Here is a 248,437-nt window from a genome sequence, read left to right as displayed (position 1 = left end):
CCTCAACATCACACCAAACAGAATTAGGAAAACGAGGCCCCCATCCCTGCAGAATTCAGCTGACCACTGCGAATGAGCTGTGACACTGAGGATGAATAAAACAACAGAGAGGCAGTGGCATGTGTCAGCAGCATCTGTCTCCGTCTGCATCCTCCTCCTCCTCCTCCCCCCTCCTCATCCAGGCGAAGAGGTTCATGCAAAGCTAATGAAGCAGTAATAGCACACACAGAGGAAAGCAGGGGTCCAGCTAGAGGGGGGGGGGGGGGGGGGGGCAATGCCACGTGGGCAACAGGGACCAGCATCTCTCTGAAAACCAGTTTCCTGCTGGGAGATCTCCAAGCCGAAGGCTGAATTATTTATGATGAAGCTCCAGTGAAAGGCTGGTTATAGCTGGAAACATTGTTCTGGGCTGCAACTGAGCTTAAGAGAGGTTTGTCACGCCTTTACCGCTGAGCCGCGGCTGGCTGGGGGTAATTAAAAGACAGGCTTAATAGCAGAGCCGGGCGTGTGAAGGAGAGCACACACTTGTGTGAGTGGGGAAACAGGTTCTGGTGCAAGATGCAGACGAGGACGGAGCTCCCACGGGGACTAAAGCCACTTTATCTCGTTATGCTTTAATGCACTTCAACACTCTACCAGTAATCTTTGACATGTTGATGGACTGAAATGAGATCCAAGTCACGGCAGGAGGAGTCTTTGTGTTTGATGGAGATTCCCAATGGTTGGCCAATCAGCTTCTTGCATAAGTTTGAACTTCAGCACATTAAAGAACTGCAGGGATGGAGGAGTCGGTGCCTGCAAAGCTGGATTTCAGGAGAGGAAAACGCTTGAGGATCCGCCTGCAGCTCTTTTTGAGAGCACCACAGAGTCTCAAAAGACACCGTCTGATTCCCGTTTTTTGATCTGGTGCTGAACCGGCAGCATCTTCTTGGGTTACATTAAAGGATTTTCACTTTCCAGATACAGAAATCCACTCCACCCCATCGCCACCAGTGTGTGAATGTGTGAGTGAATGTGTGTGTGAATGGGTCTGTGACTGTAAAGCGCTTTGTCCTTGTAGGAAGAAAGGCGCTATATAAGTATACGCCATTTACCATTTACCATTTATTTTGGTGTTGAATTCTGCAGCAGTTGGCAGCCTTTTGGGATTTTGGCTGCATCCTGCTGCCTTTAACCCCCCACCACCACCATCACCCACCACCATCCACCCTTCAGAAGCAGCCAGAAAGTCACCCGACCCGGCAGCTCCGGTGGGAGCCTGGCAGTGCCTCCGTTCCAGCATCTAAACCGGAGGAGACGTGTTTGGATCTCAGAGGAGGCCTGCTGGGCTTCACTTCTCCCAGATGAAGGAAGGAGGAGGTTCTGGGAGTTTTCTCACCTCTGCTTTGGGAGCTGAATCTGAACCCCCACCCCCCCACCCCCTCCACTCAACATGCTTAAGCAATTTAACCTGAAAGTGACAGAAAAACACAGTGAAATGCAGAAACTCGTCCTGTTTAGAAGGAAAGGCGATTCTTATCTCCTTTTTATGATGTTAAAAGTAAAGTGCATTTCTTCAGGCTATGTATTTCCAAAGGAATCAACCCCCCACTACTTAGTTACTTGGAAAGTAAGTGCACCATCCACAAAGAGCACTAAAAGCTGCTCCTAGCCTCCCTTTACATCCCTTTTCCTGAACATTTGGGAGCTTCATTCAGCCCGTAAGCTCCTTTTTACCCTCTGCATGTGATACTTCTTCACTTTTTCTTTTTTTTTTCCAACACTCGACTTTAACGACGGGAAGAAACTTTTACACAAAGCTCCTGGGTCCTTTCAGGGAGGGAAAACCTCATCCAGATCTCCTGACATCCAGAGAGTTTCCATGCTGTCTGCCAGGGAGCCTGTTTGCCTTGGCCCCAGCGTTTGACAGTGGACACCAAAAACTGTGTGTATTTGTGTACATGGGGCAACAGCATCTAATGCTCTGACACAGCAGCGCAGACCTCCCACACTGAGCTGCATTCAACACTACACAGAGGAAAAAAGGCCTTGAGCTTCGTTTATCGCCTCATAAAAATGCCCCAAGGGTCACCGCTTTGTGACTCAGCAACCGAGAAATTGACTGGAGTTTATGTAGCGACTGTAACTTTAAAACCTCCAGACTTCACAAATAAACAGTTCTTGATGGTTCTGCAGAACTCGGGTAGAACAGGAGTCCAAGCTGCTGCTGTCTCAGCAGGTGGTCTCATTATACCGCCGTGATCTAAGTGTGGAGAGCGTGTCCTTGGACGAGTCATGGGTGTTCACGGCTCAGTGTGTTTGCTCTGTGTGGTCTGATCATGCTTCACCACAGCAAGCGGAAAACCACAGACAGAAACATGCAGGGAGCATGGCAAGCTCAGCGGCGTGTGGACTCGGAGCAGCTGGAACGTCCACGTTCTTGGGGCGAAAGCAAACGGTGATCTGATCGACTGAATCGGGTTTCCCTTCCCGCTGAGGGTCTGAGTGACCCGAGGTCAGGGTCTGTGGGTTATCTTCTATGGAGGAAATAGAGGCTACTTTAGAAAGTACCGAGCTGAAAGCTGAGACCTTGAAAGCGCCTATTTCTTGCTTTTCTTAAGGAAAAGCATATGAGAATATATTACCTTTGGCACACCAAAGGACGATTTTTGTTTGAAATGTGAGTTATTATGAAAGTTCTTTCGCTCTGCCTTTCCCTCCTTGTGGGTGCCGCCCACTTCACGACGTCAAGGGTCGGCCTCGGCAGCGTGTCTGAGTTTCAATCATAAAAAACAAACAACATCCAAACTTTTGCAAAGATGGATGTTCACATTGTGCATATTTGACTTACAAGAGTGAAGAAAGTGTGTGGGTTAGCCTGGGGCAGCATAGCCCCTTCCTGGAAGGGGCGGGTCCTCACTTCGTGACATCACAATGTGAGGACCCACTCGTTTTTGTGGATTAGGAGGGGCTGGGTCTGTTTAGCGAGGAATGAACTTCACAACGCACTTGATGTTGCATGGAAACGGGTTAAAAAGGTTTGGATCTGGACTTCTCAAAGCAGGATAGCCCCCCCCCCCCCCGCTACATGTACAGAAACAAGAATATTTATCTTTACAGCACCTTTCTCAGATACAATCACAAAGGGCTTCAATAGTTGGCCTAAGGGAGAGCATGAACACAAACAGAATACAGAAACAGGATGGGAAGAGTTAAAGCCGCATCGACATCGTATGACCGTCGGCTGCCCCCCATTACCTCTTTTTACATGCCTCTCATGTGAAATTCACCTCCGAGTTGTGGGTGGGACTGTTGGTGCAGAGTGAGCCTTCCCCCATTTCCCATCATCCCTCGGTTTACGCGCTCTCCCGCCAACCTACAGCTCCTCACGGCCCCAAACTAACATTAGAGGTGAACGACAAAAGGTTTGGAGAACGACGTTCATGGATCCATTTGTCTGCAAGCGGATGCATGAGGGAGCTTGTGGCTTTCCTCCTTAAGTTCCACGTCAAAACTATTTCCTCTGCTCCTGATTCATTTCTGAGTAAAGAAATACTCAGAAATGCAATTTGAAGCTTTATTTTCTTAATATGGGTCCTCCACCATGAGAAAAACATAAAAACACCAAAATGTATTTATCTTTAAAGAGTTTTTGGAATAAAATAATCAAAGCAAAAACACATAAAAGTGTGAATAATTCTCTCCAAGTCAGGTGTGGATAAAGTGGTTTTTAATTTTGTCACGTTTCTCAGGTGATGGAAACAATAGAGACAATTTTTGAAACAGGTTTCTGAGAACCGAGCAGCTCAGAGAGCTCAGGTGTTGTGTGACTGAAGGGATTTCTGTCGTCCCACCATTCAAGTATTAAGGAAGCCCCCCCCCCCCCCCCCCCAGCTGCTGGTCAGGATTCATGCAGCTGAAAACAGAACCTTTGTGCTCTTTGCAAAACTGCAGTGCAGCCAACACACATGCAAATACGTCCTCCAACTGCTTCTGCAAATATTGAGGTCAAAACCAAACAAGCTGTTCTAAATTCTCTCTTTAGACAGAAATACACCCAGATTCCTTTTTACTTTTGTTCAGGACTCAGCAGATTAACCGGTAAAACTCAAACGTTCACCAGAACGTGAGAACGGCACTCCTGACAGAACGATCGTGAGCAAAACCGGCCCAACAGGAAAGTCGCTGAGCCACAGCTGACTGTGAAATCCAAGTCCTGTGAGCACAAAGGGCAAGTCAACGCGGAGCACACTTCCTTTCTAATCCATGCTTTCAAATCCACCTGAAGCGTCTCTTGTGACCGAACAATAGCTCTGCTTTCTACCCCAGGCCTTCCGAAGCAGATAAGAGGTCAGCTGAGGAGGATGGAGGAACAACCGTTCTCATTCATCCCAACCAGAGGAGTGACAGGCGGGTACTTTAGATTAGACACTTTCCCAAACCCTGACAAATATCTGCACTCGCATGGATGTGGTAAACAGCTGACAGCTATCTTTTTCAAACATACATGTCCTCACTCCAACAGGGATTACGCAATAAGAGTTTGAGGCAGAGATGTGTTTGATTGCCGGCCATCTTCCTCTGATCGCCTGGAGCCTGAGCAAAGCAGCAGATGACTGAACATTCCTGCATAGAATCACTGACTAAACCTGCAATATTTTTCTGTAAAACTATTGAGAAAACCCCCAGAAAATGTCAAAAATTAAAAAAATAAAACCTGATTTATTGTCTACTTTCTGTTTCCAGCGAGCGCCATTAAAAAGCATTTTTGGATTCGACTATTTGGTTGCTACAGCCCCAAAGCTAAATATTATTAGTAGCACAAGCAAAAAAAAAGGATAACAAATGTCAAAGAAAGTCAGTTTAATAGCTAAAATAATCAATGCACGAATTACCATCCTGCAGGAACATTAGATGAGTTCAGGGTGCAAAAGATGACCAAAAGAGAAAGGAAATACTGTAAATCAATACCGAGTAGGTGGAAAAACTTGCCAAATATAAACTTTTTGGCAACTGAGTGCTTAAGAGTAAAAAAGAAAACATTTTTAAAAGAAAGCTGAACAATACTAAAAATTCTTACCTGCCAAAACTGAAGAGTTAAATGGCTTAAGACAGCTAAAGAAAAGCAAAGAATGGTTTAAAAATCAGAATTATTCCAATCAATGCTACAAGAATAATCCTCAGACACTAAATTACCTAAAGAGAGTCCAAAATTTAAGGAGAAAAAGGCAAATTGGTACCAAAACGACCATCCGGACAAATCAGAAATTAGCTCAAGCAAATCCGAAGTAAATAATAGTAAATAATCAAAACTACAAATATAGTAAGACGGCGTTAAAAACAAGACTTTACGAGCTTTTAAAAGGAAGATTCTGCTGAATAATTTTACCTTTAGAGGTCTTTTTGAGCTTCATTTAATTACTACTTGAGAATTTTCTCTAAATATTTATCTTTCCTGTTGATTTATTTTGTAGCAATATCAATCTTTTAAATAAAACGTAGGATTTTTTGTTTGTTTTATTTGTTTTGTTTTAATTTTATTTTATGTTTTTTCCTTTTTCCCCCCACAACAAACCTGAAATTGTCCCAAAAAGTCAATTCCAAGTGTTGAAAGTAGATTTTTGTTTGTACTGCAAATATCACAAAACCTGTTTTATAACAAAGATCAAACATGTAGAGACAAAATTAAAATGTGTCCATTCAAAAAACAAAGTCTTATTTGAACCTTTATGTTGAATTTGAATGAAAGTCATTTGGAAACAGCCGCTGTGAGTTTAGATGCTGAAAAAGTTCTAAAACACTCTCATCAAATTGAATGACAATAAAAGGCACAGATTATTGAAATTATTTAGAGAGAGCATAAACTAAAATTACACACTGACATGTCCTTAAGAGACCTGAACAGTTAGAAAGTTGTTTTTTCCCCCAGAACAATTCAGGAGATTTAAAATAATGGTCACAATGACAAAACCCCTGAAAATAATCAAGATTTCAGCATTTCTTAAGACTTTAAGGCACAAAGACCCACTTCAATCATCTTTGGACTTGATCTAAAAGCGTTTCCAGTGTTCTTTTAATTGTTTTTAGCCATAAAAAGTCATTTTCTAGGACATAATTTCTAAAGTTAATTAAAAGTTCACCTCTGAGTTGTGCATGGACTGTTGGCGCGGAGCAACCCCGCCCCCCCTTCCCCTCCTCGTTGCTCACACTCTCTCCCGGCTAGTTTACGGCCTCTCACACCCCCAACAGAACATTACAGGTGCAACAAAAAATGGCGAGCAAGACTGGAGCCATCCAGATTTGAGTCGGGTTCCAGCTCAGACGGGTCAAACGAAGACGGGAGCTTGTGACCCGCTGATTGTAGATGTTGTGCAACAATGACAAGCCATTTTTTCTTCTGCTCCTGATTGACAACTGTTTGTATGAAAATCGTGTTAAAAACCAGTTCGGTGCCTTTAAACCGAACTTACATAACTGTCCGATTAGGAGCGACTCTAAACCAAAAGCAGAAGTGGAAACTAAGTCCATCAAACGAAGGTTTGTCCAAGGATTTGATGACGTTTGCTCGTCCGTCTGGCTGCACGCAGTGGATTTGGTTCTGCTTCATGCGGCTGAGAAACCTCCAACGCAGCGGCAGAAACCGGAGCTTCCTGCAGAACTCACAAGCTGAGGAAGATCTGAGAGAAGAGGCTGGGAGAGGAAAGACAGGAGACCGACACAAAGACGAGGACGAGCAGCCTGGAAAACAAACCCAGAGAGAGCCACCACAAGAATTGTTGAAGGGAGACAGAGTAAAGCCACTAATGACAGCAGGCGAGAAAAGCTGGCCACCGATGGAGCATCTGCCCTGCCAGAGTGACAATAAGGCAGCAGCCGGACCGCCAGTGACGTCCTCAGCAGCTCGGACCACAAAGACCAAAATAGAGCTTTGTCTGACAGAACACTGTTATTAGACCCTCTAAACACGGGGTCAATAACGCCATTACTGCACCTCCCAGACACTGACAAACCCTCGTCAGCAGCGTAATTGGATAGTAGTTTGAAGAGAAGAGAACCAAGAGCTGCCGTGGAGGCCTTTGTGTGTCCAAAACAAGCCGACTGGTGAACAAAAAGCTCAAGAAATTCAGACAGGAGACTTTTTTTAATGACTAAATATTTCTTAGGCAGCAGTTCGTTTACACGTCTCTCTATTACGGCGCCGTGAACAAAACAGAAATTGTACAAAATGGGTTAAGCTGTGCGCTACAGATATTATATCCCACGTCTTGGCAACTAAAAGTTTACAAAAAAATAAAAATAGTTATTATTAACATTCATTTTCCTGTTCAAGTATGCTACAATCCAAAGTGACTAGTGTAAAAAAAAAAAAATTGGCTGGGAAAATAAAATACGTTCAGGATTATTTACATTTAACAGGTCCAACAAGCGGTGCCGGCGTCCGAGAAAGGAAAAATGATGAGCCATGTTTGCCTTCGCACGCACACACACACACACACACACACACACACAGACGTGCACACAGTGGTTTGACTGGCTGGCTTCTGAATGACACACAGAGCAAAAAGACTTTTTCTTTTCAGTCCAGCAAAAAAAAAAACATAAGAGAAAAGCGGGAGCTTCTGCTGATGGCGTCTGAGCGGCTCACGCTTCTCCTTTACAATAAAAAAAACAGCATCTGTGACGTTTGATTATTGACATTCTTAAAGTCTAACATCTGTAATGGTGATCAGGTCTTTAAAGGGGGATAAAGTCATCCGACAGGTCGGGATGAAGGCGGCGTCCCGCCCCCACAACAAGACCACGAGCGGCTGTGAACACGCTTCTCGCCCTCAAACGCCACTGGTGACGCCAGCAAACGGCTTCCTTTACAAACCCGTGGAATATGGCGTCACGTGTGCCGCCGTCCTGCCTGAGGACGCAGACCTGTGGTTCTAGAAGCCGCCGCTCCGTTCAATGCTGAGAGCTCATTTTTACAGGAACAGCATGGTTTATGTGTTAACGTCATCATTTATTAAACTGATTTTACATTTAAAAAGGTCTTTTTTTCTGAAAGACTATAAAAACCTTCATGTTTTATAACCATAAATAAGAAATCCAGTGACTTTGTTAGTTTTTCTTCTCTTTCACATCAACATCCATTCATCATTTTTCTCATTTGTTGTGGATTTGAGCCTAAAGACATAAAGTACCATCAACGCAGCTTCAACAGCTTTATGGCTTCAAGGAGGAGGGGGGGGGGGTGAGACCAACTCAAAGCTCTTCATCACTCCTGTACCACAGTCATCATCGTTTTAACGTCTCCAGTGAAAAAATATCCTTTTAAAATATGCACACCATTAGATTTTGGTCACAATTGATAAAAGAAATAAAACATGTCAAGAACAAAATGCTATAAAAAGAAGAATCCTTCAACTTCATGGTTAAGGAACCAAAAGAGACGTAGCTTCATGTCTTTAAAAGGATTTGAAGAACCAGCAGAAGTTCCTCCATCCCTCTGGAATGGAGTCTGTCACCGTGTGCAAATGAAACGTTAGGCATAGTTGGATCCCTTCTGCTGAAATATTCATTCCTGCTCCAGATTCAGCAGAAACGCTGCAGTCGGAGCTCCTTCGCGTCTCTGACCGTCTGCAGAAAAACCTTTTTTTCCCATGATGCTCCCCTTCAGTCCTGCTGGGTTCTTCGGTTTTGTTTCTCCCAAACACTAAAAGTGCTTTTATTTTCCCAGAACTGTCGATTGCGCTTCGGTTTATCAGTGAATAAATTAGTATTACTGGCGTTTGTGGAACAGCAGAGTTTGAGTAGAAATGTCCGTCTGCTCGTGAACGGAGCACCGAACTGCGTCACCTCTGAGGAGACGACGCCACCTTAAAAAAAGATGACATCCTCCTTGCTCAGCTCCTCCGTGGTCCCTGCGTAGGGTGGGGGGGCGCCGTGGCCGAGCCCGGGAACCGGGTTGAAGCTCTGCAGCTGCACGGACGGCTGGAACTGGAGGGACCCAGAGCTGTGTGAGGTCACGGCGGCGGCGGCGGTGGCGCCAGGGTGCATGGAGGGCTGAGAGTGTGCCAGATGCACGGGGGGCTTCTGCAGGTTCGGAGGGTAGGAGGAGCTGAGGGAGGAGGTGGGCTGGGGGTCCACGCCGCTGCTGTCTGGAGGAACCTGCAGATCTATCAGACAAAAATGGAAGCGGTTAGGGGTGGAGTGGAGTGGCGGTTCCCGGCGGGTTAAACAACAGTCGATCACGCCAGACGCCGCCGACGGCTTTAATTGTGGGAAGACGGGATTAAAACATCTGTGTCGGCACTCCGGCGGCCATCGATCACCGGCAAACGTGAAACTGATGGGAGTTTACACAGGGCGAGTCCAGCATCCAGAGGAATGTGGCGGGGTGGGGTCGGAGGAAACAATGCGCCTCTCATGTCTGCTGTGAGAAAGGCTGCAGCAGACAAAAGGAGCTGAACATGCGCAGAAACACACCTGTGTGGTGATGCGTGGAGAGAGGCTGGTGGGGGCTGACGGAGCGCTTGGCCTTCACCACGCCGTCCTCCCGGGCAGACAGTCTCAGAGGAAGCATCTGCTTCATGTCCACCGAGGCTGAGAGGACAAGAATGAGGACATGAATGTCAAAGGGAGAGGTAAACGGGAGCAGAGTCACCTTTTGTCGTTTGGAGCAGATAAATCGGAGCGTTGACCCAATTTAGTCAAATAATATGGCAGCAATAAGGGGGGGGGGGGGGGGGGGTAAGGCTTGTGTGAGGAAATAAAGGAGGAAATTCGTCTCATTTACTGTCACGATCCGTTCTGATCAACATCACTCAACCCGGAAAATTCTGCATCTGTCAACAATAAAGTCTTTTTGGTTTCACTTCTGCCTCAACTGACTGATGCAAAACGGAGCAAAAATGTAAATCATTTTAGATTTTAGATGTTGATCAGACGGGAAACCAAAACAGGATTATCAGCATCTGGCTTCAGGTTTGACTTCATGAGGACTGGGATGGTTCCAGATAAGAGTCTGTCCTTCACTGAAACACGGTTCATCACAGCATTCCTGGTTTTTTGTGTTCTATACTTTATTTATTTACTTTAAAGCGCCTTGTCTTCTGCATCCTGATTGGCTGTGGAGCACTGTCAATCAATCTCCATGTATCATCTCCTGTACAGAATGCCTTCAGTTTGAACATTTCACATCAATATTAAATTGTGAGCAGATGTTTGTTTTATTTTTATGCAAAGGTTTGCACTTTGAGAGAAAATGTTCATGTTTGTCTAAATAGAGTGTAAAGAGTGGCTAGTCAGGAGTTTTACAGCCTTAAAACATTGAAAAAAATCAACTTCTACTTTGCAGATTTTGTCTTTTAGATCGTTATTTTTAGAACACAACTCCTGCACTAAGTGAAAAGAACACGTTCTTTTTTTCAGAGAAAAACTTTGCAAGCATCAATTTGTCAGAAATGAGGTCCTTACAAGAGCTGTCTGTGCGGTGCGTTGCTTTCCCGGTCTTGCCTCCTTTGCCTTTGCCGCTGTTGATTGCTGCCAGTTTGGTGGGGATCTGCTGCTGCACCCCCACCGGTTTGTGCAGCTGGTTGGTGGTGCTGAAGAGATGCAGCGGCACTTCCGTCTTCAGGGCGGGGCCGGACGAGCCGGCCTCCCGCCGCACCGCCACCTCGGGCCGCTCCGCGTAGTCGGCAGGAGCGACCGACAGGCTGCCGCGCACTAAAGGCTTGTGGGGGGGCTGCGCGTCCATGGAGGAGCTGGAAAGGCCGGACAGGAGCTCCCCGTTCAGAGGAGCCACCTGGACAAGAGGAGAGCCAGAAAACTGAAGACTTTTTCAGCATTAGAAGCAATTTAAAGCTCATTTAAAGCCTCACTCTGATGGTTCTTGTGGCATTTTGTTGATGATATAAAGAAAATGAAGCTCAAAAATTGCATTTCTAAGCATTTCTTTCAATTATTGTGAATCAGGAGCAGTAATGTTAGCGTGGGGGTGTGAGGGGCTGTAAGCTAGCGGGAAAGACTGTAAATAGAGCACTCAGTCATGGGTAATGGGAACAGGGGGCGGGGTTGCACCCATAACTCTGAGGTGAATTTCGAATGAACTCCCGCCGCTCTGCAGAAACTATGTCCTACAAAACCACAGTTTTTTTAAATTTCAGCTAAAAACTGCACCATAATAAAAAATAAAAATAAAACACTGGCAACACTTTGGAAACAGATCAAAAGTGGATGGGAATGGGACTTTAAAGCATTAAGCAGACAGTCCAACAGACAGAATTAAACCTTTTGAAAGCAAAAGCTAAAGACAGAATAAGAAACGTGGATTTAAAACAAGCCTGTGAGCTCACTTCACTTTGGAAGAACAAAAGGAGCTAAATGTGTGTACATGCAACAACACACAAAATGACAAACGGCATCTGAAACGCTCCCAGGGTGAATAAAGGCATGCCTCAGAAACCCATGAGACTGTTGAACAAGCAGGGAAGCTAAAACCTGAAAAGTCACCAGGAGAAAATACGGAGAGATGAAAAAAAAAAAACATGATTATCGTTACAAAAAAATCACATGTGCTACTGTACTAAAGGGCGTATTTTTAATCCAAAAAGTTTTGATTTCACACAAAAACTATCAGTTGTGTTTGGTTTGATGTGCAGAATGATTGATGGTGGAGCTGAAGACACAAAAGGTTGGGTTTCCTCTCAGCTGCTGCTGCAAGGCCACAACACCAGGATTTAAGAAGGAAAAGTCTCAACCCAAGACCTTCCTCTTCATCAATCATCTGGGCACACAGATGTTCCATTGTTCCCAGAACAAGCGGATCCGCTCTGAGCGGCACCAACAGACGGTTTCCAGGGCGGTCAAACACGCAGAGATCCCTGAGTGACAGCCCATAAACAATTAGCAGCGACTGCCGTCCACAGGGCTTTGGTAATGACGGCTTTGGACGGCTAATTACACGGCCAGGTTCCTCTCATGTCCTACACGGCTCCACTAACACGGAACAATGTGGAGCCTTGTTCACGGCGGACGGAGATGCCACCGGAATGCATTCTGGGAGAAACACTTTTTGAAAAGAGCGACCTGCTCCTTAGATTAGCGAAGCACATCTAAACTATAAAATATGTGATCAAAGAATCACATCGAGCATCACACTTTCAAAATACTCATTTGGTTTCAAAAGTTCACCATTTTTTAAGTGAATTTACCATTCAATATGATTCCGATCCTCTAAGTTTGTGCAAAAACAGGAACAGTTTTCCCATAACTAGGGATGTAGAATAAACAAAAGTGGGAAGTTTAATAGTAAAAGGATCCATTTTTACAATTAAAGCTATTTTATAGCTGATTTTGCTTGAAAAAATACAAGAACTCATTAAAAGAAACACAAATTGGTAAAGTTGATGAGTACATTTACTAAGTAACGATAGTTTATTAAAGACCCACTCCAATGAAGATGGTGTTTTTATTCTTGTAGCCTTTTTCTCATGATGGAGGACATATATAGAGAAAGTCCAGCCTAAGATTGCATGTCAGCAAAGTCAGTAAGCAGAAATACGGTAAGCAGAAAGGATTTCCTACAAAACGACACAGATTGTTGGATTTTTCTATAAACAGCACAACCATGACAAAAAGACACCTGGGAACACTTTGACAATAAATCAAAAAAAAAAAAGATTAGAGTGGGGCTTTAATAGTTAATTACATTTTCACTTCTACACAAGAATTTTGTCAGAAATCATCTGACAAAATGATGCATCACACATTTCCATCACTGACAGAATTTATAACTTATTTAAAGTCTACAATGTAAATAAATTCAATGAATTTATTGCTAAAACTGTAGAAAGGTTCTCCTCTCGTCTTTCAGTGATGGGAATTGATTCTGTCACGGCCGCTACACCACAGTCCCCTCTGGAGAGTGAAGCAGGCGGTGCAGAACTTTCTTACCCATCTACTCATCGTCTCATTCGTCTGCGCTGCTCAGATCCAGATCCACAAACTAAATGCTTATGCTTCTATTTATTAGGTCAAATTAAGAACGTCTGTGCTCACTAATAAATGTTTCTTTGTTTCATAAAAACGTTTTTTTCTGTGTTGGTTTTTTTTAGAGCTAATGACATTAAACTACCTTTTTAAAAAAAAAATCTTTTTGCACAAAATAAATGCAAAAGGAAATTCATTTTTAATGGAAAGGTTGCCCGATATAAGCAATAAAAATACATATATTTCTTGGTCTTTAGATAAAAAAAAAACATATTAAAACTGATCCAGAGGTAAAAAGGGTTAAAAATCAATGCATTTCATTCTTGCACACATTTATATCATTTTTCCTAAAGGTAAATGATATGCAGTTCTATAAAAAAATATATGCTGTACTTTGGTTTTAGAAATAAAAAGAGGGTTTATTATTCTGCTAAATCCCCTTTGGAATGAATATGATTGTACTTTTTTGTAAAGCAGTCCTGCACCTGAATTCCTTGGAGGAGATCAATGTTTTCTGCACAACAGACTGTAATGCAGCTCAACAAACGAGAAAAGCTAACTTCGAACAAATATTACCGCCGCTTTGAAAAATGACAAATGACTTCTGTGGTTGCTGAAAACTTAGAGCCCAACCTGACACATGAACAGCGCCTCCTTGCTTGTGTAAGAACAAAGAAAACCCAACACAAACAAAGGAAGTCCTCAAAAGCGGCTCCGTTTGTTCTTCTGTTCAGTTACCTCTTTCTTCTGGGATTACTCAGCCTGGAAGAGCAAATGAGTCTGCACTTAAAGGAATAGGAAACTCCAGTTTTATTGCCATCGGAGCTGAATTCCTGTTTGTAATGTATAGAAATCAGAAAGCTGATGAAGGAAGAGCTCTGGAAGTCTGTCAGTCATCTCTGCAGACTTCCAGAACATTTACTGTAAAAAGAACTGAACTATAAATACAACTGAGGGCTCAGACTTTAGATGAGGGATAAGTCACTAGGAGGAAAGAACACATGCAGGTCAGGATTTTGTGAAAAGTCTTCGTCATCTGACTTTTTCTTCCATCTTTGGTGAGGTTTCCAGAGCTGCTCAGATAACAGCTTTCCGGCTCTTTGAAAGACAAGAGTTTCTGTTCTCCTGATTTGTCGGGAACGGATTCTTTTGAACTCAAAAGTCATAAATCCGGCTCTTCCGTTGAGCGTCTGTTTACTGCCAGTTACATTTTTGTGGAGTTGCTGATGTGTGCGCTTTGTGACTTGATGTTGTGCAAAGAGAAAGGAGGCTCCGTCCTGGACCAGAGCCAATGAAAACCTTCAGGCCTGCCACGATCAGATGAGATAACAGATGAAAAGCATAGCTCTCCTGGAGTCGGGGCATGTTGCAGCAGGCGCATTACTTCTGCAACACTAGCATGTGTTGAGAAACCCATTATTGCAGGCTTTAGAAGAGTTCCAATTATAGATTCAAGAGTTTCCTGATTAAAGTCCCACTCCAATCCTCTTTTGATCTATTGTAGAAGTATTCCCAGTGGTCTTTTAACTATGATTATGCTATTTATGGGGCAAAATCGTTTTCTAGGACTTGGTTTCTGCAGAGCGGCAGGAGTTCAGCAGAGATTCACGTCTGAGTTGATGCCTTTGTTTACACTTTCTCACGCTAGCTAACTCTAGCTTTCCCAAGCTAACATAAGCAGTGCAATAAAAACGACAATTTTTGATGGATTAATATAAAATCTCATCCTAGTCTAGTCTAAAAACACCAAAAACCCAATTTTCATTGGTGTGGGTCTTTAAGGTGGATGAGATTAAAAGGCATTTATTAGATTGGTCAGGAGGAGCCTGGAAAAGTTTTAGAAATGATCATTTCATGTTTGATGCAGAGTGGAACCAAACCACTTCCAAAACCTTTCAAGAGCCGGTACTGTCCCACGGCTCCTCCCTAAGTACAGAACAGCAGCCCGTTCGCGTGTGCAAATCTGCTCACTCATGTCTGAAGCTCCACGATGCCTTTAAACTTGGCTTTACACTGATGCAGCTCACTCACAGTGGATTTGTCAGACCCGAAGGGCAGGACTCCTTCGTGTCATCTGAATGAGCCGAGGTGCTGAAACAACCGTCTGGTCTTTGAGGCCAAGCGACACAGAAGTATGGCAGGTAGATATTTCGATTAGTAGATCTATTTGTCTAAACCTAATCACCGTCTTTCAAGAAGTAGGGGAAAGGTCAGCCTGTGACATTAGTCACTGATATCACAGGCAGAACAAACAGCCCTGTTTGACAGCAGGGAGCAGTTAGGCCGATTACCGGCAACAAAGTTCAAACAAAAAGGATCATGTATGAGGAAGCACAGACCAGCTCATGAGAGAAACACTCAGTATAAACCAGTAGAGTGACTCACTGTCCTGAGAAGTTTCATCTTTATTTGTGGAAGCATTAGTCAGAGTAAACAGACTTGCATGACGAGTCATGTTAACGAGTCCATTTCATGCTGGTTAAGGTCATCTGATCTCACTGTTATATACCATATGCAAGCAATAATTCGCTCATTATTAATGTTAACTGATTCCGTTTCCTCCTTTCAAACGGTTTCAGGTGGACCCCCACGCCCACTCACAGCAGGTCTCATCTGATTGGTTCATTTCTGTGGGAGTTGACGCCAATTGCAACTTCCTCTCTTTCCAAACAGGAAGTTCCCACTGCCTCCAAGAAACGTACCGTATTTTCACGACCATAAGGCTCACTTAAAGGTCTGAACCGCGACACCGCGCCCCCTGCTGGTTCATTTCCGCGGTGATCAAAAATCCCACAGTGTCACAGCTCTATTCGCGAGTAGAGGAAGCTGGAAAACAAACTCCGACAACTCAAGAAGATGCAGCCGAGTTTCCGCGGAAACAAGGCGAGGTGGCCAGAGTTGGAAGACCGAGTCGAGCCATAGATTAACGATCAGAGAACAGCTGCCTACAGCCAACAGTCACCATTCCACTGAAGGCAGTAACGCTTGCAGAGGAAATGAAAATTGAACATTTTCTAGCAAGTCCGTCTTGGTGCTTTCGTCTTATGAAATGGTGCCATCTTTCCGTCTGGGCAAGGACTACGGTGGCGCAGCAACTTCCAGCGGATTACAACGAAAAGCTGTCCAGTTGCAGCAAAAGACTACGACAAAAACATCCAGCCCAGCGTCATCACCACCGGGCGAGTTAAGCCACAGTTTGTGAATGGATTGTAGATGCTTGGGGCGTGGCCCCGATGCCGGGGGGGGGGGGCACAGTAGTGGCGGTTTTCGGCAAAGGTAATACGGGCAATTCGGGGGGGAGGGGGGGGGGGCGCAAATTTAACAGGCGACGGTGGCGACAGCAGCTCAGTGCTTGGAAAAAAATCTGCGCCACTGCTGGTTTCCTATTATATGGTTTATGACAGAGTTTGTAACAGCCTGAAACTGTGAACCGCTGTCCCTGCAGCTGCTCCTGTCCCCTGTCACACACGAGAAGGTAAGGGGAGGGCTAGTGGGCTCAGGCAGCTCAGAGAGCTGCAATCGCAGCCTGGATTGCGCAACACCAGGATCACTGTGTGCCTTTAAATTCGTCAGGTCAAAAAAGAAAAAAGAAAAAATCAACCAATATTCTTCTGACTGTTTTCAGAAACACCATTTTGAAATGTATACTTGTTCCAAATAGATGGGGTAGCTTATGTTTACAGTCATAGTCAGTAATTGACATTTTTCAGGTAAATTTTATTTTTGATAGGGATCCATGTTGTTCCTAAGAGATCTCTGGCAATGGGGAGCTTATTGTTCACAGTTGTGTCTAATGATTTAAGATACATTTATATGAAAATGATACTTGTTCTTATGAGATCCTTTGCTGTATGTTAAAAAGGTCAAGTACAATAATTGTCCAGTAAAAGAAAAAAAGTTTCTCATAGAGAAACAAAAAGGAAATCTAAACTTTGTGTTACTGTAGACACTGAAGTATCGGCAAATATCGGCCACAGCTGCAGGGGAAATATTGGTTATCTGTATCGGCCTGTCCCTAACTTTGAGGTTAATTTTCTAAATGTATACAGTGATCCCTCGCTATAACGCGGTTTACTTTTCACGGTTTCGCTACTTCACGGATTTGCATCATGCATTGTGTTCTGCATTCTGATTGGCAAAAAAGTCACTCCGCTTCTTCTCTACATGTGCGTCAATAACGTTGCAGTTTAATATGTACACGTACTTAAATCAGCTTGCCAAATTTACATTACTTAGTGCAAATTCTCTTGCAATTTCGAGTTTCTCTAAAACCCATAGAAAAAAGAGCGACAACAACTGCCAATCACTATGTTCTTCTCCCGAACAAACACACCTGTACCGCGGGCTTCAAAAGAAGAAAACACTGCAGAGCAGAGTCAGGATGCAGCGGCTCAGTCTGAAGGGCAGTGAAATACACCTGAGTCACTATTTATCCGACTGCACTTTGTATTTTTTTTCATAATCATTTTAAATTCTCTCCCGTTTAATCCAATTTAATCCAATTACTCGGGTCGCGGTGGGCGGGGCTAATCTCCGCAATTTGAAGCCTTCTGTTCACATTGATGATTAAAATTATTATTCGACAGTACAGTACAGAAGTTATTTGTTGAAGAAAATGTTTCTAAAGTACCTTTATTTATGAAACAAATGCTTGAGCCTGTAAAATGGTTTGTTCTTTCTTTTCAATGTCGCATGGTAAATTTGGCAATGTTTTACGCCGGATGCCCTTCCTGACGCAACCTTCTCAAACCGGGCTTGGAACCGGCAGAGGTAGAGAGTATTTAATTGTATAATAATTGAAAAAAAATAAAGGTTTCTACTTCACGGATTTTGCCTATCAGGGGATCTTTTTGGAACGTAACCCCTGCGAAAAACAAGGGTTTACTGTATACCATATCATCAGGTTCTGTTAGCAAAAAGGACATGAAATTACAGAGTGTGGATCATCAAAAACTCTTCTCCGGTTAAACTCTCAAACAAAAGTTCTCATTGTAATGAAAGATTAGATACAAGGAAGACAACATGAAGGAAAAAAGACGATTTAAGGGGCTGGTTATCATTTAACACTTTCAGAACAAGCTGTTGAGTCTTTTTTCCCTTATCAAGTAATATGAGGAAGGTCAAAAAGGTTTATGGCCGCATTTAAGAGGTTTTTATGCTTGTTTGCTGATGCTGAGTAAAACTGCAGGCCTTTGCTGTGACAAGAGGGAAGAAGCTCCATATTGTCAACAGAAACATGAGCCGGTGCTGCCCACATGTGACCGTATTTAACCCTGCAAGGGGCAGAGAACCAGCAGCAATATCTACCGGTACTCACATAAACCAAATCAATGAAATGATTTTTTTTTTAGATTTCTGTTCATTTATCTATTGCAAACAGCCCAAAGCCAAGCCTCTACTTCTCACACCCACACAGACAGACATACATTCATAACATAAAGCGGTGGGAAAAAAAGGGTGTGGTCCCTGAAGCCAAAAAAAAAAATCATTTATTTTTTTCCCAAAAGCTAATTTTATGATAAATTAACTGTTAAAATAAGGATTTTATAGTATATAAATTTAAGTGGATATTTTATAGTTATAAATCATGAACGATAATGGTTGAATTGAACCATTTGTATAAATTGGCAACATATAGAATATGAGTTTTTAAAATTATTGTATGTGTAGTGATGTCATAAATTCAATATTTTATTTCCATAAGTACAGGAATTAAGCTCCCCAAATACTATTCTGTAAAATCTATATCTTTTTTTTTTCCCTAATCCGGTGAATCTTTGAGACATATTTGTGGATATTGTAAAATATGGCAGCTTTTTTTTAAAAATCTGAATGTATTTGTGAGTGAATGTATTGGATCTAACTTCTACAGTGTTACGCTGTGGCAGAATAACTGCTCCACCTGCAGCCACCTCACCTCAATGGTCTTTCTCTTGATCTTCTTCAGGTTCTCCAGACGTTCCTTTTCTTTCTCCACGGTTCTGGTGGACTCTCTCAGCCTCTCCAGATCCTGCTGGTACGTCTCCCTCTGTCGGTCCAGCTCCTCCTTTTCTTTAGCTAGATGTTCCTTTAATATATGTAAATATATAGATATAGTTCAGTTTTTCCATCAGCAGTGATGCTATGATCAAACCCAATCGTTGAGATGTTTTCCCACTTGTGCAGAGCGACTGACCTCCAGCCGCCTGCACTCCTCCTCTCTCTGCTGCAGCCTGGCCTCGGTGGCCTCCACCTGCTGCCGGTGCCTCTCCCTCTCCCTCTCCCAGCGCTGCTGCTCCTGTCGGTGCTGAGACTGCAGTTTATGCAGGGTGGCGAGCTCCTCTCTCTGCAGAGCCAGGGTCCGCTGTTTCTCCTGCTCCAGCAGGACGTTGCCCCTGTGGCGGCTGGGCATGGAGGCCCGCTCAGTCAGGGAGGCCCTTTGCAGCTCTATGTGACTGTCCTGCTGCGATATGATGGCCTGAGGATGGAAACAGCAGTGAGAATTCAGCAAAGTTCAAAACATTTAGGCTGAGATGAATCCAGATTCACAGAAACGAGGAGTAAAGATGCGTCTTAAATAAATCAAATGTGCAGATGTCATTACCTGCAGACTATAAAGGCTCTGGGAGAGCATCAACACACTGCCAATAAGCTATGAAGAAAGAAAAAACATCATTAGAGCTGCTCAACTTCATAAAACGTTCACAAAGATGTTTTCTCTCTATAGCAAAACAGATGTGTGCAGCTATCAGGGAAGTGTTAGAGGCTTACTTCTGTCTTTGGGAAGGACTTTGACCACATCCAGCTCCATCTAGCAGAAGAAGCCCGACTCTCCACCTGGAGAAGCACAGATGTGACCCACTTACAGATATACCTCAATGAAAGCACACAGGAAAACCTGCCCAGCAACGGTCAGAAAACGACTAAACTTGTTAATGGGAACATTTTAAAAAGATATTTAACGAAATTAACTCAATTCTGTTTAGTCTGGCCAAGTGTATAACGTGTGTAGTGAGGGGTTTTATATCTATATTCCTACTTGGCAGATTTCACCAATTGCAGGTTGATTTAGAACGGAATTCCTGCAATCAACACTGAAGCAACTTTATGCCATTTTGCTGATTGCTTGTTTCTTACTGTCACAACTTTACACGTTTCTTCTGTACAGAATTATTATGGCAGTTACTGATGTCACATTAAGTAGAACAAAACAATGTTAAGAAAACAACCAAAATATGAGTGCTTAAGGTCTTTCAATAGTCTCCTAACTTACATGTGTAGGAGGCAAAGCCTGACAGGAAGTTCAGGCTTTTGAATATTAGTGACCCAACAACATGTGAGGAAGGGAAATGGTAGAAAACAGCCAACTTCTGTATTAGAATGGACTTCTTTTACTTCCAAACATTGTTCATTTAACAGCCATGTCTGACTCAAGTCCAGAAGTTGTTAACATGAAGTGTGTCATTATATTTAGCTGAGTGACAGACATTGATGCAGAATAAACAGAGTCAGTCAGTGAAGATGAGAAGGAAGTTTTCCTGATAATTTGAAATTCTCTCCAGGAGAAATCAGCGATTCGTCTGCCAATTGCTTTCTGTTTGTGTGTGTGTGGGTGAAACCCCTACCGTCTGCTGCAGCGTGTGGCCCCCGCAGAGCTCTTTGATCTGAGGGTCGGAGCTGGCTCTCTGGCTCCTGTCTCTGCTTCTGGACTCTCCCGGAAAGTTCTTCTTCACGATGCCATCTGCCGCAGGCAAATCAATAAAAAACAAAATTCAACTTTGACAAACTAAACTTGTGAAAAAACTGCAGAGAAATAAAAAACATCCAAGGCATGTTTATTTTTATAAAAACAAATCGTTTTGCTTTTATTTTTTGTATTTTTATTTAACTAACACAAAAGGTTTTACAAAAACATGCTGTGGGAGACTATTCCACAAGTCCATCCATTATATGAGATGAGAATGCGTCTTCGTCTTGAATATGTTACATTTGAACCTACTTTGAGTGGAGGAGTTGCAGTCATAACCGCCAAAGGTGTCTGCTCGCCTGGGGAGGAGCCCAGGACCGCCTCCTTCTTCTGTACGTAAAGGCTGAGCCTCCTCTCTCTTCTCTGACTGAAGGAGGTTCTGTAGGTTCTCCACTAGAAAGAAAGAAGGTTTCATTATATCATCCACATCATTACGGATGTGCAGAGAAGGATCATCTCCAAAATCAACATCTAAAAGACTTTGACTGGAGTCAGAGGCATCCTCATACCTTCAGTGATGGCCGCTTTGAGCAACGTCTCCCCCTGCTGGAGGTCCGAGGTGTCTCCTCGAAGCAGCAGTCTGGAGCGTGAACCGGCATCCTCCAGACCGGACACGGACTCGGTCATTTCCGCAAACAGCTGCAGCTTCTCGGTCAGAGCTTGGACGATCACAGCATCCTTCTGGCTCAGCCGCTCTACGAGGCAAACGTCAGAGTCTTCAGAGAAGAATCACGGCTCACAATTTGAAATGCCATTTCTTTGACTTCTCGAAAACTTTAACATTGACTAAAAATATGACCAAAATAAGCTAAACATTAATTAAATATCACGGAAATGGATGGACAGTCACCTTGAAATTCCTTCAGCCTGGAAGCTCGGGCTTCTTCCTCCTCGCTGAACAGTCTCTCCTCTGTGTGAGGACAGCTGATAAGCAGAAAGGAGAACAGAGAAAAGCAGGTGGAGAGGAGGAAGAAGGACTGGATGAAACTCTACTTTGTCTTCTACAAATGCAAAGAGGTTTGTAAATGAAGCACTGCAGATATTTCAGAAGAGGGTAAAAGTACCTCTCTACAGCCTGTCGAATGACGGTTATCCAGGAGTTTCGCTCTTCTTTAGAAGTTGTGTGTACCTCATACATCTCTGGCTCATTGGACGAGGCGCAGATGAGAAACATGGCTTTCTCTTCATGGGCTACTTCTCTGACAATCAGCTTTTGGAGAGAAACCACTGAGGGTTTGTTGTCCTGAGTGGATAAAACCACAAATTTGATCAGTGGAAGTGATGAACATCTCTCTTTTATAATATATCTCAGAAATATGAAGAAAAATCACTCACCACTGTAGCAAATACATATCTTTGATCCTTTTCTTGCAGTAAAACCAACACATCTGACAGAAGAACGGCAAGAATATCTGAAAGGATGATCAGAAAAAACCAATACACTTAAAAGGAATCTGTGAAAATTCCTCATCTACACATCCCAAAGTAAAACACAGGAGTACAAGCATCACCTGGAAGACTGGGAATCTACATGGAAGTTAAGATACCATCAAAAACTCCACATTTGGACTTTCAACAACAAAATCTTATTTTTGATCTCTCTGATGCCAATGAGCCGCCATCGGCTCTCATACCTAGGCTCCGTTTTGGTTCCCCTCGTACCTTTGAGTCTCCCGGAGGCAGCTTTCCAGCTGACCGTGCCCTCATGAAGCAGTCGCCTCCGGCCCATGGCGAGGTCCTCCCTGCGAAACACCCGCCCCCCTTTGATTTTCCCCAGCGCCTTTGGCTCCATCTTGTTTTGAATGTCTCGAAGTCGAGTGTTTTTTTCGTAGAGGTTAACCATTGAGTCCACTTGCACGATGGCGTCTTTGATCAGACCCAGAGCCCGAGTCAAGTCTTCATGCTCTTCTGTACCCCCTAAAAAACAAAAGAGAAAATCTTTCCCTTTTTTCTGTCAAATTGACACATTAAGGAAATGTTTGAGTTTTATTTCAGCTGGAGGACCTTCAGTATACTGTAGAATGCGCTCCACAAGGACTGGGTACTTAGTAATCCTCTGCGTTACCAACAGAATGCACTCGGTTACACCTAACCGTCGCACGATGGACAGATTGCTGATTTTCTAAAGATGATAAAAACGTGTCGTCAGCCATAAAAGACTTTTAAATGAAGTTCAAGAGAGTTTAAGAGCGCTCCCTACCCGTATAGTACTTTGAAACCGTCTGTTGTTGTGCAGCTGATCCTTGTAGTAGCCGACTGCTTCGGTGTGGTGACTGCAGAAGTTTCCATAACTGTCCTTCATCTTCTCCCCTATTTCTCCAGAGAACTGGACACAAAAATCATCATTTCTTTGCATTCTTTAAAACTAAAACAAAGGAGCTCTGTTCTAAACTTTGTTTTTCTGTACCTGTGTGATCAGGATGTCGGCCACTCTGTTAATCATGTAGTTCTTGTTGCTGGGAGACTCCAGGTTTTCTCTTCGTCGCTCCTTGAGGCGCGACAGGAAATGTGCATGAAGGTCAAGGAGGTTTTCCAAGCGTGGGAACAAACAGTCCAGTCTGCTGGAGTCCATCTGGAGGTTGTCCCTCAGCTCTCTGACGTACACGCGCAGCATTATCTTCAGTGTTCGGACATGGTGCATCTCCGTCTGCATCAGCTCTGTGAGACGACACCAGTGTTTTGTAAAACACTATGAAGCTCCCAAAACTTCTCTCTGACTGGATTTCCTCCACTGAACTCTACAAAAAGACATTCGGAGCAACACTAGCAGCCATAATAACGTGAGATGCTCTAAACTTTGACGAGTAAAGCCACATTTTCATTTATAAAACCATCCTAATTAGTGTTGACAGACGAATCCCTGACGTTTCTAAACCACTAAGTTAATCTGGGATTGAATGCAAATGTGGGTGCTTACCATATATCACATCCTGCCTCTTAATGGTGTCTTTTGAGTGTTTCTTTAGATACTGCTGGTCAACTGCTGAGCTCCAGGACTCTGCCTCCAGGTCCTGAGCATCCAGCTCCAAGTCGGCACGGACCGCTGCATAGTGAGCATCTGAACGGAGGAGCAGAGAAATCCACACACTTCAGACATCGAGTCTTTATTCTAAATGTTATCCCCCCCCCCCAAGAAAAACAGCTTTAAACAAATAGTCATTTAAATTTTACAGGAGTGAACACTTGAACAGGACTTTAAAAAGAAACACTGCAGCTGCAGGTTTTGTTGAGGTGGAACTAATTAGTTTAATAGACACTAATTGTCTAGGAAAATCTTACATGACTCAAGTCCATTTTAGAAACATCTTTTTATAAATGATTACATAAACTCAGAACGAAGAGTCTGAAAGGAGGTAGATATGTCATCAGAAGCTGTGATAAAACAAATATCTAGGGTTGTAGGAAACAATCCATTCTGTGAAATATTGTGATACTTTATTTGCCAGTACTGGTACAGACTTCAAATGCTGCCAGACCAGGTTTTAATTCATTATTTAGGAACAAACACTTACAGGATTTTTTGGAGTATAACCCATGCTTTTATTTTTTTGCATAGTTTGGACAGATGTGCAACTTATACCAATACTCAGGTGTGGTTTATGTAATAGCAACAACCACTAGAGGGTGCTGTATGTGTGTCCGTTTTTGCTGATTCGCAGAAAAAGAAGCGCAGCTTAGTCTTATGCTGATGAAGAAATCAATAACTGTAGTGATTTGAAGTGATTTAAAGTGCTTAGTTGACTTGTTAGCCTGTTCTTTGTTGTTATCTTAATAAGTGTTGAACTGATCTACTAAATTCCTCCTGTTTTATTAAGCTAAATACGGTTACGGTAGTGAAGCATATATTCAGTCTATCATCGTCATCAATTCCTTTATTATGATTTGCGGTTCAAGATGAAACATTTCCATATTTTGTTGAATAAATTTATCCCAAAAGTCAGACTTATTTTTTTTCTTCTGCCGGACTTGGGAGATTCTAATGGCCCTAAAAACATAGTGTATCGTAAAACGCATCGCTAAACTCTTTCCCATTCACAGCTGTCCAAATATCCCTGAATGTGGATTCATTCAAACTGGATTAATAGACTGGGGGAAAGTCAGCTCACCTTCATCAAAGATGGACTCGGTGGTTGAAGGAGCGAGAGAAATGATGTCTTCATTGCAGCGTTTGATCCGGAAAGCATCGGTCTCATCCATCTCCCCAGACAGGGATCTGAAGGACACACACATGATCAGACCTTGACCTTTGCTTTTTCAGAGTATGTCATTAACAAATAGAATCCTTGTCAGATTCTGATCATTTAGAATCCTTCATCTGCCCGCTGGAAATGAATTGTTTACAGAAAAACATTTCAACAATGAATATGGTGTTTTTGGTGTTTAAACGTGTTCCTGAGGCACTTTTCCGATTGAGGACATTTACCAAGAAAATTAAGCTCAAAATGGCATTTCTGATCATTAAAAGACCACTGGGAACGCTTTAAAAATAGATCAACAGATGATAGGAGTGGCTTTTTAACTCTCAGCATCGATCTCAAACAGATCCCACCAACATCTGTGACATTGAAAAACTTAACCGATGCTTTTTGAACTAAAACATCTCCACACTCACCCTGAGTTGGTGTGCTGCTGGAGGCTGTGGCCAAGGCTGCAGGTAGAGGAGCCAAAGGAGCAAGAGTACGGCACAGCAGACAGCTGAGAGCTAGGTCCCAACAGACCAACGGTCATGCCTGGGGCACCGGGAAAACCACGGTGGCCATCCAGAGCCTGAGAGGCGCCCGGTCCCGCCTGATCCTTCTCCCTGTCCCGATCTTTTAGTGCTGAGAAAGAGAGACGAGACACAGGGGAACGGAAAAATTGAGCCGGGAGGGAGGAGGCACGTGCCGAGAAACGAGGAGAGGACAGTGAGAAAGGAGAAGATGACCAGCCAAGTGAAGAGGAGGATGACTTGGGGCAGTTCTGCCCAAAACGAGCCCAATATTTTTTCAGCCAAGATCGAGGCAGGGATCTGAAGAAGCGGCAGGTGATCATGTCGCGGTGCATTAACACTCGCACGCCAACGCGTCCAGACAAGCCCCACGATGACGCCGACGGCGCCTTTACAGTCCTGGAAAAGGCTTTGGTGGCCCCCATTCTGTGGCCGGTGCCTGTAGCGGCAGCTATGTCCATCGCAAAGGTCTCAGAAACGGGCGGAAAACAAATTTATATGCCCCCCACACAGACGTAATCCTTGTAGCAACTTCTGGAAAGATGCACAGCCCTTTTATATCTCTCGCCTTCACCTCTTTTTCCCTTTTTTTTGTCCCGTCGTCTTCCTGACCCCCCACACATGCCACTGATTGGCCGGGGAGAGGCATGAAGAGAAATAAAGTGCGACTGAAAGGACTCCAGCTGTCAAGGGGAGAATAACAGCTGCTACAGGAGATGAACCAAAGCCGGCGCTGCTGCAGCAGCTCAGGTCCCCCCATGGGTTCAAGCACACGCAGCAACACCTGCCTGATGTTACAACAAGAACTGAGACCGTCCAGGGGGGACCACTCGCATAAAAAAGAAGAATTAATGCTTAGAATTCAATCTTCCTCGGAACAAAATGTTAAATCAGAAATTCTTTGATTTTATTTCTTCAATCTGAGAATCTCGAGACGGGGACAATCACATCCCTTAGCTCTTTACAGCAGCTAATCATCACCTTTGCCTACAAACTGTTGGAGACCAATCTGCTCCCTTGGAGCTCAGTGTCAGGCAGACGCACAGAAACCAGCGGCAAAGAAGGAGACAAGAACTGTTTTATAACTAAACTGCAATTTCTTTATTAAAGCTAATCATATTTTATCTTACCAGGTCGAGGAGATCCTGACAAACCCGCCTTTAGACCAGAATCTCTCTGGGGAAGAGAAGAAAAGTGCTGTTTAGCCTCCGTGAGCTTATTTTAAAATGCATTTAGTTCAAATGCTAGACCAACATCTGCAGTCATCACAATACACCAAATTCTTCTATTTATGATGTTCTAAGGCAGGCCTGTTTTCTGCACGTTAAACTTTGTTTTTTTCCTGTGTGTCTTTCCATGTTTTCATGTGACAGGACTTCCCAGCGGGCTGCATTCTTTCTGTCTGCGCTGTGGTCAGATGTTTACCTTTGCCTTGCTGCTGGTGCACTCACCCAGCAGAGACTTGCAGTTCTTGTGAACGTTTACGGCACAATCTGAAAAAACAAACAAGAAAACAAAGAGGACAGGATCTTGGAGTCAGTGTCCCATCAGTCTGGACCAGCCAGAGGCAAACAGTAAAGACTGCGGACAGTCGAAGCCTTGGGCGCTAACCAGGACTGGAGCCGTCACACAAAAACAAAGATGGGGAAGTGCTCCAAACAAAAGAGAGAATAAAGGGGAGAGAAGCCAAGACTGCTGTCATTCAGTGACTTTCACTTTTTGTTGAGTTAAAGAACTGCTAATCTTCTTCAGGACTGATACCTCACTGATCACATGCTCCAAAACTCCAGCTTCTGATGTTTACATGATACAGAGGCAGGAACTTCCTGTTTCTCTGCAACATGTTTCTGTTTTCATCAGAGCTCTCACTAGGGCTGGGCTTATTAATCAACTTCATTTGAATTATTATTTAAAGCATTGAAAATGTTACAAAGTTTGAACCAATGATTTACAAGTAAATTAACCTGAAATATAAGTTTCAGGGATTAAATTAAATGTGTTTAAACCAGAACTTTGTGTTGTTAAATCAGGAAATATAGCAACAAGCTAAAAGTTGTTATGTAGAGATAAATATAAAAGAGCATACTGTCTTTTAACCTAAAATATTGCATCTTAGTCATAAGGAAAGGCCAAAAAGGGTCTGAGCAAAAGCTTGTGGACAGACAGAAATGTAAATGAACCCCATGCTTCCACCAGCTGCAGTTTCTGTCACCTGCAGCTTTTCTACATGCTGATGCAAAACAGATTCATATAAAGTTGTTTGGTTTTGATCAACAAAAATACAAAACAAAAGATGTTAGGACATCTGTGAAAAATCTATCCATCCATTTTCTTCTGCTCATCTGGGACTGAGTTGTGGGGCAGCGGTCTAAGCAGAGATGCCCAGACGTCCCTCCCCTCAGCCACTTCCGCCTGCTCTTCTGGGGGGACTCCCAGGTGTTTTCAGGCCAGCCGAGAGACGCAGTATTCCCGGGGGTCTCCGCCCAGAGGGACATGCTCGGCATCCAGGAGGTATCTGGACCAGATGCCTGAGCCACCTCAACCTGGCTCCTCTGGATGTGGAGGAGCAGCGGCTCTACTCCGAGCTCTCTGCGGATGACCGTAGCGTACAGAGGAAGCTCATTTCGGCTGCTTGTACTCGGGACCTTGTTCTAGGGGTCATGACCCAGAGATCATCACTATAAGGGGAGTATTGGAACAAAGATCGACCAGAAAATTGCGAGGTTCGCTTTCCAACTTTGTTCTCCAACTCTGGGGCGGCGGTGGTGCAGCGGTAGGGCGGTCGACCCATGATCGTAAGATAGCAGGTTCGATTCCCGCCTTGGACGCCCATGAGTCGAAGTGTCCTTGGGCAAGACACTCAACCCCACCTTGCCTCTGGTGGGAGGTTGGCACCAGTGTTCGGCAGCAGAAGAGCCGGCGCCAGTGTGTGAATGTGTGTGTGACTGGGTGAACGGGACTGTGACTGTAAAGCTATACAAGTATACAACATTTACCACTTCACCACAATGGACCGGTACAACCACCACGTAACAGCGGTCCAACACTCTACAGACAAAACAAGCCTCAATCATTAATGAAATCTAACCAGTTGGAACTATTGCGTTTTTGTCAAAATAAAGTCACAAAAAGTTCCCCATGACATGAAGCTACATCCCAGCAAACAGCAGGAGCTCCGGCTACCACTGACAGTCAAATGTTTCTCAGGAAGAGGAGCTGATTATCCTCAAACTGTAGGAAGACGTTTTGTGCAGAACAAAGAAAATGCTAACAAAGATAAGCAAGGACACGGTGCTACCACTTCCCCGCTATCACAGAAAGCGTTTCAAGGTTACGGACCAGCTTCCTGTTCGACTGCATCAAAGTCAGTAATGAGTCAAAGTGTGCAGCATAACCCCATGAATGACATATCAGGTGCATTCGATGGCGGCTGAGTAACAACCCATCTGCTGCTCTAAAGCAACGTGATAAATCCTGATGGTCACGTCAGCAGCTCGGCCACCAAAACCGCCGCCACACCCTGCGCCTGCTGACTGGTAATAATTACCCTACCAAACAGGAAGTTCAAAGCGGTGGACGGCACCGAGTCACCCTGCGAAAAAAAATGCAAATGAGCTCAAGAATATGACCTAAGCCAAGGAAGTGCCTCACATTATCTAACAGAATAGGACTTTTATAGGGTTAAATAAAACTGTATTAAAATTGCCGTGCTTTATGGCAAAAATAACAGTAAAATAAAGTAAAAAGAAGAAAAAAAATCTTTCAAGCTTCAGGATTACCAAAGTAGTAACATTTTTTTTTAACTCGGCAGCACTACTTTTTATATATAATCAGTCAAAAAACAGACAAACTCCAGGCTGTGTGAAACGACATCCTCAGTCACTTTTGAGCGCTAGTCAACAAACTGCTAACACGGCTGAAAATGTTAAATTAAGTCCTTTAGCAGACTGTAAATTGCTTATAAAGTGGACTAAGCTTTTTATAATTTTTGGTAGAGGAAATCAAGAGCATCCAGCTCCATCACCTACTTTTAGTCACTTACTAAAGCCCCATCCTCTGCTGATTACCTGGATCAGGTGTGTTCAGCAAAAGATGTAAACAAAGGGATCTAGAGGAAAAACTAGCCCTCAAGGCCTTTTTAATAAACACTCCTCTATGAATCGCAGAGTTGCAAGACAAATAACAGCATTCCTTTCTTAGTCATACACCTTTGACGTGACATCAGTATTCCTGCTCATTCATGTGTTGCTATTAAACATGTCACTGGAGGCTGAAGGGATATTTAATATGTTGACACGCTCAAGCGTGACAGCAAACTATGCAAAACATGTGGGGGGGGGGGGGGGAGAAAGTGAGGTAGCTGAAACCCAGACGAATTGGATTGTGCTTTTCTGCGATGGCAGTATGGAAGCAATTCCGCAGCAAATGTAACTGTATCAAATGAGTCAAAATAAAAATGAAAAAGCAATCCGCCAAAATGCTTTTTCATTTTCTTCTTCAACACTGTTTATTCTGTCACTTAATCAAAATGATAAAGAAAATGGTCTTTGACATTTCCTTTTCAAATAGTTCTCTGGGAAATGTGTAGCAAAATCCATTTAGAAATGTCTAATTTGACAATTAAAATGGATTAACAGAAATGCATTGGCAGACCTGCCAACCACATTTAGCAGCATGTGATCCAGTCAGGGAAAAAGCTCAGTCCATGGGAACATCTGAGGGGACAGCACAACTATGAGAGTCTTACTACCCCAGGAATTGATATTGCTTCTATTTGGACACCAAGGTATAGAAATAAAACTATAAAGTTCTGTACAAGTACAACCCCGAGTCTGCGCTGGTCAATGTTTCTCTGTGATGCGTTAAGGTTTTCCCGGAAATAACCCATTTCTACTCTGACCACTTCAAACAATTAATACATTTCAGAGGCCAACTTCAGCTAAAACAACTGCCTTGGAAGCTAAAAGTTGCTAGCAATCACCTGTTGAACCTCTACTGTAGACTAAGCAGGAAGTGCAAACTGAGCATTAAAATAAACTTTAAAAACATACACGACCACATATAGCAGCATGACAAACCACAAGCTAATTAAAGCCCACAAATTACCCAACTAACCCTGTTTTTCAAATTGAGGCGCAGTTAAAGCGCTAGCATTTGGTAGCTAGTGGTTAGCCAACAACAACAACCAAAAAAAAATAAACTACTTAACAGCGGATAGTAATAAATTATGCGGTAAATAGGTACAAAAGTGTTCATTGTCAATTAAAAACTATTAACAATATTTCTATGAGATCCAGGGAAACTTTTACGAAGCTTTTAGCCAGCTAGCCGATTGGTGCTAGCTAGCGGATGGAAGTCCGCTGAGTGAAACAACGGATTTTATCCACCTGATCCCGTTACAGAAGCTGCTTCTTACCAGATCTATGCCCGCTATGTCCGACGAGAGCTGAAAACTACAAGAACAACAATAAAACTCACACTGCCCAAAAATATCTGGGATCATGGAATAGTGTTCCAGTTCTTAGTTTCGTGAGTTTCGGTGTCCACCGGGAACAATTTCTGGCACACAAAACGACGCATTCCACAGGCTGGATCCCCACAGGGCTGCGTGGAAATTAAAGGGACACTCACTCGTTTTCTGCAGCATCCCAACAAGAGATAATACAACTTTTCCCTCACATGTGTTCAACATAAACATGCATTTGAGCGACATATGGTATTTCCTAGTAGTGTAAAAATATAAGTCTGGTGTCAAAATAAAAGTCGGATGACGTCACTTCTAACAATTCCCAGCAGTTGAATGTCTTTATTATTATTATTATTATTATTATTATTATTATTATTATTATTATTATTATTATTATTATTATTATTATTATTTCAGTAGAAGTTCTGTAATGAGGAACTGAGAGCAGATATTCACGGTTCCATAAGCACTTCTCCACATTGTCGACTGCAACTAAAACACCACTGATCATGAAAACAGAAATGTTTCCCTTTTCATTTAAATATAAAACCAAGTGTTTTATAGGAAATGTGTGCCTTGTAATGACATCAAAAGAGGGACAAAAGTCCTCATGACGAAGTAACAAAACTGTGAATTATTGATTATTTGGCATCTTCATAATGTAAGGAAAGGAAATATAGGGCTTCTGTTTAATTTGAATCTTTTTTTTATTTACAAAAAATATATTATATTTTATTTTTATGTATTAAAATTAACATGTTAACAATAAAGTGCAGCCAGCAGGGCATGTAGAACAACAATAATAGCAACAAGAATATTATGTAATCTTTAAAAAAAAAAGGTTATGTGCTTTTTTTTAGCATTAATTCACAAAAATAAACATAATTTACATCATGCGTCATTCCAGAATTGGATGACATTTGCCCTTCAAAATTCATGAAAAGTAAACCTTCACTTTTCCGATTTTCTGCTACTTATTTGTTAACAAAATGGAATTAACTATCAAAGACTGAGCTGACAGATCAATTATGTGTTTTTTAAAACATTACATATTTGGTGTTTAAAACACCCTGTTACAAATTTTTGCAGGTAACAGAGTTGCACCAAGTTTTGTAAATACCAAATATATTTTGCGAATCTTTACTAATAGCTATGAATTTTCTCTCAGAAGTGTTTAGCCAGCTGTTACTGATGCACAAGAGGACAAAATTATGTATTTAAATAAGTAAAAATAATAGAAACAGTGGTCTTATTCTGATAATATGCAGAAAGGGTTACATGGGGGGATGTTAGATATTCAATAGGCTTAGTGGGTTGTAAAAATATAATAAATAGAAGAGAGGAGAACCCTTTTCTCTTTTGGGAATCGGTTGATGATGTCCAGCATATCATGTGATTCTCTAATGGATTGTCGTTTCAGGTATGACAGGTATGACCTCTCATCCAGAAAAGGAACCACAGATTATAAAAAAAAAAAAAAAACGGAGTAAACTTTAATAATCTCCAATGTTTTCGGGTAAGCAAAGGTTTTAGTAATCAGAAATATGTTCAAAAATAATTGTGCTGTACAGTGCAATAAATATGACATCATTTGATTATGCAGAAAAAAGTTAATGCTATGGTTTACTTTTTTAATTTTCTGGGTTTTTCACTCCATTGCAATTCTACTGTCAAGTCCAGGTATTCATTGTGTGCTGCACTTTTGAGGAGTGTTTGATGGAGAAAGTGCAAGGTGGTGAAATGTAGGTTTAAAACAGAATCTTGTCCTCTTTTTAAACTTAAGCCATCATTTATTGAATGAGAAAAATATTGCAATGGCAGCATTTTAGCAAAACATAACCTATTGAATTTTGAGAATTTGAAACACACAAGTTTGTTTGTGTCATTTAGAAAGTGTTAAATGGACTTAACTTTGTTTAAAAACAGAGATCAGCCCCTCCTCTAGAGGGGACTGTTAAATCCTATACAGAAAAACAACCTTTGACCTGATTGGTCTTTCTTCAAAGCCCAGTTTTGTCTGGAACGGTCTCCCACTCTCAATCAGGGAATGTACCACACTGCAAACCTTCAAAATTCACCTCAAACCTTAGCTTAAATCAATGTAAACATTGATTACTGTCATGTGTTTTGATTGAGATCTAATATCTTATTCAATGTTTTATTATGTTCTGGTTCCATCCTGTCTATACCGACTTTGGACATAATTTATCATTATTGCTATGATTTGTCGTATTTACATCTGTCCAGACAGTGACAGATGTCCATTAATATGCATTGTCCCTATCAAATAAATAGATAAATAAGGAAAAAGCAGAAAAAAAGAAAGTTTCACACAACATAAAACACATCTGCCAGTTGTGCCAAAGCAGTGAAGCTGCAAAAACAACACAGATGACATTAAGGTAAGTGAGACTTCTGAGGTTTAACTGCATGCTCTTTTCAGAAAAATGAAGGTAATGGTTAGTCATGTTAATTATAATAATAAACTAATGTTATTGCCCAATAAAAGTTTATTTTGCATCTGTCAGTCCCTGCAAAACGCCTTAACTTGGGTGTTGCATGTAGTTTTTTTGTGTGGCATCTTCAGTTTGTCATTCTGCTGCTTGTGTTCCACTAAGATGATGAGTGAGCGTGCACACAGACAAGCAGCTAAAAATAGATGCAGGGTTTTTTTTGTGTGTGAGCACCTGTGTGCATGCATGTCAGGCAGCAAACAAGCGTGGGTGTTGGCCCACCTGGGACTGTGGCGTTACTCACTCATGCACTGCAGGCCATGCTTTTTCTGCAGGGTTTTGCCGCACAGCGAGCAGGTGGCACAACTGGAGAAGGCACCCGTCACCAACAGATGCCCGTTGCTGCTGCGCACTTTCTCTTTCTCCTTCACCTCCCTGTCCCTCTCCTTCGCTCTCTGCTGCTCTCTTTCTCGGTTCTTACCCTGCAGAGGAAACACACAGGAGACGCCTTTTAGATGCAAATGTGTTCCACTGCTGCACACACCGTGTGGCTGCTGCTGCTGCTAAAGGTGTCAGGGGCAACATACGTAATGGGGTTTGTGTAAGGGGATTAGGGCTTTGTGCGTGCAACATGCACACTGTAACTGTTAAAGATTGTTTCTTTTTGCTAAAACATGCACGTCCGTCTGGACCTTTTCCACCTTCTGTTCGTTTACCTTATCTTTGTTGAAGGAACCAGCCATCCGGTTTCTCAGGGAGCTGAGTTTCCTCTTCACCTTAGTGCCTTTCTCTGTCTTCTCTGGATGGTCCTCCTGTTCTTCGTTCCTTGTGGAAGAAGAATTCAGTTTTTTTCTTATATTTATATGGGTAAAGTGGTTGAATTCAAGTCTAAACATTGCCGTTTTGTTCTTGTGTAGTTCATATTTTAGTTCTTTTCTAAAGGATTTTAATTCAACATTAAATTATTTGATGTCTTAAGGTTTTGAAAAAGGTCAGTTATATCTTTTGACGAATTTAGGATCATTTTGTAGATGTCAATTCGTTGAATCTACATCGTCTTTGCAGATTTTGTAATAAGTCAATATGTCTTTGCTGCATCAGATGTTAAAAAAAATATCCTTTCATGACTGTTTGCTATAATATTCCTAGATTTTTGTTTTTACAAGACCAAAATGATGCATTTATCCTTTAAGCTGCAAATCTGCTCCGCTTTAAACAAGTTTTTAAATGCCAAAGCACTACAGTTTATGATTTTGTTGGTTCAAAACACTCCTAAATGATGTTGTTTATAGGTTTCTATAATATAAACAACTCAGTGGGACCTTGTTTTGTGAAAAACACAGTCATTAGTGGAAATGTTTCTTCAGAACTGGCGGTGTAGGAACAGTGACAAGGGCAGTACTTACTCATTAAAGAGAAACTCATACCAAGTGACATTTCCTGAACCTTTGCTGTCTGCTTTGTTGCTCCTGTGTTTCGCTCTGTGAAGAATAACCAGACAACAAAATAAAGAGGAAGGCACATGTTTCAATTCATCACGACCCGACGGGTCACATGTGTCCATAATTTCAAGGAATCGGTTGTAATTCTACAGATAAAATACGACATTTGCAGAAAGAAACTGTTTTTTTTCATGTTTGCACATCATTAAACTTCAAGTTCCCAAAAGAGATGAGCTTCTTAAAGTAAAAAAAACACAGGGAAACTGAAAGTATAACATAGTTGATGCTGTGAGTTGTTAACCGTCTCCGCAGTGCTCCACACTTCCTCTTTTGGGGGTTATCGTGCGGCGTCAGTCCATGCCTGAACATGCGGAGACCATGCATGCAGTTTGTGCACATGGACAGACTCCTCAGTGAGGCTCTGATGCTGGTTAAAACAGCATGCAGACGTCCCTCCACTGTTTACTTACCCATGATACAACCTCAGCTCCTCCAGAACTCTTTGTACCATCAGCCTAAGACAAACAAGACACCGACACTGATTGGTGGATGGGAGAGGAGGCGAGAGGAGAGGACGAGATTGCTGGGAATTGGGTGTCAAACTGATTTAGAGGAGTCTCCTCCCTTGTCTGCTGCATACACACGAGTACACAGCAATGCAGACAGACTCAAAAATATGTGCTGAGGACCTTCTAAGGAGAACGCCTAGAGGAGGAGAAGGAAGGTGTATGAAAGAGAGCAGAACTTTCAAAAAGAAAGGTCGGGAAATCCCCTCCGCAAAGTGGGAGTGGGAGCTGAAACAGAAAATTCAAAACCTGTTCAACGGTTGCAAGCACCTAGAGCAGGGGTCGGGAACCTTTTTGGCCAGGAGAGCCATAAACGCCACATATTTTTAAATGTAATTTCGAAAGAGCCATACAATAATGTAGTGTCCCTTTCCCACACTAAGGCACTGAGACTTAACCTCTTTTAGGGTTCTTTATTCTGGTTACTGTAGACCGCAACAAACGCCGTACAATCAATTCATCAACTCCTGAATCTCTCCCGCCGAGACGAGAGCGCTTCTCCCAACTTTATATTCCCCCGACCCCGTCCCGCTCCAGCCCTCCCATTTCCTTATTCGGCCCATGGCTGAACCCCATTGGTCAAAACTCCCTAACAACAGGCTGAGCGACAGAACTGAGGGCCAATCAGATCTCTGCTTGAACGATGCGTTCCATGAACTCCAGAACTTTTAACGCGGCCCAACAGCCAAGTTAAACTCAGTCCGCGACAATATGTTTAAAACTAAATATACAAATGAATGTGTGCATTTGATGTAATTTCAACATTTTTAAAGTCCAATAAGTCTGTGGATTCTTTTTAATAACATTGTTATACTGTTGCTAATAAATGATGAGTATTTCTCGTGGTGGTTTTGCTGATGGTCTAGTCTGGTTGATACGTGGTGAGTTTCTGCTTCATGCAGGCGTTGAGACTTTAAACGTGATCGTAGGTCTGAATGTTCTGTAGATGTGAGACAGACATGGAACCAAACACACACACCCACGCTGCAGGAGTGACGGGCAGCAGGTTTACGTTTTTACCATCTCTGCGCGATTCACCTGCTGCCGCCCCCCACCCCCCCCCACCCCCTCTGCTTTCTTCCTTACACATCCCGTCCCCAAAACTGCGCGCTCTTCCTCAGGGAGGCAATTCAAAGGTTTCCGGGTGGTACAAACTCTGTGAAATAATAGATAACAGTAAAATGATAGTTTTTTCTCCAAGCACCGCTACTACTGCGCGCCTCTGGCATTGCATCGCGCCCGAGAAGGACTGGTCTAATGAAAAAAAAAAAGTATAATTAAGGATTTGTCTGCGAGCCACATGTGACCATCAAAAGAGCCATATATGGCTCGCGAGCCATAGGTTCCCGACCCCTGACCTAGAGGATGCTTCTTGGAATCCAATCGTAAACAACAGAGGTGCAGATGACACTCACATGTGACTCTGTCCTTCACTTGACTGCAGGTTTTCTTCAGGGTCACACTCCTCTGACACTGCAACGAAACAGTGACCACATCATAACACAGCCTTTCATGGGTTCTGCGTGTTAAAAAAACAACAACTCATCACCCACCTCCCGCTGCCCTGGCGGCCTGTTTGGAAACCTGAACAACACGAGAGATGTGCGCCGCGCGTGAAGGATCATCTGTGGCGAGGATGTCAGAGCGGGAATACAGCTGCCTGCCTGCCACACAGGCGGTCTGAGGAGAGAACAAACTCACATGTACTCCGCGTGCACGTCGGATCTGTTTTACCTCCACATCACAACAGATGCAGCTGATACTGTATGGAGACAAATGCTGCTTACAGTGGCCTTTATTAGCTGCCAATCTGCATTTGGTCTTTTTTGATTACATTGGTCAGGAAATTGTCTGCAGTTTGGCACGATGCTGCCGGACTCCTCTGAGTGTGTACTTATTTGGGTTTAAATATTTAAGTTGTGGTCATCGATCAGCCTTGTTTCCATTAAGTTCCCACTCTGTGTACACAGTAACAAATGTATTTTGGGGGGCTGTGTTAGATTATATTGACATGTAATGTGTCTTCACTAAGTTTCTCTGCTCTTGCACATCAGGCGGTTGGTCTGCTGGCAGCTGCTACATCATTGTTGTTATGCAAATGTGTGACATGCTAATGTGGATCTGCAGAGGAAGTGAAGGCTAACATCGTTTAAATTAGCCGGGATGCAAGCGACTCCTCTGGTGAATGTTTGCAAATCCTATGTTTCCAAAGTAGGTTTAGCACATTTTTGTGTATTAAATATGATCACACATGGTTTTATTTAACAAACAGCTGACCAGAAAGAACCCATCAATTGTCCCTCCTGACTAATTAGTAAAAGGCTGCAGAGTTTTTATTTTTTATTTTAAAACCAAGAGATTTTTATTTGATTTATTACAACTAACCACTAGCTGTACATGACAACAGGATTGTGTTCCAAACAGGAAATACCCGCTGGCTCCAAAAATCCAAAATCCCATAGACTTCTATTGAGAAATAAACAGCTATTACTATTACCATTACCATACCTTTTTTAAACACGTTTGTAATCATCCTTGTTTCTCTTTCTTTATATTTTTCTGTAGTTCAAGTTATTCACATTATAAACTGACTAATCAGGGGCCTTGGTACTAGCTTGTGGTCTTGCGTGAAACATTCAAAACGTTTTTTTTGAAAAATTTCGTGTGGCCTTCCAACAATCTCACTTCTGGTTGGCAAGAGTGGTTGCCATAGAAATGTTAAATCAGACTGACTAGAACCAATCACTGCTTTACTGACCATGTCTGGCTCCAACATGGAGGCGTCCGTTTCTTGAAAAAATGGGAACTGAGTAGACTTCACCTTGTTGAAGTCAGAAGTAATTCCTTTTTCTTTGGGTGACTACCATTCACTGTATATATAGAACTGGATAGATCGAGTGTGACGCCACCCATGGAAAATGCCATTCAGTAGTGAGTATGTTAGAAGGCCACACCCCTTCCACTGAAAGCAGACTCAGCAGAATCTGTCAATCAAATACGTCGAACATTCGTCGCCAGGCCATCTACTTTTATTGAGGCATCTGATGGTCAGTTTATAACTTGCACAAAAAAAAATTAGTTTAGCAAGAGCATGTCAAAAAGATGTTGTAGAGCAAGAATAGTTGTTATGAACAATGGGAGGAGGAACAGCTGTTTTTTTCCCTATAGAAGACTATGGGATTTTGGCTTTTTAGAGCCAGTGGGTACTTTCTATTTGGAATGTGAGAGGGGAGGGGTCACTCAGTCCAGTTCTCATATACAGTCAATGGTGACTACACACTCACTCAGTCCAGTTCCCATATACAGTCACTGGTGACTACACACTCACTCAGTCCAGTTCTCATATAATCAAAAACTAACTTGACAATGCATACAAGATATTTCAAAATAAAAGAAGCAACAGGTGTCAGACAGAAGAAAATCACCTTATTATAACTGCTTCTTCTACAACAGCACATCAGACAAGAACAACAACAAATAATAATGATGGATCTAAGCCGCCAGCCTACAATTTGAATGAGTCTAATTGGTTTCCATCATTGTAGTAAATCTGTCTAATGTTTAATCATTAAACATTTTTTATCTGTTTTTTTGTTCTTGTTTAAATATTATATCATAAACAGTAAAATAAAAACAGGACTGAACAACCCCTTCCCCCTTGCGTTCAGAACAGGAAGTACCCACTGGTCCCAAAAACCCAGAATGCCATAGACTTCTATAGAGAACTAAACAGCTGTTACTCATTAGTCATTATATTTGTCAGAATAACCATTCTTGCTCTGATACCTTTTATTAATGTGTTCTTGCTAATGCGAATTTCTTTTTTCTTGTTTTTGTTGTAGCGCAAATTATTCAAGTTACAAACTGACCAATCAGATGCCTCATTAATAGTAGGAAGCCTCGCGTCAAACGTTCAAAGCATTTGATTGACAGATTCTTCTGAGAACATTTTTAGTGGAAGGGGTGTGGCCTTCTGATTAGTCCTGATTGGAGAGAGTGGTTGCCATAGAAATGTAGATAGGCCAACCACTGCTTACTGGTTCTAACATGGCAAAGGACATTTCCTGTTCAAATTTGCATCTGAACTGACTTCATTTGCAGGAAGCATTCAATTTCTATGGGTGATGTCACACACCCTCTATCCAATTCTATATTATACAGTCAATGTGTTATATGCAGTGAGTTCCACAGCTTAACATCATAAACAGATAAATGTTTGTGTTATAGAGTTCCATAAGGAAATTTGTATTACACTTGTATCATCATCTTCTGAAAAAATGAGGATTGAATTGTTTGGCAGAATTATAAATCTGGTTTTTAGCATAATTCATAATTGTTTTTAGATCATAATAAAATCTGGGAACTTCAGCATAAGCACTGCAAACTATTTGATAATTTCAAAGATTTAAAACCTTGTTTTTAGACAAAGATATTTGACTAAATTTAAAGCTATTTTTACATCTCTTTGCTCTACACATTTCCCATCTTTTTTTAAATTTACAAGTCGAGAGTTATTTTGTCTACTTCACATCTATCATTTAGAAATAAAGAAATTATTAATAACAGTAGTCAAAATCCTTTTGGTCCACACTCTTGACAATGAAAAAAATTGATTTGAAAAAACTCAATTTTAAGGATGTTATTTTGAAGTATAATAAATATGTAAGGATTCAGTGGTTTGGTTTGGTTCTTGGTCACGTTTTTGTTTTTTTGTCAGTCACTCCATTTTCAGGTTCATGATCCACAGCTGTCTTCAGTTCAGTTAATTACCCTCAGCCTATTTAAGTGTCTTGGTTTCTGTTCATCTGCTCTCTGTCACCAGTTTGTCTCCCCATAGTTTTGTCATGTTTCAGTTTAACTGTTTTAGTTCCTGTCACCAAGCCTGGTCTCCTGCATTTTGGGTCCTCCACCATCAGTTCCTGACAAAATATTAGACTGGAATTCTTACTCATTATTTGGAATCAAATTTTTTTTGTTTATTTATGTCCAAGAATAAATGCTTTTCTTAGATTTTATGAAGATTTATTAAGATGGGCCAACTTGTACTAAGATGCTGGTCTCATTTTTTTATAAAATGAGCCGTTTCCCCTCCTTTGCTTGTTTTAGTCAAAAAAACTACATATAATTGGGCCGTAAAACATGAGACTTCCAGTCATAGTTTGCTTTTTCTGCTTTTTCCCTTTTTGACTGCTTGTGGGGAACTCTGTTTCTAGATATTGATCATTTATTAAAAGATTTCTTAACTACAAATGACTTGCTGCGTGGGTGCATCATTTTACTGCTTTGTAACGCTTTTCTTAAGTGTACCGGTACTCTTTTGAGGCTACCTCGGGGTCATTTCTGTCACTGAAACAGTTGCTTTGTGTAGGTGTTATACTTTTTTTTTCCACAGACCTCTGTGCTGTAATTGAAAGAAGAGAACAAAAGAACAGTACAACATACAAAGACTTGCAAATAAACAGTGATTAAAATTCTAATCTTTTTAAAGTAAGCTTTCCATTTAAAAAGATTGAATTGGGTTCGGCAGAATGATCACTTTGGTTTTTAACAATTAACATTTTTAGATCATTATGGCTTTTAGTTCCCTGATTTTACAAGTTGTGCTAAAATAATTTCTTTGGGAAAAACCTATATTTGGAACAAACGTTTTTAAAATCTGTTGTGCCTTCTTTATGTCTTTTATTGCAGGTAGAACGTGAATGCTCAAGCATTCACTGAAGCGTTAACTTTAGAACAAAAGACAGAACATCAGCGTTGGAATGAGAAACTTCTGAAATACCAAGATGTTTTTTCGCCCTGCGGCTCAGCACTGTTTTGCAAAAACAGTGGGTCACTTTGCACTGGCTTGTGTTTTCCAACTCAGTAGAGCACATAATTCACATTAATACAGATTAAAATTCTGTCAGATTAGGGCTCTGTTTACTCTCATTTTTGGACTTTTGTCCCAATACTGACATCGTGCTTTAGTTAAATTTAAAAAATAGCTTTCATTCGGCATCATTGGATCCTTTTCTTAGATTTATGACTTTAAAGGCATCCAAGTGTCCCAAAGCTGACACAAAGTCTGCAAGCTATTGATTTAAAAACAGTTAGGCCCTGATGGCTGGAAAGCTTACCCCCAGGCTGGAGCCACGGCGCTCCTCTTCAGGACACGGGGAGCTGCTGTCAGGCTGCTCCTGGGTGGACTGGAAAAGCATTTGCTCCTCATCATCCTCTCTTTCTTCATCGCTGTTTATGGCCATGGTGTCCAGACTGAGTCTGACAAGACGGGATCAACAACACAGATATCAGAGTTTCAACCCAGCAGTGAAACATGGCTGTCAAACAAAACATTAGAGCGCCTCTGTTCACGGCTCTGCTCCTCTTCCATACATTTATGTGTACTCTGAGGAGCAACACTTCATTACATCACTCAGCCAGGAAAGGGGAACTGAATGTGACTGGAGCGATGGAGAACAATACAAAGAAAAAGCACACATCTTCCAGCACACAGAGCTTTCCTCTAAATAGTTTCCATCCATCGGCACCCATCAGGACATTTATCTCACCTCCTGCCAGAGTTCACGGGCGACAGAGGAACACCCCAGCTGTGCCTTCGGGATGTCGACATGGATCTGACCAGGATGGGGAAGCTGTCCAGTTCTAGCTCCCCGTCTGAATCCATTGTTGGTTGATTTTTCTGTCCTGTTTCTTTTATGTCCAGAGGTCCATTTACATCCGTTTTCAAGCTGGGATGTGCAGCAGAGAGGCCGCTGTCGATGGGATTACCCCCACTGAAGTGAGGGACTTTAAGGTTGAAGGGAAGTTCTTGTGCAGGTTGCTGAAAGGAAGGAAATGATGGTGCATTGACCGGTGATAAGCCTGTGGTCACAGAGCTGGCTGAAGGTTTGTTTACAGCCGGGCTGTCTGCGTTCTCGGACTCCCGCGGGTCGGCTGCAGGGCTGTGAGAGGCAGCAGAATCTCCCTCCAAATCCTTAAAGTACTCAGAACATCTGAGAGAGAAGCTGAGGTCCAGCAGGTCTTCTACACTGCTGCTCCCCTCCATGCAGGGAAGGTCATAGTCGCTGACGACTGAAGACGTGTCCTGCAGGAGGACACCAAACCGAATTTAGAGGCTTGAAGTGTCACAGACACAGCAAATAAAACCTATAAAGCAGTATTTTAAGCATTTCTTTAATCTTTCCACTACAAACTATTTGATTCTTGCAAAGATTTCAAACCTTGTTTTCAGTCATTCAAGGTATCTGACCAGGTTTGGAGTTGTTTTAACTGCTCTACACTTCACAAAGCTAGAATTTTTTTACTTATTAAGAGCTACAATCAAGAAATAAGAAAATTATTATTTTAAGAAAGTCAAAATCCTTTTGTTCCAAACCCCTGACAATTAAATTTTTTTATTTAAGATTCACAAAAACTTTTTTTTGGTTCATTTTTAAGAATGTTAAAGTTCAACAAATACGTCGGCGAAAATCGCCGGGGAAATTCGTCCCGGTGTGAACGGGCCTTTAAAGTGGTATTCTGTGAAAATTTTGGAAACAACCATTTTGATTTATGTTTTACAAATAAGTGCTGGTTTTAGATTTTATGAGGATTTATTAGGATGGGCTAAAGATTGTATTTTCCTTTTGTTCATATTTTGTTCTAAACTCAGTCATTTCCACTTATTACACTAGTGTTTTTTTCATTGTAATCAAAAGAAATGACAATTAGATTCACACAAACTCCAAAAATACAAACTAATTGCTTAGAAATAGCACACAAAAATACTTCTTATTGGGCTGTAGAACACTGAATTTGAAGTATTTCTATCTTACACTTTGCTTTTTTAGCTTCCCGCCCCTTTAAATGCTTATGTGGAACTCTTAGTGTCTAGATTTTGCTCTCTTATAGATTTTTTATTACTTTCTTATGATTTTCTTCTAAAGATTTGTGTTCTTTTACTATTTGAAGGACAGATCTTTGTGCAGTGCAAGGATCAGATAGTTACATTTCAGTAGAAAATTCAGCTTTTCCACAAAGTTGGAAACAAACGGTTGAGATGCTGCAGCATCCACCTGGTTCTTTAGGTGGATTTCTGTGGCCGAGCCTGAACTTTAACAAAGTCTCTGTTCTTCCATCTCTGTCCTCCACAGTTCACACAAATCCATTTGCTCCAGGGCTCTTCAGCTGAGGTAATGTCTCTGCATCAAGCACTTGGTGATGTGAGGCTAACATGCAGCTGATAGGCCTGAAAACCCCATTACCATGAACCTCCCACCACTGTTTCTGTCTAAACATTTGAGGAGAGGTAACTTTGGGTGTATTTAATCTGATAAAGAGCAGAAACTTTGAAGTTTTACGGTTATTCTAGCACACACACTTCTACTTTAACAGAACTATCATAGTTTTAGGTACATTTAGCTGTTAAAGCGGCCAAAGACAGGCCTTTACCTGGTCATCGTTGGGATCACCGAAGAAGACATCTTCAGAGATGGAGGTTGGGGATAATGAGGGGGAGGACTGCCTCTCACTGGCGGCACAAGGCTGAACGCTGAGCTGGGCATTAAGACTCCCGCCGGGCTGAGCACACGGCTTACACTCGGATACTAAAGGAAAAAGAAGAGGTTTTGGTTCATCCATGTGCTAAAGATACGGTAGCTTCTGCATCACCACAACAAGAGCAGGTCATGAAAGACAATCTGCCGTGCAGATCTGCTGCACAGCACCTGTGCCATCAGTGTGAGCAGTTATCAGAGTTATCAGCCCGATGGTTGAAAACCTCCAGCCGCTCGATGAAAGCTTCTTTCCATTTCCATTGCATGAACAGATTCTTTGGTTCACATGATGGTAAAAACCGTCACCATTAGCAACCATGCAGGGAGCCGGCATTGGCTCTCAGCGTTGTCTTTGTTTGAGCTTTCAGCAGCTCAGATGCAGGAACTGTGCTTGAACCGGTTTTAAAGTTTAAAAAGTGAAACAATTTTGGATGCATGTCCTCTTTTTATGGTGCGTTGTTCCCTGCTGTGGTTATAGAGCACCAGATCATATAGATTTTCTGGGAAACATTACATTTATCATGTCAAGTTTGAGTCAGGGTAGTATTTAACAAGAAGCAGCGCCTGACTCCTCTCATTCAGGCAGATCCATGACCTGACTGCAGATAAAGTAAATACAAATAATTGGGCCGTGTGATTTACTTGCCGTCTGGCAGTAACTTGTACTGAAAGTTTAGTTGGAAACGTTTTTGTTGAGTCTGCCTCAAAGTTCAAGTCTAAGACGTTCATAAAAGTGTGGCGATAGCACGACACTGAGCGTCCAAAGACGATGCAAGAAATGCACTAATGAGCCTGCAGTCAGTGAAATATGAGCATAACAGGCAGAAAAAAACAGACACGAATGTGACTGACTGACAATAACTGACTGCCAAAAGAAGAACTCTCACCAAATCTGTGGGCAGACGTGAACTTACATTTCCCTGCATTCTGCACTTTTAACCCGCTTTAACTTCTGAGAGCTGAGGGCTTTTGGGAGAACTGGTGGCTCCATTTTAGCCTCAAACTGGTTAAACCTGAGAACTCTATAAAGGAAGTTTGTCCTTCCCATTAAAAGTTGGTAATTTGCTTTTTTTTTGTTTGTTTTTTTTTACTTTACAGTGACTCTGGATTGATCAACATTATCATAAAATGAATTTTAATTATTGTTTTGTGCTAAACTTAACATTTTATTTCACTTCTTTATTTTGCTGTAAAGTCCTGCGTTGGGTAAGTTTATTAACTTAAAAAAAAGTGAAATGAAATTCTTTCCCGAGAATCCTGTTTCTACATTTTATTTTTTCATTGAACGTTTATAATAAATGTTAACATTTGGATTAATTTGTTAAAAAATATTTTCCCGTTAAACAAAAAGATTCAAATATAGATAAAGTTACATCATTTACACCCTCCAAACCTTTTGGAGAAACTGCAGTGGGACAGGAAAATGTTCTGATTTACAGTTGTTTTGTTTTGACCCTTTAGGGCCACTGTAGAAATGAGGTGATCCTGTTATTTCACTTATCTGTGACTGTCACACATTTGTGTCTAAAACTACTAAGGGAAGAATATAATCTTGTTCAGGGTCAGAAAAATAAGAAAAAAGTTGAGTCTGATATAGTAAAAATCGTTTTTTTATTTTTTTAAGTTTTAAAGGAAATTTCCTTAAACCTCCAAAAGCAATTAGATGTCATGTTTTTCCACAAAAATACCCTGTTATTTAGCAAAGAAATGAGTCTAACTTAAACTTTTGTTTGGATTGCAGTTTAACTCCTTAGGTGAATATAAAAGTGCTACTTCAACAAAATAATTTAAAAAATAGTGTTGGAAACGGCATTGCTCACTGCAACAGGACTCTTAGAAATTAATCAAGAATTCGTATTATTTGGAAAAAAAATCATTGTACCAGGAAATTAAAATTAATTTTAGTCACTAAGACGTGTGTTCTCAAACTCAGAATAATTTAGTCATAAGACAGAAAAGAAGGCAAAACAAAAGTTTTGCAAAAGTTCCATTGAATATTTCTGACAATTATCCGTTTTTCAGTCTTTGCTTCTGTCGTGGAAGAAGCTGCAAAACTTGCAGCATCCTCTGCATCTTCTGCTCAGTAGATGCTCACACAGACCGTCACCCTGTGGAAGCAAACTCCCAGATCAGGACATCAGCCGCTGAGGCAGCAGGGGTGGCAGAATTTGTTTGTGTCCAAATCCCGCTCAGGTTCAGTGTAAACTTCTCCTGTGGAGAAACTGCAGCCGCCGCTTGAGGCGGTGCTGTGGAGCCTCTGTGGCCTTTTATGGTTTGGCCCCTCAGTTGTGTGTGTGTGTTTGTGTGTGGGTGGGTTTGTGAACCGAAACGTCTGAAGCGTTTTGTCCCCATCACAGTCGCACCGTCTGGCTCCACATAACAAAGGTTGGTCTGATGCCACGGCTAAAACAAGCGACTATTAACAAACTTTAAATCATATTAAAACTTTAATGTGTCGCCTAACACTCAGTGATTTATTACACTTATAAAATATATCAGTTAGACTACTTTTATAGTACAATCTGTTTATTATTATATTGATTAACCCTTTAAATCACATTTATTCTAACATCCAATTAAACAGATCTGGCCAATCAGCTAAGCTGTAAAGTCATATTTCACTCTAAAAACTGTGGCAAAATGTTAATAATCATATAATATATCTGAATTAAATAAACAAAAACAAAGAAATGAAGACGATTTCAAAATACGAAAAGCTTAAAAAATGATTGAAATGTTGAGAAACTAACCCTTCAGTTGGATTGCAATGTTTCTGAAAAGAGGATTCACCAAAATGTGACAAAGAAGGAAATGTGAGCACATGCTCACTTCAATGTTTATGTGCTCACGCAGCCATCATCACAAGATGAGGCTGTGTGATCAGATCAGTTGTTTGACATCATTTTAGCATGATAAAAGCCTGTATGTGTAACCACCAGGCAGAAATCCCTAGAAACGTGTGATGAAGCTCCTAAGAGAAGAGCAGTTTGGTAAAGGTGACAGTGAGAGACTGAATCATCGACCAGAACCGGCTTTGTCTCCTGCACCAAATCCTGTGTGTGGGCCAAAAGAAAAGAGCACAGAGGTTGTTTGAGCTTTGGTTGCACATCAAAACAACTGTCGCCTCGCGGACCGCCTTTGATCAGAAACCCCTCTGAAAGCCCCTTCAAAGCACAGAGGTGCTCAGACCCAAAAGGAACACGAAAATCTTCTGCAGATGAGGGTGAGGCTTTGGGGTGGCTGCACAGCCAACGCTCTGAGAATGTCACTTTCACACCACGCTCATCACGGTTTCATTAATGAAGTCGAGCATGCACAATGACACTTCTGCACTCCCACAGAGGCTGCGATGCAAACAGGACAAGCAGGGCTCATTGCACTTTGTTCTAATTTCAGTTTTGCCAAAAGAAGAAGAAACCGCCACTCACCTAAAACCTCAATCAGGTCACAACGGTTTGGTTTACTGTGCAGAAAGATCTCAGACTCATGCATCACACACAGCTGCAGCATCCTAGGTGTTTGCTCTTAGCTGGGACGTTATGAGAACTCAAACACAAGCGGTGAGGCGGAAACAGCTTCAAGGTTACCTCTCTTGAAGGACCATCTCTTCATCCAGAGTTTGGAGAAGGAGGGCCAGGAGTGATTGAGGGGTGAGTCGGCCATGGGAGCAGCACAGCGGGGAGGCCTGCCTGAACTGGAGCTCACTCAGAGTGGAGCTCAGGCACCCAACAAGAGGAGGAGGAGGAGGAGGAGCGGGAGGGAGGAAATGATGGGAGAGGCGAGGGAAGGGAGGAGAGAATGGGGCTCAGACCTGAGAGAAACCTCTAGAGTTTAAGAAAATCAAGAGGAAACAAAGAGGAAAAACTGGAAAAAGGATGCGAGGAGGAGAATTTGAAATGGTGGATCCAGGGAGAAAGACTGTCTGTTTTCAAATAACCTGAACACATGTGGAGGTTAAAGGAGACACCAAAGCTTCAGCATCTCTACCTGGAAACAAAGCAAGGTGCAAAAGGTGCAGAAGAATGGAACTTGGAAAGCAATACAAGGAACGTGCAAAACTTCACCTGCACTTTTCAGTACCAGGTTTTTCTCTCTGAGTCACACTGGTTGAAGTTTTGGCTGAAGATGTTCTGCATCCTTTTAAGTTCGGTGAATTGGATCTTTCAAAGTGAACCAATATCAACTCTGAATCGTATTCTCAACCACAGATAACACAAATCATTACACCCCTATTAAATTCTGTCCAAAATAGGGGAAAAAAAGAGCAGAAACAGAAAAGGAGAAGGACCAACAGTGCGACTAATGAAAGTAGAGGCGCTGACGTACTCTGTGTTTTGTTTGTTCCAGTTCTGTCTCGCAGGGAGACAGAGGACCAAGTCTTATATGAAGTCAGAATCAACAAAAAAGCTCGATGGGAGAGGATATTCAGGAGAGGACGTCTGCAGCCTTTCAAATCTTTAACTTTCCCCAGAGAAACTAGCATCCAAAAAACTGAAATGCTGGTGTTGTGAAGAAAACACTGAGTGGGGTTAGTAGGGTATGCAGCTCAAATACAACAATGAATCTGCCCCCAGGAATGAGACTGCCGCTCAAAAGAAATCAGATAAAGACCCAAAAGTCTTACCTACATTAGATCATCCCGCTGGGACACAGGTGGTCTCCTTTTTTCCCCCACAGAGCTCCAGCAAAAGGTGGCCGAGGTGCTGCAGGTTCGACAGCACAACGCTCGTCTGGCCCAACAGCAAAGCAGCTGCTTCCTCTTTCAGAGGCTTTGACACTGCAGCTGCTGTCAAGCATGTGGCAGCTGACACAGCACTGCAGAGAGGGCTGGAACTACACTTCTCAGCCTTTGACAATCAGTGACACCCTGGCAGTAAACCTGACAAACTTTGAGACCTATAAAACATGGAGTTTAGTGCATCAACTCAAAGAAAAATCATCACATCCGCATCCGCTGCTCTGGTTTTGGGAAGTCGATGCAATTTCCTGAAGAATTGGGGAACAGCCAAAATGCAATTGAGCAAAATCTAACTACTACATAGCATTGATCGACTGCTGGTTTGAGAGTTGTGGGTGCGAATTTCCTTTAGTTAGAACATTCCCAAAGCCGACGTTTAGCAAATGCAGCATCTGTGGTTCGGTGGAGGTAGACACAAGGACTTTTTCTGAGTTAACTCATTTCTGACATCTAAAAAACACAATTCTGAGAGCATGACAGCCATTTTAACCTGATCAACATCTGTGTACATGTAGATTCAGCAGCACATTCACACAGTTTGCGGCTTTGTCGTTCCCCTTGCTCACTCGAGAAACCGGTTCAGGAGGAACCTGCAGTGTTTCTGGTGGTTAGTCAGGACTTATCTACACATCACAAAGACCTGCTGCTCACTTTGCGTTGCCCCTTTCAAGCCTCTTCATGCTGAAGCAGGACTTGAAATGCAGAATTCACATGGTATCCTGGTATTTTTAATGTTATTTGGTTTGTCATTTGTGTTCTTCTTGTGCTGAAACTGTTTCATCTTTTCTTGCTGCAGCGTGCATCTCTGCATCTTCAGTTTGGTTTGCTGCAGCTTCTATGCTGCTCTAAGAATAGTCGGGGTGTTTCCTGCTCGTGAATCAACCCCACCCAAACAAGAAACAAAACTACCAACTGCAATCCAGACAACCTTAAAGCCTGTGATGTCATCTATTCATTTAAATGAAAAAAAGTCAAACTACAAATCTGCAACAGACGAGCATCTGTCCTTTAATCAGCACAGACATGAGGATGACTGGTACTGCACAACCAGCAGCTATTTTCTATGTTTGTAAAATGTCCTTTCTTCAGCTTTACAGGTTTGTAATTGTTGTTGATTTTTTAAGGACTTCATGACCTAAAGTCATTTCTTTTTCGACTAAAGTTTTTATGTATGGTTTTTAAATGGCACTTTCACATATTTATCCTTTTTTCCCCGATCAGCAATATTTTACTGACACTCAGCCAACAGGAGGACAGGATGGACAGCGCCTTCTGTGTTCTATTGTTTAGCTTCTCTTCTCTTTTAATGACTTATTTGTGTTTGTTTCTGTGTACAGTATTATGAGGAGTTTATCTTATTATATTATTGTATGTGTGGGAAATCGTGTTTTTAGTTTTTTTATTTATTTTTTTATGCTATGTACAGCCCCATTACATGCGCGGTGCCTCATAAAATAAAACTAATATGAATTTGAATTTAGAAAAATGTAGCTTTTACACTGTGCTATGCACATGCCAACTGATCTTTAATATTATGGTGTTTATGATCATTTTATGTGCAAACAAAAATTCCAAGACGTTTGGAGAACAAAACTGGATTTTTTTTTCTTTTTGCTTTACGATTTTGTATTGATAAGTCAAACAACATCCTCTGCAGTTCTGATTTCAGTGGAGAATTGGCAGAAGTACATCAGGCTAGAAAAAAAAGAGGTTCTTAAAATGAGTATGTTTTTTCCTCAAACTTCGTTTTAAAAAAATCCCTGCAGATTAAAATAATCTCCAACACTAAACTGATAAAAAATGCAACGACAAACATATTCTCCAATATTTTTAATATAAACAGTTTGTTTTTAAATAATTTATACACAGCAAGATTTTTTTATTTCCATCACAACTTTTTTCTTTAAAATGTCCCTACTTGGCTCTCCTTTGAAAAACATAGAAAAAAATCAATCGTCAAACGTTCTTTCAGTCATGGCACATTTTTTTGATCCCGTCCAAAATGCATTTGGGTTTGTGTGTGAGCGTTAAGTTCAGCATCTGTGTTACACAGAGATAATGGCATATTTGGATCCAGTGTGGGGGGCTGGGGGTGAGATCTGAGGGGGTGTGAAGTGATCTCTGTGGGATTGCAGATTTAGGGTTTGAACAGTGCAAACACACACCCACATCTTTTTGTAATGTATGCACACGACACATCCCAAAAATGAACACAACAGCATGTTCATTGGCAGTAAAGTTACGAATAATTAAGAATGGTGCAGGAAGCAAGAGGCGTGAAAAAAAGAGGGTCAAAAACTGGAACAGACCACTGAGTATACAGTTCATCACATTACTGACACCGGCTGATTAAAGATATGTAGAGGATGTTATAATTTAGGAATGGTTTTGTCCAGAGTTGGGAACCTTATTGAGGAGGAATCCTATTTTAAAAAGTCTGTAACCCTTGTGCTATCTTAGATGACCCCACCCTTACTTTGACGTGTTCTCCCTACCATGACAAAGGTGGAAAGATTTTATGTAATCCATGGACACCAGTGAAGATCACAAATCATTGAAGAAAAAAGGTTCAGCGTACTGTCTAGTGGGTCTAGGTGACCCAACTCCCAATGTTAAAATGCCTAGGATAGCACAAGGGTTAAAGTGGACAGCTCAGACATTTCAAGTCTGCAGAAGGCAGACTGTGTAGCTGCGTCCCAACCTGAAGCAGGTCATAGTAATGATGGTGCAGAGATGGTTTATTTTCTTGTTTGCATCATGATGAGAAAAGGTGAATCTGCTACCTCAACACTAGGTGTCAGCATTGAGTATGGAGTCAAACACTCAGTAAACCTGATCCGGAGCAGAAAATACACTGAGTTTTGTTGAGACATTTTTCTTAAGCCTTTTTTTTTTGGCCGCTAATGATGTCTTGATCTCATTGGCATTTTCCCAAATGTTGCACTAATCTGAGAAATCAATTTAGTCAAAATTCAAAGTGGATTTTAATAAATGCTTTTATATAATGAATAATGAATACTTTTTGTTTAAAACACAGTAACACCGAAGATGCTTTGTTCTCACCCCGCGCTGTGGTCTGAGCATGCTCTGTTCAACAAAAGAAAAGACTAGTCCCTAAAATCAAGTGCTTTTACCATTTCAGAGCCGACTGCTATCTACAGTTATGAGTCAGTTCATCGAAGAAAATGAATGCATTCCAAACATTGAAATGCCAACATTTACGGCTTTGTCTTTCTTTTCTTTGATGTTATTATTATTATTCTCATTATTATTAGTATGTGCTTTGGGGAGTTGCTGATCAGAAGCAAAGACAGAAAGCATCAAATGACAAAGATAGATATTTCATGTTCCAGGCACTAAGCAAACTAAAGCTCAGCAGATTACAGACATGAGTTTAATTCTCATTTTTGGTTAAAGTCATCAGTCTTGTAATCTAGAATCATCTCCGCCTTTACATAACAACTTCTGCTTTCTTTTTCGGGTGGGGAAAGTCCAGGAGGCCGTTCAGGACTGGGTGGGAGGTGGAAAGGTCAGGCGCCGCCTGTAGTCCGAGCAAGGCACTGTGGGTCATGCTTTGTGTGACTCTTCCCATGACAGCACAGGTCGGTTTGCACTTCTGCACGTCATCACACTTCTTGTGGGTTACAACACGTGATTTCGCTCTCATTACCCCGTGAAAACTATAACGACACATTATAAACGTTTGAGGATAACTGAAACAGTACAAAATAACACAAAAACAAGCCACAAATACCTAGTTTACAGTTGTCAAGAAAAGGGTCCAAGGGATTGTTTTTGCAGCTCTTTCTCCCAGCTTGAACTCTTACTTGCTACAACCTTGTGAGCAAAAGACGTGCCTACCTGTGATCAACATAAAAGGCTCAAATTCTCCTACCAAAATCACTCCAATGAAGACAAAATGGGATTTTCATGTCACACCACCAATGTGAACGTACTCCTTTGGGTTACTCACTCTGCTTCTACAAGTGTTACAACCTTATGAACTGGTCTATCTAAGTGCAGTAGTCTAGTGTGGGAATTTCCTTTATTCTGTGTAGTCTCACTGACAAGTGGAGTTAACTTACGTACTATGCCATCTTCACTGGGATAGGTTTTCAGGACTCTAGCAAGCTTCCACTCATTTCTTGGTGTGCTTTCATCTTGTAGAATCACAATATTGTTCACTTTCAAGTTTCGTGATGAGTTTGCCGTTGCTGACGTTGCTGAAAGCTTAGCAAACACTCTCGCTTCCATCTTTGCCAAAATTCATTGGCTAGGAATTGCACTGTTCTCCATCTTTTATGCAGATAAAAATTGTCCAGGAGGAGGCAGTATGACAGAGGATTTCATAGTCAGTATAGGGTTTGGTATAAGAGGCTCTGGTACGGTGGTATCATTCAGGTGCTCCACAGTTAATGGCCTGCATTTGAATATAGCCATTGTTTCATAGAGAAAAGTTCTCAGAGATGTAGTGTCATGTCTGTTTCCTGTCTTGTCGAGCATGACTGCAAGAATGCCTCGGAGGATGCATTTATGAAAGCATCAGCCGTCATATCATCCAATGTCTCAATGTAACACACTGCACACTTTCTTTTTAATTTCATTATTTCAGATTCTTTATTCTTAAATAAATGCACACATTTCTGTGAGTTAATATATACAGGTGGTCTGATCTACCACTACATATGTTCCCCTGTTGTGTCTTTGGTGAGGTCAGTTTGTTTCTGTTACTTGGTCTGGTTAGTTGGTTAAGTTAAAGTTAAGTTTGTTGCCAGAGTTAATTATGTTTCTGTTGACCTCTTTTAAGGGTTTAGTTTGTAAATTTATTTACATTTTTGAGGAAAATAAAATTCTCATTTGTTATATTTTCTGTTGTCCTCTATGGCTCCTCGATCCCTCACACTGCTCCTGGTTTCCTTCGTTGACCAAACCGTCACAGTTTCATTTTAGTAAAATCTGGCAAATTCAAGAAAAGACAGACAACAAGAACTACTGAGTGCTAAGTGAGTGGGTAACAAATTTGTGAATTCAAGATATTTCAATGTATTTTTCCAAGTAAAATGAATGTATATAGTATCAAATATAATTCTATGTATATTTATATGATTTCCGTTGTTAAATGTTTATAAGAACATTTGGATTTTTGACATCAATTCTCTAGTGGACCACGACGGAGTCTTGGGGCCACCGAAAAAAGTAAACTTAGGAGATTTAAAGTCGTAAATTTACGAGAAAAAAACTCATAAATTTACGAGATTAAAGTTAAAGTGAGCATATATTGCAGCAAGCGAACGCAGCAGAGCAGATCAACTAAACTTAGTTGAACAGGTAAACTGAATGTTTATTGATAACTTTCAAATGTTTGCAAGCTCATTTTCTTGATTTACAATTTATTAATGTTTTATTCATTGATGGGTGTTTTGCAGGATCTCTGCAGCCGTTGATGAAGCCGTCTGTATCCCTGCAGCTGTCCACTTCAGTCCTTTCTTTCTCCACCAAAGACCAGATCTCTACGTTTGTGTGAGGAGGAGGAGCACTTTTTGGCATTTTCAACATTCTGATGCTAACAAACTATTTTCATCTTTGTTTATGTTGAAACAGACGTTTAATCTGGAGGATGGGGCGTATGTAACACTGTTTACCTTCTGCATTGGTGTTCAAATGACAGGTTCATGATGTACAGTAAGATGACAATTGGACTTCTGGGTTTGTGAATGAAAAGAAAAATAAAGTAGCGGTCCTCTCCATCCAAATGTGTCACTGAGCTTCTTATTTTTCAAATGAAACTCCGCTTTACCAACACTGAACCCCAGAAAGATGACTACACTGACAATAATCTGATTTTGAGTCACCAAAAGGTTCTGAATTTATTTGTTCTTAAAACCTATGTGGAAATAAAGCTTCACAAAATGCTCCACATCTCTCATCTTCAAGCTAGGCTCTGATAAACACAACTCTAGTGTTTTTCCTCTTTTAATCTATTACTCTTTTTTTTTTTTGAATTTACGCGATTTTAAGTTGTAAACATACCAGTTTGTTGTTTTTTTTTTTATAAATTTGTGACTTAAGATCTCCTAATTTAACAGTCATGACTTTTTTTCTCTTAAATTTCGTGATTAAAAAAAGTTTGTAATTCATTACAATTTAAAGAAAAAAATTTATACACAAATCTGCAGAGAGCCCCATTTAATTCTTCGCCTGGGGCGTTTAAACTAAGTCCGCCACTGACCAGGTGGTCTAACGTTATTATTTTTCTTGAAACTCCAGTCTCCACGCAGAAACACAGAAACAAGCGGCCAGGCTGTGATCTGCTCGATCTGGATCCAAGCAGGTAGACTTCAGAAAGGCAAGGGCGCGTGCGCCGCGATGATGATGCGCATGACGCCACGAGCAGAGCTGGAGCCGCAGACAGCAGCGGGGCTGAGGCAGCAGCAGCGCCGTCACAAAGGGAGCTCCGCGCAGATCCAGCCCGACTCTCCGCTCGCTCGGCCTCCACATGCTCCGCCTCGGCGGCAGGACGCGCGGCCTCGCGCCGCTGCTCTCGCTGCTCCTCGCGGCTCTAGCGGCCGCATCGTCTGATGTTTTTGACAACCAGCTGGGAGACATCAGTTACTGCAAGAAGCAATGCCAGCTCACCATAAAAAACAAAAGCCCTGCTAAAGTAAGTCATTGCTGTGTGTCAGTGAGGGGGGATGGGGGGGTGGGGGGTTCTCTGCAAAAACGCATTTTTCACACCATAATCTATTGATCCACACGATGGATTATTGTTTGCAGATAATGTTGGTTAAATAGGAAAATGGACCAAAAATAACATATGATTGGGCTTTTGTGCCTCCTTTGGATGCAGCTCAGCTCGCTGTGATGCTGCTGCTGAGCACTGCAGCAAAGCAGACCTTCCTCAGTCTGCAGCAGAAATCAGGCGTCATGGAGGATGAGGAGGAGGAGGAAGCTGAGGCTCTTCCAGAAACACATTCACGACATCTTCGACATCTGACCATATCGAGCTTCAATCAATTTCCATGACTCTTAAGGTTCAGAGCAGCGCTCATAATGCTGTTTTTTCCTTCAGGTGTGGTTCAGACATCCTGCAAAAGCCCAAAGCACATCTCAGTCTCCATTGAGTGGAATCTCAGCACCCCTAAAACAGCATTAGAAGATGTACTTCATATAGTTTTATTCTGAAAAGCCTTATCTCACATCTTCGGAATCGATCAAAGACGATAAATGGCAACATTGATTTATGGGGGGGAGGGGGTTGTTGTCTGGGGATCTCGTTGTCTCTCCTGCTATTGGCTGGATCACCAGAGGACTCTTTTTTTTTGTGCTTTGCAAAAATAAAAACACAAGTCAAAGAACTGTGATGTGCATCTTCTCTCCTGCAAGTTTAGTTGTGGTTTATCTTCATCAGCAGGGACTTCAAATCTCTTGTAAACTGTTTGCAGCAGAACCTGACAATAAAAGATCCTGTGGCCCATGGGGCCAAACTGGGCTCGGATGAGTTTACCCAGGCCTCTTTTCTGTCTGTGGTAGGACTCCGTAATGAACGCCTGTCACCGTGGCTGTCGCCTCTATTCCATCTGCCAGTTTGTCAATGGAAATGCCGGATTCAACACCAGCAGAGAGGAATGCCAGGGAGGTAAGTCAGACTGTCCAGTTAGTGGTGTGAGATTTCAAGTGTCACCATTCAAAGGTTTTAATGAGACTCTTCCTTCCCAACTAAATGAAAGTGTGGCATGACTTTATGTTTTTACTTCAGTGTGACTCAGAGAGAAATACCTGGTACTGAACAGTTCAGGTGAAGTTTTCCATATTCCTTGGATTTCTTCAAGATAATCAAATGTAAATGAAATATGTATGCAAACAAACAAATAAAAAGGAATTAATGTCTTTGCTGGATTCAAAGTGTTTCCACACATTGAACTGGAATGATCGAATGATGTGTGTTGTCCGCTGATGCACTTGGTCGCTTTTATGTTACAGTAAAATAAACCTACTGTACCTCAATCTAAATGGTATTTTCCAATATCAATTATGGATCAATTTATTTAATTCTGAAAATTTTTTTATGGTATGTCTATTCAATATGATTTGATTCAATACAATAACCAGATCGTTCTGGTTAGAGAAATCAATGAATCGATTAATCCTCACACCTCTACTTTTAACATAACTGCGCTTAACACTACCAGGCCTTAGCTGACAGGCTAGTGGGGAAGGCTGGAAGAAAAGAGCATTAAAGTCCCACTCCAGTTATCTTTTGATCTGTTTTCAAAGTATTCCCGATGGTCTTTTAATTATGATGATGACGTTTTTAGCCAAAATCCAAAAAGCTGTTTCATTTTCTAGGACGTAGTTTCTGCAGAGCAGCAGGAGTTCATCAAAAATTCATTTCTGATTTGTGGACGGGACTGTTGTCCATTTATTTACACACTCTCCCACTAGCTTACAGCCCCTCACAACCCCAACCTAACATTAGCGGTGCAACATAAATGGCAACATAAAGCAATTTTGGAGCTATCCAGCCGTACAGTTTAGACCCAGATTCCAGCTGAGAGGAGGAAAACAAAGACGTTCATGGATCTACTTGTCTGACAGCGGATGCATCAGGATGGAGCGGAGCAGGGAGACTGTGGCCCGCCAACTGTAGTTTCTACATACTAACCACGATCTTTTTTAAATGGCATTTTTACGCCTGCTCCTGCACAACGATTGGATTGGAGAAAAACTCAGAAATCAAATTTTAATCTTTATATCTGCTGTTCATCATCAGAAAAATGTTAGAAGAATGTGTTAAAAACACCAAAACCCAATCTTAAATGCAGCCTGGATGAGTGTAGATGAGTTGCAGGTGTGCCAGGAGTCCCACTAGTAAACCTGCACACATGCGGTAAGAAAACAGAAAACAGCAGAAAAAGACCCGAGGACAGCAATAGCAGAAATAACCAAAAGAGGAAGACAGAGGGACAGAGCCCTGCCATACCATGACACTTTTTCTTTGTATGCAGCCTGCCAGGAGGCCTACATGAAGCTACTGGAGCAGGAGGCCTGCAGCACCGGCTGTGCCAGTCAACCATCTGAACCCGAGATCCAGAGAATGAAGGTGAGAAGCATAACATTTCCTGCACACAAGCAGACATCCTCTCCTAAATGAGCCATGGAGAAAAGCCAGTGGGACCTATACATGTCTGCTTGGTCCCTTCAATGCAGCTGAAAGCCATGACACTACGCCCAAAGCCTCCGTCTGTGATGGAAGCTCTATCCAGTTGGTGCAATGACATCGTCAGCTCTGCCCAAAGCTTTATCTCGTCGACCTGGACCTTCTACCTGCAAGCTGACGATGGCAAAGTTGTGGTCTTTCAAGTAAGAGCTAAACAAATGTAGTTTTTCTTATCTTTTTATTGCATGTATTCCAAAACTATTCTGCTTTTGAAAGTTGTTGTTCCCCTAATCAGATATTGTTTTAGGGGTCGCCACGGCGAATCAGCTTACTCCATCTAACCCTGTCTTCTGCATCATCTCTACGCTAACACCAGTCAGTCTGCAGTCAGAATGGAATCTTACTTCTAAAAAGCAATTAGTTATAGTTACCAGTTGCATCACCCAAAAAGTAACTGAGTTAGTAGGAGGCAGCTGAAGTCCGTGGAGAAAACCCACGCATATGCACGGGGATAACATGCAAACTCCGCACAGGAAGGACTCCCATTGGTGATTCTGTTTCCGGTCCCAGCCGGGCCTTCTTGCTGTGAGGCAAGAGCGCTGACCACTGCGCCACCTTGCAGCCAGTTCAACCACAGCAATACATTCTCCCAGCTGCCTGCAAACATAGCAAATAACTTAAGTGCAATTGTTTAATGAAAGTGACACTTCTAGTATAGTTATACCAATGAAATGATGTTGTTTCATTATAATAGAGAGAGAAGTACAGAGGGGGTCAGAGAGAGCTACACTGTGTCTTTGTAGATCTGGTGAAAGTTTATGACAGGGTGTCCAGAGAGGATACTGTATGAGGAACATGGAGTGTGTGAATGCAGGTTTTGAGTTATTGAGGGCGGGGCTGGAAAGGGGGGGCGTCAAACTAGCCAGGACTGCCTCTGTGGAAGAGTGAGGTTACAGGGAGAAGATAAAGAAGGTGGAGGATTTGAAGGATGTAGGGTGAACAGTCCAGAGGAATGGAGCGATTGGAAATGAAGTGAAGGAAAGAGCCAGGTTGGAATGGGTGGAGAAAAGTGTCAGGTGTGATGTGTGACAGAATTGTTTCAGCTGAAACGAAAGGAAAACTGTGGCGAGAGCACCCGTGTTGCTGGGCCTAGAGACAGTGAAGAAAAGACAGGAAGCAGAGATGAAGATGCTGAGGTTCTCTTTGGGAGGGACCAGGGGGCATCAGGAATGAGGACAGCAGAGGGACAGCACATGGTAGAGGTTTTGGAGATAAAGTCAGAGAGGCCAGACTGAGATGGTTGGGACGTGTCCAGAGGACAGACAGTGAATCTAATGGTAGAAGGATGCTGAGTCTAGAGCTGCCAGGCAGGAGGTCTAGAGGAAGACCAACGAGGAGGTTTCTGGATGCAGTGAGGGAAGACACGAAGGGAGCTGGTGTTGGAGGAGAGGATGCAGAAGACAGGGTTAGATGGAGGAAGCTGCTTGGCTGTGGCGACCCCTGAAGGGAAAAGCTCAAAGAAATAGAAGAAGATCTTTGGCTTAAGCTGGGATTCAATTTCAAAGCTGAAACTGACCTGATGCTTCTTTTTTTTCACTTCAGAGCCAACCAGAGATGGAGTATTCCATGCCAGAGCTGCAGGCTCCTCGATCCAGTGTGGCTGATAAAGCTTGGCCGCAGATCCACCCTCATACCCAGAGACCCCGTGGTTAGCAGACGGAAGCAGAGAACTTTTCTGCAATACTCCCATTTGTCTTTTTATTTAAATACACTGGCCTAAATTTTATTTTGTCAACCACGTTACAGGTGTGCGGGGACACAGGGAAAAGGGAGCACTCAAAGGAGCCGGCAAAGGATCGCCAGGGGGCCAACAGACTGAGGACCCTGCAGCTGAGCATGACTTCCTGGGCTGCATGTCACGGTCTGCCATCCCTCTTCCTTTATGTTAACTTTATCTAGAAATGGACAATGCATATTAATCAACATTAAAACAATGTAAATATGCCAGATTATAGCCGTAGGCTAATTTCCATCTGGAGTCCCTTGGCATGTTGATGTTTAAAAAAATAAAACTGAATTTAAGAGATACACAGAACTGTATTATCCGGACTATAAGGGGCTACTTTTGTCGCCAACTTTCAACCCCGCGCTTATTCAATGATGCGGCTAATTTATGCTTTAATTTTACAGCCACCACGAGCGCTCTGGCAGCTTCAGAGGGGAGACTGCCTGCATAATTCTAGGTTCAGCAACACACGCGATTCCTTTGACAGCCACTTAAGCAGCCAAATAGCATGGACCTCACTTCAGTTGTTAGACACTTAAGTCATGGTGCAATAAAAGAAACACCCATGCCCAGCCGCATCCCACAATCCTTTGGTGCCATTAGACAAAACGTGCACGTGACTGCCACTACAATGTGACGCAGCTTTCAAGTTAAAAGCAATCGTTAAAAGCAGTGTGAAAAAATCCACCATCACCAACGGGTTTGGAAAAAAGCCGGTCTGCTGCGTGCCAGAAGTTTCCTTCACTGTTGTGGAAGGAAACTTCTGGCGCACGCTGCGCCGAGGCGCGGCAGCAGCGCACGCTGAGCCGCATAGAGCGCGCATAGCCCCGCCTTAAACCCCTAAGACTCATGGGAAGTGGGGAATCTGAGTGTGAATTTCCACACCATAAGTGAGGGAGCTGGTTGCTGAAGTCAAGTCTATGCTGTTTGGCAGATGTGGGTGTGTTCAGATAAATATGCTAATTTACCGGTTATTCCTCCCTTTCTGAGACTGTTGTCTTCTCAGTAACATGTCACTTGAATTGCCACAATGTGTGGCTTGTATACTAGTGCAGCTTGTGGATGTAAAACGAGTTTAATCTGCAGTAAGTTGGTTGGGTGCGGTTTGTAATCAGGTGTGTTCTATAACCCGGCATTTATGGTACATATAAAATTATAAAATACAGGTAAAAGACTGTATACAAAATAATATTAACAAAGTACAGAATAGAATTTGAGCAGATCAATGGTGATGAATGATCAGATGATGATTGAGACAGGTTTGAATTTATTTCAAGCTTAAAGAACGAGCTAAACGGTCATCTACTGACAAGCTAGTTTCTGGGTGGGGTCTGCAGACACACACAGCGCCTGGTGTGTTCATCAGCATGTCAAAAAAGAACTTTGAAAACCTTAACGTGAAAATATTTTCCAACTGGGTCTAAAAGTGTGTGTTGAGTGATTAACAAGATAAGAAAACGTTACGTAAATGACATCAACATTCCATGTTACTACCTTTTGTAACAGAAAGTAACAGTAAAGCTGCACTTTACTATGCGTTGATGGAGAAAATGCAGCAGCTAAAGCGGCCTCTGCTGCGCATGCTTTCTAACATGTACCAACACCAGATAACACCATGCACGTTTTGTGTGTGGCTCATATTTGCTCTCCTCTCAGTTTGACTCGGGTTTCCTTCTGCTTTGCTCTACAGTCGGTCAGGCCTCCCGCGCTGGATTTTAGCCGCTTGCCTCTTCCTTTCCATCATGGTTATGTTGTGGCTCAGCTGTGCCAGCCTTGTCACAGCACCCGAGCAGCACATCAAGACACAGGTACACATCCAACATAGAACTTTAGCCCCCCTTCTTTCTAAAAATGGAGATTTTGATTTATTTCTGGACTTCAATCTACACAAGTAAACAAACAAAGTTCAGTTAGAATGTTAGGACCTGATTTACCGTGACTGGTTCAGACCATGACCCGATGGCATGCTTTCACCTGTATGACTCCCCCAAACATACAACCCATTGGACAGTGTTGTGGAAAAAGAGACACATATGAAGAGCTGCTATCTAAATCTGTCGCAGAAGAGATTCTTCCAGGTGATTGCCTTTATTGTCATTGCAAAAGGTTTAAGTACAACAAAATTGCTTGTTTACTAGATAAAAAGAAAAAGAAAAGACATGAGGAAAACAGTGGTGGCAAAAACAAGCATCCGGTGAAGAAAAAATGACCCCACTAGTTGGAATATCAGAACCAAAAAGAGGCTTGATCCTTTCATCAAATACAAACTACATTTCATTTAATTCAGCGAAGAAGAAGAGTCAAGCTCTTTCAGTTTACAGGACACAGGCTGTCTGTGGACAGTGTTAGGTAAATTACATTTAAAGAGTAATCGAGTACTTTACTTCAGTTAGTTAACTCACTACTCGTTACTTCACTTTTCACACACATTCTCCATGAAATAAAGCTAGCACAAAGAAGATACCCTCAAGGTAAAAACATAGAGGCTACACAAGAGCAATCAGGTTTAGTCAGCACCACCTCATTCATTTTCCCACATGAACAAGAGACAATTTACATTGTATAGTAGGGGTGTTAGAAAAAATCGTTTCAGCGATATATCGCGATAGTTCATTCGGCGATACTATCCAACCGATGTCATGACGATATTTATTTAATGATTTATGAGCGTCCTTCAGCGTCTGACTCTTGTTTTCCTCTTCTGTAGTCTAGTAATTTGTATTTACTTACTGAAATTTGAACGCATCTGAAATTTGGTGTATTCTATAGTGATGTGTCGGTCGCGAATGAAATGGCTCTGACCAGCACTTTGAAGTGAACGACAAGAGCGGGCTACTCATTGGGAGCCGTGTTTCTTTATACCGTCTGTTACTTTTTTTCTCTTGTGGTGAAGAAGAACCAAGTCAGAAAATCCAAAATCTTCATCTGTGGTCTAAGAATAATCCAAATCCAGAGAGTTAGTAGCCAGTAATGAAAGGGGAGAGGCAGAGGTAGAACAGAAAGGGAGACAGTAGGGCCAGAATTAGGTAGAATTCACAAGGCAGGTAGGCATGAGGAGCCAGCCAGAGGTCGACTGACAATCCAGCTCTACTGTTAGAACTGTTTGTGAGAAAACCGGCTGCAGGTGAGTGTGAGATTAGTGGAGGAGTCAGAAACCCCGTCCAGCTCATGCAGAGAGACTGAAAAAACCAGGACAGCTCAGGGATCCTGGCATAATCATTGAGAGGAAACAGAAAACCCTGATGTCAAAACCAAAGTTGATTGACAGGGAGTGGATACCGAGAGTAAATCTGTGCTCACTGACAGGAAAACTTTCATTTTTTTCACCCTAATACTTTCATAATAACAATTTGATTATGTTTTAAGTCATGTTAACAAAGAAAAGATTTTATTTTAAATGCAGATTTTACACCAGAAAACACCCAAATAATGAAAATAGGGCATGTTTTTAGTTTAGGGTTAGCGGTATTTTCTCATTTTTGACCTAAAACCATTAAAAAAAAATCTTTGGAGGTTTTTCTTGAGCTATTTAGAGAGGAAAACATTTACAAAATAAAGAGATTTATTAACAAATAATTCACAAACTTGTTGGAAATAGACATTACCGTAGAAAAACAAGTCTGATTAATCAAGACTCCCTAGTTATTTAAAGGAAAAATGTGTGAAATAACATTTGATAGGGATTTTTGTTTTTCAGATTTTTATTTTTGTGAAAATATTTTTGAAAAATCTAAAGTACCTTCTGCGATGCTGTTAAGTACGTGCTCCAGGTTCAACATTTAGCTCAAAGTTTAGCTCAAAGAGCTGAAGTGACAGGCTGTAAAACTGTTTTTTGCATTTGTTAAAAGACAAAAGCAACCCTGTTAACTTGTTCTTTCCTTTTCTGTCTTCATTTTTTTTTTTAGCTGAGCATCAATGGAGATAAAGAATTCCTGGAGCACGTGCACCAAGTCAGCCCGTACCACCTGGGTCCAATGATTGCTGTCAGTGCGAAGCAGTCAGTGGAAGTTCAGGAAGCAGGGCCACTGCCGGTCAAAGTCAACCTCAGCAAAACTTGTGTTTAGGGGGGGGCTCTGCTTGCTGTGCAATCTGTGGCATTTCAGTGACACAAACACCTCATGTCTCTCAGTCCACAGAGGGGTTCAGGACACATCCTCAAAAGCATGTAATTCAAATCTTCAGAAATTTTTCTTGATTAATCACACATCCCGCCTTCAATTTACCTATACTTTCCCGTACATCCTTACATTCTTTAACAAGCTTTGTCATTGCTTATGAATATGACAAAAGCTGAGCAGAGATGATGGATTTTTTGTGGCTAATTTGGACTGGCATTGGCCTTGGAGAGTGATTTCATTCACCCTATTCTCACAGCATGAACATGAATTGAAGCAGCTCCATGAGAGCGAGGTCAGAACGTCAGAGCAAATGGCTGAAATGATTTCACAGGTGGCCCATAGATTCAAAATGATCTGCTCCCAGTTCTCAGGTGAGTCCTCATCATCAGAGAAACCTAAAGGAAGTCAGTATTTGTTTCAACAGGTTTCTGTGTCTGCGAGCATGTGTGAGAGTGAGTGAGTGTGTGTTAGCCTGTGTGCGTCTGTGTGTGCGTGACATGCAAGACACTGAATCTGCTGCTGTATCTATGATTATCCCTACACTGTAGCTGTTCGATCCCTTTAGTTGCTGGCTGTTCCGTGTGCTTTCCAATAGCTGACGATGTTCTGTCCTTGGAGCAGATGCTCAGACTCTGCAGGACAACAATATGTGATGCAAAGCTTTTCATATTTGTTGTTGGATAAAGTTCCGCAGTTCTAGATAGGACGGTCTGTTTCTCTCAGTGCTTTTGATGTCCTGTAACGCTCCGCCTGAACACAGGCTATGTAGAAAATAAAAACCCTGCATGCAAGTGAACCATAGACAGTTTAGTCTAACCACGCCCTTCATCAGTATGGCACGGCACTGCTGCAGTCTTGTGATTTTTTTTCTATTCATATTTACCACAGAATTCGGTTTGTTAAATGGTAATATCCTCACAAATTGAGGGAAGTTCCTTTGATTCAAGGCTTTTTAGAAGATAGAAAAACTGGTTGAAGCTTAAAGTGTACCACAAGGGATGAAAGCTGAGTATTGTTTTAATTCATTTTGATTGGCTGTTTGTTTTCAATAAAGAATCATTACCACATTGTGAAACAAATGGTTTTCATTGCAAAAAAAAAAAGTGTATTTTTAACCTGCCACAGACAGACAAGCACAGTAGGTTGAAACGGTCCCACTTGGATCATCTTCTGATCTATTTTTAAAGTGTTCCCAGTGGTCTTTTCGTGATGATGATACCGTTTTCAGCCAAACACAAAAACCGGTGTCATTTTTTTCTAGGACATAGTTTCTGTGGAGCAGGAGGTGTTCAAGTTTTGGGCGGGACTCCCCCTACTTCCCGTCACCAATCTGTTTTCATGCTCTCCCTCTAGCTTACAACCCTGCACACCCCCAAACATAAGCGGTGGAATAATAATGCGCGCAATATCAGAGCTATGCATCCATACAGTTTAGATCCAGATTCCAGCTAAAACGGGGAAAACAAAGACGCTCGTGGATCTGTTTGTCTGACAGTGGATGCATCAGAATGGAGCAGAGCCGGGAGCTTGTGGCTCCACCCAGCGTAGTTTCTACATTACAAATACAATCTCTTTTTCAAAGGCATTTTATCATCTGCTCCTGATTCACAACGATTTGAATAAAGAAATATTCAGAAATGCAGTTTTAGGTTTAATTTCTTTCTATATGTCCTCCATCAGAAAATACAAGAACATGTTAACAACACCAAAAACAGCAAAACAAACTTTTTTTATTGTCTGCGTGTCCGTGTCCAGCTACAGCGTGTTTTCACTAGTTGCATTTCAATTGACGATGAAATTGTGCAAACTGGATTTGTGATACCAAATTTGCCTAATAGAAACACGTCGCATTTATCAAAAAAAATAATTTACACTTGGGAGGTGATTTTTGAGGCGTTTTGACATATTTCGCAAAACTGCAATAAAAACCCTTTTGTCTAATGTGACCACAGAGATCTAGTTTGTAGATGGTGACGGCGATGCGCTTCTTGGTAGGAACTCGCTGCTTTGGGCGCTGCACAGCGGGCGCCACCGGAGGTCCCACAGCATCACACAGCTCACCAAAAGTTGAGTGAGTCGTGTGGAATTGTTGGATCCACACCTCCTCTGGAAAATCACCAACCACCATTTCCCAGAATGCCTTCATCCATAGCCACTCCCACGTGTGAGGAGCTCACCGCTCCACGGCCTGAAGAAGACGCCGACGTTTTTTTTGTTTTTTGTTTTTTTTTAACTTGTCCTGTCCAACAGCTAGGCAGACAGATGAGAGCTGAGGGCCTCTTGTGTTGGACATATTTTACTTTAACAAGAGGGGTTATTAATCTTCAGACAAACCAAAGGTATGTCTGAATAAACCCCTTTTCTAATTGAGGCCAAACTTTATTAATTTCAATCATGTTTGAAAATCTTTGGTGTTGGACCGGACGGAAAAGGAAAGAGGGGAAGAAGAGAGAGGGACGTTAGAGAGAGGGGGGGGTAGGAGGGTGATAATAGGAGGGGAAGGGGGGTAAGACCATGAAGCAGCATAAAGCAACAAGTTTACTGGTTGTTAATCATTATGGTAAGGTTCAAATGTAGTTCAAAAAGGGCGGAGCCTATCCACACACACACTCAAATGTTATAAACACACCTGCTAGCTGCAAAAATGTCCACCTGTCGACATGTACACAAAACAGATAGTGTTCACACGCATACTTATGCCTTAAAACCAACTAGTGTGAAATATTTCAGTCATTCAATCATGCAAACTGTTAGTGCAAAGGTGAGCTAACACCTGTGCTCAGGTGAGTGTTTATGTTCTTCTAAAATGGATGATGGAACGTGACAAGAAGGAGGGAGAGTGCCCAGCCATCCCCACCCCAAGACCCCCACCGCAGCAGCAGCGGCAGCCGAAATCCCCCCAACGCCACACGGGAACAGGCAGGGAACAACCGCCGTCCGGGCGACCAAGCCCGCCACCCAGGCCAGGGCCAGCAGGACCGCCGCAAGGCCCCCAGAGCCAGAGAGCAGGGAGGCACGGAGGGAAAGAGAGCGCCGCCCCAGCCCAACCTGGAGAGCAGCCCCCCCGCCGCGCCGGGAGCGCCCAACGCAGGGCCCCACCGGAGAAGGACGCCCACAGCCCCAGACGAGCACCCCACCACCACCCAGGAGTTCCGGGCATCCCCCCGTCCCTACCCCAGGTACGAGCCAGGACCCCCCAAGGGAGACCCGCTCCGCACTCCAGGCAGCCATCCGCCCGGCCCACGGTTGGTCCAGGGAGGAGCAAGGCAGGGGCCCGCCGCCCCCGCCCAGGAGGGGGGAACCCCGGGGAAAAAAGAGGGCCCACAAGGGGTGTTATAAATATGGCCCGACCAGGCTCGGCCATGTTGGAAGTTTGGCGGGGCCCAGCGCTCAGGGGCAAGGACCAGGACCCACCCCCCAGGGACACGAACACCCCCGGCTCAGGTGTAATATGAACCCCCCCACCATGCGGAGAGAGCACCGCCGGGCCCAGGGAGCCAGCACCCAAGGGACACGGCCGCCATCGCCAAGGGGCCCGCACCCCCCACCAGGGAAGGGGTAGGGGACAGATGGACCCAGGTCCCACCTTCCTTGCAAAATGTGTGTGCGTGTATGTGTGTTTGAAAGGGTGTGTGTGTGCATGTGTGTGTGTTTATGTTGGAATGTATATATTGAAGGGGGAGGGGTGTGTGTACTAAGGGGGGTGCAGTTAAAATTGGCGAGTAAGGCACTAAGGGGACATCTCCTGATTACTCACAGTGATGTCCCCTCACCCTCCCCACCAAGGGGCCCTAAATGTCTAAGGTGCGGTTAAAATTGGCAGGTAGGGTGCCAGGAGGACATCTGCTGCTTGCTGGCAGTGATGTCCAAGCACCCCCCCTACCAAGGACCCTACATGTCTAAGGTGCAAATAAAACCGAAAGAGGGGGGGCCCACTCCATACGGCAACCATAGGAGGGGGGCCACTGCCAAGTAGCCCCCCCCCCAAGGCGCATCGCAGGCTAGACCCCCCACCCCCTCACCCTAATATGAGGTTATATGAGGAAGGGGGTAAGTTGGGGACAGCTGGTAGACTGTCCCCCGGTGGTCAAACAGCTGTCCCCCAGCCCCCCCCCCAGCAAAGGGGCCAGGGCCACCCAGCCCAGGGGCCCCACCCCCGGAGGCGCCGACACCCCCGGCCAAGCACCACCCACCCCACACAGAGAGAGAGGAGCCAGAAAGCGTCCCCCCCCCCCCCCCCGGAGCCAGCCCAGGCCCCCACCCCCAAACGCCGGCCCTAGAAGAGCTCTTGTCAGGCCTCGACGGGACCGAGGCAGCCAACCGGCCGGGGAAACCGCCGATGGCCTCAGCGGAGACCCCGACCCGTCAACCCCCCCTGCCCCGTACCAATAGTGCCCCCCCCCTCCCCCAGAATGCCCCCCCACAGGACAGGGCCGACAAGACCCCCCACCCCCACCCCACCCCAGACCCCGCAGCCGAAGCGGATGACACCCAGAGCGACCGGGGGCCCCAAGAGGGTTGCCCCGTCCCGCCTCAGAGCCAGGGAAGGGCCGATCCCAGCCCCAGGTGTAGATGGACAGCCCATCCGGCGCCGCTGGGCCCCCCCCCCGAGCAGGGCCCCCCGCCAACCCCCCCAGCACAGGCAAAGGGACCACCCCCCCAAGCCAAGCCAGACCACCACCCCACCCCCCCACCACGCACCCCCACGCCCAAGCCCAGAGGACAACGCAGCACCCCAGCCCGCCCCACCCAGGCGCCGGACCCGACCCCCCGACCAACAGAGCCCCCACCATCCCCCGCCAGGCACCGGAGGCCCCGACCCCCACCCCGGCCCACGGCAGAAGGGCAAGGAGCAACGACGACCAGGCCCCCCCACCCCCTAAGTCATGGAGTTAGCTATGGGAGACCAGAGAGACCGAATTCTTTCAAAGTTACTTGAACTTTGGGCTGACATTTTTTCCAAGCTGATATGATCAAGCAGCAGATTTCTGTGTTGACTTATATTTATATTTTTCTTGCTTTTCCAATTTATTAAAATAGTTTTTTTAGCAATGCAAAGAGTTATGAAAATGATAGAGCCTAATCCTCCTTCTACCTCGATGGCACTCATGTCACCAAGCACACAAAGTGACGGTGAAACTGTGATTGAAGCCTTAAGCCAGACTGATAGATCGGGACATACCTGCTGCCAGAGAGCCTGGACAGGCGTGCACCACAGTGCGTGCATGTAATTGTCGGGCAGATTATCGTCACAGTGCTGACAAATGTCTGAGTTGCTGAGACCCATCTTGAACATCCTCTGTCCAGTGTAGTAAATTCTGTGTAGAGTTTTGAAATGGATTAGCTGCAGATTTGGACTTTTTGTCAGTTTAAAGGTGTTTCGACAAAGTTCTGACCAAAAGCTTTCATCGGTGCTGATGCTCAAATCCGCATCCCATTTTGTTGTCGGAAGTGAAATATTATTATCTAAATTACATAAAAGTTTGTATATTTTGGAGAGAGTTTTATTCATTGAGAAATTGATCAGAGTGGTAACTACATCTGGTAGCTTTAAATCGTTGTCTCTGTATTTAAACTTTTTAGTAATAATTGATTTAAGTTGCTGATATTCCAAGAAGTTATTTATTCCATGTTTGTCTTGAAGTTCCTGGGGAGTTATGAATCTTCTATCAATAATTATGTGCTCTAGTTGTTTTATGCCCCCTGCTTGCCAAGCTGGGAAGTGGATAATTTTTTTGTTTATGAGGATGTCTGGGTTGTTCCAGATGGGTGTCATTTTGCACGGTTGAATTGATGATTTTGATATTTTGAGAAATTCCCACCAGGCTGTTAAAGTGGCATTTATATTAATACTTTTGAAACAATCCTGTTTTTTAACTGTTTGGCTAATAAATGGAAGATCTGATAGGTTGATCTTTCCACATAACGCCTGTTCCAAGTCTAACCATGAGTTGGTTTCTGGATTATTTTTTAACCATTTTAAGATGTATTGTAATCTATTTGCAAGAAAGTAATTGTGGAAGTTAGGTAATTATAATCCTCCACAGCTTTTTGCAGATTTTAAAGTTTTTAGACTAATTCTTGCAGGTTTATTGTTCCATAAAAAGCTTGATATGGATGAGTCTAATGTTTTGAACCATTTTAATGGCGGTTGTGTGGGAATCATTGAGAAGAGATAATTAACTTTGGGTACGATTTTCATTTTTACTGTGGCTACCTTGCCCATAAGGGACAGAGGCAGGTTGGTCCAGCGTGTTAGATCGCCCTGTATGTTTTTCAGTAATGGGGTGTAGTTTAGCTGCACCAGTTCTGATAGTTTGGGGGAAAAATTGATACCTAGATATTTGATATTTCCTGATTTAACTGGTATTGTGAGTCTTTGCCCCGCATTTTTGTTCAGTGGTAATAAAACAGACTTATTCCAATTAATGGAATAGTCTGATATAGAGGAGAATTCATTAATGATTGTTGCCGTTTCATTTACAGAATGTAAATTACTTAAAAACAGTAATATGTCATCTGCATAGAGACTAATTTTATGATGGCTGTGTTTGGTTTTAATTCTTTTAATGCTCTCATTCTGTCTTATTGCTGCAGCTAGAGGCTCAATAAATATAGCAAAAAGAGAAGGAGAGAGTGGGCAACCCTGTCTGGTTCCTCTTCCAAGAAAAAACCTGTTGGAAGTCTGTTTATTAGTTCTGACTGATGCATTGGGGTTGTGGTATAATATTTTGATCCAATTGATGAATGATTCTCCAAACCCAAACTTATGGAGGGCAGCAATAAGGAACTTCCAATTTACTCTATCAAAGGCTTTTTCAGCATCCAGTGATAGTATAGTCATTTCCTGTTTTTTGATGGTGGCAAAGTCTATTATGTTAACGAGTCTGCGGACATTGTCATCCGAGTGTCTGCCTTTGATGAATCCAGTTTGATCAAAGTCAATTATGTGAGGAGTGACTTTTTCTATTCTCTGTGCTAGTGCTTTGCAGATAATTTTTACATCTGCATTAATTAAAGAAATGGGGCGATAGCTTGAAGGACTAGTGGGGTCTTTGTCTGGTTTTAGAAGAAGGATAATGTTGGCGGAGTTCATGTTAGGTGGTAGAGATTGGCTTTCATTGATAAATTTTACCGTTTTATAAAACGTTGGTGCCAGTTGTTCCCAGAATTCCTTATAAAACTCTGCAGGAAAGCCGTCAGGCCCTGGTGCTTTACCATTAGGCATAAGTAACAGAGCTTCATGAAGCTCAGACAACGAGAGCGGAGAGTCTAAATTTTTGATTTGATCTTCGTTTAACTTGGGCAGGTTTACATTGTTGAGAAATGAGTTGATGCTTTGTTCTGATGGATTGATCTGTGGAGTGTATAAGTTTTGATAAAAGTCTTTAAACGCATTATTAATTTTTACCGGGTCATGGGTGACATTCCCTGTTTGGTCCATAATAGAAGTGATTGTTGATTTTTCTTTATTAATTTTAAGCTGATTAGCCAGAAATTTGCCTGATTTATTTGAGTTTTCATATCTTTCCAGTCGAAGCCTTTGTATCTGGAATTGTGTTTGTTTATTGATGATGTCATTTAACTGCAGTTTTAAATTTTTCAGGTCGCCCAGTATGTGTTCCTGTGCAGAAGCAGCATAAGCAGTCTCCAGGGTTTTGATTTTATTTTCTAGTTCTAATAAATCTGCTTTCTCTTTGCGTTTTTTATGCGTTGAATAAGAGATGATTTTCCCTCTCATGACTGCTTTTGCTGTTTCCCAAAGAACACTTGGTGATATTTCAGAAGTATTGTTGAATTCTAAGAAGGTTGCCCACTCTTTTTTAAAGAATTCAATAAATTCCTGGTCTTTTAACAGAGATGTATTAAACCTCCAGGTTGAACCCGAGGGTGTGGGTACTTCCCTTGAAATAATAACAGAAACTGGTGCATGGTCACTGATAATAATTGGATGAATGTTGGAACTTTTAATTTCTTTCAAAGGGAGTTACTGACTAATAAATAATCTAAATGAGAGTGTGAATGGTGAACTGGAGAAAAAAAGGTGAACCCCTTAGCGTTTGGATGACATGAGCGCCAAGCGTCGCAGAGACCCAGATAATTCATGTACTGCTGTAGGATAGATGCAGAGCGCCATGTACGCTGGTTTGCTGCCGTGCTGAGTCTGTCAGCACGGCAGACTCGTGGAGTCACAGTGAACTAAGAGTGAGGTGAAGAATCAGTGAAAGAAGGAAGAGTCGTCAACATTCGGGCCATAGATGCTGGCGATGCAAAAGTCCTTATTCTGAATGGATATATTAATGATTACAAATCTGCCTTCTGGGTCAGTAACTGTATCCTTATGAGTAAATGTAACATTTTTATTAATCAAAACTGCAACCCCTCTTTGTTTGGAGTTGAAACCGGCAGAATACATAACTGGATACTGGGAACAGCACAGGAGATGACCAGCTGATAAAGATAAATGGGTTTCCTGCAGTAAAGCTATATCTGCTTTAAGACCATCTAGGTGATTTAACACTTTCAATCTCTTTGGCCCAGAACCAAGTCCACGCACATTCCAGCTAGCGATGTTAAGACTGTTCATAGCTGTTCTAACCGGGAGAGTGCAAGGCTAAATAGTGCGTGTGCCCGTCCGTGTGCGCGTGCACGCTGTGCGTTCCTGCTACACTGACAAGCGCTGTGCGTTGTGGGTGAACGTGTCTTGGCTGTCAGCTGCATGTTACGTGCGTCCTGTGTGAGCCTAAGTGAGGTTTTTGCAGTTTATCAACGTGTGTGTGCGGGATCGCATGTGCATGCTCTTATGCGCGCTAGTATGCGCGCGCGCCCGTTCCGTGAATAAGTAAATACTCACCGTGGTTGCGTTGACTTTACCTGATTCACATATGAGGACATGGGAAGGGGGGGGGCAAGAGAAAAGAGAGAGGAAAAGAGAAAGAACAAAAAACAAAAACAACGAAACAACAACAGAAACATGAATGTGAGAAAAAGAAAAGACAGTTTTCCTGAGAGGTGTGGATTACTGATGATCCGATTATTTCCTATTCAATTAAAAAAGTTTGCGGGTTTCTTCTGGGCAGCGCAGATGTCAGTGCGCCTCTGAAAGCCTTCAGCACAGCCAGGGTGTTACCTCTGGGTCCCGGAACAGCTTGCCGTTCACAAAAAGTTTATCAACGGCAACCACCGCGCGGTTCAGGTGCTTCAGGTGGACCTCTATGAAGGACTTAACAATGTTCTCCGGGACTTCTCCTGCCTCTTCTGGAATCCCTGCGATCACAAGATTGTCCCTCATGCTCCTCGCCTGAAGATCCAGGAGGGTTTCTTTGATGGATCGGTTTTCCTCAGAAAGACGGGCGGTGTCGTTGCCCAGGGTCTTCACGGTCTCTCTGAGGGCCTGGTTCTCCGCTGCGAGCTCCTGCACCTGCTGTTGGCTGAACTCCAGAGACTCTCGCAGACCTTGGAATTCCTTATGGAGGATCTCCAGCAGATTTAAACGGCAATCAAGGCTGGAGAGCTTTTTATCAATTGAATCCAGGATATCACTCATGTTGCTGCCTGGGGAGGAGGCAGCCCCCGGGGAGTCTTCGGGACGGTTGCGTTTGGTGGACGGAGTGGCAGTGTTGGATTTCCTCATGAGGCAGGTATTGAAACACTCGTCGATGTAATTCTCCAGATCCTCCAGGTCCTCCAGGCTGGCAAATGCTTGACAAACTTTTTCAGATTTTTATTTTTTAACTTTCTGGATTATTTAAATATGGCGGTGTAATGAAATAAATCAAAAATGTTTGTTCACAACTTACGCGCCGCCAAGTAAACTCACCACACTCCTCTCGTCGGCTCTCGCGATACTACAGCATCACGTGTCCTCCTCCCAACGCCGACGTCTCCTTTGATAGATGATGATGAGCGCTAGTGCCGTGGAAGAAATCTGAATGTATCTGCTGTCAATCAAAGTATTGTTTACAATCGTCACCATGTTTTTGAATGACTCATTCAGGAGTTGGTTTGTGTTTATTTGTATAGTTAGGATTTAATGGAAACAGTGTAATTTTGTTTTTCAACACTTCTAGAATTTTGATAAAGTTTTGCACATTTAGGCGCATTTAGGCACAGCTACTTGTCTCCTATGCGTTTTATGCAGTGTGAGATGATAACAGATGGAACTCTTTCTGTCACAACTTTCAACATACTAGCGTGTAGTTAAGAACTTTGTCCACTTGGTGGCAGAAAAACCTTAGAAATTTATTTTAACATATTCATGTTCATATATTTGGTGGGAGGGGGGTGATCAAACCCTGATATGAGTTCACAAAGCTTGACCAATGTTAATGTCATTAAAAGCCAAACTGTGGGGATCATTGATGAATTTCCAACGCATGTGCTCCTAAAGGGTTCAAGATCAAAGCATTACAAAAAAAAGCTGAATCAGCTGATTTTTCTAACCAAGGAAAAATTTTATTCATTTTTTCATTCATTTTGATGAATGAATGAATGGAAAAATTATTCTGCAAAATGATGATTTATTTTTTTTTAAATATGATGAAAAAAAACTGTCACTTGTCTCACAGGTCAGAAGTAAAATGGGGAAAAATAAATAAATAAAGGATATTACTCTTACTTTTACTGGAGAAGCTACAGACAATCATTTCTGTGAGTTTCTGTTCTCAGCATGAAACTGTGATGGACCAACAAGCCTGTTAGATCTTCTTTTCACAGAGTTTAAAGGTGTATTTAGACTGGACATTTTGACTTAGTTTTTCAATTGAGCTTCGGTTCACTCAGAGATTCCTCAGTCTGAATACCATCCGTTCCTAGAGCAGAGCAACTGAAAACAGCCACCGTAGCCGGTCGTCACATGATCTGAACAGAGTAGGAATGTAACAAACATGACTATGAGACACAGCAGCTTATTGAAATGTGGTTGGATGACTGTAGACTCACTTAGACAACTTTTAAAGTGATCCACATTGCTTCTCACTGTTTTCCCAAAAATTTATATTTCATAAACACACAAGCCAGGCGGTGGAGGGGAGTCAGCGGGAGGGCTTAGAGTACTGAAGGAGGAAGGTTTGAGTTGGGAAACATGAAAAAAATGAACAAACAGGAACATTTTCATGAAGGGCGGTAGGGTGAGCTCCATGGCAAAAGGATTGATGACATTTTTCATGGAAAAAGGGCCAATGAACTTGGGGTGGAGTTTTTTTTTGAGAGAAGGAGCGGGAGGGATAATGCATGAATTGCAAGTGAATGATAAATAAGTGATCACGATTAGAGGAGGAGAGGAGAAGTAGATGAGAATAGAGGACACAACCCCAGTGCACCATACTTTCCCCAGCTTCAAACTTCTTGCACCACCATCAAGTAATTGTTATTGTTATTTAGTTTGATTTAAACATGTTAATAGTAAGTTAAATGGGGGCCGGTTTAGCTCGTGCTGGTTTGCAGCACCTTCTGTCCGTGAAACCAGGTTCGAATCCGGGCTGCTCCCTATTCCCTTCTCTGCTGCTTTGCCGGTCCCAAGCCCAGTTGGATTGAGATGGTTGCAACAGGAAGGGCATCCGGCGTAAAAACATTGCCATGTTAACCGTGCAACTCATCTTCAATGGAGGGTTATTTCACTGTAGTGACCCCTGATGGGAGAAGCCAAAAGTGAAAGAAGAATAGTAAGTTAAATATTCTCTGAATACTAGCTAGTCTGACAAAGCCTGTCCAAAGAGGAATGTTTTCAGTCTAACTCTGAATGTAGAAACTTTGTCGGCCTCTCTTACATGAGCTGGGAGTTTATTCCATAGAACAGGGGTTTGGTGGCTAAACGCTCTACCTCCAACTGTGCTTTTACAAATTCTAGGAACCACATGCAGTCCTGCATTTTGTGAGTGGTGTTTTGTTTGGTTGGTAAGGCACTATGAGGTCTTTAATATAGGATGGGGTCATACCATGTAAGGCCTTGTAGGTTAGCCTATTTTAAACTTGATTCTTGATTGGTCTATAGTTGGCCAAGTTGTTCGGATCTAAACTGCACTTTTTCAGAAAAGGATTAACAACTGCATGTTTTGAAATCATTATGGGATGGCCAAACAACCTACGGTTTGGCGACCATTTTGTGGCGAACTCTGAGAATTGGCGTTTTTCGAGCTTCTTACAATATGGGAAAACGACATTTTTGTTTTTGCGATTTTCACGAAATTTCACACACATGCCGCCAGGTTGAGTCTGCAAAGATTACAAAGTTTTGTTGACCTTTGACCTTGGAAAGAGGCCGACAAATTAAATAAATAAATAAAAATAGCAACTTTAGTACCAGGTTCAAACAAAAACTCCTCCTAGGGATTTTTATCGATCATCTTGTAACTTCTCGGCCATCAATGGCATGCTACTGTGCAAAAAATGCTGGAATTAGAAGTTGTAGTTTTTGAATGGCGTGTGTGTGGCGAGTTTGCAACTGTTGCGAACTTAGCTAGCTCGCACATTTTTTATCAGAATGTCGTAAACATGGAACAAGCTATTCCCTGGCCCAAGCTGAGGAAAATTATGTAACATACGACAATATTAACATTGTGGGCGTGGTAACAAAAAAAACATCGTAAAAAAATGTGCTGAGTCAGCTAAAACTAAAAAATCCGGAAAAGGTTTTTTGGAATCGACTAACAAAACCTATTTGCCCTTGTCTGGGTTATCCAAAGGAAGTTTGTAATCATTATGGGATGGCCACACGACCTACGGTTTGGCTGGGGTCGGGTCAAAGGTGGGTGGCGGTGGTGCAAAGAGGCAGGCAGCGAGGGCGAGGCAGGTAGCACCTGCGGACCATACACCGCTGCTCCCGGCTTTAATTTTATTTTACTCTTGAGATCATGTGGTTATTAGACCACTTTCACATCCCCCTTTTCTGAGGTTTCTACGTCCATCCTCTGCAAATCCTCCTGTCGCTTACATATCAGCAGCACATCCCAGCACTGTTGCAGTAGCATCAAGCACTTCTCCTCCTCCAATAGAGTCAGTTGAACTGCCATCTCCTTTAACCCTTGTGCCATCCTAGTCACTTTAACATTGAGAGTTGGGGTCATCTAGACCCACTAGACAGTGCACTGAACCTTTTTTTTCAATGATTTGTGATTTTCACTGGTGTTCATGGATTACATGAAATCTTTCCACCTTTATCCACCTTTGTCATGGTAGGGAGAACACGACAATGTAAGGGTGGGGTCATCTAAGATAGCACAAGGGCTAACAGATAAGGTAAGTGCAGGATAGCTGCAACCTGCTTTGAGAATCTCTGCCATTCTCCCTGTTACAGGAAGCATTGATTAAAACTTACTTGATAATAGAATTATACAACAATACCATACTCGAGTGCACTATTATTTACTACACTACGATAATAAAACTTCTAAGTGGACTTGTCATCATAAGCGGAAACCACGTGTCCTCAAAACAGTTGTCAAATGATGATGTTGTAAATGACTTTGCTGCAAGAAAAACCAGAAGAGTCAAGCTGTAGCTGCAGCAGGTTTAGTCAGATTGAGATGGTGGTGTTGTAGTTATTAAGTAATTAAAGTTAAGGCAGTAGCGAAACACTGCCTTGCCTTTGTAAGGTCATCTTTTAAATAAAAAAAAAAATAATCCCATTTTTATGTCTTATATCTTATTTTTTTATAAGTTAATGTCACTTGTTTACATGCTTTATTGTATACTTTAAGCTATTTGTATTGTATTTAAAATGTTTGCTTCTTTCTTTAATTCTTTCTAAGTATAAAATTGCCTTATTTAAATAAATAAAAATTGCCATGCAACACTGGAAAGGTGAACTCAAAATGCCGTGGCTGACTGTTGTAACTACCCCCACCACCCCATCCAGAGGTGGATTGGAGCTGCCAAACATCCAGACACTATAGATGAAGAGGGGAATGTCATCTGTTGTAGCGCCACAACTTGACTGAACCGGCCTTGTCTGTGCACTGAAGGGGTTTGCAGGATTAGTCTGCGTTGGGATCTCACTGAGAAACAGGAGAACAAGAGAAAAATATTTTGTCGTGTTCCAACCTCTTACTGAAGCATCTGGTTAAAATAAACCCTTTTATAAATAGACATGCAAGAAGAGATTAAAAAACTTAAAGGGATGGGTCTTCTGTGCCGCGGCGGGCTGACTCATTCAGAACAAATTGGCTTGTCGTCGGCCTGTCAGTCGCTTTGTGTTGACGCAGCGAAAGCCAAACAGAGTTTATGGTCATATCCGCCTCTAGTCTAGCCCTGGACAACACACGTCACAAGAGCGGAAGTTTATCACCTGATGAGAGCTCTGACTGTTCTTCAAACACAGCAGTAAACGGCTGAACGTTCACTGACTACAGCCAGCTTTTACCATCAGAGAGCACTCATCTAAGAGCATTCATATTCATAAATCTTCCCAAACGTGATTAAAAAAAAGTAACTGTGCAAAGATTTTTGGTTGTTTTTTTTTACTGTTTCCTTCTGACACCAAAGCCTCATTCAAGACCCCCAACGCATCAACTGCAGCTCAGCTAAGCATCCTCAGGGGGCGCTATGGATTCAAGTATGAGCGCATTTGGCCTCAATATTACTGCTGAATGGGTGGTTTGATCTGAGAGGCAATGTTCCACTCGAATGCTCCCTCCCAGTAGCAGAAAGCCATGTGCTGCTCTTATCTGGCCAGACCTGCCGACCTGCAGTGCATTCAACAAGCTGGCGCGTGCGGGCATGCCGCCACCGCCAAGTGTGTGATGAAATGAAGGGCATGATGGGAGAGGAGACTGTGAAGGAAGGTGGAGTTTATCAGTGGGATGAAGTGGATGCTCTGTTGAGTTTCAGCGAATTCACTCAAATGTTGCTTTAATTATATCGAAATGTAAAGTTGTACTCTGGGAAAGGAACCTGAACATTCTTCATTAAAACTACCCAAAACTGAAATATTAACACTTAGATCCTTAAAAAATCAACTCAAATCCTTTTTCTCTCCAGAGGACATGTGAACTTTTTTCTTTGATACTCCCATCTTCAGTATTCATGTTTGAAATGGTTAAATGCAGCCACAGCTCCCATTCAGGTAGAAAAGATGTACTAAAAGGTTCTCCTAAAGGATGGAGTTATTTTGTTTTGGGCTGCAGATGCTGCAGCTTGATCATCTCCTGTTTAGAAGAAAACAGAACAATAATAGCTTCAATTCTAAACAATATTTGTTTTTCAGCCTTTTTTTCCAGAACTGCGGTTATTCCATGTATGAACCAGCAATTTTTTATGGTTTTAAAATAAAATAACAATTTTGATGAGTGTTAAATATGAGTTTCTTGCTTTGTGTTTTCTGAGCACCCTCCCTTATTGAGAAAATAATAAAGAGGGACAGGTTCCTGCTCATCTATGGCACTTTTTGTTTACGTGATTAGAAAAACATCATATTTACCCAATCATTATTTTCTTCTGAGGAAGAAATCTATAATTTCCACTTTTTTACTCAAAGAATTTTAATGATTATCCTAGGTAATAGGGGCATCAGATGTACTGTAGCTGCCTTCTAAGGCGCAGAGTCTCGCTATGGCAAGCAAAAGGTATCATAAAACACCAGGAAGCATGTGTGACACGTGTCGATCAGAAAAGCACGATTCTGTGGCAAATACGTTTTAAAACGGGGGGGGGGGGGGGGGGGGGGGGGTTACTGTCCACATCAATTGCTTCCTGTCTTTCACGCGCTTAGTCAGGAAGAACCTCCAGAGAGGACTTAGTTGTATCATCACTGACTTTATTTCCCCACAACATTTGTCATAACCCCCCGATGCCCCCAAAGATTCAATCAGAGCTGTCAACAACGTCACATTCCAAGCACCCCCCCCCCCCTTCCCCTTTAGTCTTTTCCAGACGCACCACTCCTGCGGGCGCACGCGGGGAGACACACATGCACAGCGCCGATGCGTCCAGAGCCGTCCGACACGCCGCTCTCTCCAAACGAAGCAGCGAGCAGAGCCAGACGGTTTCAAGCTGCCCTCTCTGTGAATCGATTCTACTATGAGCCCACACGAGCATCCTCTCACGGAGGCGGGGGTGGCCGCGGCAACACCTTATTCCTGTCTGCTTAGAGCCCTCTTTTCATCTGAACAACAAAAAGGCTGCAAATATCGCTTCAACTTTTTCATGTATGTTTGTCTAGAAAGGAAAACATAACAATTTTTTTTCATGCTCTCATTACCTATGTTACTTCGCACCACCCCCGGGTTTCAAAATGGAACATTCTACAATTTATTCCAGAGAAAGACTGACAGTTTTTTTGGGTCATGAAGCCGCCGTTCAAGTCAGTAGCCTGCACCCCCTCCGCTGGAATAAGAAATTAGTCAATGTAAAACTAAATAACTGAGGCTTTTGGCTGATAAGGTGGATACCCCCCCCCCCCCCCCCGATACACACAAGCACAAATAACCACATACACACAAAAAAAAAACCCCACAAAAAAACAACAGATGAACCCAATGAAAACAAATGTCCCCAAAGTGCTTTCATCAAAATTTCAAGCAAGCTGTCCAGAGTTAGACCAAAAGCAGGACTTAATGTAGCTCACCGGGATGTAAAAGTGTTACCTAACAGTTTTATATTTTAATTTATTAAGTCCCTAAACGTAAGATGACAACACATCCCTCTTTTATCAATGGTAATTAAAATCACATTAGTATAATTGAAAAGCTTCGATCATCTCAGGCTCGGTAACGTGTGTTCAAGCGACCACCAATAAAAAGTCAATGTAAACCCATGCATGTGCACTTTTCAGGCTTCTGCGTCAAAAAATCTTGCGTTCAATTGACCCTTCGCAGGTTTTTAAGTCAAGTTTTGGATTTTTTGTACAAAACCCATGACTATTGAAGGTGTGTCAAAGTCAAACCAGTGGAACCTTGACCAAATAGATGTAACATTTGCAACTTTTTCCCAATTTTAATAACTTTTAGACACTCAGGAAAGGATGATCGACAGAAAACACCAGACTGAGAGGCATCTGACGTGTGGAGTTCCAAATCACTTCAGTATGTGTTATTGTTGCAGTTAGATCATCCTTATGGCATTCTCATTTGACTATTGTGCTGGTCAAACTGCTTGGATTATGTCTGCCTCTTTTTAGCATATGTGTTTAGCATATTAGAAGTCTGTTGATGAAGCAATTCTTCTATTTTTAAAAATCTAACTTGCAATTAAAAAAAAAAGTGAAAATTCTTGACACAATATCAATGCCACGTTGCAGGAAATGATGATAATTTTTTTCCTGCAGAGGCCTGCAAGTGATGTAAAAACATCTCAGGTTGGAGAAACTCCCCTTAAAAACAATCATGCTTAAGTAGGTAAAAGTAGTCGTCGAAATATTTACTCAAGTAAAAGAAAAACAGAAACTCAAACATACTGCTCATGTAAAGGCCGTGTCACACAGCCACTACATACATTTTTCCGCGTATATGAAATTTCGGCCTTTGGTGATACATGCGTGATAAACGTAATCCATAAATGTTTCTTGCCTTCGTCATTCATCGATGTGCGCAGATGTCCGTCAAGGGTTTCGGTCAATGGGTCTTTACGTGAATTCAGTTTTGAGCTGTTCAAAATTTTCGGCGGGTTGAGAATTATGCAGTTTACGAGTATTTTATGTAGTTTATACGCAATTGTTACATAAATCTTACGTAATTGGGTATGATTTCTGTGAGATGCCTACATAAATTTGTGTCTTTCAACGACCGTTCCCCGTATGTCAAACAGACTTTTCACACGTGTACCACCATGTATACGTTTTATATCGCATATACAGCGTACATAATTACGTAATGGATGCACGAATCAGTAATGACTTGCATGTAAACAGTGCAGTAATCACACACGTGTTATAGTCTATGTTGATTTACCTGTTCTTTGCATGGTTTATTTGTACTTCTTCCGTGCTTTTAACGTCATTCATGATACATCTGTGAAAATGAGTTACGTATATCATGAATGTATCACTAAATAATGAAATTTGGTACATGGAAAATGTGCAAAACGTCTGAACTGACCAACCAATAAGAACCTTTCTTCCGTCTGTGACCACTGGCCAATCAGCAAGTTGCCACTCACAGAACACAGTAAAATTCTTCTCAGGAATACAGTTTTTACTAAAAATGACTTAGATAAATGTAACTAAATGTAACATGTAATATCTCTCTATGCATACTATTAGAATTTTACTAAAAAGGCTGCTTATGTCAAACTCCTGAACAACCTTTATGGCTTCCAGTTTCCAGGGGTTTTCACGTGTGGGACTTCCATTGTGGAGTTACTAAACAAGGAGTGGGACTTCCTATCTGCTGTGTGCAGCAGCATCCTTCTTTCTTAGCAGATATGAGAGATTGAGTTGCCCCATGTCTGAGCAGTGCCGATACGGATCCAGAGTCAGGGCTTAAAGATGGATGCAGCTCTGCCAGGAATGGGACTGCTGCTGGGGGGAGGTGGAGCGGGTCTTGTTGTTCATCAAATAGTGAAGAGATGAGATGCTATCAGACCAGGAGGTGTCTGCTTTGCTCTAAAGCCTGTACGCTGCGCACATCAGTGAGTTTACGCTCAGGATAAACAGTGACCCTGGGTTGGAATCCACTAGCTGGCCAAGTGCGAGCTGTGTAGATTACTGGAGGTTAACTGTAGTCTCTGCATTTGTTTTGCTCCTCAAGCAGATCCCAATCAAGCCAAATCTTATTGTTATTATTGCTAACTGTGGAGAGAGATTTCAGAGAACTATTATGTCTTTTAACAGATCATTTGCCTGGAAATGGTAATGTTCAGGAGTATGAGCCCAGCACGCTCACAGGTGCGTACCTACAAATGGAAAAAGCCTCCTTGTCGATATCTCTGAAGAAGACCTTAAGGTGGGAAATGAAATGCTCAGCACTCAATAGAGGACTTCAATGCATTTATTCATCTGCATAGAAATGCATTGCAGCTGCAGCAATGCATGGCTAAGAGAAAAGGACCATTGCAGTGAAGTTTCATACTTTCATCAAACAGGATTGTTTCTTTGAATTGTAAGGGTACTGTTGTTTGGTTTGGTTTTTCTTGCTTTGGTCATGTTCTTAATTGGCCTTTGTCCAGGGTGTCAATTCAGCGCCTAAAGTATTGCGCATTAAAACCATAAAACCGCGAATCAAATTGTTTAAATTGAGAACCAAAACCCACAATTAGCAACCAAAAGCTATAACCCAAAGCACAATCCTATTTCTCAGCTGCCGATTTGTTTTCTCACCATTCTGAAATCATCGTTTTGAGTTGCGCTTTTATTTTTTGTGGTTTTGATTCTAAAAGCTGTCGACACGTAAAATCAGTGTCACGTCAGTCAAGGGGAGGGGAGGTGGGACATCTCTGGCAACCAGAAGCTCCTTGGCTACCGAATAATTGCAAGTCTTACGTCAACAAACCACTTTCAGAAGGTTTATCATGTTTATCAAATCTTTTACTTTATCGTTTAATATTAAACGATCAAACGTGTAGTTTATGTAACCGGAGGACGCCAGCACTGTCCTGCATGTGTCCAGTGGAAGAGGGCCAATAAAAAAAGAGTTAACAGGCTATAGGGAAATGGACAAAAACTCATTCAGACATGGCAGAAGGACAGAGGGGAAAGCTTCCAAGAAGGCACAAGACGAAGTAACATGCTGGAGGAAAAGAGGACAGCTCTTTACACTCCGGCACCAGGTGGAGGACATAAAGGAGCTTAAATAGGAGGAGACAAAGTTAAAGTGAGTCAGGCAATTGGGTGACTGTAGTGCAGAGTGCATTGTGTGGGGGCAGAGCTGCTGGACCTGACAATATTGACATGGTGCCTCTGTCAATTACCTTCCTCCTCCCCCTTTCCTGCTCTGCCCTGGACGCGACCAGCTGGGTTCACTTACCTCATCTTCATCCCCGCCTACTTAAGGAGATCAAGGACCTGTTTTCGACGCCAGTCCGTTGTTCCTTCCTCGGTGCTTACGTCTGGCCAGCTCACGTTGTGTGCCTTGTCTAAATCCAAGCTTCGTTAACGTTTCCTCTCTTCTCCACCTTCAGGAACTGTCCGCTTCACGGGTGAACCTCAGGTCGCAGTCCACCGCTCACGCTCTCCCCCTTGGACTCTGCCGAAGTCACGCTCTCTGGACCTTCCTGCCGCAAACCTCCAGTCAGCCGCCACGCCACGTCAAGACTCCTAACTACTCACCCTCTGTGAATTAAACCATCTTAATCTTACCTTCCGACTCCTAGTGTCCTTCTGGGTTCCAGCGTTTGGGTCTGTCAGAAACCCGCAAGATCATGACAAATATTATGTTTTTGAATTAAATGTTTGTGTTTGCAACCTGCAACTGAGCTGATGATGTCACATTCAGGGATGGCATGTGACACACTTTACGTCTCTCAGTGGATGACAGTGACGGAATTTCACAGCCAGCAGGTCAATAACATGTTCATGTGTCGCTAACAAGCGCTGCAGTGTATTCTTCTTAACACTTGCTGCTCTGTCAGAAGTCTGCCTGTTTTCTGGGACAGAGGTGTTTAGAGTTGCTACAGTCATGTCTCCATGCAGCCTCGTTGAATTTCTGAGTGTCCTGTTGTGGGCCCTTCAGCACACACAGCTCAGTCTTTTCCTCCAAATCTCTTTGTCTCGTAACATGATTCCTGTCAGAATACTTTCTGCACATATTAAAATATTTAAAACATCTAAAACATTCTCCCAAAAACCACAAACAAGTGTCCATTAGAAAAAAAACCCAGAGCTGCTGTAGTATCGCGGGAGATGCTGTAGTATCGCGAGACCCAGCGAGACGAGTGTGGTGAGTCGACTTGGCGGCGCGTAAGCATTTGAACAAACATTTTCGATCTTGTTTCATTTTTCCGCCATATTAAAATATTTCCTGCTAACTAACATAACCTGTTAAGAGTATTAAGCTTCTGTCAGCCTGGAGGACCTGGAGAAATTCATTGACGAGTGTTTTAATACCTGCAACATGGTGAAGCCCAGAACCGCCACCACCACCCCCTCCGCCAAGCGTGAACGGCCTGAGGACTCTCCCGGGGCTGTGTCCTCTCCGGGCAGCGGAATGAGCGATATCCTGGATTCGATTGACAAAAAGCTCTCCAGCTTTGATGGCCGCCTCAATTTGCTGGAGATCCTCCATAGAGAATTTCAAGGTCTGCGGGAGTCTCTGGAATTCAGCCAGCAGCAGGTGCGGGAGCTCGCAGCGGAGAACCAGGCCCTCAGAGAGACCGTGAAGACCCTGAGCAATGACACCGCCCGTCTCTCAGAGGAGAACCGATCCATAAAGGAAACCCTCCTGGATCTTCAGTCGAGGAGCATGAGGGACAATCTAGTGGTCGCTGGGGTTCCAGAGGAGGTAGGAGAAGACCCCGAGGCCACCGTCAGATCCTTTTTACAGGTCCACCTGAAGCTCCCCAAGGAGGAGGTGCAGAAGATCTCCTTCCACAGGGTTCACCGCCTCGGAGGAAGAAGGTCCGACCACCAGCGCCCGCGTCCTATTGTGGCTAAATTCGAACATTTCAAACAGAAGGAGTTGGTGAAGGGCCGCGGACGGGAACTGAGAGGCACGCATTACAGCGTGAATGACCAGTTCCCGGCAGAAATCCTCCGCAGAAGGAAGATCCTGTTCCCGCTGAGGAGGAAGCATCTTGCTGCTGGTTCGAGAGCGGTTGTGGCCGTTGACAAACTTTACGTGGACGGCCGGCTGTTCCGGGACCCGGAGATCACCCCCTGGCTGTGCTGAAGGCTTTCAGATCCGCGCTGAGAACATCTGCGCTGCCCAGAAGAAACCCGCTAAACTAACTTCAATGAATGGAAAACCGGATCATCAATAATCCACACCTCGATCTCAGGAAAACAGTCTTTTTTTTTTCTTCGTCACCTCAGTCCCACTCATGTTTCTATTGTTGTTTTGTTGTTGTTTTCGTTTTCCCTTCTATCTCTTTTTTTCTTTCCTTTACTCTCCCCCCCCCCTCTCCCCCCTCATTATATGTAAATCACCTGGAAGCAACTCATCCTCGGTAAGTATTTATTTATGCACGGAGCGGGCGCGCGCACACACAAGCGCACACAGGGGCGTGCACATGCGATCCCGCACACACACGCCGACATACTGCAATCACCTCACACAGGCTCTCATAGGACGCACGCGACACGCAGCTCACATAGCCAGAAAACGTTCACGCGCACAGCGCTTCTCAATGCGGGCACGCGCACACGGACTGGTACACAAGCACTACTCAGCTTTACACCTTTTCAGTCAGAGCAGTTATGAACAGTCTTAACATCGTTAGCTGGAATGTGCGTGGACTTGGCTCTGAGCCAAAGAGACTGAAAGTGTTAAATCACCTGGATGGTCTAAAAGCAGATATAGCTCTACTGCAGGAGACCCATTTATCAAATTCTTTGGATCACCTTATGTGCTGCTTACAATTTCCAGTTATATACTCTGCCAGTTACAACTCCAAACAACGAGGAGTTGCTGTTTTAATTAATAAAAATCTTAATTTTACTCATAAGGATACAGTTACTGACCCAGAAGGCAGATTTGTAATCATTAATATATCCATTCAGAATAAGGACTTTTGTATAGTGAGTATTTATGGTCCCAATGTTGACGACTCTTCCTTCTTTCACAGATTCTTCACCTCACTCTCAGTTCACTCTGACTCCACAATCATTATAGGAGGAGACTTCAACCTTGTTTTGGACCCTGAACTTGACAGACTCAGCACAGCAGCAAATCAGCGTACATGGCGATCTGCAAGTATTCTAAAGCAGTACATGAATGATCTGGGTCTCTGCGACGCGTGGCGCTCATGTCACCCAAACACTAAAGGGTTCACCTTTTTTTCTCCAGTTCACTATTCACACTCCCGTTTAGACTATTTATTAATCAGTAACTCTCTTTTAAAAAATATTCAAAGCTCCAATATCCATCCAATTATTATCAGTGATCATGCACCAGTCTCTGTAAACATTTCTAGGGAAAAATCCACACCCTCTGGTACAACCTGGAGGTTTAATACGTCTCTGTTAAAGGACCAGGAATTTCTTGAATTCTTTAAAAAAGAGTGGGCAACCTTCTTAGACTTCAACAATACTCCAGACATCCCACCGTGCGTTCTTTGGGAAACAGCAAAGGCAGTCATGAGAGGGAAAATCATTTCTTATTCAACGCACAAAAAACGCAAAGAGAAAGCAGATTTATTAGAATTAGAAAATAAAATCAAAACCCTGGAGACTGCTTATGCTGCTTCTGCACAGGAACACATTCTGAGAGATCTGAAAAATTTAAAGCTGCAGTTAAATGACATCATTAATAAACAAACACAATTTCAAATACAAAGGCTACGACTTGAAAGATTTGAAAACTCTAATAAATCTGGCAAATTTCTGGCTAATCAGCTTAAAATTAACAGAGAAAAATCATCAATCACCTCTATTATGGACCAAACAGGAAATGTCACCCATGACCCGGTCAAAATTAATAACGCATTTGAAAACTTTTATAAAAACCTGTACACACCGCAGATCAATCCGTCAGAGCAAAGTATTGACTCATTTCTTAATAATGTAAACCTACCCAGGCTAAATGAGGATCAAATCACAAACTTAGATTCTCCGCTCTCGCCGTCTGAACTTCATGAAGCTCTGTTACTTATGCCCAATGGTAAAGCACCAGGGCCTGACGGCTTTCCTGCTGAGTTTTATAAAGAATTCTGGGAACAACTGGCACCAACATTTTATAAAACTGTCACATCTATTAATGAGAGCCAATCAATGCCACCTAACATGAACTCAGCCAACATAATTCTTCTTCTAAAACCAGACAAAGATCCCACTAGTCCTTCAAGCTATCGCCCTATTTCTATAATCAATGCAGATGTAAAAATTATCTGCAAAGCACTAGCACAGAGAATAGAAAAAATCACTCCTCACATAATTCACTTCGACCAGACTGGATTCATCAAAGGCAGACACTCGGATGATAATGTCCGTAGACTACTTAATATAATAGACTTTGCCACCATTAAAAACCAGGAAATGACGGTACTATCGCTGGATGCTGAAAAAGCCTTTGACAGAGTTAATTGGAAGTTCCTTATTGCTGCCCTCCAGAAGTTTGGTTTTGGAGAAGCATTCATCAATTGGATCAAAATATTATATCACAACCCCAATGCATCAGTTAGAACTAATAAACAGACTTCAAACAGGTTTTTTCTTGGAAGAGGAACCAGACAGGGCTGCCCACTCTCTCCTTCTCTTTTTGCTATATTCATTGAGCCTTTAGCTGCAGCAATAAGACAGAATGAGAGCATTATAGGAATAAAAACCAAACACAGCCATCATAAAATTAGTCTTTATGCGGATGACATATTACTGTTTTTAAGGAATTTACATTCTGTAAATGAAACAGCAATGATCATAAATGAATTCTCCTCCATATCAGACTATTCCATTAATTGGAATAAGTCTGTTTTATTACCACTCAACAGGAATATGGAACAAAGACTCACAATTCCAGTTAAAACAGGAAATATCAAATATCTGGGTATCTACTTTTCCCCCAAACTATCAGAACTGGTGCAGCTAAACCACACCCCATTACTGAAAAGCATACAGGACGATCTAACACGCTGGACCAACCTGCCTTTGTCCCTTATGGGCAAGGTAGCCACGGTTAAAATGAAAATCTTACCCAAGGTTAATTATCTCTTCTCAATGATTCCCACACAACCGCCATTAAAATGGTTCAAAACATTAGACTCATCCATATCAAGCTTTCTATGGAACAACAAACCTGCAAGAATTAGTCTAAAAACTTTAAAATCTGCAAAAAACTGTGGAGGATTAGAATTACCTAACTTCCACAAATACTTTCTTGCAAATAGATTACAATACATCTTAAAATGGTTAAAAAATAATCCAGAAACCAACTCATGGTTAGACTTGGAACAGGCGTTATGTGGAAAGATCAACCTGTCACAGCTACCATTTATTAGCCAAACAGTTAAAAAACAGGATTGTTTCAAAAGCATTAATATAAATGCCACCTTAACAGCCTGGTGGGAATTTCTCAAAATATCAAAATCATCAATTCAACCGTGCAAAATGACACCCATCTGGAACAACCCGGACATCCTTATTAACAAAAAAATGATTCACTTCCCAGCTTGGCAAGCAGGGGGCATAAAACAACTAGAGCACGTAATTATTGATAGAAGATTCATAACCCCCCAGGAACTTCAAGACAAACATGGAATAAATAACTTCTTGGAATATCAGCAACTTAAATCAAGTATTACTAAAAAGTATAAAATTAAAGACGACGATTTAAAGCTACCAGATGTAGTTACCACTCTGATTAATTTTTCAATGAATAGAACTCTCTCCAAAATATACAAACTTTTATGTAATTTAGATAACAATATTGCCCTTCCAACAAAAAAATGGGATGCAGATTTGAGCATCAGCACAGATGAAAGCTTCTGGTCAGAACTTTGTCTAAACACCTTTAAACTGACAAAAAGTCCAAATCTGCAGCTAATCCATCTCAAAACTCTTCACAGAATTTACTACACTGGACAGAGGATGTTCAAGATGGGTCTCAGTAACTCAGACATTTGCGAGCACTGTGATAATAATCTACCCGACAGCTACATGCACGCACTGTGGTTCTGCACTCCTGTCCAGGCTCTCTGGCAGCAGGTATGTGCCGATTTATCAGTCTGGCTTAAGGTTTCAATCACTGCCTCACCGTCACTTTGTGTGCTTGGTGACATGAGTGCCATCGATATAGAAGAAGGATTAGCTTCTATCATTTTCATAACTCTTTGTATTGCCAAAAAAACTATTTTAATAAATTGGAAAAACAAAAAAAATATAAACATAAGTCAACACAGAAATCTGCTGTTTGATCATATCAGCTTGGAAAAAATGTCAGCCCAAAGCTCAAGTAACTTTGAAAGAATTCAATCTCTCTGGTCTCCTGTGGTTGACTCCATGACTTAGGGGGTGGGGGGCTTGGTCGTCGCTGCTCCTTGCCCTTCTGCCGTGGTTTGGGGTGGGGGTCGGGGCTTCCGGTGCCTGGCGGGGGCGGTGGGGGGCTCCGTTGGTCGGGGGGTCGGGTCCGACCAACCCGACCAAGCGCTGCGTGGTCCTCTGGGCTTGGGTGTGGGGGTGCGTGGTGGGGGGGTGGGGTGGTGGTCTGGCTTGGCTTGGGGGGGTGGTCCCTTTGCCTGTGCTGGGGGGGGTTGGCGGGGGGCCCTGCTCGGGTGGGGGGGGCCCAGCGGCGCCGGATGGGCTGCCCATCTGCACCTGGGGCTGGGATCGGCCCTTCCCTGGCTCTGGGGCGGGACGGGACGACCCTCTCGGGGCCCCCGGTCGCTCTGGGTGTCACCCGCTTCGGCTGCGGGGTCTGGGGTGGGGTGGGGTGGGGGGCTTGTCGGCCCTGTCCTGTGGGGGGGCGTTCTGGGGGGGAGGGGGGGCCCATTATTAGTACGGGTCGGGGGGGCTAGCGGGTCGGGGTCTCCGCTGAGGCAATCAGTGGTTGCCTCGGCCGGTTGGCCTCCTCGGTCCCGTCGAGGCCTGACCAGAGCTCATCTAGGGCCGGCGTCTGGGGGTGGGGGCCTGGGCTTGCTCCGGGGGGGGGCGACGCTTTCTGGCTCCTCTCTCTCTGTGTGGGGTGGGTGGTGCCGGGCCTGGGGTGTCGGCGCCTCCGGGGGTGGGCCCCTGGGCTGGGTGGCCCTGGCCCCTTTGCTGGGGGTGGGCTGGGGGACGGCTGTTTGACCACCGGGGGACAGTCTACCAGCTGTCCCCAACTTACCCCCTTCCTTATATAACCTCATATTAGGGTGAGGGGGTGGGGGGTCTAGCCTGCGATGCGCCTTGGGGGGGGCTACTTGGGAGTGGCCCCCCTCCTATGGTTGCCGTATGGAGTGGGCCCCCCCTCTTTCGGTTTTATTTGCACCTTAGACATGTAGGGTCCTTGGTAGGGGGGGTGCTTGGACATCACTGCAAGCAAGCAGCAGATGTCCTCCTGGCACCCTACCCGCCAATTTTAACCGCACCTTAGACATTTAGGGCCCCTTGGTGTGGAGGGTGAGGGGACATCACTGTGAGTAATCAGGAGATGTCCCCTTAGTGCCCTACTCGCCAATTTTAACTGCACCCCCCTTAGTACACACACCCCTCCCCCTTCAATATATACATTCAAACATAAACACACACACATGCACACAAACACCCTCTCAAACACCCATACACGCACACACATTTTACAAGGAAGGTGGGACCTGGGTCCATCTGTCCCCTACCCCTTCCCTGGTGGGGGGTGCGGGCCCCTTGGCGATGGCGGCCGTGTCCCTTGGGTGCCGGCTCCCTGGGCCCGGCGGTGCTCTCTCCGCACGGTGGGGGGGTTCATATTACACCTGAGCCGGGGGTGTTCGTGTCCCTGGGGGGTGGGTCCTGGTCCTTGCCCCTGGGCGCTGGGCCCCGCCAAACTTCCAACATGGCCGAGCCTGGTCGGGCCATATTTATAACATCCCTTGTGGGCCGCCCTTTTTTCCCCGGGGTTCCCCCCTCCTGGGCGGGGGCGGCGGGCCCCTGCCTTGCTCCTACCTGGACCAACCGTGGGCCGGGTGGGTGGCTGCCTGGAGTGCGGAGCGGGTCTCCCTTGGGGGGTCCTGGCTCGTACCTGGGGTCGGGGCGGGGGGATGCCCGGAACTCCTGGGTGGTGGTGGGGTGCTCGTCTGGGGCTGTGGGCGTCCCTCTCCGGTGGGGCCCTGCGTTGGGCTCTTCCGGCGCGGCGGGGGGCTGCTTTCCTGGCTGGGCTGGGGCGGCGCTCTCTTTCCCTCTGCGCCTCCCTGCTCTCTGGCTCTGGGGGCCTCGCGGCGGTCCGGCTGGCCCTGGCCTGGGTGGCGGTCTTGGTCGCCCGGGGGGCGGTTGTTCCCTGCCTGTTCCCGTGTGGCGTTGGGGGAATTCCGGCTGCCGCTGCTGCTGCGGCGGGGGTATGGGTGTGGGGGTGGCTGGGCGCTCCTCCTCCTTCTTTTCACATTCCACCATCCATTTTAGAAGAACATAAACACTCACCTGAGCACAGGTGTTAGCTCACCTTTGCACTAATAGTTTGCATGATTGAATGAATGAAAGATTTCACACTAGTTGGTTTAAAGGCATAGGTATGCGTTCGTGAACACTATCTGTTTTGTGTGCATGTTGACATGTGGACATTTTTGCGGCTAGCAGGTGTGTTGATAATATTTGAGTGTGTGTGAACAGGCCCCGCCCTTTTTGTACTACATTTGAACCGTACCGTAACGATAAACAACCAGTAAACCTGTCTGCTCTATGCTGCTTCATGGTCTTACCCCCCTTCCCCTCCTATTATCACCCTCCTACCCCCCCCTCTCTCTAACGTCCCTCTCTCTTCTTCCCCTCTTTCCTTTTCCGTCCGGTCCAACACCAAAGATTTTCAAACATGATTGAAATTAATAAATTTTGGCCTCAATTACAAAAGGGGTTTATTCAGACATACCTTTGGTTTGTCTGAAGATGAATAACCCCTCTTGTTAAAATAAAATATGTCCAACACAAGAGGCCCTCAGCTCTCATCTGTTTGCCTAGCTGTTGGACAGGACAAGTTAAAAAAAAAACAAAAAAAAAAAAACCCAGAGCTCCTGGATGGCTGAAAAAATCACACCATCATGTGGGACTCAGCTTGATGAAGATTCACAGCCCTTAAAATGCGAATCAAAGGCAGAGCACATCCTAGACCACCCTCAGATGCCTCAGGGCCATGTGCACACACAAACAACCACACTTAAACCTAAGGGGAAATTTAAACACCCAACTGACTTGTGAAATACGTTTTCAGACTGCGGGAGGCAGCAGGAGAAAACCTGCTCCTAGAAAACATACAAAGCTAAAAAATACTTACTGCATTGAGGGATTCAAACCAGGACCTGTTGTGTGACAACAGTGTGAACCACCACAACAGTGAAACCATTTCAAGATTAAATTCACATAGAAAGGAAAAGAGCAGATTTCACTGGGTGCTCACAATTTCATGAGAATAATGTGACACAAGAGGTTTTTGTCCTGTGAGTACAGGATTTGTTCACAGAGTTTCAAGAACTTCTACACTGTTAAATCCATGCTTTCATCTCTGCACAGCGTTGTTTTTTAGTAAAATGGACTGTTTTTGTGCAGTAATGCTCATTTAAGATGAGGGCATTTCTGTGATATGAGACACTCTAACAACTGCAAAGAGTTTTAGTGAAATCTTTGAACCCTTCCTAAATAGGGAAGTCTGAAGGCTGAATGTCTTAACAAGGTTTCACCATTTTACAAGAAATTAACAGCATTTATCTTTCTACCAACTCCAAAGTATTTTTGACACAAAATTATAATTCTGAATTCCATATTCTGACACTGATATTGGCTCCGCAGCCGAACACTTGTGCCAACCAATAACCAAGGAGCAATCTGAGGTTCAGTGACTTACCCAAGGACACTTTGATACATGAGTAGACAGGGCAGGAACCAAACTTGTACTTTTCCAATTAGAGGTCAGAGGTCATCCAACTTAAATTAATTCAATTGCTGACAAGTAATTGAATTAAATTTATTCAACCTTACGTCTATCCAACTCAATATTTTTTTACAACTCAAATGTACATGTCCATTTTACTCCAATTCAATTAAATATTTTTCCATCTTAATTTATTGTAATTCTTGAACTCTCATATGTCTAAATTTGATCCTGCAGATATTCACATTTTTATAACAATAAAATGAATGATACAAAACAGATATGAATTATCTAACCATATGTCATATATCTGAATTTATCATTGAACCATCACACAATAGGCCCCGGTATTAAACGAGCCCCAGGGCAACATTATTCAAGACCGCAGTATCCGTAAGATCTGACCTCAACTGTTCTGCTATCGTTACTGGAGAAGTCACATTTTTTTGTGTCCCACAAGATATAAACTAGTACTGTGACAGTGTGGGATTTTTGATTACCAAGGTGATGAAGCAGCAGGAGTCGCGGTTTCGCGGTTAACCACACCCCGCAACCCCCCACCCCCAACTGCCGCCGCCAAGCACAAAATCCCCCGGTGGCCGCGTTGCAAATGAAAACAATTCATAATTACAACGCGGTCTTCTTTATTAACAAATAACAGTAACAACTAACTACTAACTGTGTCACTAATTAACTGACTATATAGATGTTGTAGAATGAGTATGTGTATGTAAGAGTGTGTAAGAGGAAGGAGTGCGTGCCACGCAAGAGTGAGTGAGAGCACGCACAAGTGTTGGGAGTCCGCGCGTTCATGTTTGGTGTTACGAAGTGAAGGAGAACAGTAATAACAGGTTTCCCCCAGAAGAACAGTGATTGATTTTTTATTAAACCGCTCTGGAGTGGAGCTGTGACCGTGTGGGACCGGTGATGGGATTCATCACCACGGTGATAAAGCAGCAAGAGTCGCGGTGCCGGGACTCTTGCGACCCCCCCCAATACAAAGTCCTCCAGCGGGTGGCCACGTTGCGCACTCAAGAACGCACGCAGCTTTTAATGGAAATGAATACAATGGAAATTCCCCCAGAAGCCCTTGAAGTTTGAACACAGAACTCGCAGATAAAGTAAATTATTAGTAAAGATGACTGTTTATTATAGTTCAAATCACGCACCATAAGCAGAACTTTAAAAAAAAAAAGAGGAACGAGCGGCTTTCTGCAATCTACCTGCATACTCCACCAAGCTGCCCCATGCAAATGTATTTTATTTTAGAGTCAACAGTATTTGTCTGATATTTACGTCATGACAGCAATATGTCAAAACATTGCTGTTTATTTTTCTTTAAATAACTCTTTTTTTTCATGTATTTTATTTTTCAAGTTGGAAAAATGTAGAGGGTAAAATATTTTGTTAAAAAACAATGTTGCATAATGAGGAAATAAAACATTTTATGTTCTTAATTTATTATTTATTTATTTATTTTTCATCCTCAAAAAGTATCGATAAGAGTATCGTTAAAATAACGGATCGATAAGCAGTGTCAATAAGAGTAGTAATAAAGTAGTAGTAGTAGGTAACCCTTGTGCAATCCTAGGCACTTTAACATTGGGAGTTGGGTCATCTAGACCCACTACTAGACAGTGCGCTGAACCTTTTTTCTTCAATGATTGTTGATCTTCACTGGTGTCCATGGATTACATGAAATCTTTCCACCTTTATCCACCTTTGTCATGGTAGGGAGAACACGTCAATGCAAGGGTGGGATCATCTAAGATAGCACAAGGGTTAAAACCTTAACGATACCCATCCATTGTCCAGACGAATCAAAATCTCACACATCTTTGGACCAATGTACAGCAAATCAAATAGTGTGATGTCATCATCAGTCGCAGGCTCCCGAACACTTATTAATAATTTATACTTTATTTTTCCCTCAATGGGGACATTCTTCTCTGCAGTTTGACCCATCCCCTGGGGGGATCAGGGAGCTGCAGACTAGCTGCACTCAGGGGTCGACAACTGGGGAGAGCGGGGATTGATCCATCAAGTCTTTGGTTGTTGGACGACCTGCTCTACCACCTGAGCTAAACTGCCACCCACTGCAGGCCAAACAGTTTTGGTACCTTAAATGCTGCTGGGGTGATGAGTTGCAAGTGTGTCAGGATGCCCTGCCTCATTCTGGATACCTGTGGAGAAGAGATAGGGAGAAGGCGAGCAACAGAACCAAAAGAGAAAAGCACCAAAAAGAAACAGGAGAGGGCAGCGAAGGGACAGGAGCTGACAGTCAAGTTCAAGAAACCAGTCTGAGATGGTTCCAGTGTTATGACATGGTGCGTTTGTCATTCCACTAATGATTTGATCAGCTCGATAAACACTGTGTGAAATTATTAAAGCATTTAAAGTTTAAAAAAGGTATATACAATACATAGTATACTAAAAACAATTGCAACCAGTTAAAAAGATTTAAAATAAGATATAAAATATAAATCAAAGCCCCGGCTAGAAAGTCCATCCAGTCTGTAAGCCGCTCCTTGAGTGTCCACAGTTAAGCTAATAAAACTGGCCATGGCAACTCGCGTTCCAGTTGGCACTTTCAATGAAAAGTCCATGTAAACACAGGTAAACCCAAAGTTTCGGGCCTCTGTGTTCAGAACTTTCACATTTACAGGTCTCTACCTAAGTTTTCATGTCCATTCTTGTGCTCTATGTACAAATCAGAGCACAAAATCATCTGGAAGCTGAACCAGTTGAACTTTTGACTGCTTGTTATGGTCTGGTGAGCAGGTTTAAACCCAGATCTAGTTGGATCAACTATTTTCTTTTTCAGTGTAGAAATAAGATTTCATTCCTTCCTTAATTCATACAATCAAATAGGTTTTCGGTTGCAGCTTTTCTGACATAAAATGCATCAGAGTTCAACACACAGAGGACCAGCTGTAATCTTGGTGCATTCTGTAATCTGTTGAGGTAATTTGATTAGTTCAGAAAGAAAATGATTAGTTAAAGCTGCTAGATTGCAGAACAAAACTCCATCATATTCCTGCAGTTTTATTATGATGGGTGGCTGATTCCAAGTGTGCATCTGCATGCAAATATCTTCAGCCTTCAACAGCTGCCATTGTAGCTGCCAGGGGGTTGCAGTCTACAAATGTGAGCCCGTGTATTGCTAATACACACTGTAGTTTGGGAGGAAAAAGCAGGAATTGCAAAATATGTTAAAGCAGCAGCACAATAAAACTCTTAAAAGATGACCAATGAGTAACTGCTCTCCCTGTGCAACTCTTCCTGATGCTCGCTGCAGATGGAGGGGGAGTTTCTCCTGCCTACATCCTCACACACCAACTGACATTCATTGATTTGAAAAAAGTCACTTTGCAGGTAGCTTCCTTGCATGTGGCCTTTGGGCGCAGAAAAAAATTCCCTCTGTGGTTGCTATGGCACCAGGCAGCCCACTGTGGCGCCTCTGTGTTTTAAGTCCATCATTCCGAGCAGACTTTTTAAAGCGTTTGTATTTCTGAGGGAAGCAGCATTGTGTTAATCATCAGTCCTGTTGGGGGGGGGTCACAAGGTGAAATTCATTTTTCTAGACGTCAGAATATTTTACCTCCAAAGACTTAATTAGCAACCATATTTATTCTGATCATATTACCACCCTGCCGCCCTTAGTGATGTCACAGACAGAACACGACAAGGCAGTTTGGCTGTGAAGAAAAGCACAAGGGAGGATCTGTTCCCAACAAGTTTTACATTCTCAGAGCTGAGTACTCTGAACCTTTTTTCTTCAATGATTTGTGATCCTCACTGGTGTCCATGGATTACATGAACTCTTTCCATCTTTATCCACCTTTGTCATGGTAGGGATAACACGTCAATGTGAGGGTGGGGTCATCTAAGATAGCACTAGGGTTACATGGTAAACAGTGGCACAGTGGGTAGTGCTCTTGCCTCACAGCAAGAAGGCCCCCAGTGCAAGTCCTGGCTGGGGGACCTGAAACCGAATATAAATGGGGGACCTTTCTGTGTGGAGTTTGCATGTTCTCCCCGTGCATGCGGGGGTTCTCTCCGGGGTCTCTGGCTTCCTCCCGCCGTCCAAAAACATGCTCCATAGGTCAATTGGCAACTCTAAATTGTCCATAGTGTGAGTGTGAGAGTGAATGGGTGTGTGATTGTGGCCCTGCGACAGACCGGCAACCTGTTCAGGGTGTCCCCTGCCTTCGCCCACAAGTGGCTGGGATAGGCTCCGGCAGCCCCGTGACCCCAAAAGGGAATAAATGGATCTAATGTCTGCAGACATCACAGCGAAAAGAACTTAAAAACTCTGTTAACCCAGAAGGACGGCTGTTAATCAGTAGAAGATGGAATACCAACCTTGGACAATCGACAGAATTTGGACCTTTTTTTAATAATAATAATAATAATACATTGGATTTATCTGCGCTTTTTCAGACGCTCAAAGCGCTTACAGTGTGTCCATTATTCATTCACTCCTCATTCAAACTTGGTGATGGTAAGCTACTTATGTAGCCACAGCTGCCCTGGGGCAGGCTGACAGAGGCGTGGCTGCCAGCTCACGCCTACGGCTCCTCTGACCATCACTGGGATCATTCATGCACATTCACAGGTAGGCAGTAGCGTTAAGCGTTTTAGGGCCCTCACTGGGTGGTGTTAAGTGCTCACCATTGTTACGGTAATTGATTTTTCCTAATGAAACATAATTTGCACATATTTTTAACTTTTGATACTTGATCAATTTTTGAAAAAATCAATTTTTTCCCAAAATCTTTCTATGAAGATTTTGGAAACAGTTTTATGTCTATTTTACGGATCTAATTTTATTTTTTAATTACGTACATGATTTTTACAATGAATATAACCAGTACATATTTTAGATAACTAATCTGCATTTGCTATGTTGATTTCTAAAATAGTTATGTCTATTTTTACATAATATTTAATTAATTCATCTTTGTTATGTGCTTCATCGATACCTAATGAGTTATTCTGTCAGATAAAAGTTATGAACTAGATAATGATACATCATGTAAAGAAATGGTTACAGTAGAACAGGGGTGGGATTGTATAAATTCACTTCTTTCCACTCTTTTTCAAGCAATATTTAATTTTAGGTCTATTATCCAAAGTTTGTATGTATTTGTTTTTGTATGTATGTATAGCTGCTGATTGTATTATTTTTGTGTTTTATTTTTACTTGATGGCTTGAAATAAACCATTTCAAATCAAATCAAAGAAAAAAAATCAAGTTGAATGAATGAATGAAGATTTATTTAAAGGGGGACAGTGCAATTTAAAAAAAAAAACACATGATAAACATGGTTAAAATTCCAGAGGCTAGTTTTCATCTGTAGTACCCAGGGGGGTATTCCAGGAAGCATTTTTAAACTACCTTGACTTTAACCCTGAAATCTGGCTGAAATTCGCCTGAACTTGCTTACTCTGGGTATGTCGGTTCCAACAGACCGGATATGAGTTAGCGTAAGTACGCTCGACTTGGTAACCCTGGGTTAATGCGCGTGCACGTCAAGTACATAAAGACATTCTCAATAGATCGCCGATATCCAGAATCACCATGGAAACGCGTGGAGAAAAAAAGAGAGCGCTATACTTAAGTGAGACAGAGTCTGAGATTTTAATGACGGCGTATGAAGATTATACGTCCATCAAAAAAGTAATACGGCTGCATCATCAAAAGAAAGAGTTTCTGCTTGGAAAAAAATAACGGACAAAGTAAATGCACGAGTTTCTATCTCATTTATATTTTATAAAATGACTCGGCAAAACACAGTAAAACAGCTAAACAAGTAAACATATTTAGACAAAAACGTACACTTTTGCCTAGTTATTTGTCCTGTTATGTTTAATTCTTTCTGCACCATGAGTGAGAGGGAGGGAGAGGATGATGAGATTATTTATCCCCCTTATTGTTTACTGATGTAATGTTAAAATTGGAGAAATGGTAAATGACAACATGTTTCATGTTGTGAATCTGTATTGTTACATTCATTTTATTGTTATAAAAAGGAGCATATCTGCAGGCTCAAACTTAGACGTATGAGAGTTCAAGGAGTACAATGAATTAAGATGGAAAATCATTTAATTGAATTGGAGTAATATGACATTTATTTAAATAAATATGTACATTTGAGTTGTAAAAAAAAAATTGAGTTGGATAGATGTAAAAAATTAGGTTAAATGAATGTAACTGAATTACTTGTTCCCAATTGAATTAATTCATTTAAGTTGGATTTCCCCCCGCAAACACGTCTCTGACGCTTTCTTCAATCGTTCATATGATTATTTTTTTACAGGTGGTGTCATGCACCACCTTCCTACATAGCACACAGTTGTGAAATCAGATGGAAATTAACCCAGAAGAATCCGTAGTGACGTCAGATTGAAACATCTGAAATGTGTTCTGCAGTCCACGTGGTCTGTGGTTTATCCCACATCATTTTCATTTGAAGGAAAAATGGGTTCTTCTGGGTTCAGGCCAAAAATTCATGATTTCACCTCATTTTAGTTTAAGTTCTATTGTTTTAAAACCCAGAAACATTTACAAAAAAGTGTTTGAGAATTTTATTTATGATTATTTCTGTCAAAATGTTATCATTTGGTACTTTTTCAGACTTTGAGGGGCTTATATAATTCTCTGATTTTTCTCTTTGAAATTGACAGTGTGCCATGGATGGATGGATGGATGGATAGATGGATGAATAGATGGATACACTTCTGAACTTCCTGTTTTTTACCTGCATGTTTGGTGAGCTTCACGGCTCTTGTGATGGATAGGAGGAGGATGCTGATAAATCTGTTCCTTCCTTTGTCTCGGTCAGGATGATCTCAGCTGATCTGTCTAGTCACTCAGGAGTGCTGTAAAACTGTAGAGGTGCATTCATTCTCGAGTGATTTTTTCCCACTGCTTTATCCTGTCCATACTGTTTGAAATTCCACACAAGGAGCTGCTGTTGACCCAGTGCTGCTACATAACAATCAGATTCTGTGTGGTTTGCAAACTTTGCTTTAAATTATTTTCCCAGAAATGAAACCATGCTTTTTCTCTGAGGAAAAAACTTTTGTTTTGAAACTGTGACTTAAACTAGTCTTTTGTATTTTTTTACCCTGTAACTTATGACACATTGACACATTTTGACAGTTTGAAGCTCTGCCGAGTGCCAACAGGCTCTGTGTCTGCAGCCTGTGTCTGTTTGCAGCCAGTGAGTGACAAGAGGGAGATTAGCACCCGTGATTCCTAAACTCCTCAGCACTTCAGTGATCGTTGCAGCTCCTGCAAAGAGTTCAGTCACTTGCTAAAACTGAGGCAGGATTAGCTAAAAACACATTGTCAAATGTTGACGTACACCACCTGTGAACTTCCAGCCGATGACCCACTGATGTGTTGCGGTTTATGTCTATGCTATGGAACGGAGCAATTATTTCTGATTTACTTGGACAGACTCTGCGTGGTTCTGGAGTCGAGTCTATGTTCTCATCATAGACACTGATACTAATATTGTTGGTGTACTTTAACCTTTGCAGAGATGTCCATAAGAAGAACTTACAATAAAAAGAATCATCCTGCTTTCCAAAGTCATCCAGTTCTGTGAGAAGTCTGAGATGTCTGTTCTGCTCTATTCAGGTCTATCATAGATTCAGTGATGTTGAGGTCAGGTGATTGGGAGGGCCGTAGCCAACCTTCAGTTTTTGCCTCTTAATGTGTGCCAGCGTGGATTTGGAGGCGTGTTTAGAATCTTTATCCCTTTAGAGAAGCCATTCTATCTTCAACTTCAGCTTTCTCACAGATGCCATCAAGTTAGTGTCCTAAATTTGCTGAAATTTGGTTGAATAAATTCTTCCTTCTTCTTGTAAAATGTTCTCTGTTCCGCTGGCTGCAATCCAACCCAAACCATGATGTGTTCACTCCCATGCTTAACAATTGGTCAGAGGTTCCTTTTCATTAAACTCTGAGCCCTTTTGTCTCCAAACATACCTTTGGACCAAAGTTCCATTTAAACCTTGTCACTTCACAGAACTTGTTTCCAAAATGCATCAGGCTTGTTTCTATGTTGACTGACTTCTTGATTCGTTTGTTATCAGACACGGGTCATATTTGACACATACCAGACATATTTGGATGGACGTCCTTCGTCTTTGTCTCTCAAAAAAATGATTCAAGCCCCTCTTTCATGTAACACACGGAAATCCTGTTTGTGTTATTTTAAAATATTTATTTTAAAAATATGTATCTGCGTTTAATTGACCTAACATAAAATGTATTGCAAGCTCATGTATTGTGGCTGCAACGGAATTCAGGCACTCCCTTTTACATGTGATTCTTTTTTTATTGGTTGAATTCTGTTTTCCTGTTTCTTTTTATTTATTCTTCTTATAGTATCTTCCGCCGTTTTTCGGCTACAATTTTTCACCTATTTTAACCATTCAAAAAATGTTCAGCTCTTTCGTCTATTGCCTGCTGTGATTTTTGGTCCTTCAAATCCTTCGACTTTTCCAAGAGAGAGAACTTTCGTTCGTTTTTCCACATAAAAAACGTACTGTCGCTTGGAATCATTTCAACTCGGTTTCTCTCAATAAGGTTATGCACGACAAAAATGATTCTATGTTCTTAAACTGACGAATATAAGTAGCCATAGAAGAGTTAGCTCAGTGGATCAGACAATGATATCTACATGCTGAGGTTCTTTCACAATGTTTTTTGCATTGCCTTCTTTTGCAGTAAGTAAGTTTCATTAAGTTAATGGATTTCTTTCTGTTTGGCTTTTTGTGATAAAATTGAGTTCGACTAACTCAATTATATTTCACTACATGGAAGAATTTTCTTTAAGTTGGGGCTACTCATATTTATTGGATAGAAATCCTGCCACCAATTAAATTGAGTTCATCCAATGAGTTATTTTTTTGAGTGTGTCAGTCTCTCTTGCCCCGTGGACACCTAGGTCACGTCGACTGATTTTCTGCACATCTTCCCCTGTAACATAAACATGAGAAAACAGTCAAACACGACATTTATAGTTGAATTCCCAGTTGGTGTTTCTGTGGAAAAGAGAGATTCCTGATTAACATCCAAACACAAATTCAGTGAATGGGCATATCGTCTTAAAATAACTGAAGCCCCGAGTGAGTGTCTGTACCTCGGAGCCTGATGCTGCATTTCTCTAGTGTCCCACGGCATTGCCTTTGATTTGACCCCTTGTGATGCAAACTGAGACAAACTCCTCCAGGCCATCCCTGCTGCTTCTTTTAAAACATCCACATTTGTGGTGCTGTTTAAAGCATACATAAGGTTCATTCATGTTATGGCCTCCATTGGGATTGAGATGTTTAAGTGCAAAGAGGAGAGAGCTGAGGAGAGGAAATCAAGACCTCCCACCCACAACCTACAGTACAGTGTGCTCCAAAAATGCCCCACAACTGAATATTTTAGAAGCTTAAAGTTTGGAGAACTTCATGTGAAGGCGTTTCCTCATTGGTCGACATTTGTATTTTTATATCCTCTATCTCATTCATGATCTGTTTACCAAGCTGTGAGAGAAGTCAAGAATGACAGTTCACTTTCTTTTTGCTGTGTGAATGCCACCCCTCCTGTGACAGTCTGACAGAATCCACATCCTGTCTCTGCCACTAGAACTACACTCTTCATTCTCCCTGTGTGACACACAACCGCTGCCCCCCCGCTGAACTTATCTCTGCCGCACGCAAAGCCAAGCAAGGATGGAAAAACTGCAAATATCAATCTCTCACTGCAGCTGTCTCCTAAAGCCAGAGCCCATTTATAGCTCCGCCAAGAAAACAAGAAGATGTTTTAGAAACTAACAGATTGTAAGAAAGTGAATGTTGCTGCCCTGAAGTGTTCACTTCAAGCATTTTTAAGCTTGAAAAGAATAGATGAGAAAAGCTGAGAAACTCCACCAACAGCACAATGACTGAAGAGAACCAAACGGACTGAAGAAATTCACGCCGACACCAGAGATGTTCGGGTAAAGACCCTAACCCTAGCCAAAACCCTAACCCAAACCAGTTCTGAGAAAACAAAAACAAATATGTTGTAATATTGGGCTATATAAATAAAATAAAATTGAATTGTCTTTTTTTTTTTTTTATTCATTCTTTTAAGGAACTGTACCCCTGGACTGGCAGGTTCCCCTCTTTAAGAAGGAGGGGGTGTTCCAACTACAGGGGAATTGCACTCCTCAGCCTCCCTGGGAAAGTCTATGCCAGGGAACTGGAGAAGAGAGTTTGTCCGATGGTCTAACCTCAGATTCAGGAACAACAGTGCGGATTCCGTCCTGGTCGTGGAACAGTGGACCAGCTCTACACACTCTTTAGGGTGCTGGAGGGAATGTGAGAGTTCGCTTATCCAGTCCATATGTGTTTTTTTGGATTTGGAGAAGGCGTTCAACCACGTCCCCCGTGGTATCCTGTGGAAGGTGCTCTGGGAGTATGGTGTAGCACCTATGCTATTAGGCAGAGGTAGTCAAGCTACTGGACCAGATATAGGTTCGCACGGAGTGGTGTGTATTGAATAAAAGAGCCAAGAGTCAATATAAAGGTAGAATGGAAAAAGCCGGCAGTTTACTGAACAATTGACAAACAACAATAAACATACAAATTTGGTTCTTAAGTAATGTTAAGACACCTTTTCAACACCCTTTATGTTGTTTTTTCCTTTACTTTTTCTGTTAAAGTTCAAATAAAAGGTTTTGTTCAAGTTAATTTCAGTTTCAATCTATTTTAATTAAAGATGACCGGTCATTTGGTTTAAAGGGATTTTAGTTACAGAACTAAATTTATTTAACTTAAATTTAGTTTAAGCTTTCTTTTGAGTTCACTATATTTACCCTTTTCACTTTTTTGTAAATCAGTTTTGTCACTTTAAATTTACACCAAAAGTATCCTTTAAAGTTACAAAATATCAGATATCAAACAAAAGACAATTCAATATGCAAAGCAAACAAAGAACTGTTTTTCTAAATGTCCAATTGCTTAGCAAAATCCTTTAAAGTTTGTTAGCAGACGTATCCAGTTTTGGTAGTGCTCCTTTAAAGTATATTGGATCCACAGTTAGTGTTCAATCTCCTACCGCGACCTTGGCAGAGATTTTGTAGTAGTGAGGAAAAGTAAAGGACCACGTGATGCTCTACAGGCAGTCCGGATTATCGTGCTCCTTGGGTAGGCTCGCCATCCATGGATCAGGAGAAGTCCAGAACGATCCGGTCCGGAACCGTCTCCCAATTACTCTCGGGGGGACTCAAAAACCTGGCCAAAACTCGTCTGGTAATGGCATAAAATCTTATTTGGCTCACACCCCTCTTCCGGTCTGGCTAGACAACAGGTTTGCACCATTATTTTAGTTTTTCACCGTAGTTTTTCAGCTAATGGCTACTCTGCTGCGCGTGCTTGCTGTCTCTGCCCTAAACAGGCCTATCTCTCCGCTACGCAACGCACAGGTTGGGGAGGGCTCTTGAAAAACTTTAAACTTTATCGACAACAAAAACAATTTCTCTTTTTAAACAAAAATAGTAATAAAACCTATAAATTATTAATGTTAATACTATTTATATTTTTATCCTCACAACTTTTAGCTGTTTTTATCATGTTGTTTATTAATATTTATTGACCTTTTTATATCATTGTAAAATGCTCTATTATTACTGAGTGTATTTGTAACGGGGGTTACAATGGGATCCGGGGAGCCTTACTGAGGGCTGTCCGGTCTCTGTATGGCCGGAGAAGGAGCTTGGTTTGCATAGCCAGCAGTAAGTCAGACCTGTTCCCGGTCCACGTTGGACACTGGCAGGGCTGCACTTTATCACCGGTTCTGTTCATAGTTTTTATGGACAATTTGAAGGTGCAGCCAGGGGCTGGAAGGGGTCTGGTTTGGGGACCACAGGATTTCCTCTCTGCTTTTTGCAGATGATGTTGTCCTGTTGGCTTCATCGAGCCAGGACCTGCAGCATGCATTGGGGCGGTTTGCGGCTGGGATGAGGGTCAGCACCGCTAAATCTGAGGCCATGGTTCTCGACTGGAGAAAGGTAGTTTGACATCTCTCGGTGGGTGGAGTGTCCCTGCCCCAGGTGGAGAAGTTTAAATACCTTGGGGTCTTGTTTACGAGTGAGGGAAGACGGGAGCGTGAGATTGTCAGGCGGATCGGAGCGGCGTCTGTAGTTATGCGGTCGCTGTGTTGGTCCGTTGTGGTGAAGAGAGAGCTGAGCCAAAAAGCAAAGCTCTCAATTTACCGGCCAATCTTTGTTCCAATACTCACCTATGGTAATGGGTTATGGGTCATGACCGAAAGAACGAGGTCCCGAATACAAGCGGCTGAAATGAGCTTCCTCCGCAGAGTGGCTGGGCGCTCCCTTAGAGATAGCGTGAAAAGCTCGGTCACCCGTGGAAAGCTCGGAGTAGAACCGCTTCTCCTCCACATCAAAAGGAGCCAGTTGAGGGCTAGTCCAGATGCCTCCTGGACGCCTCCCAGGAGAGGTGTTCCGGGCATGTCCCACTGGGCCCCGGGGAAGACCCAGGCCACGCTGGAGAGACTATGTATCTCGGCTGGCCTGGGAACGCCTCGGGGTACCCCCAGGGGAGCTAGAGGAAGTGGCTGGGGCAAAGGAAGTCTGGGCATCTTTGCTTGGACTGCTGCCCCCACATCCCGGTCTCGGATAGGCAGAGGAAGATGGATGGATGGATGGATGAATTAGTTAGTTATTAGTTATTTTTTGTACAAATCCAGAAGGACTACAAGAGGATCCATAGGTAAATCTGTCCTTATTGTTTTCTTTTCTTTCTCATGCTCTCCCAATATGTTCTTATTTAATGGCAGTCCCAAAACACGTGTGATCATAAATGCTGTTTTTTTAAGCCGTTTTTTATTTTATTTTGCTCAATCTTTAAAGTTCCACTCTGATCATCTTCTGATCTATTTTCAATGAGTTCCTAAAGATCTTTTGATGATGCTGGTTTTAGCCAAAATCTAATAACCAGTGTCGTTCTCTAGGATATAGTTTCTGCAGAGCGGCAGGAGTTCATGCAAAATTTGTCTCTAACTTGGTGTTACCCTTACCTTTGGACTTCACACCCAACAGGCTTTGCAGTTGCTGACGGCGTGATCTGAATGTTCCTGACATATAAGGTGATTTCTTTCTTTATTTCTTTATTTCTTTATTGATCCCACATTGGGGAAATTCAATTGTCACAGCAGTTCCAAAAAGCAGAGAAAAGTGACAGCAATGTGCAAAAGTGAGGGGTGTTCCCAAATGTGCAAGTATACAAATACAAAAATGTGCAAAAATATAAAAAAAGTTAAAAGTAAGTAAGTAATAAATTACCATGATTTGCCTGCCTTAGTAAAGTTGACACATGAGAGAATAAACCTTCACGTTCAGAAGACAAGAATTATCTCTTCATCATTGCCACAGCAGGACTGTTGGCTCGGGGTAAGCCTGCCATCATTTCCCATTGTTTCTTTGTTTAGACTCTCTCCCACTAGCTTACAGCCTTTCTCATCCCCAAGGTAACATTAGCAGTGCAACAAAAATGGCGGGCAATATCAGCGCTATCCAGCTGCACAGTTTAGAGCCAGATTCCCGCTCAGACGAGGAAAACAAAGATGTTCATGGATGCATTTGTCTGCAGGTGAATGCATCACATATATGTCCTGTTTTCATGGCAGTTTGGTCAGAAGGCATGTCCATGGAACCGTAACCCGGTTCCATGCAGCTCGCTCGGTCTGCATGTGTACAGGGTGAGGACAATAAGTCAAGATGCAAAGAAGGAAAGTTAGCAACACAAGGTCAGTGTGTTGTGAGCAGCAAAAACAACACAATGTCAGCACACTGCATTGATCTGAATGATTGCAAAGCAAAAAAAAAGGTTTGAAAATATCTTGACATCGTCTGTAAAATGTGAGACTGGGCCGAATGAAGGAGGACAAAGAATCTTGATTTGATTGGAAGTGAACCATGGTCCGATTTCCTGCAGTCTGCTCAAAGACAGAGTGGGAGATAGTAGTCGTGCAGAAGATGTGCCCATCATGGATGTCAAAAAGGAAGATTTGAATCAAATTTTAAAAATCTATTGGGTGTGAAAACTTTTCTTTCACATGCTTTTCTTTTAGTCTTCAAGCATCTTCCTCAGCCCCTCTGCTGGTGTATCTGTGGGTTACGGTCCACCCATTTTCTGGCTTGTTCATGTCCTCACCCCCTGTAGCTGCACCTCCACAGTCTATCAAAACGAGTGGGGAACCACAAACCCCTTCCACGTGCAGTGTCCTGGGTTGCTGGAGCCTATCCATCTACTGTCGAACATAAGTGGGGTTCAGTCTGGACAGTTTACCTGTCCATTTCAGGGCCACACAAAGACAAACTACAACTCAGACCTAAATGACAGTTAACAAACTGCAAACCTTTTTTTTTTTTTGACAACCTAATAACTTTTTCTCCCCACACCTCTGCGAAACCACTACACCACTGTGCAACCCTGAAATGTTTCTTTATGGTTTATTCTGTTCTTACAGCTGCATTGTTAAAAGTAAATCAAACCAAACACACAAAATCACACACACCTGCAGACCCACAGCTTCTTGGGGCAGTGGGAGGTCACATGACTATGTACTTGCTGGCAGATGTGTGGGAAACCTGCAGAATGTCTGCACATGCCAGTGTGGGTAGACACGCTGCCATGTGTGCTCATGAGCATGTTTTGAGTCCCAGACTTAAATGTGATGGGGGGGATGGGATGGGTGGGGAGTGAAGGGGAACAACTGGAGGAAAAGGGACTTGGCTCAGGCTTCTCTGGAGAGTCATGCCAAGGCTTGATGGCTGACTTTGCGCTGATGATCCAATGTCCTCGTCTGCTGCCAGTTGTATTTGAGTTGTTTTTTGCCAGCGCTGTGCCAGTCCTCACCCCCTGTAGCTGCACCTCCACAGTCTATCAAAACGAGTGGGGAACCACAAACCCCTTCCACGTGCAGCTGTCTGCCACTCACTGGTTGGCCATTCCAGAAGGATTGTTGCCTTTTTTAGGACTGTCATGGCAGCTGAACTCCCCACCTCATTGTGGTTGGAGAGCAGAGATGACAGTCTGGACTGCACTACTTTGTAAATAGTCTTTAGTCATTTCACCCACTGTTTAAGCAATCTAAAGACTTGTGAACAGTTTGTGTGTTTCCTGTCATTCCAACAGACTTTGACTGTGCTTCTTTATTTATGTTGGATAAAAGTTTTGTGTTTTTCTGGATTCCGTTTTTTTAGGAGTTTTTCTTTACCGCGAAGGTGGGTCTAAGGCAGGGGTCGGGAACCTATGGCTCGCGAGCCATATATGGCTCTTTTGATGGTCACATGTGGCTCGCAGACAAATCTTTAATAATACTTTTTTTTTCATTAGACCAGTCCTTCTCGGGAGCGATGGGATGCCAGAGGCGCGCAGTAGTAGCGGTGCTTGGAGAAAAAAATCTGCGCCAGCATTGTCACTTTACTATTATTTCACAGAGTTTGTTCCACCCGGAAACCTGTGAATTGCCGTGCCTAAAACTGCGCGCTCCCGTCTCTGAGAAAGAGCGCGCAGTTAGGGGGACGGGATGTGTGAGGAAGAAAGCAGAGGGTGGGGGTGGGGGCGACCGGCAGCAGGTGAATCGCGCAGGGATTGTAAAACGTAAAACCGCTGCCCGTCACTCACTGCAGTGTGTGAGTGTGTGTTTGGCTCCCCGTCTGCATGTGATCAGTCTGTGTCACATCTAAAGAACAGTCAGACCAACCTAAGATCACGTTTAAAGTCACGTTTAACGCCTGCATGAAGCAGAAACTCACCACGTATCAACCAGACTAGACAATCAGCAAAACTACCACGAGAAATACTCATCATTTATTATCAACAGCATAACAATGTTATTAAAAAGAATCCACAGACTTATTGTACTTTAAAAATGTTTAAATTACATCAAATGCACTCATTCACTTGTATATTTAGTTTTAAAAATATTGTCGCGGACTGAGTTTAACTTGGCTGTTGGGCCGCATTAAAAGTTCTGGAGTTCGTTGAACGCATCAAGCTGAGATCTGATTGGCTCTCAGTTCTTTCGCTCAGCCTGTTGTTAGGTAATTTGGACCAATGGGGTTCAGCTATGGGCCGAATAAGGGAAATGGGAGGGCTGGAGCGGGAGCAGGGGAATATAAAGTTGGGAGAAACGCTCTCGTCTCGGTGGGAGAGATTCAAAAGTTGCTGAATTAATTGTTCGGCGTTTGTTGCGGTCTGCAGTAACCAGAATAAAGAACCTTAAAAGAGGTTAAGTCTCCTTGCCTCAGTGTGGTAAAGGAACGCTACATTATTGTATGGCTCTTTCGAAATTACATTTAAAAATATGTGGCGTTTATGGCTCTCTCGGCAAAAAAGGTTCCCGACCCCTGGTCTAAGGGCAGGGATGCCAGTTTAGTTTAGTCTGTTTAGTTAAAGTTTTAGTATTATCCAATTGAATTCTATGCATTTATGATCCTTTTTGATTGTATGTTTACATCATAGTAGTAGGCTGTCATCTGGACTTAGTTTTTAAAGTTAGCAGACGATTCACTCCAAAAGGCTTTGTCAATTCTGAATTAGCTGGTAAAAGAGCTGGTTTATATGTACCGGTACTCATTCGGGAGGAGTCAGACCTGGAACTGGATGGTGTTGTACACAGCTCCAGGTTGAAGTGTACAGGAAGCGTACTCACACAGATCAGTACCCTATAGGGTACTGCTGCTCTCAGTGACTTTTTTTTTTCTCTCTCTCAGCGACTTTTACCAGTGTGTTTTTTTAACCAGCCCTGTTAGTGCTATTACTAACATATTGCTGCCATGTTACTGCCGCATCACAGGCACTGTTTGGAAAGAAAAGCTCAGGTATATTATTAAAACTTTGAAAACTCCTTCTGTGTACCATTTTTCTTTATAAATATATCATGTGTTGAACCTTTCCTGTGATTACTTTTTTCTTTTTGACGGGGGTCAGAAAATGCAGGGGAGATCCTCTCCGGCAAAGGTGGATCTTTCTTCGGGGTTCACTTCCCCGTTTGGACCCTCATAGCCTCCAGAATGGGTTAATAAAGAATCATTCATCTTCTTCTGGGGGAAATCTTTTATGACAGTTCTCCTTCACTCTGTATATCAAACATGAGTGAACACCCCCAACACATTCCGCTGCGTGGTCTCGCTCCCTCTTGCGCTGCATGCACTCCCTCCTCTTTCTTACACACGTGTGCGTGGTTTCAGCACATACACATTCTCATTCTACAACACATGTTTCAATGTGGGCACATGCGGCTTATAGACAGGTGCGGCTAATGTACTGTATGTACAAAATGGTTTATCCTTTAAAAATGTAATGGGTGCGGCTTATAATCAGGTGCGCTCTATAGTCCGGAAATTACAGTAGATCCATAATTTATTGTCGCAAAGCTCATATGAATGAGATTTTAACTTAATGACGTCATATCTCCCGTTTAAAAACAAAAGAAGTAGTGAGCATGGTGTCTGAATTGCTTTTTAAATCCAGGGCATTAGATGGTCCCGCACTAAACCGTTTTTTCGGTGGCAGTTTTTGATATGGGCGAGGTGGGCGGTGGCCCAGGGCGGCACATGACAGGGGGCGGCAATTTCCGTAACCACAGTGTTACATAGAAGGAAGTAGCTAAATCAAAGAGCAGATTTTAAGCTTTTATTTTGACATGCCTGCCACAGCCGGCACTTTACTCTTTTATTTTTGGCACATCTGACACTGAACATCCACCCATCTCTTCATCCCCTCCCCTTTTCACACTTACGGTGCAGCAAAAGAAAAGTAAACACACCAGGATGAAATAACTAAGAATGAAACAACGTAAAACAGCCACATGAAAAGGAATTAGGCAGAAGACAAACCCGTGCTCAACCCAATTTCCACCAGAGCTGGCAATGGGGATTATTTTCGACAATTCCCTGCTCTGACACAGCAGATCCAACGTGCACGTGACCACCACCCTCTGCTGCAAGACACTTGAGCCTACACCTCTTTGAGGTGGTCTTTGGAACATAACAAGTCAAAAACTTCGAGAGGGGGGCGCAACTCACCAGTGGCTGGATAAATCACACAAACAGGTAATTGGGAATCTTTTTCACTCTAACAATCAACTCTAGGCCGCAGCTGCGTGCTCCCGTCAGAGAGACGGAGCCGCGTCTGTCAGAAGGAGGTGGGGGGCGCAGGCTGCAAGGAGCGCAGCCTACATTACGCAACACCTGGATCATCGTTGCTGTTGGATCACTCACCAGCTCATGTTAATAATGTCATTATTTACTAACTATTGTAGATATTTTTTATTATTTAGTTGGTGTCAGTATTTGACATAAAGACAGCAGGTAATGCAGTAAAACAGCGGCATTTTATGATATCATAAACAAACTATAGATAATTTTATGAAAGTATTGAGGTTTTTTGGAGGATCTTTACTGTTGGTGTTGCACAAAATTAGGGAAATGCCAACTATTTTTGGAGTAATCCCACTGATGAGTTCTATGATTTAGTTTTAATGTTTTATTAGACCAAAAAATAATATTCACAATAAGTTTTTTTTTTAGATCGAATCCCTGTGATGTGTTTCACAAAGACACACACAGGACGTCACACACCAAGAAATGAACAGATTGCTAAAATGATGCAGGAGTCCTGCTCTAAAAAATGATAAAAGAGCAAAGAAAACAGAAAGACATGATTTGTTATTTTTATTATTAATATTTCCAGGCTTTGTTTGTTTTGTTGTATGTGTGTGGGGGAGGGGGGTCTGGTGGGGTTGCTCGCCCATGGAGTTAGTTAGTGTAAAACCGCCACTGAGTTTTTTAGTAGTTAGGGGTTAGGGTGGGAGTTCGGACAGAGCCTTAGTGTGACATTCAAACACTCCAGGATTTCCCAGCAGTTCTAGAGGTGTAAATGTGAGTGTAAGGGACAGGATGTTAAATCAGAACCCTAGTTTTCACATTTTCTGCTTTGATTTAGTAATTGTGATTAATAATTAACACATATTAACATTAATATTAGTAAATTTCATTTTAAAGACATGTACAGAAATTATTTAGCTGCTTCTGAATGGGCAGAATCCACCTGCTGGGATTCACATCCTCAGAATTCAGCATTAAAGGGTGACAACAGCCTCCCAAAAGGAGGAGAGTGCACGCGCCCCGCGTCCCTCCCACCCCCTCATCCCCGCTCCCATGCTCCTGAAGCCCCAAAACAAGAAGTGCGTTTCCCTTTAAGGAGCCCCCACCTCCTGGACAGCGGAGGGAGGAGAAGCAAGCCCGCGGAACAGCCAGTGAGGGGGGGGGGGGGGGTCCAACACAGAGGACGGTTTCAAGTTCCCCCAACAGAAACTGTGCCTGATTTGTGACCAATGTTGTAAAGGGGGAGCGAGGGGAGGGGTGAGGATGGAGGGAGGAGGAAGGAGGAGGGGGAAGAAAACACTGAGGGGGTAGCTATGGAGATGGAGCGGCTTCCTGCCTGCTTTCTTTGACAGGTGTTGAGGGGCAAAAGTCTTCAACCAGAATCCAGCATGTACGCCAAAGGTAAAGGAGCTGCCGTCCCTTCCGATAACCAAGCCCGCGAAAAGTGAGTGGATTTCCTTCTCTGACTTTACCTGCTGATGTTTCCCGCCGAAGGACGGGGGCGGAGGAGCAGAACTTTCGGAAGTAGCTGCTGCCTTTTAAAAAAGTGCCTCCAGGTTGACTGCAGGGCGCGCCGGGTCACCGGAACACCCGCCCGCCTCAAAGATGCGCATCTGAAAAGTTCCCGTTTCTCCGCGTGTGCTGCCTGATGGCGAGCGGCGCGCGCGCCCTCCGAGAGTTGGCGCAATCTTTGTGAAAGCTGAGTGATGCTGACTTTCTCTGATCCGGCGCGCGCGCACAAGGAGAAGCATCCCTCCTCCGGGAGCACGCGCCCTGAACCCGCGTGTTTAGGTCCGGGGAACTTTTACATGTGTTTGCTTCACGGACACGCACGTGCGCGCGCGCTGCTCCGGCTCAGCACCGACGCGCCTGTGGATGCGGCGCAGGTTGTCACGGCTCGGGAGGCTGAAGTTTAGTCTGGGCCAGCCGTCATACAGCGGTGCAAAACTTTTGCGCGCTGGTGAGCTTCTGCTGCTGTCCAGCACCGGCCCGGAATCAAACTTTGGTCCTCTCAGAGGAACACGGTCTTCAGTTCAGGGTTAGAGGCTGAAGGAGACCCTCTCCCCTCTCCTGAGATGCAGGGAGCCTCCACAGCTCCTCGCTTCTCCTCTTGGATCGTGTTGCCTTATGTGTTTGGGTATCCGGAGACGTGAGGGGTCCAGGTGTTCCTCAGGGTCCACCTGTAGGACCTCTGAGCCTTACAGCATTTTGTCAGTAAACGGTCCCAAATCAAACCGTGCACGTGGTTTCAGGAGCAGCGTGGACCCTAGCACACCTGCAGGGGCTCCTGCACCACAGGCTTAAGGTCCGTTTGTATGGCTGGGTGTTAGATTTTTGCGTGATTTGGAGTGAAATCCGAGGCAAAATAATTCAGACAGTAGCGTAGGAGGAGATTCAACTCAGAAGAGACCAAATGTCTTTTCAGAGTTGCTGCTTCAGAGCTGATCAAAAGAAACCAACTCCAGCCTTTCTTAGCCCAGTCTGCTTGATGCTTCTGTCCAGAACTAGCTGCGCTTGCCCTCTGTCCTCCTCACCTGTCTTGCTGCCCTTACCTGCCCCGCAGGCCAAACACGTGTTCCAGCTGGCAGCAGCTGCCCTGCAGCAGCCCTCGCTGAGCTGATGTTCATATTTACATATGTGAACAGATTCTGCTCAGGAAAGGAGGAGGGTGTCCTACAATCCACCTACGTCAGAAACACGCCAAGACGGAGCAAACATCCGATGAAGGCTGCACCTTTTTTTATAAAGGGTGTCCTGCCGTTGCTCCAACAGTACCAGCTTTTCGTGTTTCCTGAAGCTTTGGCGTTGATTTGACTGACACCCAGCTGCCGCCGCATTTGACGAGCCTGACCTTGAAAGAGCTGAAACAAACATGATGGAGGCCCTTTCACGCAAACAGCACGAGGACGATGAGGAGCAAATCCCGAATATTGATGCTAACAATCTCAAAGAAGAAGCTGCGTGTTTCTGAAAGCTTCAGGTTCCATCAGGCAGGCTCTGCGGCTCATTGGTTCTGGTTTTTGTAGTTTTTGCGTTTGCAGATCCTTAGGACGTGTTGTTACCATGAAGTTTTGTGTGAACCAAAAACCGACGGATAGTTACCGTGAGGGCAGAGTGAGCGCCGACGCCTCTGTAAGCAAAGTTTTCTCCCATTCTTCAGTGTTTTTGTTTAATTCTATTTGGATGGTGGCGCGTAAAACGAGAGCTGGAATCTCTTCAGCGTGTGCTCTGATGACACCGCTGTCTTAATCAGAGTTGTTATTCATCAAATATGTGAAAGAATCAGAGCAAATATTTAATCCCTGTCAAATCATTGGTTTTAAAGTCATTTCTGCGCCTTTCTTTCAGCGCTCGGGGCGTGTTTACACCCTTTTTGTGTCATTTGAAGTGATGCCGGAAAACAGTCTCAAGTGTAAAGTTAATCAGTTTGTTTTGAACGCTATAGTCTCTTTACATCCTCGGCTCCTCCTCTAGCTCCTCCCTCATGTTTACATGGCATTTGAAGGGGATCTTCAGGCCTGAATGCTGGTGTTGATTCTGCACAGATGGCTCTTCCATCTGCATTTCAGCCTTTTGACTGAGGCATAAAGAGCCGTGCGTGAACGCTGCCACTAACAGCGATGTCAAAGCAAAGCCTTTATTTACCCTCTGACTGACGGCGCCCCCTTTCACGTGTGTCAACACTCGATTAATGCTGCCTCTCTTCAGCTGCTTTTGGTGCATCCATGCACGTTTTGAGTTTTCTCCTTTTAATTAAGAAAGGCAGCGGAAATTTGGAAACAGTTTGGCGGCACCGTTTTTTTTTTTTTAGTGAAGTAAAACGCATCTGAGCAAAGAAAGATGATAGAAATGTCAGGCCTCTGAATTTGGACTCTGATAGGTTTGGCTCTGCCCTTTCACCGCAGCTAGCGGTTAGCGGCCGTTCCGCTGAGGCTGGGTCATGACGTTTGCGGGGAGGGAGGAGCACGCCGTTTCTCCGTGCGTGTCGGTGGGGAAGCATTCACCCATGCTCAAGCCGCTTGTGTTGACACGCTCAGTCACACTGATTTGTCTTGACGATGGAAGTGCCACAACAACGCCAGGAGGACGCAAGCGCGGCGGGAAGAGGCTGCAGGGAAAGGTGTGACGGAGCGGCAGCTTCACCTGCAGCTGAAGCATCTTGTGTTTGTCCATCAGCAAACATGTCTATGAAGGTTGGATTTGAGGAGTTTCCATTTACCGGAACGATTTATGTGCCATAGCTGTAAGTCAGACCGTTTCTCTTCTGAGTAGCAGCTCAGCTCTGTCACTTCTTTAACGCAAACTGTGCCCCCCCCCCCCTCCAAACTACTGTCACTGCTGAATTATTCAGACCAAGACACGGACATTAATTTGCTAACTGTCTGAGCTTGGATTGGCCTCGTCCATGTAGACGGTTGGGGGACGGCCTGCGGCTAAATGTCAGGTGGATGAGCCTCTCTGATGCTCAGAGGACAAGCGCACCACTTTCTTATTGCATGACTGAAACACCAGAGGAATTAAATCTACTGCAGAGCCCTCGCCCCCCAGCTGTAGTTCTGAATGGAACTGATGTTGCTGCTGAAAGAGACGGATCCACACACTCATTGTGCTGTTTTTAACCCAGATGTATGGGGTCCTATACTGTTCATAATTAAATAAATAAATATTTAATTCAATAAATAAATATGGCCTCATGAACAAACACAATCAACCAATAAATCTCTCATAAATATATAAAAAGATCATGAAATTGTGAAAAACCTGCACACTGATTTTAAATTAGCCATTGTATTATTCAATATATTTCATTTTGCTTTAAAAACATGTTCATTATTTTAAAACAGCATTTTAAAATATTCATTTTTAATCATGTTGAATTTTACTATAATTCTGTCTTTTTTCAGAAGCTCATATTTCAAAATCGAATATTTTCCAAAGTAGCTTTGTTTTATTTCATGTTGCTGTTTTTCACAATGGCGTATTTATTTCATGAAGAGCTTTTTCAGCAGAATGAGTCTTTCTGTCAATCAGTGAAAGTGGGCGGGATCTAAACGCTCATTGGTCCATGGAAATCGACTCATATTCCTCGATACCCGCTCAGCGGTGTGCCAGTCAGAGAGATGACATATTTCAGCGATATCCGCGAGGCTTTGCTGACATTAGAGGATCAAATAGAGACAAACTATCTGTCTGCTGCAGAAGATGCAAACATCCACAACTCTGTTTTTGTAGTTTGAGGGTTTGTGTGGACCAAACCACAAAGGAGCTCCGGTCGTCAACATCTTTCACACTCCTCATTCTTACGCCATTCACTCACAGCTCACATCGTGACATATGTCGGCTCGCAGGAGGATCGACAGAGTGAGACTAGGCAGCTGTGCAAAGCGGGACAAGCCTGCTCGGGCCTCCTGAACCTTATGATATTTTCAATGAGACAATGATTATAATCAGGTCCTCTGGTTTTATTTTTCCCTCTCAAGAAAAATGTTGAACCTTTCCTGCGATGACGTTTCTGACATCTTAACACTCTCCATGTACATTGTGCATCCATGCATTGTTACTGAGATGAGCACAAGCAACCGCTCCATGTGGCTATAAGGCTAAAAACATTAGCTTGTTGCCCCTCCCACACGCGGCATGGTGCGTTCATGGAAACTCCAGTTCATAGAAGCTTAGTGGAACTCCAACAACCACTCAGCCTAACTTAGACCACTACTATACGTTCATGAGAAGATGAAAATTGCCAAACCGACCACAAAATCACCTGAATTATGCACACTCGCCCAAAGCCACTTTTATCCGCAAATTTAGAACCAAAACTGCCCAATTTCTTGTAACACTGTGGATGTGTTGAGGTGCATACTCCCCCTAGTGTTGAGGGGTGTGCATTGCGCCATCACGTTTGCTGAAGCATCTTCGATCGATATAGTCAGGGGAGTTAGGGTGCTGCTGCTCATGTCTGGGTAAAGGAGTAGCCAATCACAAAAGTGTCTCCGCCTTGTCTAGTTTGATTGACAGACAGACCCATTCTCCTGAAAAAGCTCTTCATGAAATAAATCAGCCATTGTGAAAAACAGCAACATTAAATAAAAACAAAGCTACTTTGGAAAATATTGATTTTGAAATCCGAGGTTCTGAAAAAAGACGTAAAATTATAATATATTCCACATGATTAAAATTAATATTTTTAAAATGCTGTTTTAAAATAATGAACACGTTTTTAAAGCAAAATGAAATATATTGAATAATACAATGGCTAATTTAAAATCAGTGTGCAGGTTTTTCACAATTTCATGATCTTTTTATATATTTATGAGAGATTTATTGGTTGATTGTGTATTTGCATGACGTCATATTTATTTATTGAATTAAATATTTATTTATTTAATTATGAACAGTATAGGACTCCATACAGATGTAGTTAGATGACAGATGATATCTGGGGAGTCCCTGGCCCAAAGTTCACACATCTCCTCCTGATTTCCAACCACAAATCAACTTATCTAACTGACAGATTTCCCCCCAAAACAAGGTTATGGTGCTTTCACGTGGAGCCTGGTGGACCAGACCAACCTGCCCCCAAACATCAAAACAGCCACTGTCTGTGTGAAAGCAGGGAGGGGGTCTGCGCCTGAAAGAAGCTCTGACCTGAAATAAAACAAAACACAGAAAGAAAACTAGTCCTGATAGTAATCAGTGCCTCTCCCACTTTTACCAGCAGTTTTGCTTGGTCTGCTTCTGCTTTCGGACTGGCGGTTTGTATTCACACTGTAGTGAACCTCACCAGGATTCACTTGTTTGGTTTGGATACGCCAAAAAAAACAACTGAGTGAACAATAAATAATTGTTACTTCCTAATCTAGATATGCTTGAAAAGTGTGCTGGACCAAGCCACATTCACCAGGTAACCACTGGGGGGTCTGTCAGGTGTTTAAACCTTGTGCTATCTTAGATGACCCCCACCCTTGCATTGACGTGTTCTCCCTACCATGACAAAGGTGGATAAAGTTGGAGAGATTTCATGTAATCCATGGACACCAGTGAAGATCACAAATCATTGAAGAAAAAAGGTTCAGCGCGCTGTCTAGTGGGTCTAGATCAGTGGTCCCCAACCACCGGGCCGCGGACCGGTACCGGGCCGCGGGACACTTGGCACCGGGACGCACAGAAAGATAAAATAATTTTCATTTTTTTGTTTTTTTTCGAAAAAAATGTTTTATTTTGAAAAGTGACCGGATTCTCTCTGTACGCACGTCAAAGTCGCGACACCAAACTTCACGTGATACACACCTTGCGTTGCACCTCCCCCCCCCCCCCCCCACCGGTCCGCGGTAAACGTGCCTTGCGTTGTACCGGTCCGCGGTGACAAAAAGGTTGTAGACCACTGGTCTAGATGACCCAACTCCCAATGTTAAAGTGCCTAGGATATCACAAGGGTTTATCAGATTGGTCTCTATTGGCTCCAATGTAAAAATCAACACTATATAGACTATAGATTATGAACAAAGTTGTTTTGTTTGATCATTTCGATAAAAAATTGTGCTTAATAGAAGTGTGGTCATTGAATTTATATGTGACTGTTGATTGGTCGTTTGTGGAACAGGGTTTGCTTCAACCGCAAACAGCTGATTGTTCTTCCTGTTACCTATTTATGTAAACATTCAAGTTCAATGGTGTTCTTTCTGACCAACATGACAACAGCTGATAAAATGGCTTCAAATAAGCCCAGTAAAGCAAAGTGTGGCGTCGGCGTCAGGTTTCTCCATCTCTATGTCTATGACAAAGTCCACACATGTACCATATATATACCCTGCTGTAGCTGTTTTCTGGAGCTTCAACCATCAGGAGTGGGCTGGGCTTTAATGATGAACCATCAAACGCTGGTGCTCATGTCTCATTAGAGGCTTCTGATGGCTTTATGTTAGCACACATGACACTCACCTGCCGCCATGACGCGTATAGGAACCGCCTGCTACCTGTAGAGAGCGCCAAGTTGTGCACAAGGAGCAGTAAAAAATGAACTTTTCCCAAACAGGTTTTGGCTGAAACACTTGAGTAGTTTGTCAAAGAAATAGCAGATTTAATGTTGATCCCTTTTATTTACCGAGCCTTAAGATCCTTTCTGAAGATCAGAAGGCAACGATTCTACAGGAAACAGCCAGACAGTCTCGCTTGGTTCCTGTGGTTCTGTTAACTATAAGGAATAATGATTGAAAGAAGCTGAATAAAAACGCCACAATGTTGAATTCAGTAGAGGTTGATGCAATCACCCTGAGAGCTGCAGCTTAAACATTTGAAACCCTGTGAGTTGTGAATTGGAAGAATCTGGTCATCTGTTCTTACTCCAAGACTTAAAACAGGAATAGTCATCGTAAATTCACTCAAAGTGATCTGTATTGGATTATAACCCATCCATCCATCCATCCATCCATCCATCCATCCATCCATCCATCCATCCATCCATCCATCCATCCATCCATCCATCCATCCATCCATCCTTTCTCTTAACCTGTTATATCCCTGTCCTGGTCACAGGGCTACCAGAGCCTAACCATGTCTGGCAAATAACTTCCAAATTGACATCTCTATCAATCCATAGATCTTGTAGTGAAATAAGGCTCCGTAGTGGTGAGCTGTCCAGGGTGAACCCCACCTTCACCCAACAGTAGCCCGTTACATTTCTATTTAAAGTTTGGTGATCTTCCCCAGACTTCCAGAGTGTTTGATTATTATTTTTTTTCAAACTTCAGAGCTCTGTCTGGTTCTTGTAAATTTCTCTGGTTGGTTTGCCTGCGTAAGCTTTTTGATGATCCAGACCACCAGTCCTGACACTGTCAACCTGACAAAACTAGCTCTGGTTTTTTTATCTGAAGGTGCTTAGTGAGAGCTGAGGATGCAGAGGAGGACATGTTAGTAGATGATGGCGTGGAGCTTTTCTTTCTATCCACATCTCATCTTTAAATCCTCATTAGATGCTGCAGAAGTGCAAAGGTCACAGGGAAAGAGTGCAGGTATGGATTGCTCACAGAGGACAAACTGGAGGTCTCACAAACAAAGCTGTCTGTCCTTACATGTCTCCATCTCACGACCCTGAAGACCCACATCCATAACTCGCCTCAAAATCCTGCATAGCTGAGCAGCATGGAGGTTTTTTTAACCCTTTCAACAAAACCTAGGACTTTTTGGAGCAATGCTCTGCAGGCAGGGCAGTCCATCACTGTAGTAAACTACAGATCTCTCCTGCTTTCGGTCATGGGAACCTCAGCCCCCCACCCCCACACCCACCATGCATGAATCTACCTGCACATCTGATTCCAAACACAGACGGAAGTCTCCTGAGGAACAAATGTTTCCAGATGTTGAAAGAGAACCACGTTTTCAGAACGTTCTAGAAAAGCCTGCATGACCTCCAGGAAATTCAAAACAAGGCAAAGCTTTATGATCAACAGCCGCAGCCCTTTGTGCAGCCTGTGGTTATAGCTGCAGGGACAGAGAGACGGAGTCCTTTCAGGAGATGTTCAGGTGTACCTGGCAGTTACCTGTTCATGTGTGAGGAGTCGGATAAGTTTTCCATCACGATGGATTCTGAATGTGTGCAGCTAAAAACTGTCGCCTCATTGGGTTCAGGATGAAGCCGCGTTTGTCTTTTGTCAGGTTTATCGTCTGCCTGACGGAGGTCATGGATGACATCACTAAACAACCTTGCAGAGGCTCCACCCCCCCCTTCAGGCAAAAAGAGTGCTGCCTTTGAGGGTGAAGGTCAGAACCGCTGAACAGCGACAGCAGCAACACAACCTTTAAATGTTGTCGTGAGCCTTTATGGTTTATGGTTCAGATAACCTCTGGTTGTCTGATTTGTCATCATTTTTTTTTTTGTTCATTTTCAAGTTACAGCACCAGATCAGCATCCTCTCTACACCTGACTGCTCATTCTGCCTCAGTCAGCCCCCTGGGGGGCAGAGCTTTCAACACTCCACCCCCAAACTCACCTCCACCTGATGTTAGGAATACAGAGAGCCTCAAAACCCACATGTTCAAACTCTCACACCACCACTTTCTGTTTACTGCTTTATTTGTGTTTTTGACTCGTCTTTGATGGCCCTGAAGGGCACTTTTCAATCTAAAGCATTATTATCATAGGTTTGTATATTGAATTTTGAAAACTTGTCTATCAATCCTGGTCTCCTGACATTTTCAGTCCTACATCCCCAGGTGGAGGAAGCTGATTGGCTGTGGTGTCTCCTGAAGGGAAAAGTAGATGCCTGGAACGTGCTCACATTTTTACATTTATGACCCGGTGCCCACGCCTTTTTTTCTTTCATCCAGTTGCTTCCTTGAGGGTCTTTTTGTGGTTAGTGTCTGTAGTGAAAATGAGATTTTGGAGAAAGTTTCATACTTGAAATAAACAGCTTTGCTCCTCACTCTTGTTTCTGTAAAGAAAACCTTTGGTTTTTGGGTTTAAAGCATTTAGGAAAGCAGATCTCAGGAGAAAGCTTATTGGCTAATTAGGTGTACCCCCACTGTTGGGATTCATTTAAATGTGCAATAGTAGTGCGTGTGTTTGAGTCGATGATCAGACATGTATGGAGTGATATTTCTGCCACCACGTTGCACACAAAACTTTCTAAGTTGAAAACAAAACTTTCTTTTTTTGCTTTCAAAAAATTTTTTTGCTTTCAATAACGTTTTTTGCGTTTTCAAAACACATTTTTTTACGTGCGTTGTGTCAAATCTCGCTTTTGTCCTATCTTTGATTTTGCTGACTACTTTGAGCGCGACTTAGCGTGATATGACTGCCACTGGCATCGCCAAAAAGAAATTTGCATGCGTTGTGTGTCATCTCACTTTTTTCCTATCTTTGCTGAGTTAAGTTTCGGTTTGACGTGACCAAGCTGCCATCAATCAGCTGCTGATTGGTCCAGATTCTAACCAATCAAGTGTCTCTATCTCATATTGACGGTACTCCGAGGCAGACATGGACTTTGGACTTTGTGTCGGTTCTGTTCTATCAGGTTTCTGCCGTTTTCAACCATTCTGACCCGTTTCTCTCAGAGTAAAACCCAGAAGGAGCAGCAAAGCAGCTAAAATAAAACAGAGTGTTATGGTGCCTGTCAGTCTCCTCCCCCTCCCCCTCCTGCTCTGCACCTGACTCCACCAGCTGGGACCTATTCACCTAATCACCTGCTTCAGCTCTTAAGGAGACTCAGCCTCAGTATTCGACGCCAGTTCGTTGCCCCTTATGGTGACTAAACCTGGTCTCAGTCTAAGTTCACGTGTTCAAGTCTTGCCTCTTTTCTAACTGATCTTTCCCTGCCTCAGGATTCCAGCCTTCAATTGTCTCCTGTGTGGAAGTCAGTCCGAGCCCTCCAGAAGCCCTGTGAAAACTTCAAGCTCAGTAAAGCCGCTCTACTACCTCCAGCCACGCCACAAGCCACTGTCCTCGCCAGCTTCTTTCCAAGCCATCACCATCTCTCCTGGAAAGAAAATAAAATCTCTTCCTTAACTCTCACCTACCATTGTCCTCATTCTGGGTTACAGCATCTGGGTCTGTCCATCCTACAAGTCATGACACAGAGTTTAGTATTTATTCATGTCAGTGTAGTGATGAACGTGTTTAAAATGTCTGCAGCAAAAAAAACCATGTCCAAACTCCGTCCAGCAGGGAAACAACACTTTTTAAGATTTGTGTCTGAACTTTTGTTTTATTTTAGTCAAAATTTGTTGAAATATTAAGAGAAAATAGCATTTTTTATGACTAATATTTTCTAACTTTAGGCAAACGCTCACAAGTTCTAAAACATAAATGATAATAAAGGTCAGAAAATGCCTCTTCTGTGTTGTATACATTGAGTTTACTGTGGTGAGCCATCATTCTTTTGCTTATTACTGTTGTTCATCTGATCCCTAACACGTGTGCAGCATTAAATAATATGTGCTTTGAATCTTTTATTGTTTTGTTTTAACAAACAGACCTTAAAGAAAATCACACTTTTCACTAATATTTTGCCCTGCAGGATTCACAGATCACACAGGCCTGTTGATTTAATGTCAGCAGATAAACATGACAGTTTCAGGAGATCCTCAGCCATAAATTCACAAATATGACTTAATAAAAATGAACAAATGCTAAAAAAAGTATGAATTATTGTTAAAATTAAATTTAAAAAAATGAAAACATCTTCATCCAAAAATGAGGGTAAAAAGAGCTGGTTCAGCCTCTGAGCCTTGGCAGCAGACACCATGTTAGATTCATATGGCAATATGATTGGTTAGAATCTGGACCAATCAGCAGCCGTTTGATGGCAGCTTGGTCACGTCAAACCGAAACTTAACTCAGCAAAGATAGGAAAAAAGTGAGATGACACACAACGCATGCAAATTTCTTTTTGGCGATGCCAGTGGCAGTCATATCACGCTAAGTCGCGCTCAAAGTAGTCAGCAAAATCAAAGATAGGACAAAAGCGAGATTTGACACAACGCACGTAAAAAAATGTGTTTTGCAAACGCAAAAAACGTTTTTGAAAGCAAAAAAAAAAGTTGTTGAAAGCAAAAAAAGCAATTTTTGAGCAAAAAACTTAGAAAGTTTTGTGGTCAACTTAGAAAGTTTTGTGTGCAACGTGGTGGCAGAAATATCACTCCATAGACATGCAACACGAAATGCTCATTGAAGGACCATCGACACGTTATGTTTTTATACACTGAAGCAGGTTTTGAGTCTGAAGTTGTTACGGCGGGGGGTTGAGGGAGTACCCAGACGCAGAGAGGAGGAGGCAGGAGGTTCCAGGTGTAACAGGATCTTCTGGGGACCAAAAGCAAAACTCGAAACAACAAAACAGGAAACCTTTTAAAATAAAACAGGAACTGAACTCAAACATGACAGCAGCAAAGAAAATAAAACCGTGACAGAAGTTGGTCTACAGGTGTGGCTGTAGACTCACTGATGGTGAACGCTGAGTTAAGGCGGGTCTACAGGTTTGATAAGTGTGGCTGTAGACTCACTGATGGTGAACACAGAGTTAAGGTGGGTCTACAGGTGTGATAAGTGTGGCTGTAGACTCACTGATGGTGAAATCAGAGTTAAGGTGGGTCTACAGGTGTGACAAGTGTGGCTGTAGACTCACTGATGGTGAACAAAGAGTTAAGGTGGGTCTACAGGTGTGATAAGTGTGGCTGTAGACTCACTGATGGTGAACGCTGAGTTAAGGTGGGTCTACAGGTGTGAAAAGTGTGGCTGTAGACTCACTGATGGTGAACACAGAGTTAAGGTGGGTCTACAGGTGTGATAAGTGTGGCTGTAGACTCACTGATGGTGAACGCTGAGTTAAGGCGGGTCTACAGGTGTGAAAAGTGTGGCTGTAGACTCACTGATGGTGAACACAGAGTTAAGGTGGGTCTACAGGTGTGATAAGTGTGGCTGTAGACTCACTGATGGTGAACAAAGAGTTAAGGCGGGTCTACAGGTGTGATAAGTGTGGCTGTAGACTCACTGATGGTAAACACAGAGTTAAGGAGGCTCTAGAGGTGTGGCTGTAGACTCACTGATGGTGAACGCTGAGTTAAGGTGGGTCTACAGGTGTGAAAAGTGTGGCTGTAGACTCACTGATGGTGAACACAGAGTTAAGGTGGGTCTACAGGTGTGATAAGTGTGGCTGTGGACTCACTGATGGTGAACGCTGAGTTAAGGTGGGTCTACAGGTGCGATAAGTGTGGCTGTAGACTCACTGATGGTGAACACAGAGTTAAGGTGGCTCTAGAGGTGTGGCTGTAGACTCACTGATGGTGAACGCTGAGTTAAGGCGGGTCTACAGGTGTGATAAGTGTGGCTGTAGACTCACTTATGGCTAACGCTGAGTTAAGGTGGGTCTACAGGTGTGAAAAGTGTGGCTGTAGACTCACTGATGGTGAAATCAGAGTTAAGGTGGGTCTACAGGTGTGACAAGTGTGGCTGTAGACTCACTGATGGTGAACAAAGAGTTAAGGTGGGTCTACAGGTGTGATAAGTGTGGCTGTAGACTCACTGATGGTGAACGCTGAGTTAAGGTGGGTCTACAGGTGTGAAAAGTGTGGCTGTAGACTCACTGATGGTGAACACAGAGTTAAGGTGGGTCTACAGGTGTGATAAGTGTGGCTGTAGACTCACTGATGGTGAACGCTGAGTTAAGGCGGGTCTACAGGTGTGAAAAGTGTGGCTGTAGACTCACTGATGGTGAACACAGAGTTAAGGTGGGTCTACAGGTGTGATAAGTGTGGCTGTAGACTCACTGATGGTGAACAAAGAGTTAAGGCGGGTCTACAGGTGTGATAAGTGTGGCTGTAGACTCACTGATGGTAAACACAGAGTTAAGGAGGCTCTAGAGGTGTGGCTGTAGACTCACTGATGGTGAACGCTGAGTTAAGGTGGGTCTACAGGTGTGAAAAGTGTGGCTGTAGACTCACTGATGGTGAACACAGAGTTAAGGTGGGTCTACAGGTGTGATAAGTGTGGCTGTGGACTCACTGATGGTGAACGCTGAGTTAAGGTGGGTCTACAGGTGCGATAAGTGTGGCTGTAGACTCACTGATGGTGAACACAGAGTTAAGGTGGCTCTAGAGGTGTGGCTGTAGACTCACTGATGGTGAACGCTGAGTTAAGGCGGGTCTACAGGTGTGATAAGTGTGGCTGTAGACTCACTTATGGCTAACGCTGAGTTAAGGTGGGTCTACAGGTGTGAAAAGTGTGGCTGTAGACTCACTGATGGTGAACACAGAGTTAAGGTGGGTCTACAGGTGTGATAAGTGTGGCTGTAGACTCACTGATGGTGAACACAGAGTTAAGGTGGGTCTACAGGTGTGATAAGTGTGGCTGTAGACTCACTGATGGTGAACGCTGAGTTAAGGTGGGTCTACAGGTGTGAAAAGTGTGGCTGTAGACTCACTGATGGTGAACACAGAGTTAAGGTGGGTCTACAGGTGTGATAAGTGTGGCTGTAGACTCACTGATGGTGAACAAAGAGTTAAGGTGGGTCTACAGGTGTGATAAGTGTGGCTGTAGACTCACTGATGGTGAACACAGAGTTAAGGTGGCTCTAGAGGTGAGGCTGTAGACTTACTGATGGCTAACGCTGAGTTAAGGTGGGTCTACAGGTGTGATAAGTGTGGCTGTAGACTCACTGATGGTGAAAAAAGAGTTAAGGTGGGTCTACAGGTGTGATAAGTGTGGCTGTAGACTCACTGATGGTGAACACAGAGTTAAGGTGGCTCTAGAGGTGTGGCTGTAGACTCACTGATGGTGAACACAGAGTTAAGGTGGCTCTAGAGGTGTGGCTGTAGACTCACTGATGGTGAACGCTGAGTTAAGGCGGGTCTACAGGTGTGATAAGTGTGGCTGTAGACTCACTTATGGCTAACGCTGAGTTAAGGTGGGTCTACAGGTGTGAAAAGTGTGGCTGTAGACTCACTGATGGTGAACACAGAGTTAAGGTGGGTCTACAGGTGTGATAAGTGTGGCTGTAGACTCACTGATGGTGAACACAGAGTTAAGGTGGGTCTACAGGTGTGATAAGTGTGGCTGTAGACTCACTGATGGTGAACGCTGAGTTAAGGTGGGTCTACAGGTGTGAAAAGTGTGGCTGTAGACTCACTGATGGTGAACACAGAGTTAAGGTGGGTCTACAGGTGTGATAAGTGTGGCTGTAGACTCACTGATGGTGAACACAGAGTTAAGGTGGCTCTAGAGGTGTGGCTGTAGACTCACTGACGGTGAACACAGAGTTAAAGTGGCTCTAGAGGTGTGGCTGTAGACTCACTGATGGTGAACGCTGAGTTAAGGTGGGTCTACAGGTGTGAAAAGTGTGGCTGTAGACTCACTGATGGTGAACAAAGAGTTAAGGTGGGTCTACAGGTGTGATAAGTGTGGCTGTAGACTCACTGATGGTGAACACAGAGTTAAGGTGGCTCTAGAGGTGTGGCTGTAGACTCACTGATGGTGAACGCTGAGTTAAGGCGGGTCTACAGGTGTGATAAGTGTGGCTGTAGACTCACTGATGGTGAACACAGAGTTAAGGTGGGTCTAGAGGTGTGGCTGTAGACTCACTGATGGTGAACGCTGAGTTAAGGTGGGTCTACAGGTGTGATAAGTGTGGCTGTAGACTCACTGATGGTGAACACAGAGTTAAGGTGGCTCTAGAGGTGTGGCTGTAGACTCACTGATGGCTAACGCTGAGTTAAGGTGGGTCTACAGGTGTGATAAGTGTGGCTGTAGACTCACTGATGGTGAACACAGAGTTAAGGTGGCTCTAGAGGTGTGGCTGTAGACTCACTGATGGTGAACGCTGAGTTAAGGCGGGTCTACAGGTGTGATAAGTGTGGCTGTAGACTCACTGATGGTGAACACAGAGTTAAGGTGGGTCTAGAGGTGTGGCTGTAGACTCACTGATGGTGAACGCTGAGTTAAGGTGGGTCTACAGGTGTGATAAGTGTGGCTGTGGACTCACTGATGGTAAACGCTGAGGGTGGGTCAGCCAACATATCAGTTTCACTGTTTCCACATCAGAAGTGTTTTTGATTTTTGTGTAGATCAGTGCAGAAGTCTTTTCCTTCGTCTCTGGTGTTCAGGAGATTTTACCGATTGTTTTGTTTTTAATATTTTTCATTTTTCTCACCGTCGTTATTGCATTATAGCAATAACAAAAACATTGTCGCAATAATAACAGCCCACAGGATAAAACCAGGCTGGGAGGTGCTGTGGGAATTCACATCAGAAAGAGGAGTTCGGTTGTTACCGCTGATGTAGCTGTGACTGAAATCTGGAATATCTGCCTTTGAAACATCTTTAACTTTTGTTCCAGGTTTCGTTTGATGAGATCTAAAAAGAAATTAAAGGAACTGCCCTTTTTGTGAAGGATTCATTTCTGTCCAGAAGCATCAGGGCCACTACTCTGCGCTGGGGAAGTGAGATGTTCCAGGTTAAGGTGTTTGTGGAGGACCCTGAAAAGGTCTCGTTTGAGCCTGAGTCCGTCTGCAGGCCGCCTCACCGTGATGGAAAGCTCCTCATGTGCTTGGAATATACCTGCAAAGTTTTGGAGTGGGGGGCAGCTGCAGTTGTCAGGGTCCTTCCAGTTCCTGCGTGATGAGCACTAATAAGGCAAAGGCAGTCAGAGGTGACAGAGTGAGCTGGTGAGAGAAAGGATCAGACAATTTAGAGAGTAGATTCAAAATGAGGCGGCTCTTTCTAAATGGTTTAAAAGTGTTTAAAACCGTTATTTAGGAAATATGCTCCAAGCTGCTGTCTCACAGTGAGACAGATGAAAAGATTAACTCCCCTCCTGGTTAGTGAGAAGCGACAGTTTAATGTCGTGTCAAATGAAGATGTAAAATGGAGGAAAACTGTTTTCTGTCCAGCAGCAGAAACCTCACCGTTGTTCATTTAAATGTCACAATATTCCTGGGAGTTTTAGTAAACATGTGAAAAAGGACACATTTGTGAATTTGAATTTGGTTGCATGTGGTATAACGATGGTTTTCTGGAGTCCCACTGCTTTGTTGCTAAGGAACCAGAACGTTCCTTGTTATTGGATCCAAACCTCCATGTTCTTTTTGAGCAGGGAATGTTGGAGTGTGTTTTATGTTTCCGGGTAGTTCTGGGATATCCTGCAACACTGAGCAAATCAATTGTTGGTCTTCATGCTAAGAAAGGAGGGCGGTTCTGGTCCGAAGCGGGGTTTTCTTGTTTGGTCTGAACCGAAGTGTGGGTGAACCTTCCTAAACAAAGTGGATAATCCAAGGAAACAAACTTGGTGTGGACCAAACAGCTCAGTGTGAAAGCACACCCTGTCTGAGATCAAATGGGTTTTTAAGGAAAAGTCTCTGTAGTGTAAAACATTTGTACAAATGTCTCTCCTAAAACAAAGTTTACAAATTATTTCTAATGTTTTCAGATATGGTCAAAGTGAAAAAAACTCCCTGAAATGTAAAACGTTGAAATTTACCGAAAATTTTGTTTTCCTTATGAAACATTTTGAGCTGTTCAGTCAGCCCCCCAGTGTAAATGTGAGTGTCCATACATTCTTCCAAAATGACGACACAGAACGTTTTGAATGTAAAGATGTATGTAAATGTTACAGACACTAAAACAAACGCTCATTATTAGAGAGAAGGATCGTTGGTTCAGCCTGAACTTCTCCTCTCACTGCCAAGCTGGCGATGGTCTTCAGACTGAAACTGTTTGAACTGAGTTGTTTTGTCGACTAGAATCTTTAAAGACGTTGAGACGTTTCATAGATGACAACTCAAACCCAGCAGCGATGTCTGAGAGGTTGGATCCAAACGGCTCGTCCCGGTCCGAGTCCCACTCTGTGTTTGTTTTGAGTCTTTCGTCAGCAGCTCACATCCTAAAACCACAGATATGGCTGAGTACCACCAAAGCTCTTTAGCTGCAGAGCTTTGCATTACACAGTCACAGTCTACAGTCTTCAGCCTGTAAAGTTCATCCCTGGCAAACAGACGCTGGTTATTTTGCCAGCTGTGCTCGGATGCTGAATTTTCTGACTTGTGGTCCCTAAAGCCATGAAGATGCTGCCCATTTAAAGACAGAGAAAACAGTGTTTTGAAGGTTTTCTGATAGAATAAGGATGTGATGCACCACACTGACCGGTATTTTCTCTGTTTTCCAGGTTAGCTTTATACGTCTATGAATATTTGCTGCATGTTGGTGCGCAGAAATCTGCACAGACCTTCTTGTCAGAGGTAAGGACACCTTTGCCTTTCTGCCTTTTGTATGACCAGCGGTGGAGTTTGCACTGTGAGTTGATTTGGGGTTCATCTGCAATTGTTCTGATGCTGGACCTGGACTTTAGAAGTGCTGTTAGGGAAAAACAGTGATCCAAACATGGTACTGACTGAACCGCTGAATCACCTCCAAATGGTCACAAACTGCAGGGATGGAATGGGTATTTTCAGAAGCGATTCGTGCAATAAAATTATAAACACATTCAGCCTCTGAGCCCCCCACCCCCCAGTCTGCTCTGTATTGGCTTGGTATTGTGGCCATGAACAGTTACAGAGGTATGGTCACTAATGGGTTGCATCCTTTTCCTTAATGGCCATCCTTCCTGTGACTGGTCTCAGATCAAGACCTTCTCTTCAGTCGACCATGTCTCCTGCTTTATATAGCACCCCCCTCCCCCCATCACTGAGAGGCCTTTAATGGCAGACAAATGCAGGTCTAATTCAGGTTGTGTTTATCTGTCATGGATCAGGTCGTCTCACTGTAAAAACTGCTGCTCTCAAATGTGGGCTGCCTAAGAATAACACAAACGTTAATGTTTAGTTTAGCCTTTAGCTGGAGCTGGGATTCTGGTTATAAACCACCACATTTTATTAATTCGATCTTTGTTGCTGTAAAAAGTAGATTTACAGTGTTTTGTTTAGAAAATGTGAAGAGTCTTCTAAACTCTGGTGCAGACTGAAAACAAGAGACTCAGCTCAGTTGCAAATGAATCTTGTTGTGGTTCAGTGACAGCGGGGCAGTTCAGTGCACGAACGATAGGACGATGTCGTCTCCGACTGACCAGTTTTTAGTCAGAGGTCTAATTTTCTCCTCATTCTCATTGAATGGACAGCATTGTCATCTCTTCAAAGTACTTTGACTTTTTCAAGTAATGGAAACTGTAACACAAGATGTAACAGTTGAAGTATTAAATAGGTTGGAGGTGAAGGCACACATCAGTCATAGAACCAACGGGACCGCCCCATTTTATTTATGCATCTGTTTTGATCGACTGAACAGAACTCTGTTCATACGAAGCTGCGTTCTATTCCAAAAAAATTCTTGTCTTTTCCTTTTCCTTTGCCAAAACTTGTTTTAGCAGAAGAGCTTTATTTGTCCCAATGCTCTGGTTCATTTTAGTCCCTGGTCCGGGCTTGGAGTGGGTTTTAAGTGTTTCTCACTCGTCAACACAAGTCCAGTTTACCTGTCCTTAAAGACTGGGATGTGTGTGCACAGCTCCCAAAACCTGCAGCGTCATTTCCCTTCTAACAGTGTAAAAGTCCACTAAGCGTCTGAAATACGTGACTGAAGATTCTGTATAAATATACACGACAGGCAGACTGAAAGGGTTCAGCAAACAACATTGAAACACATTTGCACATTTCTTTATTTTCCTTGTATATGTGAATGAAATGTCAGATAGTTGGATTAGGGCAAAGTAGGTGAGACGCAGGTGTGTCATATGGAGTTTTTATTTTTTCAAGACCCCAAAATCCTGCAGACTGTTCAAGGAGCGTTAGTGCAGTTCACGTGATAAGTGTGTGCTCCTTGTTGCAGCCTGACTGTTAGAAAAAATGAAATCTGACAATTAGAGTGTAGTTTGTTTGGACATCCTAAGGGCACTTATGGTTAACGAGCACACCCCTGTGCGTGCACCATTTGGTCAGTAAGGAGCCAGAAATCACACCTCACTAACGACTAGAGTGCGGCGTAAGGTCATCGTATGACAGCATCATCGTAGGTCATAAGTGTGTGTAACTTCCATTATCCTTAGGAATACTTCACCCTACGCACACCAATGGTCCATCATATGGGGTATAGCCCATCCCAAACTTTAACCTTAATTTTAATCATAATTACTTGTTTTACATGTTTAACTAAGCTGCTTATCCTGTAACTAAACCTCTCTAAAGCTTGTTTTGGGATTATTGTTGTCTTCTTCTCTATCTTTAAGTAATGAGGGCACCCTCACCTGTACTTGCTGCTTTCCTTAGCCTCCTGCAGTATGTCTGACTGGAGCCCTCATGCAGCTTTATGTCTACTCATGTGCAACAGGCAGCACATCCCATAATGATCAGTGAAACAGGAGACAGCAGCAGACATTCAGAGAACCTCCCAGTTCTCTAGTGCAGACTGGGACAAAGCCACAACAGCTCTTTCACAAGGGGAGGAGTCTATACAGTTCATGTCTACATTCATTAGCATTGGGGGGGGGGGGGGGGGGGGGGGGCTAGTGTAAAGGAGGTCTGCTGCCTGGAGGTCTTCAGCTCCCTGAAGACCATGAGCTGCAGATGCAGAGTGATGCTGAATGGTTAAGTTATGGATCGTTGGTCTCCTTTTTCTACTCATACTCTGCCCCCCCCCCCCCCTTCTCCTTTTTCTGTCTCCCCAGATCCGATGGGAGAAGAACATCACGCTTGGAGAACCTCCAGGATTTTTACACTCGTGGTGGTGGTACGCATGCCATTTCTTGCTTTCCAGAAGTCATTGATAGTAGAAAGTGCACAGTGTGATGGTATCTGGTCACCTGCTCCTCACCTTATCTGCCCCGCCCTTTGATTCCATCTTCTCATCTTTGATGATATCTGATGTTCAATTTATGCCCTTTTTCGTTCTGGAATCGACGATATAAAACAAAATGTTTTTGGCCATTTTAGCTGTCTCAGAAGCAGCATCTCCAGACCACAAACTACTCTTATTCTACAGTTTTCAAACAATTTTAAACTGGGAATGGATTCCCATCCTTCAGTTTTTGTGAACATGAATGAATTTAGCTTTTCAGATCAAAGTTCTCGTTTAGATTATGTCACAGAGTTTGGATAAAGACTGTAGAGATGTTTGCTATTAATTCAACTTTTTATTTAGTAAAAAATGACATTTATTTTATTTATTTCTTTTGCCAGCCATCTAATCCAGACTGGGAGCTCCTTCTAACTAAATAGTTCAGTTAAATCTATTTTTTATTCAGGATGTGAATTTATTTGAGATCAAATCTGAACATTGTCCATGTGAATCTGTCAGGAGTCTGAACTCTGCCTCCCCCTCTGGTCACCTGTGGGAGCCGTCTCCAGAGTTCTAGACACACTGCATCTCCCAGCAACCCCAGCACACAGTTTCTGGATGCTGCACACTTGACTCTCATTTGCAATCACTCACAGCATACTTAAGCACTGTACTGAGCTTCACTCAGTGCGGAGTATTGTTTGCTCCACTCTGCCTATATTACAGAGCGTTGTATTTGGACCTTCTGATTTCCTGACCCTGTTTTGTCTCTGACTCCATTTCCCTTCTCCCTGCCCCGAATCTCGCCTGGATCCTGACTTCTCCTGTTTCTCCTTTGATGCTCCAATGCTCATTATTGACCCCTGCCTGCCTGACCCCAATTTAGCTTTGTTGATTTTTAGCTGAGCTAACAAAGCTGCTGCATTTGGATCCAGCCGTCTGCCTGTTCTTGTGACAGAATATTTCACCGAACATGGATCAAGCAGCAGGATTTCCTAGCCCGATGAACCCAGCGAGATTCGCTCCTTTGTTGCTGGAGCATGGTCGACAGCTCCAACGTCTAACTTCCTCGACCAAAGCCATCTTGTCGCAAATTAATCAACCTGTCAGCAACTTCAGTTGCTCAGTCATCTTCAACAACCGCAGTAGGTGGCGCGCCTAACCTCCCGTCTAACGCACAGGAACCGAGAATGGTGCTTTCAGACAAGTTCAACGGAGATGCGAGCAATGTGTAGGGTTATGCAGTGTTACCTGTTTTTGCGTCAGTAATCAAGCCTCTATTCCACAAAAGATGCTATAGTGTCACTGGTGTTCTCTCTCCTGACCGCACGACAGACCACAGCCGCCTACTCTCTACGATTCTGGACTGTAGCGGCGCGCACAGACTGGTCAACCAGCTCGTTTGTAATGGCTTACCATGAGGGAGTCACCGCAGAGCTGCAGTGAGTACTGGCATGCCACGACAAGGGATCATCCTTGGATTAACTCATCGCCCTCACTATTAAACTTGATAACCTGCTGAGAACCCAGCAGCCACGCAACCCAACGTCAGCGAAGGTCATGCCCATCTCACTGTTTCTCCAAAGGGGTCTCTGGTTCTGACCAGGAGCCCATACAACTTGGCTCCACCCAGCTCTCTCCAGGGGAGAGAGTGAGGCCTTTCTTGGAGAACCTCTGTCTCCGCACAGCGCGCTTCTTCACAAAGCTGGATTTAAGGAGTGCCTACAATCTCATCCGCATTTGAATAGGGGCTGTCCGCAGGACACTATGAGTACCTAGTCATGCCCTTTGGTCTCTGTAACGCTCCCTCTGTGTTCCAGGCGTTTGACAACGACATCTTCCCTGACATGCTGCAAAGCTTGATTGTCATCTACATTGACGACATCCTGATCTACTCAGACTAGTTTGAGGAGCACTTTGTACATGTCCAGCAGGTGTTACAGTGGTTGATTGATCACAAACTGTATGCCAAAGGAGAGAAATGCGTGTTCCACAAGACCTCTGTATCTTTTCTGGGTTATGTGATCTGTGTGTGTGGGGGGGGGGGGGGGGGGGCGTGGCAATGGACCAGGGTAAGGTGGAGGCGGTGCTGCAGTGGTCGCAGCTGACCACAGTGAAAGAGCTGTAGCGGCTCCTCAAGTTCGCCAACTTTTACCAGCACTTCATTGGTGGTTTCAGCACGGTGGTGGTTCCTCTCACCTCTCTCCTGAAAGGTGCCCCTAAACGACTTATCCAGACCCTGGCGGCCACTGAAGCATTCCGGACGCTGAAACACCAAGGCGCTCACCCTCCGTCACCCAGACCCAGCCAGCCAGTTCATCGTGGAGGTGGATGCCTCTAACACAGGGGTCGAAGCCATGCTCTCTCAACACCAGGGTCAGCCAGCCAAGATGTTCCCTCGATTTTGACCCCTGCCTACCTGCCTGACCCTGATTTAGCTTTTTGGACTTTCTCTGTGAGCTAATAAACCTGCTGCAATTGGAACCAGCCATCTGCCTTTTTTGTGTGACAGCATCACAGTTTCTCATGATTTTGTCAACTCATCAGCTCCTCTTATTTTGTTTGAATTTTCTTTGCTGTTAGTGTTTAAAGGAGGAATCTCTGGAATTATTAGTAAAATATAGATTATTTTTAGAAAGTTTTTTTGTTTTGTTTCATTTCCAGGAATGCTGATGGTAGTGGAGACCTTTGGAATCACTTGGTGGTTGTTCTGGTGTTGCTGCTACTCTTTAAAGAATTGTTCTTTAAAAGAAAACAAAGCTGAAAAGCTGAGCTGATCTGTCCTTTTATTCTCTATAAGGAAATGTCCTGCTGTTTCCTGGACTGTTGGTGTTTATTCCTCAATCCTGTAGACCACTGTAGCTGGAGAGGGGGTCTCGGCATAAGGCTTTGAGAGGGGGAGGATGTTGGGGTGGAGGAGAGCAGTTGGTGGTGCTTCAACAGCCAAAGAACCACCTCCACACACCTTTCTGTCAGTGAGGCACCAGCTGAATGGGGAGGAGTGTCATGTGACCCAGCTGAGGAGGCATCCGTTTGGGCCATGTAGCAAGTGGATGCAATCTCTCTTATCGAGTGGGGAGGGGGTCTCCCTGATCAGGGTCTCAGTGGGTCTCCCTGTACACTCTTTTGCTGCCTCCCCCCACAAAAGCTCCAGATGGCAAAAAAACCACCAACCTCCCTAACACCCCAGCCTTTGTCTCAATGCCCGTTCCTTTGTTTGCAGAAAGGAGACCCCCCCCCACCTCCCAAATGGATTAACTCTTTGCACCCCAGCCTCTTTTGTGTTAAACAGCAATATTTAAGACATCCCCCCCCCACGCACACACACACTGTGGGTTTGCCTCCATAGCTGCTTCCTGTAGACGACTGTAGCTGGAGAGGGGTCTCAGGATGAGTCTTTGAGAGGCGGAGGAGGTTGGGGTGGAGGAGGGCAGCTGGTGGTGGTGGAGGTCACTGGTGCGCAGCTGTTGTTCGGTTCACGACGACAAAGAAAGGCCTTCGGGTGTTAGCTTTGTTGTTAGCCACCGTTAGCTGACTTTTCCTTTCCGCTACTAAATGAACATGTCAATGATCATTTTCCAGGCTGCATGGCGGTGTAGTGGTTAGCGCCCTTGCCTCAGAGCAAGAAGAAAGTCCTAGTTCAAATCCCGGCTGGGTTCTGTCTGTTTGGAGGTTGCATGTTCTTCTTGTGCATGTGTGGGTTTTCTCCAGTTCCCTCCAGAAATGTGCTGCATAGGTTCATTGATGACATTGATGTACTGTCCATTAGGTTTGACTGCGTGGTTATCTGTCTATGCATGTCCCCTGTGACAGACGGCCGACCGACCTGTCTAGGATGAACCCCGCCTTCATACAACTATAGCTGGGATAAGTTCCAGTAACCATGTGACCTCCAAGAGGGATTCAGCGGCTTCAGAATGTGGTTGATGGATGGATAATTTGATGGACAAGTTACCTTGGATGATGGATGGATTGATTAATCAATGGACTATCATCAGAGGAAAACTCTTGAGGTTCTGGGACAATGTCAACAGTCGCACGCCGGACGTCTTAAAATATAATTTAACGCAAAATTACTGCAAAAAAAATTACGGACACCGGGCGCCGGACACCGGGCGCCGGACACCAAGACGCGGGCCGAAGATGAAGCCAGGGCCCCGAGGACCCATGATCCACCCACCATCCAGCTGGAGCCTCGTCTCCGCAAGCCAGCCCCGGCACCCGACCAAAGCAGCCCAGAGATCACTGTGCAATCACAGCTCCAGCCCCCCCCCCAACAACAACCCCACATACACACTACTTTACCCTCTACGACCCCCTCACCCGCCATGTTCCTCGACCCCTCCTTCCATATCACCCCTAATACCCCCCAACCCCCTGTCGCCACTCTTGCTTCTCACTCCTGACTGACCAATGACACACTCTGGATTATCATTTGGCCCCGCCTCTCTCCTTTGTCAGATAGATGCCATCATTGACTTCTGTGGCGATGGGTTCTCTGTTCTGGGGACTCTGAGACGTCCTTTTAATCCTCCCTGTCACTCGTTAGGGTGGGGGCAAGTGTGCCTTTCCCTTCTCAGTGTTGTCCGTAAGCCCCCCCCCCCAAAAAAAAACCTGAATATAGCTTCCCGTGGTGAGATGATTAGATTAAATGATTATATAATTGCACAGAAATGTTGCTGTTACGGCAGCGTGCAGAGTATGAAATTTCCAGTTGACAGCTGCTGCTAATTAGGTGTGAATGTAGCAGTTAATTTCTGCTAATTAGTGTCACAGAAAAGGATGCTGGTCTGGACTGCAGGATGGATTTTCCCTCTTTACAAATCTGTGACTTTGGCGCCACCTTAACATCAGCTGTTCATTCAGATCACTGCTTTGGGCGCATTTTCTCCAGTCTCCATTTCATTTTTTATTGCTCCCACTTGTGATTCTAGCCTTAGATTTTGCCCAGAGGCAATGAGATTCATCTGTTCCACCACACACCTGCACAGGTGCTTCAGCGGGAGCAAACCTGCATCAGCTGTCATTTCTCAGAGACCCCAGCCAGGTTTTTCAGGACATACTTGTCTAAAAAGGACATACTGGTACTCCCTGAGTGCCCCCCTCACCCCAACTGTGTGTATAAATCTTCAAATACGGGGGGGACTGCTGCTTCAGCGGGGGTCTTGGTGTGGGTGTGAGTGGGAGCTCCCCCTCTTTTTACATTGCATAATCCATCACAGCAGAACATATTCACCTGAGTTCAGGCATTAGCTCACCTTTGCACTAATAGTACACGTGACAGAATGAAATGCTTCACATGTGATGGTTTGTATGCATGAGTATGTGCATGTGAATGTAGTTGTAGGGTGTACAGGTTGACATGTTTGTGTGTGAAGATTTTTGGAGCCACAGGTATATTTGTAACATTTGAGTATATTTGGATAGGCCCCGCCTCTTTTAGACTAACATTAACACCTCCAGCAACTTGTTGCTTTGTAATTCCAACCCCATCCACACACACATTCGTTAATCATCCTCCAACTTCCTTAACCCCCCCCCCCCCCCCCCCCCTCTTTCTTTTGTAAGCTCATGTCCCATCTCTAATATCCACCTCTCTCCTTCTTTCTTCTGTTTTCCATCCGGTCCAACAAAAAATGTCTCTGAACATAATCAAAATAAAGCCTCAAATCCAAAAGGGGTTTATACAAATATGCACCTCGTGTGTCAAAAGATTCCTAACCCCCTGTTGTAACAGTAACATCTGTCCAACACAAAAGGCCTTCATCTCTGATCTGTTCACTCAGCTGTTGGACAGGAAAATTGAAAAAAAATCTTTAAATACTAAAAAGAAAATAATAAATTATTTAAATATTCTTTCAGCTTGTGGGCTGCAGCGTTTCCCATTCTTTTCATTTCAGAAAAATGTTATTGCACTTTGTTACCTGGAAACCCCTAAATAACAAAAACCAAGGCACATTAAATGAAAAAAAAAATATCAGGTTAAATGAGATGAAAAAGATGTTATTTAAGGAAATTAGCAGATCAAAGATTGGCTGAACTAGACTGTTGAGTATGCATGATCAACATTCACAGCTGTTCAAACACTGTTGAAACATTGTTGTTTCTGAATATTCCTTCAAGGGTACCAATCAGCCAACCAATCAGCTTTCACTGATTAGGACAGGTGGTTTGGCAGAGTATTTTGCACCGGATACCCTTCCTGTCACAACCCTGTATTTTATCCAGGCTGGGGACTGGCACAGTACTACGTGGCTACATAGTTAAGCAGCAGCGTGAAGGGTCTTGCCCAAGGACCCACACTGTCTAAAGCTCATCACTCCGCCTGGGAATCGAACCCTGGTTTCTCATGTTCCAGTCCTGTGCTTAACCAACCATTCAGCCACTGTTCAAACAGAAGGACAGAAATGATATGTAACTTTAAAAGGTTGAATTAAGTTTTCAGTGGTTTTGACTGACATATCCTAGACCGGAGCTGGCCAACCCTGATCTCACTGAGTCAACTGATTCCACATCCTGACTCACCTGGTTTAGGTGTTGAAGGTGCATCAAGCAGTACCGGGAGGGCTGGAAAACAGGATGGTTGCAGCTCTTGAGGACCAGGGTTGCCCAGCCCTGTCCAAGATCCTTCTGCACAAACATTTCTTCTGCATCATTAAGCAAAAATCATTTTAGTATCGGAATCACTGAAAAAATGTGGTACACATCCAACACAGTATAATATACCGTGGGATATGATATAACCTGTTTTATTAAATATAGGATCTAGTGGTGATGATTATTTCTTAGTGAGATTGGAACGTCTCTAGTTTTTTGGATTAATTTAAAAATGTCACACTGTCCCAGTGGAGGGGGTGGGCATCAACATTAGAGCTCTGCATTGCGCTCTTCTCTGAGGGTGGGGTCAGGTTTGTGGATTCAGAATTACCTGCTGAGTCATTTCCAAGCAATCTTAAGAACATGGGAGGTTTAGGTGCTGCTTTCTGGGGAATTTTAAGAAGATTTTAAAGTTTGGAACAGCTGAAGTCTAACTGTAAATGTCAGCATGAAGCTCCTCTCAAAAGTTTCCTTACTCTCCAAAATCTGCCTTGGAGGAATGAACTGTTTGTCCTGACCTGGTTCAGAAATCAAGCTGCTTCCTTGCAGTGCAGTAATTAAAAGCTCATTTTCACTTTTGGACCTGCTGGCCCCTGACGCACCGGAGGAGCTGGGCTCTTCTGGTTAAAAGACATCAGGATGGCTGATTTTCCATAAACATTATCAGAGCTGAATGTTGACCTCAGGTCACCTGAGAAATGCACGCGGAGGTATTTCATGACCACACACCGGAGCTGAAAGGTTCCTGTTTTTACAGACGTGAAGGTTTATGAGGGACCAAGATGCGTCCTGTTCTTTCTGAGAAATGCTGCTGACCTGTTGAAGCTCCGTCTGAATGTTGTTAGCGTGCGTGAGGAGAGGTAAACACCAGGGCTGAAGAACCGAGCTTCATTTAGATGTCAAAAAGTTGGAGATGGATTTTTGACACAGAATCGTCATTTGATGTGGACTCAGATTCTCAGGTGAGGCTCTGACCCACCAGTGTGTTCATGTCTCCACCTGAACCTTCATTGTTGCAGCTTGTTTGAGTCCAGGTGAGAGTTTGAACTCTCCATCTGTGCCTTTCAAATATCTACTCTTTTAACTGTTGGAGGAAACTGTAGGATCTTACGAAGCATCTTCTGGAGGAGATGTTTGGATTGGAGCCTCCTGCCTGATGGCTGTCTCTGTCCTGTGTGCAGTGTATTCTGGGATCTGTACTGTGCCGCGCCAGACCGGAGGGAGACATGCGAACATTCCAGCGAGGCCAAGGCTTTCCATGACTATGTGAGTGAACCGAACCCTCCATTCTGCACACATACACCACTCTCCATGTGGGAGCACATCAGAGGGGCTTGATGATGCTGCTTTTTTGTCTGGTGGGGGTGAAGGTGCTGCTGCCGCCTGGCTTCGTATCGGTCCACCAGAGCATCACACTTGCCCATAACACGGCCATTCTAGAACAATACAAAGACAGGGGGCTGTTTTTGGATTGCACCACGCCTGGGTTGTGGGGCTGCGGGGCAGGAAAGGCGAGGGTCAATGCCCCCCCCCCTCTGTTCATTGGAGATTTGATGGATGACTGTTTTTCCACGAATCTGTACAGATGTTGAGGGGATGAAAGTAATGTCTGGAATAGGTTTGGGCAGATTAACAGTAAACCGCTCAGCTCTCGTGAACTTGGATGAGAAAAAATGTGAAGCTGAACTGATTAGATAACTGATTACTTATTATGTATTACCTGTGTACTTCTTGCGTGTGTGTCTATTCACGTGTGTTTGACCACTATAGGATTAATTACATGGTTAATTAGGTCCAGTAGTTAATTAAATCTGACAGTTGTGTCTAATGAGTCCAAATGCCATAGAATTTCCTGCACCTTTCTGCAGAGATGTTCCAGCTGCATGAATGTTCCTCAGCTCTTTAACAGCTGCTGTTTGACAGCTTAGGTCAGTGATCTGCCATAACTGCCGCTCCGCCGCTGCCTCAAAGTTGTTTGAGCCACTCTTTTTAATTTCCTCAAATGTACTGTTAACGTAAAGGTAAAAATGGTATCAGTTGACACCACAACCTCTGGAACACAGAGCCTTCTTAGCCCAATATGTTTACAGCTTCTATTTTTTTGGATGCTTCCCATCCTGAAGGTCTATCTTTGATGGTTCTGGCTGAGCAGCTCGGCCCACAGAGGGTGAGCAGACGCTCTGACGACAGTCAGTACAGGGGTCATGTTTTTATGTGACTGAAGGGCCAAGGCGGGTGAATCCCCTGGGTGATGGGGGCCTCTTTCCCTGATTAACTCTGGCTCCACCCTCGCTCCCCGCAGACAACTGCCTGATGGGGTCTCCGTCTCAAACCCCTGGCTGAAAACAATTTCCTCATGCATACGAGTGCTCTGGGATCACAGAGAAAAGACTGTTCCTAAGAGCTGCACATGCTTCCCTCAGGGTGGCGCTCTGCAGGTATGAAGGAGGAACGTGTCCGGAAAGACCTGGATGGATGGCTTCCTCTAAACGTCTCAGGTCTTCTTTGGCAGCTGGGTTATTACAGTTGGAGAGAACAATTACAGAATACATAAGAAATATGGATTGTTTATTTATGTCTTACAAATAATGTAGTTGTCGGGCAACATGGAACCAGAATGCATTCTGAGTTCCAGATTTGGCAAGCTCATCTGGGTTTGGCTAACTTTGAAGGCACCTCTATCTGCTGACTTTGTGGCATCTCCACTTTGGGGAAAATAATAGAGTATAATTTGCTAATACTTACATCTCTGGACTGGTTAACAGCTAATCCAAGGGAATGTGGTGGGATTGAAACCCTGGCGGCATTCCCAGTCCTGCAATCCCCAGACTAGCTGGATAGCTTGTTGGCTTTCCCCTGAATCTGTGATCACAGACATGAGCACTCTTACACGCAGAAACACACGTGTGTTCAGCATGCACCCACACTACCATGCAAACGAATGCACACTTCAAGGATCATGAAGAGCCTAAATTTGTGGGCCTTTGTGAAGTAATTAGAGTCAGTCCTTGTCAGAATTGTATTTTTGTCCCTTTAATCATGTTTGTTTGCCTAAAGAGATCAACGTGTATTTCCTTTCTGCCAAAATTTGGACGTTCCTCAAAAGAGCAATGTGTTGAGGAAATGCCTTTGATTAGAAGAACATGGCGAGCCTTTAAGAGCGACTACAGCTCTCTGGCTTGTGATGGGGGGGTGGCACACGCTTACGAGCACACAGAAACGTAAAGACAGCAGAAGAACCCTTTGTTTTCTCACAGACAAACTCCATGGGAGACACCCTCTATGAGGTCTTTGAGGCTGAGGTCCCGACCCCAAACGTGCAGTTGTTGCCAGATTTAGTGCCATTAGTGCGTCATTCACATCGCAGCGCTTCCCTGACTCCACTCAGCTCCTGGCTAAACTGCATCTTGATCAATGCTTCAAGACAGATCAGGTCATTTAAAAAACTGCAATTCAGTGACTATCATTTCCTGATTCAGGTTTTTCAACACGTTTGGTCTTTCTCGTGATTTTCTTTAATCGTGCCAAAGCTACTGATGAAGCTTTAGAAGGTTTTACTGTGACATTCAGTCAAAACAACAAAAACATACGACTGTCGGTGGCAAAGGTTCAGACATTTTTGTTACAGATTCAAAGATGTTTCAGCATCGTACCATAGCATTGTACCGCACTGCGTCATACCGTACAGTATTGTATCATACAGCATCGTACTGTGCAGTATAGTACCGTATAATACCGTATTGTAACCTGCAGTATTATATCATTCAGTATCGTATCTTACAGCATAATATTGCACAGCATTGTACCGTACAGCATCACATCTTATAGTATCATATTGTACAATTTTGTATCTATCTTTTGCTCATATCTGAGGATCTAAAATGAAAAAGGATATAAAAAGGTTCAATATATCAAGTTAAAATGTAACTTTTTAAAATTTACATATTTTTCACATTTTCAGTTTTTTACAATTTGTACTTTCAAGTTTCAAATCTTTGACTATCGACATGTACATGTGTTATTTTTTCTTATGAAGAGAACAAATGTAATAAAAACTCTTTTCTTTTTTGCTTTTCTGAGTGTTTCCCCTTTTAAAATGCTGTCAATCAAACTGTCGAAAAAGACGCTCGGTTAGAATTAATGAGCTGTTGTGATGTCACAACGGCCCTGTAGTGCATGTGCATTGCACAAGCTCCCTGATCTGCCCCGTCCAGCGTGCATAAGCTCAGGTGCAGGAGAAGAGAAGATGGCACATTGCTGCAATCCCAGCACATATTTTAAGTGTGTCCAACGCCGCACGTATCTAAAATTAGTCCCAAATGTGTTCTCTGCATTCATGTTCTCGCTCTGACTGAGTTTGAAGGCTTGCTGTCCCGCATTAATCTACTTTATTATTGACTAAAATATCATAAAGTTTAGGAATGCCTGAGTTGGCTGGCATTCCATCCTGCAGCGGGTCTCTATCTCGCCGCCAGCTTGCCTCCCGGAAGCCGGCGAAGTGATCGGGATCGTTGAGCTCCATGGGCCCTGCGACAGACTGTCCAGGGTGTGCCCGCCGTCGCCCAACAGTAGCCGTGACGGGTACTGTTGGGCGATCTGGTTCAGGCGATTCCATTCACTGTAAAACAATGGACAGCTCAACCCCTCCCATCTCTTGTTACCAAATAGTAAGTACCAATGCCTCCCAATACAGGCACCGACATTTTGAAACCATTCGACAGAGATTGGTCCGAGTCGCTCCAAGTCATCGTGTCTATTGCAACTACTGTCGCCAACATAGACTGAAACAACAATGGACAGCTCAACCCCTCCCCTCTCATGTTCCCAAATAGGAAGTACTCACTTTGGTTTCAAGAAACCAAAATCCCATGGATTTCTTTTGAGAAATAGACAGTGATTACTCTGTTGTTTTATTTGTCAGAATGACCATTCTTGCTGTGATACCTTCTTCTTAACATCTCATTTCTAATCCTAATTTTTTTTTCAAGATTTTTTTATGGCAAGTTATTCAAGTTATTAACAGCTGCGTTTCCATTACACAAATGTGCAAAACTTTATCAAAATTCTATAAATGCTTAAAAAAAGCACAATTTCAATTCAATTTTATTTGTATAGCCCAAATTCACAACAACAGTCGTCTCAATGGGTTTCGTACCGGTAATTGTAAGGTAAACATACAATCAAAAAGGATCATAAATGCATAGACTTCAATAGGATAATACTAAAACTTTAACTAAACAGACTAAACTAATCTGGCATCCCTGCCCTTACAACCTCCTTCACAGTAATGAAGAACTCCTAAAAAACCGGATTCTGGAAAAAACTAAGAAACCTCAGGGGTGACCACATGAGGGAGGGATCCTCTCCCAGGATGGACAGCCGATTTACCAGAACTCATAGAGAAGAATTAACTTATTTAACTTTAAAACTACATATTTAAACTCCAGCAAATGATTTTCATTCAGATGAAGTTGGGGGACAGTTGGGGGCGCGAGACGAGCCGGAGACAGGATCAACAACCAGGTGTAGGAGCAGTAGTAGAGGCAAGGCAGAAACGAGGTACACAGTCAGGTACAGGAGCACGGATGAGCCAACTGGAATCTGGAATCACTTCGGAAAGAGGGACAGTACATGAATCGCACTGAACCAAACAGAGGCATGGAGAACTAAATGATAAATAATGATCAAGAATAGAGGAGAGGAGAAGTAGATGAAAAAAGAGTACAGAACCCCAGTGCACCATAGTTTCCCCAGCTTCAAACTTCTAGCATCCTAGTAACAACTTTATTGTTGTTGTTAAGTTTAATTTAAACAAATTAACATTAAGTTAAATAATCTCTGAATACTAACTAGTCTGACAATAAGTCTGTCCAAAGAGGAATGTTTTCAGTCTAACTTTGAATGTAGAAACTGAATCGGCCTCTCTTACATGAGCTGGGAGTTCCATAAAACAGCAGCTTGGTGGCTAAACGCTCTACCTCCAACTGTGCTTTTATATATTCTTGGAACCACAAGCAGTCCTGCATTTTGCAAACGGAGTGCTCTGTTTGGTTGGTAAGGCACTATGAGGTCTTTAATATACAAATATGTACAGTATATATATCATTTTTAATATATTATATAATATTTATATATATAAATTTCGCAATTATACTATGTCTATTAAATCATAATTACATTTCTGTCTGTGTGTGTCTCATTACATTGCATAGAAGACACGGAGGATGTTTAGAGATATGATTTATTTATTTTAAAAAGCTCTACAAAAGGATCAGTAATCACGTTCAAGAGATCAGTCTCTCCCGCTGCAAAAATCACTCTCAGCCGCTACTTCCATGTCTCTGTGACTCACATTAGTTCAGGAGGGGAAAAATAAAAACAAGAATCAAACTAGAGGATCTATTTTTTTTATTATTCCTCTGGCTAACTGGTGCTTCTCTGTAGCTGCCTTGGTGCTGCATAGGAAGCAAACGTGCCACGCCGCTGGGCATAGCAAGCAGCAAAGGAGTGATATTTCTGCCACCACGTTGCACACAAAACTTTTATAAGTTGCAAATGAAAATGTTAAATATTTGCTTTTCAATTGTTTTTTGTATTTTGAAAGCAAAAAAAAAACAAAAAAACAAAGCCGAATAAAAATTATTAAAAAGCAAATATTTAATATTTTCACTTGCAACTTAGAAAGTTTTGTGTGCAACTTAGAAAGTTTTGTGTAACATGATGGCAGAAATATCACTCCATACAAAGCCGGGATCCGGCGAAGCGTTCGCAGGCTGGTGACCTGTCCAGGCTGTAACCCTCCTTCGCCTATCAGTAGCCGGAATGCGCTCTGACAACTCTGCAGTCCCGGCGGGTTAAGAAAATGGATGCACACTGTCTACCTGTGCAGAGTTGTTGGTCACGTGACTCATTTAATTCGAAAAATTGTTTCCTTTGCAGTTTTGTAAAATATGTGAATTTTGATACACCTAAAAAAACCACCTCCTCCAAGTGTAAAAAACCTTTGTTGATAAATGCGAGTTTTCCACGTGTTTCCATTAGGCGGATTTATGATCATAAATGTAATTTGCACAATTTCATAGGTAATGGAAACGCAGCGTTTAAGAGGTCGAGGCGTGGAAAGAGGTGGGAACTCACAATGAGCTCACTCCCGGATGGCGACAGTCATTGCCAGTCATTTCTTTCTAAGACACTTAGGTTGTGGAGTTTTGGTGAAAAACCTTATAATCATAATGAAAACACCAACGGGAGCGTTTTTATTTTTTTTTTAAATGGCCTTAGGGGGACTTAAAAAACATTGTTTTCAAATTTACAATCTGGTTTTTCAACTCTAAGCTGATCCCAGTTTGACCCAACCATTTTAATGTGTGAAATCTGAATTATCATAGAACATAAAGTAAATGTGCAAAAGGTTGCAAACGCTTTACTGCAGAGGAATATGCAGTGTTTCTGTCCTCTGTCCGTCATCCTATTAATTAATTGTCTGCATGTTTGAGTCTTTCATCGATTAACTTGAATAAAGGCAGAGCTGATGAGCTCCAGCTCTGGCAGGTCGTAGATGGACGTGGACTCACTGGTAGCTTTTGCTGGTGACCATGTGAGAGGGTTAAATATTTGTCCCAGAAACAGGTGTCTTAAGGGGCGGAGCTTTTCTCTGTAAACAGCCGTTGATGGGGGCGCCTTTGTGAGTTCCTGCGGCTCGCTCCTCTGGCTTTGAAGAACCTCTTCCTCCTCGGTTTTTGCTTCATTTCTTCTCAGGTCCTCCCCCTCCCCCTCTGCTTCTTAGGAGAGATTGATTGGGTAATGTGGTCGGGTGCTACCAGTGCCCGCTTTCTTGCTTGGGGGCAGGAGAGAAGCGTGATGGCGTGACAACATCCAGGAATAATAATAGCATCCATAGTTTGGGCAGAGAAGGTTCTTCTGGAAGGATGAGGCCGCCATGCCGAATCCTCCCCGCTAACAGGATCCTAAACATGTCTCACTTCCTCCGCCTGCTTCGTCTTTTAATATCAAAGGGGGTGTGGGCGGATGGACCCTAGGACCCCGTCTTTGTGTTGTTTACCGTTGTTCCAGTCTGAAGGAAAAAGGCCGGTTATCGGTGCACATCTTCACCTTTAAGAGGGAAATGCTGCCCTCGGTCTGGAAGCGGCTGAAGCAGAAGATTAAATATTATTGATGCGTTTTCTTCCTCTGGATGAGCTGAAAGTGAACTGTGATGTGCATGAGCTCGTGTGTGGCATGAAGCTGAGGGGGGATATCATGGGGAAACTGGGGACCCTTTTGAAGTCTTCATCTTTTATGCTTTATCTGGGTTTGGGTGCCAGCTCTGCCCTGCATCCTGCGAGCCCAAGGCGCCGCCAATGCCATCAATCCACTTGTGCACAGTTCTTGTAGAATCCACGCCCTGCAGCATTTGCATGGAGATCCTCAGCCCGTTTAATTCCCTGACGCAGTTACCCGTGAACATCCTGTTAGCTGCAACATCGTCATCCATAACAGTTAAACGAATGCTGCATTCTGGATGCTGCTTGGGGCTTTTGTTTATCCCCCCCAATGAAGCTGGGGAGGGGGCTACCAACCCAGTTTAGCAGTGAAATCACACTCTAGTAATAAAAAGAAGCAACACGCCTTGCTCATGGGTGTCTGCCGTGCCTCTCCCATGAAGGCTGCAGCTCCTGATGCCCCTCCCCCCAGAAGACGGCGGTCCACAGTCTTCCTCCTGATTGTTTTTCAGGTTCATCATTATTCTCTGTTCGTTTGGAACAAAAACTGTCACCAAACCTCCTGAGTTCTTTCTTAAACCGCAGAATATCTGAGTTTTGCTTTAAAAACTTTTCTGCCGAATAGAATAGAATAGAATAGAATAGAACGCAAGTTTGTGTTCTTACAGTCGCGTGTTAAGAGAAAATAAACAAATAACACAATGTTATAGTACCATCTAAGGCAAACAACACAAACACAGACACAGAAAAAATAATAAAAATGAAAAACACTACTCTCATATTAGTCCACTTATTGCACAGCTAGACCTTTCAGCAGTCCTTCTTATGTTTGTTGAGTGTGTTGACGGTTGTGGGATAGAAATTGTTTTCTTAACCTGTTTGTTCGCGTTCTGATTTCTGTCCTGCCGTCCTGAAGGTAACAGTTCAGAGTGTGTCCTGTGTGATGTGTCCCTGAGCATGTGTTGGTCCTTCTTGAACCGTTAAAGTTGTCCAGGGGGAGAGAACAGCCGCTGACCTTCTAGGCCGAGTCTATGACCTTTTGGAAGACTTTCTTCTGAGCTGCTGTGCTGCTGGTGATCCACACGCCGATGCAGTAAGTCAGGATGGATTCTGTGCTGCACTGCTAGAAGGACAGTAGGAGTCCCTGACACATGTTGTTCTTCTTCAGCACCCTGAGGAAGTAAAGAATCTGTTGGGCCTTTTTCAGCAGCTCAGAAGTGTTTGTGCTCCAAGTCAGGCTTTCCTCAATCTGGACTCCTAGAGATCTGAAGTCTGCAGCCCTCTCTGCCTTTTCCCTGTAGATGGAAAGCGGAGATGTGGTCGTTTTCTTCCTCATGTAGTCAATGATCAGCTCCTTTGTCTTTGAGATGTTCAGGGGCAGGTTGCTCTCCTTACACCATCTTGACAGCCGCTCTACTTCATCCCTATAGGCACTCTCATCCTCTTCAACTGCATACTTCATGATGGTTTTACTGGTGGGTGGGGGCCCAGTATGAGTGTAGAGAGTGTGGAGCAGGGGGCTCCGCACGCAGCCCTATGGGTCACCAGTGCTGAGGTGAAGGGTCAAAGATGTGTCTGACGCCAACTTCTTAAGTTTCTCCAGCAGCTTACAGGGAAGGATCGCATTGAAGGCCGAGCTATAGTCTACGAAGAGCATCTAAAAGTAGCTCCCCTTCTGCTCCAGGCGGGGTAGTGCAGTATGATGGCTGTGGCTACGGCGTCCTCTGGATCCGTTTCCTCCGTAAGTGAACTAATGAGAGTCAAAGCTTGGGGGAAGGCCTGGTTTGATATGACTCAGCATTAGTTTTTCAAAACAACTGGTCGGTAGCCACTCAGGATGGAGCTGTGTGTTTTTTTTCAGCACAGGTATCATGGCGAATTTCATCGTAGGACGGTGGACAGGGACTGGTCAAAAACATTCCAGCATGTTCTTTCAGGACTTTGCCAGGGATGCCGCCTCGTCCTGCCGCTTTCCTTGGGATGGTGGATCGCAGTGTCTGCCTTACATGGCTCTCCTCGATTTTCAGGGCTGAAACATTGTCGGCCTTGAGATGTTTTGTGGTTATTTGAAGTGGCTCCACCTCGAGAGTGAGCAAAAAAGAGGCTGACTTCCTCTGCCCGCCTGGCATTACCGTCCACAACACTCCGGTTGGTTTTGAATATGGTGAGATGCTGGATTTCTTGCCACAGCTGCCTCCTGTTGTTGCTGCCCAGGTGAGCTGTAATGAGTCCGATCCCCTGGCTTGAAGGCGGTGTTCCTCTCTCTGAGCAGGCTCTGAACCTCACATGCCATCCAGGGTTGATCTGATTAGCATGACTGAGCTAAGTGAGGAAGCTGTCTAGCCCTGCAGCCCTGCTTGGTGTTTATGTACACTTTATTTAGAGTTTTTGCTCCTTTTGTGCCACATTTAACATGCTGATGGAATCTAGGTAGCTCGATCTGCGCTGAGGTCTGCGTGGTTAAAGTCCCCTGCTACAATGAGCACAGCTCAACAAAGCCTTTGCTTTTTAGTTTGCTAATGCCGTCGTGTAAAAGTCTGATAGCCAAGCTAGTGTTAGCATCCGGAGGAATGTAAACAGCTGTTACTAGAACAATGGTAAACTCCCTTGGAAGATAAATAGGTCTGCGTTTAACAGTAACATACTCCAGGTTAGCACAGCAGTGTCTGTTTTTGCTTACTGTGTTTGTACACCAGTCATTAGTAATGTACACACTGAGTCCTCCTCCTCGGCTCTTACCGGAGCACGCTGTCCCGTCCTGACGCTGTGTTGTGTTGCCCGCTAGCTCAATAGCTGAGTCTGGGATGGATAGTGGGATTGACACAGTTGTCCCCCATTTCTCTTTTGGTGGAAACCTGCAATCTCGGGTCGTCCATTTGATTCTCGAGGGAGCGGGCGTTTGGGTCAAGCAGGCTGGGAAACCGTTGAAGCCGTGGTCTGAAAGGCTGCCTTCTGAGCCTTGTTAGAGCGCCGGCTCTGCTGCCGTGTCACCAGTGGAATGGTAACCCATGGTGACCCGGCCGGGCGTCCGCAGGAATCTTGTGAACAGATAAACCCAGTTGTCACTAGGGATGGGTACCGTGCCCCGGTATTGAACCAGCCCCGGGGCCACATTCTTCAAGACCGCAGTATTGTTAAGATCTGACCTGAACGGTTCTGCTATCGGTACTGGAGAAGTTACTTTTTCTCTTTTTTTGTGTCCCACAAGCGTTATTTGTCATATTTAACATACCAAGTCAGTCAATTTTCCGTTAATTAATGATGATATTACTTTCGGTATTCTCGTTGAAGCGGAGAGCTCTGTTTGTCTATTTGTGTGCACGGGGGGCGGGGCTGTTGTTTAGACAGCACGTGCCGCGCGCGCGCACACACAAGACAAGGCAGCGCACATAGTCTGTGGTGATCTCGTAGGGGACACTTGAGCCCTAGACTAAGAACACCCGTTTCTGCGTAAAATTAATGAAGTTTGCATCAAGGAGCCCCTACCATGCCGTCACCTTGCTGCTACGATGACTGTATGTTGCGCTGTTTGTGTAGAACACGCTGGGGCGGCGTGTTCTACACAAACAAACAGGTAGAGAGGCGGGGCTTAGATTCACCACTTATGATTCCAGACCCGTGACACACTATCAGCTGCTTCCTAATACTTAATAATATTTAATGTCTAATGATAGTTGTCATCCGTAAAATTAATATAATTTATTGGGTTTACTGGATTTAAACAAAAATAAATAAATAGAAAGGAGTCTGCATCAAAGTGAATTTGTTTCCATCATTTAACTTAACTTAACTTAACTCTGGTGTTTGACAGACAAAAAGGTCTATTCAAGGTTGTGGAAAATGGACAAAAGATCAAAGGAAACATCACGCTCATAAAGAATAAAAATAATTAGATTAAATAATTAAATGAATATCCTGTCTGGAACATTCTCATGTATAAAGTAAAATTTTTTGTTAAAAGAAACAGTTTTGTTGCATAATGAGGAAATAAAATACTTTATGTTCTTCATTTGTTATTTATTTATTTATTATTCGTCCTCAAAAAGCATCGATAAGAGTACCGTTAAAATACCGGATCAATAAGCAGTATCAATAAGAGTAGTAGTACCGTTAAAACCTTAACGATACCCATCCCTAGTTGTCACATTGCTTTTGTTGCAAACTCCAATCTTTAGGAGGTCATTCCAGGTGTAGATGTTGTTCGTGAGACTGATGGTGCTTGAGAAAGAAGGAGATAGTAAAAAATAAAAACAAACAACACGTTGACCGACCACTGAGCCGCTGCGTCCATGCGCTCCGCCATCTTGCTTACAGATGCTTATCACGAGTTAAAAGTTGGTTTCTTATTTTTCTACGAGTCGTCACCGGACGATGAGCTGAAACATTTGGTCAAATGTCTGTTAGAATCGGCAGCACTCATGTTCTATTGGATTCCAACCTGGACACCGCCGTCTGGCTGTAAGCCGTCAGTCCGTTATTTCTGTTGTGACGAAGTTCAGAGCAAAGTGGGGCGGAGCCTTGGATTTATTGTTGGCTGCATGTTTGGACTAATCACAGCTGAGTTCCTGTCTGCATTTGTGCATGTAGAACTGAATGTCTCACAGGCTTCATGCAATGCTGGGCATGCAGCTGCACTAAGACAGGCTGCTTTCCGCCGGTCTGCTTCCTCTGCATGACTGTTTTATGGGATGGGCACCGAAGCCCCCCCCCACCCCCCCAGAGGAAGACCTTATTCTTCCCTCCAGCTTGAGCTGAGCTGTTGGATGCTGTAATCTCTTCAGGGCGTCTGTATAGCAGACAGATTACTGTCTGCTCTACATCGTGTGGTGACGGATGCAGGACGGAGCCTCCGAACTACTACAGGATGAAAATGACCTTTTTTTAATGTGTCTATTCGGACATTTGTTTTTTTAGGAAATATGTTTGAGTCTTAAAAGATTGAAATCCAGATGAATCCACCCCAAGGATTTCCCTGGAGTCATCACCCAGATTACCTCCCAGAGGTGTAACCTCTGTACCTCTGGACTTTGACATCAAAATGGTTTTGAACTATTAAGGATTTCATAAAAAATAAACAAACAGATTTCTTGAAATGCAGCGTCATAAACCCCTCCCTCGCTTCTATATCTCTGTCTGCTGTTCTCTCCATTCCTGCAGATTTAATGAGCCTCTCTTGAACCAAGAAGTCTGCGCACATGCACGCACACACACACACACACACACACACATCCTCACCCACACACGCACCCAAACACACACACACGCACACACACACACACACACCCTCACCCACACACCCACACCCACACGCACACACCAGCCTTCCAGCTGTGTCCAGTCACTGTGGCAACACACTGCTGTGTGTTAAACACTGCAGTTGTTAGGCATTGATGGGGTTCCGTCCTCAAACAGACTCACAATCCCTCTTTGAAGATAGGTCTGCTGACCCCCCCCATGATCATTTTAGTAAAGGTCTAAAGCCGACCCCCCATTTGCATGAGCTAAGAAGACATGAAGTCCTTGCTTTGGTGGAGGGGCCTAGGAGCTGGGAGGTGCTTTGCAAACGCAGACACTGGAAGTGTGCAGCCAAAGACGTGTGATTGCGGAGCTCCACTTGAAACCTGGTGAACAAAGAGGAGCAGAACGCGGCGGCTGGTTTTTCTGGAGGTTTCCTCTGAAAACAGTTTTCAGATGTGCAAACAAAGATCTCACCGCAGACTCCTAAAACCGCAGCTTTGTACTTTTCTGTCTTTGTCAGTTTCCCTTTATTTAAAGGATGATCCTGCATGTTCTTCTCCAGAAGAGCTTCTTATGTTCTCCTCCCTGCTGTCCGTCCTGTTCCTTTTCGTTTTTCTTCCACCACCTTATGAAAATCTTCCAGCGGTTTTCATTCCTTTGCTTCCGTCTTCATCCCACATCCTCTGCTTTGATCCCATGTCAGCAGTCAGTAAACTCTTCAACAGCATTGATCGTTGATCAATGGGAAACGCTTCAATCATTTTCATTTGCCGCTCAGTTATTGGTCATAATGGCTACCGTCCTCATGACGGCGTCCAGGTATCACCTGCAGCTCAGCTCACCTGGATTCTGCCCCCCACACACATTCCCCTGCCCCATGATGCCTCACAGAGGGGGACAGTTGTGGTAAATGATCGGATGAGAATGTGATGATAAGACACACCACAGAGAAACAAGATGGAAACCATCAGAGGAAAAGTTACATCTTCCAACAAGTTTGCGAGCTTCGGTGTGTGTGTGTGGGGGGGGGGGGGGGGGGGGGGGGGGGGCATATAGATGGTAGACAGGAGTGAATGTGTAAAATAAACCCAACCAGACTGGACTTCAACTTCCCAAGAGCTGCTTCCTGAAGTCGTCAATCACTTGTTAGGAGACGCATGTGTCTCTGTGTGTGTCTGCGTGTTTGCTGTGCCTCAACATACCATATATCTTCAATAGAATTGTGTTTTTACACCCTAAAGACTTTTCTTGAGGAAGAAAAGGCTGAGGACTTTAAGGTGGGGCTGTCCATCAGCCAAGCTGAAGTCCCCAAGTTGTCAATGAGCTCCTCGGTGGCAAGGCGCCGGAAGAAGCCCTCTGGTTCACCTTCAGATAAACCTATGTCGAGAACGACAGAATTTAAGCACAAGTGTGCAAAGCTTCAGTCCAGGCTGAGGTGGAGTGACCTGTACCAAGCTCTGATGGAGTAAAAGAGGACAAATGCTGACTCCAGTGGACTTCTCACTTTCTGCCTACGCCATCTTACCTTCCATTGGATCGCTCTGTAGGACAATCAGGATCAGGAATTTTACTCAGGTGAACGTTCAGACCAGCAACAGAAGAAACGAAACCCGGACACGTCCTCCTCCCTCTGCATTGACAGATTGAAGTTTGTCAGGAACCTGCAGAGCTGGTCTTCCTCCAGGACTGGAGGGTTAAAAACACTTTGGAAGTCCTCAGACAGTTTAAAATCTTGAGGCAGGTTTTATCTCCTTTGATGTTCTTCTACTGTACATACCTCCCTCTTTTACTGCTTCTCGTCTTTCTCCTTCCCCCTCCCCCTCCCTTTTATAGGGGAAGGAGTCCCCCAACACCCCCCCTCCAGCCTGGCCATATAACGTGTTTCCTTCCAAGAGATTCTCCTCCTTCCTGCCGTATTCTCACTTCATCTTTCACTGATTAACAGAGAGGTCAACATAGGTTTTTTTTTACTTGCCCAACAGCTGAGCAAACAGACGAAGGCCTCTTGTTGTGGACATATTTTATTCATACAACCATTACCCATAATTCCTTGATTCCCCGGTGAAGTGCCTGTTTCTTCTAAAGGGAAACCAGCAAGAAGATTTGCTAGTTCCTCCTGCTGTTTAACGACAATTTCAATTTATGTGTTTACTAATAAAATACTTGACTTCTGAAACTTTAAGAAATTTTGTTTAAAGGCTGCAAATGATTCTGTTAATGCAGTTAAACTGAAATCTCTAAAAAAATACTGTGGATACATGAAAAAAAATGAATATCCTGTACACATAATTGCTCTAAATAATAAATAAGTTTAAAAGCTTTAGCATCACTCAGTGGTGATTAAAGAGCATTTGAACAGCTATGTTGCTCGGTTCTTGAATCCTGAATGTGCACTCATATTTAATTTGACTATTTTTGGCTTTTGCTTAGCTATTTAAAGCTTAGAAAGACTTTTAAAAGCCACAGAACTGTATTTTAAAAAATGTATATAGCTATTTCAAAATTAAAATGAATGAAACAAAGCTATTACCCACAATTCCTCAAAACCACTGGCTGCTGGAAGATATACAAGTTCCATCTGCTGTTAAATGACAATTCCAAAAAAAAAAAAGCATAGGCTTTGCAGGCAAAAGGCTTTTATTCTGAAAGTTTAAAAATATTACATAAAGGCTGTAGATGCTACTGCGAGCTATGTCGATGCAGTTAAGCTGAGATCTCAGAAACTACCGTAGATAAAAAAAAAATATCTTTAGATCGCATAAATTGTCCTACATAATATAGTTTTAAATCTTTAGAGCCACCTAGTGGTGGTTTAAAGAAGGTTTGAACAGATTTGTGAAACTTAAAGGTGCATCCATATTTAAACTGGGTATTTTTGGCATTTGATAGTAGCAGCTTTAAAAATGCTTAAACACAATTTCTTTAAAGGAGTTGCAAATGTAGTTGTTTATTTTTCTGTCACTTGTCCTCCAAATCTTCATGTTTCACTTCCTCCTTTTCCTGTTGCCTTCCACTTTCCTGCTGCTTGTTTCCCCCTTCCTGTACTTCCTGTCATTAAGCCGTCTCCCCCGGTCCTGCCCTCCTTTTTTCCTCTCTTCACCTTTTTTTTCTTCTGCCCTTTTAAGTCCTCTGCTCGCCTCCACTTCGCCCCGTTCTTCATCCCTCCATCCCTCATGCTTTCCAGCTCAGGAGGTGAAAGCCAAGCGGATTAAGGAGGGAGTTTAATCTGGTTGACCCGCCCAGGGATTGGCCTCCACTTCTGTCTGAGACTGGAGGGGATGGACAGCGGTGGGCGTGTCCAGGAGGGAGGTGTTAAGGTGCCGGGCTGTGTGTGTCTGAGCTTCAGGAAAAAATAAAACAGGGCAGAAAACGAAAAGATTGATGGAGCTGTGTGTGTCTGCACAACATGTGGCGTGTGCCCCTCCACGCGCATGCACGTTTGATGGTGTGTTTATGGAGACTGTGCATTTTATCCTTCCGTCACCATAGTTACGGTGAAAGCAAACCTTCCTAGGTTGGTTTTGGAGTTTTTTTTTCATTATTGTTGTATTTTTACATGCACAGTGGTTCGGAACCAGACCTCTGCTTATCGAAACTGCTGGGATGTCCAGAACCAAGCACCGATCGCAGCTCTGAGACCGGCTCTGAGACTGTGTTTGCCTCTGTGTCAGCCTCTGTATCCGCCCAGCCCGACTTTCACCTTTCGGTTTGAGGGGTGGGGGGTCCAGTCAGCAGTTTAACAACTGCTGCTAGTCCAGATTCTGAGGGGCTTAAAGTAGGGCTGCACAGTACAGTACATCGGAAATGTATCGTTGTCGAGATATCAAGCTGTGTAATATGCATGTTAGACGCACGCCTCCTATGTAGATGAGGGTCATTTGGAGGATAACTTAAGTTATGCTGACTGTTATTTAAATTGAACTGTTGCAGTGACATTGAAATTATGTTTTTATTTGTTTTGCTATTTGTTCATGTATTGCAAGTTATATTGTCATCGCAATATTGATCACTATTATCGAATATCGCGATTTTTAATCATAACGTACAGCCCTAGCGCAAAGTGACCTAGCCAAAGAAAAAACTAGGGAGGCAGTATAGAAATGCTTCATGGGGGCAGTACAGAAATGCCTTATGGGGGCAGTATAGAAATACATTAGGGGGGCAGTATAGAAATGCACTGTGGGGGCAGTACAGAAATGCATTGGGGGGGCAGTACAGAAATGCATTGGGGGGGCAGTACAGAAATGCATTAGGGGGGCAGTACAGAAATACATTATGGGGGCAGTATAGAAATGCACTGTGGGGTCAGCAGCTAAAATTAGTGCTGTCCTGCCTCTCTGCACTTTTGGCACGGTTATGTGATGTTTGGGGGGGGGGGGGGGGTCGGAGGACACATGGTAAGCTGGGCTCGTGAGGCGGTCAAACTGTCGTGTCTGTTTGCTGGAGGCCTGGAAAGGTCAAGGCGGAGGAAGTGCCAGGAATAGGGCTGTGAGATGCCTGTGTGTCTGCTGGTTCATATGACACACCCCACAGTGACACAGAGCCCCCCCCCCCAACACAGAGACGCAGCAATAGGGGGATTTTTTCTACCAGCATCGGCCTGAACCTCATCACCATGTCTTGTCTCACCTAAACACGAGGCTGTTCTCTGGATCTGAGATGCCCGAGGGACCGAGCAGAGACAGGAGCCCCGTAACCATGACATCAGCTTCTCTGAACTGCCTGACATCCACACACCAACATCTAAGAGCGACTAGAGGGGGAGGGGGGATAGTTAGGCAAAGGATTTTTAATTGTGTGTGTCTTTATGTGTGTGCGTGTTGTAGTGTTTGATAGTTTATGTTGTAGTGAATTGTTATATTGTGTGTTGTGTGTAGCAGTGAACTATTGGTGGGCGTGGGGGGAACCTGAAGGCCTTCAGGTTTACAGTCTCAAGTCTACCATCTCGGGACTACAGTCTCAGGTCTACAGTCTCAGGTCTACAGTCTCGGGTCTACAGTCTCTGGGTAGATCTACAGTTTTGGGTCTACAGTCTCAAGTCTACAGTCTCTGATCTACAGTCTCTGGGTAGATCTACAGTCTCAGGTCTACAGTCTCAGGTCTACAGTCTCAGGTCTACAGTCTCAGGTCTACAGTCTCGGATCTACAGTCTCGGGTCTACAGTCTCGGGTCTACAGTCTCGGGTCTGTAGTCTCGGGTTAACAGTCTCAGATCTACAGTCTCAGGTCTACAGTCTCTGGTCTACAGTCTCCGGTCTACAGTCTCTGGTCTACAGTCTCCGGTCTACAGTCTCCGGTCTACAGTCTCCGGTCTACAGTCTCAGGTCTACAGTCTCTGGACTACAGTGTAAGATCCTACAAGTTGGGCTACAGAAAGACCTTTTAGCTCTAGACTATTCCTGATTAAGAGTTTTATTGAGTTCTTTGGTAGCAGAGTTTCTTTGATATTTAAAGGTACGTACTGTACTGTACTGTACGTAAAAGCTTTTTCATTCCATACGATGAGACTTTATTGTTTTTTCTTTGATTTAGGGATTATTGAGCACTAAGCTGCAGGTTCAGATACTTTATCTGAGCAGTTCATGCATACATTACACACCAAAAGTTTGGACACACCTTCCCATTCATTTGAATTAGAAGGTGAGAAGACCTTTGGTCTGTACTGTATTTTTGTCCAAAATGAAAGAACAGTGAACTTTTCTTAGTAGGAGGACTGCCGTCTGCTCAGAAGTGGAATACACAAACCAAAAATCTGATTCATGTTTTTGTCATTGGATAGTCAGTCAACAGACATGGAGCAGAAAAAGAATCAAACATTACCTCACTTTAGTATGTCAATCAGTTTTATCAGTACAATGGGTTAAAATGTGTGTTTTTAATGTTTTTTTTCAGTGGAATGTGTGTAAGCTGTGGGTGGGTGTTTACAAACAGCAGATATTATTTGATTCTTTGCTTTGATGTGTCTCTAATGTTTGTGTTCTTAGCGTGTAGTTCATGTGCTGGTATTACTGAAGTTCTCCATGTTTTATGAAGGCTGTGCGGGTATGGCTTTTGTGATGTTTGTGGTCTTTTAGTCATTGATTGATTGATTGATTCATTCATTCATTCCTCCATTCATTTATTACACAGGAAAAGATTTCAAACAATTGGCCCTGACTTAGTTTAAAACTGGTATTCAGCAGGTTCCTGCTCTGCAGAACAGTTAACTCAAGACATTCATCGTAGGTGCCAGGACAAAACAGAACAATTATACAATCATAAACCGTTCAGGAAGAGACAGCATGAGAGGAAGTTAGAAGCAACGTCAGTGGTTGCAGCTCTAGCAGTCTTAAATAAAGTGTAGATGTTGTTCTAAATAGTCCTAGTGATTTTAGAGTCCTGATGGCTTGTGGATGAAAGAGGAGCCAATAAGCCTCAGAATGACTTTTCGTTACCCTACACCAGGCTGCATCCCTATCTTTAAGCAGGTCATCAATCTCTGGGGAGAACCAAGGATTGTTATGCCTTTTTACCCTAAATCTGCAAGTAGGTGCATGTTTATTGATGAGTTTTAAAAACTTATCATGAAAGTATTGCCATGCTAAGGCCAAGTCATCAGTAATCGAGATTCTGTCCCATCTCAATATAGACAGTTTTTTAAAAATCTCTTTTTACCAGAATATGACGTTTAGCTTAGAGTTTGCCGTTTCTGATGGTGGGAATGGCACAATATTCACTTTGGTCATTTACAAAAATACCTATGTCAGTGAACTTGTGTGGGGCATTCGTCAAAATAAGATAAATTAAGGATGATCGAGAGGGGCACTTAATGTTAGGATGGGTAGGACTATCGATGAATTGAGTGAGATTTAAAGAGTCACAGACAGATTTCAAGTTTTCTAATTTTGGACTTAACCAGTCAAGATTTAGGTCTCCTATTAAAACCAATTTACTTCAATTTAGACATTATTATACAGAGAAGAGAGGGCGTCACTGCTGGCTGATGGAGGTCTGTGACACCCCATAATAGTGAGTGAGTTCACCTCATATCAGTGAAGAGAAGATATTAGTGAAGTGTGCAATTTATTTATTATATAGATGGCTACACCTCTACTTTTTTATATCCTGCTAGAGATTTCCTTATCAGAGATATATCTACTAAACATAGTTTCAGAGAGCACTAAAATGTCAATGTCTGCGGATTTCACCCAAATCGTGACAAGATGACTCAATGAGCTCATTTAGAGCAGAGCCTGTGTGTATAAAGCAATGCTCTTTATATGTCGACAACAAGTGTAACAGCTGACAGTAATTTTTGGGGGATTCATGAAGGTAAGGCAGCAACGTTGAACTTGAATCAGAAATTGACCAAGTGCAGGTCCCAGAACCTGGAAGACCCTGAGCGGGGGGGAAATCTGGGTGCTCGTCACCGCTGTTTATGATTGATAAGTTCTTGCAGCTGAATAAGTAAGCCATACAGTGCACTTAATAATGTCACTGTTACTGTCCTTGAAGAGGAAAGCGACTCCAGTCACACAGCGACTGTAGAAAACATGGCCTAGGGCCTGTGTTGGGCTTCATCGGAGTAGGATTAGCCGACTACCAGGACACTACTTTACTATCAGCAAACCACTCTGGTAATAATTCAGCAGCAGCAACTCAAGCTGATCCATATCAAGTAACGTACCACGGAATCCCAACAATTGACCGGTAGCAGAGAGATAGGACAGTTCCCGTTGCAGAATAACCTTCCAGGCTTCGTTGAATCAGTCCAGAAAACAGAAGCAGGATCCGGCGAACCGTTGTGGAAGAGCCAACCGGCAACATCAGGAGCGAGGTAGGTCCAAGACGGCAACAGATTATGGTAGAGTCACTAGTCACTGGTCTCAACTTCGTAGTGAGTAAAGTTCCGGAAAGTACTTGAAAGGGAAAAAGTCTACAAGATTATAGAAGTTGGAGGGTAAACAAAGGCTGAGATGTTTGCGCCGCCATCTTAGATTTTTTTTTTGTTCCATCAAAAGGTTCCCTTTCTCGTCAATGTTTGTCCATAAATGTGTTGCAGGTCACATGACGAGACAGTAAAGTGACGGAAATCTCTACTGAGAAACATGCAGTAATGAATGACAAGAGCCATTTTTAGGAACACCAGAAGATGGATGTGTCTGAGTGTGAAGGTCTATGTCTTGAGATCAGGACTGACTCCATCCATCCATCCATCCAACTTCCACTCAAGTCCTTTCAGGGTCATGGGGTTGCTGTTGCCTATCCTGATGAGGAGGGGTTTCTTCTGGAAAGGGTGTCAGTCTGCCGGCGCAGGCCCAGCACAGACTGAAGCTCCTTTATTTTGCTGCTGGTGTTTGAGTAGAAAGCAAAATATAGGTAATATAAAAGTACTATAAAGGTCCTACTCTGACTGGATGTGTGCCATTCTGGCAGGGAGGGGATTTCATGGATAAGCATGACTTCTGTCTGGATCATTTGTTGAGAACCATCTGGGTTTTTGCAAAAACGACCTGCGGCGTTGTCCTGTGATCATTAGAAAATGCAGCACTGTAGGAGGATGTGCGTTTGCGGTGTGTTGAGCTAGAAACAGCCGATGTTTGAGGCCGACCGAGCAGCTATCAGTGCCAGTCTTCTTTAAACTCTCCCCCTCTTTTCCTCCTTTCTCCATCCCCCCTTTCTCCTCCTCTGCCTGGCCGTGCTGTGATTGACGGCCGGAGGGTTTTAATGGGCTCTGGAGAGCAGGAACTGAGGTCTGGGTTGTCATGGTAACTAGGAGAAAAGGCCTTTTGCTGCTGCTTATTCTGAGCATTGTGGAGGCACACCAATGAGCGCGCACACATGCATGCACAAACACACACTTTATTGCCAGCACACATCCCCCACCTCCCATCGCAGCAACTTCTCTGTCTCTGCTCATTTTTTCATCCTCCTCTTCGTTCTCCTATTTTCTGCTGCTTGATGCTTTGGAGCTGCAGGTGTTGCATCACCGTGCTTTGCCATCATCAGGACACAGAGCTCCACCTCCGACCTGCAGTAATAGAGACAGCAGAGCGGCTATAATCTTCCAGTGACACATGAGGTGAAGATGAAACAAAAGTTCTTAGGTCACAGCATCTCAGACCGTCAGCGTCCCTTCAGAAGAAGGGCAGGTCGTCTCTGAACTCACTGGTTCTGGTTCTGCTGCAGGATTTTCTCAGTCTTGTTCTGGGTTCAGAGATCAGATAACAACTCTTTTGTGGGTCATCGTGAAGACCCAGGATGAAGAATGAAGTCATCAACCTTTATTGGTAGGACTTGATGACAACAGCTGTTAATAATCTCCTTGGTCTTTTTGAAGCATCTACAGACCACCTCAGTTTCAGAGATAGTGCTTAAAAAGGGAAGACACCAAACGAAATACAGCAAGAGAACAAAGTCTTCACTGCATCTGCATGTTTCTTTGCTAGAAACTGAGGTGATGCTCCTCAGGATCCGGCTTTCATGCGGAATAACTACTGAAGTAACCTGAACCTGCTGAAAAAAAATCACGTACAGGTAAAGGTCACAGTCAGGTAAAGGTCACATTCTGGTAAAGGTCACATTAATGTAAAGGTCAGGTCTTGAGAAAGGTCACGTTCAGGTAAAGGTCACGTTCTGATAAAGATCACATTTATGTAAAGGTCACGTTTTGAGAAAGGTCATGCTCAGGTAAAGGTCACGTTCTGATGAAGATGACATTTATGTAAAGGTCACATTCTGAGAAAGGTCACGTTTAGGTAAAGGTCATGTTTAAGTGAAGGTCACGTTCAGTAAAGGTCTCATTCAGGTAAAGGTCACGTTCTGGTAAAGGTCACGTTCAGTAAAGGTCACGTTCAGTAAAGGTCACATTCAGGTAAAGGTCACGTTCAGTAAAGGTCACGTTCAGTAAAGGTCACATTCAGGTAAAGGTCACGTTCTTGAAAAGGTCATGTTTAGGTAAAGGTTACGTTCTGATAAAGATCACATTTATGTAAAGGTCATGTTTAGGTAAAGGTCACGTTTAGGTAAAGGTCATATTCAGGGTTCCAGCAGACAGACAGACGGGTGTGTAAGCTTTTGAGGGGGGACATGACCAAACTTTGTCAAGTTTCCCGCCTCAGCAGATGAAGCAGTTAGTGTCAAACTGATCTCTTCCTTTATGATGAAAACATTCATGAGTGAGAAGGAAGAGGGAAAATCTTCTGGAATTGCATTCAGGAGTCCAAACTGGATCTGCTCCAGAGACCAGGAACCCCTAAGCACCGACAGAAGCTCTTCTCTGAACCCAGAACCATGAGGTCTTACGGTTTAGTTGGTGGTTCAGCTTCAGTCTGAAGAACTCCACCTGCTCCAACCGTTTCCCTTCCCTGCTGTGTCTGTATCAGGATTACTCAACAAAACCCTGTTTTCTTGGTGTCGTTTCAGAGTGCGGCCGCTGCCCCCAGTCCAGTGATGGGCAACATGCCCCCCAATGATGGCATGCCGGGCGGACCCATGCCCCCTGGCTTCTTTCAAGTAAGAACTCCCTGTGAAACTTTACCTCGAACTTCACATCCAATCATCTCCCCCAGCACGAAACGCCCCCCCCCCCTTTTTCTTTCAACATTAACTCTTGTGCTATCTTTTGGGGTCCAGATGACCCCACCCTTACATTGACATGTTCTTCCTACCATGACAAAGGTGGATAAAGGTGGAAAGATTTCATGTAATCCATGGACACCAGTGAAGATCACAAATCATTGAAGAAAAAAGGTTCAGAGCACTGTCTAGTGGGTCTAGATGACCCAACTCCCAATGTTAAAGTGCCACAAGGATTAAGAATCCTAACGTTTCTTTAGATAACTTTAGCATAAAACATGAAGAGATGTGCAGCTTTCTGCAGATCTGCACGTTTGTGGTGGACAAATGACCACACCCAACGTATGAAAATGAACGACCTTGGGAGAATTGCAGCTGAGCAGTGCGTTTACCTGTTTACACCTCCCCGTGGACGGTTCAGCCCAATTACTCACCTGTTTCACGTCCTGCTTAAAGAACCAGGTGTGTACTGCATTTGTCGCCCCACCCTCCTCCCCAGCTTCCACCTGTGAGCTCCGTTTGGGGTTGTTTTATACCCAAAGTTTTCTATGGAGATCTTTGTTTTATTGTATCTGAACGGAGCCTTATGCCAAACTAAAAGAAATATATGGAAAATAAACCTTTTTCTACTGCATGAGTTGTCTAACAGGTTTTATGTCAGTAAAGAATATCACATATGACAGCTGTTCAAGTACATTTGTTTTCTTGACATAGCTTAGAAACAATCCTTCCATCAGAGGACTGTCCTCGGAAAGAACGCACCATAAATCTGTGAATTACTTTTTCTATATGAACAGTTCTGCCAGTGTGACGTCGATACAGACGAGTTTTCACAACAGTTGGTGGATTTGTATGGGATTACATATCTGCCATAAAGTGAAAGGGCATAAAGACAACAAAGCAGGTGTATTTAGAAACTGAGTGAGTGAACCTTACAACCGCGCTGGCGCAATTCTAACCAAGCGACCCCGTATTTTACAACTGAACGGCTGCAATCCTAACTGAGCAGTGATCCTGTTCGGTCAATTCTCTTTTGTGCGCTCACCTGGATTTACGCTCAGTGTTCAGGGGTGTGTTTGTCACTTGGGGGCATGAACCTTTCTGGTTGATCCAATTGGCTAAAATTTGCATGTCAAGCAGTGGGGCCGGACTTTCATTTTGGTGAAACATACCGGTGAAACATGCACGTGAAACGTGCACACTGGTGTGTGTTTGAAAAAGGCAGCGAGCTCAAAACTGAGTTGATTTTGATGTATTTTTTCAGTCATCAATCAGCATTTAAAATCCATCAAAGTCTTCATCTTCTGTACCTGAAACAGCTGGACTACATTTCTATCAATCACGCCAGCTTCCCTTTCCTCATCCGAGTCCGTCTCGTTGCCGTGCGGCTCCAAAGATCAGTGAAAGCAGACACCTCAGTGTCTCAAGTCCTGCAGTCCCAAAGTGTGGCATAACTCGCTGGCGCTGCGTCCCGGTAAAAAGGGAGGATGGACAGCTTTTCATGGTCATCTGCTGGAAGTTGCAGCGCTCAGCCTCGAGTCGTTCTTCCAACGCAGGCAACCTCCTTTTCCGCGGAAACTCAGCTGCCGCTACATCTTCTTGTCTTGTCGGAGTTGGTTTTCCAGCGTCCTCACTTACGGACCATGGATTCATTATTTTTAATTCTCTGGCAGCTGAGGTTCGATAAGTTAGAAAGATCTTCACAGATTCAGACTTCCTGCTCAATAACTCTTCTGATCAACGTTCAAATGTGTCAGCAAGTATCTCAATACTTTTGTATTAACACAGAGAGTGAACCACAAATGCATTTCTGAAGAAAAAAGATAGTTTTCTTGCCTTTTAATCAGAATTGTTCGCTTTAAGCTTTGAATGCAGACATGCAGCAGCCGGCTGTCAAGGGACCGTCAACAAAGTGCAACCTCTGTGAACTGTGAAACACCACTGTGTAAAAATCCATAACCTCACAAAAAAATCATAAAATTATTATAAAGCATATTCTTGTTACAATACATATTTTTTAGGAAAGTCCATCTTTATTTTATCTTGTTGAATATTTTTTCAAATTTTAATAGATATGAATCATGACTAAAGTTATCAGTAACTTGACATGACCTTATTGTAGGAAGTTTTGTGTCAGTAACTACAGCATCTTCAAAGCCATTGAGCATTTTTGACCAAATATGATCCATTTTTAAATATGAAAAATTCTTAACCATAAACTACTTGATTTATGACATAATCTTTGTTGCAGTAGGACAATAAGGTCATGATTAGTCAGTACAGGAAGTTTGGTGACAGAAGCTTTAGAATCTTCAGAGCTATTGTGCATTTATGTTATGATTCATATCTCTATTAAATTTTAAAAACTATAAGCAATAAAATGAAGGTTGACCTCCTAACAAAATTTAGCATAATAATAATAATGATGTAGCATGACTATGCTGACGAGTCTTCATTACCAGTTCATATAAATATAGACATTTATTCGCTTTTTAAAAGTTTACTGATTTTTACAGAATGGTGTTTCACAGGGTACGCACTTTATTGACGGTCCCTTAGCAGTCGGCTCGCTGCTCTGTTTGCATTCACAGCTTAAAACGAACAATTCTGATTAAAAGGCAATAAAAACGATCTTTTTTCTTTAAAAATGCTTTTGTAGTTCACTCTCTGTATTAATAGAAAATGATTGATATACTTGCTAACATATTTAAACATTTATCAGAAGAGTTATTGATTCAGGAAGTCCGAATCTGTGAAGGTCTAATTTAACCGAACTGCAGCTGCTTGATTCCCGTGTTTCTCCGCGTAGCTGATAGCTTGCAGTTTAAACTATGCCTCATAATCGTGTCTCTTTGCATTTCCAGGGTTACCAAAACAAAGTTGTTCTGCATAATGCTCATAACTGCACCTTTGAACTATGGGGGGAGGGGGGGTCTTCTTTCACGTCCTCTCCTCTCTCCGTACCGTCATCATGCTGTTCTCTCCTAGATCCTCTTTGCCGAAGTCACACAACAACACATTAGGGCCGCTCTGTACATGTAGGAGAAAATGTAAGACTTTCACCTTATGGTTGTAAAAGTACTGTATATAGAAAATATAATAAAAGGCAGAGAGCCGCATGCAGCTCAAGAGCTGCCTGTTAACCCCCCCTGCACTGAAAAATGAAAGGCCCGCCCCTCTGCCTTGCGGATAAGACGTGCAAATTTCGGCCAATCAGATCAACCAGAAAGGTTCCTGCCCCACAAATGACAAAAACGCCCCTTAACACTAAGCGTAAATCCAGGTGAACGCGCAAAAAGGCATTGACCGCGCGGGATCACTGCTCAGTTAGGATTGCGCCAGCGCGGTTGTAAGGTTCACTCACTCAGTTCCTAAATACGCCACTTTGTTGTCTTTACGCCTTTGCAATTTATGGCAGATTTGTAATTCCATAGATTTGTATTAAACTGAAGGAAACCCTGAGTGGATCAGATGGCGTTCCTTTGAACTGAACTATCTTTTTCTTTTCTTTAGTTATGAACTTTTTTTGTATTTTTGGGTTAATATTTTGATCCATATTCAACTTGACGTCACATCCTACAGTTGACTGTAAACAGTCTGTCAGTATTGGATACTGTGTTTTAAATGTCATCAGATATAAACACACATCCGACATTGTCCTCCATAGTTATTAAACCTAATTCTCAATTACTAAAATGGTCCATTTATCCATTTTTATTCTATAAATTATTTTTGTTTTTAGGCACTTTCAGGAAAACAAAATCAATCTTTTCTTTGATGCCTAATTAGAAACAAACTCCATGACCATCATGTGTATGTTTGTGTGTGTTTATGTTTGTGTGTGTGTAGGTGTGTGTGTAGGTGTGTGTGTGTGTTTTAAGGATGAGCAGTTCACAGAGCAGAGCGCACATTGATGCTGTTTCCTGGGTGACATTATTCTTCATAAAGGACCGTATGAAACGAGGCGTTTCACCCCTATAGAGCAGTCAAAGCGGCTGAAAAACATCTGCTGGCTGACGTGGTCAAACGAGGCGCCGTTCTGATGTTCGACATCAACCTGCTGAGATATTTCTTTCACTGTTTTCTAGATTTATGTTTTTTAGAAAAACAGAGCTAATGTTGGATAGTTTGCATTGAAGCACAGGAAAAGAAATCGGACCAAACCAACGTACAGAACCCTCCAAAAGGGTCTTCATCCACCTTCTGTGTCACTGGATGGTTGGAGCTGATCCAGAGGACGACATCTTCCTTTCTATTGCTTTGGTGTGATAGGGCGTAAGCCTTCCACCGCTGTGATGCCGCATGCATTAATCTGCATCCATCCTTTATGCCCCCCTCCCCCCTCCGCTTTCCCAGTTTTTTGGAGGAAAATGTCTGAGCTGCAGGAACTTTGAACCCTCAGAACGTTTTTCTCTCATTTCTGACCAACAATTTCAAATCTTCTTCTCCCCAGGGTCCTCCTGGATCCCAGCCGTCCCCCCACACACAACCCCCGCCACACAACCCCAGCAATCCAATGATGGGCCCCCATGGACAGGTAGGGCAGCAACTCTTCCTTTTGTTGGCCGGTCCCATCACTCGTTGGGAAGAGCCTCAAAAGCTTTCAAAGTAGGGGGAGAAACGTGGAGGCTACCACTACCGGGGGTGGGGGTCCCCCCCCCAGGAAAATTAGGCCCCTTTTTATGCATTTTCCAACTGGGATTTATGTTTTTTATTATCACTGCATATCAAAATGACAGTAAAAATTCTGAAGTGAGCATGTCCAAAGTCCGGTCTATGGAGTGATATTTCTGCCGCTACGCTGTACACAAAACTTTCTAAGTTCCAAATTCATTCATTCATTCATTCATTTTCTGTACCGCTTTGTCCCTTTCGGGGTCACGGGGCTGCCGGAGCCTATCCCGGCTACTTGGGCGTAGGCAGGGGATGCCCTGGATTGCTTTTCAATTATTTCTTATTTTGCTTTAAAAAAAAATTTGCGTTTGCAAAACACACGTTTTCACATGCGTTGTGTCAAATCTTTTTTCCCATCTTTGATTTTGCTGACCACTCTGACGCGATTTGGCGTGATAAAACTGCCACAGCCAAAAAACTTCTGGCATGCGTTGTGTGTCATCTCACTTTTTTCCTATATTTGATTTTGCTTAGTTAAGTTTCAGTTTGACGTGACGAAGCGGCCATCAAACAGCTGCTGATTGGTCCAGATTCTAACCAATCAAATCGCTGTATTTATCTAACATGGTGTCTGTACAGAGGCTCAGAAACCGAACCAGCTCTTTTTACCCTCAATTTTGTCTTTTGGATGAAGACGTTTTCATTTTTTAAATCATTTTAACAATAATTCATATTTTATTTCTTTTTTACCATTGATTAATTTTGATTAAGTCAGATTTGTGAATTTATGGCCGAGGATTATGGAGTCCTATACTGTTCATAATTAAATAAATAAATATTTAATTAAATACATAAATATGACGTCATGCAAATACACAATCAATCAATAAATCTCTCATAAATATATAAAAAGATCATGAAATTATGAAAAACCTGCACACAGATTTTAAATTAGCCATTATATTATTCAATATATTTCATTTTGCTTTAAAAAGCTGTCCATTATTTTAAAACAGCATTTTAAAATATTCATTTTTAATCATGTGGAATATTATTATAATTCTACGTCTTTTTTCAGAAGCTCGGATTTCAAAATCAATATTTTCCAAAGTAGCTTTGTTTTTATTTCATGTTGCTGTTTTTCACAATGGCTTATTTATTTCATGAAGAGCTTTTTCAGTGTCAATCAGTGATAGTGGGCGGGATCTAAACACTCATTGGCTCATCCATGGAAATCGACTCATATTCCTCGATACCCGCTCAGCGGTGTGCCAGTCAGAGAGATGACATATTTCAGCGATATCCGCACGGCTTTGCTGACATTAGAGATCAAATAGAGACAAACAATTTGTCTGCTGCAGAAGATGGAAACATGGACGACTCTGTTTTTGTAGTTTGAGGGTTTGTGTGGACCAAACCACAGAGGAGCTCCGGTCGTCCACATCTTGAAGTCCCCTGTTGAAACACTCCTCATTCTTACGCCATTCACTCAGTGCTGGCGGACCGACAGAGTCAGACCAGGCAGCTGGGCAAAGCGGAACAAGCCTGCTCAGGCCTCCTGAACCTTATGATATTTTTCCCTCTCAGGGAAAATGTTGAACCTTTCCTGCGATGACGTTTCTGACCGTGGTTTGAAAACGCAGCGGAGATCCGGGGTTTGATTTGGGGTTCACTTCCCCGTTCTGACGCTTCCAGAGCGGCTTAAAAGAACCAGTCTCTTTACTTTGGAGGAAACCTTTTTTTATTATTACTTTTCCGGGGAACTGAGCAACAGACCCTTAACTTGCGCTCACACACTCACTCTTGCGCTGCCTGGGCTCACATAATTTAAGACGTGGTTTGACTGCAGGAGCTGAAGCAGAGACTCTCTCTGGGATGATTTCATGAACTCAAACATGGAAACATTGTTTTCATGGAGAACTATTCAAAAATAAATAAACTTGATCTTTTAACATTCTCCGTGTGCATTGTCCATCCTTGCATTGTTACTGAGATAAGCACAAGCAACCGCTCCATGTGGCTGTCAGGCTAAAATATTAGCTGATAGCCCCTCCCACACGCAGCATGGTGCATTTATGGAAACTCCAGTTCATAGAAGCTTAGTGGAACTCCAACAACCGCCCAGCCTAGCTTAGACCACTACTAGATGTTAATGAGAAGATGAAAATTGCCGAACCGACCACAAAATCACCCGAATTATGCACACTCGCCCAAAGCCACTTTTATCCGCAAATCTAGAACAAAAACTGCCCAATTTCGTGTAACACTGTGGATGTGTTGAGGTGCATACTCCCCCTAGTGTTGAGGGGTGGGCATCGCACCGTCACGTTTGCTGAAGCATCTTCGATCGATGTAGTCAGGGTGCTGCTGCTCATGTCTGAGTAAAGGAGTAGCCAATCACAAAAGTTTCTCCGCCTTGTCTGGTTTGATTGACAGACAGACCCATTCTCCTGAAAAAGCTCTTCATGAAATAAATAAGCCATTGTGAAAAACAGCAACATGAAATAAAAACAAAGCTACTTTGGAAAATATTGATTTTGAAATCCAAGGTTCTGAAAAAAGACGTCGAATTATAATAATATTCCACAGGATTAAAATGAATATTTTAAAATCCTGTTTTAAAATAATGAACAGGTTTTTAAAGCAAAATGAAATATATTGAATAATATAATGGCTAATTTAAAATCTGCGTGCAGCTTTTTCACCATTTCATGATCTTTTATATATTTATGAGAGATTTATTGGTTGATTGTGTATTTGCGTGAGGTCATATTTATGTATTTAATTATGAACAGTATAGGACTCCATAGGAGGATCTCCTGAAACTGTAAAGTTGATCTGCTGACATAAAATCAACAGGCCTGTGTGTGAGATATGTGAATCTTCTGGAGCAAATTATTGGTAAAAAGTGTGAATTTCTTTAGCATCTGTTTGTTAAAGCAATACGATAAAAATATTTAAAGCACATATTATTTTAATTTTACAAAACTTGGTTTGATTTTAGCTGCTTTGCGGCTCTTTCTGGGTTTTACTCTGAGAGAAACGGGCCAGAATGATTGAAAACGGCAGAATCCCCGAACAGAACCGATACAAGGTCCAGAGTCCATGTCTGCCTCCAAGCACCGTCAATATGAGACAGAGACACCTGATTGGTTAGAATCTGGACCAATCAGCAGCTGTTTGATGGCAGCTTCGTCACATCAAACTGAAACTAGTGTCAGCACAAAATCTAAGATAGGAAAAAAGTGAGATGACACACAACGCATGCGAAAACCTTTTTGGCAGGGGCAATAGTGGCACCTGCATCACGCTAAGTCGCAAATAAAGTTTTTGAAAGCAAAATACAAAAAAATTGAAAAGCAAATTTTTAACATTTTCACTTCATTTACTTAGAAAGTTTTGTGTATGGAGTACCGGCCCGGTACTCCATACGGGGCTGCTGTATTGGCCCACAGGCCCTTATCAGGAAATTAATATGTGCGGCCCCCACACTATGTGTACGATTTCCCTTCTAAAACATGTCTGATGCTTTGGAAACATTCCTCAGAGAACGTTGGAATATTGCTCAGTTCTTGTCATTCAGAGCAATAGACTGAACCGTTGCGTAGTGGGCTTGAAAAGGGTTGAAGAGAAATCTCGTATTAACCCCCGCCCCCCTTTTTACAATACATTTTGATGTGCCTATTTCTATTTAAAGTTTTCATTTTTATTGATCATTTCTGGCCTTGTAAGGTTGCACCAGTGACATCTTGTATTTTTTTTTTGATACACGTTCTTCCTCCTTCATCCGTTCAGTGTCAGAGGTCATCTTCTTCCAGAGGATGTCGGTTTCATTCATCATTCATTCATCCGGATGATCATTAATTCTCCGGAATTATCTTTCTTAAATATTCTTTAGCAGCCCATGGACCGCCGTGCTCTTCAACTGTGCCCCTGCCTCAGAAACTCCCGCAGCACCTCTCTCTGAGACAAAAGTCTCAGAAAAGGGTCTTGAGTTTTCTGAGTTGTGATGAACCCCAGGAGTCACATGACTGAAAAACGGCGAATACTGAATCGTCAAAATCATACACGGATTACTCGCTGTGAGCCGCTAAATGAAACTGTTGTAGCCGGCGATGACTTCGCTCACAGGCGGCAAAGTCTCATTGGTAGTTGCCTACTTTTGAGGTGGGTGTGTGTGTGTATGGGGGGGGGGGGGTCAAGCGCAGATCCCTGGTTGTGGAACGGATCAATAATTTAGCAGCTTTGGTCCAGCTGCAGGGAGCAGAGGTCCATCTGGGGGGGTCTGGTCTCTCAGCCCTGCTGCCCCCTCAACAGAGCATTAATGCTGCAGCGGCCAAACACCACAAAATCCCAGGGGGGGTCATAGGCGGGTCTGTAGCACACGTGCACGCGTTGTCTATAATTACCTTTAAAATGTAATCTCCTGTTTGGGTCGCCAGCTCCTATCTGCGTGGGGACAATAAGAACATTTCTCTGCTGCTCGCTCGCGCTGTTTGACCCAAACTGTTCTGATTCAATCCGGGTTTCTCCTCCAGACCAGAACCTGCGGTCGGAGCTGAAGGATGCAGCTCCTGCTCTGATGCATGCAGGGATTTGTAGTTCAAGCAGCGTCCTCTCCTTCATCTGTGATGCTTGACTTTATTCCCCAGCTCTGCAGCCCCCCCCCCCCCCCCCCTCCACCCACTGAGATTTACATGCAATGCACAGATAAAACAAATGGAGGGGGGGGGGCATGTTTTCTCTATTCCTGAAACTGCTACCCACCGGCTGTCCTTTAAACCTGTGGTCTCACCTCATAAAGACGCAGTAAAACTTCACGTTAGACTACTTTGTTCTCAGCGCAATAGCTCCCTCTGCTGGCGGTTTAACATAATGACTGAGTCTCCAAATTCTGAAGCAGATTCTGTGGAGCTTTGGAATCTGAGGCGCTTCAACCGGAAGTCTCTGACCGGTCTTCTGTTTGTGCTGCAGCGGCGCTGCAGGAATGTTTCTGCTCGTGTCGTCCTATTTCTTTTGATTCCTTACCGTGCTGTGAAGCACATTGTTAACCCTGTTGTTTCCAAGTAAAGAGAAAAAACCTTCATCACTGTTTTTCTGTTTAAGGTGATGCTAAATGAAGTGGACTCCTGGATTAGAACAACTGGCGAGCTACGGCGTGGAGGAGTTATTGTTTCACTATTTCTGTATTTATTGATTCTTCTCAAAAGCAAAGGCTGTTTATGAGCTGCTGTTAAAGGAATCCTGTTTAGGTGAAGCTAACCTATAAACCAGCTCAGTGGCCTTGTGGTAGAATGTCCACCTTGAGTCTGGAAGGTTGTGAGTTCAAATACAGGCTACCAAAGACTCTAAAAGTGGGACCCAGAGCCTGCCTCCCTGGTTGACAGTCAGGGATGCAGAGGGGGGTTTGAGGTGTTTGACAGCTGATGGGACGTTAACTTTGAAAGCATTTTTTTCAAGTATAAACATCAAACAAAAACTGTCATCAAACCATGTGACCAGTATTTTAGTTGACTGGTTTCATTTATCAAACCAGCCTTCTTCTGACAGCTTTTACACGTTTTGCCTCTTTTTTGGAGACAGTTCTTTAGTGGAAAATCCATTTAATGGAGTTTAAATGAGCACAAACATTTGTAGACTTGACTGGAAATGACAGGTTTCAGCGATGTTTGTTCTTTTCCCCTTTTCTGTTCATAGAACATTTAAATCAGACGGAACCTTTTAGGACAACAAAAGCTATTCGGTCTACAAAGCCACATTTATGATCTTCTGGGTTCCAAAGGAAACAATGTAAGCCCCTCCCCTTTTTTTCTACAGCCATTCATGTCTCCACGGTACCCAGGCGGCCCAAGACCCTCCCTTCGTATGCCAAACCAGCCCCCAGGAAGCATCCCTGGGTCGCAGCCCCTCCTTCCCAACAGCCTGGACCCTACCAGACCTCAAGGTGTCCACTCGTGTCATTTCCACACCTTCACCATGACCAACCATCTAACGCTGTTGTTCCCCCGCAGGTCACAACATGGGAGGCCCCATGAGAATGAACCCCCCCCGAGGCATGGGTCCACAGGTTGGTGATGGAACGCAGAACAAACGGGGGTGGGAGGGGCTTTCATTGCAGCTGACTCGGCCTATGAGCAAACCCATGTTTGCAGCATGTTTGCAGCGTTAAACCAAGAACCGAGTTGTTGGTCTGGAGGTCGTCAGATGTTTGATGGTGTTTCTGAAGGAAAAGAAGACGCTGCAGTAGAACCATGACGTTCTCCACAACTTCTGAACTTTTGGAGGGGTGGATGAATACAAGGATAAAAACCTCACAAAAACTTTTTTCTTTTTAACAAAGTCTTAAATATAAGCCCACTGTGTTTGTAACTTTATTAGCAGCGTCTTTAGATTACAGAGTCGGTTGCAGATGATTTGATGTGTGGGAACATCTGTCTCAGTAAATCCATATTCATGTTGAGTTTTGGTTGCTTAACGTCGATTTCTTTTTTTCTTTAAAGTGAAGATTCTTCTTCTGTTCACTTGCCGACTCTTTTCTGCGTAGAGACGTTCCAAAGACATTTTTGTTGTTTTTGTTTGGCTGACTTAGCTAGCATGGGGGTTTTACTTCAGCGGTAATGTTTCAGTCTGACGTAACTTCGTCCTTCATAAGTTCGCAGATTTATGAAAGACGTGTGACCAAGGAGAACGTCTTTACGTGCAGATGTGGATCAAAGAATAAAAAAGAATAAAAAATGGGTCAGAGGCAAATAATAAAACAGAAAAAATGAAGGGTTTTTATTCTTTTTGTGCGGCCCGGCACCAAGTGACGGTACTGGTCTGTGGCCCGGTTTGGTGATTTGTGTTCTTTTCTGTGTGCAGAACTATGGTGGAGGGATGAGGCCTCCTCCCAACTCCATGGGGCCGGGGATGCCCGGCATGAACATGTTAGTCAGATCTTCTGCTTGTCTGGTTACGTTTGCAGCTTGAAAGTAGTGGATGAAACTCTAACAAACATTGGAATCTGCTTCTTTTGCAGGGGTCCCGGGGGGCGAGGTCCATGGCCCAACCCCAACTCCAACTCGGTGAGTCACACTGCCTCACATCTTCTGCAGTTCTGACAGTGCGTCTCACGTTTTCCCGCCTCTCTTCCCGCCTCAGATAGCATATTCCTCCTCACCTCCAGGAAACTACGTGGTAAGCGTCCCGTCACGAGCTCCTCCTCAGGTCACGGGTTACCTGCTACACTGCTAACTCCCGTCTACTGTACCTGCTCTCATTCCTCAGGGCCCTCCAGGGGGAGGCGGCCCACCAGGAACTCCCATCATGCCCAGCCCTGGAGGTGAGGGTTTGATATTTTTGTCTGTATGTTTGCAACTCCTCTTTGGGAGACAGAAGTGTCAAGCATCAGCTCCCACTGGAACCTCCTCTGTGGGGTGGAGGGGTTGTTCTCTTCCAGCCTGCCACACACACACGTCACATGACACCATCGCGTGACCCTTTAGTCACACCATAAGCCGCATTGAGGGACGACAGAAAGCGGTTTTGTAAAATGACAGAACAACCTTATATTCAAACTAAGTGCCGCTGGAGCAGGTGACCTTTTCTAATCCTGAGACAGCGAGTGGAGGTTCTTATCATGCGTCTATAGATACTGATGCCCTTTAACCCTCATCCATCCATCCATCCATCCACCCATCCATCCACTGGAGCCAATCCCCCCTGAACAGGTCACCAGTCCATTGCAGCCTTGGTCCTTTTCGGTTGTTCTCATTCTCAGTGTGAAGCTGGCTGCAGGACTCACTGTTGGATCGGAATTCAGATGCTCTTTGATTCAACGGAAGATGGTTCCGTCTCAAAGAGCTCCAACGGTTTCTCTATTTTATTATTTCTAGATTCAACGAACTCCAGTGAAAACATCTACACCATGATGAACCCCATCGGTCAAGGTGGAAACAGACCAAACGTGAGTCTCTCTCTGATCACGGTGCCTGCAGAGCCACCGAACGCAGACGTCTGACTATCAAGCCTTGTTGGTTTTCTGTAGTTCCCAATGGGACCAGGACCCGATGGGCCCATGGGGGGGATGGGTGCTATGGAGCAGCATCATATGAACGGCTCATTAGGTAAGTCGCCTTCAGAGTGACGGTGGATCTGAAGGTCAGCTGATGTTAAAGCCCCCGTTTCTGTTTCTGATCACAGGTTCTGGAGATATGGATGGATTGCCAAAGGTAAGACCAGCTGTCTAGCTGTGAGGTTTGAGTCTGCTGCGTTTTCATTTTGGGGTTTCTTCCTTCTGTCTTGTAGAATTCCCCAAACAACATGGCAGGAATGAACAACCCCCCCGGCACCCCCCGAGACGACAGCGAGATGGCAGGAAACTTTTTAAACCCATTCCAAAGTGAAAGTGTGAGTGTAATCCTCTAAACCTGTTTTGTCGGTTTCGGGGTCACTGAGCCTATCCCGGCCACTCGTGGGTGAAGGCAGGGGACATCCTGGACAGGTCGCCAGTCTGTCGCAGGGCCACAAATACACCCGTGCACGCTTACATTCACACCCAAGGACAGTTTAGAGCAGTGTTTTTCAACCTTTTCTGAGCCACGGCACACTTTAACTTTAAAAAAAATCCCACGGCTCACCAGCATTCAAAAAAAAAAAAAAAGGAGAAACTCATAGTCTGTATTGATCTACAGCCCCTCCACAATCTCACATGCATTTTTGAGAGAATTGTGTCAGAAAAAGCTGGAAACTGCAGCGGTTTTTTTTCCTAAAAGATGCAATAAAAGTTAAGTTAGAAGATTTAACAGTTTGATGTGTGTTCGTTGGTTTCAAGACGTTTAACAGATTTCCTTGTGCGCTGTCACTCTCACAACCCAATGCATCATGGGAGATGTAGTGCATAAAACGGCCGAAGATCGCTTTTCGGAGCTTCATTGTTTTGTTCACTTGTTCCACGGTCTGATACCGGATTCTGTGCAAAGCTACACCGATAAAGACGAGCTTTAGCTGGTATTTTTGTTAGAACTGAGCGACTTTACGAGCTAAATCGGGACAAGGAAGTGAAGACTTTCACCACTTCTGATTGGTCAGACTGATGACATGTGATTAAGCCCCCCAAGAATGATTGGTGGAGACAGTTAAAGGGACGGGACTTTTCCAAAATACAGCCGAAGGTGCAGTTGAATCACGGTACAGTCATTCTTATCAAAATGTCTTTAATAAAATAAAATAAACGCAAAGAAAAAGTATTTTACGATCTTTTATATTCCTAACTCCTCAGTGTTTTATCAGGGCCTGTTTGGATGAACACAGAGCTGAAATCCTGGAGATGGGAAATGTTTTTAGATCAATTAATGAGGGCAATTTCCCACGGCACACTTGACCATGTGCCGCGGCACACTGGTTGAAAAACACTGGTTTAGAGCAGGGGTTGGGAACCTCTTTGGACGAGAGAGCCATAAACGCCACATATTTTTAAATGTAATTTCGAAATAGCCATATCATATTGTAGCCTCCCTTTCCCACACTGAGGCACGGAGACTTAACCTCTTTTAAGGTTCTTTATTCTGGTTACTGCAGACCGTAACCAACGCCGTACTACTAATTCAGCAACTCCTCAATCTCTTCCATCGAGAGCGCTTCTCCCAACTTTTTATTCCCTCGCTGCCGCAACAGCCCTCCTATTTCCCTTATTCGGCCCATAGCTGAACCCCATTGGTCCAAACTCCCCAACGACAGACTGAGCGACAGAACTGAGGACCAATCAGCATCTCTGCTTGATGCGTTCAATGAACTCTGGAACTTAGAACACGACTCAACAGCCACCCAATCCAACTCAGTCCATTACAGAATGTTTAGAAGGAAAAATACAAGTGAATGTGTGCATTTGATGTGATTTCAACATGTTTAAAGTACAATAAATCTGTGGATTCTTTTAAATAACATTGTTATGCTGTTGCTTATAAATGATGAGTATTTCTTTCCATTAATGTGACTTCTGGTGCTGCATGGTTTTGCTGATGGTCTAGTCTGGTTGATACGTGGTGAGTTTTAGCTTCATGCGGGCGTTGAGACTTCCATCGGTCAAACGTGATCGTAGGTTGGTCTGAATGTTCTTTAGATGTGAGAAAGACTGCTCACATGGACACGTGGAGCCAAACACACACTCACACGCTGCAGTATGTGAAGGGCTGCGCATTTTAAGTTTTGAAAATCAGTGCCTGATTAACCTTGCTGCCTGTACCCACTACCCCCCCCTTTCTTCCTCACACATCCCGTCCCTGCAGCTGGGCGCTCTTTCTCAGAGGTGGGAGCGCGCAACTGCAGGGCAGCAATTCACAGGTTTCAGGCTGTTACAAACTCTGTGAAATAACAGATAATAGTGAACTGATAGTGCTGACGCAGAAGAATTTTCATTCATCCAAAGACTTGGGGAAAAAAAACAGGTTTGATACGCAACACATTTTTTGCTATGTGGACTTAAAATTGCATAAAAACTATGAATTATTCCTCTTTATGTGAAAATATGAGCAATACTATAAAGATCCAGAAGTCCAGAGATCTTTGGGTTATTGAGATGCTGCCGGAACAACAGAACTTCAGAAAAAAAATGATGGCGTTAGAACAGTCGACTTTTGGCATTTTAACATTTAAACAAGGACTGATCTGTTTTCAAAGCATTCCCAGTGGTCTTCTTATTCTGATTATTCTGTTTTCAGCCAAAATCCCCAAACCTGAGTGGTTTTCTAGGACATAGTTCCTGCAGAGCAGCAGGAGTTAATTAGAAATTCTCCTGAGTTGTGGGCGGGACCACTGGCACAGAACAACCCCTCTTCCCTTCCCGTCGCCGAGAACTTTCTATTTACACGCTGTCCCACTAGCTTACAGCCCCTCACACCCCCAACCTAACATTAGCGGAGCAACAAAAATGGCAGCAATATCGTAGCTATCCAGCCGCACAGTTTAGATCCAGATTCCAGCTCAGACGGGGAAAATGAAGACGCTAATGAATCTATTCGTCTGCAAGTGGATGCATCAGAATGGGGGTGGAGCTGAGAGCTCTAGTGTATTTTCCAACAACAGTTTTTTCGTCTGCTCCTGATTCAAAATGATTTTGAATACGAAATACTCCAAAAGGCAAATTTAAGCTTGGTTTTCTTTATCTCTGTCCTCCATCATCAGAAAAATGCAGATAAAAATATGTTAAACACCAAAAACCCATTTTTCATCAGAGCGGGTCTTTGAAGGATTTTCTCCACCAAGCAGTTAAAGTGAAGGAAAGAATCTCTGAGAGAGGAGCAGAACCAAACAGAACCAGGAACAAGCACAAATTCAGAATGAACTGGTGGTCTGTTCATGTTTGTCTCATCTTTTTCTTGTCTCTTCTCTTTTTGCAGTATTCGCCCAACATGACGATGAGCGTGTGATTTTTTAAACCCTTTATCTTATTCCTGGAGGTTCATCTCCTGCCCCACTGCGTCTTGCATTACCCCTCCCCCCTCCCCGTCCTCCTCCGCCGCCTCGTGGACCCTGTTTGGTGTCCTCCACAGCTCCTTGGAGTTTCCTCGGGAAGCAGGACTCTCCTCAAAGCCCCTATCAGCTGTGAAACGGTGGGAAGCATGACTCCAGAAGGACTTTTTCCTCTTCCTCACATGGGCTCCACGGAGCAGTCAAAGGATCCAACCCTGCCTGGATGAGAACCAGAACTGGCTGTTGTGGGTGGTGTTCAGGCACATTCAGTCATTCAGCACTGCCCCCATGTGGACTATTCAAAAACTGCGCTAGAATTCTGATGTTTTCTATGATGATGATGTTGTGGTTTCCAGTAGTCTCCTGTGTGAAGGACACCTTTGGACCTCAGCAGCAACAGTACTGTTGGGACACGCTGCCAAATGCTCCGTTTTTCTGTTTACATCGTCCCCGTCTGGAAGATCCTCTCTAGAACTTCCTCTCAGCTTGTTTTTCCTTTTCCTTCCTAAAAAAATTTGCCCACACGTCTCTGGAACCAGATCAACCTGCCACTGCAGGAAACAGATTTTGATTCTGAGTTTCTGATCCCACTGTCCTGCATTCCAGAGTGACTCCTCAAGACGGACGTCAGCAAGCAGATGGAGGACGTCCTTCAGCGGGCTTGTTCATGTCTGCTGATGCCACATGTTTAGCGGGGAATGTGCTGGTTTTATTCTTATTTTTACCATATCAGTCTGTGAATTCTGAATCGAGTTCTTTCGCCTTCATGACTCCAAGCAGACAGTCGTTCCCTTTCCTTCGTCCTGCCTCTCCTGAGCTGATGGACCTTCCTGGAGCTTCGTTTCGCTTTGTCACATGTGAATTTCCCGCGTGGAAGGTTAGATCCCCCTCTCAGTGATGCTCCTTCCATCCACCGATTCCACGTGAAAGGCTTTACGTCGGAATGTCGAGGATGTTTGTTCATTTTGACTTTACATTGACGGCGGTGAAATCTGCAGACCAGGTGAAGACAAAGTCCTGGTTTTTCTCTTGGCCTTATCTGTTGCTCCTTCTGGTGAATGAAGCAAACCGTCAGCAGACAGCAGCTGTAGCCTCTTTGTGTGCTTGATCCACACGCGAGCTTCCTGATATCAATGTGAACCTACCGTCGACAGGGACACCTGCAGGATTTACTGATGGGGAATCCCTCCGGCAACCCCCTTTCTGACCTCCAGTTCCTCCTGAAGCCCCGCCCCTTTTTCTCCTGGTGTAAATACTGTAAAATGCATTTTGATATCATTGACATGTTTTCATGTCCGTCACAACCGGTGAGTCCAGCGGGAAGTAGAGTATAAATGTTTTCCATGAAGAAACATTTGGGTCATGAGGCTAAATTGGCTGAATGTACAGCAGACGGATGAAGACTTGTGTGGAGAGGGGGGTGGGACGGGGGCGGGCCGGCTGTGGCGTCCTCACTGTGCGCCTAGTGTGACGGCTGTTTTTAAAATAATTTTTAAGAAAAGTCTAGATTTCTTTCCCTGAAGGGCATCTCCTCACAAACGTGGGTCACCTCATATTACAGTTTTTAATATGAAGGATTTTTATCATGGAAAAAAAACTTTTAGAAGAAAAAAGATATTTTAAAAATCTTTTACAAATGTTATTTTAAATGAAGATCTGGATGTAAGAGTTCTGGGGAAGCTCGCCGGTTGGTCCTGTCGCCGTAAGTTGATCTTTGGCCATCTCTGTACTTCTATCGTGGTGTAAAATAATGTACCATTAGGAGGAGCTGTCCATGGTCCTCTCTGATATGAAGCAGTCTATTTCCTGGGTTTGCTTTGTATGTCATGGTAGGATAGTCCAGAATCTTGTCTTAGGGTTTTAGGTGTCTTGTGTATCAAAGATGTTCTTTGTATGTTTCTTTATATTGTAAAGTTTCTTTAAGCGGAAAGAAAAAAACGATTTGCTTATCAAACAGGAACAATGCATCAATAATAAATATCATCTGATTTTTCTCTGCTGTTTGAATCTTTTCCTAAATCCTGACATGAAGATCCTGTTTAAAACCAGGAACTTTTTGATGAAAGCAGGGTGTGTTCCACTCGACACAGCTGTTTTATTCCTTAATTAGAGAAAGAACACATCAGTCATGGGTATTTATACCACTTAGATACAAGTTTGTTAGCTTGAATCATAGGAGCTGATGTTTTTACAGAAGATCACTTTGTCCAAAGCAGGGGCATCAAACTGATTTTCAGCGAGGGCCACATCAGCGTGCCGGCTGTCCTGGGGCCAGCTATAACTCATACATGTAACTAAATGTAATGAAAAATAAATGTACATACTCTTTAATGTTAAATAACTCATTAGTTATTTATTATAACTTTTTAAAGTGACAATTACAGCGGCATAGAAAACATGTGTTTGCATGGTACTCTAGCATAAATCCTTTTACATTTGATTCTGACAGGTTAGGTTATATTGGCAGTGTTTAAGTCCTAATGGATAGTTGCCCAATCAGATATTTTCAGATTCCCCCAAGATATGAATAAATACAAACCAATTTGTATTTTTATTCTAAAAAACTAAAAACTTTTATGCTCTCGCGGCCCACAAAAAATGACATGGTAGGCCACATTTGCCCCCTGGGCCTTAAGTTTGACACATGTGGTCTAGAGTGAAGTAAAGAAATGTCTTTTGGGCTCATGACACCAAAAATACTTCCGAGTTCTTCCTTTGCTTAAAGTGAAAACTGCTAATAAGCAAAGTTTCCCGGACATTCTTGTTAAAAAATGTCCAATCGGCAGCACATCGGAGGCAGAAACAACACAGAGATCGTTTAAGCTTTAAAAGTAAAAATGTGTGAGGAAATCCAGGAAGAATCACTCACAGCTTTGATGACTAAACTTGCGTTTTCATCTTTCGCTATTCTTTGGTCACATTTGGATTTATGTGACACCAAAATCAGTTGAAATGTGTTTTATAGTTTACAGTCCAGAATGCAGCTGCTTCTTTTTCACAGGAACCAGAAAACATGAAGACATCAGAGATTTTACATTTCACCACCATCTGAAAGAATTTACAGGACTGACCAACAAGCAGTTCTCTGTTTTTCAAAGTAAAAGTTCTGTGCCAGCCACTGATTCTTTTACCACCCTTCAATCAGTGAAACACATTTATCAGTAAAACTCCTTTATTCATTTCAAATTTTTGTTTTTAACTAGTAACAATGTTTAAGTACATTATTTATTGTGTTTTTCTATCTTTGAAACTTATTTGGGCGAACTTGTCTGGTTCTTCGGTTCATCAAATGTTTAATAATGATTGGAACTGTGTGACATCAGGATCTAAAGCATAACAGATCTTTCTGCTCTAAAAGGTTCGCGTTTTCGTGGTGAAGGATGTTCTCCGTCGTTTCATGAGTGAGCACAGGGTGTTTTTTAATGGAACCATTAAGGGGGCTTTTAATCTGAAAGCAGAGAAAAGCTTCTTGAAACATTAAAGCGATGCAGAGTGCTGCTGCGCATGCGCGAGGATCTACCGCTGTGACGAAGTCAGCCTGAGTGTCCACTGTGGCCCTTCCCGTTGGCGCCGTGCGCTCTAGACTTTTCTATTCGCAGTCTAACTTCCTGCGTGAGCTTGAAGGATCGGGACGCGGCTGTTGGACCAAAACAAGGCTGGAGGTGAATGTTCGCGTTCTAATTTACAATTTTAAGAACTTTTCTGTGTGTGTTCCTTCGTTTGGAAGTGATTCTAATCGACGACTTCGTTTTGTCAAAATGTCAGTGTCACTAAAAACTCTTAGTTTGATGGATGCAAATAAGCTAAGCCGCTGGCTCATAGCTAGCTAACCCAGCCACCTTCAGCTAACGCTAGCATTAGCATGTAGGTTTTGACCGAGAAACCTCGTTACTTTTTAAAAACCCACGGAAACGTCAGGTTTTCTGAAGTTTGGAGTAAAACTGTCTGCATGCAATGTTGGGGAACTGTAACGGATATCCTGGTCGGTACGTTAACGTCAGATTCTGCTGTTTGAAGAGCTTTTCTGTGAAGCTCAGAGATAAGCGAACAGAAAACGAGCTTCCTCAGTTTGACTGTCTTCTCCAGAATGGAGACCGTGGAAGCTGCAGACGGCCGCGAAAACGCTTCTTCTTCTGCCAGAAAGAGCGGACAAACGTCGTTGCTGGACAGCGGAGAAGACTTCGAGGTTGTGGATGAAGAGGACTTTGATGAGGAGCCTCCTCCTTTAGAAGATGCGGGAGGTGGGATGGAGAAAAGTTCAGATGAGACGGCGAAGAGGTCTCCACATGAAGAACCAGAGGCTCCGGCTCAGCTGGATGAGTGGTTGGATGTGTTGGGTGAGTCTGGCACTTGTTTGGCCTCTTCCCGCTGATGTTTCTTGGAAGAGAGAACAGTTCTTCATTTGTCTTTTGAATCTGACAGGTTCTGGAAGTAGTTGTGAGTTCCAAACAAGCATTTGGTGGTAGTTCTTGACAAGCCAACAGTTCTCTCTCTGCAGGAAATGGCCAGCTGAAGAAAAAAGTCACGGCGCCCGGGAAGGGACGAGCCAGTCGGCCTCAGAAGGGTCAGAACGTACGGATCCACCTTAAAGCTAGCCTGATCGATGGGACTCTGGTGGAGGAGCAACCTAACTTCTCCTTCACTTTGGGAGATTGTGATGTTATCCAGGTAAACCCTTAGTGGTGATATATGTCAGGGTTAGCCCCAACGCTCAAAATTACGTCTGCAGGTCTTGTTTTGTGGATTTGTCTCCGGTCAAACGTCAGTCAACACTTTTCTTCCAGGCTCTGGATCTGACGGTCCAGCTTATGGAAATGGGAGAAAAGGCTCTGATCCAGTCAGATCCTAAATATGCATATGGAGACAGAGGAAGGTGGGAGATAAGCTACTCTACATCAAACGCTGCAAATTGGTGATATAGAGAATTTTAACCATCCTTTAGAAAGATGGTAGCAGAGCCCAGAGTCTGAGGAGCCTCCAAATGAAATACTTTTTATTTTACTCACAGGTGGTTTAGTAAGTGGGAGGGGCTTTTTGACACACGTGGTCAAAAAAGTCTTGACATGTCTCACATTTACATAAACTTGGGTCAATAAGACCTTAAAAAGCAAACATTTGTCTTTAATTCAAGAGAATCTGTGTCTTTTCCTGACATGGGGGTAAAGGAAAGGAATCACTGGGAAATAAACTGTATGGATCCCTGGAGATTCACAGAAACAGACTGACTATGCCATCCTTTTTTTTTTGTTGGGGGGGGGGGGCGCTGCTGTTTTTGCTTCAGTCACTAAACCTGCCTGTTTTTTTTTTTCTCGTGTCAGTCTTGAACCTCGTGTTCCTCCAAACGCTCAGCTGTCCTTGGAAGTGGAACTCCTGGAGGCCACTGATGCCCCCGATGTGGAGCTGCTGCCCCCCGCAGAAAAGATTGCCCTCGCCAGTCGTAAACGAGAGAGGGGCAACGTCCATTACCAGCGTGGAGACTATGCGTTTGCAGTCAACTCCTACAGCATCGCCCTGCAGATAGCAGAGTCCAGTTCCAAAGGTGAGACCTTCATGACGCCGTCCCGCTTTCCCGGCAATGAAAGCTCCTCCCCCTGATCATCTTGCGGTGACTGATCAGTAACTGCAACTTTAAACCAAACAATGACGTGAAAATCAAAGCCCTGCAGATGTGAATGAGTCTTCAGTGGATCTTTTTAGCTTTTTTGCTCTGATCTTAGATTGAGATTTATTTCAAACATGTGAAGCAATACAAAATAATAATAATAATACATATAAAAAGAAGGAAGTTTGATATTGTCGTTGTGTTTTGTGGGACAGTGGACATCCGGCCGGAGGAGGAGGACGAGCTGCTGGATGTGAGAGTGAAGTGTCTGAACAACATGGCCGCCTCTCAGCTGAAGCTGGACCATTACGATGCTGCTCTGAAGTCTTGCGTTTCAGCTCTTGAGCATCAGCCAGACAACATAAAGGCACTTTTTCGCATGGGCAAGGTTGGCCTCAGTCCCGGAGCTTCTTGCTGCTGCTGAATGTCTGCTAAATGGTTGTTCTTTCCTCTAGGTTCTCTCTTTGAAAGGTGAATACACAGAAGCTATTCAGACCCTGAGGAAAGCACTGAAGCTGGATCCCAGCAACAAGGTCATTGAACTGTTTTCTCTTGGCAGATTGTCATTTTTACATTTGGCCAGTAGGTGGTGCCACAACCTAGACTATGGGTTGCAGCAGGCCACGTGGTCTGCTGAGTCAACATATGTGGAGATCTGTTTTCATGTTGCTGCTGAAAATAGGTTCACCCTAAGGCTGGGCTAATGCCAAGCCAGTGTTTGCTTCTGCTTCTGCACTGGTTAAATGTGGTTCTGCAGCCATACATGGACACAGCCGGTTCCAGTGTGTAGGCTTCCTGGACCAGCTGAGGCCCAGAACCATCGCTGTAGTCCCACTCCAATCTGTCAGACTGGAGCAGCCAACACACGAGATGTTTGATCTGTGGTGTTTACTCCTCTGAGAGACGCTGTGTGTCTGAAAATGTTTTATCTCAACATCCCTGAGGTGACCTTTTGCATGGACACCTGCATGCATGTTGGTGCAGATTTCCTGAAATGGATGAAAGTGTTAGTTTTTGCTGAAGGTGAAGGTTTTCTTTCTGGAAGTTCAGACAGAAACTGTTGAGCCTCCTGCTGCTCTAAGGACACGTGACCTTAAACGGCTCATCAGCATCTGCTGCAAACCGGGATTTCAGAATCAGAATCAGCTTTATTGGCCAAGTGCAGTGCTGTACAAGGACTTTGGCTTCGGTGTCTTGTGCTCTCGCCCAAACTAGAAAGATATGAAAAAAATTTAAAGGAGTAAGACAGGAGAGGATAAATGATAAAAATAAAGTACTATGAGGTAGACGTAGGAATATTTAAACATAACTAAATAAATAAATGCAACAGTAAAAATGTAGCAGTAGTTCTGGTGTGACAGTTTCTGTGGTTTTGTTCCGTGTTCTTGAGTGGTCTGTTGTCAGGAGTTCATTAGAGTGACAGCTCGGGGGAAGAAGCTGTCCTTGTGGCGAGTGGTTTTGGTGCACGTTGTCCTAAAACGCCGCCCTGACGGGAGAATGCTGAAAAGGTAATGTCCGGGATGAGAGGGGTCCTCTGCAATTCTGCCAGCCCGCTTCCTGACCCTGGACCAGTACAGGTCCTGATGGAGGAAGAGTGGAACCAATAATCCTCTCAGTAGATCTGATGATTCTCTGAAGTCTGGTTCCTGATCCAAACCCGACCGTGATGGATGTGGTCAGGACAGATTGGATTATTGCAGTGTAGAAGATGGTCAGCAGCTCCTGAGGCAGGTTGAACTTCTTGAGTTGTTGCAGGAAGAACAACCTCTGCTGAGCCTTTTTCCAGAGTGGTGGTCCCTAGGAACCTGTGTGAGTCTGTGGAGGGTACAGTGCTGTTGAGAATTGTGAGGGGGAGGGGTTCCTCCTGAACTCCACTGTTATCTCCACCGTTTTAAGTGGGTTCAACTCCAGGAGGTTCTGGCTGTCCCAGAGGACTAGCCGCTCCACTTCTCCTCTGTATGCAGTCTCATCACCGTCCCGGATGAGCCCAATGACTTCTGTCGTCTGCGAACTTCAAGAGTTTCACAGTGGGTCTTACAGAGACGAGAATAGTACTATGCAGTCTTCCAACACTTTTCGTGGTTTCGTCAGCTAGCCTGTTGTTTTTTTTTCCAGCAGCCACAAGTTTCTAAAGGATCCAAAAACTGCAGTACAAGTTGTCGTTCTCCCAGAAGCCTCTGGGTGGACTGGTCTGCAGGCATGAAATTCCTATCACATGTTATCTCTGCGTGATGGTTTTCAGTCCTGCAGAGCTTTGGCTCTACTGGTATTCTCTGCTGCTTTGCTTGGTGGTTTCTGAGGAGCACTCTTGAACTGCAATAATCCGGCCCGTCTCCTGGAATAACTGCTCAATGTGGGCCTGATTAGGTTGGTCATGGTCCAAAAAGCTAAAATAGTGTTTTTTTTAAAGGCGCCACAGTGAACAGTTTTGTCTTTTTGTTGCATCATGGTTTCAGATGTTTTGGGAGCCCAGGTGTGGCTCTGAAATGTGTTCTTGTGTTTCCAGACCATCCATGCAGAGCTCTCCAAACTGGTGAAGAAACACTCGGAGCAGAGAGGAGCAGAGCAGGCCATGTACAAGAAGATGCTGGGAAACCCCTCCTCCCCCGGCTCCGTGCCGAAGCCTCAGGCCAAGTCTTCATGGGTGAGGGCTCCATCCCGGGAGGACAAAGGAATCTGAAAGGGTTTGGATCACCCCTGGGTCCTCAAAGTGCCTCCTGTCCTTTTTCCACCTGCAGGGTCTCAGCTGGAAGTGGCTCTTTGGCGCCACCGCTGTAGCCATCGGCGGCGTGGCGTTGTCTGTCGTCATAGCGGCCAGAAACTGAGCTCCCTCAGTGGACAGAGAGTGACGACTCCGAGCTACGAGGGAGAAGGAAACGGATGGAGCTTCTGGTCGGAGAGGATGGCGTTTCAGCCAAATCAGTCGCTTTTCTTCGCTATGTCCGAGAACTCTGCATGATTTCAAACGACTTGCGGTAATTACAGATGTTGGAATATTTGCAGCTGTAGTTTTGGAGGTTTGTGGACACCTGAGAGACGATGTTCCTGCGTTGCCATGGTTTCTCTGCTCCTGAAGGTTAGCAATTCGCACTGCAGGAGCTGTTCAAAAAATACCAAAGCAGCAGCTGTGATGTTTGATGTTCCTTAGCTTCTAAAACTATTTATGTGAGAGAGGACGGTGTATTTATTCTGTGAAATGATTCCCATTGGAGGGCCAGGGTCATGTGACCTCTGAACTCACCATCTCTGCCCCTTTTCTACCTAAGCTAGACCTGCATGCACTGGTGACCAAAACAAACATACCCATTCACAACAGCAGGACTGCTGTGCTCAGGTACCGGAAATGGAACTCGGTAACCACTTATGACCTGTGTTTAGCTGTGGAGTAGAGTCCATCACCTCGGGGGGTTTGATTCTGATGAGACCAAATGTTGAAAGTAGAAATGAATGTTAAATTTCAAGTCTGTGTCCATATTTTTCTGGAAATAAATCAAATGTTTTCTGTTATTCTCTGATCTTTGAAAATTGTAGTCATGATTTTAAAATGCAAATAAACAAAAATAAAGGTTTGATTAAAAAATCCTGGCTAACTTAGAAGAAAACAGAACCGACATCAACAACCAGAACTTCCGTCTGCTCTGCTGGATTCTTCTCTGTGAGGTCTGGGTTTAAGGACAGATGTTGGACCAGAACACATTCCCAGCTCATCTTTAAAACAAGGAGTACAGTCTATCCATGCAAGGAACTACTAAATGTACGTCTTGGTTTTCAAGAAAATAAATTCTTTCTGCAATTTAAATATAGAAACACTTGATCTTTTTTTTTAAACGTATATATGTTAACAGTTTTTGGGTGGATTTTTCTGTTTTCGTTGGTGCTCCTCAAAGTTTCCTTTGTCTATTCAGTTACAAAAACATATTGTATTATTTGAAGTAGTTTCTGGTGATAATTTGATTTAATTTGGCATTTAATACTCTGAGAAATTCTTCATAAGAGCAGATTTTTAAAAAACCAAACCATTATTTCATACATTTCATAAAGAGATCTGTTTATATTTCAAATCGCTGAAATTCATGAAAAGCAAAAACGCAATAAAACTGTCCATTTTCATTAAAGATCACATTTTGTATGACAATCCCTAGTGTTGTGAGCTACAATTCTAATTAGTAATTTATTTTTCTTTTATTTCTTTTTTGTTGTAGTTATGTGAATGTGTGTATCATCTTTTGAAGTTCTAATAAAAAACAACAACACATTCCCAGCTCATCGGGATTTCCGGTCCGCGCCCCCAGACAATGACGTGTGGGTGACGTCATAACCCCAGCCATCTTTCACGCGTTTGCTGGGAAAGGTAAAGTTTGCCCCCCCCCTCCGAAATGTCAGTCATTACCGGAAGGAGCAGAGATTCGAGAACTCTGGGGACTAAACCGGACCGGTGGTGAAGAGACTTTTTGTAAGGAGCCGTGGAGGGATGCCGGTCGTCCCTCAGACGTGTGGTCACGCGCGCGAGCCGCTCGGTTGCCGCGCGCTGACTTCGGCGCTGGTTGAACTGTCAGTGAAAAGCGGCGGAGTTCTCGCTTTACGGCAGAGCGTTGCCGTGCGTGTGCGCGTGCAGGGAACGGTGGCAAGATGGCGTCTCTGCAGGAGGAGCGGGTTTACGGACTGTCCTGTGGAAGAGTGAGCCGCGGCAGCAGCGTCAGCGTCCTCCACGTCCGGCTCACCGACAGCGCGCTGCGGGCCTTCGAGGGATACCGGGCCACGCAGGTAAGCGGGCACGGGCAGCAGAACTCTCCACGCGCACTCCTGTCAGCCTGTTAACTGTTTAGAGGGACTTCCGTCCGCCCCGGTCTGCGGCTCGGTTCCGCGTTCGGGCTGTGATTAAACAGTCTCGTGACGCAACAGCTGTAACTTTGGGGGTATTTGGTGGAGCCGTGTCCGGTCAAGGAGCGGGCGGTTCCAAACTTTATTAGCCCCCAGCCCCCCATGACTGACATGTTTCAGCTGAGACTACAGACTCCGACAACCTCATGACACACGCTGACCATCCCCCCCCCCCACCTCACCTCCTCAAAGTGATCAACCAGAAAAGTCCAGGCTTTCTCGTGTCCACGGTGGTCATTCATTACTCCCCCCCCCCCCCCCCCTCCCCTCCCCTCCCGTGGGAGTTTCTAGAGTTTCAGCTTCTATAAATATTTGACAGGAAGCAACTGGACAGCAGGAACAGGCTGGATGTCCAACTTCAGGAGCTGCAGACCATGAAACCAAGCCATGGAGCTGAAACACAACATAAATGAAGCTGAAAAACTCTGTAGATGTAGCTGAAATACAGCAACGATAAGGCTGAAACACAACGTTCAAGAAGCTGAAACACAGCGTTTATGAAGCTGAAAAACTCTGTAGATGTAGCTGAAATACAGCGACAATAAGGCATTCAAGAAGCTGAAACACAGTGACTATGAGGCTGAAACGCAGCGTTTATGAAGCTAAAACACAGCGTTGATGGAGCTAAAACACAGCGTTGATGGAGCTGAAACACAACGTTAATGAAGCTGAAAAACTGTAGAAGTAGCTGAAATACAGCGACGATGAGACTGAAACACGGCGTTCATCAAGCTGAAACACAGCATTGATGGAGCTGAAACACAGCATTGATGGAGCTGAAACATGGCTTTCATCAAGTTAAAACACTGCGACGATGAGGCTGAAACATGGCGATGATGAGGCTGAAACACTGTTCAAGAAGCTGAAGCACAGCGTTGATGGAGCTGAAACACAACGTTAATGAAGCTGAAAAACTGTAGAAGTAGCTGAAATACAGCGACGATGAGGCTGAAACACGGCGTTCATCAAGCTGAAACACAGCATTGATGGAGCTGAAACACAGCATTCATCAAGCTGAAACGCAGCGTTCATGAAGCTGAAACACAGCAATTTAGCTGAAACAGCGAAAAAAGAGCTGAAACACGTAGAAGAAGCTGAGGAGACCCAAATGTGATCAACAGGTTTAAAGTTCTTCCCCAAAATCTCCTTTCTAGTTCTTTTTTCAGTCGTTCCTCGCCGACAGGTGACTGTCTCAGGTGTATGAAACGTTCTGAAAACTTGTTTGGTTTAAACCTGAAACTTCTAACGCAGGTTCATACCTGTGAAGCAGAACTACAGGTATTTCCACTCCTGTCATTCACACATTTTCAGAGCAATACTTTAGGAAACATCTCAAGCATCTGAAACTTCCTGCTCGGAACCATACAGAGCATGCTCAGAACTAGTCAATCGCCAAATTACCACGTTGGACCCTTCAGACACACAAATGATACAGTGGGGCAATAAAGTTTTCAGTCAGCCACCGATTTTGCGAGTTCTCCTACTTTCAAAGATGAGAGGCCTGTACTTTTTCATCATAGGTAAACCTCAACTATGAAAGACAAAATGAGAAAAAAAATCACATTGTCTGATTTTTAAAGAATTTATTTGCAAATTATGGCGGAAAATACACATTTGGTCAATGAGAAAATTTCAACTTAATACTTTGTTAGATGCCCTCTGTTGGCAATGACAGCATTCAAACGTTTTCTGTACATCTTCACAAGTTTTTCCCAAACTGTTCCTGGTATTTTTGCCCATTCCTCCATGCAGATCTCCTCTAGAGCAGTGATGCACAGACGAGCCAACTGGATGTGATTTTCTGGATTTCTTTCCCTTGTGTTGTCTCTCATAGTTGTGGTCTACCTATGATCAAAATTGCAGGCTTCTCCTCTTTTTAAGTGGGAGAACTTGCACAGTTGATGGCTGACTGAATACATTTTTGCCCCACTGTGTGAGGTGGTAGAGTAATTGACCAACCCACGTTGTTCACTAGACCTTCTTCAACACAAGTCTCTTGTGTGGCCTGCAGCTGTAGAGCGTGGAAACACGGTTTCATAGAATCCAAATAACTGCTCTTGTCAAATTTGAACAGTGTTGCTCATGAGAGAAATGTGTAATCATTAGCAGGTTGTTTAGATGTAAATATTTATTTCCTGTCATCCTTAAAACATAACAGATGCACTGAAGGAACATTTTTTTTCCGGATAAGAAAAAGTATCTATATTAAAAACTAAACCGAACATTAAAGCAAATAAACAGAATAAAATACATCACTGAGCTGTTTGATCAGTGCCATTTAAAAACAAAGTATGAATTCTACAAATAAATGTTAATGTTTTTCAGAACAAACATTCATTTTGTCATCATCCTGTGAATAAGCTAGAAACTAAAAGCAAATTCTCTGAGTTTCTTCTGCTAGTTTAGACTGTTGCTGCTGTGCAGGTCTGACCTTTGTTGTTTTTGCCCAAGAATCATTTTTTATTTGCAATTTGCAGTGCACGTTCATTTGTTTTTTTGGTCAGATTTTGTAGATTTTAAATACCGGTAACTGTAATACCTCCCCAGAGGGGCAGTTATTTAACTTTTGAGGCAACTACATCAACAAAGTCTACGATCCAAATCATAGCACTACTTTACACAGAAAAACAGAATATCTTCTGCTGGACAGCAATGTTAGTTCCTGTCTGGAGGGCAGATGTTCAAATCTATAGATTTGGGTTTTCTTTATGTACTTTTCTTCTGGGTCATAAACCCATGAATTCATGTTTATGTTCAGGTCAGCAGTGGTGATTAACAAAAAGGATGACTGCTCACCAAAGTGGACCTGAAGTATATCCAGAGAAAATCTCCTGATTCTCCCGCCCTGCTTAAACCTTTTGTAGAACATTAGCTGCACTGGCATGGTCCTGTTTGGGACAGGGCAACTTTTATATGAGCTTCTGTCAAAAGTCAAAAAGTAATTTCACATTTTGAGAAAATGCTAGTTCCTCTCTATATTTCTCCTTTTATTTAAGCCAAAAAAGAAAAAAAAAACATTTATTATAAGAAAATCAAGGTATTATCCCGTTTTCCTAAAGGTAAAAATAAGAATTTGCGTCTCCTATTAGGTTTTAATAAAGTTGCTCAAATGGATCTTTTACTGTTACAGATTGCAGACCCTGTAGTTGGAGGTTAGAGTCAGAAGGTTTATTTGTAATTGAAGCCTTTTTGCAGATATGCATAGTTTCTCATAAACACTTAGTTGTGTTGCTGTTGAACACAAATGTGAAGTTATGTCACATGTTGACATTTCCACAGTCCAAACGGAGGCGTTTCCTGGTCAATGGTCCAGATTAGAGCCAGCTTTGCATATTCCAAAGCGTCATTGGGATGTTTGACTGCATATTTCTGCCTGAAGCTGGAATCTGAACGATGATCTGCAGCTCCGGCCTGCTTTCTGAGCTCGTTCTTAAACTTCCTCATTAGTCTAACACGGCTGGGGCCCAGCTTCATCTGGGTTAAGAGGAGGAGCGTTTGACATGTGACACGAGTCTGTTGTATGAAACAAAAATGACCTAAATTCCTTCCAGTGTGTAATATGTTGGTCCTGGAGCCTAAAGCTCCTTCAGATTTGAATAAGAAGTTATAGTACTTATTTATTCTTGCTTAACTTCCTGTGAACAGTATTACCAAAACAGAACCAGTAATGTACTGTATACCATACCGTACTGAATACTTCCTGTGTGTAATGTCTGCTTTTTTGTGTACACGAGGATGCAAATGGTGGGAACCAGAGACCCACATGTTACTGGTTTGGATGTTGGTGAAGAAATGAAAAAGGTTCCTGATCATTGTTTAGCTAGAGAATCGCCCGCCTGCATCTGACCTCCTCCTCCTCCTCCCTCATGTCCTCTTCCTCCTCTCCATCCATGATTCTCCTCCTTGGTCTTCCTCTAGACCTCTTTCCTTGTAGCTCCAACCTCAAAATCCTTTTCCCAGCATCATCCCAGTTCCTCTGATGGATTCAATCCAGGTCTATTCTGGTCCCAAAGAGAACCTCAACATCTTCATCTGTGCTGCCTCCTCCGGCTCTGCCTCCTGTCTCTGAACCAACAACAGGATCTCAGGATCCGTCTGACCTTCTCAGTTCTTCTTCAGAAACATCCTCCAACCAAACATCTGTGGCCCTCTTCCATTCTGTGGTTCACAGATGTTCCTCTGACATCAGTCCAGCTTCCTCTGTCCTTTCACATATCTTCACTGCGACTCATCCTCTTCATTCCTCTGAACTTTTCATAACTCAGCAGAACGTCTCGGTTCTTCTGAGGAAGGAAACCAGAACCCTGCAGTAAGAATCAACAATCATTCTTCATTTACTAGTTCAAACTTGATGGAAGTTTTTGAATCATTTCATCACACAAACGAAACCCTCTTTAACGGCGAGCAGAGGTGAATTTAAGGAAGTCTTTTATTTAGCTCATTTGCATATTTAGGAGTGAGGCCCGCATACTGAGGATGGAGGATGCAGATGGTTATGAAGCTCTGCCTGTTCCCATGTAGGAATTATGGGTGAAGACATGGTGGCTGTTTTGTGCTAGCACTAAGGTTTTTTTAAGGAAGAACCGCAGGTTCAGCAGATCCCAGAATCCTGTCACTCTGTTCCTGCGGCGAGCGACCAGGCCGACCTGATGTCCTCACCTGCTTCCAAAACACGCCATTCCACGGGCGCCGCTGTCTTTGCTTTGAAACCTTTTAACGATTAGAAGTTAGTTTTTAAGCAGATCTGAGTTCTCATTCAGCTTTCATTTACGCTGAAAAAAAAAGATGAGTGTCTTTAGTCTGAAGACTAAATAATTCTGATAATCAACAACTCAAAAGTAATGGCTGACTTTGATTATTTAATTTTCAATAAGTTTAAATTTATTGTTACTTTTGAACGTTTCAAGTCATTTCAGTGAGCATTGTGGACTTTCTTTCTTTAACTGAGATGTACCAACAATTTTGTCCACCACTGTATGTTGTCAAATGCCGCTCAAGTCAAGTAGGATGAGGATGGTGATGAGTCCAGAGTCAGTTGCTAGGAGAGGTCACCTGTGTTTGTTTGTTTTTTTAGAGCAGTTTCAGTGCTATGAAGGGGGCGAAAACCGGATTGAAAGGGTTCAAAGAGATCGCTTTGATTGACATGATGGTGAAGTTAGGAGGCGACTATTTTTTGGAGATGAAGGTAAAATTGGAAATAGGACAAAGATTACTAAAGGAAATGTTTTTAAGGATTGGTTTAAAATAAAGCGGAGAAGAGAAGGGAGGCAGGATTTATCCAGTGATGTTTTGGAGTGGATCGAGCAGACATGTTGATGGTTTGGACTTATGGATGAGGTGGGATATTTCACCGGGATCGGGGAGCAGAAAAAGATTCAGAAGGGATGGGAGCAGAGGTGGAGGAATGGAGATGCTGATGGATATCTAGAATTTTCTGCTTAAAGAATGACTGAAGAGAAATACAGTTGTCATCCTAATAGAATTGAGGAGGAAGACTGTCACAGGGTTGAAATGTATTATTTATTGAAGAAAAAAGTATTTTGTAATTTGGCTGCAGCACATTTGGAAATTTTATATTTGAATTTCAGTCCTAAAATGATCCTTTCCAGATGACAAACTGTAAACATTTGTCGAGTATGAAGCTCAGATGTTCAGAGTCTTGTTTAAGGTTGGTGTTGGTGGAAACAGAAAGGGAGAATGAGGAAGAGTTGTATTGGTGGGGGGGAGGTCTGTCGTGGTCAATGAGATAAACATCTTTGAAACATTGCAGAGTTCCTCTCTTCCTTTGTTCTGTTATATCTCTTTGGATTCTACTCAGCTTTTTATTTTCACATAATTAAAAAAAAACTACCATAAACTTTTATTTTGAAATATTTTTCTCCTTAACTTCTCATTTTTCTGCTGCTCAATTACAGGTATTTTATCTGGAACAGGATTCTGTGTGTCACTTTCTCTGACATGGTGGAAACCCAATGAGACCCAGTGACCCGTCCTGTCATTGTTGGTACCACCATGAAGACTGTAGGGGTTCACACAAAAATGCTAAGTCTGTTCTGTTCTTCAAACAGCAAAAACAAAATTAAATCAAAAGAACTCATCCTTTAAATGAGACTTCACCTTTGGTGAGATGGTCATCTTCATCAAAGATCTTTAGCCTTTCAACATTTTTATAAGGAACAAATGAAAAGTGAAGAGCATTTTCTGCAAACGACTTCAGTCGCTGAATGTTGGCGTAGCGCGTGCTCCTGACCGCCAGACCACTCAGTGACTGACACCTGTTTCCCATTTGCTACTGAAGAATCTCTCTGCAACCTTCAAAGTCCTACAAAAGTGCAATGACATTGTGAAATACATTTGCCTTTCTGAGAAAACCTAAAATGATGAGGATTAAAACCTGCTAAAAGTCATTTAAGTTCAGGGGGATTTCTGAAAATATTTAATTCTTTTATTCTTTGCATTTGGTTGAAGTGATTCTGGTTCTTTCTGGGTTTTTTTGTGTTTTTTTTTGTTTTTTTTTGACAGCCCTTTGTTTTCACTGTTATCTTTTATTAGTTGCTGTTGGAAAGTGTGAACTGAACTGGGTTTTTACCATAGGAAACCCGTTAAAAGCAGTTTCAGGTTCAGAGGAGAACTCTACAAGTTCTGAAGCTGACAGACATGCAGAGTTGGGCTTTAGACCTGCTCCAGAACCATCTGGGCTCATACTGACGCAGAAACATCTTGTACCATTTATTCTTGGCAGAGTGCACGACACGACGTTCTCCCTCCACTCCTGAAATTCTAGAAAGGTTGAACATCTGATCAGTGCAGAGGAACACCTGACCTCTGTGGCACCACCGTCCCTTCAGCTGACCTACGGAGTAAACATGTCTACCATCTAACCTGCATATTAAACATGTATACCATCTAACCTGCATATTAAACATGTCTACCATCTAACCTACGGCGATCAAACCTTCAGATTGATTTGTTCTAGGATTTTTTTTGTTGCAGCTGTTAAATACAAAAAGACTTTAAAGTCCTCGATGATTGGAAGCAGGCTTTTGCTGGGGGGGGGTGTTACAGGATCTACATCCTAGACCAGTGGTCTCCAACCTTTTTCATGCCACAGATCGGCATGACGTCAGACAAAGTTTTCACGGACCGGTCTTTGTAGTGAATTGTACCGACGCTACAATGAAGGAGGACCAGAAACGTGAAATTCCAAGCTCTGAGCTTTTGCTTTAATACGCAAGTCATTGTACATCGCACAGGTGTCATTATACTCCCCCCTTCCCACACTCATGATGCAAAAAGAAGTACTGTCTATCAAATGTAGCTTTTTTTTGGGAAGTTGTAGGCTCCTCTTCTGTCTCCTGGCTGGACGTTTCCCCTTGGCAAAGAAACTTTCCAAAGACATTTGTATTTTACTAATTTTGCTAGCTGCTGGGTTTTATTTTAGCGGTAACCTATCACGTGGCCGAGAAGAGCGCCTTGGCCTGCGTCAAGAGTGACATAGATGGATATAACAGAGAATCTGGCAATTTTTCAAAATAAAACATCTTTCAGATTCTGAAATAAATAAAACGGAAGTAATGCAAGGTATTTATTCTTTCTGTGCGGCCCTGTACCAAATGACCCACGGATTGGTACCGGTCTGCGGCCCGGGGGCTGGGGACAGTTGTTTTAGACTGTGTGTTCAGTCTGTTCCATCGCTGTTTCGTCTATGTTCTATCTATGTTGGTCACTGTTCCGTCTCTGTTCTGTCCGTGTGAGATCGCTGTTCCGTCTATGTTCCGTTGCTGTTCTATGTTCCGGCCGTGTAAGGTCCTTGTTCCTGCTCTGTTCTCATTGCATTGTGGGGCAGATCCACAGCCTGTACCTCTTAGGTTGGAACATTCTGGGCTGGGTTCCCACAGAATAGTGATAGGTCAGCAGCCCATTCAGACCAACCAGCTGATGGTGGCAGTATTGGGGGTTGGGGGCAGCTGTGGTTCTGGCCCAGCTCTGTTCAGATTTCACAACAAAACAACTAATTTCATTAAGACTGACCAACCCCGGGACTTCAGCTTTGTGAACTGGTTGCCATGACAATCATTCAGATCTGGTCATCATCATTCATGACTTTACATGGAAACATGGCCATAATTCAGGAAGCTGTGCAGGTTCGGGGTCATCTTACCAAAATAAAGGCGTAATCGTGTTTGTCCTGTTTTCTAATATAAAATACAGAGAACCTCCAGACGTAGTTTAAAAAAAAAAAAGTTTGAATTCCAAAAGGTTTGAATCCTGCCTGGGTTCTTTCTGTTTGGAGTTTGCATGTTCTCCTTGTGCATGTTTGGGTTTTCTCCGGGCGCTGCGGCTTCCTCCCCCCAGTCTAAAAACTGGCTTCACAGGAGCATTGGTGACTCCAAAGTGTCCTTAGGTTTGCATATGTGAGTGTTTGTGGGAGTGATTGCGTGTCCTGTGACAGACTGCCTACCTGTCCTGGGTGATCATCGTTGAGCTGTTTTGTTCAGTTGCATAGTTGCACATTCTAACCTTTGTCCTTTGATCTTTGCAGGTCCGGTCCTCTCAACTGCTGATCAGATTTAATGGAAACCAAGGGGTAAGAACAGGAGCTCACCTTCCTTTCGGTGTTAAATCAGAGGTGAACTCTGGGAGGATCTTTAAATGTTGTTCACCTATCGGCACATCTCTTCAGGGTTTACCACAGCGAATCAGCTTTCACTGATTTGCACAGGTGGTCTGACAGAGGTTTTTATTCTGGATGTCCTTCCTGACACGACCCTGTATTTTATCCCAGCTGGGGACCGGCACAGGAAGACCCAGACTCGGGGCCCCCTTGTGAGGCTACATAGTTAGTCAGAAGTTTAAAGGCTCTTGCCTAAGGACCCACACTGAGCATCCTTAGATACATACAGCAGTAAAATAACGGTTAGTTTTCTGTTTTTATGACCAGCATGTCTCTGTGGTTTAAGGGGAACAGCCTCTTAATTTAAATTTAGTGTCATCTCTGATCTGCTTTGCTCTCTGTTGTCTTAGCATGTTGACCCCTGTTAAAATAATGAAGGGGGCGGGGGGGGGGGGGGGGGTCATGTTTACGTTCACACAGCAGAACAAATTTAGTTGGAAAAACAGGTTTAGTAGTGTGGAAAACCTGTAGGACTAAAGGCTGCCCTCGTCTGCCTGTAATGACTACACCGGTGACCTCAGGTGACCTCAAGTGGCCTGTGTGATATAGAACCTGGAAGTGCAGAGACGAAGCTTCAGGAGTTTTTGTGTCTCCTTCTCATCAGAGAGAGCTGTAGGTGATTAAAGTCAGAAACTCTTTTAAAAGCTTCCCTGGATTTTCTGTTTTAATTCCACCAAATAATTTATGTTTAAGGTACATGACCTGTTCTGAGGACCGCCCCCTCTGAACCAACCAGGAAGTCCTGGAATCTGGTGCACTTTCATGTTCCACATCTTTTCTGCTTCTTTTCCTGGTTCTGGGTGTTTTTGGAGCCAGCTTAGCTTCAGCCTCTGCTTGAGCTTCGATTTAGCTTCAGCCTCAGCTTCAGCCTCTTCCTCAGCTTCAGCCTCTTCCTCAGCTTCAGCCTCTTCCTCATCTTGTGCTTCAGCTTTCTCGTTTTCCTCAGCTTCAGCCTCTTCCTCAGAAACTCTGAGCTAAAGCTGCAGCGATGAGGAATCCTTCGTGACCCAGCAGTAGCTCTGAGTCTGAGACAACGGTTATTTTTCAGAGCTGATCAGCTGTTTTTTGTTGACATCAGTTCAAATCATGTTTTAGATGATTTTATCACTTTAGGAAGAAGAAAGTGTCTTCAAAATAATATTCCAAAAAAAATGGAAAAGTTGTCTTTCAAAGAATTATTGGAGTAACAGTAAAGCATGCAGTGTTTTTCTGACAGGCAGAAGTGTATGTAATTGATATTTTATTGAAATAAATCTATTTTTAGAAGACACTTCAGACTGTAAACTTTATGTTCGGCATGCACTGTTGGTGCAGAACTTAACATTTTTCTTTATGTTCTCCTGAGGCAGGTAGGAAATGACCCGTCTTTAAAAGGAAATGAGGAATTAGAAAAGCCTGTGGTTTTGGTAGAAACGTTGGTGCTGCATGAGCCATTTGTTGCGGAGGATTCTCTTCACACCGTCCTCCCTATATGACGACTCAGTGGGTTGAGTCATTCTGTCCTTTCTTCTGTTGACCTGCGTTTGCCGGGCCTTTGATTACAACAAGCCTTGGAAACTGGGAGAGCAAACTGTCGATCCAGTTTGGGCTGCGATTCTTCCTCTGAGCATTTCAGTTCTCCAGGACTGTCGCCTTGTTTTTGTTTGTTTCCAAAATGTTTCTAGAAAAAAACTATTTCTGCAAAGTCAAAGGAAATCTGTTTTGATCGTTGGATTATCTATGTTTCCTTCATGACATGAAGCTAATCTGGTTAGCGCTGCACCAACTGACCTCGTGGCTGAAAATCTTTCATTACTTTATATTAAAAGTACAGTAATGAAATGATTACTGTACTGAAGGTAAGTCAAGTAATGAAGCCAAAGAAACTGGTCACAGCTAAAAGTGGAGTGTCAGTGGTTTTTATTAAACAACCGTCTTTCTTGTGTTTGGACAGCTACATGAGGGGTTTATGTTAAATATGTGAAACTCAGTTTGGGATCCTGTCACAAACGGCGTGAGCATTCAGACGCCAAGCATCTTTAGGTTTACATGGATTTATCCCGTGGTCCTAGTGAATACTGGATTCTGATTGGCTGCAGGGTCTCCATTAGGAGAACTCTCCTCTGAAATTATGCTTTGGATCACTGACCATGACGTTTCCTCCATTGGTTAGTCCTCATATACCATCTGCAGGTTACCATGACAACACGTCGGATTGCAAATCAGTCAGCTTCTTGTGAAAAATGATTTAAGCCTAAAAAGATGCCAGATTAAAGTACTAATAATTGATTTAATAGTTATTTCTATGAAAGCAGGATTATGCCCTTTAAGGACTCCGTATCATCCAATCATTTCTGAAAATGGACACTAGGGGTGTAGGGGAAATGTATTCAGTCCATTCAACAAGATGTTGTCTTTGTTTGGTTTTACTGTGACTCTGAAAGTTTCTCTCCCTTTTCTACAGAAAATGTTGATCCCTCAGTCAGAGAACGGCAGCGAGTTGCAAACGTTCACCTTCGACGTGACAAATGTGGGCAGAGATAACCCTCAAGGCAGCTTTGACTGCATCCAGCAGTACATCAGCAGGTGAGGCCTCTGCTGCTTAGCCTACTCGGTTATGTTCAGTGTCGAAAAGACTGACGTTTTATCTACATGAATGAGTGATTTCTCTGAAATCGGAATGATTTGACGCTTTGTTTCATTTTAGATTCAGAGCTTTGACTCTAAAATCAGCCTCAGGTGATGCATCTCTGAGGGAAACGGGCTAAAGTAGCTTTAGCAGAGATGAAAACAGTCTAAGGCAAATGCCCTGAATTTTCCAGGTTTCTAATATTTGATTTAATAACACGTCTCCAGATTAATGGTCTTTGATCCTTAAAGTAAGTGAGGGCAGCAGAGTTCATACAGTCCTCTGGAGGCTGCAGTTCCAGCTCAGCTTCACTTCATGTTCTGCTCATCAGAGGAACCCAAAACCGCCAGAACAATAGCTCTGCCCTAAAGGTGTCTACTGTTTCATGGGGGGGAAACCGTCTCTGAAGCCTGACATGTCTGCAGATCGTCGGTACTTTTCCATCTGCTAGTTTGTGTTTCTTGTCGTTTCCTGCAGGCTTGTCTGCTGCTGAGCTGTCCCTCTGTGTTTTGCAGTGAAGGGAGTATTCAGCTGGATTGTTTGGGTGGAATCCAGGAAAAAATAATCGTCCGCGCCACTGACGATTCATACCAAAAAGCCCGGGAAAACATGGCCCAGGTGGAGGAGGAAACTCGCAGCCGGGGTGCCATCGTCATTAAGCCTGGGGGAAGATATGTAGGTGAGTTAGCTCCCAAACCCCGGCAAACCTTTCAGAGCGACGTCCTCAGATGACCTCCTTTAAAAATGTCCACATGTGGATTTGATGATGAAGACACAGAAGAATTCAGAGCTGTGGAGCTTGACTTTAACGAGCATCCGGTCAGGTTTGAAGCTTTTACAGCCACAACTTAACAGACGGAAGACTGAAGATTATTGATTATTTGACTGTGAAAGGAAAATATGGCTATGAAGAGAAAGAAGACTTTTACGTTTAACCTCATTTGGGAAATATGATACGAATTGAATCGTTTTTATTATGAAACCTTTGCACCCCTAGTCAATTATCACTGGGAGAGGGCATGTACATCTTTGCTCATTAAATCTCCTTTGATTCTGTTTGTGACCCTTTTTAAGGCAAGAAGGTCCAAATCCGAAAGCCAGTGGCGCCCTCTTCAGACGTGGCTCCTTCTCGGAGGACTTCCCGGCCAGTGCTGATCTCCAGCAGTGCTCAGAAGAAAGGGGCGGGGCAGCTGCGACCCCTCCGCGAGCGCCTCATGCACCTTTTAGCCCTCAAGCCTTACAGAAAGCCGGAGCTAATCCTCAGGTTGCAGAGAGATGGGCTATCTCAGCTGGACAAAGACTCTCTGGACAGTCACCTGCAACAGGTGTGTTTCACCTCTGTGGCTCCTGTCAAAGCTCCTCTGAAGGTACCGCTCCAGGTTATGTCAACATGGTGCCGTGTTTTCCCAGGTAGCTAACCTGAACAGCAAAGACAGCACCTTCACATTGAAGGACTTCCTGCTTAAGGACATCCAGAAGGACTGGCCCGGCTACACTGAAGGAGACCTGCAGCTTCTCAAAGGGATTCTGTCCAGGTACATCTGTGTGTTGGTCAGATTCTCCAGAGGAGAACTGCTTCAAAGCTTTGGAGCTTTCCACTGTTCAACCACCAGCTGCTGCTGATCAGCTGCCCACAGAGCTCTGCTGGGCCCATTGACTGTGTCTGAGAACTGGACTGAGTGACCCCTCCCCCCGGTGTTCCAAACAGGAAGTACCTGCTGGTTCCAAGAAGCCAAAATCCCATAGACTTCTACAGAGAAATAAACAGCTGTTATTCAGTCATTCTATTGGTCAGAAAAACCCTTCTGGATCTGATACTTTTTTAACATCTTCTTGATGATCCTTATTTTCAGGATATTTTTTCTGTAGTTCAAGTTATTCAAGTTATAAATCAGATGCCTCAATAGAAGTAGGCGGAGCCTGCTGGTCCCCCCATTTAAAGTTCCAAACATTTGACAGATTTCATGCAGCCTGCATTCAAGTGGTGGGGTGTGCCCTTCCAACAAGCTCACTCGTGATTGGTGAGTGGTTGCCATGGAAACACTGGACATGGCGGCGTACGTAAAGTTAAAAAAAAATGGTAGCGGCTAGGGCTGCACGATATGAGGAAAACTCGCGATATGCGATATTGGTGATTAATATTGCGATAACGATATAATTTGCGGTGTATATAAACAAATTTTAAACCAACCAAAAACATAATTTCCATTTCAATGCAACAGTATAAAAATTATACTCCAAATGACCCTTGTCGACATAGGAGGCAAACATCAAACATAAAAGGGCTCATCTGATTGATCAACAAGGTAAACGGGTCATTCCGATTGGTTAAATGCATAAAGGGATTTATTTCATTTATTCAATATTTCAAGCTGCCATGAGTTTGTTTTAGCACATTTAACCCTTGTGCTATCTTAGATGAGCCCACCCTTACATTGGCATGTTATCCCTACCATGACAAAGGTGGATAAAGGTGGAAAGATTTCATGTAATCCATGGACACCAGTGAAGATCACAAATCATTGAAGAAAAAAGGTTCAGTGCACTGTCTAGTGGGTCTAGATGACCCAACTCCCAATGTTAAAGTGCCTAGGACAGCACAAGGGTCAAGGTAACCATTTATTGCGATTTTCGCCGTCTTTTGCGGTATGCATATTGCACAGCTTATTGTCCCGATAACAATAAATTTGCGGTATATTGTGCAGGCCTAGTAGCGGCACAGTTCCTCAATTATCCATAGAGACGGATAAATGAAGATCCGGCATTTCACTGAACCCCCACCCGTGCTCTGCTTTGCAAAGTTTACCTGGTGTCGGTGGTTGTCATCTTTCTTTCTTTGTGTTTGAACTCTATTAGGAGACAAAACAGCTCCAATCCTCTCCCTGCGAGTCCCCCCAAAGAGTCTGCCAGCAGTCCTCCTTCTCAGGTGACACACACACACACACACACACACACACACCATGGAGCAACCGTCAGGGCCTCTGCTGTCAGAGTGGATGAGGGGCTCACCGGCTCTGAATTCACCGCAGTTCTTTTACAAAAAGATGACTGACAGTTTGATGAAATCACAGAGGAGGATTTCTAAGCTAAAGGTTTTTTCACAGTCTGTCTGATTTAGAAAACTCTGCAGATCTTTTGACCCGTTTTTACTCTGAAAACCTTTATTCATTAAATCTTCATCCTCTGTAAAATGTCTGCAGCTGCTTTAGACTTTATTTCTAAACAAGCTTTTCTGTTCAACACATTAAAATGTTTCTCTTAACTTGACCCTTAACTGTCAAAGTTGGAGCTCCAAACCAGACGCCAACTTCAGCCTCTTCTGAACTTTAGATTTTATTTTGGTATTTTCCAAATAAAATGATAATAAAAAGGAATCTACTGCATCTGTAACTTTATCAGCAGCGTCATCGCTGTGTTTTCTCCTGAATGGGTTTGATATGCAAGAACAACTGCTGCAATTTATCCATGTTTCAGTTAGAACCCCTACTTTCCTCGGTTTAATCCAGATTTGTTTTCTTTAATGTGGAGGTTCTTCTGTTTCTTCAGACTCTTTTCTGCACAAACTAGGATCATTTTGTTCTGTGTTCTGGGGAGGCTTCTGCTTTCTTCATGTTGTAAACTCCCATCCTGTCTGACAGAAACGGCCTGCCGGCGATTTCATCGACCCTCTTGCCAACAAAAAGCCCAGGATCTCCCACCTCGCCAGTAAAGCATCAGCAGTTGACGGCAAACTGGGTTCCACCAATGGGAGAGCAGAGTTGGGCTCAGACAGCGGCTCAGCGACCAACTCTCAGCAGCTTCCTGTGTTGGACATCCCCCGCCCTTTTGAGGTCCTGTCAGACGTCAGCAATGACTCCAGCCACAATGGACGCGACTGCGACTCTCAGGAAATACCCACGTCCGAGAGGATTGGCCCGCAGCCTTCATCCCTGTCTGTGTCCGCGGCGGCGGCTGCCAGCGCTCCGAGCATCAGCATGGCCCCCCAGGACAAAAACCCCCTGCCTCTCAAAAAGTCCAAAAAGAAGTCCAAAAAACATAAAGTCAAAGAGAGGAGCAAAGGCAAGCAGAGAAGCAAGGAGAAAGAGGAGATGAAAGGGAGGAGCAGCGGTGAGGAGCACACACCTGAGACGCACAGAGGCTGCGAGAAGACCCCCCAGGCCTGTAAAAGCAACAGTGGTCCTCTCACGGGTGAGATCTACGTAGCTGATCCGGGCCTGGGTGGGCATGCGTCCGGGGCTGGGCCCCAGTCACCTCTGATTCCAGGAGGGGGGGCGCCCTGATTGGTTTTCCTGTGCCTGGCGCTTCCCGCCAGCTTGGCCAGGGCTGATGGGGGTGGGGGTGGAGTACTCTGCCTTCTGGGGGGGTTGGGGGTGCTTGGTGGGCGATGGGGTTTGTGTGATGGGTCTGGGGTTCAGGTGCCTAGGGACCAGAGCTGCTTTATTGCTTGGAGTTGGGGCTCTGTTCTGCGACTTGGGGATGGTATCTAGTCTGGCTCCTCCCTGGCTGTATGGGCTGGGGAGGCTGGGGATTGGGGGCTGGTGCGTTCTGCAGCGCCTCTGCCGCACGGCTTGACCTGCATGGGACCCGCGTGGGGGTTGGGAGACGGGTTCCATCGGAACCAGTCCATGGTACCGTTGGCATGACCAGTCTCCGCCTTTACACGTAACACCTCACCAAGAAGCCTGGGAGTTCCTCCTCATGTTAGCGTCTCTGTGCTTTTTAGTGTCTTATCACCGCTACGCCATGGGATCTACGTCACTCTCTCTCCTCCCACGTTATCCGCTAATTCTGTCGCTTCCCTAAACAAACGCGGAGCATGCCCGTTATAGCCGGGGTACGTTCGATTTGGTGTGCAGGGACGCTCAGTTCATTCACAGCTAAGGAGGCATTTTTCTGTGCAAGTTGACAAGAAAAACAATAAATGACTTTCTGAACACTATTGTGATCAATAGTTCAAAATAAAACCTGATGCAATGGAAGAAGTGAAACATGCAGCAAAAAAATAATTTCTATTTTAAAAAGTTATTGCAAAAAGAACAATGCAGAGGAGGTTTGTTCAAGAGGAAGACTGCAAGTGAGGATGAAGATTATCAAGTTAAAATTAGGGGAAAGAATGAGAAAGGAGGAGTTGATAAAGTTCTTTAGTACAACAATCAGTGTAAATGTTTTTTCCACAAAGCCCCGCCTACATTTTTATTTACAATTCTGATTATTCTCAACTGCATTTGTCTGCATTAGTGGTGGATCGATTTATTTAACATAATTCATGTCATAATTAGTGGTTCCTGATCTGATTCATACTGGATATTTTTATTTAGAACGACCCGATTGGATCCGATCCACTCACCTCAAATGGATCCAGAACATCTTTACCCAAAATTCAACCAGTGAGACTCAGAGAGAAATACCTGGTGCTGAACAGTGCAGGGGAAGTTTTCCAGATTCCTTGGATTTCTTCAAGATAATCAAGTGTAAATGAAATATGTGTCCAAACAAACAAGACAACAGTAAAGAACCCCGAAACGTGCATATATGTGCGTCCACCTTATCGGTTTCCGAGCTCAGTGTGAACGTAGCATCACAAAGGACTCGGCCTGCTCATTACCGACTTGAGGACAGGAGCCTGTGGGTTGGTGGAAATTGAACATGGGCCGGACTTTGGACACGCCTGGTTTAGAGTGTGGCGATCATGTGTGACCTCTGCTGTCCAGCTTTATTATTGTTTTAAACGACAAAGATTTGATGTATAGATTCTGTAAGGAGCTGTCTGAATGCAGCCGTCTTGTTTCAGGTCTGAACGGCGTTTGCGACAGGAGCGGCGTTCCTCCTTCCTCTTCTCAGACGCCTGACTTTTTATTGTGAGTATTGCCGTGGAGCTCCTTCTTTCCCTGCATGTTGAGGCGTGCTTCACCTGGTGACCCATCACCTGTGTATTTTCTGACCGTGTTCGTTTGCTGCGACTCCTTCACCTCCTCGTTTGGTTCCTGCTGTCCGGGTTTCATCTGGCCTTCAGGCAGACACTGAACTGACTCTCACATGCTGTCTTTTGTTGTGTTGAAAGGAAATACTCAGAGATCCGCTCTCCAGAGCAGCGCCAGAGGTATAAGAACGATTTCAATGCGGAGTACAGCGAGTACAGAGCTCTGCATGCTCGGATAGAAGGCATCACCCGACAGTTCACGGTGCTCGACAACCAGCTGAAACGGCTGCAACAAGGCACGGAGCAGTACAAGGTACACGCCGGCTGCTATTGCTATGGATGCGGACGCTTTCCATCTCATTCTGATGCATTTATCCACCTCCGCCTCTTTCAACAGACAATCCACAACCAGATTCTTCAAGAATATCATAAAATCAAAAAGGTAAGTGGAGAACCTCAGAGGATTGGGAGCGGCACGGGAGAAGGTCATCCGGTGACGGCGCTCCGCTCTTTGTGTTGCAGACTAATCCAAACTACAGCCAGGAGAAGAACCGCTGTGAATATCTGCACAACAAGCTGGCACATATAAAGAAACTTATCGCAGAGTTTGATCAGCAGCAGCTCTGAATGTTGTCTGCTGTCGTCTCCGGAGCCAAACGAGGGAAACCCGGACCCAACCAAGAAGGAAATGCCATGAGGGCCCCCCCCCCCCCCCCTTTTTTTTAGGGCCAAAGCTCAAGCGGGGGTCTTCACAGAACACATGCTGATTGTTTTGGTCCTGCCATCCTTGAAGATGTCTTCACCTCTGCTAGAGCCGCCCCCTCCAGCACACCGAGGTCTGAACGAACGGCACGCCGAAACGTTCCTTTTTCTTTTCCACTCATTTCCTCCTTTGAAGCTTGGAGGAGACGAGGAGATGTTTCTTCAAATGCTTCTTCTTTTGTTTTCGGGTTAAAGACAGGAAAATGTTGGACTCCAGCAGGCTCGCCTCAACCGGAGCTTTATTTTTTTTTCTTTGTGATCAGAACCGGAACGCCGTGTCTCTTTCAGTCCTCATCCTGAATGTTTGCTGCCTTGCCCGTTGGACGGAGTCTTTCTCTGTTGGAAATATGCAGATGCTAGTGTCCCTTCAAGGGTTCTGCCCCCTCCCGTCAAGAGGGCAGGGTGGTAAGCTCTTTCTGGAGCTGCTGAGGACCCTGTTGTTCTCCATCGTCTCCACGTTGCATAATGAAGGCCTCTGGTTCTTTTGAAGAACACGACGGTTCTTCATCGGCATCAGAACTTTGCAGAGTTCTTCCACATGGATTCTGCTGGAATCCTGGTCCTTCTGACGCGACTGTTAGACTGTTGGGGTGAAGCCACGTTTGTTCATCCTGGGGGTGTGACCGAAGCACAGAGGCTTCACCTGGACCCCCGTCTACGGACTTAAACCAGAACGAGTGCATTTCTTATCAGTGGTTGTATGTGGAAATGAAAAAACAGCACTTTTTCCTCTGACCTGGCTCTTAGATGGGGGGAGGGGGGGCACGATAAATGATTGTGATGCTGTCTGTAGTTGAAAGGAAAAACTTCGCCATAACACCAGAGCTGCACAGAACCATGTCAGTATTTTGATGACAAACCAAAGTTCTTCATCTCCTCGTCATTTCTCCAGCTCGGGTTGTTTTGACTCTTTCTCCAAAAGAACGTTCTGTGTTTTCTGTTGGATGAGCCTCGGTTGTTTCACAGGAGTTTCCGGAGAACTCTATGTAACTTTGATGCTCCTGAGTTCATCTCAGGAACTGACGGGATGTGAGAACCAACACCTGGTCCAGAACTTTTCTGACTGCAGTGTCGCCCTTCTCCTTGGAAGCCCCTGAACGCTGCTGTGTTACATCTCTGATATGCTGAATAAACCAATGTTTCAGTAAATACCCACCAGCACACAAGTGCCAGTGTGCAACCTGAATGTGCCAAAATGACCTGTTGTGTACTTTGTAGTTTTTCTTTAGTTTTGAATACAAACCTGCTGCTGCAGAAACAAAGAGGGCTTTCAAAATCAGCTGTGAACGGTTGGGGCTACAATCCAAAGTAAGCTTTTGTAAACCACAAGGGACTGAGATTCATCTTTGTTTCAATAAAAGAATTCAAAAGTTATGTTTGGAAAATTCCGAGCCAGTTTTATGTGTTTATTTTTTTTTACCCTTTTAGACTTTAATTTAGAACTCAATCTCGAGACATTTTTCAGCATCAGTACAAGCTGTAGTAACAGTTACGGCCTCTTGGTGGCAGCAGATCCTCACTTTGAAGGAACGTTTGTTCTGCTGCTCAGGAATCCTTTTTGATGTGGATGAAGACAAAGATTCCAACATCTCTCAATAAGACACAATTTCAGCATCCTGTGCCCAAAAGCTACTCCATTTAGGGGGAGCTACGGCAGATCATTCACCTCCTCTGTACCTTTCTCACTCTCACCGACCTTGGTTCTCCTGGAACCTTCCTCCACCTGTTGGAACCTGCTAGCCTCTTCTCTTTACCACACTCTTGTTATCCTGGGCTGTTGATCCTAACAATTTAAAGTCCTCCACCTCTGCTCCCTGTGACCTTGCCGATCCTCTTCACTTCCTCTCATTCATAAACAGTCTGTCCTGCAGCAGGTGCTCTTCATTCCTCTCCAGAGCAAACCTCCACCTCTCTGGATGTTCCTGAACCTCTCTGGATGTCATGTTGGTCAGAATATGCATGTGTTGTCTGACTGGCAGCTGTTTTTTTTTCTGTTTTATGATATACGGGTGTGTCTTCCTCTGTAATGTGGATCCAACAGAGGCTTTGGCGTTGTGGTGGGAGGCAGCCTTGAGGAAGATCCTACACAGAGCTGATTTCAGCTGGCTTGATGGCGCTGTGCTAAAGCTCCATGGGCCTCAGAACGTAGGGGGGGGGTCAACAAGTTCATTGTGGTGAACTGCCCCCCCCCCCCCCCCCAACTGACATGTTTACCCACAGCAGAGGTCAGGAGTTCCTCTGCTGCTGCAGGGAGGAGGTCTGTTTGGTTCAGACTGATGGTGGAGAAGGTTCCAGTGATCATCTGAGGCAGAAGCTTCATCTGCTTTGGGGCTGTTGGATGCTGCCGTCGTTTTACAGCTTCTGTCTGTTTTGCATTTAAAAAGCAACATTTGAGTGAAGCTGGAGGGAAACTTTTCTGGAGATGTTAGAGGCCGATCGGTTTTCTTCATGTCGCCCACAAGTGGCCAGGATAGGCTCCAGCAGCCCGGGACCTCGAACGGGACAAAACAGATTTAGAAGAGGAATGAATGAATGAAAGATTTGTTTCAAGTTTGTGAAAAAATATTTGATTTTTTTTTTAAACTAATTTCTTAATTTCTGAAATTGTTTCCCATTTTGGGGAAAAACAACACTTAATAACTAAATCAAATGAATAAAAAATGTTTGGTTCCCTGGGCAAAAAATTTTCCAAAGTGTAACACAGTGTCTTAATTATGTATTTACAATATTTTTTTCTGGATTAAAGTTTAAAATGTTAAAAAAAATGCTTCCTGGAGCTGTTCTGATCAGAAAAATCCACCTCACGATCATGTTAATTAATCGGTTTCAAGGGGAATCGTGATGTCACGTTTCGCACGTAATGGCTCTGATCGTGGCTCGTGCTGGTTGTTGGCGCACGCGCAGAGATCCTCCCGCTGACGTCAGTGCCCCACTGCCACCCGTGGCCCCCTGCCATATTTATTCATGCCGGCAAGATGGCGGCGACACGGTCGGGGTGTTATTACCAGCTGACTTAAAAAAGAGATTTTATTCAAAATAGAAAACCGAATCAAACATTTGTAGAGTTTTTTTTCGTATCGTATGTGTAATTATTATGTAACTAAAGTCGAGTTTATTGAATTTTCTAATCTGTTTTCTAACAAAATGTTCACGTTGTAAGTTGTTCCCTGACCGACTAGCTAGCTAACGGAGCATAACTAGCTGCTACCAGGCGAGCCGCCGTGAAGTAGAATGGGAGAAAAGCTGGAGCTGAAGCTCAAATCGCCGGTTGGAGCAGAGCCTGCTGGGTATCCGTGGCCGTTACCAGTCTACGTAAGTGTTTTCCATTCAGAAGTCAGAACTGACAGATCACGGTGGAGTCTTTGTTTTTGTCTTTGTTAGCTCCCATAGCTACTGGCTAACGTTGGCTAGCTGGAGTAGTAATAGCACGCTCGCTCACGGAATTGGGTCAAACCGGTCCGCACGGTGACAGTCGCAGTATCAGCATCCTGTCCAAGAAAAGTTCGATTGTTTCGCATCTATTGATCAAAGTTACACGATCCGATTTATTAGCGTTGAAATCTAGAGGAGTTATTTGCTGAGAGACTAAACGGTTTTATTTTGAAAAATATGCTTTTCAGACTATCTCCACCAGCAGCTGCTACCTTTAGATAAACGTGGCGTTAATCTCTGTTTGGGGGAATCCAGCGTCTCCTGTCGTAGTCACGTGACTTTCCGCTGTGGAGCATTTCTGAAGGATCGTCCTAAAACCAAAATTCGAACCAGCAATATGACGCCTGAGACCTGTTCCTGTCTGAGAGACAGAGCGAAGAGGAAACGGTTCATCATTATCATCCTCATGGGTCATGAACGAAGCTGTGAATGTCATGGATCTTCTGTAAAAAGAAGGCTCCTGGTTCCCTTTGCTCTCCTGTGGGTCACATGACTGAAGTGAAGGAGGCCCCCCTGGTAGATGCCCCTCTCCCCCTTCCGTTTTCTTCACTGACAGTCAGAGATGTGTCTGAAGGACTTGAAATGTTTTCATGGAGCTGTCGCCGTCTGCTAGCTGTCGACTCATCTGCTGACTGACGGAAAGGGAAGTGGTTGACGTTCTGTGATCTATAGAGTTATTTAAAGAAGGCTTCTCATTTGTGGTGACAGTCAGCGTTGACTGAAAGAGGGTGAACTTCTGAGAAGGTCTGAGTGGGTTTTCTTTGGATTCTCCTCTCCACCCCCGTGGTTCAGGCTCGGGTTTCTCTCGTTCAGACGTCAGCTTTCCTGTTTTGCAGATAAACCAGTATGTCAGGAATTAACCGTCTCTACTTGTATGATTGCTCTGTTTTCTAGTTTTTTTGTTCAACAGTGTAGCTGTGGTGCAGAGGTAGAGCGGCCGACCTCTGATTTGAGGGTCTAAGTTCAGTTCTGCTTTGCCCACCCATGCGCTGAAGAGTCCTTGGGCAAGACAGTAAACCCCACAAGTGTGTGTGTGTGTATTTGTGTGTGTATGTGAGAGAGAGAGAGAGAGAGAGAGAAGAAGGGTGTGACTGTATAGTGCATTGTGTCTTAACCATTGACTGTCTATTAGAACTGGGGAGAGTGGCCCCTCCCCCTGGCATTCCAAACAGGAAGTACCCGCTGGTTCCAAGAAGCCAAAATTTCATAGAGTTCTAGAGGGGAAATAAACAGCTGTTAGTCAGTCTGTCAAATGTAAAATGTGTTTAGGGTTAGTGGTAAAACCTTGTTAGGGTTAGTAATAAACAGTGGTTACAGTAAGTAGTAAAACAATTGGGTTAGTGATAAGACATTGTTAGGTAAGGGTTAGTGGTTCAAATGTGGAGCCTATTCCCATAATGCTCCTCTTCTCTTTACAGTGAAGACTCCTGTCTTTTCTCTGCTATCCACATGTTGGACCCTCCAGTGAAGAGGATCTGATTCTGCACTATTGCAACCATTGCTTTTTTATGGAAAACAAAGAATCTTTCATTTATTCTCCTGTTTTTGTGAGGATTCTGTGGTTTATTTGGTTTTGAAGTGGTGGTTTTGGTCATGTTCTGAGCTGTTCACTGTTAGTCTCTCCAGGTTTATGTTTCTTTCCTTCTACAATTATTTTCATTTCTGTTATTTGTCCCGGGAGTACATAAGCATCTGGTTTTCAGTTCTGCTGTTTTGTTTGTCCACGGTTTTTGCCATGTTGAAGGATTATTTATTAAAAGTTTGAGTTTCTGCCACCAAGCCTGGTCTCCTGCAGGTTGGGTCCTAAGCTCCCTGCTGGTATCAGAAGAACCAATCCCCTGTAGATTTATTTAGACCCAGAGCAAGTGAACACACCACTGTTTGAGTGTTGATTTAAAAATGCTGTCTTCAGACCATGACACATGATGATAGAGACAAACTGTTTTACGGATTCCCTTCAGGTTCGGTTGTCTTTCAGTTCTTTCTTTTGTTCCCTGGATCTCCACATCTGCGCGTCCATAATTGCTTCCATGTGGGCTTCCTCTGGGGTGGGGTGCATTTTTTTGTCCGTGGTTTCAGATGTGGATGTCATGGAGGCCAGACATTTAAAAAAAGAAAAAAAGTATTTTTGGTGACAGGATGTAGTTTTACTTTAGTCTCTCAAATCTCCAAAAGTCCATCAGACGAGTGCTCTGTATGTCTATCAGCCAGTTGGTCACCTGAAGGTGATTTAGGCGGGTTAGACGGGTTAGTGCTTCAGAATTATAACAGCTATGTTATGATGTTCTCTCAGCTCAACTCAGGCCACAAACTAGTTCTTTTTTGCATGTCCCACTTTACATGACAGCAAGAAAATATACATTTAAATATGGAAATAAAAGAGGAAGAAATAAACTGCTGACAAGTTTGTAGTAGAAAGTATTATTGAATATGTAGTACTGGGTAGAAATAGAAAGTACCAGCGGTAATGGATCAATCTTTGTGTGAAACGTTTTCTCCAAACCTGCTTAGATGTGAGCAGCGACTGAGACGAAGAGCGTGGCTCCTTTTCTGCTTCTGTGCAGTTTATTTTTAGCTGCAGCTCTGCTCTGGTGTTGCTGTGTGCTGGCATTGCATGAGCAGGTGACCCCCCCCCCCCCCTCTCCTCATTGGTTTGTTCCCTCAGGTTCTGCTTCCTCCTCTGCCTGGAGCGTTCCACAAGCGGAGATGAAACGTTCTTTAATGAAAACCAAGTCCTTCAAACAGAACTTGTGTTTCTGATTTGTTACTGCTCTGGTTTGAACCATTCTACTCTTAAATACTGCTCTAATAAATGAGTTTTATTCATAATAATTTTAGCTTCCAACTAAATCGAATGCGATAAATGTTGCATCTTTTAAGGAGCATTCCTTAAGTTCTTCTGTTAAGCTGGATGTACAATTCGGTCTTGGCAGAATGAACCAGTCCTTAATGGTTTTTAGCAGGAAGCTGGGCTCTCTGGGATCTGCTGAGTCAGGCCTTAAGGAATGCTAACATCAGTCAGTCAGTCTGTACCCCCCCCCTCACAATACACACACACACACTCTTCTGCTAAGGCTTTGCTTTGTCCACCTCCCTGCCTTTCACTTCTTTTTCAGGGTTTCTGTTTTCTGGGTTCCTGTAGGGAATGGCAGTGAGCTGGAATAGAAAGTGGGTCAGTGGGTCAGCTGTGAGGAAAACCTCGTTCCTCCCCGATAGCTGCAGGTTTTTGGCTCATCGGATGAATCCAGAACAGTTTATTTGATTTGCCGCTGTTTTATTTGTGAGTCGCTTCTACAATGCCTTTAAAGCCCCCGCCTCCATTTCTATGACCTTTTATCCCTCGCTGACCTTCAGGTTGTGCGTGTGAGGCCGTGACGTTTTGTCAGAAGATCTTTTCACACAGATCTGAACCACATTCAGGTTTTCATGGATTCTGCTGCACTTTCAGAGTTTGATGATGTTTTTCTTCCCCCTTAAGGATAAACACCATGATGCTGCTCATGAAATCATCGAGACCATTCGGTAAGCCCCCCCCGCCCCCCAAACACACTCACACACATGGAGCGATGAGGCTGACAGTCTGATGCATCTGTCCAGGTGGGTGTGTGAGGAGATCCCAGACCTCAAACTGGCCATGGAGAACTACGTCCTCATTGACTACGACACCAAGAGGTACATGTTTTGGCTGCCAGCTGGCTTCACTTTTTAAATGTATATGTTTGTGTATACAGTTTTACTTTATAGATCTTAGGGGAAAATTTCATTGAATGATAATCCAGTGTATTTAAGAGACGTAACCCAGAAAATTGACTCCTCCGTTTGCTGGTACCACCTTAAATTCCACAATGACTGATGTGCTGTTTTGTCTTCGACCTTTCCCTCAGCTTCGAGAGCATGCAGAGGTTGTGTGATAAATACAACAGGGCCATTGACAGCATCCACCAGCTGGTGAGACCAATCCTCTGAGGGGCTGAAGTGTCTCTGTGGCGTCTGCAAGAAGACGTGAGCTTCTGTAAACTCTCATGTTTAATGTTCCCCTGCAGTGGAAGGGGACCACCCAGCCCATGAAGCTGAACAAACGTCCCTCCAACGGGCTGCTGAGACACATCCTGCAGCAGGTTTACAACCACTCAGTGACTGATCCAGAAAAGCTCAACAATTATGAGCCTTTTTCTCCCGAGGTTTACGGAGAAACCTCCTTCGACCTGGTGGCTCAGATCATTGATGAGATAGACATGATGGAGGACGACACTTTTGTTGACCTCGGAAGTGGTTGGTTCTATTTCCTATTTCTGTTTTGTCTCGAGACAGAACCGATCCGTCTTACCTAGAACGATAACCCGCTGCCTCTCTGTTGGTAGGAGTGGGACAGGTGGTGCTGCAGGTCGCAGCAGCAACCAACTGTAAACACTACTATGGCATAGAGAAAGCAGACATTCCAGCTACGTATGCAGAGGTGAGATTTCCTGAGCACTTTTCCAACATGCAGGTACTAGAATGAGCTGAAATGTTTGAGTTTAAACGTGTCAAAATGACCTCCATCCTTTCAAAATAAAACTCCTGTTTGAGCGGAATAAACAGGTTATAACCTCCGTGGGTTTAACATTAATTGACTTGATTGTTCCTTCAGACCATGGACAAAGAGTTTAAGAAGTGGATGAAATGGTATGGAAAGAAGCACGGGGAGTACACAGTAAGTTTATTCTCCTCTGACATTTCATCTGAAAATGACTTTGTTTTTATTTAGGAGGTTTTCTTTGTGTTGTAAATAAAAAGGGATGTCTGTTCTATTTTTCAGCTGGAGAGAGGAGATTTTCTTTCTGAAGAGTGGAAAGAAAGGATCGCCAACACAAGGTGGCATTTCAAGTCTTACTTCATAGGCAGTTTAAACCTTGTAAAAAATAAAATAAAATAAGAAAACATTTCATCAGAAATCTCTGCTTTATACCAGAGAAGATAATTATTATTCATAAATCAAGACGAGCACAAAGCTGCCTGATCCCTTTTTTTCATTGCTGCAGTCATAAGCAGCTTATTGGACATCCTGAAAATAATCAGCTTTCAAAAGAGAGAATTGCTGGAGCTCTTTATTATTAATAAATGTCATGTTATCTTTAGAAAAAATCAGGCTCATATCTGCAGTGGGAGCCGGTTTAGCTCGTGCTGGTTTGCGGCGCCTTCCGTCCGTGAAACCAGGGTTCAAATCCAGGCTGCTCCCTGGTCCCTTCTCTACTTCTGTGCCGGTCCCAAGCCCGGTTGCTTTGAGAAGGTTGCGTCAGGAAGGGCATCCGGCGTAAAACATTGCCAAGTTTACCATGCGACTTGTTCGCTGTGGCGACCCCTGATGGGAGAAGCCGAAAGAGGAAGAAGAAGAAGCAGGCTCATATCTGCAGTGTTGTTGGATTGGGAAAGTTAGCTTGAGCTGCTTCAGATTGGTTGTTTAAAGGCTTTTTTTGAGCGAGCATCAAGAGCTGCTGTTTGTCTTCAAAATCTCTAACATTCTAACATTCAGAATTGATGGGAACTTGATGGGCTCTTTATTGGTTCTGCGTGGGTCTGCAATTCAACCTAAAGCTACATGAACTGCATTCAGAGGCTTGAAGTGATGCTGGACAGGATCCAGTTAGACATGATGAATAACCAAAGCGAGAATCCTGTGGTGCCCCATGACTGAATGAGGTTTACACACAGCAAACATTATGAAGCGGTACCGCTGACAGTTCTAGATGTACGGTAAAGGTTTGGGTAACATCTGCGTTTCTTCTCTGTATCATAAATAAAGCGGAGGTTGTGGTTTTTGGACCTGAAGAGCAGAAGTGAAGCTTTTGTCTGGATTACAGCTGGAGTGACCTCTGACCTTTGTCTTTTCATGAGAACATGACTTTGTAGAAACGCCCACAGTAACACTGTTAAAGATCAGGACCCGCCTATCTCCATGCATTGGAATCTGCTTGTTCTGCTGATTTCTGTTTTTTTTTTTTTTTTCTTTAAAACGACGCCTATTGTCATGTCTTTGGTGCAGTCTCTAACTACTCTCTCTTTGTCTTATAACAGATGTTCCAGATTTTGTGTTTGTTTGTCTCTTTCCTGTCTTCTTTGACCCCAACCGGTCGAGGCAGATGGTCGCCCTTACTGAGTCTGGTTCTGCTGGAGGTTTCCTTCTTTATCAGACAGAGTTTACCTCTCCACAGCCGCCTAGTTGCATGCTCAGTATGGGGGGTTACACCGAAAGTATTCGTTGTAATCTGTTGGTCACCTACTTAGGCCATAATAAAGATGCCTTCAGGAAAATTTGGCCGTAATTCCAGTTTGCTTTAGGTTTTGAACTTACAGCTTTCTTCTGAAACATGAACCTTCCAAAAGCTCTATGAAGCTATGACCAGCAACATCGTTGGTCATCCAAATTTTGGAGATCTGTAATAGATTTGAGACCATGAGGACTGTGTGTCATTATAAGGAGCTGACACAATTTTCAGGAAAAAGAGAAAAGGAGAGGAAAACAGCCATGAAAATCTCTGATGCCTGATCCCTTTCTGTTTTTCAGTATTATTTTTGTGAATAACTTTGCCTTTGGTCCGGAGGTCGACCACCAGCTGAAGGAACGCTTTGCTAACATGAAGGAAGGTCAGTGTCGCTCAGACATCACCGTCACTGATGATGACATTTCATAAAATCATCACTTGGCGGCGATGGACGGATGTGTTTTACTGGTATATTTGTCTTAAAACACTGATAAATAAATGACAGTCTTGCTGTTGGGTTGCGTTACAGGAAATGTTTTGTGTAGCCGATACACACTACAGTGGATTTATGGGGATGATTCTTTTCTTTTCAGGGGGGAAAATCGTGTCCTCCAAACCTTTTGCACCTTTAAATTTTAGAATCAACAGCAGAAACTTGAGCGGTAAGAGTCAAAATTGGGATTTTCACAGCAGCGTTTTCTTTGGTTCTGGATAAGACGTGGTTCTGTGTTTCAGATATTGGCACAATAATGCGTGTGGTGGAGCTTTCTCCACTCAGGGGCTCTGTGTCCTGGACAGGGAAGCCTGTTTCCTACTACCTGCATACCATAGACCGCACCATAGTAAGTCTCCCTCCTCCTCCTCCTCCTCCTGGGGTTCAAGGGAAGAGAACAAATAAAGAGCAAACTCTGAGTACAGAAGTCTGAAGCTCCAGATCAAAAGCATTTATTGATAGAAAGACGGTCAAAGCATCAGCCAACCTTAAAGTGACGTTTCCAAATACTGGAAGCGTTCAACACTGCCCTCGTGTAAGAACTTCTTCTGATTGTAACTGGAAATAGTATATTTACCAGGTGATAACAATGATTATTCTTTCCTTTTATGGAGCTATTTTTGGCCAAATCTGACCAGTTTACTGTTGATAAAATGCCTTTATTGTTAGTGTTGCACATTATTCTGTCAGTCTGTCTGTTCGCCGTTCTGTCTGTTTGTCCGTCTTCTGTCCATCATGTTTTTCTGTCCATCATGTTTTTCTGTCTGTCTGTCCTCGTTTTCGGTTTAGTGTTCCTGAAGTGACTGTAACGTCTGCTTCCTCTTTCAGCTTGAAAACTATTTTGCTAGTCTCAAAAATCCTAAACTCAGGGTAAGTCCTGGTCCTGGCTCTGGTCTTTGGGCATCAGTTTTCTGCGTTGCTGTTATTTTGGGTGAAACTGTTGGTCTTGCTTAAGGAGGAGCAGGAGGCAGCTAGACGACGTCAACAGAAGGACACAAAAGACAGTAAAAGCAATAGCACCACTCCGACCAAATCCAAGGAGCAAAACAAGGTACTAGACATCAAGCGGCCAGAGTGAACCTTTAGTGATTGGCCATCTCCCATCTCCGTCTTTACGTCAAATCTTGTTTATGTGACAGAGTGGCGTGTTCCTGCATGAGTCTTTCTGTTCTGATCTGCAGCAGGACTCTTGCGGGGAGGAGGAGCGCTCCAGCTTAGTCACGCTGGTCAAACCCTCTGCCAAACCCAGAAGAACCCGTCTCTTATCCAAAGGTCGCAAACTAAACAATAAGAAACGTGGTCGGCCCAAGAAAGCCCCCCCTGCTGTGGAGAAGAACAAGAAAAACCAGAGCGCCTTGGACTTGCTGCACGCCAAAACCCTTTGTGCAGCACCAGCTCAGGGTCAGGGGGCCACAGTCTTTCAGTCACATGTGTGTTGGAGCAGGAAAATGAAACCCAGATCTTGTGTGTGTCTAGATTCCTACCGGCCGGCCCACAGCCCCTTCTACCAGCTACCTCCCAAGGTCCAGCACTATATGCCCAGTCAACTGCTGCTGAGTCCAACTCCCCCCGGTCTGCAGCAGCTGCTGGGTAATCAGAGTGTGAATGGGTGTGAACGGCACTGCAAAGCACTTTGGGTCTTTGTCAGAAAGCCACGCAGCGCTTCCTCGTTTATCGCTGGAGTTGTGTTCTACAAATAATAGATGGAATCAGAGAAGAAGTCATCTCTATTTCTTACAATAATTTGAGTTGTCTTAAGGCGGTAAAACTCCACGCTTTCTCAGACAGATGTAAACATTTTCAGACTTTTCTCTGAAAGGGATTAGAGAATGAAAACTAAGAGTAGAGTTTGAGTTTGAGTTTCAGGAGAAAGGCTTATATGATACTGGAAGACAGAATACAGAAAATGGCCATCACATACCTAAGATAACAATATACAATATTCCACCCAATCAGAGTCTAACAGAATCCAAAGTGTCCATTCTTATTGTCCATGCCTTTGCCTAAAAAGTTGGAGAACAGAAAATTTGATTTTTAAAAAGCCAACATAAAAATTTACCTTCAGATAACCAAAACAAATCAGGACATTTCTTTTCAATTACCTCAAGTAAACACAATAAAAAAAAAAGGAAATTCATCCTCCACCACTTGCAGCTCACAGTCTTTCCTCCTCTGGAACAGCTTTAAGAGCCCTACTTCCACCTGTAGGGGGAGCGGTCCTGCTCTGAGTTGAGCACATGAGGATCTTTGTCCTCTTTTTAAATTCTACCTAACATATGGCTCAGTAGAGAAATTGTCCTTAATTTGCAATTTAAAAAAAAAAAAGTTTCATTTTCCAGTCTTTTTCATAATAATCAACTAAAATTTCCTTAACATTTACTAGCTTACATTTCTAACAATTAAAAAATAATGATAGTAAGTTTACAGAGGACAAAATATTAAACACGTCGTGACACCAGGGATAACGTTGCAGCAAGGATCATTCAGTAGATTTAGCAAACTGAACACATTCTCTACAGCAGACATGGCACAGAGGAGGCTGATTGTCCAGGTCAACAGCCAATCAGGATGGAGAACACAGCTCCTCTGTTCTTCACGCTGTTTCCCCAGGAAGGTTTCAGCCTCCATCAGTGCAGGCGTTCAGCTGATCTGCATGTTCTTGTGAAGTTTCTCTTGTCACAGCTAAGCCAATAGTCTGCTTTCTTTTTGCCCCTTCACCTGTCAGATAACATCAAAGTTCAGTACCTCCAGTTCATGAGCTACATGAAGACTCCTCAGTACCGCTCCAACCTGCAGCAGCTTTTGGAGGAGGAGAAGGTGAGTTCTGCCCCGCGCTGCAGCACAGATCATCACCGTTGGCGCTCGATTCAAGCTGCTTTCTGTCCCTCTGGTGTCGTTTGGCAGCAAAAACACAGGGACTTGTCGGGTCAAGCGGAGCAGCTGCATCTGGTCTGCCAGTCTCACAAGGACAAGATCAAGAGTCTGTTTCAGACCAAGCTGGACGAGGTGTAGTCCTGCTTTTGGGCTCCACAGGAGCCGCTCTTAGCCGAGCTTTGTGTGGATCCACCGTGTGCCTGAACTTGTTGTGTGTTTGCATGAACAGCTTGGTGTGAAAGCTCTGACCGTGGAGGACCTTCTTCAGGCTCAGAAGGAGATATCTGCCCACAACCGGCAGCTGAAAGAGCAGACCAAGCAGCTTGAGAGGGACATGGTCCTGCTGAGGGACCACAGCCTGCTGCTGGTGAGACCGAGGGGGGGACTGCTGTGAAACCTGCAACCTGTTGCAGAATCTCTGCCTTTTTGCCTGTTGGTTTCTTTGTCGTCATGATGATTCAGATTGCAGGCTGCTGTTAGGTCAGCTGACCGTATAGCTGCTGTTTTCTAGCTGAAGTCTCGGTGTGAGGAGCTGAAGCTGGACTGGGGCTCTCTGTGTCTGGAGAGCCTGTTGAAGGAAAAGCAGGCTCTGCGCCGACAGATCTCTGAAAAGCAGAAACACTGCCTGGAGCTGCAGGTACTCTCCTTCTTTTCAGTTTTTTTTTAAATCCACTCTCGTATCCATGTTTATTAAAATGACCTAACCTGAAAAGTTGTTAATTGAAGAATTCTTGTTGGAACTTGGAAAATAAAGCTCCCCAAGCTCATAAACAAACTCAAACTTTATTTATTGATTTGTATAACGCCTTTCATTCCAGTTAAAAACGCAAAGCGCTTCACATAAAAGAGGATAAAATCATAAATGAATTATTAAAAACAAAAACACAGGACAATCACACACGGATGGGGCTCCTCCCTCACCAGATTCCTCCCTCCACCCACCCCAGTTCCCCAGTAGAACCCTGAACAGAAACAAAGAACTGCAGCTTGAAGAAGGTCTGGCTTGGTTCTGCTGTGAGGTAACGATATGATGGGGATCCATCCATTCCAAGGCCCAGCCGGACCACAGGGATCACTACCACAGTGCCCACCCAACACAGAGCAGCTTAGGGCCCACTCTACAGTTATTAGCCCAATGAGAACGGGCACCGCAGCAACAGCACCCCCTACAGGTTAAGCTGGTGGTGCCCCAGAACAGTGGATCCCCAAGAGGAAACACTGGATTATGAAAGATCAGAATAAAAATTATATTATAATAACAACAATAAAATTAAAATAGGAAATAGCAATATTAGTGATAAAAAAATAACATACGTTAGATGATTAAAACATAAACGTAAACATCACAAGTATAATAACAATAAAAAGAGTAGGATATTAAAAACATAAAGATAATAATAATAGTCCTTAAAAAATAAATAAATAAAATAAATTAATTAATAAAAGACATGAGCTATTATCAAAGTCATGTAAAAGCCAGATTAAAAAGGTGATCCTCTTCTTAAAAACCTCTATATACTCTACAGCTCTGAGGTTCTCCAGCAGGCTGTTCCACAGGCGAGGACCGTAATGGTGGAACGAAGCCTCCCCATAAGTTTTGGTCCTCCCCTTAGGAACAACTAGTAGGCCAGTGCTGGAGGACCTCAGGGTCCACGAGGGCTCATACTTAAAAATAAGATAATTTACAAAAGAAGGCCCAAGACCATTAAAACATTTATAAACCATTAAAAGATTTTAAAATGTATCCTGAAACGCACAGGGAGCCAATGCAGCGACTTTAAAACCGCTGTAATGTGTTCCCGCCCTCTGGTCCTCGTCAGAACTCGTGCCGCTGAGTTCTGCAATAGTTATGAGATCGACTTTTTGGGTAAACCAGAGAGCAGGGCATTACAATAATCTAAATGACTAAAAATAAAAGAGCGGGAAGTTTGTTCCCAAGAAAAGAATCAAATCATCTGTTGTTTGGAGCTGGTATGGGTTTGCTGCCACAGACGTGGAGGGAGAGACCCCAAGCTGCAACATTTGCCCAAAGCCCATCGCAGTCAAAGGCAGCAGCAGCAGCAGCAGCAGCACCACAAACCTATTCCAACACATGAAACAGAGACATCCAGCCGAATATGGAGAATGCCAGCCTCTCCGAGGCAAACAAAACCGCAGTGACCAAAAAAACAACTAACTGTAGCCGAATCCTTTGCACAAGGCACCTGCGTTTGTACTTATTGCTTTCCTTAAGTGTGTGTGAGGGGAATCTAGCCACAGGGGTTGCAAGCCAGTTACTTCTGTGCCGGTCCCAAGCCCGGATAAATAGAGAGGGTTGCGTCAGGAAGGGCATCCGGCGTAAAAATTGCCAAAATAACCAGGCGAATCATCCACAATACTTTAGACATACCGGATCGGTCGAGGCCCGGGTTAACAACGACCGCCACCGATGCTGTTAACCTTCAGGGTGTCGGTGGAAATTTGATTACTGTTGGTCGAAGAAAGAGGGGAGGCAGAAGGGCACGTGGCCAGAGAGAGAAGGGAAAAGGCAGGAACATAGGTTTGAGAATAGGGACTCTTAACGTTGGCACAATGACAGGGAAAGGCAGAGAGCTGGCAGACATGATGGAGAGAAGGAAGGTAGATGTACTGTGTGTGCAGGAGACAAGGTGGAAGGGCAGCAAGGCACGTAGTATTGGAGGAGGATACAAACTGTTCTATCATGGTGTTGATAGGAAGAGAAACGGGGTAGGAGTGATTCTGAAGGGGGAGTTTGTAAACAGTGTTCTAGAGGTGAAAAGAGTCTCAGACAGGATGAAGAGCCTAAAGTTAGAAATTGAAGGGGTGATGGTGAATGTAGTCAGTGGGTATGCGCCACAGGTTGGCTGTGAGTTAGAAGTGAAGGAGAGATTCTGGAGTGAGTTGGATGAGGTCATAGAGAGTTTTCCCAGAGGAGAGAGAGTTGTTATTGGAGCAGACTTTAATGGGCATGTTGGTGAGGGCAACAGAGGTGATGAGGAGGTGATGGGCAGGTTTGGTGTGAAGGAAAGGAATCTGGAGGGACAGATGGTGGTGGACTTTGCGAAGAGGATGGAAATGGCTGTAGTCAACACTTACTTCCAGAAGAGAGAGGAACATAGAATGACATACAGAAGTGGAGGTAGGAGTACTCAGGTGGACTACATCCTATGTAGACAAGATCATTTGAGAAAGGTTAATGACTGCAAAGTGGTGGTAGGAGAGAGTGTAGCCAGACAGCACCGCATGGTGGTGTGTAAGATGACTCTGGAGGTCAGGAAGAAAAAGAGAGGGAAAACAGAAAAGAAGACCAAGTGGTGGAAGCTACAGAATGAAGAAACTTGTGAGGAATTTAGGCAGAAGTTGAGACAGGTCCTGGGTGGTCAGGATGAGCTTCCAGATGACTGGGAAACTACAGCAGAGATTATCAGGGAAACAGGTAGGAAGGTGCTAGGTGTGTCATCTGGAAAGAGGAAAGACGGTAAAGACACTTGGGGGTGGAATGGGGAAGTACAGGAATGCCTCCAGAGGAAGAGGTTGGCTAAGAGGAAGTGGGATGTAGAAAGGACTGAGGAAGGTAGACAGGAGTACAAGGAAGCGCAGCGTAGAGTGAAAAGAGAGGTGGCAAAGGCCAAACAGAAAGCTTATGATGAGCTATATGACAGGTTAGACACAAAGGAAGGAGAGAAGGACTTTTACAGGCTAGCCAGACAGAGAGACAGAGATGGGAAGGACGTGCAACAGATAAGGGTGATAAAGGACAGAGATGGAAAGGTGCTAACAACCCAGGAGAGTGTACAGAAAAGATGGAAGGAGTATTTTGAGGAGCTGATGAACGTGGAAAATGACAGGGAAAGAAGGGAGGAAGATGTGGTTGTTGTGGAGCAGGAAGTAGCAGAGATTGGAAAGGAGGAGGTTAGGAAGGCTCTGAAAAGGATGAAGAGCGGAAAGGCCGTTGGTCCTGATGACGTACCTGTGGAGGTATGGAAGTGCTTAGGAGAGACAGCAGTGGAATTTCTAACGAAGTTGTTCAATAGGATTTTAGAGAGTGAGAAGATGCCTGAAGAATGGAGGAGAAGCGTTCTGGTTCCGATCTTTAAGAACAAGGGTGACACGCAGAACTGCAGCAACTATAGAGGAATAAAGTTGATGAGCCACACAATGAAGCTGTGGGAAAGAGTAGTGGAAGCCAGGCTTAGGAAGAAGGTGGAGATCTGTGAGCAGCAGTATGGTTTCATGCCCCGTAAGAGCACCACTGATGCCATTTTTGCTTTGAGAATGTTGATGGAAAAGTACAGAGATGGTCAGAAGGAGCTGCATTGTGTGTTTGTAGATTTAGAGAAGGCGTATGACAGGGTGCCGAGGGAGGAGCTGTGGTACTGTATGAGGTCGTCTGGAGTGGCAGAGAAGTATGTCAGAGTAGTTCAGGACATGTATGAGAGAAGTATGACGGTGGTGAGATGTGCTGTAGGTCAGACAGAGGAGTTCAAGGTGGAGGTGGGACTACACCAAGGATCAGCTTTGAGTCCCTTTTTGTTTGCTATGTTGATGGACAGGCTGACAGACGAGATGAGACAGGAATCTCCCTGGACAATGATGTTTGCGGATGACATCGTAATTTGCAGTGAGAGTAGAGAGCAGGTGGAGGAACAGCTAGAGAGGTGGAGGTTTGCTCTGGAAAGAAGAGGCATGAAGGTCAGTCGTAGTAAGACAGAATACATGTGTCTGAACGAGAGGGATCAAGGTAGAAGCGTTAGGTTACAGGGGACTGAGGTGGAGAAGGTGCAGGAGTTTAAGTACTTGGGGTCAACAGTTCAGTGTGATGGGGAGTGTGGAAAAAAGGTGAAGAGGCGAGTGCAGGCAGGTTGGAGCGGGTGGAGGAAAGTGTCAGGAGTGTTGTGTGACAGAAGAGTGTCAGCAAGACTCAAAGGAAAGGTGTACAAGACAGTGGTGAGACCAGCTCTGCTCTATGGGTTAGAGACGGTAGCAGTGAGACAGAGACAAGAGGCTGAGATGGAGGTAGCAGAGATGAAGATGTTGAGGTTCTCCTTAGGAGTGACCAGGTTAGACAGGATAAGGAACGAGTACATCAGAGGGACGGCTCATGTTGCCTGTGTTAGCGACAAAGTCAGAGAAGCCAGACTGAGATGGTTTGGACATGTTCAGAGGAGGGACAGTGGATTTATTGGTAGAAGGATGTTGGAGATGGAGCTGCCTGGCAGGAGGGCAAGAGGACGGCCAAAGAGGAGATATATGGATGTCTTAACAGAGGACATGAAGTTGGCTAATGTTAGGGTAGAAGATGTCCATGATAGAGTGAGGTGGAAAACGATGATTCGCTGTGGCCGAAAGAGAAAGAAGAAGTGTGTGTGTGGGGGGGGGGGGTGGATTGGGAAGAAATTGGAAATCAAATAAAAATAAAAAAATTGGAGATTTTTCTTTTTAGGCCATATCGTCCAGCCCTACTACCTATAATCTGCGTTAGCTGTGACTTTTTCTTCATCTTTCCAGCCTTTAGCGAATCCCATACAACTGAAGGCTCATCATTCTGTTCAGTAACTGTTTGAATTTCATGTTTGTTATGTTTATGTTCAGGCTCTGCGTCTCCTTCTATTTTCAGCTACAATAATAGACTGAATTATGATCTTTGGCTGAAGCCTCTGTTCCTTGATACTCGTGGATTTTGAAAAAAGCAGTCTATTGTACCATTTAGCATTGACCCAATTGTCTTGTATAAGTGTGGTATAATAACCATAAGCATTATTCTTCACCGTTCATGTTCGATGTGGTTAAGCTGACTGAATGAGGCTGATGCTTGTTCTCCTTTACAAAGAAAACCTTAAAAACAACAGGAGCTTAAGAACCTCAAGGTGGTGGGGAAAGCCCCCCTCTCAGAATGAAAGAGACCCTCCTTGAGCTCATTACATCTATAGATGATGCTGTTGACGTGATATAAATTTGCTCTATTATTCTGTACTTCAGTTTTTCAGATGGTACTGATGGGAGGTTCTTGTTGTTCATGGTTCTTGAGTTGAAGGTTGTTCTGGAGGCCGTCGGGCTGCATCGTTTTCTCTGCCTTTTTGCACACGTTCACTGCATTTAATGTAATTTGGGGGCGGAGGTGGCTCAGTTGGATGGAACGATCGGCGGTTCGATCCCCAGTTAAACGTTGTGTCCTTGGGAAAGACACTTCACCCTGCCTGCCTCCAGAATGCGTATGAATGTCCCAGTGATGGTCAGAGGGACTGTAGGCGCGTACTGGCAGCCCCGCCTCTGTCAGTCTGCAGTCAGGGCAGCTGTGGCCACATCAGTAGTTACCAACACCAAGAATGAATGAGGAGTGAATGAATAATGGACACACTGTAAGCGCTTTTGCAGGTGTCTGTAAAGGTTCTGGTTCCGGTGTAACGGCTCCCCCTTGTGTCTGTCTGCAGATCAGCATTGTGGAGCTGGAAAAAAGCCAGCGGCAGCAGGAGCTGCTTCAGCTGAAGTCGTACAGCCCCTGTGAGGGCTCTCTGTACAGAAAGAGCCTGGACCCCCGCGCGTCCGGGGACATGGACTCCTTTAAGATGGGCCTGTCTTCAACTTCCGCCCTCAATGGCGTCGGTCCCGAGCTCTCCATGAACGGCACCGGCTCTCCGGTTTTTGACCGAGCTAACTCTAAGGGTGAGCTTTCTCGCTACCTTCCCATCTCTCCAGACCACGAGGTTGTACCTGCAACCCCTGATGCACGGCAGCGGCAGCAAGGCTCCTCTCACAGCCTGCCTGATTACACGCGCTTTTCCCCCGCCAAGATTGCCTTGCGGAGGCATCTGAACCAGGATCCCTCCGCTCACCTGAGAGGTCCAGGACTGAACATGCACAGGTTCCTTTGCTTCTAACTCTTAGAACACACCTTTGGGTGACAGTGTTGTTTTGGGGGGGGTCCCTGTGGCTCTTCCTTCATTTCCTTGTGTTTTTTTTTTTACAGGGATCAGGGGGGTGTTAACTCCCCTCTTGGAGCCAAACAGAACTGCCCCTCTCCCAACATAAGTGATGCTCAGAGTAACCCCAGGAGTTTTGAGAGGGTAAATGCTTTATGGGAAATGATTTTGTCTGCCCCTTAGGTCAGATTCTGGGGCAGAAGTCTCTTCAACTTACTTCACACAATTAAAACATCAGCTAAAACTAATCTGGAAAAGGAGGAGTATTTTCAAATTCCATTTTTTTTTTGTTTGATTCAAACGCAGATTTCACATCCTGTTGGGTTAAATGGGTCTTAGAAAAATGCTTTAATAAATTAAATATGATTCTATATTTATTTGCAGGTCAAGGAGAAGAGTCCGTCAGTTCAGGGGGACAGCATCACGAGCCTTCCAATCAGCATCCCCCTGAGCACGGTACACCCAAGTAAATTACCCGTCAGCATCCCGCTGGCCAGTGTGGTGCTGCCCAGTCGTGCTGAGAGACTCGTGAGTGTCTTCACGGGGAAGCTCTTCCAGAGCCGTCTGTATTGGTCCAATGTAAAGTTTGCTTTGGGTTCTGATGAAAAACCATCTGATTTCAGAGAAGTACTCCGAGCCCTGTGTCTTACAGTGGTCAGAGCAATGGTGAGAACCTGCTTTGGTTGCAGCTTCTCTTGTTGTTCCAGACATTTTCCAGTCAGATGCGTGAAGCTCTTCTTCTTGTCTTTCCTCATTTCCTTCCATCCTAGGATACTCCTCAGGCTCAGGGCTAATGAACGGAGGCCTCCACTTCGAAGACTACAATGGTGCTACTTCATCCTCCCCTTTGAACGGCAGCACTTCCATGATGGGACCTCTGGCCAGAGGAGGTCCCGGCCATAGTCCTCCTCTCAGCACCGGGGGGGTGCTGCAGTATGCTGATGGCCCTTCACGGGTTCCTGCAGCAGATGGACCAGAACAGCAGGGAGGAGACTCTGACATGGAGCCACAGGACTGTGAACTACGGCGGAGGATGTTCTTCTCTTCCTCCTCTTCATCTTCCTCTTCTTCAGGCTGCGGAGGTTCACGGTTCCATCTTCAAAGTGGGAACGCAGCCAAGCAGGGACACTACAGTAACCATGGAAACCACCAGCCCTCCAACTCGCAGCACGTGCACATGGCCACACATGTGTCATCGTCGCACTCCAGCCACAATGCCGCCTCTCAGGAGGGACGCAGGCGGGGTAGGCGGAAGCGCAGCTCTGCAGGGCCAGCGCCTGCAGCCGGCGGCTCCCCAAAGAGGAGGTCATTCCCCGGGATCAGCTCCAGCAACCACTCCTCAGGATCTCCTCTCAACATCAACTCCATGGTTAGTGGCTGAAGCCAACATATCAGACCACTTATTAGAGAAAAGGGACACCCCTACCCACCCCCCAGAGAGAAGGGACAGGGAGCTGCAAGATGCTGGTTCCACGGGTCAAAGCTGACTAAAGGAAGAGTTCTAAGACTGGGGAGTCTGCAGCTCCACAATCTGCTGCTTCACAGTCTGCAGCTTCACAGTCTGCTGCTTCACAGTCTGCTGCTTCATAGTCTGCAGCTCCACAGTCTGCTGCTTCAGTCTGCTGCTTCAGTCTGCTGCTTCACAGTCTGCAGCTCCACAGTCTGCTGCTTCAGTCTGCTGCTTCACAGTCTGCTGCTTCAGTCTGCTGCTTCAGTCTGCTGCTTCAGTCTGCTGCTTCATAGTCTGCTGCTTCAGTCTGCTGCTTCACAGTCTGCTGCTTCACAGTCTGCTGCTTCACAGTCTGCTGCTTCACAGTCTGCTGCTTCATAGTCTGCAGCTTCACAGTCTGCTGCTTCACAGTCTGCTGCTTCACAGTCTGCAGCTTCACAGTCTGCTGCTTCACAGTGTGCAGCTTCACAGTCTGCAGCTTCACAGTCTGCTGCTTCACAGTCTGCAGCTTCACAGTCTGCAGCTTCACAGTCTGCTGCTTCACAGTCTGCTGCTTCAGTCTGCTGCTTCACAGTCTGCTGCTTCATAGTCTGCAGCTCCACAGTCTGCTGCTTCAGTCTGCTGCTTCACAGTCTGCTGCTTCACAGTCTGCTGCTTCACAGTCTGCAGCTTCACAGTCTGCTGCTTCACAGTCTGCTGCTTCACAGTGTGCAGCTTCACAGTCTGCAGCTTCACAGTCTGCTGCTTCACAGTCTGCAGCTTCACAGTCTGCAGCTTCACAGTCTGCTGCTTCACAGTCTGCTGCTTCACAGTCTGCTGCTTCATAGTCTGCAGCTCCACAGTCTGCTGCTTCAGTCTGCTGCTTCATAGTCTGCTGCTTCACAGTCTGCTGCTTCACAGTCTGCTGCTTCATAGTCTGCAGCTTCACAGTCTGCTGCTTCACAGTCTGCTGCTTCACAGTCTGCAGCTTCACAGTCTGCTGCTTCACAGTCTGCTGCTTCACAGTGTGCAGCTTCACAGTCTGCAGCTTCACAGTCTGCTGCTTCACAGTCTGCAGCTTCACAGTCTGCAGCTTCACAGTCTGCTGCTTCACAGTCTGCTGCTTCAGTCTGCTGCTTCACAGTCTGCTGCTTCATAGTCTGCAGCTCCACAGTCTGCTGCTTCAGTCTGCTGCTTCACAGTCTGCTGCTTCACAGTCTGCTGCTTCACAGTCTGCAGCTTCACAGTCTGCTGCTTCACAGTCTGCTGCTTCACAGTGTGCAGCTTCACAGTCTGCAGCTTCACAGTCTGCTGCTTCACAGTCTGCAGCTTCACAGTCTGCAGCTTCACAGTCTGCTGCTTCAGTCTGCTGCTTCACAGTCTGCTGCTTCAGTCTGCTGCTTCAGTCTGCTGCTTCATAGTCTGCAGCTCCACAGTCTGCTGCTTCAGTCTGCTGCTTCACAGTCTGCTGCTTCACAGTCTGCTGCTTCACAGTCTGCTGCTTCATAGTCTGCAGCTTCACAGTCTGCTGCTTCACAGTCTGCTGCTTCACAGTCTGCAGCTTCACAGTCTGCTGCTTCACAGTCTGCTGCTTCACAGTGTGCAGCTTCACAGTCTGCAGCTTCACAGTCTGCTGCTTCACAGTCTGCAGCTTCACAGTCTGCAGCTTCACAGTCTGCTGCTTCACAGTCTGCTGCTTCAGTCTGCTGCTTCACAGTCTGCTGCTTCATAGTCTGCAGCTCCACAGTCTGCTGCTTCAGTCTGCTGCTTCACAGTCTGCTGCTTCACAGTCTGCTGCTTCACAGTCTGCAGCTTCACAGTCTGCTGCTTCACAGTCTGCTGCTTCACAGTGTGCAGCTTCACAGTCTGCAGCTTCACAGTCTGCTGCTTCACAGTCTGCAGCTTCACAGTCTGCAGCTTCACAGTCTGCTGCTTCACAGTCTGCTGCTTCACAGTCTGCTGCTTCATAGTCTGCAGCTCCACAGTCTGCTGCTTCAGTCTGCTGCTTCATAGTCTGCTGCTTCACAGTCTGCTGCTTCATAGTCTGCAGCTCCACAGTCTGCTGCTTCAGTCTGCTGCTTCACAGTCTGCTGCTTCACAGTCTGCAGCTTCACAGTCTGCTGCTTCAGTCTGCTGCTTCACAGTCTGCAGCTTCACAGTCTGCTGCTTCACAGTCTGCAGATTCACAGTCTGCTGCTTCACAGTCTGCTGCTTCACAGTCTGCAGCTTCACAGTCTGCTGCTTCAGTCTGCTGCTTCACAGTCTGCTGCTTCACAGTCTGCAGCTTCACAGTCTGCTGCTTCATAGTCTGCAGCTTCACAGTCTGCAGCTTCACAGTCTGCTGCTTCACAGTCTGCTGCTTCACAGTCTGCTGCTTCAGTCTGCTGCTTCATAGTCTGCAGCTTCACAGTCTGCAGCTTCACAGTCTGCTGCTTCACAGTCTGCTGCTTCACAGTCTGCTGCTTCACAGTCTGCAGCTTCACAGTCTGCAGCTTCACAGTCTGCTGCTTCACAGTCTGCAGCTTCACAGTCTGCAGCTTCACAGTCTGCAGCTTCACAGTCTGCTGCTTCACAGTCTGCAGCTCTGCAGTCTGCTTCACACTGCCTTCAGTTTTCATTAGAACCCCCACAATCTTTTTCCCCCCCCCGCTTTGTCCTAGAGGGATTCATTGGGTTTCTGAGCGAGGGCGGGGCAGACTGATCTAGACTCAAGACTCAGATTCCCATTCCTTCTGTGTTTTGTGGGCCAAACTGAAATACACAAACCCTTTAGAAGCAGGTCTTCAGTTTTATTTTGCAACGTTTCTCAGGTTTAGACTACCATATTTTCACGACTATAAGGCGCACTTAAAAGTCTTAATTTTTTTTTTCAAACAGAAGTGTACGCCTAATGAAACAGCGCGCCTACGTGAGGAAGGGCGACAATAGTATGAACCAATTGCATCATAGTTCTTAATGCATTGATGAGACTGAGGCTGTTCAGAACTGCCTGCAACAGTAAGCTGTCAGTCCTTCACATGTATCCCAAACCCCAACAGGTTCATTATAAAGTTGAGGAGTGGCCATGCTCTATAACTGTAACAACATGACCCCCACTTCTATTCACAGCTCCCTAACTCATGGTGTGGGAATCAACATTTCCCATGAGTCTTAGTGGCCATGGGCGGGGCTAAGTCCCGGGTCCCCACAACATTGTTTACGAAATGGCTGAAGCCCTGTTTAAACTGCAGCTATCAGCTACGCGGATTGATGGATTTTTAGATGCTGTTTTTTGACTGAAAAAATACATCAAAACTAACTCAGATCTACATTTTTTAAACACACACTGAGTGTTTGTGTGTGTGTGCTTAAGCCGTCTCTTCGCCAGCGCTTGTGTAGAAAGGACAAAACCAGACGCAACCGCGAGGACAAGGAGGGGGGTCAGGCGCTGAGCGTAAGTGAGTCTGTGAGCGTGCATTCAGTTTGTGCTTCCCAGTTGGGGAGAACAGTTAAAAAAAAAAGGTTTCCTCTAAAAGAACTGAGAGTGCTTCTATTGTTAACCCACTCTGGAGGCTCTAAGGGTCTGAACGGGGCGTTATCGTGCCCGCGCCTTAACACCCGGTGCGCCTTTTGTATGTGTCAATGCCCCGTAACCGAGACCACGCCCTATAACCCGGTGCGCCCTATAGTTGTGAAAATACAGTATGTGTGAGGGAGTGACCGTTAACAACAATTAGTCAGAAACGCCTTTATTTGGATCCAAGATGTTTGAAACGATTTGACATGAAACCAATTTTTCAGTAAATGATCTTCCACCGTCTGACTCTGCTGCACTTCCACAGGTCAGCAACATCAACCAGCCTCTGGAGATCTCTGCCATCTCCTCCCCTGAACAATCCAGCCGCAGCCCCAATGGCCCTGACCTCGACCAGCCCCCCATCCTGAAGAGAGAGCGCCCCCTAGAGCTGAATGGCACTGGGCGATACTCAACAACCCCCAGCTCCGATGATGAGGATTCTGGGTGTCCTGCTGACAGCTCCAGTTCGAGGTAAAGGAGAAAGTTTTCTGCTGGAGGTTTGCAGGTTTCTACAATATAATAAACAGCTGCTTTGAGGACGAAGAACTGTGACCTCATGCAGCAACCTCTGATGTAAACGAGGAACCAGACAGTTAAAATTGAACTAGTTTTCATCAGCAGATCGGACCATTTCTACAAAAAAGGACTCACTTCAATTTTGTTTTTTCTAGAATTGAAAGAAAAATTGCCACCATCTCTCTGGAGAATGGACCATGTAGACCAGGCGATGGAGAACGAGGTAAGAAAAAAAAGCTTCTAGGCTTTTACTGAAGGTTTGGACTCAAACGCTGTGATTTCCGTCCTCCAGGCAGGAAGTCCAGCAGCAGCAGCGGGAACAGCAGTGAAGCTTCCTCCTCCTCCATGTCCTCTAACAGCAAATGGAAATCAACCTTCTCCCCCATTTCTGATCCCAAGCAGCCCAACTCTGACCTGAGACAGGGAGGTTCCCCTTTTGGCATGGGGGGGTCAAGCCGGAGCACAGACTCTGATTCGGATCATAAACCGTCGGGGAGGAAGGGGAGTGACGGAGAGTCTTCTGGATATGTGACCCCCAACCCTTTCCTTAATCAGGAACCAGTGTCACGGGGGGGTGTCCCCAGCGCTGGGGGGATTCAGGGGGCTGGTGGGTCAGACCCACGGCAGGTCCTTCAGAAGGTGAAAAGTTCTCGTGAGTGGGAGCTGAAGAGCATGGCCAGTCCAAACCTCTTCATCTCAGCTGCTGCCAGCAGTGGGGGGGGGATCCTGAGTGGGAAGGTGGGCGTCGGCCCTGTAGGGGTTTCCTCCCCCTCTTCTGTGGGACAGTACCTGGGGTCTCAGTTCCCGCTGGGGGGGGCATCCGTCCTGCAGTCCCTATTTGGGGCTCAGACAGGTATCTCCTCCGTCAACGGGACGTCCCGGCTCGTGAACGGACACTCGGCCCTCGGAGGTTTCTCCAGCGCCGGGCTGGCGGGCGGAGCCGCAGGAGGTGAGCAGCGCTCCTTTTTCCCGTTTGAGCGGTAGACAGTTGGTCCTCACGGGGTGGGGGGTGGTTCAGAACGGGGCGGGATCCTGGTGGGACTCCCCCTCCCTTAAAGCGTCTTGTCATGCAAAGGTTGCTGTCGATGTCTGTCTTTGCAGTTCCTGGGGGGGTCAGAGTCACTTCACTCTTGTTTCTGATTGGCTGCAGCCTGAACTTCCTGCTGACATCAGTGGACTGACTCTGTCTGCTTGCTTGGTGCCGTGCACACCCCGGCTCAGTCCTTGCTTCTTTTTTGTCTCCCCCCACCCCTCCCCCTGCTTTCTTTGCCACTTTTTGCTCTCTTGCCCCCCCTCCTCCCCCCTCCATTTCTGCTGTATAATTTGCAGGTATATTTCACCACATGGTCCCCCCAGTGTCCTCCCATCAGTTTGGGGCAATGCTGCCCCCCTCTGGAGGCCTCAGCTCTCTGCTCAGTCTCTCTTCCTCTTCCTCCTCCCCCGAAACCCATCATCACGCCACCTCTCAGCCAGCCCCCACACGCCTGACCTCCGTGCCCTCCTCCCTCCCTCTCGCTCACACCCAGCAAAGTCGCACACAGTCCGTTTTGCACACTTCATCTCCCCCCACCCTCTCTCTGCCCCCTCTGCCCCCCCTGCACAGCGTTCCCTCCTCCTCAGCATCCACTCACCCCGACCCCCCAGCATCCTCTTGGTCAGACTCGCGTCAGCACCAGAGATCCCAGTCCCTCCCCCTTTCCACGTCCTCCCCTGCCCTTTCTGCGCCCCCGGGTGCCGCCCCCCTCTCCTCTTCTTCCTCCTCTTTGCCCACCACCTCCTCCTCATTGCGTCCATTTGCAGTGCACTACTCTCCCCGACTGCCTCCTCCACCACCTAGCAGCAGTTCGGGTGGTGGGAGCATGTGGAGGACTCAGGGCATGCATGGCGCCCAACCCCCCTCCCAGCTCCCCGCCTCCCGGCCTAGATAGGGGTTTGGGTGTGAGGGGAAGGGGGGAGGATTGACAGGGAGGGGTTGGTCAGAGGATGCCTGTTTTCTTCATCCAGCTGTTGTTCTGATGAAGAAGGTAAGGTCCTGCGCAGCATCCGCACCGTATCCCCGCAGCTTCCATCCCGCCGCCTCCCGGACCCTGCTGTCCTGAAACCCCGCCCCTCTGAGTCTGATTCTCTGCTGTGTTTCAGGTAACTGATGGAAACTACCTCAGTAACAAACTACGCAACAGTCCCAAGTGTGGACCAAGACACTTCTGACCCGCTGGTGCTTCAGACGTCTGCACGACCTGTACTACACACTGAGATACACACACTGACACACACAGAGATACACACGCTGACACACACAGAGATACACACACTGACACACACACAGGGAAAACCTGTTTGTCCATAACCAGCAGGAACTACTGGACTCCTCTTTTTTTTGTTGCTTTGTGATGGTTTGTGTGCTTGTGTGCGTAACCCGTACTGTGAATGTGGTTCATTCTGGCTGTAAATTAATGTATTTATGCCGTCAGTCTGTCGGGTCGGTTTTTCTGTTGACAGTGGGATTCAAACATGCGTGAACTCGCAGTCGGACCACTCTGGTGCTACGTCCGGACTGTGCCTGAACTTATTTATTCCTAAAAAGGCTTCAGGAGAGCGCCTTTGCATCCTCGGTGCTGTTCACAGGGACGTACGGAAGCCTCTGTGGATCATTCTCAATAATCGAAGGCGCTGTTGTATGCGTGCGTGCACGTGTAGCCGTCTTCTGGTGGAACCGTTCTCCAGCCGGAGCTCATGAGCAGAGAACGTCTCCAGTCAGAAGTCCACACTGTTTTGTACAAACCTTTTTCTTCTTTGTTTCTGTCACAGATTTATAGAAATCGCGTATCTGAATCAGGATCTATAGAAAGTCTATCTATAAATATTTTATAACGTTTGTGAGATGACGAGTTTCGGTGCTCCCCCTATGATCCCGCCGGCTTCCCTTCATTTGGTGCTCAGCTGTGTGACCCCCCCCCTATTCAGATGACGCTTCATGTAAACTGGGGTCATGTGATCTTCCCGTCAACAGAGGATGACAGCAGGGGGCGGGGGCGAGCGTTTTCTCATCTCCAGCTTCCTGTCGATCTCTGATAAAGTCACATGACAGATGGGTGCTCTCCTTCACCTAAAACGAGGAGACGCAGCTATTGGTGACCTCCTCTTCTGCTCTGGTTGGTTCGACTTCTACCTGAACTCCTCTGGGAGCTGCTCTGATGGTCCAGACTCATCCGTGGAGCCTCCGTGGGGTGTATGTGCACGTCGGAGCGTTTTCTGGAATGACTTCAAGAGTTTTGTAGTAAGGCGTGTGATCGGTCCTGTGGGGGGTCATTCGGATTGAAACCTATGCAGCTCTCAAGCCTTTCTCCATCAAGTCGATGCTGTTTACTAAAAGCCCTTCCAAAGGTCTGAACTCAGGAACCTCCCACAATTTTCTACAAACGGCTCCATTTTGACTTTATTTAGTAGCTGAACGAGAACATCTCAGGACCACCCCCCACCCCCCGGTGAGCCCCTCGGAGGCTTACGTTTGTCCGACCTCAGATCGACTCCCACAGGCACATACACTGTCCTCTTCAGGGAAGTCCAGCCTCATCAGAGCGTTTTCCTCTAGAAGCTTAAAAGGCTCCAACCTTCAGCCTCGCCCTGATCCGACAGAGGCCTGGTCTGCTGTGGTGACGGAGGGGGAGGGGGTGAGGGGGGAAGTGTTGAAGTTGGGGCAGGTTTGAGGTGCAATAATGGCAGACCTACTTCCAAAAGGGTTTCATGGAAAAGTTGTTACTGTTTGATGTTGGTGCTCTATCCCAAGATGTTTTCATGAAACTCTACGTTTTTCTCTGCATTTCAAAATAAAACCATGTTTTGTAAACCATTTCTGTCTCTGACTGGCGTCTCACTGGCTTCTTCCTCCACTTCCAAAAGATTTTTAAACATCAATCAGAGATAGGAACTTGGGACTCTGACTGGAGGCTGGTTATTTATTGTTAATGGTCGGAACCTAGAAGAACTGTCTTCCCGTTAGCGTCTCGTGAGCCTGAAATTTTGGGTTATCTGGGAATCGAACTCTGGCTCACCTTAAGCTAAACAAATGTGTCCAGCCTAGGACTTAAAATGACAGATTTTGTCTTCAAAGGTCAGAACCAGTAGCGGTTTTAGGCACGGGCCATACGGGCGATCGCCCGGGGCGGAAAGATGACGGGGGGGGCGGCGCCAGCGGCTCAGCCGTTGTAAAATACTTTATGCACCACTATTGTTTTTATTTTTTATATCACAGAGTTTGTAACAGCCTGAAACCTGGCGGCGCCCCCGCCCCGCAGCTGCGCTCCCTCCTGTCTTTGAGAAGTAGACGCAAATGTGTGTGAGAAGGAGAAGGGAGGGGGCGCGGGGTGAAGAAGGAGAAGGGAGGGGCCGCGGGGTGAGGGGTGCAGGTTTAGAGGTGAGCAAGGAGCGCAAAACGCATGCGCAAAACCTGGCTGGATCTTCTTCCAGGGGGGCGACGGTCACAGGCCAGGACTCAGTGCTTGATGAAAACATAAAAACTGCGCCGCCATGTAGCGAATTGGCGCCCCTGGGTGCAGCTGCACGCGCTCCTGCTGGAAATGTGTGACAAGGGGGAGGGGGGGGGCTGCGGGTATAAAAAAGGTATAAAAAATCATGCTTTTTTGGTTATTTTTGTGTGAAATGCCCAAATAAAAAATGGGAAAACAAAACAATGTTTTCACTAAGGTGACAGTTGGTTTAGTTGACAGACTTGATGCCTATGTCAGGACATTAATGCTAAATGCAAAAAACATCTGAAATATGGAGAAAAAAGGTCAAAACTGGTGCCCAATTTAGAAAGAAAAGAAAAGAAGAACAGGAGAAAAAGAGAAAGAAAAGAGTAATATCGCATAGATGCATGTTTTGTAAATTTGAATGCTATCTGCCCTCCGACAACAACAACGTTGCAGAGGAAAAATCTCTTTTTTTGGTCTATCATGACCAAAACTAAAGTAGGCCCAAATATTGTAAATTACGTTATTTTTACGATTTTCTTCTTAAATGTTTGCTCTGCCTTAACTTGTAACATTAGTTATGATTCGTGTGTCTGTCTGCTCTGCTGTAACACAAAGTTTTTGTTGTGTTTTACTGTTGTATATTAGTTCATAATGTTAAATAAGCTGTGATGGTAGCATGCTGCTGCTGCTAATGATGCTGCTGCTGCTGCTGCTGCTGTTAACTTTTCAAAACTCCAGTTGATCAAGTCATACCTGAGGTCACCAAAGTCTCAGGAGCAACTCACTAACCTGCTGTCGTTAGTATCAATCATTCAGTAGGGGAGCAGATTTCATATGATGACGTTATTGACAAGCTTGCATCAGGAAGGCCACAAAGGTTAGGTTTTAGTTAGTGTTTTCTGTTCTTAGTGCTGCAGTTATATTTATTCTAGTGTGTTATTAGTGTGATTTGTAGTTTATATTTATTTTAGATTATTTATTTGTGTTTGATTAAATATTTCCTAACTGTATTTTTGCCATGCTGATAGTCTTTTAATTTTTATGTTCCGATAACTGTTATAATGCAGTGCAGAATTCTGATAAACAGCTTTTTTTTATATCAATTTCTTAGTTTCAGTTACAATAAATGGACAAAGTGACTCTATTGGGGGGGGGGCGCCAGAGGAGGGTCTCGCCCGGGGAGTAATTCAGGGTAGAACCGCCACTGGTCAGAACAATTATGCGAAAAGTATTTTTAGCATTTTAAAGTCCCATCAACTGTCGTGCACCTCGGTGGGACATTTTGCCTCCCCATTTGGCCCCTCCCCTTGGGGAGTGGTGAGTTGCAGCTGCACACAGGAACCATTTGGTGGTTTAACCCCCCCAATCCAACCTATTAATGCCGAGTGTCAAGCCTGGAGGCGCTTTGGTACGACTCGGCCTGGATTTGAACTCGCTCGTTCAGTCTGAAGGATTGACACTCTACCTCAAGGCCACTGAGAAATGGATGTATTCTTAAACCGTGTTTGCATTGCTTTTGGGTTAAAAAATGCTTAGACGGAACTTTGTCTAAACGACAGATGGAGGAAAGAAGTTTGAAAGAACCAGAATCAAACTCCTCCATGATGAGAAGAACAGATCCACAGGAGAGATCACACAGATGACCTAAAGGTTTCTTCTCGCATCAGAGCTTCTTCTTCTCTAAAGTGTTTTTAAATGATAGAGTCAAGTAAAAAGAATATTTGATAAGGAAAATCACTGCAACTGCCGTGCATGGTGGTGCTAGTATGGTAGTATGGGACTAGATGATGGGAATTCCCATATTGCCCTAATGGGTGTTTTTCAAACTGGAGAGCATTTTAGTTCTGCTGCAGAACTTTCATCCCAAAATACCAAAGTCCACTTTTGGAAGGAAACAACATATTCATGGTTCTGCAGGAAAACGGGTTGGTCGAGGTTCTGACTGAAAGCAATTTCTGCTCAAGCTTGGAAAAGTCTTTGTGACATCAGAAGGACTTTTGAAGCCAGAGCAGCTTCTGAGTTCATGAAGACGGCACATTTTCACAGGAATGGTTCCCATTTTTCACTGGATTTTGTTTGGAACTGTTATAAAATGCAGATCAACATGAACATTAAGAAACCCCTAAGGATGTTTCTCTAGCTGACCAGAAATCCGTCTTAAGCCCTGAATCCCACAGATGTGGTCAAAAGGAATGTTTTCAAGGTGGAACTGTGGAGATAACTTTCTTCCTGTGAGGAGAAGCTTCAGAAAACGTTATTGTAGGTGCAGCCACTCCTCACTTCACCAGGGTACTTATCTCCTGGGACAATCAGCCGGTGGCTCAGAGACCTTGACCGTCTGCAAAGCAGGACTGTAACTGTGAGAAAAGCCGAAGGAGGATCAGTTCTGAGGAAGAAAACACTTCTGTGCATATTTCTGCTCTGAGGAAACCGTTGGCTTTGACCTGAAGGTCGACTCCAATCATCCAGGAATGAAGAACCACGGATAAACTTCAGGCGTGAGGAAAAAAAAGATCAAAGCCCAACACCGCAAGCATGGTCATTATTAAGAAGGGAAGAGCAAAGGAAAGTTTCCTGGCAGCACTTTGGCTGTTAACCTAAGCTGTAGTTTGCAGATGACCTTTCACTTTTTCAGCAACAGTTCTTTTGTGTTTTATGGCCTGCTTCTTACCCCAAACTAGGATGAGGGAGTTTTCCGAGACACTGTCCTTAGCAGATAAGGAAAGGATGCTGTTTGAACTAAAAACATGCCCAACAGGCTCAAGACACGACACCCCTAATGAACTTTTCAACTTTTTTCTCTGCTTGCAAATTGCAAACTCCTCCTGGTATTTTCAATTGAAGGAGCACGGAGAGCTGCATTCTTTGGAGAGAAAGAAGGTGATGGCAGTCCTCCGTCACATTTGTGCACATCTTTTTTGTGCACAAGAAACTTCACGTGTTGGTCTCTTACAGATGAATTTATCTGACAGTCCTGCTTCCTTCAACCTGCAGTGTATTTCATGCAGAACCTCCTCTGTTATGTGGACGTTGAGCAGATCCGTGTTCCCCTAACCCCAAATATCTCCAGGGACAGAGCAATATTTTGTCTGCCTGTTTCACTGCTAGGGAGAGGGAGTGTCTTGCTCTGCATGACCTGTAAAAGCAGGCAGCAGGAGGGGCGGGGCCAGAGAGCCGCTCAGACAGCACTGAAGCATGTTGCTTGTGCTGCTGTTCTGGATCGGGCTCGCTGGGACCCAGCAGGTCCAGCACCACAGCTCCACCGGAACAGGTCCGGCTTTGCTTCCTTCCTTCCAGCCTTTCATCTTTGGGAAATCTTCCACATCACTTTCTCCTTGGGTGACCTGTTCTGTTCGGGCGTAGATCGGCGGGTGGAGCCGTGCTTTGTGGATGATGCGGTGGCAGCGCTGCGTGAAGCGCTGCAGACTGACGGAGCGCTCTCCAACAGCAGCCTCACCCTGTTTGGAGCCTGCAGAGCGCCGGATCCTTCCTCCCGCTCCACCTTGTTGGTGCTTTCAGAGGAGAGGCGGAGATGGCCAGATGGAGGTCTGAAGGTCCGGCAACCAGCTGCAGGTGAGGATCCTTCGTGCTGCCTCAAGGAGCATTTCTCTGCATCACATCTCCGTCTGTCTGTCAGTGTTTGCAACAGAGGAGCGAGGGGTCGTCACCCTGACCTTTGACCTCCCAGCATCCTCTTTGCTGGAGATGAACTTGCTGCTGCTGCTGCTGGCCTTTGAAAGCCCCGCCGCTGCTGGAGACCTGGAGGTCACGTTCAGCAGCCGCTTTCTGCTGCCACACTCACAGGTGAAGAAGAAACAGCGGCGCTTTTGGAAAGAAAGCCGTTCTAAATACAATTCAACCCCTGTATGGGATTTCAAATGAGATGTTTTTAAGAGGTTCTGATCCCTCTCTGGTTGTGCTCCGTTTTACCTTCATTGTTCTGATCTGTGATCCTAATGGATGCTCTTGTCTGTAGTCTGCTTGTATCTCAGAAGGAACCCTCTATGTTCTCCTGATGGGCAGATCTTCCAGCAGCAGCTCTCAGCACAGATGGACAATCAGCGCTGAAGCAAAATCACCAAGAATGAGTAAACTGGTTTTAAATGATTATACTGGATTCACATGAGTAAACTGGTTTTAAATGAGTAAACAGGTTTTAAATGATTATACTGGATTCACTGGATTTTTATTTTTCCACTTTTGTTTGCACAGGAATAAGGTTTCACACATTTCTCTTCGTTTCAGACCAAAACCTGATAGACGCCATCATTGGTGGGAAACCTGGAGGTCCGGTTGGCGTGACGCCACTTCTGCTTTTCACAGGAGAGGAAGGAATCAATGGCAGGTTTGCTCCCATTTTGGTTTTCCTTCTTTCCAAGCGGATGTTGTGGACTTCAGACGCGCCTCCTCTGTTTCAGCCGTCCAGCTGCCTTTGGTTCCTCCGGGGTTCCTGTGCAGACCTCATTCGTCTGTGAACTGAGGAGGTTCCTGGAGGGCGTCCTGCCTCAGGACCAGGACAAACAGCCACTGCTCCAGCTGGACTCCCTCCAGGCCCTGCCCCCCCTTCCCCTGGGCTTGTCCTCCAGTGAGACCCTGCTGGCGGCGCTTATTAATTCTTCTGCTCCAACTATCTTCTACTTCAACAACTGGGGCTCCAAGTCTCAGGGCCTCCGGGGACAGCTGATCCTGTCTCCTGCGCTGTTGGTGGAGCTCAGGCTCAGGCTGGAGCAGAGCGAGATGCTCATTCTGGATCTGGCAGAGCAGGAAACGGTTTCTCCCAGAACCACGGCCCGACTGGAAAGGCTGAAGGACCTCAGTGCTTCTCAGCAGATGGAAGCAGGTGCAGAAGGCAGCTGCCTCGTAAACCCATGCTGAGAACCGTCTGCTGACCACCTTCTGCTCTCCCCTCAGCGGAGAGTCACTTCTGTGCCTTTCTTCTGCTGAAGGCGCTGAAGACGGTGGCGCATGCGTACGACATGACCAGGCGACTGCGGAGCACCAGGGCGGGTCCCGACAGCCCGCCCAAGGGCAACATCTGTGGGCTGAGGAGCCTCACCGTGTCCTTTGAGAAGCTTCTTCTGGGTCCGCAGAGCGCCAACATCAACAACTGCCGCGGGGTGTGCTCCTTCCCTCTGATCAACGGCAACAACCACGCCATCCTGCTCACCTCGCACACGGAGAGCGTGGCGGAAGAGCGCGCGCCCTGCTGCGTGCCCGTGGCCTATGACCCCCTGGAGGTCTTGGACTGGAATGATGAAGGCTCCTTCCTGTCCATCAAGCCGGACATGATCGCGCGGGAGTGTGGCTGCCGCTGAGCCCCCCCTCTGTGAGAAGGGGGAGTCATACCTACTTTGTTCTGAGGTTCTGATTCTATTCAGCGTCACACATCCGTTCACTGTTAAAGTTGTGAATCCAGTTTTCTGACGTTCTCGTGGAACCAAATGAGAGTCGGATGTTTCCATGTGTTTCTGCGTGTATATTTATCCACACATATATATGTATGTGTGTGTGTGTGTGGGGGGGGGGGGGGGGGTATCTGACTATGCACTCAGAGAGGGAACAGGACTAGGGCATGGGGATTTAAGATGTTTCTTTTTTCCATTTTTTTTCTCTCTTGTCCTGTTTTTCCTCCAAAGCTCGTGTCAGAAATAAAACATCACAACCAAAGAACTCAGACCAGAACTCAATTCTAGGTTTTTCACTGAAGACACAAAATCCAATATTAAATGAAAGATCGATTCATTCCATAAACGATTCTGAACCGGTTCTGCAGCCGTGGATGAACACTCTGGCATTGATTTAAATCAAATAGTCACTGAACTGACTGTGAAACAAAGTTCAGAATGTTTATTTTATTCAGGAACCATCCATCCGTTCCTCTGGTGGATCATTCTTTATTCTTCGATTTCAGGATCACTTTGTTGCCTAAAAGTTTTTTTCTTCTTCGTATCGCTCCAACGTCCTCGGATCTCCACCACCACATCAGACTGTCCCACATGGAGATCTGCAAGAACAACAGAAGACGGACAAGCTCCTGTTCGCCACATGTGCTGTTCTGATGGACTCTGCAGTCAGAACGTCGACTGTATCAGAGGACTGGACTGATCAAGTGTGATGTCATAGAAACGGTTAACTTCCAGTTCCAACCAAAGGAAGTCAAGTCAGACACCATTTTCTCGCGATACGGACGCGCCCGAAATCTGTCTGAGTCAACGTTTTTATGACAACCACTCTGACCTATCAGGAGTGAGCTTGTTGGAAGGCCACCCCCCTACCATTTGAAAGCAGGCTACACCAAATCTGTCAAACCTTTTTTAACCCTTTTGCTATCTTAGATGACCCCACCCTTGCATTGACGTGTTCTCCCTACCATGACAAAGGTGGATAAAGGTGGAAAGATTTCATGTAATCCATGGACACCAGTGAAGATCACAAATCATTGAAGAAAAAAGGTTCAGCGCATTGTCTAGTGGGTCTAGATGACCCAACTCCCAACGTTAAAGTGCCTAGGATAGCACAAGGGTTACTAGTTGGTAATGGGGTGCAGGAGGCTCTGCCTACTTTTTTAAAGGGCATCTGATTGGTCAGTTTATAACTTGCAGGGGTTGACATAGCCCTGAAATTTGCACTGGCCCACAGGGCCAGTAGTTTTTGAAAGTTACTGGCCCGACACCGCGCACAGCGAGACCCGCCGCTCCGCAGGTGCTTGCAACTTTAGGGGGGTCCGGGGGCATGCCCCCCGGAAAATTTTAATATGGTGCAATTTGGTGCATTCTGGTGACATCTAGCACTTATTTATACACTTTTCAATGACTAAAAATAGAGAATATCAAACTTAAATCTGCTCTAGTCTGTTTCAGATGTTTTGAAGAGAGCGCTGCAGTGTAGTAGTTAACACTAGTTCAGAAGTTTTCATGCTGCTTTTAATCACTGCTATTTCACATTTGTTCCTAATCAATAGTTAAGAAGTTTTATTGACTTTTTTGCCCTGACTGCCTTAAGGTTCTGCTTTTTGTTACTGTTGCAAAGTTACATTTACTTTTTAGTTACTTTAGTTACCTAATTAAATTAAATAATTGAAAAATTAAATACAATTAAATTACTGAGATCATTCAGCTAACTAGAAATACTTACTGCTTACAGTGTTGTAAAGAAAAACAAAATTAAGTAGTTTGACATTATACTCCATTTGAGTCTGAGATTCAGGTATTTTGAGTTGCCTTTGATTCTTTGACATTCAGCTTAAAGCTTAGTGCATACAGTTTCATCTTCAATGCATTCATTAAATATCTTGCTGTCCATAGCACTAATTCCACCCGTCACTCCATCTAACATATTCCTATCTATTCCTGCCATGTCTTCCACATCTCTGACATGCTTCAGTCTCTCTTCAGTGACGGTGTTGGATTTATGATCATCGCGGTGAAAAACCACCAGGGGGCGCGCTGATATGTGTGTCAGTTTAAATATATCTGCCTAAAATGTAATAATAACCCACTGGCTTGTTCCTTCGTTGTTGCTGTTTAACATTGTTTAGTATTGAATTGTTACATTCAATAAAGTTTGAAAAAAAATTGAGTGAGCGCGTGCCGCGTGGTGCTCGGCAGTGACAGCCGCACGCGCAGGCGGGAGAGGAGGAGAAGAGTGATAAAAGGTTTCCCATAGAAACCCTTGAAGTCTGAACACAGGACTAGCAGAAAAGGTGAATTATAAAGACGAGGTAAATCTACACGTTTTCGCAAAATATACTTTATTGTAAAAGGTGAAAAATGTATTAATTGTTAGATATTTTAGTGGCCCGAGTGGACAAGTAAAAAATAAAGTCTTGTGGTCCGTACTGCTCGAAAAACAGGACCGGGCCAGCGGACAAATGGCTATGTCGAGCCCTGACTTGAACTACATAACTAATAGGAAAATAAGGATTATCGAGAACATGTCATAAAAAAGGTATCAGATCTGAAATGGTTCTTCTGACCAATAGAATGAGCGGTTTCTTTCTCTATAGAAGTCTATGGGGGGTGAGAGGTGGGGGGTCACTCAGTCCAGTTCTCATATAAAGTCAATGGTCAGCACTGAGCCATAACCATAACTTTGAGATGACAAGAAGAGAACACTGGATCCAAACAAAGAATTGGGGCTTTCTAAATGATCTTTGCTTCCTCATGTTCCTCCTTTTCTCAAAGTTCACTAAAAATCTGACCAGATCCTGAAGCTGCAGATGGTACCTGAGCAACTGAACCGGACTGCAGACTTCCACAGAGAGACCGGATCCCAGAGTCCTCCACGAACGCATCCACGGCTTCTGCGTGGGAACAGAGCGGCTCACGTGGTACCCTCCAAACAACACTGGACCAGCTTCTAACAGAACCCGACCAGCGCCACCTGGGAGCAGCAGGGCTCACCGTGCAGAGTGTTGATCCCTGAGCTGAGCAGCAGCACAGCCATCGTCAGAAGCAGGCAACGGTTCATGGTAAAGCCTTTCCACGGGTTCCGAACCTCCCGCAGGTCCTCCAGCGAGAAGATCTCCTCATAAGACACTGGAGGAGCATAAACAGGTCGGAGGTCAGGTCAGAGGTCAGGTCGGCTTCCATGCTTGGCCACAAGTCCTCTTACTTCTGCTGGTCGAGAGGTCGCTTCCTAAAAGAACCAGTGACAGCATTTTCCGTCAGTGTCAGACCAGAAAAGAGACACGTCTGCAAAACTGCAAAGGCGCAAACTTCCACGCTGAACCAGAACCGTGGAGTTCAGGGCGCGTGGACGGAAGCTGAACTCACCTGCAACGCTGTGGGTCACGTCGTCCGTTTGTCCGTGGACCCCGCTGCTGTGGAGGCCCGAACCTTTGACTGACAGGAGCAGTTGGGAGATGGGGGTGGAGACATGAGCAGCAGCTTCTGCAGACTAATGATGTCAAGCCAGCCTGCTCTTGTCAAACGCCTGTCATGTGAGCCCTCTCTCAGAAACAGTGTGACACTTTCTTCCATACATTGGGGACAAGGACTTCCTTTCAAAGTAAAAGCAAAGTGTAAAGCACTGTCATTCAATTTATATGTATACATGTGTGGAAATTAGCAGTTTTTGTTTTACACATATGTCAACATGAAGTAAAAGTGCATTAATACAGAATTTCAATTGGGGCCCATTTTAAAACACCACATCAGAACATTCTGAAAGTTATTTTATGACATCACTAATTAGGACACTCTCAGTGAGAAGTGAAATGACTCTGTGGAAACTAGGAGTTTTTATTTGATCTATATGTCAACATTGTAGTAAGAACACATCAATACTTGATTTCGATTGGGTCCTGTTTTGTAATTCCACATCAGACATATGTAAATGCAGATACACACACACAGAAATTGAATGATGATGCTTTACACTTTGCTTTTACTTTGAAAAGAAGTCCTTCTTGCTGTTATCCCAATGTATTGAAGAAAGCGGCACACTGTTTTTGAGAGAGGGCTCACTTGACAGGCGTTCGACGAGACCGTGCTGGCTTGACACCAGTTGCAGACTGGAAGGGCCAGCAGCCACGACGAATCAAAGTAAAAAAAAAAAAAGTCAATGTCAGCTTTATTGTCAAATATGCTGCATACACAAGACACACAGCACAGATGAAACTACTTTCCTCTCACCCCACAGTGCAAGCAGCTTATAAAATAATAAAATAAAATAGATAAAATAACAGTAATAATAAGAAGAAATATAACAGCAATCTAAACAGTGCAAAAGAGCAATGAGATGGTTAAAGTGGCAGTTTAAAGTGGCAACGGTGCTAAGAACCATAAGTAGATGAGTCGGTGGTGGAAGTCTTTGGTGAAGGTGATGTTCTGAACAGGAGTGAAAGTTTTTCAGTGTGAGTTTGTAGCAGGGAGTGGAGGGGGTAGAGGGGGGAGGGCAGGGAGGGAGTTGAGTTTCCTTATCGCCTGATGGAGGAAACTGCCCTTGAGCCTGCTGGTTCTGGCCTGGAGACTTTGCAATCTCCTCCCTGATGGCAGCAGGAGGAAGTACAGGCGTTATTGGGCTTTCGTGGCCAGTGATGCAGTGTTGTGGTTCCAAGACAGGTCTTCGGAGATGTGCACCCCCAGGAACTTGGTGCAGCTCACCCTTTCCACAGCAGCAGCATTGCTGATCAGTGGAGCGTGCTGGGTGTGAGTTCTCCTGAAGTCCACAACCATCTCCTTTGTCTTCTCCGCATTCAGGTGGAGATTGTTATCTTTGCACCACAGAGCCAGCCTGCTCACCTCACTTCTGTTCGTGGTCTCATCGTTGTTGTTGATGAGACCCACCACTGCTGTGTCATCCGCAAACTTGATGAAGAGGTTGGACCAGGAGTAACACGGAGAAGATCTTGTCCTTTATCAGTGGATCTGAAGGAGTTTAATGTTAAACCAGGAGGATTTTTCCTGATGAACTGAAATGAGGGTTTTTGATGTAATAACATATAATATATTAATGAAACCACTGTCCAAAAACATGCTCCTTGGGTTAATTGGTTGCTTTAAGCGTGCATGGGTATGTGATTTGTGGCTCTGCAACAGACTGGCGACCTGTGCGGGATGTCCCCTGCCACAAATCACACACACTAAATCATGACTGTTTATTATTTTAAATAACGTTTTTTTCCAACACATTCATTCATTTTAATAGAATACTTTTAGCCTACGTTTCTTTTCTTTTGTCATTTGTTCTTGATTCTAATATTCCAGCTGCTCAATCTTCACCCGAATCCAGAACAAAGCTTC

General features: G+C 44.1%; 8 protein-coding genes and 1 long non-coding RNA gene across 18 annotated transcripts; 6 read left to right on the top strand and 3 right to left on the bottom strand.

Annotated features, from left to right (window-relative positions):
* Positions 1-7,101: 7,101 nt before the first annotated feature.
* Positions 7,102-48,773, bottom strand: arhgef18 (Rho/Rac guanine nucleotide exchange factor 18). Of its 5 annotated transcripts, none has more exons than XM_023953847.1 (32): positions 48,478-48,773; positions 43,750-43,904; positions 41,868-42,403; positions 41,436-41,577; positions 36,873-36,999; positions 36,735-36,792; positions 35,224-35,268; positions 34,718-34,792; positions 34,028-34,136; positions 33,616-33,793; positions 26,817-26,884; positions 26,522-26,567; positions 25,296-25,503; positions 24,790-24,896; positions 23,601-23,741; positions 23,091-23,341; positions 22,884-23,009; positions 22,688-22,805; positions 22,346-22,600; positions 22,019-22,095; positions 21,748-21,926; positions 21,534-21,607; positions 21,193-21,378; positions 20,936-21,076; positions 20,562-20,677; positions 19,708-19,773; positions 19,541-19,588; positions 19,133-19,414; positions 18,875-19,024; positions 10,444-10,771; positions 9,454-9,570; positions 7,102-9,143 (listed from the first exon to the last, which is right to left on the bottom strand). In XM_023953847.1, exons 3-32 carry the CDS (start codon positions 42,362-42,364, stop codon positions 8,845-8,847), a joined length of 4,614 nt encoding a protein of 1,537 aa, XP_023809615.1. In that variant the 5' UTR covers positions 42,365-42,403; positions 43,750-43,904; positions 48,478-48,773; the 3' UTR covers positions 7,102-8,844.
* Positions 48,774-54,972: 6,199 nt separating this feature from the next.
* LOC101167695 (transmembrane protein 59-like) lies at positions 54,973-64,727 on the top strand. The gene is made up of 8 exons (XM_004067844.4): positions 54,973-55,252; positions 56,122-56,227; positions 57,597-57,691; positions 57,799-57,951; positions 59,351-59,456; positions 59,555-59,669; positions 61,225-61,342; positions 63,440-64,727. Exons 1-8 carry the CDS (start codon positions 55,088-55,090, stop codon positions 63,596-63,598), a joined length of 1,017 nt encoding a protein of 338 aa, XP_004067892.1. The 5' UTR covers positions 54,973-55,087; the 3' UTR covers positions 63,599-64,727.
* A 47,901-nt stretch (positions 64,728-112,628) lies between these two features.
* Positions 112,629-181,302, top strand: LOC101167440 (single-stranded DNA-binding protein 3). Of its 2 annotated transcripts, none has more exons than XM_023954125.1 (17): positions 112,629-112,830; positions 130,037-130,109; positions 132,524-132,585; positions 140,412-140,496; positions 163,094-163,183; positions 167,700-167,783; positions 173,678-173,804; positions 173,872-173,927; positions 174,722-174,786; positions 174,879-174,924; positions 175,001-175,036; positions 175,127-175,181; positions 175,735-175,805; positions 175,887-175,965; positions 176,042-176,070; positions 176,147-176,248; positions 179,236-181,302. In XM_023954125.1, the coding sequence occupies exons 1-17, from the start codon at positions 112,775-112,777 to the stop codon at positions 179,263-179,265; spliced, it is 1,146 nt and encodes a 381-aa protein (XP_023809893.1). In that variant the 5' UTR covers positions 112,629-112,774; the 3' UTR covers positions 179,266-181,302. The 2 variants fall into 2 exon arrangements, with proteins under 2 accessions (XP_023809893.1, XP_023809892.1); XM_023954124.1 differs by lacking the exon at positions 112,629-112,830 and adding an exon at positions 115,254-115,506.
* A 1,515-nt stretch (positions 181,303-182,817) lies between these two features.
* fkbp8 (FK506 binding protein 8) lies at positions 182,818-188,704 on the top strand. 3 transcript variants are annotated; one of them, XM_011473851.3, is made up of 9 exons: positions 182,818-182,970; positions 183,395-183,645; positions 183,807-183,976; positions 184,093-184,181; positions 184,627-184,847; positions 185,126-185,298; positions 185,366-185,443; positions 187,417-187,554; positions 187,649-188,704. In XM_011473851.3, exons 2-9 carry the CDS (start codon positions 183,396-183,398, stop codon positions 187,733-187,735), a joined length of 1,206 nt encoding a protein of 401 aa, XP_011472153.3. In that variant the 5' UTR covers positions 182,818-182,970; position 183,395; the 3' UTR covers positions 187,736-188,704. The 3 variants fall into 3 exon arrangements, with proteins under 3 accessions (XP_011472153.3, XP_023809890.1, XP_023809891.1); XM_023954122.1 differs by having other exon boundaries at positions 182,826-183,294; XM_023954123.1 differs by having other exon boundaries at positions 182,827-182,976.
* Positions 188,705-189,199: 495 nt separating this feature from the next.
* ell (elongation factor for RNA polymerase II) lies at positions 189,200-209,143 on the top strand. Its single transcript, XM_023954121.1, has 12 exons — positions 189,200-189,674; positions 198,334-198,378; positions 200,909-201,030; positions 201,589-201,752; positions 202,148-202,398; positions 202,484-202,608; positions 203,930-203,999; positions 204,712-205,261; positions 206,865-206,931; positions 207,135-207,306; positions 207,391-207,435; positions 207,516-209,143. The coding sequence occupies exons 1-12, from the start codon at positions 189,540-189,542 to the stop codon at positions 207,618-207,620; spliced, it is 1,851 nt and encodes a 616-aa protein (XP_023809889.1). The 5' UTR covers positions 189,200-189,539; the 3' UTR covers positions 207,621-209,143.
* A 4-nt stretch (positions 209,144-209,147) lies between these two features.
* Positions 209,148-214,655, bottom strand: LOC111947354. Its single transcript, XR_002873167.1, has 2 exons — positions 211,400-214,655; positions 209,148-210,247 (listed from the first exon to the last, which is right to left on the bottom strand). It is a non-coding gene; the product is annotated as an uncharacterized LOC111947354 (long non-coding RNA).
* Positions 210,709-237,067, top strand: dot1l (DOT1 like histone lysine methyltransferase). Of its 3 annotated transcripts, none has more exons than XM_023954119.1 (29): positions 210,709-211,067; positions 214,666-214,709; positions 214,785-214,859; positions 215,072-215,135; positions 215,231-215,459; positions 215,549-215,643; positions 215,818-215,880; positions 215,986-216,041; positions 217,732-217,811; positions 218,023-218,091; positions 218,165-218,271; positions 218,751-218,792; positions 218,878-218,973; positions 219,107-219,323; positions 219,399-219,512; positions 220,648-220,739; positions 220,827-220,928; positions 221,026-221,163; positions 221,308-221,433; positions 227,228-227,658; positions 227,764-227,860; positions 228,101-228,244; positions 228,340-228,382; positions 228,487-229,085; positions 232,967-233,172; positions 233,373-233,440; positions 233,510-234,166; positions 234,547-235,241; positions 235,357-237,067. In XM_023954119.1, the coding sequence occupies exons 1-28, from the start codon at positions 210,987-210,989 to the stop codon at positions 235,143-235,145; spliced, it is 4,734 nt and encodes a 1,577-aa protein (XP_023809887.1). In that variant the 5' UTR covers positions 210,709-210,986; the 3' UTR covers positions 235,146-235,241; positions 235,357-237,067. The 3 variants fall into 3 exon arrangements, with proteins under 3 accessions (XP_023809887.1, XP_023809886.1, XP_023809888.1); XM_023954118.1 differs by having other exon boundaries at positions 219,104-219,323; XM_023954120.1 differs by lacking the exon at positions 234,547-235,241 and having other exon boundaries at positions 210,711-211,067; positions 219,104-219,323.
* Positions 237,068-240,877: 3,810 nt separating this feature from the next.
* amh (anti-Mullerian hormone) lies at positions 240,878-243,437 on the top strand (the record flags this gene model as incomplete). The annotated part of the gene is given in 5 exon segments (NM_001104728.1): positions 240,878-240,963; positions 241,056-241,265; positions 241,330-242,098; positions 242,101-242,532; positions 242,604-243,437. Coding segments are annotated over 3 exon segments (1,101 nt in total). The 5' UTR covers positions 240,878-240,963; positions 241,056-241,265; positions 241,330-241,833.
* A 76-nt stretch (positions 243,438-243,513) lies between these two features.
* Positions 243,514-246,585, bottom strand: LOC101166463. Its single transcript, XM_011473849.3, has 5 exons — positions 246,467-246,585; positions 246,306-246,329; positions 246,095-246,229; positions 245,918-245,994; positions 243,514-243,696 (listed from the first exon to the last, which is right to left on the bottom strand). Coding segments are annotated over exons 2-5 (330 nt in total). The 5' UTR covers positions 246,307-246,329; positions 246,467-246,585; the 3' UTR covers positions 243,514-243,579.
* Between the last annotated feature and the right edge of the window lie 1,852 nt (positions 246,586-248,437).

Source organism: Oryzias latipes, chromosome 4, assembly GCF_002234675.1.
Source record: "Oryzias latipes chromosome 4, ASM223467v1".
Taxonomy (NCBI): domain Eukaryota; kingdom Metazoa; phylum Chordata; class Actinopteri; order Beloniformes; family Adrianichthyidae; genus Oryzias; species Oryzias latipes.
The sequence above is the reverse complement of the archived record's forward strand: the minus strand, read 5'-3'. Positions and strand labels throughout refer to the sequence as shown.

Coding starts and splice junctions, on each gene's coding strand:
- arhgef18 (XM_023953845.1), bottom strand. CDS start 47,516: ATGGCCGACTCACCCCTCAATCACTCCTGGCCCTCCTTCTCCAAACTC. Junction 35,269..36,734: donor AGTGAAGGACAGAGTCACAT/GTGAGTGTCATC, acceptor TGTTTGTCTTAG/GCTGATGGTACAAAGAGTTC. Junction 24,897..25,295: donor CAGCAGCACACCAACTCAGG/GTGAGTGTGGAG, acceptor TGTGTCCTTCAG/ATCCCTGTCTGGGGAGATGG.
- LOC101167695 (XM_004067844.4), top strand. CDS start 55,088: ATGCTCCGCCTCGGCGGCAGGACGCGCGGCCTCGCGCCGCTGCTCTCG. Junction 56,228..57,596: donor CAGAGAGGAATGCCAGGGAG/GTAAGTCAGACT, acceptor CTTTGTATGCAG/CCTGCCAGGAGGCCTACATG. Junction 57,952..59,350: donor GCAAAGTTGTGGTCTTTCAA/GTAAGAGCTAAA, acceptor TTTTCACTTCAG/AGCCAACCAGAGATGGAGTA.
- LOC101167440 (XM_023954124.1), top strand. CDS start 115,445: ATGGAAGTGCCACAACAACGCCAGGAGGACGCAAGCGCGGCGGGAAGA. Junction 115,507..130,036: donor GGAAGAGGCTGCAGGGAAAG/GTGTGACGGAGC, acceptor TCTGTTTTCCAG/GTTAGCTTTATACGTCTATG. Junction 167,784..173,677: donor TGATGGGCCCCCATGGACAG/GTAGGGCAGCAA, acceptor TTTTTTCTACAG/CCATTCATGTCTCCACGGTA.
- fkbp8 (XM_023954122.1), top strand. CDS start 183,263: ATGTTGGGGAACTGTAACGGATATCCTGGTCG. Junction 184,848..185,125: donor AGCAGAGTCCAGTTCCAAAG/GTGAGACCTTCA, acceptor TTTGTGGGACAG/TGGACATCCGGCCGGAGGAG. Junction 185,444..187,416: donor AGCTGGATCCCAGCAACAAG/GTCATTGAACTG, acceptor TTGTGTTTCCAG/ACCATCCATGCAGAGCTCTC.
- ell (XM_023954121.1), top strand. CDS start 189,540: ATGGCGTCTCTGCAGGAGGAGCGGGTTTACGGACTGTCCTGTGGAAGA. Junction 198,379..200,908: donor GATTTAATGGAAACCAAGGG/GTAAGAACAGGA, acceptor CCTTTTCTACAG/AAAATGTTGATCCCTCAGTC. Junction 207,307..207,390: donor AAGGCACGGAGCAGTACAAG/GTACACGCCGGC, acceptor CTCTTTCAACAG/ACAATCCACAACCAGATTCT.
- dot1l (XM_023954118.1), top strand. CDS start 210,987: ATGGGAGAAAAGCTGGAGCTGAAGCTCAAATCGCCGGTTGGAGCAGAG. Junction 215,644..215,817: donor TTCCAGCTACGTATGCAGAG/GTGAGATTTCCT, acceptor TTGTTCCTTCAG/ACCATGGACAAAGAGTTTAA. Junction 218,793..218,877: donor TCAAAAATCCTAAACTCAGG/GTAAGTCCTGGT, acceptor GTCTTGCTTAAG/GAGGAGCAGGAGGCAGCTAG.
- LOC101166463 (XM_011473849.3), bottom strand. Junction 245,995..246,094: donor AGGGATCAACACTCTGCACG/GTGAGCCCTGCT, acceptor GTTCCCACGCAG/AAGCCGTGGATGCGTTCGTG. Junction 243,697..245,917: donor AGTCCGGTTCAGTTGCTCAG/GTACCATCTGCA, acceptor TTGTTCTTGCAG/ATCTCCATGTGGGACAGTCT.